Source organism: Dermacentor variabilis, chromosome 3 (genome assembly GCF_050947875.1).
Source record: "Dermacentor variabilis isolate Ectoservices chromosome 3, ASM5094787v1, whole genome shotgun sequence".
In the NCBI taxonomy this organism is placed as follows: Eukaryota; Metazoa; Arthropoda; class Arachnida; order Ixodida; family Ixodidae; genus Dermacentor; species Dermacentor variabilis.
The window spans coordinates 124,896,625-125,149,395 of record NC_134570.1 but is presented as its reverse complement, the minus strand read 5'-3'; the positions used below and the strand labels follow the sequence as shown (position 1 = coordinate 125,149,395).

The window sequence follows — 252,771 nt, the reverse complement described above, 5'->3', positions numbered from 1 at the left end:
CTTGCTTCCCGATAACTTGTGTGAAGAACATGAGCAGTACCCGTTTCGCGTTCGCTGCTGTGATACTCCTATGTCATTGATTACTTTGCTGTGCTCTGGCTGTTGCACTGATGTAGGACGCCGATTGAGTTCGCAACTAGTCTGTGGTAAGCCATTTGCCTTAGTCTATTTCTGTACTCAACTAACTCACGATGTATTTGCACATAATGACACTTAACGCACAAGGATTTCGTAGCAGAGATAAGCAGAGAGAAGTAATTCATTTGGCCCGCGAGAAAAAAGTCGACCTCCTTGTTTTTCAGGAGTGTAACTTGAGAAACAAAGACGTAAAATCTTTTTGTGATGAACTTTCTGTAAAAGCTTATTTTTCATATAGCCCCGCGAGATGTCGCGGTGTAGGAGTGGTGGTTTTTCGAAGGGTGCTTCTACATGGAAGTCACCGCCTATTTGATTTGCAAGGTCCTGTAATAGCTTTTGATTTTTTCTGGGGCGAGAGGAAAGTTCGAGCATTGAATGTCTATGGACCCGCCATACGTTCAGACTGTAATGACTTCTTTGCGAGACTCTCCACATTTCTCTTAGACAACCACCCTTTCCTGACAGTTGGCGATTTTAACTGTGTGCTCGACCCTATGCGCAACTCAAGAGGCCCAAGACAAAACGCGTCCAATGCGCATGCTGCTGAATTATCTCGTATAGTGAAAGAATACAATTTAACGGATGCCTGGGTCCATATGCACAGTGGTAGTTATGGCGCCACATGGCAGCAAAGGCAATCGCAATGTCGTCTAGATCGAATGAATTTCCCCCGTGAGTTAAAAACGCATATTGTCCAGTGCAGCATCCTCGATCTCCCCACGGACGCCGGGCACATTTCAGATCATGGAGCTTTCGCTGCTGTGTTGAACCTCGAAGGAAGGCCAGGTGAACGCAATTATATGTGGAAACTATACATTGCTTCTTTGCGTGACCAGGCGATCCTAACCGAACTAAAAGCGTCAGTAGCTGTAACAGTATGCGATTATGAATGCAATATCGAAGCGTGGTATACCCTAAAGGAAAGGTGGGGGTCAGCATGCATAGCAGCTAGCAAGAAACAGAAACGAAAAGAGATTGAACAGCTTTCTGAGTGCCTGAGAAGGATAAGAATAGTACGAGACGGTGGCTCCCAAACACAGTTACTGCGCGAATACCTAGACTATCAGCGCGATCGATACCATAGACTTATGATCAGGTACTCTCGCACCTCTGCTAAGGCGTGGATGACAAGCAGGCCAATTTCTAACCCTGAGGTACTGCGGCTGGCTTGTACATACAGGAGGAGGCAAAATGGCAGCTCTTTTATTCAAAAGGTTATAATAGAAGATGGCACATAGAGCGGTGTCAGGTGAGATATCGAAAGAATTTTCTGGAACTGGTTCTCAGACGCATTTTCATCGGGAAGGATTTATAACGCACAACTCTTGGGTGAAGAAATTTCTGAATTTTGCGCTCAAGAATTTTGCGCAAGTGGAATATAAGGAATGCCAAAAAATATTGTCTGCAACAATAACTTCTACAACCTACAAGAAGGTCTTGTTGTTATACGATCTATTAACAGCGGTTCAACACCCGGTCCAGATGGCTTACCAGTAGAATTTTGCAGGTCTTGCTGGGAGGAAGTAGGCGCTGCCTTAGTATCGCTCCTTAACGGCATTCTTGCACGGGAAGGTATTCCTAAATCGTTTAAGTGGGGCCGCGTAATGCTCTTGCCAAAGCCCCACTCCAATCTTGCAGAACCCTCATCCTGGAGGCCTATAACGCTGCTCAACACAGACTATAAAATATTGACAATCCTTCTTGTAAATCGCATGAAGATATCATTGCCAAAAATAGTCAGTGTACATCAAACATGTTCCGTGCCTGGTCGGAGTATATTTTCGTCTCTCAAATGAACAAGTGATATCATACAACACACAACAGCGCGTGAAGCTTCAGGATTATTAGTAAGCTTGGACCAAGCCAAAGCGTTCGACCGCTTAGAACACCAGTAGCCATTTGAGATTTTACGATGCCATAACTTCCCTGAAGAGTTTGTAGACATCCTGCGGATGTTGTATTCAGGAAAAACTACTTAATAGCATTTTGACACCTAGATTTGATGTGACAAGGGGAGTGCGGCAGGGCTGTCCGTTGTCACCCATATCGTTTGTGCTTGCGATTAACCCGTTATTAAGGTGGTTCAACGAGAGCCCACTCGTAAGAGGTCTTCCTATGCCGGGAACCGGGTGCATAAAAGTACCAGCGTGTGCGGATGACATCACTTTGTTTTTAAGGGATGGGGACAGTCTTGTAGAGGTGTTTCGTATTTATAATCAATATACTTCAATCTCCGGGGGCAAAATAAATATGAGGAAATGCGAAGCATTAAATTTAGGTCGCGCCGAGATAACACTACCAGGGAACATTAAACTTACCGATTATAAGCAAATACTAGGCATCAAATTTTGTACAAGTGGTGTTTCACCTCACACTTGGCGAGACATTGTCAGCTCCATTAAAGAAGAGTCAGAAGCAATGATTGCGTCGCCACTACCGCCGACAAAAAGGGCTCTCTTTATTAAGAACGTATTGTGCAGTAAACTGTGGTTTGCTGCAAGGGTGGGCCTCCCACCGTCACTAACATTACGCGTAGTAAACTTACTTATTTTCTCGTGGTTCTGGCTAAACAAGTCGCAATAAGTAGCGCAGCAATTTCTGCGTCTGCCGAAATCCAGCGGAAGAGGGAGCTTGCCGTGCATAGTTACATTTGTTAGGCTTTTGTGCACTAAAAGTGCATGTGATCTACTTGATGATGATGAGTATCCAGGTAGGCCACTGCTCCTTTATTGGCTTGGTCATTACGGTCGGACGCTTATGCCGCAGAATACCGGCAACTTGCTTCCGACGACGGTAACGCCAGCACCGCAGTATGCGGCGGCTTCGCGCTTGTAAAGCCAGCTTGTACAACTAAGGATTACAAAGTGGCGTGTGGCACCAGTTTCCAGGCTTTATGAAATGTTGTGTGAGGCAGCTGTACCTCCACGTACAGCTACTACACAAACATGGACAGCCATGCTTTCACCTGATTTGCCCTCTCAAGTGAAGGATTTTCATTGGCAATATTAGTGGGGCATTCTACCTACAAGAGACAGGCTTGAACGCTGGCATATGGTAGCGAATAATAAATGCATTCATTGCGCGCAAACAAAGACCAACGCACATGTAGTAAAGGAGTGCGTTGTAGCACGCACCTTTTGGAAGGTAGTTGCAAGAATGTTTGGAATATCCATCGTGCGGCCCCCACAGTGCCGAGATTTGTTTGCGAGCCTCGTCTACTATAGCATAGCTACGTTCTGTGGTGCTTCCGCAACAATGCAGAACGATCGCAGCAGCCAAAGTACCCCAGAATGCCAAAACTACGGGTGATAGTATGGGGTCATCTTGACGAACAGTTGTTCAAACTCAGTGAAGCCGAGTTTCTTCGCCGCTGGTCTACGCGGTACCTAACCGTCTCCCGAGGCAAAGTCTGTCTACAGCCAGAATAATGCTCAATTCTGTTTGCCTGAGTTGAGAATTTGTGTTGGTATGTGGCCCCAAGTGTCTTTCATAAATTCGAGGCTGACAATAATGCTTTTGCGTGGACACTGTAATGATGTTTTGTTGTAGTTGTTGTTGTGTGTGGGAAAGCCAGTGTCAAGCAGACACCCTTTACTATTTCATTTGGTAATCTGTTTTGTTTACATCAAGTATGGTGTATTACATGTGCTGTACATTACATTGTATTTTACGTTCATACCACAGTTGTAAGCGTGCCTACGGGTGAATAAATTTCCTTGTCAACTTGTCAAGCAGTAAAAGAAGCAAGTGGTCCTTGTAGGATCTAAACTGCAGTGTTAGTTAAGTCCTCGTGTTACAGCCGAGCGTTTCTGTGAAGAAATGGAAAAAATTGATATGCAATGAACTACTCGTCGTGAGCAAATCTTTTTTGGTTTATTAGAATCAAGGTAACTGTTATAGAAGTCGTATATTGCCAGCGTTTGTGACATACTTGTTATACCGCGGTAGGTATGGTATCATAACTGGATTCTTATGTCTTTGCGGTTGTCGATCCACGCACGCAAAACCCACAATGGGCTGGTCTGCGCTCCTTCGGCTGGCACTGTAGCGTTGCCTTTGAGAGCTGCATTGTCGTCTAAGAAATGAGCTCTTTGAATAAATTTTCGCGAATGAAGACGTCGTAAAAATGTATTTGAGACGACTGCCATAAGTATACAAGCAGAGAGAACGAGGGCGAACAAACGAAAACACCGCAGAAAGCGCCCGGACGCCGCCCGAACTGTAGCAGACGACAGGCGCGAGTCCCTGCCCCGACGTCACGCGAGCGGCGCTCGCAGCGCCCCTGTAATTCCTTCTCGGGGCTAATAGAGACGTATTCAAAACGCTACTAGGCAGGTTTTTAGCGAGCAAATATTGCTTAATCGAGAATGGTGTAGCCATGACGTGGCCGTGACATGCAGGCGCCATAGCTAAAACCAAGGAAACTACTCCTATGCAGTTGCTACACGTGTCCAGGAAAGCAAGTAAATAAGCAACAAAAGCAATTCCACAGAGAGTTTTGTCATTCTTCAATTGAAATGTGTAGCGTGCGTCACATTCATTCCCAGCAACGAAACGCCTCAGTAGCTGAAACGGCATGCGGGCCCAGTGCACTGCCGACGGGTCAGGCAAGAAACAGACAGCAGCAAGGTTTACGAAGAAATGCAAATGCCCATCAAGTGGAAGGAACACTGTAAACTAAGCAACATGAAAGTACGCGACTACTAAAGGCTGTGCCTTTTTTTTTCTATTCTTGCACCTGACGTTCTATCAGACAGTATATTTATTGCTGAAATATTGTCACTTATGTACTACATCATTTGTCTATGACAATGTGGCTCCTCCATCTTAATGTGGCACATTGCAGAGAAAAATAAATAAAGCAAAGGAAGTCACAACACCACGCTGCGGTAAGCGTAAGTCCACACGCTGAGTAAATATTTTCATGGCGACTTTCACTAAGCCGTAACGCGCTCTCAGACGCCTCATCAAATGACCGCGGAACCCGTATTTTGTATCATGAAACTGAAGACAGTGCATGGTTCGCATAAAAAGTCGTCTGACCGTTTGTCCAGTTCTGTGAACGCATCTCAAGTGAGAAGGCAATTTTTTTCAACATAAGTACGTCCCTACAAAATGCAATAAATGTACCTTTCGCGCGGATGCCTTTTCGCTTTTCTCATTTCCTATTCAAATGAGCGACTTGCTGGTGATTGAGTCACTGTCGGCGGCGTTGACTGGGTAACGTAGGTTGCATTCAACGGCTGACTGAGTCGTATTTTTGCGCTATACACTAATTAGCAGCTATATGGCAATACAGGCTAGTCACTTTATGATTATAGCGATGAATATTTTTGAAATGCTTCTCGTTTTTTTTTAAATCCAATTACGATACAAAAATTATTCTGAAAGATAAAACGACGCTAACATGGATCAACGGAAATACTCTCGTGTCATCTCCTGATTGTTTTCTTCGGCTTTAGCAACCGAGGAGGTTGCTCCAAACCGGCAATAATATTGTTTACCTCTCGTTCGTTGAGATGGCGAAAAACGTGGCCCGACATTCTTGGCGTGCGTCACAGCACAAAAGTGCGGCGCAGCACCTGCGCATTATTTATCTACGCTGTCATTCGAGCTTTCCTGTTGAGGATGTTACTGACAGCTCTGGGCGCAGCTCTGGCTGTAGGCGAGCAAGCAACGTGAACGCTGAATGCTCGTACGAAAGGGCACCAATGGCAGCTTACGCCACAACAGCTGCGCGCATCTGCTTTCTTGTTTACTGCAGTGCCCGTAAATATTGACAGAAGAACGAGAAGGAAAAAAATAAATCGTTTGAGTTGAGCAAAAGCACCAATTGGAATGTTTATTTTTTTCTTTTGTTGAACCACGAAAATGTGAATACCTAATCATGTAAGGTAAACGCGCGTATTAGAAAATAAGTGAGTACGAAGACTCATGCACACGTATAGGGTTTTCCAGCTAACCCCAGCCAAGGCGATAAAAAAAAAAATAACAGGGTGCAAGATAGGATTGTAAGACTTACGACGTTCGGTTGTCGCATCTCTGACAACCAAGCACCGTTGGATCAATATGACAATGGGACCTTTCACCATGTTTTTTGGTGCTTTTTATTTCTTTTACCAGCTTGGCTAACATTATCCGGGACATTCGGTGTGTGCGGGTCCTTTCACGAAAACTTTACCAACTTTAGCACTCGATTTCTTTCTAAACATTTAGGCGCTTCACCATATCATGAAAGTTCATTTTACGAAATATTTTTCTTGAAAAAAAAACATTTCCACCGGCACGGAAGGATGCGTCATCAAAGGCGTTGCCAAAAACTGCGTTTCATTATTATTAAATTAAGACTGCCTTTTCTCAAGAGAATAAGACAAGCCTTACAACTGAAATTCCATTCAACGCTAATTAGCCATTTCTACATTTTTATAAGCCCTATAAATATGGGCCAATTAGGTCGCATTTGGGATAGTTTATCAGCTAAGTTTCCATGAGGAGTACCTTACGCTACACATATTTTCAAAGAAATGTAATTACGAAGCCGTGCGCACCGGTGATAAATGTGCGAGAAACTACTTATTTGTCTATGTTTAGCCACCAATTGAATACTGAGGTGTTCCTGGTAAAAAAACGTACGGCTCCATTCTACTCTGTGAGAGTGAATGTACGGCGAAGCTGTTTCCAACGTTGCAGATACCACCATCGCAAGCGACGTGCGTCACCTCCGCATGCACGTGTCCAGAAGAGCACCATGTATGCTCATCTTCTGGGCCCTTGGACATGTGCAAGTGCATTACGTAACAAAATGAATGTTTAAATGTAAAATGCGTCAGAAAGATGAGTAAAGTACGTCTTAGACACCAGCCGCAGATATGATAGCTTCTGATTGTTATTCGAATAGGTGGCGGAGCCGTTATCGCAGCGTTCGTCCTCATTCTTGTAGGCTCTCCGCCTAGCGCGAAGTCCATTATTGAACTAATTGTATTTCTCAAAGTATTACGGCTCAGAACATTCGTAAAACACGACTGACGCACAACCGTCGGGCATGATAGCATGGAATTTTAACGCGACAGAGTTAAGGGCCCTTTGTTCCGGAAAGAGACGTCAAATTTTAACTTCTGTCGATTTCTTTACTCCTAACCAACACGGATTCCGGCAAGGCATTTCTTGTGAAACTCAGCTTTCTTCATTAACGACACCAGTTATAGTCAGCACAATAACATTCCAGTAGACCTCATGTTTCTCGATTATCAAAAAGCCTTCCATAAAGTACCTCTTTGTCGACTCTTGCTAAAATTACTGCATGTAAACTTACACTCCTTACTGCTTCAATCGATATGAGAGTTCCTCACCGATCGCCAACAGTTCGGTTCCGCCAATTAGGTCAAACCGACCTTTTGTACTCTTGCCTACCGTGTCAAACAGGGAACAGTACTCCGTCCGCTACATTTTTTTAAAATTCGCAGATCATTGTGTCATTTACCGTTCCATAACTAATCCCACAGATAAAGTAATGCTTGAGCGCTACCTAATAAACGCTTAAATTTGGTGTTATGCGTGGCTTATGGTCCTTAATATTCAAAAAACTTCCAATATTTCTTCTCGTAGACGACAAGAATATCAAACTAATACGTAGATGCTTAATGGCGAGGTCATTTATTCAGTAGATTCCGTCAAATATTTAGGACTTAACATCAACTGTGACCTCATGCGGTCATCACATGTCACGCACATCACAAACAAGGCTAGCCGCACCCTTAGCTATCTACGACGTAATATTGCATTTTCCCCGCCCTCCGTTAAGTTATTAGGCTATCAATCTCTTGTAAGTTTAAGTTAGAATATGCGCGCGCGATTCTAACTTATAAACAAAACCTTAGCAAGACACTCGAGTCGGTACATAATCGTGCAGCCAGATTCATCTTTTCTGACCACTCATATCATACAAGTGTCACTTAGTTAAAATCAAAGGCTACTCTTCCCAAACTAGAAAGGTGCCGAAACAACATGCAGACTTTGCCTTTATCATACGCTCTATCATACCCTACGTCCAGACAACACCCTTATCAAACCAGCTTACCATCCTTCAAGCTATATCAGCCACGTGCTCGGACAACTGTTCATCTTCATTCCTTTTTTACTTTTTACAAACAGCCATCGAGTGGGATAATCTTCCAGTCAGCGTCATTATGCATGATGATCCTGCGCGTTTTAAGTCAGCCATTGAATGACTTGCCTGGTTGCGTCATCTGCTCGTATTATCTGTAGTATTCTTTTAAACGTGTTTCTGTCGACCTCTTAATAGGTTTATCAAGATGACTGCGCATGTTTACTTGCCATGTTCCATACCTGTAAAAATGTTACAGCCACGTTTTGTACACATTATGTTCAATACTTGTGGATTGTCATATTTGATAAGTTTTCCTGTTTTTCTATTGCGTTTTCCTATTACTTAACCTGTGGATGTGCAATATGTGTTACTTTTTACGTTTTCTTTCGTAGCTGTTTCTTTTCTAACTCATTTCTGTGCTTACTGCAGTGTTATTGTGTATCTGCTCATGTGTATTCTCGCCCACTCCTCACGTACAACGCCTCCAGCAGGGATATTTGAGGTATGGTACATATATAAATAAATAAATAATTAATTAAATAAGTTAATAAATAAATAAATCCAGTGTCGGCGTTCCGTCTCCAGCGTCGATCGTCGTTTGGGCAAAGATCATTCCCAATCATCCAAACACAACTACGCAGACCCTGCGGGTAGCGTATAGAAGTTGCTGGCCTAATTGAATTTCTCAAATTAAAATACATCAGAAAAATTCAAACGTACGACTTACACACAACTTACAGACATTATAGAGTCGGATTGGAATTTAATTATATGAGAATATATATTCCTGTTACGCGAAAGCTCAAACAAACTCCGTTTCCAGCATTTCTACTATTTATATACCGGCCACGGCATCCGCGATTGGCGCAAATCTCGCAAGCCACGAAGCCCGGTTCCTTGCAACACCTCCAGATGGCGAAGCTTAAGTGTCCTCCATTGTTTTTCTGTAATGCGAATATACGACAAACATAGCTCTGTTACGGCGAAACTGAAACACAAACCTTACCAGGTGCCTTTGGTTATCGTGAAAGAAAAACCGTGCACGAGGACACCAAAAATCCAGGCTAACCACTGCGCTGTCAAATACGTCAAACAGCGCATCTTATGGTTCATTGTATTGTTCCTGAACAGAGAAAGGTTAATGAGGATAGTGACAATGGGCTAAAAAAAATGTCGCTAAGAACAGGAGCTATGCATGAGCCTATACAGGTCCCCTCCGTTTATATGAAGATTTGGTCATTCCATATTCTGTATATGAGCTATGAACACTCCTATTCTGAACAGGAGCTATGCGCGAGCCTATAGACTCTGTATAGGCACATGTATAGCTCCTGTTCTTAGCGACATCTTTTAGGAAATTGTGACAGACAAATTTTTCACCGCCTCAAAGATTATAATAATGCGAATGGGTTTGGGTATGTGGGCGATTTTTTTTTATTTTAACGCAAAGAAGCAAAGGTGGTTTTGCAGCCGCTGTAGATCACCTGATCGCGCTTTTCTCAAATGTTGCAATCCTTTAAGATTAACGAATGAAATTCCAGAAGAGGGTGCTTTACGGTTTCTTGATTTGAAGCTAAACGTTACTAGCAATCTAGTGCTTGGATTACTAATGCTTGGAGTACTATCCAAGGGCATGTAAACCTCTCTTACCTTATCATTCATACCATTCCAAACTTCCTAAAAGAGCTATAGCAGGACAGTGCTTAGATAACGCCCTGAAACTCAGCAGCTTTTTGTGGCTACTCCTTCCTTGTGTATTTCTTCAAGGAGAATAAAATTCAATTCAATTCAATTCAACAAATCTTGTTTTCATTCGATGGCAAGAAGTGTCGAAAGGCAAGTGACACCAATTTCGTAAGCGAGGTATCCTCGCAGTGTTCTAGTATCTGTACCTGAGAGCAAGTTAGAAAAAGAAATAATAATGAAATATGCTTTCAAGTATAACAAATAGATTCCGCACTGTAGTAATTCCGTACATGCACAATACCTCGCACCGCCTAAAGAGATAGGAAATCGTAGCAATATCAGAGTACTACTTTCCGCCCCTGAGAAGCTAGGGAAACTTTGCCAGATGACTAATCCTTTCGGGAAAGAGAAAGAGCTGTGCACTGTTAAACATCGTGATCCTTTTCTAATGCGTGTGTCTGGCGTGGTAAATGAAGTTCCCTTATCGTGTGGTTCCAGCTATATTGGTCAGTCTGGAAGGTGTATTAATGAAAGACTTCTAGAACACAGGTGTAACGTGAGGAATTACCGCGATGGGAATCTTCCTGGGCATTGTCATGACTGTGGAATAAAAAACAAGATGCCGTGGAAACCCTCGTTCAACATGTGTAAGATATTACCCAAAAATAAGAACCAGGATGTTAGGGAGGTAATTGAAGCAGCTTTCATTAGAAAGGTGGGTGTGTCATGTGTCAGCGCGCCTTCTGTTTTTCTGTAGTCCAATGAAACTATTTCTCAGCATGGCCACCTGATGCCGGCCTTTCAGTCTTGTGACATCATGAAGGAAGGTGTTCATACGATGCAATTTTGTAAATACACGATCCGTTGGAAGTAAGCGCTTATGTTGTCCACTCCTCACTTTGTCCGTGTTTGTGACTGTGATCTGCTATGCGTAACCAACCAGCCCAAAAGTCGGTGCTCTTTAGTTAGAACACCGTCCTAGTAAATCAATCGCGACGTGCAGCTTTCCTTTCGCTGTCAATATTTCGCCCTTCGGCGGAGCCTCAACTTCTTTTTCTTTACAGGAATTATAAAATGGCGGCAAGTATTTGCAGCAGGAAGCGGCAAAGAAGTAGTACCGTGTGGAAACAAGCAGACCGCTAAAAAGGGGACAAAAACTCATAGCGGACTCACTATGCAATTGCAGCCTGTTTTAAAGAAGCTGCTGGGTCGCCGCTAACAACTTCAATCTGCGCCGCAGTTGTGTACTTGATGTTTGCGATAAGCATGGAACCGTAAGAATTTTATTGGCAATGATGTCATGAATGGAACCGTTTGCTTCAATGAAGATTATATATATCGTAAAGGTAATCTAACGTAATACCTTAGAAAAAAAAAACACAAAGCTTTCTTAGTGATCATAGATGGTTGCTTTCTTCAAACATTCTTCCACGCATTTCCTACTTGGCCAAAGCACGCAGACTGTGCGCACCCCCTGAAAAAAGCCACGTAGGTGAGAATGCACGGCTAGCTGCGACAAATGTTTTCAGATTGATGCTGAAACGTGCACCGTCAGCTGGTTCGTGTGTATCGGTACATTCGATTTTTTTTCAGCGAATCTGCATACGAAAAGAGTGTGTATTGTAATATGCTCGTTAGCTCAGCTGCGTAGTATGACGGCAAACCGCACTAACACGAATACAGCCCATCAAACGCAATGTACCGATTTCTAAAAATTGCTTTTCTCCTAGAAGCAAGAGGAAGTACATTCAATATAAATAATCAACCGTAAGACTGTACGAGCTCTGCCTTAGTGTGCAGCAGTCGCTACTGCATGTATGCGCACTGTCATGTTAACATGTGCCCTTACGGTACGAAGTGCGCATGCTCATATTTGCGCCTGCCCTTAATCAGCAACCCCTTGTCCGATAACAAACACACTTTGTTCCCTGCCTCCCGACCGTTCGCTGCTACAAGTGGCTCCCTCGTTTCATGCTAGCAGATAAGAGGCACGTTCCATGTTTGATGTATTGTCATTTTCCATTCTCAGTATTATGAAAAACTAGGCCCGATAATCTGAGCCGTTGTTATTTATGGGCACTGCTCTACATATACAAGACATGCAGTAATATTTTCATTCGTTATTTTGATATTTAAAATGGGCAGAAGCATTGGGGTAGTTTTTTGGATGATCACGTAAAAATATTAGGTTGCAATTCAAATCTTAGCCACCTCACGACATCCCTTAGACGAGTGGAGAACATATTTTGCGAACTGTATTGATGGCTAGTCGTTGCGTTTCAATAACATAGCTTGACGCAAACAAGAAGGTCACAGGACAAGGCGCTTTGTCCTGTCTCTGTCTCGCGTCCTCCTGATGGTGCTAAGCTTTATTATAAAGGACAAACTAACGCACAACATCATCGAGGCATTGTATAATGAAATATGTTACCATGCGATCCATTTTTCACCGCAAGGTGAACTTGCATTACTAATTTTTTTCTTGTACGTCAATGAGGCTTCAGGTAAATAGTTATGAACAACGAAAGACCTATGGAAACTGCACGCTATTGTGATTTTGAGCACATATGTCCGCCACTTGCAAAATGAATTTAACTGGAAGTTGGCGCTTCTGGTGTCTGTAGATTTTGTGTCTATTCACGTCTTCGTTTTTTGGCGCCATTTTATGCATTCAATTTCAATAGAACTTGCGCTTGGCACATTTGGTTCTTCCTGACTGACATAACTGCCATATATGTGTCGTCGTATGTTTGTTCCGTTTACATTTTGTGTGTATGTGTTTTGCGATCATTATGCCACTAAGCATTGTGTGTATTCTAACGCTACATAAAGCTACCGGTGCGTTAACGCCTGCGTGAACTTATGGAGTTTACGCAAGTGCTGCGACTCGTTTTCCCACGGATTGCGGATGACCAGTGATGCGAATGTTGTTTTAAAAATTTACCCATAGCGTTACAATTATAAGCACTCGCTTCTGTGTTCCCAAGCTATCCGACGCCGTTGACATGTTCTATGCAGACATTGCACAACTACTTATTATATAAAAACAAACACACTTAAAACTCAAGCAAGTAAAGTATGATGAAGTAATTCCTATCACTTTCTTAAAAAAAAAAAGATTGTCGAGAATATTTTTACGCATGCTCTATTTGTTTGTTAGCCTGCTGGACTTTGTTGAATTGTTACAACTGCTTAACTACATCATTTGCTTCTGCTGAACAAATTGCAAAATTGCATTAGCGATCACGAGCTTTACACATCAGAAATCTGTCGCCGTTAGCAAAAAATAAAAAGAAACGCTTGCAGCTTCCAAGAATGAACGTGCCCAGGACTAGCTAAATGCCCGCGCTGTTTAATATGGGATTGTGTCAAAGTAACGGCCTAGTATGTAGCTCAAGTAGTGGCAGATGTTAACACCCAGAAAGTGTGAGTGCATACATAATATCGCGGGGACGCTTGCAGGGCCCACCAGGATCATAATTATTCGAGAGTTACGCAGGGACGTACGCGTTATTTGTCAGTAAACATTAGGCTGCGTTGACCACTGCGTAAGCCGCTGGAGAAGTACGCAGCTGCGCGGCTTGCACGTAACAAATGCATGGAATTCGAAATTAGGATGTTGCCTTGATTTCCTCCCGCGCTCGCTCTGAATGAGAAATAAGAGGAAAAGTCAATTTTCTTCTTCTTTTGTTTCCTTCTCTTGAAGATTGCATGGGGTACTATTTATAGAAGACGCTTTCGTCAAGCAGGGACGAGGTAGGTCTGAGCTCAGTCACCGTTCGGCCGTGCACGAGGGTAAGTTGACTTCTGCGTTCTACTGGAGCTCTGCTCTGCCAACTGATACCATATGCGAGAACAACAATATGCACATAACAATATGAGAGACGTCGTGACGCTTGGAAATATTTTTGGTATTTGTGTCATCTAATGTACCGTTTGGTACAGAGTACTCTCTCGGTACCCTATGGGAAATAAACTAAGAAAAAAGTTTGTTGAAACGATATGAAGACAATTAAATTTGCATTCTGCTTTCTAGATCTGGAACCATGCATCTCGGAAGGAACACCTGTTACTTAATGCTCCTCGTCGCAGTTCTTGCTGCTGGTGAGATTTTTGATTTTCGGTCTCATTGACCGCGGTCTTCTGCAGAAATTAGTACAAGAGCTTCATGCTACCATAACCGCTGTCACTGCGCAGATGTTATCAGTGAATTGGTTTTCTTTAAATGAGTAATATCCTGGCGCTTCATTCCACTGCAGTTAAACATGAGCAGTTTATCTTCGGCCAGATCAATGAACTTCGCTGTAAAATAAAAAACAAATAGTAAAGAAATATAGCGCATTTTGCTCGTGGACATGTCGTCCTTCATGACGGCGTAACCGTGCGTTTAAATTGATTGCAATATAAGTACGACCTTATGGCAGAACACGAATTCGAAATGCTGCAATGCCGCCTCAAAAAGCGCAATAAGAAACATAATGTTATTCCGGCAATGAATGTGAATTATTGGCTCAAACCACGTGTAAACTTTTATTGGCTATTTTTTTTTGTGTGTGTCTGACGTGTTTTTCAAGGCGCACAGGTTCACCGACCGCTAAAAAAAGTAGGCGACAACCTAAGGATTACAAAGAAGCTCCACCAACTAAAACGTAGTGCACCTGTTTTTTCCCTCTGAGAGAAAGCTGAACCAGCTGGAGTCCGCTCTCACCTTAATGCCTTTGGTCGGATAATGTAAATGCCAGGCTAACCATAAATTAATAGCTAGCTTTTTCGCGCTAAAATATTAGCTTTTGGATGAGCGTTCACCTCAGAGTGTCCTATAAAATATGCCTAGTCGTTCAGGTTTCGTCCTCAAACCGGTGACACAAAGACCGGTAAGTATGGAGTAGAAAATTGTTTCAACCACGCGGGAACTCTTGACCTCAGGTAAATACGTAAATATGATTGGTTGGCGTATCTATGCAAATATTGTTTTACCTGGGCAGTGTACACATCTTTGTAATTCTTAGGTTGTCACTTACTATACGTGACCGATCAATGGCTCCATGTATGATTTCTTCCCTTTCTGAAACGTAGCGACGTCTTTCTTTTAAGCCTTTATTACACAAAGTCAGGATTTGGACGACGCCCCTTTGCATGCAGGATACAAGTTGTGTAATATACCTTCCTGTTCCTCTCCTTTTCCTTTAATTTTTCTTTGTTGCTTAATCCCAGCAATGCCCTCTACTCCGTACATGTCTGCATTCTTTCTAGTTCACTGATTATCTCACTGCTTGTTGTGCATCTAACTTTCGTTCTGCGTTTTATGCAACAGTGGCATAAACATGTTTTCTTTCTCTCTCTCTCTCTCTCTCTCTCTCTCTCTCTAGCGCCATCGTAATAGTCTTCGCTAGGGTTCAAGATTGGGCGAGTGGGTATTGCATATTGAAACTGGTACAGCGCTGCATAGAAAGCAAGAAACAAGCCGAGCCAACCCAGATGAAAGAGCAGCGCGCTAGCCTGCTCGGCTTGTTTTTTCGTTTTTATGTTGCGCTGTACCAGTTTCAGAAGGTAACAGTGTTCAGAATCATAATCAGAATTTATTGTTAGAAGTTGGGTCAAATTACAATTTAGTATGCAGGAGGAGGTCCCATAGTCTAAGAACGTATCGAGACCTCCTGTACAAGAATAGTTATTATAATTGACATCTCAAAGCAACAGTAGCAAGGTGTTATACAAGCAACAGGAATTGAACGTTAACAGTGCAAAATACAGAATTCATTAAAAATAATAACAAGGTTTAGCTTATCTCACGGTAACATAAAGAATTGTATGTGATGAAAATACCAGAACAGAAACACAAACAAACAAAGAAGCAAAAAAAGCAAAGAAGAACAGACAAAAACGGTTACAGTAAATTTTCTCATTAGTTTGTCAATAATAAATGCATGTTGAGTTCCCTTTTGAATTGGTGTGAAGATCTTGTATTTTTCATACTGTTTTCTTTTCTGTTTCTCTCTCTCTCTCTCTAGCGCCATCTCTAGCGCCAGAGTGTTCCATATTAATACGGAAGTGAATTCCACGGTTTGTTTACCGTAGTTAGTGTGGATTCGTGGTAAAAGAAGATTGTTATTCAACGCGAATCTGGTGGTACTATTAGTTGCCAGGTTAGATGGTGAAAATGTGATCGATGGTAGCTCATTATGAGAAATCTGTAGAAAAAAATACCTGGGTTGTATTTAGTGAGCCCAGAAATAGTAAGGATGTTATTCTCGTGTAGTGAGGATGTGCCATTAGAAAAGCGTGAACTATAGATAATTGTTCTGATGGCTCGGTTCTGAACTGTCTATAAACACGCAATATGACTATTATAGGTGTTTCGCCAACATATTATACCGTAAGTAATGTGAGAGTGGACGAAAGAGTGGTAAAGTAAGAGCAATGTGGTACGTGTGAAGTAAGAGCGTGCTTTAATTAAGATGCGTATAGCGTAAGCTATTTTCTTTTTTATGTGAGCAATATGATTGTAATATTTCCGATTGCAATCAACTAGAACGCCAATTAAACTAGTCTTACTTGAATGTTGCATTTTTTTCATGTTCCCAATATTCTGCTTCACCAGGTAGTGTTTAGCGCACTGTTAAGAGCTTATAGCACGTAGTAGGATAGCTCTAACCCCTACTTCAGCAAAGTCTTTGCTGCAGGCATGGTAAAAGTCTCTGTTAGAAGATCATTTCATATGCATTCCATGCTGCATGCGAAGCAGCTCTGTAATGTAAGTTGCTCCGCGTGCCACTTAACGCGCTTTCAAAGACAAAGGTACATTCTATGACCTTCACTTGGAAACACTTTGATGGATTTCATTATTCTTTAATATTCAGGAGGGAGGACCGAGCAAAATGCTGAGAGGTGCCACGAAGGTGCGATGGTGAGTTAAATAGCATAGAATTGAATACTTTACCCGTTTGAAAAGAAATCTGGGCTCTGCGTTAGCTTTACAAATCAGCAAGAGAATACATTCTCGCGTGGTTATCCCTTTATGTAATCTGACTCTTCTCCCTGCCTTTCTCTGCATTATTTTCTCTCTCTCTCTCCAATCGGTTTTCTCTATGTATTTGGTAAGACAGTTGTAGAAACCACACTTATTAAGAAAAACAAGAACATTGTGCTATATAATGTGCAGTACGCTGTAGGTTTTAAAGAAATTCTTGTTAAAGGTTTTAGATTCTGAATGCGCACTGTAATTATAGGCTACAACGTTTAGGTTCGTCAGAAGTTTGGTTCATTTTTCATGTTCTCTTGAATTTCTATAGGAACCATTATATAACGTGGTAGGAAGTAACCAGAATTTAGCGGGATAGATGCCCTGTTAGCTTACCAGCGTGCAATGACCGTTAAGCGGCCTCATTCGCGCAGTTAATCTTGCAAACATGTGCAGTGCCGCCTCTTTCCTTTAAACAGAGAGCGAAGTATTGGGTCTTGAAATGACGAAAAACTGACGGTGTTCATGACGTAATAGCAATGCGAAGCGTCCAAATACGGCAAGGGAATAGGCGCGCGTTTAGAAGGAAGAATCGTGACACGTGACAGACACGCACAATCGACTACGGTGGCTTTGTTGGCACGTCACAGCGAATAGCCGCCTTGCGAGAGAGACGCCGATTCAGCCTGCTGCACAGTGCACCTGCTATTCTGCGCGAGTGAACTGCTCTTTTTGCCTTCTGAAGGCTTGCGCAAATGTCAGTACGCATCTAGAAACTGTAGACGGGTGAAATAGCCCTCGCATTAGTTTCGGAGAGGAGAGAGGAGTTTTTCGTCGGTATGTAATGAAGAACAGGATCAGGCTCAGTGTATGCTGTGACGACGACGATGGGCTTGCTACAGAATGCGCTATATTGTGTTGGATTTGGACGAGCAGCGGTTGCCTGTGCGTGCTTTTGAATCAGGCCCACTGCAGCGGTGCATTAAAAATACGTGCAAGCTTTCCGGCGGCTCCCATTGTAATAGGTGGGTTTGAAGTCTCCAAGCCATGGACTCGTTGCTTTGGTTGCTAAACCTGTCTCGCGTATAGTGTCCTACCACAGCTCCGCTTACGGCACCACCGCTGTCCTCTAATCACTATGCCATATCATCTGTATTCCACAGTGCGTGCAGTTCTGCGTTGTGGATAAGCGCACGTACAAGGGTTCGCACCGCGCGGGTGATGTCACCTTGGCGTGAAAGAAAATAGGGCATAAATACCTTTCACATCTTCAAATAGCGAATGTATCACCTTTCTCCGTAAATATTCCAAACTAATCTTGCCTTTTAGTACCGTTCTTCAGCCTGACCATGATCATGGTGATGTTTAATGAAATGCCATTTGAAATTGAGTACCGAGATACAAACAGCCCCCAAGCCTGCTTGAGCTAAATAGGTTTTACTATTTTTGTTACAGTCTAACATTTTACTTGTCTCCATACTATCTTTTAATGTTACTCAAGTAAACACTCAAGTATTCCTTGCTTTTTTCCATGACTACTCTAAGCACCTGTTGCTTATATCAACCGCTGACCGCTCCATTGTCCCATCAGCTTTGAATCCTTGCAACATCAGGAGGGAGGACGTTTCCTGCGGTTGAGGCTGAACATGAATACATCAGTATTCCATTACACTACGCCGAGCTGTCTCTAGACTTTTTCTGCGGCAGTCAATTTCCTCACCCTCTCAAGAATATTTCCACCCTGTGTGCTTTTGTTTCAAGCAAACAACTCCGGGTCTCGAAAAGCCACGCAATGTCCCCAGCTGTGCGACTAATGCGCATTGCATGGCTCCTCCGAGGAGTTATGTTGACCGAAGATGAACGTTCGCTTTTTCACAGTTCCTCAGCACTTTGCTTTAGGCTCCTGCAACAGGCCGTCTCGCCTCTAAAGAGAAGGCTGCTCGCAATAGCATTTCCACTCGAGCAATTACCACTTTTGTATAATCGCGCGAAACTTGTAGAGCTTATGAGCGATTACCCGCATAATGAGCACCCATGTACTTATTAACTTAACCTTTCAATATATCTATCGACACAACCAAATACAACGCACTAATCCGCCACGTTTGTATCACATATACAAGCACTAAGGTTATGGCTACCTTGTATTACATAGAAAATTTATAATTATCCTCCATTCGTGCTACTCGGCCGCAACAATATAACAATATACGGTGGCACTGACAAAAATTGATGTGCTACAACCTCGTGTAGCGTCAAAATTCTGCGCGAGAAAATCATGTATTTGTTTTTTCAGAAGTACAAGCATTGTGATGGTATAGCAAGGGAATAAAACGAAACATATGACTTTGTGGACATTTAAACACACTCGCATTGTCTCTTATAACGAGGGATATGCGAAGTACTGAAAGTATACTTCTCCACAATCATAAGGTGCCGTACACATGATGGCCAAGCTTTCATTCATGGTCCTAAGCTCGCAAACAGTGAACACGTCGAATTGACGATACAGTGCCAATGATGGAAAAACCACCGCGTCCGCTCTTTCCATACTTTTACGACTAAGACGACGTCCACCATATTGTGTGGGTCAAACGAAATGTATGAGAAACCGCACATTTAAAATTTTATATATCCCTTATTAGGCGCGGACCTTATCTTACATTGAAAATGTATACAACAGTCTCTTATATGACCCTCTGTGTCACTTCTGCATGTTCATATTCATTTTATTACTTTCATGAAAATGCTCAGGTTACAAATTTTCATTCTAGAAAGGACATACGTGGTGGCGTGAACTTATGGAAGCTAGAGGTAAAAAAAAAACAAGAAACTGGGTTACGTTCCCAGTTTGATGCCTCTTTTTTTCACCACTTCATTAGTGGTAGAACATGCGTCTCTAGAAAAGTACGTCTCTAGAAAAGACCAGTGAGGTAACCATAATATTTTTTTTCGGTGGAGGGGGGCGGGCGGGCACCTCCTTGACCCCTGGACGGGAAGATAACAGGCGGCAGCCTGGAGAGGCCGCACCAGAGAGTCTATCAAATTGACATTTCCAAATTCTCTGAGTTTTCCGGCTTTTCCCTGAGTGCCTTTGCAAAATTCCGTGAGTGACACAGAACTTCGTTTTATCTCAAAACGGGCTGACCCTAAGTCATCCGATGATGTCACTCCCTAGTAAGCATGTTAAAAAATAAAAAAGCTATGCAATTTGAATAGTAAGGAGTTGTGTTTATTTTATTGATTAAAAAACAGAAGGAAGTGGTTAGTAAAATGCATATCAAATAAAATATATTCGAAAGAAGTGGTAAAGCCCATTCCAAATCTAGTTGAGCATCTTCAAATACGAATAAATAGGAAATACATACAGAAGCAAATAGTTTCGACTATGCGCATTTTCCATCAACTGAAAGAGAGCTCATTGGTATGAGGCCCGAACTTTGTCACAAGTGAGATTCTTTCTCAACCGTTGCTAAGTCAACGTCAACTGTCTTGACATACTCTCAGCCCAGTGTAGCGTTTCACTGCTTTAAAGAGATTATTTCGGTTCAGCTGAAGGACACCTGCATCTCGGTGTGAGCCAAGGCTGTGTTTGAGCTTGAACTCCTTCAAAGAAACGGTGGAACGCTTTCTTTCCCGTTCATTCCTCTATGCGTCAGCCCTTTAAATTATCGTCATCCTTCTGCCACGCGTTCGTCTCATGGAGCATCTGAAGCATCCTCTTGGTCAGTTGTACAGTGAAAGTCAAATTTTTCAGACTCCCTAGGGACCTCAACAACGTCCGAGAAATCTGGCAGTCCTCACAAATATACGCATGCCTTTTACTGTCCTTAAGGCCACAAATCGCCACAGTAAACTCTGAAAAAGTTCTGAACGCCTGTCAGTCAGCTCCGAAGGCCTGTAGACTTATTAGGCATATCAGCCCTCGTACTCTGACTGGAGACGGCAGATGCAGGCGTGCATAATTGAGGAACACATGCTGTCTCCCGCGACCATTTCCCCTTCTCGCTTTTGTCAAGTTTCACCGCAGTACTATGCGTACGCTTCACCGCGTAACAGCACTGAACTGAGGCGGTGCTCCCTTTCGCGAACCGGATATATGAAACGCGTTCTGCTTTCTGAGCTTCGAAGCCGGTCCCGAGGATCACAAAAGCGAAGTTAGTGCCGGCAAGAAGCATAATAGCGAACGTCTAAGAAGCTAGGCATTTCCGCGGTGGTGGCTATGTAGGGCAGCGCACCTGCGTGTGAGACTGCCGGCTCGAGGCGGCTAGATAATCAATATGGTTGTGGTGGTGGCTATGATTAATGCAGTTTCGGGCCCGGTGTCCAGTCCGAAAGTCCGGAAACTTCTACGGAGAAAGGTTGTGGCGTCCCAAATTTCAGACGTTTTTAGACATTGACTCTATGGTACACGTAGTTGTGCCGCGAAGCCGTCCGAATTATCAGGCATATCCAAAAAATCTGGCGTTTGGAAAATCAGGCGCCTGCAGAGTCGATCGCTGACTGTGCACTGACCACACCTCCAGCCGACGGCACCGCGTCTAAGACAATTCGTTACGATTTCTTTCTTTTACTCGAGCCAGCAGTACCCCGACTTTCGTTCCCTTTCCACAAGAATGTCGCAGTTTCACCCGAAATGCGAAGCATCGATTGCAATAGCAAATTACCAGGCAGTCATACTAAATAACTGTAGTGCTTTTATCGGCCGTATCAACTCGTAACCATTCGCTTGCTTTAAAAGCATGGGGTCAGCGCGCACAGCAAACGTCAATATATCGCACTGGATGACCGCGGACACGCGCTGTCAAAACGCTGGAGTGAGGAAACGCGGCAGAAGCAGCGAGCGAAGTGGCCTTCATACTGTCCATTGCTTCATCGCAAAGTGAGCGCCGAGAACACAGAGCAGCACAAAGCTACGAGCCGCCGGCGCATCTAGACTCTGCCTAAAACGTATTCGCTTTCAAGGTGCGGCCGTCCGAATGCACGCAGCCGCCACATGCACAGCAGCAGCCGAAGTAGAATGCCGCCCCGCCCTCTCCCTCCCCTCGCCCGGGTGCCTCGCAGCTTTGAGTGCCTCGAGCGCGACGGAAGATGGCGCAGTTCCCTCCCGCTTTCTTTCTTTTCGCGGAGGCGTGATTGAGCGGCGATCGACGGCTCGCCTCGCACTCTTTCGCTCACAAATACAGCGTAGGGTGCGAGGAGAAAGTGTCGCCCTGGGACTTTATACAGAACATCACGGCGACGGCAGAAATACGCCTGGAGTGCTCATATAATTGCTATGGCAATAAAATTACCGCAGTTTTTTCTAATAGAAGGACCAATTCCCTGAGCTTTGCCGGAGTATTTCGAGACTATTCAAAATCCCTGAGAGTTTCCATTTTTCCCGGTTGGTAGACACCCTGCGCAGCACCCCAACCCACAAATTTTGAGATAGTACTACATATAACGATGAATATATATTTGTAACTAGTAAAGAGAGCTTTATCTCACACTTTTTCCAACCTTTATGCCGATCTAAAAAGGAAATAAAAATGATGTCTGCGTCTTTCTCCAGAGTGAAAAAGAGGAGCACTCTGAAGAGCTTGGGTGTCGTGGCCGATCACAGCGTGACCACAACCGTTTCCTGGCTCACAGGGATTCCACCATGGAGTCTGGTAGGAAATTTTTCATGGAATAGAGTAACTGTGAGTGCAAGCTTGTGGGATTCAGGGTGGGTGATTGACTCGTGTAAGGTAGTAAGTTCTTCAATATGGCTCCCAGTAGCCAGGAAATTTAAAGGTGTTAACTGTTCTAGAAGCAGTCAAGTGAATAGACTTGAGAAATTTTTACGGGGATGCAAAAGCGAAGCAAGGTTGCAGCATGGTACCCCACAGAATTGTCCCGCTTTTTATGGCTATTCTTTCTTTTTTTGCGTACATTTCAGTTTCAGCGCGTCTTTTAAAATATGCTTCAGTAACGAGCTCACTCCGACACGTTTGATGCTTCTTTTCTGGCGGCAATTGCTTGCTGGCTTGCATTCTTTGAGAAGGTGCTTACATGAACACGCCTGTGTAACAATACCGCATATTGAAATATTTGTCCCAAAAAAATTAGCCATCTCATCAACATCAACTCTTGCGATATTTCCGCATGGAAAGACAGAAGACGTAACCATGCGATTACCATGTAAAATTGCATTAAACTATACGGTTGTTTACGTGCAGATCGACTTAAAACACAACAGTAAATTTCTATAAAGCTTATTATTATAACGTGCGCCGCCATATTCGTGTAGGGCCGTCCATGTATACTGCACATTTATAGAAATATCCATGCCGTCCGAAAGACAGTCAGAGGTGCACGTTGAGCATGCGAAGACGATGTATCACGATGTTGTCGAACAGTGTCACACGCAGGTCCAGAAAGACCTTTAATGCTTCATTAGACTGACTAATGCCTAGCAGATCAGTTTTTGCAATAATTGTTATTTTGTTGATTCGATTTCTGAATTTGCAAATGTTGCAGGAGTTGAGTTTATAGTAGTATACAATACATTGCCTTGATCAATTATGAAAGTACTCCACATACCATTTGTGTGGACCGTATGCATTAAAATATATTATTTAAGAACGTCACTGTTCAAGTAAGTAATGCCCTAAATGAATTCGAAATGAAACTGTTCATTACACCAACCCCCGGCTTTGGATGTGTAGATGTAAAGCGTTTTGGACATAAAACTGATATCATTGCAAAACATTTACTGCCAAAATAATTATTTTTCTGTCTATTATGCAGCATGCTAAATATGACAAGAACAACGCTCCATTGAAATTACACTATCTAAAATGGCTTTTACGCAACTTAAAATATTTACAGCAGGTTATATAGGTATAGATGCATTATGTAATCGGTCCAGCCTTTCTTCCAAGTTCATTTTAAACATGCCTTTCCTTTTAAAGAGCACCCGTAATTCCGGTATGCAGAGCCATCTATTAATATTAGCGGCCGTAATGATGCTTAGCCCATGTTTTTTGATACCTTACAGAATTTAACAAAATTATCAGCGAGTGAATCCTTTGCAGATGATAGGCGGCATCAATGCAATTATCAATATTTATTATTATGGGTGTGTAATAATTGATTAAATTCTTTGTATGCTATGATCATTATGCAGAAATGTGGTGTACAGCCAGTGACATATGCCTTGTGACCCAATTTTCCGTTGAAATACTTCACTGAAGAGTGGCGCATTCCCAGTTAGCCAAGTTTGCGGTAAAGAGGTTCACTGAATAGCGGAACATAGGTATTGTCACAAACCGAGTGACCCAAGTTAGCATGAAAGTGTTCCGCGCTCGGTCTCACCAAGTCAGTGAACCAAGTCGGTCCGAAAGTTGTTTTCGAACTCGGGTACCTGAGCGCAGCAGCCCAACACTCTCCCCATCGAACCAGTGGCCAAAGTTAACGCGAAAGGGATTAACGGAGGACCGACAGAGATACAGACATACGTAGGCATACCGCAAAGTGGGTGAAGTTCCCAAGAAATGCTAATCGCATGAAAAATCACTTATGGCAGATAGCGCAATGTAGCCCTTGAACTGAATTCCTTGAAGAGACAACATATCCTTTCTCGAAAAATCGAGATTCCCATCAACTCATGACCAAAATTTTACTAAATTTCGAACTAACCTTAAGATAGCGCATACAGCAATCTACGAATTGTGGCCGACTTGTCGCAATGCGTGTCTACTTGAGAATTATAAGGCACAATCTAGTTCTGGAACTGGATTTCTCGAAGGGGCAACGCATACTGTCACTAAATATCCATATTCAAACGAACTGATGACCAAAATATCACTAAATAATATCTAACTAGTTAGATCACAGCACAATGTGGCCAGCTTGTTTGCAAGGCGTGTCTCCTTTAAAATTTTAAGCGAGAAACCAGGGGTATCTGTTGGTAAGCAAACTTACCAACAGATTTTGGCATAAGAATATCCTTAAGAGAAAAGCATATTCATAAAGCTAAAACTGTTCTTAAAATCAGCAAGCTTGTGATGCCCGCCTCTGCAAAGACGAGCGCTGTAGTCTAAGAAATGTGCGTACGCGATAGCAGCAAAGGTTCGAACATCAGCACTTGCACCAACTGTAAGCGTAAGTCGATTCACAAAACCTAAACAGCCGTCGTAGCTCCCGAAGTAAGGAGAAAATTTACGATAGGGAGTCAGCAGTCTTACGAGAATAATTATGTCTCTGTTAGGCAAGGTGCTACGCGATACAAACATGGACTTCTCGTGCATGTTTGCATTGCGTACCACTTTGCTTAACGAAGTACGACCGACTCACCCGACAACGTGCACTATCCATAATTATGTCTATCTGAGCCGCGTGAGCTGACGCGGCTAAGCGTTGGAAAGCATTATTGCGGCTGATTGGCCATAAGCCACAACTGATAGACGAGGATGTCGCGTGCTTATATCTTTGTGGCGCGCTTTGATTTGCCATCTTAAGTTGCATTGTGCAGTTTTAGTGTATAAACGTATTGGGCGCGCACTGTGGAAGGCAACAAGAATAATGTTATGCTGCGAACTTCTGCCTAATGTCTCATATGTCACGTTTCTTTACGCGCATCATAGCCTGCCTGTTCACACTCGTCAGGGCACTTTGTTAGGTGGTAGAAATAGAAGTGTAGTGTTCGTTTCTGACAACAGCCAAGTTTGTCAATGATGTGTCTTGCGCATTTTTATTACTTTTCTTTAGTTTAAGCTTTCTCTTGCTCGTAGGGCTGCGAATGATTATTTTTTCCATCGTTTTCAAGGCTATAATTCTTTATGCGACATTAAACAACGAGAAAACGCCTAAACGTTTCCATTTCTCAAAACGTGTTGTTGTACAATCCGCTCTGGTCTTCCGTGCTGCTAGCCCCAAGCTGCCATTATAATGCCAATATATTTAATTCAGCGCTAAGTCGAAGCCACGTAGTGTGCATGGCCACAGTTTTGTTCACCTGTGGCCCATGGTACGAGCAAACCTCTGCGTACGACGAACGGCAATCCTGTCTATGATATGAAGCGGGACCTCCGTATGATGGTATATATATAGGAAAAAGGACAGGGCCAGTAAAATCGGGTACCACCAATAATACGAAAATTATCTAGAGTGCTCGAATAAGAGTCATGCTTTAAAATGAAATGCAGCTCAGGAATGCAGAGAATAATTGTCCCATGAATCCACACACGCACGCACACGCACGCACACACACACCCTCACGCACACACGTGTATATATATACCCACACTGACAAGTGTAACTGGAGACACATCGTCTCTAGTAAAAGTGTGCACTGCGTAACGCTAATAAAGTCTGCTACGTTTCTTCTTGAAGCCAGTGACAGGGCACCGGCCATGTGATGACGAGACGAGAAAAAAGAAAAGCGACAGCAGACGATATGCATCGTCGTCTTATGATTGTCTGGAGTCGAGATGCTTATTCCGAACCGCAGTCTAACATCAGTCCAGGGCAAAATAACGTCACTCACATCTTTATGTTGCTTCGAACGATGTCCCTTCCATCGTTACCTCCTCCTACCTAAGAGACCCTTCATAGGCGTTTGTGAATTAAGCGCAAGAATTTTCTTCTGGCCGTCGATAGTCTTCCGGTTCTCCACAAATGCTTTGAAGTAGTCAGGTCAACATGACGGTGCAAGAAGGCCGGCCACAATGGCCTGGTATTGCGAAGTGAGCAATGTGAAGCGTGCATGACGCTGAGCGTAGCCAGTGAAACGCGTGATATCACTAAGGCAAGCATTTACGTGAACCTAATTATGCTATGTTATTCGCGTTCCCGGCGGTGAGCAGTTCGACCACTTCAGTCAGTGCGTTTGAACAAAGCCACGGCTTTGTGTGTGATTAGTGCTGTACGTGAATATCGTATGGGTTACACTGAAGGACTCAACGAACTCCACATCAAGCGCCATGGTGCTTGCAGCGTGCTGCTGGCAACAAAAAAATATTTCATTTATGTGTACTGCTTTTATTAGGCGCCGACTTAGACCACTGGTTATCTGCCGTTCGGCCTGCTCTGGTATTGAATGAACCTCGTTGTTGCCAATTTCAGTAATTGGATATGTGCCAGTACGTGTGTGCCGCTCTTCATTGATCGTCCTTGATCGGCCAACTTCGGTAAGGGTATATAGCACTGGGAATATGCCGCTCTACAAGGATGAGAAAGATCCCTTAAATTTGTCTGATGCTGAGCTAAACCGAACCCACGTCTCAAGGGTTGCTCAGGGACAGCAACACGATGCTATAGCAGGCTACGCCACAAATTCACTGGCTGTGTGGCCAGTGAAAGCAGGCTAGGTGAGTTCTTGTCACCGCGCCGTTTCAAAGGGGATGCCCATAATGAAAATAATGATAATAATCATCATCATCGTTAGCATCGAATCGCGCCACTTTTCACGCGATGGGAGGTGCGCGCCGCGTTGCGTTGATGCTTGCGCGCTTTGCATTTCATTCGTATAATATTATCCCAGATCGCACGCCATACAGCAGCTGCATATAGGTAGCGGTGCAAGGCTGTTTTAGTTTTCTATAATGTATGTGATCCATACATACTTTGAGGGATTGGCGAAAAAATTGATGGATTTTCTTGGGAAAGAAGAAAAAGATTAAGGAGATGTATGCAAATTCCACAATGGAAAAAAGAAAACATATATAGCACACCTGATTAGATCAAGCAGGCTACGCAACTTTCACAGCCCCGTATAAAAGGGGATGTAAATAAATTATCATCATCATCCAAACGTGCCAGTCGTGACGCGATGCGACATACACGCCAGGTAGCGTCCATAGATGCAAGCTTTACATTGCAGTTACGTTATATTACACCAGGTGCCCCGACATGCGGCAGTTGCACGTTGTATGTAGCTGGACCTAGTTTACTCAAGCAGGCTAGGTGACTATTTATTAGCGCCCCTTACCAAAGGGCGTGCCAATAAATTATCACCATTATCATCATCATCGAGATCATCGTATCGGGCCATGGGTCAAGCGATGGGACATATGGTCTGCGTAGCCTCGATAGGCGTGTTCACTCTTCGGCACACTTTACGGCGCGCCCTCGCAAGCGACGAACCGCTGCTGAAAAAGCGAAGTAGAAAGCGCTCGGCTACAACTAAGCATCGTCAGGCTCAGCAGACCACAGTGCAGACAGCATAACAAACAGTAGCTCGCCGTCGACGCCGGGCGGACAATTCTGTTCGTTCTTGCGAATGTGACGCAAAGAGGCGTCGCCGCAAAGACCCTGCAGTGCGTGCTGCTGAATATGGAACTACTAGGGAGCTGCTCTTCCAGCTTACGCTGTGACTGTGCTTTGTGTGCCGCGCAGGCCCGTGAATTTCTTTTTTTTTTTCGTATTCAATTTTGATGTCCCCGAAAATAAATGAGGAATACTGTTACCTATGACCGATTCTATTGTGGAGCAGGGATAGGCTTCATATGAAGCCGCATCACTGCGCTTCTTCGGTCACGGAACCTCTTTATGCCTCTCACTGATTTCTTTTACTGCGATATCAATAATTGCAGTATCGAGATTATAGATATGAATTATATGGACACTCCAGGTGCATTTCCGCCGTCGTTATCACCATCGGCGTGAAGTACTGTTCCTTATAAAGTCCAAGTGCGATAACATCGTTGCCGCGCGCTGCGTGCCGTATGTGCGAGGGGAAGCGGGCGAAGGTCAGCCCACGATGGTGGCTCAATCACGCGCGCGCAAGAGAGGAAAAAGGCGAGGAAGCGCACAGTCTTCCATCCCGCGCAATGAATCGGGAGGGCGGGGGAGGGCGGGGACACGCAGCTGTGTGATGAAATACTCGTTCAACGAAGTTCTTTTCGCCACCTTATAAGAAACCCATGTTGAACCACTACTCCGATACGTCTTTTATTTGCTAGATCGAGGGCATCAGCACAAAAGGAGACCACGCTGAAGAGCTCAAGACCGCACTCGACGCCTTGGCACGGCAGATGACCACCCAGACGGCACTGGCAAGCGCTCTTTGCATCAATTTTTTAGCATTGTTCTGAACTTTGCCCCCTGAGCATAGAAGCCGCTGCTGAATACAGCAGCGATGCGAGCTTAGAGAATTTAATTGCCGAAAGCGTTATAATTGACAAGCGTGGGAAATAAAAGCATGAATATTGCTTCCCTCGTCGAATACTATTCTTATTTTGTGTGTTAGCATTCGGAACGCAGTGCCTTCTTCACTGAATGGCGCAGTGCGCTGAAAGGAAATTTACCAACGCTTAATTTATTGTGTGCACCTTACGAGCCCTTTAAAGAGCTAAATGGCCTGATTAGGATATCTGGAATAACTTCATTCGTTTATGGTTTAAAATGCGGGATGGCTTTCTTGGAGAAGGAAACAAGAGAGAAATAACGTATTCGATGAAGAGTTAATAGAAGAAGCGTAGTAAGAAATTTGTAATTCTGTTTTATGTGGAACTGGTAGCGTTGTAGTTTATTAAGGTCCACTCAAGTTTTAACTTGAACGAAAGGACGATAATGGTTTAATAGTACAAATGGTGGTGACTAGAGTCGGTGTTCAAAGTCTAATTGCTTGAATTTTGCAGCGAAATCAGTATAATAGCAGCTATGGAAAGATCGATCTCGATAAGTTCGCTACCTCGAATCGTTAAATGAATCTGACTTCTACGGCGGTTTCGCATTTCAATTCATAGTGGAATGCAGCCGTCGTGGCTCCTGTATCCGCCACCACACGATGAACTGAAGAGTGCCCCAGTCACTGCGCCTATTTAAAGAGTGGCGGGCAGACAGCTTCGTCGATCGTATATGCTCAAGTAACATGTTTTTTTTTTTTGTAAACTGTATTTAAAGGGCCCGTCACCAGGACTGGTCATTTTGGGCTGAAAAGCGCATAGCATAGAATGCGCGATAACGATCGTGTTTGTAAAGTATTTCACCGATACGCGCCACGCAAAGGTCTGACATTTCAAACCGAACGCCGTTTGCCCTTCTCCTCGCGGGCGCCGCGCTCTACGCCGGAGGGTGACGTACACGGGCTAGTGCGCCTACGTGCACGTTCTTGTGCTCTGACATCGCTCGGGGTGAGACGTGACTTCGAGAGTTATTCGCGGCAACAATTGGTATTTGTGGAATATGTTGCTTGAACAGACGAACTAAAACTTAGAGGAATAATAAGACACGCAAACTGAATGTCTGCGTGTTTTTGTTTTAGTTGGCACCGCAGCCAGAGAGATGTACTTCCGTTTCGGCTACTTGTTCCCCCGTCGTGCAGTAGCGCGCACATACACCGAAACTATGTCATTTTATACCGTGTTCCAGCTCGAGATCATGCTCTGTGATCCGCTTCTGTCAGCCCCAGTATTCGTGTAGCACTGACTTATACCGCTATTCAGGTGTGCTCGTGCACAGCGCGCAAGATCATTCGCGGCGCGAAACGAGACAGCCCCAATAGCTCGCGCGCGACGCCGTCAGCGGAAGTGCGCTCCGCCGCAAATAAGTGAGGAGAAAAAAATTCAGTGCCCTTTCACTCTGTGAAGAAGAATCACCAGCAAAGCTGTGAATGTGAGGGGCGCCTTAATGGCGAACTGCGCCTCCACCACGGGTCGGACCGGTATTGCGCTATCTTAAGCATTGGCCCACATGGGGAGTGCTTAAAGCCTGCTTCGTCTCCGCCGCGGGTCGGCCCGGCATTGCATTCTCTTCGGGATCGGCCCACCTATGGGGAGTGCTTAGCGCCGGCTTCACCTCCACCGTGAGTCGGCCCGGTATTGCACTATCTTCGGGATCAGCCCATGTATGCAAAATTGCTGCCCGATGTCCACGGAGACGACAGCCACCAGAACCTAGCCATAAACAACTTCGCTGTAAAAATGAAGGCGGGGCCCGTGACATATGCGTCACTCGTTCCTCGAGGTCCGGTATGGGAGAATGCAGGGAAGGAGTTTCGTTTGCGGAGTATAGACGGGGCAAGTGAAAAAAGTGTTTGTTTGCGGGGAAGCTCACCTCCTGAAATTATTGGTTGGCGGCACTCAAATGTTTCTATCTTGGCTATTACAGAGCCGATTTGAAAAATTTTGCGACAGAACGCTCCCTAGAGGATACGTAACAACTTCTAGCGTATACCGAAGTTTGCTGTATGGCCTGGTGAGGGCCCCTTTAGGTAGACCATGGTGCCCATAAGTGGTGCAGATTACTATTTTTCTCTAGCAGACGAGAGGAGTAGTCGGCAAACCATAGTAAGCGAAACTACCATGATTGTTTTCCTCTGAAAACAACGGTCTTTTGCTATCGAAACAAAGCCAGTGACGTCATTTATGCAAGCCATGCGCACAAAAAATAAATGTTCACAAAATGTAGATGCTTCTGGGAATGTGAATATGAGGTTCCCCTCGAGTACCAGTTTGCAAACACGTCACAAACGAACACCAACACAAGAACCACATAAACGCAAGAACAGAAATACACACGTAAAGAAGCGCACGTGCTCTACAGAACAACAAGATGAACATTACGATTCCTGCTTGCTCCATTTATTGAGTACCGTAAAAGAGACTAGAGCTGACTCTACAACCCAGCATGTTACCTCAGATAAGTACGTTGTAGCTTGTCGCGCGTGCAGCATAGCAGGAGCAGTTACTGCCAGTGTATAGCCAGACTGATATCGAGATGATTAAACACGCCAGTTATCGGGCTTTCATCTTGCCTTACAACCTGTAGGAATTTGCCTTCGTGCATACTCATTAGGAGATGATTTCTGTTGGGAGGGGGGATGTAGATCATCTTATGGTAAAAAAAGAATAACTTTTTTTCTGTTGGAAAGCGCATGAAGAAAGGTTTATGGATATCTGCTAGGTTTATGCACGAGCGGAAAGAACGCGTACAAGCACGTAAAGCCTTTCGGAATGCGTTAACCACTCCAAAACGGAAAACTGTACCTCATCGCCTAACCGTGGAGTTTTACATATAAGCGTTATATTGACACTGCGTATGAGTATTTAATTTGTACGCACTTTCTGGACCATTAAGAATACAATATATTTTACCGTTTTACAGACTCTGTATTCATTTTTTCTATTTGTAAGGGGGAAATAATGACCCCGCTCTAGGAAGTTGCACGGTAAATTGCTTTTCTTCTGATGTAGACTTCTGTGTATTCGTTGAGTTTGCGTCATTTTTATGGTAGTTTTGTAACTTGGACAGTTTCTAACTCTTTCATTTAAATAAATTGATACGTGTTGGGTAGATTTCTCAAAACAGGAGAGCTGGAATTCTATGTAAGGCATAAAAGCGTACATCTTTTCCTGCTATTTTCAGACAACAGAACTAACAGATGCAATCAAGGATGTGGATAAGATTCATACGGATCTCCTGGACTGCGATCTCAAAAAGGTGAGTCTGCTTGTGGAGAAACGTAAAAAAAACGTACAGCTCCGGTTTACGTTGCGTATTGGCTGGGGTCAATTCAAACCGAGTGTTTGAGAACATTATTCCATCTATGTAAAAACAAATGTTGGGACATTTCTCACGAAGAAAATAATTGCGGTCGTGTGTATAGTTTTAGAAGCGAATGATAGGAAGATCGCTTAAAATATAAATTACTTCGGCGAAATTCCACAAGGCGGTATACGCCTCACGAAGAGATAGTTGTCATCCACAAGAGAGCTGCACGTAGCCGCGAAGGAAACCAACACGGATTTCCCAAAAAAGAAAACTTCGCAGTACAAGAAAAATTTGTCTCGGTCCACGCATAACACCCGTGACCCACGCCTATCCTGGGCGTTTTCCTGTCTGCTTCCATTTGGCTTCGTGCTCCTCACAGGCGCAAGATAATGAATCTCTTTTATCTTCCCTTTTTATCGGTTTATCGCTCCGAGCGCAATATGCGCGGAGCAATAACTTAAAATAGTGACAGCCTGATAAAGGCAATAGTTTTGTCAATGACAATCACCATCAACGAGCGAAATAATGTACGCGTGACAATCTATGTATAGATTAGATGGCAATGTTCTCGTCTTGCTTTCGTCACTTGGCGCGAGATGACAAAGGCTTAAGCACGCGGTACTTCACGGAAGAATTTTTTTGCGAAACGTACTGCATTAATAGAAATTAACATTAGAAAATTAGAACATCGTGGAGAACCGAATTTCATTGGTCCAATTCTTTCAGTGTTACTCGTCATATCCAGTCAAGACAGCGCACAATATTTTACTCGACCTTCCGCCGCTCACACGACACACCTAGCGTGTAGCTATCAGCTTGTTCGTTTATGGCAATAGCCACATGGGACAGTGGACACGGAACAAAACTTCGACGCCAGGGTCTCGTGGACATAAGCAGTGTATGGCTTGTCCCCCTATTTGTGAAAAAGTAAGCAGCAAATATTGATGGAAAATTTTCCATTTATTGTGAAACTGTTGCAATATATTGGTGCTTAGAGCTAAATAAAAAACCCTGCCCTCCCGACCGTCTCTGTGAAGGCAGGGTTTATATGACGGTCCCAGACAACAGACAGTGTGAGTAGGGCCTGATTCATGAAGCCGTCGTCTGGCTTGTACCGTCAACGGCATCACACAGGCGTCCGTTTGGAGCGAGCGTTTTTTCTCTGGTTTGTCCTCCTAAAGTGAATAAATAAATAAATAAATAGTACACTGGCGACTCAAGTTGCTGGGAAGCTTAGGATGCTAGAGTGACTGAATGCCTCTGCTAAAAGCAGCGAAGTCACCGCAAACGCTTATGGTACATAGCAATTGTCGTTTTCAAGCGCTGCAGAGCACTCTGGCGGCCCATGTTATGCCCAGCTGGTCAAAATTGAGCCCTCGGGACACATTCGGCTGGCTCTTGAAGAGCCCCGTATTTCAGTTGAGCGCCCTCGGAGTCACTCTCGCCTTCGATGCACGAGCGCGACGAAGAGTTGCCGAAGCGTCGAGCAGGGAGCCTCTGCAGCCTCCCTTCGAGGCGTGCCTGTCATGGCTGCATGTGTGGTGCCAGCGGTCAGGTGTATCGCTGTCGGTGCCCTTTGTTTGTCGCAGCTCCGGTGAAGAGAGCTTTCCGCATAGTTACAATTGTAGTCAGAGCGCGATAGAAAGTATCCGAATATACTATTAAAGATATCTGGCGCACGTGATAGATATTACTAGCGAGCCGAAGGGTCAGTTCATTAATTATTTAATGAACAGCATGATTATGTACCTATTACAAACTTAATTGGTGATGTCATCATAATGACTACTACAACAAAGAGCCGCTTGTAACGACCAGTGGTATCGTTTGCTGCGGAAGTGCCTAGCGGTGAGTTGATGAAGAAGTGTTTTGAATATTTTCCTTGGTGACGAATACTGTTCAAAAGTTTCGAAAAGCTTCAACATCAGGCTTTTTAATGCTTCGAAATGCCCAAGTGCGATCGTTCGTGGAAGAAAAGGCGTGCGTTATATTTCGGCAAGATATGTATACTACCGATTTTTAAACCAAATATTTCGCCCCATTTGAAAGCCGCAACAACGTGGTGGTACTTGATGCAAATCGGCTCTTCTTACAACGTTTATACTGCCCATTAATGGGTTCTCCTTTGCAAAGCAGTGCTCACAGAGGAGAAACAATGCAAAGCAATGCTGCGAAGTTTGCACTTTAGCACAGCATACAGGTTTCACTTGCGTTAGAGATGTTACTTGACTCCTCGTGTGGCTGTCTATCCCCTTCCTGTAGTACTGCACTGTCGTTTTAACGGATCAGCAGTTTACTTGAGTCTCACAGAGGCGCGTATTTAGCTGCAGGAGTTCTGCTGCGTCTGTTGATTCAGTTAGCTTGTGCCGAGTGGCCCAATACAATTTTCTCGTTCGCCTTTTCTGGATAGCAATGCTTTACTTGGGCTTTCTACGCAGAAAGTCCTGCAGGATTCCTTGACGAAAATGAAAGACCTGATGGAAGTTGACGGCAAACCCGTTGACGTAAGTAACACCATGAGGCCCTATCCGCAAAGCTTTTCTTTTGTAAAATCTGTTTACCATTGACCGGCTGCTAATATTTTCGCCGTCACTGTCGCAACCAAGAAGCATTAGAAAGTCGATAATGAACTCGAAAGTTCGTTCACTATTAAGGGTGCTGGTTTGATCCGTGGATATCACACCTACCCTTAATGGTATAAAAATTTTCATTTTATGGGACAGCAAGCTCCAACAACCCCTGCGATGAGCGAAAAGCTGTAGTTGAAAATACTCTAACAATTCTGACGATTAGGTGTGGATTAGGTGACAATTAGTAAGATTGTTTGTATGTTTAGTGCGTAACGCCAGAATACAACCTAACCAGTGGGGGAAGAAATATGGGAGAGATGGCAGAAACATTCGCCGTGCCACCTCCAATAGCTCATCACGAGACATGAGTGTCCTATATCTGCGAATTCTCAAGTGCGCATGATCCGTATATACTTTGACATGTTCGCGATGGGGGATAAGAGTAGTGAATTTTGGTGAGGTTGAGTTCGGCAAAGCTCAGTGCGGAAGTATCAGACCAGCGATAAAGCCGGCGTCGTTGTCGTTTGGAATGGCTACTATTTTTCTTCGTGTATCTAGCCGCCGTTGTCGGCAAGGCTGGGGTGATACATGAGTACGTCGTATATTGCCTCATGACACTAGCAACGTCTTTATTGGTTGGCACTTTTTCTGGTGAACTTATCTATCGTCTACACTGAACGATGAGAGGGTTGGAGTTGTAAAATAGAACAAGAAGTTCTACAAGCTCGTTTATCATACTGTCGATTAGTAGTTTAATTTCCTGCATATGCGTGCTATGTCAAACTTGTTGCGCGGATATATAAGGTTAGCGCTACTGATTCAGCAGACCTCAATTTCCTTCTTTATTCAGCCATTCTCGTGCCAATATCTGTGAGAATACAAACCCGAGAACACCATCTCGTCTACTACATTAGTTTTCTATACATCGTTACTGGCTGCGTAGGAGGTGTATTACATGCGAATGAACGCACACACCACAAAGTATAAAAATGGAAACTTTCTTGACTCGATGGATTAGCAAATGCTTACCCAATTGCTCATGATCCATTCGTCGCATTACACCACGAAAAATGATTTGGTGTATTGAAGTTACCTGGGAAGTAGACGTCTAGCGTATTTTGCACCGTGCAGGTTGCTACAAGGCAAGTTGAGTAGCTTTGAAAGAAGGACAGCTGGCTCGGCACTTTCTTCGATATGGTAGGCCTTGGCGCACATATAATGGTAACTTTTGGCTACTGTGTTGAACTGAAGCATGTTGGGTTGTCTGACACTGCAAACAGAACCACGACTTTCGCTTCTTCTGTGAATGTACCTAAGTGGCGTAGCAAGGGGTCACTTAACAACGACAACCACTGCTGTGCAATTATAAATATCCGTGGGCAGTGTTCACTATTTGCACATCTCTTATCGCAGGAAAGACAAAATTAGCTGCTATTTCACGTTAAAAAAATTCTCTAGGCCGCATGCTCTGCCAGGCTTATATATATATATATATATATATATATATATATATATATATATATATATATATATATATATATATATATATATATATATATATATATATATATATATATATATATATTCATTTTGCAAGCTCAAATTCAGGCGGGAACAATATCAGAGAACAGGCCGCTCATAAATGCAGCGTCTGAATTTCTTGTTTTAAACTGTTTCCAGGTGTTCAAGTCCGAGGCAATACTAACAATCGGCGACACGAAAAAGCTTCAGGACGCCATAGATAAGGTCAACCTTCAGGTTAAACCTTACCAGCAAAACATCGCCAACGTGGTGCAGTATTACGGCGAGTACGTCATAAACCAAGTGAGCAAACATTGAGCTGATTTGGGTGCATAATTACTGAGTAGGTAAATTAATACCCAAGAAAATATATTACATACTACAAGAAAACTTCCTCGACTAAATGTTCTTCTTCTTATGAATTTTCTTGAGCTCTAAATTGCTGCAGCACATATGGGCTTGTATTGATGAATGTGTGCACAGGAGATATTTATTGGCATAGCTATTTGAGCGATAACCAACCTATTTTCGTTGAAGAGAGCGGAATAGAATGTTCCTAAAAGAGATCTACCGCAACAATTCTCTCTTGTGCAACACTGCCGAATTTAATTTTCTTATTAGGTTAATCAAAACTCAAGCAAAAAATGACGACAATAATTGTGCGATAGAAGTTGAACGAATATCGACAGATAATTATTTCCTTGTTTTGTGGATGCAGTCGATGTTTAGGCAGCGCTGTTCATAACGGAGCACTTTCTTTAGGCGGAGCACACTACTTTACCCTTTCTTAGGTTATGTTTCCTTGGCTGAACGCGTGCCCTTTAGTTATTTTGATGCTACACTCTAAGAACAGTTTACACCCTTTGGCTTGCCCCTTCTGCCACACAAAAATAATCGTCATCTGCCTTGCTGCGTTTCCTTTCTTTATCACTGCGAGCCCAGAACTTTCCAGTACTGAATGGCACGCGCGTTATCAGCATAGAACAGTTTACACCCTTTGGAGTGCCCCTTCTGATAACGCGCGTGCCGTTCGTCACTGGAAAGTTCCGGGCTTGCAGCGATAAAGAAAGGAAACGCATCAAGGCAGATGACGATTATTTTTGTGTGGCAGAAGGGGCAAGCCAAAGGGTGTAAACTGTTCTTAGAGTGTACTGACTTTTCTAGAGCAGCGCACTTAACCTTTATAGAACTGGTACATACACAGCATGGACATTCCCGAAGAGCTGAATTGAAACTGCTCATTCTTCAGAGACTTGCTTTAGTAAATGCACGGGGAAGGGTTGCGCAGTGAAGGCTAGATTACCGGCGTGCACGTTTGTTTTAAGTGGCACTGACGCGACTTTCCTTACTAGTCATTTCATTGTAATTGAACGAAGGTGCGAACTTTATAAACCGCAGAAGAAATACCGGAAAGACGCATATAATTTACTAAAATACTAGTTTATTCGAAGAAATTTGGTTGGGTACTTAGACGCTGGATGCAGCAAGAAGTTGTAATACATCGGGTCACCCCGTTTCTGCGATCAGCAAAGCTGCGAGAGGCGAGTGCAGCGAAAAGAGGCGCACGAGACACACCCTTTGTCCTGTAAGCAACTTCATCACACTTAGGGCGCTATAACGTAAAGCTATTCGAAACTTTTCTGTTCCAATTCTGTAATCAGCCCACCGTGATTGGTCAAAAACTTTTTCGGACCACCCCACTTCACCTCTCTGTCCCCCGACGTCACGAAAACCGCGATAGCTCCCCATCTGATATGACATGTACACGCTCATTGTGCATGATTGGACTGAACAAGAGAAAAAAAACAGTTATTTCTTATTCGACGCCTTTTCGCCATCAGCCTTCGGCTGATGGCGAAAACGGCAACGCGCGTGCCATTCAGTACTGGAAAGTTCTGGGCTCGCAGTGATAAAGAAAGGAAACGCAGCAAGGCAGATGACGATTATTTTTGTGTGGCAGAAGGGGCAAGCCAAAGGGTGTAAACTGTTCTTAGAGTGTAGCATCAAAATAACTAAAGGGCACGCGTTCAGCCAAGGAAACATAACCTAAGAAAGGGTAAAGTAGTGTGCTCCGCCTAAAGAAAGTGCTCCGTTATGAACAGCGCTGCCTAAACATCGACTGCATCCACAAAACAAGGAAATAATTATCTGTCGATATTCGTTCAACTTCTATCGCACAATTATTGTCGTCATTTTTTGCTTGAGTTTTGATTAACCTAATAAGAAAATTAAATTCGGCAGTGTTGCACAAGAGAGAATTGTTGCGGTAGATCTCTTTTAGGAACATTCTATTCCGCTCTCTTCAACGAAAATAGGTTGGTTATCGCTCAAATAGCTATGCCAATAAATATCTCCTGTGCACACATTCATCAATACAAGCCCATATGTGCTGCAGCAATTTAGAGCTCAAGAAAATTCATAAGAAGAAGAACATTTAGTCGAGGAAGTTTTCTTGTAGTATGTAATATATTTTCTTGGGTATTAATTTACCTACTCAGTAATTATGCACCCAAATCAGCTCAATGTTTGCTCACTTGGTTTATGACGTACTCGCCGTAATACTGCACCACGTTGGCGATGTTTTGCTGGTAAGGTTTAACCTGAAGGTTGACCTTATCTATGGCGTCCTGAAGCTTTTTCGTGTCGCCGATTGTTAGTATTGCCTCGGACTTGAACACCTGGAAACAGTTTAAAACAAGAAATTCAGACGCTGCATTTATGAGCGGCCTGTTCTCTGATATTGTTCCCGCCTGAATTTGAGCTTGCAAAATGAATATATATATATATATATATATATATATATATATATATATATATATATATATATATATATATATATATATATATATATATATATATATATATATATATATATATATAAGCCTGGCAGAGCATGCGGCCTAGAGAATTTTTTTAACGTGAAATAGCAGCTAATTTTGTCTTTCCTGCGATAAGAGATGTGCAAATAGTGAACACTGCCCACGGATATTTATAATTGCACAGCAGTGGTTGTCGTTGTTAAGTGACCCCTTGCTACGCCACTTAGGTACATTCACAGAAGAAGCGAAAGTCGTGGTTCTGTTTGCAGTGTCAGACAACCCAACATGCTTCAGTTCAACACAGTAGCCAAAAGTTACCATTATATGTGCGCCAAGGCCTACCATATCGAAGAAAGTGCCGAGCCAGCTGTCCTTCTTTCAAAGCTACTCAACTTGCCTTGTAGCAACCTGCACGGTGCAAAATACGCTAGACGTCTACTTCCCAGGTAACTTCAATACACCAAATCATTTTTCGTGGTGTAATGCGACGAATGGATCATGAGCAATTGGGTAAGCATTTGCTAATCCATCGAGTCAAGAAAGTTTCCATTTTTATACTTTGTGGTGTGTGCGTTCATTCGCATGTAATACACCTCCTACGCAGCCAGTAACGATGTATAGAAAACTAATGTAGTAGACGAGATGGTGTTCTCGGGTTTGTATTCTCACAGATATTGGCACGAGAATGGCTGAATAAAGAAGGAAATTGAGGTCTGCTGAATCAGTAGCGCTAACCTTATATATCCGCGCAACAAGTTTGACATAGCACGCATATGCAGGAAATTAAACTACTAATCGACAGTATGATAAACGAGCTTGTAGAACTTCTTGTTCTATTTTACAACTCCAACCCTCTCATCGTTCAGTGTAGACGATAGATAAGTTCACCAGAAAAAGTGCCAACCAATAAAGACGTTGCTAGTGTCATGAGGCAATATACGACGTACTCATGTATCACCCCAGCCTTGCCGACAACGGCGGCTAGATACACGAAGAAAAATAGTAGCCATTCCAAACGACAACGACGCCGGCTTTATCGCTGGTCTGATACTTCCGCACTGAGCTTTGCCGAACTCAACCTCACCAAAATTCACTACTCTTATCCCCCATCGCGAACATGTCAAAGTATATACGGATCATGCGCACTTGAGAATTCGCAGATATAGGACACTCATGTCTCGTGATGAGCTATTGGAGGTGGCACGGCGAATGTTTCTGCCATCTCTCCCATATTTCTTCCCCCACTGGTTAGGTTGTATTCTGGCGTTACGCACTAAACATACAAACAATCTTACTAATTGTCACCTAATCCACACCTAATCGTCAGAATTGTTAGAGTATTTTCAACTACAGCTTTTCGCTCATCGCAGGGGTTGTTGGAGCTTGCTGTCCCATAAAATGAAAATTTTTATACCATTAAGGGTAGGTGTGATATCCACGGATCAAACCAGCACCCTTAATAGTGAACGAACTTTCGAGTTCATTATCGACTTTCTAATGCTTCTTGGTTGCGACAGTGACGGCGAAAATATTAGCAGCCGGTCAATGGTAAACAGATTTTACAAAAGAAAAGCTTTGCGGATAGGGCCTCATGGTGTTACTTACGTCAACGGGTTTGCCGTCAACTTCCATCAGGTCTTTCATTTTCGTCAAGGAATCCTGCAGGACTTTCTGCGTAGAAAGCCCAAGTAAAGCATTGCTATCCAGAAAAGGCGAACGAGAAAATTGTATTGGGCCACTCGGCACAAGCTAACTGAATCAACAGACGCAGCAGAACTCCTGCAGCTAAATACGCGCCTCTGTGAGACTCAAGTAAACTGCTGATCCGTTAAAACGACAGTGCAGTACTACAGGAAGGGGATAGACAGCCACACGAGGAGTCAAGTAACATCTCTAACGCAAGTGAAACCTGTATGCTGTGCTAAAGTGCAAACTTCGCAGCATTGCTTTGCATTGTTTCTCCTCTGTGAGCACTGCTTTGCAAAGGAGAACCCATTAATGGGCAGTATAAACGTTGTAAGAAGAGCCGATTTGCATCAAGTACCACCACGTTGTTGCGGCTTTCAAATGGGGCGAAATATTTGGTTTAAAAATCGGTAGTATACATATCTTGCCGAAATATAACGCACGCCTTTTCTTCCACGAACGATCGCACTTGGGCATTTCGAAGCATTAAAAAGCCTGATGTTGAAGCTTTTCGAAACTTTTGAACAGTATTCGTCACCAAGGAAAATATTCAAAACACTTCTTCATCAACTCACCGCTAGGCACTTCCGCAGCAAACGATACCACTGGTCGTTACAAGCGGCTCTTTGTTGTAGTAGTCATTATGATGACATCACCAATTAAGTTTGTAATAGGTACATAATCATGCTGTTCATTAAATAATTAATGAACTGACCCTTCGGCTCGCTAGTAATATCTATCACGTGCGCCAGATATCTTTAATAGTATATTCGGATACTTTCTATCGCGCTCTGACTACAATTGTAACTATGCGGAAAGCTCTCTTCACCGGAGCTGCGACAAACAAAGGGCACCGACAGCGATACACCTGACCGCTGGCACCACACATGCAGCCATGACAGGCACGCCTCGAAGGGAGGCTGCAGAGGCTCCCTGCTCGACGCTTCGGCAACTCTTCGTCGCGCTCGTGCATCGAAGGCGAGAGTGACTCCGAGGGCGCTCAACTGAAATACGGGGCTCTTCAAGAGCCAGCCGAATGTGTCCCGAGGGCTCAATTTTGACCAGCTGGGCATAACATGGGCCGCCAGAGTGCTCTGCAGCGCTTGAAAACGACAATTGCTATGTACCATAAGCGTTTGCGGTGACTTCGCTGCTTTTAGCAGAGGCATTCAGTCACTCTAGCATCCTAAGCTTCCCAGCAACTTGAGTCGCCAGTGTACTATTTATTTATTTATTTATTCACTTTAGGAGGACAAACCAGAGAAAAAACGCTCGCTCCAAACGGACGCCTGTGTGATGCCGTTGACGGTACAAGCCAGACGACGGCTTCATGAATCAGGCCCTACTCACACTGTCTGTTGTCTGGGACCGTCATATAAACCCTGCCTTCACAGAGACGGTCGGGAGGGCAGGGTTTTTTATTTAGCTCTAAGCACCAATATATTGCAACAGTTTCACAATAAATGGAAAATTTTCCATCAATATTTGCTGCTTACTTTTTCACAAATAGGGGGACAAGCCATACACTGCTTATGTCCACGAGACCCTGGCGTCGAAGTTTTGTTCCGTGTCCACTGTCCCATGTGGCTATTGCCATAAACGAACAAGCTGATAGCTACACGCTAGGTGTGTCGTGTGAGCGGCGGAAGGTCGAGTAAAATATTGTGCGCTGTCTTGACTGGATATGACGAGTAACACTGAAAGAATTGGACCAATGAAATTCGGTTCTCCACGATGTTCTAATTTTCTAATGTTAATTTCTATTAATGCAGTACGTTTCGCAAAAAAATTCTTCCGTGAAGTACCGCGTGCTTAAGCCTTTGTCATCTCGCGCCAAGTGACGAAAGCAAGACGAGAACATTGCCATCTAATCTATACATAGATTGTCACGCGTACATTATTTCGCTCGTTGATGGTGATTGTCATTGACAAAACTATTGCCTTTATCAGGCTGTCACTATTTTAAGTTATTGCTCCGCGCATATTGCGCTCGGAGCGATAAACCGATAAAAAGGGAAGATAAAAGAGATTCATTATCTTGCGCCTGTGAGGAGCACGAAGCCAAATGGAAGCAGACAGGAAAACGCCCAGGATAGGCGTGGGTCACGGGTGTTATGCGTGGACCGAGACAAATTTTTCTTGTACTGCGAAGTTTTCTTTTTTGGGAAATCCGTGTTGGTTTCCTTCGCGGCTACGTGCAGCTCTCTTGTGGATGACAACTATCTCTTCGTGAGGCGTATACCGCCTTGTGGAATTTCGCCGAAGTAATTTATATTTTAAGCGATCTTCCTATCATTCGCTTCTAAAACTATACACACGACCGCAATTATTTTCTTCGTGAGAAATGTCCCAACATTTGTTTTTACATAGATGGAATAATGTTCTCAAACACTCGGTTTGAATTGACCCCAGCCAATACGCAACGTAAACCGGAGCTGTACGTTTTTTTTACGTTTCTCCACAAGCAGACTCACCTTTTTGAGATCGCAGTCCAGGAGATCCGTATGAATCTTATCCACATCCTTGATTGCATCTGTTAGTTCTGTTGTCTGAAAATAGCAGGAAAAGATGTACGCTTTTATGCCTTACATAGAATTCCAGCTCTCCTGTTTTGAGAAATCTACCCAACACGTATCAATTTATTTAAATGAAAGAGTTAGAAACTGTCCAAGTTACAAAACTACCATAAAAATGACGCAAACTCAACGAATACACAGAAGTCTACATCAGAAGAAAAGCAATTTACCGTGCAACTTCCTAGAGCGGGGTCATTATTTCCCCCTTACAAATAGAAAAAATGAATACAGAGTCTGTAAAACGGTAAAATATATTGTATTCTTAATGGTCCAGAAAGTGCGTACAAATTAAATACTCATACGCAGTGTCAATATAACGCTTATATGTAAAACTCCACGGTTAGGCGATGAGGTACAGTTTTCCGTTTTGGAGTGGTTAACGCATTCCGAAAGGCTTTACGTGCTTGTACGCGTTCTTTCCGCTCGTGCATAAACCTAGCAGATATCCATAAACCTTTCTTCATGCGCTTTCCAACAGAAAAAAAGTTATTCTTTTTTTACCATAAGATGATCTACATCCCCCCTCCCAACAGAAATCATCTCCTAATGAGTATGCACGAAGGCAAATTCCTACAGGTTGTAAGGCAAGATGAAAGCCCGATAACTGGCGTGTTTAATCATCTCGATATCAGTCTGGCTATACACTGGCAGTAACTGCTCCTGCTATGCTGCACGCGCGACAAGCTACAACGTACTTATCTGAGGTAACATGCTGGGTTGTAGAGTCAGCTCTAGTCTCTTTTACGGTACTCAATAAATGGAGCAAGCAGGAATCGTAATGTTCATCTTGTTGTTCTGTAGAGCACGTGCGCTTCTTTACGTGTGTATTTCTGTTCTTGCGTTTATGTGGTTCTTGTGTTGGTGTTCGTTTGTGACGTGTTTGCAAACTGGTACTCGAGGGGAACCTCATATTCACATTCCCAGAAGCATCTACATTTTGTGAACATTTATTTTTTGTGCGCATGGCTTGCATAAATGACGTCACTGGCTTTGTTTCGATAGCAAAAGACCGTTGTTTTCAGAGGAAAACAATCATGGTAGTTTCGCTTACTATGGTTTGCCGACTACTCCTCTCGTCTGCTAGAGAAAAATAGTAATCTGCACCACTTATGGGCACCATGGTCTACCTAAAGGGGCCCTCACCAGGCCATACAGCAAACTTCGGTATACGCTAGAAGTTGTTACGTATCCTCTAGGGAGCGTTCTGTCGCAAAATTTTTCAAATCGGCTCTGTAATAGCCAAGATAGAAACATTTGAGTGCCGCCAACCAATAATTTCAGGAGGTGAGCTTCCCCGCAAACAAACACTTTTTTCACTTGCCCCGTCTATACTCCGCAAACGAAACTCCTTCCCTGCATTCTCCCATACCGGACCTCGAGGAACGAGTGACGCATATGTCACGGGCCCCGCCTTCATTTTTACAGCGAAGTTGTTTATGGCTAGGTTCTGGTGGCTGTCGTCTCCGTGGACATCGGGCAGCAATTTTGCATACATGGGCTGATCCCGAAGATAGTGCAATACCGGGCCGACTCACGGTGGAGGTGAAGCCGGCGCTAAGCACTCCCCATAGGTGGGCCGATCCCGAAGAGAATGCAATGCCGGGCCGACCCGCGGCGGAGACGAAGCAGGCTTTAAGCACTCCCCATGTGGGCCAATGCTTAAGATAGCGCAATACCGGTCCGACCCGTGGTGGAGGCGCAGTTCGCCATTAAGGCGCCCCTCACATTCACAGCTTTGCTGGTGATTCTTCTTCACAGAGTGAAAGGGCACTGAATTTTTTTCTCCTCACTTATTTGCGGCGGAGCGCACTTCCGCTGACGGCGTCGCGCGCGAGCTATTGGGGCTGTCTCGTTTCGCGCCGCGAATGATCTTGCGCGCTGTGCACGAGCACACCTGAATAGCGGTATAAGTCAGTGCTACACGAATACTGGGGCTGACAGAAGCGGATCACAGAGCATGATCTCGAGCTGGAACACGGTATAAAATGACATAGTTTCGGTGTATGTGCGCGCTACTGCACGACGGGGGAACAAGTAGCCGAAACGGAAGTACATCTCTCTGGCTGCGGTGCCAACTAAAACAAAAACACGCAGACATTCAGTTTGCGTGTCTTATTATTCCTCTAAGTTTTAGTTCGTCTGTTCAAGCAACATATTCCACAAATACCAATTGTTGCCGCGAATAACTCTCGAAGTCACGTCTCACCCCGAGCGATGTCAGAGCACAAGAACGTGCACGTAGGCGCACTAGCCCGTGTACGTCACCCTCCGGCGTAGAGCGCGGCGCCCGCGAGGAGAAGGGCAAACGGCGTTCGGTTTGAAATGTCAGACCTTTGCGTGGCGCGTATCGGTGAAATACTTTACAAACACGATCGTTATCGCGCATTCTATGCTATGCGCTTTTCAGCCCAAAATGACCAGTCCTGGTGACGGGCCCTTTAAATACAGTTTACAAAAAAAAAAAACATGTTACTTGAGCATATACGATCGACGAAGCTGTCTGCCCGCCACTCTTTAAATAGGCGCAGTGACTGGGGCACTCTTCAGTTCATCGTGTGGTGGCGGATACAGGAGCCACGACGGCTGCATTCCACTATGAATTGAAATGCGAAACCGCCGTAGAAGTCAGATTCATTTAACGATTCGAGGTAGCGAACTTATCGAGATCGATCTTTCCATAGCTGCTATTATACTGATTTCGCTGCAAAATTCAAGCAATTAGACTTTGAACACCGACTCTAGTCACCACCATTTGTACTATTAAACCATTATCGTCCTTTCGTTCAAGTTAAAACTTGAGTGGACCTTAATAAACTACAACGCTACCAGTTCCACATAAAACAGAATTACAAATTTCTTACTACGCTTCTTCTATTAACTCTTCATCGAATACGTTATTTCTCTCTTGTTTCCTTCTCCAAGAAAGCCATCCCGCATTTTAAACCATAAACGAATGAAGTTATTCCAGATATCCTAATCAGGCCATTTAGCTCTTTAAAGGGCTCGTAAGGTGCACACAATAAATTAAGCGTTGGTAAATTTCCTTTCAGCGCACTGCGCCATTCAGTGAAGAAGGCACTGCGTTCCGAATGCTAACACACAAAATAAGAATAGTATTCGACGAGGGAAGCAATATTCATGCTTTTATTTCCCACGCTTGTCAATTATAACGCTTTCGGCAATTAAATTCTCTAAGCTCGCATCGCTGCTGTATTCAGCAGCGGCTTCTATGCTCAGGGGGCAAAGTTCAGAACAATGCTAAAAAATTGATGCAAAGAGCGCTTGCCAGTGCCGTCTGGGTGGTCATCTGCCGTGCCAAGGCGTCGAGTGCGGTCTTGAGCTCTTCAGCGTGGTCTCCTTTTGTGCTGATGCCCTCGATCTAGCAAATAAAAGACGTATCGGAGTAGTGGTTCAACATGGGTTTCTTATAAGGTGGCGAAAAGAACTTCGTTGAACGAGTATTTCATCACACAGCTGCGTGTCCCCGCCCTCCCCCGCCCTCCCGATTCATTGCGCGGGATGGAAGACTGTGCGCTTCCTCGCCTTTTTCCTCTCTTGCGCGCGCGTGATTGAGCCACCATCGTGGGCTGACCTTCGCCCGCTTCCCCTCGCACATACGGCACGCAGCGCGCGGCAACGATGTTATCGCACTTGGACTTTATAAGGAACAGTACTTCACGCCGATGGTGATAACGACGGCGGAAATGCACCTGGAGTGTCCATATAATTCATATCTATAATCTCGATACTGCAATTATTGATATCGCAGTAAAAGAAATCAGTGAGAGGCATAAAGAGGTTCCGTGACCGAAGAAGCGCAGTGATGCGGCTTCATATGAAGCCTATCCCTGCTCCACAATAGAATCGGTCATAGGTAACAGTATTCCTCATTTATTTTCGGGGACATCAAAATTGAATACGAAAAAAAAAAAGAAATTCACGGGCCTGCGCGGCACACAAAGCACAGTCACAGCGTAAGCTGGAAGAGCAGCTCCCTAGTAGTTCCATATTCAGCAGCACGCACTGCAGGGTCTTTGCGGCGACGCCTCTTTGCGTCACATTCGCAAGAACGAACAGAATTGTCCGCCCGGCGTCGACGGCGAGCTACTGTTTGTTATGCTGTCTGCACTGTGGTCTGCTGAGCCTGACGATGCTTAGTTGTAGCCGAGCGCTTTCTACTTCGCTTTTTCAGCAGCGGTTCGTCGCTTGCGAGGGCGCGCCGTAAAGTGTGCCGAAGAGTGAACACGCCTATCGAGGCTACGCAGACCATATGTCCCATCGCTTGACCCATGGCCCGATACGATGATCTCGATGATGATGATAATGGTGATAATTTATTGGCACGCCCTTTGGTAAGGGGCGCTAATAAATAGTCACCTAGCCTGCTTGAGTAAACTAGGTCCAGCTACATACAACGTGCAACTGCCGCATGTCGGGGCACCTGGTGTAATATAACGTAACTGCAATGTAAAGCTTGCATCTATGGACGCTACCTGGCGTGTATGTCGCATCGCGTCACGACTGGCACGTTTGGATGATGATGATAATTTATTTACATCCCCTTTTATACGGGGCTGTGAAAGTTGCGTAGCCTGCTTGATCTAATCAGGTGTGCTATATATGTTTTCTTTTTTCCATTGTGGAATTTGCATACATCTCCTTAATCTTTTTCTTCTTTCCCAAGAAAATCCATCAATTTTTTCGCCAATCCCTCAAAGTATGTATGGATCACATACATTATAGAAAACTAAAACAGCCTTGCACCGCTACCTATATGCAGCTGCTGTATGGCGTGCGATCTGGGATAATATTATACGAATGAAATGCAAAGCGCGCAAGCATCAACGCAACGCGGCGCGCACCTCCCATCGCGTGAAAAGTGGCGCGATTCGATGCTAACGATGATGATGATTATTATCATTATTTTCATTATGGGCATCCCCTTTGAAACGGCGCGGTGACAAGAACTCACCTAGCCTGCTTTGTTTAATTAGTTATGCCATACGTGTATTTCATGTATGTATGGCGGCGGCCTCTGACAGACAATCAAGACAATCCAACCATTCTTTAGCCCATCCCCCATATTGATTAGAAACCTGGCGCTAGCTGCGACGAACACCGGCAGCGGCGGCGGCAGACAACCTCGCCAACCGAAACGGCTATTGGAATCAGCCCATAACAGCTTACGCTGTAAAGCAGGAAAAATACGGCAGAAACTCCCTTAAGACGAATTACCGTGCTGCGAAGCATTATACTATAGTAAATCCTCGTTGAGATGACGAAACATTATGGAAGGGTCTAAAGGTATAGAAGGATCGACATTTGGTCGAGTTGGGACTGGTTGAGCACCTTGAAGGGGCAGCGCACGACGACGAACACAGAAGACAGGAACACGCAGGACAGCGCTGAACTCACAACAAACTTTATTCGAAGGCCCCATACACAAACTTATGTACTACAGCCGATAGCCACGTGCTCTTACATCGATGGCGTCATTATCAGCGCGCATGCAAAAAGCAAGATCCTGTAATCTAACGCCACAGTATGAGGCGGCTTAAAAATTCAAATTCACTCTCATAAAAATTTAACGATGGCATACTGAAACAACGCGATCCTTTTTTCCTGATATAATAGGCCTGAGTAATCTCCCTCGTAGTCTGATAATGACGCCATCGATGGGAAAGCACGTGGCTATGGGTTTTAGCACATAAGCTTGTGTAGGCCTTCGAATAAAGGTAGTCGTGAGTTCAGCGCTGTCTTCATCGTCTTGCGCTGACCCTTCAAGATGTCCAAAGGCATCACCTATAGATGTCGCTGTATGTAAACACACACACACACACACACACACACACACACACAAATATATATATATATATATATATATATATATATATATATATATATATATATATATATATATATATATATATATATATATATATATATATATATATATATATATATATATATATATATATATATATATATATATTTGTATATATAGCCTCTGATGCCCTCATGCACAACCATTTTCGAATCATTGCATCAATGATCGCGTGCCTTCTCATCAGGTGGGCGGTAACCGCGCATATAGCACGTGAAGGAGGCGGAGCTTCGTATTATTGCGGGTGATGTACACCCCTATAATTTTATGCTCTTGTGACTCGACTTAAATGAATCCTTACTACATAGATTACACAGATGGGCTATTTCCTAACTCTCAAATTAGCTTATGACTTTACATTCCTCACAAGAGCAAGATTTGGTTTGATAATGAAGGTCTATTTTAAATTTCATTATTTCTCTACTCAATGTGTCCTCACAACTTTAGGATATGATAGACATCATTAGGTCTAGATTAGGACTGTAGCACTAGTCTATCGCATCTTTATGCGGAAAATTCATTTGTAAGATGCACCGAAATATTGAAGGTAACCTTGCGTGATCTTTCTGAGAACTTGCTGTATAATGCTTCGCATTAAAAATGTCTATTTACAGCGGCTGGCACATTACCTCTATGCTCGGATCGTAGAACCTCAGATGAAGAGGCAAAATTGCGTAATTAGCAATCATGCGTCACTAGACCTCAAACAAAGGCAAAATGTGAACTTTGGTGAGGCAGCCGAGCGGCAGTATGGACCTCATGTTGAAACACTTGAAAGGGCACATAGACAGAATGCACAACTGCGCAATGCTCATAGCTTCTACCAAGCAAAATATGCTTGAGTGGCCGCCATTCGATATGCTTTATATTGCCTCAAATTCTGACGAGCCAGTGCACTACGCTGCTAAAATGGCGCGCTGGATAACAATGGCACCTTTCTGCAAGAGCGCACGTCCTGCTCCCAAATTACGCTTTTCCGGTGCCGGCTCGTGACACCTAGTTTGCCTGAAAGTGTATTTCTCGCTTGGCGCTGCTTTCCGACTTCACGCACACTCTCCAGTTCTACTTCTGAAAAAGCTTTAATGTTGCCCCATCGTTTCTTGCGCGCACACGGTTTGGTTAATGGTATGTTAAGGTATGCATGGAAACCACGCTTTCCTTTCTTGGGGGGCGAATAATGTCGCTATAGTTTTCACAATCCACCGCTGCGAAAGAAGCAGTTATGAGCGGGGCGCGCGCCGTTGAGGATACGCGCTGTCTCGTCAAATTGCGGACAATACGTAGAAAATAAATCTAAAGGAAAGCAAATTAATAGGTGACGCCTCTTAAGCCTCCAACCAGTAGCAGCGTGTTCATTCAGGCTGTTTGGCCCATCTTGTAGCAAACAAGTGCTTTAATCAGCGCCACACGGGACACAGCAGCACAACTACAGGACAGACCGCTCTGTTTTCTTTCTTTTATTTTAACTAACAACCGAATTCTTTATTTCCGAGGAGGGTATACAAAGTTATCCAGAAAGAATAAACATGACAAAGAGAATGCAGTCAGCATGGCAGATACGCTATCCCTTTGGTTTATACAAAGAGTGATGGAGAACTGACGCGCGCTTCGCTGCGAGTAAAAATTGTGAAAGCTTCGAAGATCTCGCCTGCACGCAATTCACGGTACTTCTTGACTATTTTGCATTCTTCAAAGCTAGGGAAACACCCGAAGTGCTGGCAATTGGGGACCAGATGACTGTAAGGGGAGCCGTTGAATGAAGCGGTATTGTCTCATAGGCTGTCTTTAATAGATCATCCCGTTTGACCGACACAGCAGTGATATATCTCATGAGCGGAACCTCGTAGACAATCTGCGTGATAGCAATTTTTTTTAAAACCTAGCCCCTGAATGCACGCTTTCCATGTCTAGATACGCACTCTAAAATAATGCGGAGTCACAATTAGACGCAGCCGAAACGCAACAGGCTAGGTGCAGCAAATACTAACAAAAAAAGCTGTTTTTTTCACCTGACAGAGGCGCTGATTTCTGCTCCTTCAAAAATTACCTGTACATAATCTTTCTCGAAGCAAGTACCCCGTTTTCATCAATTCTTTCATTGTCGAAAGACTACCAACGGAAGTCCCGAGACGGAGTAGCGGTACTCAACCGTGAACTGCGTTTTTCGTAAAACTTGACGAAACATTCGTAAACACATAAAGAAAACCAAATTTTTACACGATACGAAAAATTGGGGAGACTTCTCAAGTATACCAACGAAGACAAGCGTGGACTGTCCGTTAGGTCGCAATGAGCGCTACCCTCATATACGTTGTTCTGTCTCCTTGATTTCTCTCGGCGCTCAAGCGCACCAGCTAGTCACCATGTTTCAACCTTCCAAGATAATTAAGTTAGGGTAGGTTGGACGCTCGCCTTCGTTTCGATCTCTTGGATCTTCAGCGCCTGCAGTTCGAAGTGTTGCAGCTTCTCCAGAGTTGTGGCCAGAGCGGACAGCTGGCTCGGGTTCGCAACGCTCCCCACTGAACCGCCGATGAACTGCAGATGCGCGTCCAGCTGCTTCTGGTCGAAGCCCTCCCAGAGGAAAGAGAGAAGCTTCTCGTGGCCGATCGCCTTCGACGCGTTGCGAACGAACGGCTCGCCCAGCAGGCGGTAGGCACTGCGAGGCTCCGTGCGACAGGAGCCGAAGCGCTTCGCCACGTCCAGCAGGTAGTCGGAGCTGACGGAGGTCACAAGCTTACTGGCCACGCTGTCGTCGTCGGTGTGAATCTGCACGAGCTGGACCAAATACCTGCGGGCCCATTTCGCTAAGCTTATATGAAGTTTATCGTCGTTAGGTTTGTTTTGTGCGGCAAGAGGAAGGTTTTTCAGAGCCGAATGTGGCAAGAGACGCGGCAGTTTCGTTATGGACACACTGTGGTTTCTCAGTAACACCCATGAGTGTAAGCTTCGCTGCTTATTGAGTGAAACTAGCATGTTTCACAGCCGCGTACACGCTATACGCGATCTTAAAAGATTTCTGAACACTCTTTTTAGATGCCCAATTCAGTGGCCTGGCATACTTTTTTGTGTGTAAATGCTCTGTGCCATCGGCAGGCCGTTTTGGCTAAGACGTCCATCATCAGGATTGCTTGAAATTTTCTTCTGCGAACAATTCTAGTGTAAGAGGTTTTTGAAAATACGCACCCAGTTTCTGCAGTACAAATTTAAACTAGCTTCTGGTGTCAAAATGTAGACGTCGCATACCTGCGGGCAAGCTGGCCTGTGGTTATACCGGAAACACGCGAAGCCAAGTGGAATACCAACTGTAGATGTACTTCCCTGCTGTGAGCAGATATATATATATATATATATATATATATATATATATATATATATATATATATATATATATATATATATATCTATATATATATATATATATATATATATATATTGATCCTTTTTGGCCCGATATATATCATTGTGCATCGCAAACAAGCAAACTTCGTGCACGGTCAAACGCCTTTCAAACAAAAATCATGCACGATTCCACTCTGTGAAGGTGGTTGACCAGCAAAGCTGCTTACCACACGACACAGAGGTGACAGAGCATTTTCAACAAACGTACGAAATAAATTACCGCAATTTTTATATACATTCGCGTAGACTACGGGACGGCCGCCCCGAGGAAACAGAGGAAACTAGACACGCATGACGCTTCGACGGGACCCCCACCACAGGAGGGCGGGAGGAAACGAAAGTACGCAAGCGCTGGGAACGCGGTGAGAACGTACAAACGGCCGACGTAGGTCAAAGAGTACTATCGATTCTTATCGGCTTAATGTGTGATAGCGGTTCTATATGGGCCGACCCAAGATATTAAATTGATTTTTGCAAGTTGTCGGAGTGGCTTGAAGCCTGCATGACCTCCACCGTGGGTCGGCGCGTCACCGCAAGATGCACGGATCCCTACCCATAAAGAACTTCGCTGTTAAGTTTGCAGCAGCGATGGCAATAACCTATTCAAAAACAGGTTTCGTTGCGGTTCGCCGTCTACACCAAGAGATCTTGACTGAATAACATGTCTATCAAAATACCCTGCTCGGTTTTTTGCACAAATTGAGTTCTTTTACGAATGTATGGGCCGGCCAGAACACTTCGATTTATTGGAAACAATAAGCAAACAACAAAGTACAGAGCGAACGCCAAACCAAAATTGGCAGTGGCTTAGTTCGGCTATGCAGGATATACGTAGCGAAAGCTAAGGCATAGCGTGGTTAGCCTTGGTTAATCTAGATTGCAAGTCCAGGTTAGTATGGTTCTCTAGTTAAGATGCGGCGTTTGCACAGTCCTTCGGCGCGGTGTTCGTCTGTTTCCTGGGCAACCTAGTTCCGATGTCGATTCCAGGCCTCCTCCTGCTTATCAGAATTTCCGCCGTCCATACTGCTACCTCAACAGTGGTTGCGTCGCACGCGAACTCTCCTTTGCGATCCTCCGACATGTTATCAGGCATACGACGCAGCTGGCGAAGCAAGCGGAGGCGAGCGCAACGACGAGGAACGCGGTGTGACGAGGAACGTGGTGTCACGTCATGTGCCTCGTCGGAGCACGGCCACGGCGAAATCTCAAGGTCGCGGCCAGTAAGGCTCTCGCTTAAAAATTTGTACACAATCGTCATATGAGGAAGGAACGAAAGTATATTGTATAGGTAGGCGCTTCTTCAATCATAGTGACTAGAGTAAGATTTACACAATTTAAAGAAATGATGTCTGTTAACTGTCTATTATCTCTGAAATTTATCCCACTGTGTGCTATGGAGGAGTGTAGGGGGAGGGCTCTTTTTAACCTTGTAGTGACAATGTATTCCATATGCTACACTATTTTGATAACTCACTCAAACTTCTGGTTTAAGCATCGGCCGCACAATGCATAACCAATATATATATATATATATATATATATATATATATATATATATATATATATATATATATATATATATATATATATATATATATATATATATATATATATATAGGACCCCAATAGGTATGCAGGAATAGGTTTTCTGTTCTCGACATTGCAGTAAACAACTTTTAGGCTATCCAGAAGAGAAAATGCCATTGTATTTGGGGAGGCAAAATGTACTCTCTATAACAGAAATAAACATGTTCTTCAACCTTTCTTAGTGGCGGATATGTGTTTGGGCATTGCATGGTTAACTTAGAAAGCGTCTAGTTTGCGCTTTGTCTACATTTTCAGGGACGAAGAGCATACAGAGAAGATGATAGGAATGATTTATTTTAAGCTCATTAAAATATAATCTCTCTGGATTTTTGAAATCAAGAAAGATTACTGCTTTTTGCGTGAAGCACGAAGCGGTGACGGCTAAATGCAATGCAATATTCGAATGCACGCTCGAATACCGCTTCGTTTTCAGATGTCGCGGAATTAGTCTGTGTTCACATGTCAGCATGTATTGTGCACCGCATTTTACTGTACTGAGTCCTGGACCGTTCTACGGCAGTGGTGCGCCACACCAATAATAAAGGAAGCCAAATCTGCCTAGTTTCATGAAAGCCATCCAAGGTTGCTTTAATTTCTGATCTTCATACATAATGAAAACTCATTTTATGTCTTAAATTATATGTTTTGACCCAGAATATGTACAGGGGTTTGCACTTCTACCGCTATCACTGATGATTACGCTTTTTTTTTGCGTTTCTTTCGCTTCCACTAGCGCAGACTTCCAGGCTAGAAAAACCAATCTCCGACAGACCTTCCCGAAGTCTTCTATTAATAACTTCCTGTCCCGCTACTCTTATCGAAGAGATAAACAGACACCTTCGCAGACAGATATTTTTTTTTCTTATACATGCCTCATTTATGCAGTTTACGTGGCAGCAGCGCGAAGTTTGAATTGAAACAAGGCAATCTTAACCTTGTTCACGCTTGCACCCTACGTCATGTACTCAACCACCTACATGTACCACGCGTCCTTGCTCTTACACGTTCATTGCTCACAGCATTTCCGTGTGGTGGCCCCCGGAACGTAAAAATTGTAATTTATTTCATCATTTTGGGGGCGTCTGTTTTGCTTTTAAGCATATAATACTTTTAGCTCGAGTTGTCGGCGACCTTTTAGAGACCTAGAACCAAAAGCCAGAGTCGTTATCCGGGCACTGAAACGAGAACATCCGAGCAAGTGGCGTGAACAATAAGACATCATCTGAGCAACCAATCAAGACCGCATTACATACGCTAGTTACTTCCCAAATTAGTTACATAAATATTACTTCCAAGTTCTTCCAAATTACGGTTACAATTTCACTCAAGCTGTAACTTCTATTACGCCGAAGTCTTATTTGTAATTTGCGATGGCGACGTTCCAAAGGGAGATACAGGGCACTATATACTTAATTGTCATGTTTTGGCTCTGGGAAAGGGCTGGCTGTGGTCTTTGCAACTGCAACAGTGCGTAAGGTCCGCGACATGTCCGGAGCGCCGGCCGCGCCTGTAGCGTCCGGCAGCGTCGAAGCCAGTAGCGTCTGGTGAATCGCGGATGGATGTTTGACCGAGACGAGACATTCAATGAGATTCTGTCTGTGACAGGATCCCTATTGCGTCCATATGGACACAGTATGGCGGGCTGCGATGTGGTGCGGTGGGGTGCCCCATTGAGAACGTGCCGTACGCGCATTTTAAGTTTGTGGCTAGTATCATCTCCAATCGCTCCGCTTTTACGGTAGGCATTTCATGCTAATATCTACTCCCGATTACGGAAAAGCGAGTATTTCTTTTTCTTGGCGTTCCTTCCCGACCTGGAAAGAGTTGGTCAAGCTCTCGAACTCATGCCCGCCATGCGTGAACAGAGCTATAGATAAAGATCAGCCGCTTCATCAGCTGGGCGAAGCATTGACTCTGATAGCAAGACGTAGTGTTGCGCTTGAACTCTTCCAACGGTGTCCTTACTATACGCGGGTCCGACTAACGCGGACGCGACATACGTGGGTGCGCCATCATTTCCGACACCCTTAAAAGCATGAATGCGTCGGGTAGTGCCTGTACTGACATTGCTCACGCACCAGTATGGTGCCGGTAAAGAGCCGCGCCGGAAAAATTACATCTTTTGAGGTGTCAGCGGTGATATTATTCGGCACTTTCATCATTTAGTAGCTCGAGAATACTTATGACAAAGCCTAAATGGGCGGTGAATGTTATGCTTGATGACGTTTCTTTGCGGGCTGATATTGTCAAAATTCTCAGTAATAATATTGTCAAGAATGTAAGGCATGGTTTGAGCATCTTTCGCTGTCAAATAGTATAGCAATATAACTTGCACCTACGGCATGCATAGACATGCACCACACACGCACCTACTCATACGCAGAGCCCCACGACAACGCTGAAGGTGAAGACGATGGTAAAAATTCGCCGAGGGTGTTAAAAATTGAATTAAATTATTGGGTTTTGCATGCTAAAACCACTGCCTGATTATGAGGCACGCCGTAGTGGAGGACTCCGGAAATTTCGACCACCTGGGGTTCTTGAACGTGCACCTAAATCTAAGTACGCGGGTGTTTTTCGCATTTCGCCTCCGCGGAAATGCGGCCGCCATGGCCGGGATTCGGTCCCGCGACCTCGTGCTCAGCAGCCCAACACCATAGCCACTGAGCAACCACGGCGGGTGCCGAGGGTGTCCATGTAATCGCTATCGCATTGAGATGTACGAAACATGGCGGCGACGGCGAAAATTTGCTTCGAGGGTTCAAATAATGGACGTCACAAAGGACTAAATATACATATTATTGCCAGTGGTGCGCACCTAACGACAGCGGCGACCCCAGCCTGCTTAAGGTCCGCCGCTAGCGCGCATCCGCAGCGTGTAGCCATGAAGGCCGCGACGAGACCAGCCAAGGTGAGCAGCACAGTGAAACCGAAGAGCAGCACGAAGACGCATGCGCCTAGAGAGAAACACCAGCGACCCGATCGGTAGGTGCAGCAGCCCTGGGCCGGCGCCCACGCGACCACGCAGAGGCCACACGCGTACAGCGTCGTAGGGCACACCAGCAGCAGGCCCACCAGAGCTGCGTTGAAGCCACTGAACCCCAACACGAAAGGCTGGAACTTCCTACGACGGGGCGAATAGAGTAAATGCGCAGTAAAACCTGCTAGCACGCTTACAAGGCGCTGGTCTGGGGCGTGGCTAGCGCTATTATCCCTGAGGCTGTGAAGCAAGTATTGTGCACGGGGGCGAGCTCGAAGTATCACCTGTCGTGAGTGGAGGCATATTTGAAAACAGTGTTTAATTACAATCACCTCGTCCGCAACGATATACTGGACACGAGAGTTGGAGTATCACTACTGTAATAAAGTTTATTTCATGTAGTTTTCGTGTCGTCTTTCACGACTCATATGTATTTGTACATGCCGCAGCGCAATAAGCGCCATAGCAGGAGTGAGTTAGCAGAGGGAAATATACACAGAAAAATAACATTCACCGATAAGCTTGAGGTGCTATAACCATAGATCTCGGATCTTTGCTTGCCACGAAAAGTCGTAGAATTAGACAGCCAGAATTGTCGTCTATCAACCATTCTATATAATCTTTACGAGAAAGGGTGTTACACATGGGACAAGCTAGAAACACTAAGGGTGCGAAGATGTATGCTGTGTATCACCTCCATCTATAAATTGGGCTTCACAATTTGCAGCACCCCTAAAAATTCGCATATTCCACAGACGGATTTAGCCCGTCGATTACGTTGAGTAGCTTTTGAAGCTTGCCGTCTGCATCGCCAGTTAAGGTCTTTTCTCCCAAAGGTGGCGCGGGGGGGGGGGGAGGAGGAGGGTTGGCTAGAGAATTGCTGGCGGTCGGATTTCCATGCATTGACGTTGTGGGTATTCTCGAGGTGATGAGCCCTCTTGCAATATCAAACTTCAACGCTGCCACAACTTTAGAACACAACACTAGAAAATAACTTTCATGGGCAACAAGGGGAGCTACCCGAATAGTATCATTATTTACTAGCATAAGGTGCCATTGCTGCAAACCATGACTAAACAAACGTGCACCACGCTTGTTTAAGCATCGCATAATATAGATTAATGTGCTCCGCTCACTCATAAAATGCGTGAGAAATTTTATACTGTACAAATCCGGGCTATAAAAAATACTACTTCCTTGCAAAAAAACCATATATATTTATTTGATCGCCTGAGTGACTTTAAGTTTGCTCGTAGAGTGCAGGTCTACTGACGTGAAGTGAAACCAGTGCTGCCAACTCTAGGGAAGTTTCTTCAGATCTGGGGTTTTTAGGCACTCTCTAGAAAAATACATAATTTTATGCTGAACTAGACAAATTTCCCGCTGAGACATTGTAACAGCAGAATTACTGATGTAACGACGTGTTTTGATATATGGCACTGGAATTTACCTCCGCCTCCGCGGGCGAAGTATGACTTATGATCGCACTGAAGAGTAGTGAACAGACCTCACAGTGTAAACGAAAGGAAGCGGATGCCCTGAGATATTTAACGAACTGCTGGTACTAAGATTTTTTTTTATTCCTACCTCTAGCTATTGCTGCCGATGTATGTGCACCCTCGATGAAATGTTTATACGGAACCAGTGAAACAAACGTATGCTTCAACGCCTGACCAAGCATCTCGGGAAAATGTGGTCGTAACTGGACACGTATACCAAACGCCGAGCATGACTACGGGGTCGTGGTGCTAAAAAACAGACAGCACACGCGCACAATAAAATTTACCCGGAACAGCTTTTTGACAAACTATCCTTGGTCCGATTCTGAGTGGTTCAACTTGTTTCGGCGAGTTTGGTTTAGATAAAAGGTAGAAATTGGTCACGTATGTTCAAGCTTCATCGAAAATAACATGTAAACGTGTTTTCCGTGCTTTGCTACGTCAGCAAACGGAATGTAAAAAAATTCACATCTTCAAGGGAGCGAACGCACTTCACGTCGGCTCCGTTTTCCAAGAATTTCGCTGTGCTTATCGCTCATTCACCTCATGAATGTAACACCAGCGTATGCAGGAAGTCACCAAGATTCTACTGGCACCATATTCAAGGTGGGAAACGACTTTCTTCCCAATCACAGAGGCTTTTGACCAGCTCCACGCTAACCCTCGCCGGAGCTCGCTTCGCCGGAGCAGTGATGGAAGTTCAAGTGAACGGGGAGGACATCTCCCCTGAAGAGTTTCTCCAAGGCAACGGTTGGTGCACCATTCGATACAAGACCCAATTCAAACGCGAGGCCGCGCAAAGCAACACCCAGAACTGAACCCACTCCCGCACCGGCGAGGGAGCGAACGGCGACCGACAGCGTTCGCGTCAAAGACAGCGTAACGTCAAGCAGCAAGTCATCAGGAACAGTAAAATGCCACTACTCCCACGAAGTGATTTCAACGTCGTGATACGACCAAGAGGAGGCCTCGACGTTGCCGCCACCGGAACCGTGCTCCTCGCATCGGCCATTTACCGGGGGCGGCCAACGTACCGGGGCAAGAAGCAGGGGAAGACACGGTGTGCACCAACAACCGCCAAAATATCATAGTCGTGAATACACCTCACGCTACTCACGCCGCTAAGTACAGACAATTAGAAGCCATCACCATAGGTGATCGCCGCCACGAGGTCAGTGCCTATGAGACGGCCCCCGATTACACGGTGAAGGGAATCATCAGGGGAATTCCCGTTGGAGGAGGACGCCAAGTCCATTCACACCAACATCGTTCCCGCCCCCAACCCCCACGCCCTGGCAGCCAAACGGCTCGGTAATACCAAGACGGTCATAGTGGCCTTTCAAGGACCGCGAGTGCCCTCCTACGTCAGGTACGGCGGCGCCCTCCTTCGCTGCGCCCTGTATCGCAAGCAAATCGACATGTGTCACGGCTGCGGGAGACTCGGTCACCGCATGGACGTGTGCCCCAATCCTCAGGACAAAGTGTGCCGTGGTTGTGACGCCCTCAACCCAGGCCCCGTCCACCAGTGCTCCCCACGTTTCAAGCTGTGCGGGGGAACACACATGACGGCGGATCGCAACTGCCGCGCAAGGTACAAGACCCCCTACGTCGGGACAAAGAGGCAATGGGAACGCCACAGGGCCGGCGAGGAAGCGGAGGCGGCCGCCAAAGCCACCAGTCCCACCGGCAAGCCGCGCTCGAGATCCAGGACCGGCAGCCGAGGCCGCTCCCGGTCCCGAAGCCGCACCCCAAACCCACGGCAGCAGCAGCAACGCCGGTCTCGCAGCCGCACCCCCAGAAGGACCTCAACAAGAGACACCGAAACCACCGAGAAGGTGAGCTGGGCAGATGCGGTCACGGGAAAACGAGCACCAACCGCGAAGGCTGGCGACAAAGCACCCGCTAAAACAGAGACGGAGCTAACTAAATTAACACAGGCGATACAAGCGCTGCAGAAGCAAATAGAACTCATGCAGAAACAGATTCGCGCAAAAGACGACCTCATACAACAACTCCAGCATGCCATGAAGAGCGGTACCGATACAGAGGCCATGCATGAAACTCACGAACAACCCATAGAGGACGACGAAGTCGTATACCCCGACACTAAACGCAGACCCACTCCCTCACATACCACTCAGGCCACGCAAAGAACAGAAGAGGAACCCATAGAGGTCGACGAGGTCGAGTTCCCCGATACCAAACGAAGACCCACTCCCGCCCTTACAGAGGCAACACGACCCAAGCGCACGCGCGCAGCGATACGCGACGCGCGAATATATGCACTCGAGGCTCGCTTCAGCACTCTCGAGGAAACGATCATCGCGTCCATCACGCGTACCATCCAGCGGAGCCTGGAGAGTGTTCACCTCAGACTGGCGAGATTAGAAGCCGCAAACAGCACGATCGTACCGCCGCATAGGGAAGCGGCGCGACACATGTAACAAGATATAAACATGGCCTGACACTCATCGAAACAAAAACACACAATATGGCAGTGGAACTGCAGAAGTTACCAAAACAAACGAGCGCACTTACAATACCTGAAAACGATCCCCGAACGCCCAGACGTCATCATACTCCAGGAAACGAATGGTCCCGCCAAACTCGCGGGGTACCAGTCTATAACAGGCAAGGCGGAGAAACCAAACGTCACCACACTGGTCAAGCGAGCGCACACAGCTATAGAACACGACACCAAAATCAGAGACATCGAAAACGTTCTCGTAGAATTAATTCCACCACGCAAGACCCGCAACAGCATCTTCGTACTCAACGTCTACAGCAGTCCCAGATGCCGCCAGCACCGCTTCCATGTCCTCTTCAAACGGGCAATCGACCTCGCCAAGGGGCAACAGCTGTTCATTGGGGCGGACTTAAACGCGGCGCACACGGCGTGGGGTTACAAGCACGATCACCCCAAAGGCACCCATCTATGGGCAACGGCGCAATACGCCGGACTCGAGCTAGTCACCGACCCCGCGGAACCGACAAGGCAGGGCAACAGCGTAAGCACTGATACGACGCCTGACCTTACTTTCACGTGCAACACACGCAAAGTCACTTGGACAAACACCATGCAAGACTTGGGGAGCGATCACTACATTATTTCCATAGAAGCAGAAGGCGGTCCGCAGGAACACAATACCGGTCGTCAAATCAAGATCACCAACTGGAATCGGCTACGCAAGCATCGTGATGAGCAACAGATGGAAGACATCAAAGATATAGAACAATGGACCGACCAACTGCGGTGGGATATCGAGCGCATGACGCAAACGATCCCGTCGACAGCTGGGCTCGAGACAATAGACTCCCGGTTGCTGCACATGTGGGAAGCCAAAACTCACCAGAAACAACAGAGACACAATAGGAGACTGCGTAAACGGATAGCACAGCTCAACAAAGAAACAGAACAGCACGCGCTTAACCTGCAACATCAACAATGGGAAGAGAAATGCGCGGAGGTGGATGGTCAACTCACCACGCGCTGCACGTGGCAGATACTGCGGTACCTGATCGATCCCGCGATACTGCGGTACCTGACCGATACTGCGATACCTGATCGCTTACGGGGGAACGGAAGAACAGTTCCTACGGGATGCGGAACGCCTTTACATATCCCAAACGCCACCGCAAATATATCCAGACTACTCAGGAGAAAGCAACGCCACCCTAGATGAAGAATTCTCCGTTGCCGAAATCCAGGCGGCCCTCGTAAAGCTGAACACTAAGTCGGCCCCTGGCCCCGATCGAATACCCAATAGGGCACTACGCAATCTCGATTACGGGTCGATCGAGAAACTAACAAAATACATTAACGAGTGTTGGGCGCACGGCAAGCTACCCCGGCGATGGAAAGAAGCAAATGTCACACTGATACCGAAACCCGGCAAGAAATTACAGCTGGAGAACCTGCGCCCCTCTCCCTCACGTCCTGCGTGGGCAAGTTAATGGAGCACGCGTTTCTCAATAGACTCACGGATTACCTCGAGGACAATGACTTATTTCCACACACCATGATTGGGTTCAGAAGACATCCCTCCACGCAAGACGCCCTTCAGCAACTAAAACACCAAATCATAGACAATCCGGGGCATTCGACGAGAGCCATCATCGGGCTGGACCTGAAGAGGGCCTTCGATAACGTTCGCCACGATGCCATATTGCGACAAATAGACAAGCTAAATCTCGGCCTGCGCACGTACAACTACGTCCGAGACTTCCTCACGGGAAGAACCGCTCGCATGCGAGTGGGACAACTACAGTCAGAGCAAATCAACATCGGCAGCTCGGGCACCCCGCAGGGCTCGGTGATCTCGCCAATGCTCTTCAACCTCGTCCTGCTGGGGTTGCCCGACCGATTGTTTCAAATCGAAGGACTGCATCACACGCTATACGCGGATGATATTACGATCTGGACGACAACGGGCAGCGAAGAAGCGATCGAGCAACGTTTACAACAGGCCATCCAGTGCGTAGAAAACTACCTCGTGGGCACGGGACTCGCCTGGTCGGCCGAAAAATCCGAACTGCTGCTATATAGACCAGTCAGAAAGGGGCACCCACCTAAATGCTACACCCCCCTGGAAAAGCAAAAGATCCAATTAACGGCATCAAATGGCCTACCCGTCCCGATAGTAGAGAAAATCCGGGTACTAGGAATGATGATAGAGCATAAGGGTGGCAATGGCGAAGCACTTCGCAAGATAACGGCAAAGGCCACCAGCACGATGCAGCTCATTCGACGCATCACCAACAAACACGCGGGCATGCGCGAAGGCAGCGTCATCCGATTCATACAAGCCTTCGTCATTTCTCAGATAAGGTACACGGCAGCGTTTCACAACTGGACGGTTGCGGAAAAAAACAAGCTCAACGCGCTCATTCGCAAGGCGTACAAATGTGCGTTGGGACTTGCGCCTGGAGTTAGCACCACCAAGCTCTTGGAACTAGGCCTACACAATACGCTCGAAGAGCTCGTGGAGGCGCAACAAGTGTCCCAACTTGAACGCCTATCCAAGACCCGCCCGGTCAGACACGTACTTGAAAATCTCGGCATGACATACCACTCGCAACACGGCGTCAAACTAGACATTCCAAGACCCATACGCGAGCAACTATACGTACCCCCATTGCCTCGCAACATGCACCCCCGACACCACACGGAGAGGAGTAAAGCCAGGGCACTACAAATGAACAAAAGTTACTCTAACGACAAGGAGGTGGTCTTCACCGACGCAGCCCGCTATCGAGACAGGAAGAGTTTCGTGGCGGCAGTTACTAGCCACCGAGGCAACCAGCTCACGAGCGTCACCGTGAACACGGCACATGCCGAAGCGGCAGAGGAAGCGGCCATAGCACTGGCCCTCACACAAACCACAGCTACTTACGTGATCTGCGACTCACAAATGGCAATTCGCAATTTTGCAAATGGGCGCATCTCGCAAGAGGCGTATCAGATACTCCAGCGACATCCCATACACCAGGGAGATGCCGACGTTGATAACCGAAGGCATTTGCTATGGATCCCGGCACACACTGGAATGAGCACCCCCAACGAAGCGGCTCACGGCGTTGCTCGAGGCCTGACTCACCGAGCAGCATCGGAGGACGAGCCCCCGCGGGGTACTACAAATGTCTGGGCATGGGGGGATCGTATGACCACTTTTCACGACATCATGGCACACTACCAATTACAAAGACGCATATACCCATTCCCTCACGCTAGGTTAGACAGGACGCAAGCAGTACACTTCACACAATTACAAACAGACTCTTACAGAAACCCCAGACTCATGCACGCCATGTATCCAGACATGTACACTACAAAGAGATGCACATCGTGTGGCGAGGTTGCCACACTAAATCATATGTTATGGGAGTGTCGGGACCTAACAAACAAGTCGGGCAGTGCCGACCCCTCCGTCTCTTCTACCGCCAGCCTCCAGTCACGCTGGATGACCGCACTGCTCAGCTCTGACCTGACAGCACAACTCTGGGCCGTTCAGCGAGCCGAGGAAGCCGCTTCGAGACAAGGTCTCGAAACCGCGTCCGCTGCGGGTGCCCAGACCCACTAAAAAGACGCCGGACTCAAATCTTGTTGATTTGAAATAAAAGTTTACGCTCTCTCTCTATTTTATAGTTATGTTTTGTAACAAACGTCTGGCGTCCATCTTTGGTACGATTCAAACAACATGCCGCGTAATCCTGGCCCTGTGCTCTATAGGCGCAGAATAAGTTTGGACAACAAGGTTTAATCGTCCTGGCGTCTTGTGCTATTCAAAGGGGGGAGCTGGAAGCAGCAGGCTGTGTTGCTAGCGTAACAACTTGCAATGCGGCATTATTTGAGCTTGAGTCCAGTGACTTCATCCTTTACCTGTTTTAACATGAGGTTAGAAATAGATTTAAACTATAAATTTGGAGTTTATTTGCATGAGACAGAAAACTTTCTCTTTACAGATACACATTACAATTCTTGCAAGTGCCTTTTACGGTGACCTAGGGAAATGTAGAAAGGGAAGTTCTGCGTATTATTTAAGGGTAAACTGCCTTAGGAGGCTAGCAGCACCGCATAAAGTGCAGCAGAAAACACTTATTGCTGTGCAAATGACGAAGACATTTGGGAAAGCAGATGATAAATTGACACTTGCAGTTCAAATCGATTTGAAACGGGCTCACTTGCTTCACATTGCACCAACGATTATTACGTATTTTTGGGGCCAGTCGACGAATTGAAAGACAACGCTTGAATCTTTACCTGTACTTCCCAATTATATGTTCGTCGACGGATGCCATAAGATCTTCCGGAAATTCCAGTGGTTCGATGTAAAATGTGTTACTCATGTCTCCGTAGTCGTCTCCGAGCTTCTTGAGGTAATCCTTCGCAGCTGCAGCCCAGGAGATAAGAGACCAGACAAATCACATGTTACGTGAAGCACCCATACCATTTCGAAAAAAAATTCAACGTCCATAGATTGAAATGAATTCCTTTTCGCCGCCACCCGCGTATGACAAACCACTGAATACTCTAAGTTATAATAGATTACTTTAACGAATTATTAAATAGCACACGAATGCTTCTGTGTGTTTCTAGGGGGTTAACGGCGTTTATCCATCCGCGAAGACAATCGACATTGTGGCAACAGCCACCTTCTCTGGAGTCTCCACTTATTATGCAATGAAGGAACCAAAGCACGCGCTTGTATTCCGTTTAAGTCTATTTTTTATTCGTGTTCTTGGTCTCATGTTACTCGCTGTTTTCTCTTTACCTATCGCGTCCTTGCTGTTCGGTCGACCTTAACACGGCTGTACTGGCCGTGGTACTTTTGGGGTGAAATAAAAGTGTTCTTTGTCTCTCTGTTGGCTTGGTCGCTTTACGGTCTCCAAACCCACTAGGTAATTGAAAAATGTATTTTCATATTCATATTCGTAATGAAGAATACATGAGGAGTATGGCTATAAACAACTACAAGCAATTTTATGTAAGCACCTCCTCTGGCACCTTATGAAGTAATGAATGCTTTTGAGGCATATTAGGTTAACAAAATGTTTTACGTTATCACAGCTATCGCTCCATCAGGCAACGCTTAGTCCAATCTCACGCTGAGGACAAAGTATTCGCAATGATTGAGTCAATTATAGAGATCAGCAGTTTGTTGGACGTTGCTCTGCCTACAGCGACGACACCGAGCCGGTAAATTGTCTTGATTTTCATATAGCAGATGGTAAAAGCGTGTTTGTTCATGGCTATAATTTCACTATACACTCTAGCACGGCACGTGAGTGCCATGTGATGAAACGCTGTATCAATATTGTGACGTAGATAAAAAGTAGGCAAAACTGTATCTCCCATATACGCCGAGTGGTTGCCAGAACTTCGTTATATATATATATATATATATATATATATATATATATATATATATATATATATATATATATATATATATATATATATATATATATAGAGAGAGAGAGAGAGAGAGAGAGAGAGAGAGAGAGAGAGAGAGAGAGAAAGCACAGCGAACATAACAGAATAACCACAACCGTGAAGGTTGTTTTAAGTTCGTTTGTCATGTTTGGCGTCCTGCTGAGCGCCTTCTTCAGAATGCCGGAGTGGTCTACAAAATGACTTTCAGCTCTCGGAGCTGCGTCTCGTCGCTTAGACAAGGGAAGGGTTGCATGCTCAAATGTACGGCTTGAGACGGGACACATGTACAATGTCGGTGGAGGACACTTAACATGATGAGCAACCATCCAACGGCGCGATCATGTATGTGACCACGGTGACCTGGCGCAAAATCTCGTAGCAACCAGAGTAGCAGAAAAGAAGTTTCGAAGACAGGCCAACACGGCGGCACGGAGTCTACTGTAACGGACCTTTCGAAGCAGCTGCGAGGCAGGAAGACGGTCCTGTGCGATGTAACGAGCGGTTTGAGCACGAGCATCAGCGCGGCGGGCATAATCTGTAGACGCGTGCTTAGCTAGTGGAAGTAGTGCATCAAGGGACAGGGCGGGGTGGCGGGTTGTTCTGGCCTTACACATCACGACGAACGGCCACAACGGCGAGACCATCACGAGACGAGCAGGCGTGGTCGTACATACTGTCAGGTTACTCAGACGCATAGCCAACAGACACAGCGGATGAAAGAGGGGAACATAATCAGAGGAGTTCAGGTCTTCGTAGTTAGCCGAATAACCTACGTGGCACCCTGCCTCAAGTGTCAGGTAGCGGAGGAGACAAAGATGTAAAGCTTAATCAGAAAGGCGTACAATCAGGCCATAGGGCTACCGATCAAAACGACCACGAGCAGGTTACTCGATCTGGGTCTGCACAACGCGGTGGGCAAAGTTGTAGAGGCACCGAACATGGCGCAGTACGGACGTCTTTCCAGGAGTAGAACGGGAAGACACATACTAGAAAATTTAGACACTGAGTGTCACGCTCAACACGGCGTCAACTCGACGCACCGAGCAACGTCAGGGATAGGTTAGTTGTCCCTCTGCTACCGAGAAACATGCGCCCGGAATACCACTGCGGTAGGAGGAAAGAGCGCAGGACGTACAGAGAAAGTATGGCAACTGTGAAGACGCGGTGTTGGCGAACACAGCCAAGCACGCGCGAAGCCGCGGCTTCGCGGCCCCCGGTGGTAGAGCTTGAGAACGCTTACCAGGCTAGCGTCCCGGTACGCACGGTGCACATGGAAACGGTGGAGGAGGTAACCATCGCGTTCGCGGTGGCAACCACCGCGAGTGAGGTGGTAATCAGCGACTCCCAGACGGCATTTCGAAACTACGCCAATGGCCGCATCTCCCTCGAGGCGTTGCAAATACTACTCGCGAGCAAGACCGTGATTAAGGAAGTTTACATCGTATGGGCACCCGCCGCACCACCTAACTCGCCGGCAACGAGACGGCGCATGGGATGGCTCGAGGGCTTACGGATCGAGCCGCCAGCGTGACTGCTACCACCGCCGTCTCGATCGCGACATCGGGCGAGGGGTGGGTGTGGGAGGATTACCTGGCGAGTTACAGAGAAATCACGTAACGCTACTGACTGGCGATGTGCAAATTTCCGCCACAACACCTCAAAACGAATGAGACACCCGGTCGCTTGGTGACAGCTGCAAACAAGAACGTTTTCAAACCCGATGGTAATGAATGTTTCTTACCCAGAGGTTTATTCGTCAAACCAATGTAAGCTTTGTGAGTCCAGGGCAGCCCTCGAACACAACATTGTGGGAGTGCGAACAAGGGGAGTGAGTTTCAGACGGGGACGATATTAGCCCAATGTCCGAATAACTCGCCAGACCATTCAATAAAGATATTCTTCTTTTTCTTCGTGACAACTTCTAACATTTTTTCTTTGTGTCTTCCGTATTCGAGCATGCGTGATTTTTTGAAAACCTCATCTCGAGAGCTCAGAATCCCCAACACGTGTTAAAAAAGAGGATAATAACGTCTGTTCATGACTAGGTACACACTTACCAATGACGCCTGCATTCACAGCTTTCATGATGTCGCCTTTCGCCGTGGGATCAGACGACTGAAAGAGTGGAACAGTGCACAGGCAATAATGTTTGTTAAAGCAGATACACATTGTGCGATGAAGATGAAAATTTGTTGGAATGAAGAGGAGCTGAAATTTTGTGTGCTAAGTAGGCACACACGTAAATTCTGGTGCTCGAAAATTTCAGTTAGAAAACTGTGATGTCGCTATGAAGAACAAGAGACTACGACCGTTAGAAAAACATTACGGGTACGAAGTTTCCCAGTACATTTCCCGGTGACAGTTGCAACGCACTTTTGTACACGTGAGTGTAAACAATTCTTTGTTATTGCAGGCCCGCAATCAGTCATTGCGTGAGCCCTTCACACAATCTCGCAAAAAGATGCGTAATGAAAGAATGAAATGAAAAATAATTTTCTAGCTTGGAGCATGCTATTAAGGTTGCAAGAGGGGATCATTAAACAGGAAATAATGCGCTAATATCTTAATATTATGAAACTGTTAAGCATCAGTAGCAGTACCCAGTTTTACACTTCACGCAGCAAACTTGCTAAGGTCTCGCGCGGTAGCCGGTTAGGGGATGCTCGACTCAACTATTCGGCGTGAGGTCCTTTCATTCAGATTCACTCCGTGCGTGTTCGCATTGTCATGTGCGACGTTTTCAGTTTTGTAGACTACTTTGAATATGTGAACGCTTACGCCAGTCCTACGGCGGAAGTCGTCAGACTACATAGATGTATTTGAACACATACAGTACTCGAGAAAAAAATACGACCACGCTACTACGCTGCGGCCACGGTGATCTTGCAGTGGTCTGTTGAATGTAAACCTCAAGCTTCAAATTCTTCTAATGCGGGACAAATAATTCAGTTGCTTTGCACTGACCGTTCTTACGGTGATTCTAAAATTTTTTTACGCTGCACTGTTTCCTTCGGATCACGCTCGCGTTCCAGTGTTGAAGCCTTCTTGCTAATCCGTTCCTTGCACACCTGTTCGCCTATTCAAGTACTGTCGCTCTAGGGTCGAGTCAGAAAGTTACAACTGATATTCTTTAAGCCTCTAGGCCAGGTCCTACCACCGGAGTCAGGCATTTTTCAAGACAGGCGTGGTTCATGTTCTAACGAAAACAGATTTCTCCATCATCCCTTCTTCAGAAGGTGGCATAAACGTGTTTTAAAGCGTTAGCTTTTCCTGACTTCTTGCTCAGTCTGCTGTCATTTGGTTTCAAAAACAAGAAAGGGAAGTGGACGAACCCTCAACGCTACGCTCAGTCGCCTCGCGAAGAAACACTTTGATTGCTTGTGCAGTCTGCATAGACGCTAAGTGCGTTTGATGCTCCACATCGAGAGTGAAAATGCCTACCCTGCACCACAACTAACGCGTAAAAATTGGAGCTACACGTTCGTAACCATCCTGTTTTTTTTTCAATTTTTGGGGGGATGGTTCTTCAAGGAACTTCAAACTTCTTCCGCGGCATTGTGACACTGCTCTTTTCAGCATGTTCCTTTTAATATAGCACCAAATAACGCAAGTGAATGGAGAGCAAATTCACATTGTGACCTTTCGCGATAGAGTTCATCCATAGAACTGCCCACTGACCTTGTCTACAACTGGCTGAAGTTGCGCGGCATTCAATGTGTTCAGCATTTCAGAGTAGTTCGCCATGACCTTTCCTAGGTCTGTCAGCTGCGAAAACAGGAACAAACACTGATTTATTTATTTATTTATTTATTTAGTTTTGGTTTGATCGATTGATTGATTTGTTTTAACCTTCCTAAGTAACACTGAGGCTATGACAAATGCTGCAGAGGAGGGCTTCGGATCAACGTTGACTACCTGCATGGGGTTCTTTACCATGAAGCTAAATCTCAGTGCGCGACTATTTCTTGCATTTCCCCACCATCTAGGTGCGACCACCGTGGCGGGAAGTCGAACCTCCTGCTCACCTAGCTATATGCCCATATGTCGCCGAAATTTCATCATCATCATCATCATCATCATCATCATCATCAGCCTAGTTACGCCCACTGCAGGGCAAAGGCCTCTCCCATACTTCTCCAACTACCCCGGTCATGGACTAATTGTGGCCATGTTGTCCCTGCAAACATCTTAATTTCATCCGCCCACCTAACTTTCTGCCGCCCCCTGCTACGCTTCCCTTCCCTTGGAATCCAGTCCGTAACCCTTAATGACCATTGGTTATCTTCCCTCCTCATTACATGTCCTGCCCAAGCCCATTTCTTTTTCTTGATTTCAACTAAGATGTCGTTTACCCGCGTTTGTTGCCTCACCCAATCTGCCCTTTTCTTATCCCTTAACATTACACCCATCATTCTTCTTTCCATAGCTCGTTGCGTCGTCCTCAATTTCAGCAGAACCCTTTTCGTAAGCCTCCAGGTTTCTGCTCCATATGTGAGTACTGGTAACACACAGCTGTTATACACTTTCCTTTTGAGGGATAGTGGCAACCTGCTGTTCATGATTTGAGAATGCCTGCCAAACGCACCCCAGCCCATTCTTATTCTTCTGGTTATTTCAGTCTCATGATCCGGATCCGTGGTCACTACCTGCCCTAAGTAGATGTATTCCCTTACCACTTCCAGTGCTTCGCTACCTATCGTAAACTGCTGTTCTCTTCCGAGACTGTTAAACAATACTTTAGTTTTCTGCAAATTAATTTTCAGACCCACCCTTCTGCTTTGCCTCTCCAGGTCAGTGAGCATGCATTGCAATTGGTCTCCTGAGTTACTAAGCAAGGCAATATCATCAGCGAATCGCAAATTGCTAAGGTATTCTCCATCAACTTTTATCCCCAATTCTTCCCACTCCAGGCCTCTGAATACCTCCTGTAAACATGCTGTGAATAGCATTGGAGATATCGTATCTCCCTGTCTGACGCCTTTCTTTATAGGGATTTTGTTACTTTCTTTGTGGAGGACTACGGTGGCTGTGGAGCCGCTATAGATATCTTCCAGTATTTTTACATATGGCTCATCTACACCCTGATTCCGTAATGCCTCCATGACTGCTGAGGTTTCGACTGAATCAAACGCTTTCTCGTAATCAATGAAAGCTATATATAAGGGTTGGTTATATTCTGCACATTTCTCTATCACTTGATTGACAGTGTGAATATGGTCTATTGTTGAGTAGCCTTTACGGAATCCTGCCTGGTCCTTTGGTTGACAGAAGTCTAAGGTGTTCCTGATTCTATTTGCGATTACCTTAGTAAATACTTTGTAGGCAACGGACAGTAAGCTGATCGGTCTATAATTTTTCAAGTCTTTGGCGTCCCCTTTCTTATGGATTAGGATTATGTTAGCGTTCTTCGAAGATTCCGGTACGCTCGAGGTTATGAGGCATTGCGTATACAGGGTGGCCAGTTTCTCTAGAACAATCTGACCACCGTCCTTCAACAAATCTGCTGTTACCTGATCCTCCCCAGCTGCCTTACCCCTTTGCATAGCTCCTAAGGCTTTCTTTACTTCTTCTGGCGTTACCTGTGGGATTTCGAATTCCTCTAGGCTATTCTCTCTTCCACTATCGTCGTGGGTACCACTGGTACTGTATAAATCTCTATAGAACTCCTCAGCCACTTGAACTATCTCATCCATATTGGTAGCGATATTGCCGGCTTTGTCTCTTAACGCACACGTCTGATTCTTGCCTATTCCTAGTTTCTTCTTCACTGTTTTTAGGCTTCCTCCGTTCCTGAGAGCCTGTTCAATTCTATCCATATTATAGTTTCTGATGTCCGCTGTCTTACGCTTGTTCATTAACTTAGAAAGTTCTGCCAGTTCTATTCTAGCTGTAGGGTTAGAGGCTTTCATACATTGGCGTTTCTTGATCAGATCTTTCGTCTCCTGCGATAGCTTACTGGTTTCCTGTATAACGGCGTTACCACCGACTTCTATTGCGCACTCCTTATTGATGCCCATGAGATTGTCGTGCATTGCTGCAACACTAAGGTCCTCTTCCTGAGTTAAAGCCGAGTACCTGTTCTGTAGCTTGATCCGGAATTCCTCTAGTTTCCCTCTTACCGCTAACTCATTGATTGGCTTCTTGTGTACCAGTTTCTTCCGTTCCCTCCTCAAGTCTAGGCTAATTCGAGTTCTTACCATTCTATGGTCACTGCAGCGTACCTTGCCGAGCACGTCTACATCTTGTATGATGCCAGGGTTCGCGCAGAGTATGAAGTCGATTTCATTTCTAGTCTCACCATTCGGGCTCCGCCACGTCCACTTTCGACTAACCCGCTTGCGGAAAAAGGTGTTCATTATCCGCATATTATTCTGTTCTGCAAACTCTACTAATAATTCTCCTCTGCTATTCCTAGAGCCTATGCCATATTCCCCCACTGACTTGTCTCCAGCCTGCTTCTTGCCTACCCTGGCATTGAAGTCGCCCATCAGTATAGTGTATTTTGTTTTGACTTTACCCATCGCCGATTCCACGTCTTCATAAAAGCTTTCGACTTCCTGGTCATCATGACTGCATGTAGGGGCATAGACTTGTACCACCTTCAATTTGTACCTCTTATTAAGCTTCACAACAAGACCTGCCACCCTCTCGTTAATGCTATAGAATTCCTGTATGTTACCAGCTATTTCCTTATTAATCAGGAATCCGACTCCTAGTTCTCGTCTCTCTGCTAAGCCCCGGTAACACAGTACATGCCCGCTTTTTAGCACTGTATATGCTTCTTTTGTCCTCCTAACCTCACTGAGCCCTATTATATCCCATTTACTACCCTCTAATTCCTCCGATAACACTGCTAGACTCGCCTCGCTAGATAGCGTTCTAACGTTAAACGTTGCCAGGTTCAGATTCCAATGGCGGCCTGTCCGGAGCCAGGTATTCTTAGCACCCTCTGCAGCGTCACAGATCTGACCGCCGCCGTGGTCAGTTGCTTCGCGGCTGCAGGGGACTGAGGGCCGGGGTTTGATTGTTGTTATTTAACACTACATAAATATATGCGTATATGTGGGAACGTAAGGTTATTATAGATGATTTCGTAAAATTATGCGGGGCTTGGGATAATAGACACTACCTTTTCTAAAATAGCTTGAGGCTTTGTCCAGTATCTAATCAAATATTGTGCGTAGTAAGGGAATGTTGACCACTTAAACTAAAGCAACTGGTAACATTGAAACCCCTGTGAAAAAAATTCTGCGCAAGTGCATGTAATACAACATCGACACAACTTTAGCAGCAAGGAAACTTAGTTCCGCGTGGGGTGGCATTGCGGAATTTAGTCACGAAGAGCGTAAAGTTTTAAATGATAGTGTTGTGACAACGTAAAACTAAGCTCTGCACAGTTCTATATCTTCTTTTTATACGCCAGACATGTTTTAGCTGCCAAACATTGACGAGTAGTGAAATGTATTTCTAATCATATACCCCTGTTATGAGAGAACGTATGCGCATGGCCAGTACACTATTTTCTTCCCTAATGACCAACGCAGCGCATCAACCAGCCAATCTATATTACAGATTAGAAGGCAGCCCACGAAGGTGAAGTGATTTATCGTTGGCCAAAGCAACGAACAAACCGCAATACCGAAGGTAGCCAAATTGTACAAGAGTCCAGTTTATGCAGCTAAAAGCTGCATTCATGAATTGAGATTCGTCGCATTGATGCAAACCAAATTTTTTTACAAATAGGTTTTTCCTAAAACAAACAGATGCGGAACGTTATTGAGGTATCACTGTTGAAGTTGTGCTAATTATTCCAGCATGCTTCACCGCGTTATCACCACTCATTTGGATAACATTTTGTGCCATGGAATTTGTCGAAAAGTCTCTCAACCTGAGAAGCTTGTCTGCACTCATTTCTTTCAGACGTCTCTGTTTTTGCCCCCCCCCCCCAATTCTAGCTAACATTTTTTCCCAAAAAAATTATCTCAAAGTCGACGCTTTCTTTTCTATCAAATTTACGAGAAAAAAAATGGTTATTGGCAAATGCTAAATTGATTTGAATAACATTTCTCCTTACAAAAGAAAGCAAAATTCTCTTAACTCATGTTTTCTCTTGTTTTTTCGTGCCAGATTTTTGCTTTTTATAAAAACATTACCAGGCTTGGATATATATTGTACAACTGAAGCCCAATTTTTTCATCTCCAGAATTCTACACAGAGAAAAAGTACGACAAATAAAATCCATTTACTCAACTCGCTACGTTGGGGGTATGGGATTAACAATTATTATAAGTTGGGTCATGTCATTCTCGCACACACGCTTCATACGTATTAGTGGTATGCGGTACAAAGGTTATAAACAGAGATAAGGTGCCTCAAAAAGGCTGGCTAGCCTTTCTGAGGCACCTTATTTCTGTTTAAAACATGTATACCACAGTGTGCTATTCCATCTGTCAGCCCCTTTCTTGATATTGTGTTAGTGGTATAGGTACTTTAGGGCGGTGTTGATCAGGGAATCTTGGTTATAAATGCCTTTTCCTTCTTCAAAACTGACTAGTTAACACTCAAATTTCACGTGCAGATGACATTTTGTAAAGCGTTTTGTGTGTTAGTATGTCTAGGCGGCATCACTTGCAGCTCCCTCCCTCACCCCTTGTTTTGTTTACAATACATCGCAGGCAACTCCCTCCCTCACCCCTTGTTTTGTTTACAATACATCGCAGGCAATAGACGTTCGTCAGGGGCCATGTCGAGCAAATATCACGAATTGTTTTTTGCAAGTGAACCATTATGTCGATTGTCGAAGCTGCAGCAAAGCACAGGGCAGCCATTGCTCTCACAGAATTATTTGTGCTGCTCATTTCAGAAGATGGTGTTCTGCTTTCCTTTATTATAAAAAAGTAACAGATATATGGTGTTTTCAAACACAGGACAGAACCGAATGCGGCCGCACTTTTACGAAATTTAAGCGCGGACGAATTAGGGTTCATATTCAAAAAAACCTTCATAAGCTGGAACTTTTCGGAAGACCAGGAGCTATCCATTAGGGGAAGTCGGACACACGATAAGTGAAGGCAGCGAACAAATGAAAAACAGCACTTAGGAAGAAAAAGCTTCCTGAATTTGGCCACTTCACCTTATGCAGAAGAGTAACTTGTAACTGCTACTCATATTTATGCAACAAAGGGGCGAAATTTTTGTATGATTTACACGGTCTAATTTATGCAGTCCCCAGTATGGCTATTCGTTTTTGCTAACCACTCAGATAGCTGTAGACTTGTTGCCGCTTTCTACTAAAATTCCTCTGAATTTCCGCGATTTTGGCGAAGTAAATTGGGGCGTACACCAAAACCGGTTGCCTCGCAATCTGTGCATTTTAAACTTTCCTTTTCAGTGTAATACTTAAAGTTACTTTGCAAATGTCAGGCGATCCAGGTCTTCCTATTCACGTACGTGTAAACGGTAACTACCCGCTTTCGGCTTAGGATATATGGCCCGGCCTTCATGACCGTCTCCACACTTGCCGGTGCGAAATTCGAAGACTGAGCTTGCAGATTTGCTTTGGCGCTTTTGATGGCATCGCAAAGGTCGACGTTTGTTTGAAGTGTGGAGCACGTGGCGATAACTTTCGCAACTGCAGACTTTCCTGGCTCAAACAGTATCTGGGTCGCTACAGCGCTTGTCGCTGTCAAATACAGGTCCGATGACAGCTTCATGGCTTGTGCTTCCGTTGTCATGTTCACGATATCTGCGTCAAACAGAGGGTGCTTCCATTCAGCATTTTGAAAAGAAAATGCCCTACACGCAAAATTTGATGCCAGCATTTATACGTGACACAATATTGCACTAATTATAACTACTGTTGGAAGCTAAATGGCTATCCTAAACATACGTGTGTCTTTATTTCTTGTATTGTTTTTTCAAGAACTGTCGCGCTCGACATAGTTTCAGAACAGCGTGTGCCTTTGCTGAGTCGTCCTTTCAGCACTTAATTTATTTTATTTGCCTTGCGTAAAACAGGCGTAATTACTAAATTTTCAGCAGTTGTAGCTAATCGCTGGATTTGCAGCTCTCTATCGAAAACTACTTCCTTGTCATTACATTACACATGTGGTGCCTAGATACCATTTCTGTGGAGCTTTTGTAGCAATATAACATTCCGACAACTACGTTCACTGCATGAGTATTACTTATTTGCATTCGCACCACACAGCAGGCGAATTATTACAGCAGGCCAAGGAGAGAATGGAATAGAAAGGTTTAAAGTCTGGAACATTACCACTCAAGGTGTGAAGAGTAAAGAATGATATAGAATTAGTTGTACGCGAAAGATGTAGTAAATACAACATGCGCAACAAAAATCACAACAAAATTGGGTAACGCCACAAGTCGAAATCTAAAATAGGCTGTGGCAAAAAAAAAATATATCCAGAGATAATTTGAGCAAAGGAGTGTTTGAAAGCATTGATATGCACGAACAGCGGTATCAATCTAAAATAATGATAGCGCCTTCTTTGTCGCAAAGTAGAATGCTGGATATAAGCAGTACTTCTTTGTGCGTGAGGGTTGTATGCAGTGATTGAATAATAACAAATTTTCTATTACGTAAGTTGTAAAGCGGTTGTTTTATTTCTGTTTATTATTTCTCTCGGAAGGCCACGTCGGCGATAGCAACTACGTATGAATATCAATGCTAGCCTAACTTCCTCAAGTGTGTTAACATCTGTCATGGTTAAAGGGCCTCTACCCGCCGTGATTGCTTAGTGGCTATGATGTTGGGCTGCTAAGCACCAAGTCGCGGGATGGAATCCCGGCCACGGCGGTCGCATTTCGATGGCGACGAAATCCTAAAACACCCGTGTACATAGATTTAGGTGCATGTTAAAAAAGCCCCATGTAGTCCAAATTTTTCCGGAGTGCCCCACTACGGCGTGTCTCATAATCAGAGTAAAAAATCTATCCCCGTTCTTAATGCCGCTGTGTGATTGTAAGGGATTCGGTGAATGTTGGCGCCGTACTAAAACTAACTTTCTGGAGTTCTGGCAAGTGTTTTGCAATTGTGACATGAAGATGACACCACTAAGGATGTATGAAGGGGGCGCATCATAAATCATGCACATGTATAACCACAATCAGAGATCACTTTTCCGCTTCAAATGCACACGGACATCCACATGCGGTTACGTCTAGGTTTAGCTTCGTATATTATTAATTAAAGCCACGCATGTATAGGTCAATGGCAAAGAAATGGAAGTTCTTGAAGACACGTGATGGTTTGAGAGATGCACGATATCGAATTTGTCGGCGGTTTTCTCTTTCATAGCAGACAGCTGTGAATTGCCCTATTGCACTTACGGTTAACAAGCTTCTTTGCAAGCGCCACCGGGTTTACAGCCAGTATGCCTTCAATATCTTCTCCGATGAGCTTCGCACAGCCTGCAAATAAGAAAGCAGCAAGAAAGCGCACGTTTTCCCATCACTTTGATGTTTAAGCCCATAGTGCGCAACCTATCAGATATGTACCGCTGTTTGGGGGCCTCCAACTTCTTCTTTAAGCGCGAGAAACCGCAACTTCACGCATAGAGTTTTAGTAGCGGTTTAGATGGGCTGAAGCAAGTTACTTCCCTCCCTCCTTTGTGGGTATGCAGCAAACCAATTACACAATAATGAATTAGTCTAGTAGGTAGAATAACTCAAGCGACATTTCATCGATGTATTTTTATGCGTACTCTCTTGGACGAGAAATAAAGGTCAACAAGTTGTTCCAATATATCATACCATTGAGCTATGTTCGGGCCAATTACAGGGTTAACCAATAACTCAAAAATTTACAGCCTTTACATAGAGACAAGCTCTACAAGCCTGCTGGCTAATGAAGATTGATATCTTTCGCATTCAGTGATTCTGAGCATCAATATGTATTGCAGCGGCTTTCCCCCGCGCGTATTTCTTGATTGAAGCCTGTGCTCGAACAAACGAGGGCGAGACAATGGAGGAAAAAGAGTCACAAAAGTACAGCAACTCAGGAATAAGGACAGCAAAGGACAGCTTCAAGCCATAACTGTGGCTTCCAGTTGTCTACATCATCAAGCAGTTAGAGGCGACCTATACCTTCTTTTCCTAAAAATAGGTTTATGTGGTTCTTCAATACCAACGCTGTTCGCAAGGGTTTTTTTTTTTCTTTCAGATACCCACTTCTAGAAATTGTTCCCAGGAATGTATGTTTGCAAAACGACAGCACGAGTGCACTCTGATTCTTGTTTCCCATAGATTCCATTTAATTCGTCGAACCAACAGAAAATGTACTTTAAGAGCCCACTGCGAATCGTTGTTACTGGAATGATTCAGCCCTTCTGGATTTTCACTGGCTCGGCTACTAAGCTTCACCCCTGTTGTTTTTGTTTATTTATTGACAAGAACAACGGCTTGAACATTTGGTGTACTTACTGTCCAGTCTTTCTTTCATCTCTGCTTCGAAAATCGCGTAGTCGGCCAAAAGCAGGGTATCGATTTCCTGAACGGGAGAAGGTAAACATCGAAAAATTAACGCGTCAAATTACTCACAGTCTGCCTGACTAATTAGAGCATATTCAATGTGTGTTTACAATTGGCCCATTCATCGCTGTAAGCGGTCAAAAAGCAGGCTACCTGTATCAAGGTCCCCATTGTTTGATCCTTTTATTAATCTGCGCGCCATTTCATCACGCATTTCAATAGCCAGAATAAGTCCATTCTTTTCCTCAAAGCACAATTGCCCTGCGTTGTTGTTAGGCTACAATTTGTCTTATTTGTTCATCTTGCGCCAGGTATTCGTGGATCACGTATTAAATAGATGGTACAAAAGACGTGCGACACAATGTACTCGGTAAAAGCTAATCGTAGGCAAATCCTCTGGGCTTAGCGTGAAAAATAAAAGAGGCTTCAGCTCAGTGCACTTTCTCGCACTTTATCTTTTAGCAGCTGTGAAAGTAAAAGTAATGAGGGCACACAGTACCGTATATACAGAAATCCTACCGCTTATCTACATATTGATACCAACCACTGCACTGATTAACTTAAACTTCTTCGCCCAAGTAACAAAAAGTAATAACTTCCTAATTTATCACTTTATTACTTTAGTTGCAAGCGCGCAGGGAAAGCCAGTGTGTACGAGGAGGAAACCATCTTTTGAGGAGGTAGTACAGTGGCAGGATAAAAAAACAGACGTTTTCATTACGAGGCATCCTTCATGTGTAAGGTGATGCTTCTCGTAGAAAAACCGGTTAACCTGGCAGGGTTGCGGGTGTTAGGCGTTCCTGACGCATATGCCAGTAATTGGCAGCGAGAAAGGAATTTGTACTGCATTGTTTAGAACTGAAGATGACTTTCTGTGGTCGGCAGAAAGTGAAAAAGAGGTGTCGTCGGACTTGGACAGCGATTAGCCGCCGAGGTTCTGCAGTTTGAGTGCCTGTGTTCTTTTGTATGTTTGAGATCGTTTCAACACGTTGCGCGTCTATTGAGGTTTCATTACTTAATGTGCGCGGTAGAATCGGCAGGCACGAAGTTTTCTTTTTAATATATGATCGGTAGAATAACCGCGCGTTACAGTCGGGGCACCGTATGATCGTGCAAATACGGTATATTGGGCGCCTTTATGCTGTACTTGCAATGATGACTTTAATAAATAAAACCTGCCTTATGATTTCTAAAGCGACGGAGAGGACAAATAACATTTGTGCAGAAAAGAATCATTTGGTTTTCAGTTGACACTGGGTGCGTTTCCCATTGGTCCGTAGTCGAAATATAATGGAAAAGAAGCCTTTATTCTTAGCACGTGCGTATAATCAGCGTGTTAAATTTATTTCGTATAATTTTGATAAACACTGAATGAACGCTTATGAAATTTCCTTTGCGTGAGAGGTGGGGTTTGAATGTGCCTTAACCAAATGGCGGCCGAGTAACTAGCGAGGCGCGTGCTCGCGTCATTGACTCATAGTGAAACTCAGCATTGTCCGTGCTAGACGGGACAAATGGTTGTTTGTTCAATACCATAAATGTTTATCGTTGTGCGGCGCCTCGTTATTGCACCTATGGTAACTACGCCGTCAAAAAACGAGACTGCGGCTTGCGGTGAGAAGTCCACAATGGGAAGAAAGTCCTTCGCGCTATAAATTAAAGATTGTGTTAGGGAAGAAAGCTTCTTGCACTGAGGCACGAAAGCCGCGTTAATTTTGGAAGCCACATGAGTCCTGCCTGTGTGGGTGAAATGCGATAGGGGGTGCCTCGTTGTGTCATCTGCTTTTCACGTTAAATTACAAAGTTGAATAACTTTTGTTAGTTCGCTCCAATTTTTTTTTGTAATTCTGGGTGATGCAACTTAAAGCTATTCCTTACTCTTTCTATCTTATTTCTGCAATCATCCTTCCACGAGGGGCCACCACCACTTCACCCATTTGTCCCGTAACGTAAAGAAAATCGCGAACACTTCCCCATCTGCTATGACGTGTAAACACTGATTATGCACGATTTGACCCAACAAAGGGAAAATAATTATTTCCGACTCTACGCCTCTTTCGTCATTAGCTCTGCGCTACTGGTAAAAAGTTTTCGGGCGGCGTTCACTTTGCCTGTCCGTCAGGTGGCGTCACCAAACCGTGAGTATTGACCACGTCAACGTGACGGGTGCGCAGTCAAGAACATCAATAACAAAACTGAATATTTTTTTGCGGAGTAGCCCGAGACTGCCCAGTTTCCGAAAGAACAGACCATGGCTACAGGCCGATCGCTCTGACACTGCCTTCGCGGAGCTTCTGGGGAGAACGCATATATATGTGTGTACGATAAAGATACTTTCGACGCTGTATAACGTTAACGCGCCCTGTTGGCGCGCATACGCGATCGCTCCGCCAACTCTTGTTGGCGGAGCGATCGCCATGCTCCGCCAACTCTTGTTGGCGTAGCATACGTTGTAGCGGAACTTTTGACCATTCGTTGCACTCCACCACGATTTTCGACCAGTCACCGCGAGCTAAGAAATACAAGCGGACCGACTGCAGATGCCGGCACCGCCGTCCTAATCTGGTTTTCTGCTTTCCCTGGGCTATCCCAGCCCCATTGAAGCCCACGTCACTTCGTGCTCTTCGACTTTTGTTAGCCAATCAAACATGAAATACGTGTCACGGTAGGCAGTGCCATTCGCTCGTAGAGTAAACAAAACTGACCTCTTATAAAAAACGCAAACGTTTGATTGGGCTATTCAAACAACACTGCGATCACAGCCCGATGCTTGAATCGGCGGTTACGTAAACAGGACGTCACGACATTGTAATGAAAAAAAAAGAGAGTAGATCAGAACAGTTTTACATTATAGGTGCCCCATTTTGCATACAGGGGCCATATAACGTAAAACTATTCCAATATGTTTCTATTCCAATCTCCTGACGTCAAATTTGCGTAACCACCAACGCAAGCACCAGGCGGTCACCCGCAGGGTTGTCTGAACAGACCAATCAAACGCTTTCCTCGTTCATAGGAGGTCACTTTTGTTTGCTTGAAAAACGAATAACATTGCCTACACTGAGCGGCTTGTCGTATCTAATTGGCTGACAAGAGGCGAGGAGAAGGCCCAAGTGGAGAGGGATTCGATGGGGCCGAGCCACTGGACTGAAAGTCGATAACCGGATGAAGAGGCTGGTGCCGGCGTCTGTGATTGGTCGGCTTTCCCTTACTCAGCTTGCGGTGGCTGGTCGAAAATCGCGGCGGCATGCAACGGAAGCTCTAGAATGACGCTAAAACGGACCCTCAGCAAAGAAGTGTTGGCAGAATGAGGGGGTAAACGTGCCGAAAGGGCTCGAAAACGTTACACGGCCACGCAAGAAGTTTCATTATACGCAAATACACCCATGCTCTCCGGCAGGTGCGAGTAGCCAGCGTCTGAGCGATCGGCGACAGCCATCTTTTATTCCTTTCGGAACGGGGCAGCCTGCGGCGATTCCGAAGAAAGTTCAGTTTTGTTCGGCATATTCATGCACCTTTATCGCGTCCACGTCACTTTGACGCGGTCAGTTCTTGTGGTTTTGTGACGTCGCGTGACAGGCAGGTGAAGTGGGTGCAGCCCGAAAACTTTTTACAAATAGCCGAGGGCTAATGGCGAAAAGGGGTCGAATCAGAAATAACTGTTTCTCTTTTTTCTGTCAAATCATGCATAATCAGTGTGTACACATCATATCAGATGGGGAGCTATCGCGGTTTTCGTTACATCGTGTGACAGACAGGTGAAGTTGGGGTGGTCGAAAAAAAGTCTTTGACCAATCGTGGAGGGCTGATAGCAGAACTGGAATAGAAAAGTTTGGAATAGTTTTACGCTATAGCGTCCCAGCTCAGGATAACGCAAAAAAATAGCGTTGTGACGCCGAACTCGGCGGTGATGAAATGGTCGCAGGGCGCCTTTGAAGGTGGACTACGACATTTCTAATAATTTCCTACGAATAACACGAGTAACATATAATATTACACGAATGTGTTCCGGCCGCCTTAGTAAAAAGATGAGAGCTCCTATTGTAAAATTTTTATTACATTAAAGTTATTGTCTGATTGGTCGCTATTCGAGCTGACGCCACTCATCAAGTAATCTGTGTGATAACTGCATGATCGAGCCAGTGACAGCTAATCAGGGACGGCAAGTGTGTAAAGGCTGTGTGGTAAATACAGACACATTTCATTTCATATTATTGCACTGTTCAAAAGCACCAGCATCAAGACGGCCTAAACAAGTGATATAGTCTTGACTGACGTCGACTTTCACGTTAATACCTGCACGAGGTAGTTACAACCAGCACAGCGCAAGAAAATGAACAACTAAGTTCAGCATTTGCTCACCATTTGAGTAAAGTTAATCTGCGCTCATGTCAATCAGCCATGCAGTAAGAATACGCTCACAGTGTGCACTACACGGCCCAATTTACGTCTGTGTGACTGGCGCAGCAAAAAGCTTAAATTGCTTTGCAGGCACCCGTGGTGCCCCCACTTTTGCGCACGACACTGAAACTCTCCGATTATTCGTCCTTGACAATCCTGGACTTACCGAGGTGGTGCTTTCAGCCAATGAGCGCTGCGTATGCAGTGCCTCGGACAGTCCGAGACTGTCCGGGACGGATAATCTAAAAGGCCCCGTGCGCCTGGCAACACCCCAAGTCAGGGCAAAGTGTAACTAGCGAAAATGAACAATAATAAAGCCATTCCCCTAAGCAAAAGTGCACGAACCAGTGGATTCCTTGAGAAAGCCTTCTCCGCCTGTGTATGTACCTTCAAATTGAGGACTGCATAAATAGCTTAGCATCGCAAACATTACAGTTCACTGGTCAATTTTAGTTTGCGCGTCTGATCTACAAATAAATTTTATTTTATTTTGGTGACCTATTGGTCCGTATAGTTTTTGGTCATAAGTGTACCCAAGATTTGGGCCACCAAGCTGGGCTTGAAGTCGGAGAGCTCTGAAAGGATTGATTCCCTGAAGAAAGAATGAACTTGCTCACGTGCTGTGTCTTAAGGTAGCCCGTCTCCAGATCCTGAATGACACGTTTCGGGTATGGTGGCAGAGAGCTGATACCCGCGTACGTGTACATGTTGGCAATGATGGCGCAACCGCAGGCAAATCTGCGTTGTAACAAGCGAAGATTCAATTACCTTTTCGTCGAAGAGAGCAGGGAGACTTCTGCAGGCGTTGCCTGTTTCCCTTTCTACGTAATCGCAAGGCAGTGACAAAAAAGAAGAATGATGCTTGCAAATCTCCATCTTGGCGACATGCTACACTCATTAATGTTGAAGGTGTCGTTTCAGGAAGCGCCGGATGAATGACATCGCACTCGAACCAAGAAAAATACACGGCTGCATAAATATCCTGAACAGCCACCGCTAAACGTGTGAGAAAGGCCCGAAAACCGCGTACGGGAAAGTGCGGTCTAAAGGTAATTATTCGCATAATTCGGATATATTTAAACAAGCAAAACAAGTAAAGCGATCTCCATGGGATAAAATATCAAGTTCTCGCCCTGCATTTCGGTACCGCCGCTTTGTTGGTGGGTCAAGCACGGAGTGCGTAAGGGTATGCGATTCTCCGTCCCTTTCATCCGCCACTAATCGTAACATCGTCTCTCTACTAATTACATCATTGCTAAATTTTCAGTTCCAAACAAGAAAGCAAAGAAGAAAGATGCCGTATTCGGATGCTTCAGAGTAGCTTCGATGAGCTGCGGTTATTTCCATACACTAATCATGTAGATAAACTTACCGTTGCGGGTAGCGCCATAGCAGAGGTCTCCAAAGTACTTTTGAGCACCTTGCATAATTTAACCTAGACCTAAGTCTAAGTACCGGACTATTAGGGCACCTCGATAACACCACCACCGTTCAAGTTAGTGACAGCTTTGTAGAGCCCCGCGCCGCTGTGCACCACAATGGCGACCCAGATACTGCTCGACGTGTCTCTTTGTGTCACTAGTTTCCAGGTAAAACTTATACATCTTGGCAAATATTACGGGGATAATGATATCATCATTCCACCAGAGGTAATATTTTATCAAGGATCGGTGTGCTTTAATTTTCTGATAAGCCTAGAATTTACATTCACAAAGCAAAAGCGGTTGAACATTGACAGGTTTCACACTAGTGGGGCCCTCTTTCACTTTAGTGGGGACCTCTTTCAAGGGTCCAGCGAAGGTAATTCAAGCCGCTTCTAATTACCCGCATAGGCGCGGCTATAAGGTGGATGTACCTCAGTGTATACTACAATGACGAACGTGCGGCTACCCTAAACAGCGACACTCGCTACTATTGAGGCACCTTACGCTAGTATTTCTGCATTTCGCTCGCATCGAATTGCGACCGCGCGGTGGTTGTAAGTAATTTATTGCTCAGAATAAAGCCATAGCCACAATGCAACGAGCGCGGGTAGGCATTAAAGCGAGAACTATGGGGTTCAGCAGGATCCTTCATCGCTAAAGGCAGACGCAAATAACTCGTATCGAACGAGTTGAATGTAGTGGAGGGCACACATACACATCTGGTTGTATTCATCCCGTGCTCTGGAGTGTGCTGCAGGCTCTAGAAATCGTCGCCAAAGCATCCCGATCACAATGTAAGAACAAGAATATTGGGTTGTCCGACGGGTACCAGAAGCGCGTCGCATCTTATTCGTCGCCGTCGGTCATGGACGCCGATGACGCTGACGATGACGATGACGCTCCAGACCGCTCACTCTGCCTTTCTCATTGTCGGAGACTTGCGTGGTGAACGTTCTTTCGATGAATTCCAATTGTCCAGTACTTCGTTGGCAGTGAACAGGCACCTCCGGCCACGATTTGCTGTCTCGCGTGATGATGTAGACGCGCGCGATTCAACTTCGGACGATGAAAACTCCACACCGCCGACACCGGTGCCACTCCTATCATGCGTGATCTAGTGAATCGCCCCTCAGGCAGAGCCTCCGAGATATTTATCACTGTCGCCTGTTGAAACGGTGGTGTAATGCAATGGTGGCGCAGTGGCTAGTGCACTCGGCTACGGAGCAGTAGCAGTGGCGGTAGTTTTGATGCTCCAATCCCCACTGCAGCCAGTTCTTCTCAGTTAAATGAAGACGGCGTTGTTTAGGTGCCGCTTTCCTGCCGCGGCTTTTCTACCACGTCTTTTTTGCTACGCCTTTCTCATACGGCGGCGTGGCGCCGTGAGCCAAGTAATGCTGTCGCATTAAAAGCAGAAATTATGGAGTTTTACGAGCCGAAAACTGCAACCTGATTATGAGGTATGCCATAGTGGGGGCCAGTGGAATAATTTAGACCAGCTGGGCTTCTTTCGCGTCCTCCGCAGCCTAAGTGAACGAGTACTATCGTATTGTCACGTGGCGCTCCCTACAGATCACTGTTTTCCTTCTTCGGTCGCCTAACCACACATGACCACTCTATCTAGTTCGCAGTGTCGTGCACCGCAAAGTTTCGCAACGAGAACTGCCGCGTTCGAAAGGCACTCCAGGAGCGACTTCTGTTCAGTGTCCGTGCTGTGGCGCTACGCACGTCCAAATGCGTGCATCAGCCATGGCAGACTATTGAAAGCGGGCTCTTTCGTGCGGTGCGCCTAGGCGCAGTTTCAAATTTGGCAGTATTTTCTCGCATTGCCCTTAACTACGTTAACTTTGGAAACGTGCTGATGAGTGGAAAGCGTATGCACTTACATCATGAAGGCGCAGCACGTTCCCAGGCTGAAGAAGCAGACGCAGCGCCAAAAACAGTCGTACTTCTTCTCGAAGACGTCCGTTCGACCACCGCAGGTACCACAGCAGCAACGACACGTGAGCAGGCAGAGGCCGAACAGGGGAAAGACGAGCGCCAGCGATATAGCTCCCGTCACCAGGTATGTCATGCGGGGAAGCTCTCGCAGGGCCTGGGTACGGCAGTCACGAGACTCGTTAGCGAATAAAAGCTCGTACATAGGGAGCACGTTCACAGACTTCGCGAAGTGACGTCAACGCCAGCGGATATACACAAGTGGGCACGGTTTTGTGGTGCCTCAAAATGCGATCGACAGTGGTCAAACAAGGACCATCAATGCGGACCCTTCGATAAGGGCACTTACCGACGAAAACGAGTCGCTTTGCCGAAATGTTCGCCTCAGCGACATTCCTTGCTCCACCTTGCTGTAAACGTTTCTTTAACGAGATCCACAAAATCAGACGTTTAGGCGGAAAAAAATAACAAACTGCCTCTTGTATTATTAAGCTTCGCCATTCAGATGTTTTCTGAAACCTTACAGGCCTCTTTCTTTGATTACTCTTCAGGCAAATTTACTAATTCGTAGTGGAGTTCTTAGGTGGAAGACAAAGATGTAGAAGAATAAAACGCTGTGAAACACAAGACGCATCAAACTCAATGGGGTTCCCTCTGTCGGGTATCTGACATGGGACCTCGTTCCCAGAAGCAGAACGTCACCGCCATTTAGCCACTGTGCCTGTTGTAAATTTGCAGTGTACGATGCATACAGGCCATAATAAAAACATGCGCGGAGACGTTCCCGTTTGCCACCAACTACCCTGCCAAGGCAAGCACACATTTAAAAATACGTATGTATCCAACAGTTTCGATTGCGGCACGTAGAGAAACTGCGTGCCTCTTTCGAAAAAGCAAGTATCGAGCCGCCAACTTCGCGTTGAGCATGTTCATTCATTGCCTATATAATCGTCCTCGAGTGAAGTAAACGAGGAGGTGCTTTAATTTTTCCAGTAAAATTTCGTTAATATTTGCAAATATAGACGCAATTCCGCCTAACGTTTTGGTCCGTGCTCGATGTGGCGGTGGAAGACCACTCTTGGCACGTCTTCAGCCTTGAAGCTTTTTAGGTAAAGCTTATACACACACCAGCACTCAAGGAAAATAGCGAATGCCGTTTGAAATAGCGTCATATAAAGAGGGCCTCTGACAATGAAGCTTATTGAGACCGTTTTCGGCGATTTATGGGCAGCTTATATATTGTGCTCAAAAAGAAATTTTATTTTATTTTACGCCAAATTGTCGTAAAGTTCGAATAAAATTCAGGAAATAGAGATATACTCACATCTGTAAGGCCCTGAGGCAAGTGGTCCACTGGATTACTGAGGAGCTCGGGTGCCAGAAGTGCTAATGGCAGAAATAGCAATATATCTATAGAAGCTTCCATCACCCTTAAATTAAGGCAATAAGTGAACACGGAACTGTCCGTTAAAAAGGTAGTTGTAATTGTAAATAATTATAAATTACGAAGTTGCGACGGAAAAGCTGTGCCTATAACGTCCGCTCCTAGGAATTTGTGAAGCAACCAGATCTCTCAATAAAAGAGTGCATGATATGGTTTTAGTATTGATTACCCTGTTACTGACAAATAAAGACAAACAATTTCTTTAAAATCTTATTAATTTCTGTTTATATTGAACTTATTATGCATGTGGGCTTCATTCTTATATATATATATTATTGGCCTAGCCATTTTTGTTCATGTGAATATCTGTCATCCTATGCTCTGCACTAAAAAGCCCAAAATCTTGACCGACAAAGTAGTACCACCGCCTTTCTGCTATGCCTGATTAAAAAAAAAAGAAACTCACACCTAAAAATATGCCCGTGTAGTGTCCGCTAATGAATATCACTTAAGCGCACCTTAATACAATAGTGAAATATATTCTGCGCTTTCTTTGATGTACTTCATTTGCTTTATTTAACCGTTTAGTATGTGTCCCTGCGTGCGTGCTCATCTTCTTCGTTCAATCCTCCAGAATGGCTATGACACAAGGGATACAGAATCCTTGAAGCAGCTAGATATATATCATGCTTCTCTGTGCGTGCAAGTCGTCATTCTTCCCTCGAAAACCACCGCAAATACCTTCGTTCTAGTGACATTGCTTGTGTAGGCGTCTCACACTGCGGATCCTCCTTATTTGAAGTTTGCGCTTCCGCGTAGTTTGTGGATGGGATTATAGCAGTGACATGGCGGTTCATAAATATAAACATTGCATAACAATAGGCGTTACTCAGAGTGAAAATAAACGCAATTTACGCGCTGCATTTACTTGTACAGCATTTGTTTTGTAACTGTTTCAGAGAGCGCCGTATGCGCGTCAGGTGTGTAACATTTTTGGCGAGGCTCTACAACTTATGTAAATTGAAAAGTTCGTTATTCCATGAAGGATCGCACATTGTGTAAGGCTGCAATCTCATAACTCTCGTAATTGTTGTTAAGGGGATCCCTAGACTACATGATTTTATATGAACATAACGATCGAATGAATTAAGAAAAACAGAAAAAACAGTGTTTTTGAGAGCACAAGTGTATTGCGGTCTCATTGATTGAGGGATGTGAGCTTCAAACAGAAAAGGTTAGTTTAGGAGAAACACGGGGAAGGCGATAGATGGAAATTCAAGACGACGCGAGAAACGAGAATAGAAAGCCGGAGCATCCGGCTTTCACCTTGTTCACCTTTTGCTCAAGGTTAACATTACGAATGAGTGTTGTGATGTTAGATACGTCGGTAAGTTATCCCACAGTTGGACTGCAGTATACGAAAAGGAAATCGAGCCATAATTAGTACGGGCATTTGGCACAACTAGTATGTTAGGTTTGTTGATCATGGGCCGTATAACGTAAGACTATTCCAGTTTCTCTTATTCCAATATGCTGACGCCAAACTTACGTAACCTCAAACGCAAGCGTCATCGAAGGACCCACAGCGTTGTTTCAACCACCGAATCAAACGCTCTCTTCGTTTGAAGGAGGTCACCTTTCTTTTCTTGGCAAGCGAATAGCAATACCTGCATTGACAAGTTTTTTTTTCTTATCCAATTGCCTGAGTAGAGGCGAGGAGCACGCAGAAGTGCAGGAGGTATCGGTGGGGCCAAGCTAGTGCAGTGAAATTAGATAACCGGAAGAAGAGTGGTGCCGGCGTCTTCGAGTGACCCGCTTCTCCTTCCTTAGCTAGCGGCGGCTGGTCGAAAATTGCAGCGGTGTGAAACGGCTTGCTAAAAATTCCAATAAAGCCGATCATCAGTGAAAGATAGTTGGCAGCGCGATGTCGCGTACGTGCCGAAATGGTTCGACAAAATTATACGGCAACTTCATTTTTTCCGATAGCAATTATATGGCCACTCCAAGCATATTTCTGCCGTCGACGTCACCGTGATGTTCAGTATAAAGTCCAAGAGCGATAACATCATCGCCGGGCACCGTATGCTGTATGTGCCAGCGAAAGCGTGCGAGGGTGAGCCGACGTTGGTGGCTCTATCTAGCGTGCAATGGAGGAAAGCAGGGAGGAAGCGCGCCGTCTTCCATCGCGCGCAAGGCACCGGTGGGAAGTGAGAAAGGGGTATCGTTCTACTCCGGCGGCAACATCGTAAGGTGCGGCCACGCGGGCCCTATCTTGAAAACGATCTGCGATGCGAACAAAGTCTAGGTGCCTCGACGGCTCATAGCTTCGTGTGCGCTGTACTCCCACTGCTCACTTTGCCTTGAAGCGATAGTCAGCACGAAGGTCACTTCTCTCACTGCTGCTGCCGCGCTTCCTCATACCAGCATTGGAACAGCGAGTCTCCGCAGTCATCGAGTGTGATGTGCTCATGTTTGCCTGTGCGTGCACGAAACCGTACTTCTTAATGCAGTTAGTAAGCAAATGTTTTCCAAGTGTATACGCCCAATAAAACCACTATCCTTACATTGCATAGCTGTCTTCTTAGCTGCTACCGCAATCGCTGCTTCGCCGCTCGGGAGAAACTGCGAATTTTCATTTATAACCATACAAGTCCGTTCACCGCGGCAGCTCCGAGTAGCCAGTACCAGAGTGACCTCTCGGCAATGATCTTCTATTCCTTATGGAACAGCGCAGTCTTCGGTTATTCCGAGGAAACTTCAATATTCTTCGTCCTGTTAATGCACCTTTCATGCGTACACGTCACATAGACATGCCGAGTTTTCGCGGTTTTGTGACGTCGCGTGAAAGGCAGGCGAAGTGGGCACAATCCAGAAGCTTGTGACCAATATCGGAAGGCTGGTGGTGACAAAGGTGTACAATGGGAAATAAATATTTATCTTTTGTTCAGTCTAATCATGCATAACCACGGTATTTCATTTCCTTTATTTAACCGTTATATACACGTGAAAGCGGATTCCCCTTCTGCTATGAAGTGTACATACTGATTATGCGTTATATTTACGCGATTTTTAAGGCGTAGCGTGGCAGAAACGAGAAGTGGTCATGGTCCTACAATTCCTTTACGAATAGGGGAAGGCTGATTGCCAAAATCTTATAGAAACAATTTAGAATAGCTTTACGTTATAACGCCCCAAGTTGAGAAAATATTAATGAACGTAATCTTTTACGGTTGCTATGTTAAGCAAGGGCGAAGCGAATCTACAGGAGTCTATTCTATTTATGTATAGCGTATACCTCGAAGCACAGTACTTTGTGCAACAGTGTTGGGCAATATGACCAAGGGGGACCTGAGTCTATGAATGGTAATTGTGCGCTTAATATGCGAATGTTGGACGTAACATGCGTAGTCCGAAGTCAATGTAATGGGAATGCGTTAGAAAGTATTCAGGTTTTCTTGCAGACAGTGAACACAGTGACTCCAGCATATGTTAATAAGAGAAACATTTGTACATATAGCGTCAGCGCTGTTGCCAGGTTCTCACATCTTGGAATCTCCGGTTCCGGGATGAGGAAAGTGGCCACGAAGTTGACTGCGTCGTACAGCTTGTCGAGGCCATCGTCGCGCTTCACGAGACGGTCTAGGAAGATGAAGTCCTTGGAAAGTGGTGACGCGTACTGAATGGAGTTCGCTGATCGCAGGCACGCTGGAGTTCGCAGTAAAAATAGGAAGAGAATTCAGTGAATCCCTATTGCAGTAAAAAAGTTTGCTACTGCGGTTAACTTTGCCCTATGGCCTTTGCATTTTACTGCCGTCATTCAGTTAGGACCAATACATGGCAGCTTCGCGTTGACTGGCCGGGCTTTCTGCGGGCCGTGCCTACAAGATACGCAAAAATAACTCATTGTAGACAGTGGTGCCTATCGGTCAGACTTTTCTAGGCTAACAAAGAAGCTTCAGAGAGAGACAAACATTGCACAGCAAGCGATGGAAAGAAAAATGATAGTCGTACGTAACATTAAGCGACAGAAAGACAGCGATACGGGTTAGAGAGCAAACGGCAGCAGGCCATAAATAGGCTAGTTGACAGGAAGAAATAGAATCGGGCAGGACCGGTAATATGTAGAACAGAGATCCGGTGGTCTATTGGAAATGCAGAATGAGTACAAAGAGAATGAAATGGTAGTGTTGGATGGCAGAGAACTGGGTAGTGCAATGAACTTTAAAAAATTTGCAGGCACCTCGCCAGCTGATTGCATAACATGCAATCACCTTGCGAAAGACAGGTGTGATTAGAGACCTCTTGAAGTGGCCTCCATCCTGCTATGGCTAAAGATATGATGATAATAATTATGATGTCATACTGTTTAGGTGATATTCCTGAGTACTTTCTGACTAGAGCCGCGGAGCACGCAGAAGTGGAGGAAGTTTCGGCAGCCACTTCTTTTCATATAGTTCTGCTTGACAGCATAACGGGGAAAGGGAGTTAGAAAACATTCACAGCGATTTTAGACTTTGTAATCCCCATGCCGTAATACGAGACACCGAGTTCGGTTCGCTTGTTTCGTCGCCACGCCTTCACTCGAACATATATCTTACAATTTTTTCGTGGGAAGAATGCTTTGGTCCTTTCATTGTTTTTCTAGAAACTGATTTCGCATACGTTTTTCAAGGCTCGCTCTGATAGAACGCTCTCACTGCACTTTGCGAGTGATTTGCGCTTACGTGGCACTTTGGTACTTGGCCGGAGTTCGAGGCAATTTCTCTCGACTTTGCGTTCAAATACAAACGTTTAGTCTGTGGGAAAAGTACATTTCTGTTTTACTGTACACATATCCCGTTATTTATTTGTAAATAATCTTAACAGCGAGTGTTCTTGCTTCAGAAAGGCGCCGTTTTTTGAGCATTCTTGTATTACAGAAGTAAACAAATGGGCCCTTCAGAGCCTTCATTTTTCCTACTACTGTACGTGGTTTTTTTTTCGTTTGTGAATAATTCTTAATTGAGCCAGCGTGTGATTCTCGCTACTACAGTCCTCTATGTATCTGGTATTCCACGTTTTCTGCGTGCTATGGAAACTCGGCATTTTCTAATTTATCTGAGAGATGTCCTCAGAGTGCCCGTTTTATGTTTTTTAAATGAATACCAGCTCTGCAGGCTTTGGCAGAGGGTGGCTAGAAAGAGATAGGTCGATCACCTTCCACACAAATGCTTGTGCCGCTTGAGACAACATACGTGTAAGGAATTGGCTTTTATAGCCACCTAAGCCACCACACCAGGTGTGCTGGTTGCCGGCTCTCTTACAGATGGACTTACCCACTTAGGCAACAAGCGCTACCCGTATATTCTCACTGCAACAAATATGCGCATGGAAGCTCATTATTGTCTTAATAAAGCGAGTAACTCTCTGGAAGCTTCGCTGTTCACCTTATCGTTCGCTTCGACAGAACTTTGTTGCTTATACAAGTATACCCCAAAAATTGTGCAGAAACAACGGACGATGATTGTCAATGCAACCGACTAGCTTACCACATAAAAAATGAGCTATTATATGCTCGAAGATGCGCTGGAATGTATTATATATATATATATATATATATATATATATATATTTATATATATATATATATATATATATATATATACACATACATGGGAATACATACATACATACATGCATACACAGGGTATTCCACATGAGCCAAGAATGTAAAACTGAAAGGCGCGTCGGAATCTAATTGAACCGAAGACAATCTATTTGCACTCGCCTATATTAACGCAGACATTTTTTTTCTTTCGCCATAACTCACTCATTAATTAAGTTTAATTGTCCAACTCTTTAATTATAGGTTGATGAACCTAAGTATGATACGCATATTCGTAGAGCACCTTCAGAAACCACAGATCGCGTTGTTTCCTTTACGATACGTCTCACGTAGTCCTTTTTCCCGGGTTGCAAAGAAAGTGCGCGAAATATGGAAAATGCCATGTCACAGAGCGCTTGCGCAGTGGTATCGTGCAGCTTTCAAGCGTGCATTAGGTTCGGTGAAGGTGCCGTGCTTCTTCGGCACGCTGAACGAAAGTGTCTGTATCTGGTGGGGTAGGTTGACAAATAGTTGGTAGGAGCATCACGTCGAGCATAGTGGTGACGTCTAGACGATAGACCAGACGAAAAAGAGGAAACCCGGTGATTTCTTGAGCGCAGTGTTATACGCAAATGTCACATACAGGAGCAGTTCGCCCCAATTTTTATGATCCGTGGCGACATACAGGGAAAGCATATGTGCAATCGTTTACTTGTGACGCTCAGTTAACCCGTTGATCTGCGGGTGATACGCAGTTGCCACACGGTGCTCTGTTCCAATCAGCTGCCGAATATCTCGGACCAACTGCGCGGTGAAGACCGTACCACGGTATGTGACGACAACAGCGGGAGCATCATGTCGAAGGATGGCATTTTTCACAAAGAAGTTGGCTACATCTGAAGCAGTAGCCTGCTGAACAGCTTCGGTTTCGCTGTATCGAGGGAATCGGTGGCGACAACGATCCACCGGTTATCAGCCCAAAACTTGGGAAACTGGCCAAGTAAATCCATTCCGACTTGTTCAAAAGGTGAGCAAGGAGATCTTACAGGCTGAAGCAGACCGGCTGGTTTCCTTGGTGGAACTTTGCGACGTTGGCAATTTCGACAACTTCTGATGTACTGTTTCAGTTTTTGTGAGTTTTCACCAGCAGTACTTCTGCTTGATCCTTGCCAGAGAACGCGTGAAACCAAGATGCCTGGGCGTTGGTTCGTCGTGGCATGTACGTGAAATGGCGTCGCGGAGAGAAGCGGGAACAACGAGCAGGAAAACGTTTTCCGTAGGGGGAAAGTTCCGCTTGTATAGGTTGTCGCCGCATAGGCAGAAAGAGGACAAGTGACGCGCGAACTGCCGCGAAAGTTGTGGGCGGCTTCCTTCAAGGTATTCAATCAAGGGCTGGAGCTGGCAATCTTGGCGTTTCCGTTGAGCTAGGTTTAAAGTCGGGAGAGTACAAATAAAACGACAATTGTAAGTATTTAGTGATGCGTGTCCGAAGGGGGCGCGGGAGAGACATTCGGCGTCGGTGTGTTTCTGACCAGACTTATAGACGATTGTCAAGTCAAATTCCTGCAATCGAAGGCTCCATCTTGCGAGACAGCCTGAAGGATCCTTGAGATTCGCCCGCAGCAGAGAGAGTAGTGGCCGCTAACGACCGGGAAGTGGCTTCAATACATATATGGCCAGAACTTCTAGACAGACCACATGACCACCAGACATTCTTTTTCAGTTGCTGAGTACTTTTCAGCAACAGACAACGTGTGGCTGGCATAGGCAATGAACGCGTTCAACACCAGCTTGAAATTGTACGAGTGTCGCTCTGAGACCAACGTTGCTAGCATCAGTATGCACTTCTGTGTTGGCGTCTGTGTCAAAATGTCCAAGGATCGGTGCTGTCTGTAGACGTCACAGAAGGTCGTGGAAAGGGTCGGATTGTGCCGGGCACCAAATAAATCTGACGTCGTTCTTGATGAGTCGTTGCGAAGGTTTGGTAATCTCAGAAAAATTTGGCACAAGACGGCGGTAATATCCACAAAGCCCTAATAATCGGCGCACATCGTGCTTTATCATCGGTATCGGGAACAGAGCAACTGCTGTGGCTTTGCCAGGTTCAGGGCGAACACCGGTGCTACTGACAATACGACCCAGAAATTTAAGCTCCTGGCATCCAAAGTGACATTTTTCGGGCTTCAGAGACAGGCCGGCGGTGCTGATGGTCTGAAGAACCATCTCAAGCCACTCGATGTGTTGCTCAAACATGGTGGAAAAAACAACTACGTCTTATAAGTAAACTAAACACGAGTGCCAGTTGAGTTAAGATAAAACTGTGTTCATCGTGCGTTGAAATGTGGCCGGAGAAGAACACAGTTCAAAAGGGAGGGCCTTAAATTCGTAAAGGCCGTCAGGTGTTGTAAACGCCGTTTTTTCCCGGTCCCGTTCTTCAACTCCAATCTTCCAGTACACACTACGTAGGTAAAGCTACGCGCTAGTAATTCTGGAAGCCGAGGGCGAAGCGTGTGTGGTAGCTTGTGGTTCAGGACCGGTAGGAATAGGGCATATGCGTGCTTAGCACCTCCACCAGTTTGTCGCAAGAGGAAAAGGCAAGCAGTCAATCCCAAGCGAACGGTCGTTTACTGTTCGTTTCTGTAGCAGCTACCACACACACTTGTTCATCCTCCGCTTCCAGTGTTCCAGTGTATATATATTGTGAGCATTTATGTTTTGGACGTCATCTTCCTCACCAGTACATAACCATCACGATCGCTTCGCATCTTCATTGCCGGCGCGCTAGCTCGTGCTTCTGGAATAAAAGCGTCGAGTAAAACCGTTGCTCCACATGTGGTGGAGGTGCTGGTAGAGCTTCCGTAGAGCGCAGAAGGAATGGCTTGAGGCAGGGAGCATCCACGATGAAACATGCATCAGTAGGTGTGTCGACAGGTGTCACGCATTAGTTGACTGGGGAGGTCTGTTCGATAACTTTGTAGAGGCCGATGTATCGAGATTGAAGCTTTTCACATAAACCAGGAATTCTCACAGGGGTCGAAAGTAGTACATCCTCACCAGGGCGGTAGAAAACGATACGGTGAGTGGCATCTGAGAGAGTTAGAGTCTGCCGGGATCCAGTAGATGAACAGGCACTTGTAAGTTGAGGATGCACGTACGAAAAAAATGATGCTTTATTGCCTACGTTTCGGCCGGGCCCCGGCCTTCGTCAGGGAATACATCAAACGCTATGCGTTGTGTTTAAATACGTACATGGCATAGGGCCTCCTTCCCCCCCTCTATGCGCTTATCCACTGCCAAGACACATTGTGGCTGATCAGATTTTAGACGATGGCCGAGTGTGTTCGCCGCTGTCGTTGTTCTTTGAGTGTAGCCTGCTTATGAGGGTACAAGTTCGCCCAATAAAACGGCAGTCTTCAACGTCACTGCTACGTGACAATATATATATATATATATATATATATATATATATATATATATATATATATATATATATATATATATATATATATATATATATATATATATATATATCATCAGCCTGTTTGTCCATTGTAGGACGAAGACCTCTCCCTGGGATCTCCAATTATCCCTGTCCTGCGCCAACCGATTCCAACTAGCGCCCGCGAATTTTCTAATGTCATCGCTCCACCTCGTCTTCCGTCGTTCTCTATTGTGTGTCCCTTCTCTTGGAACCCATTATATAATCCTAATAGTCCAACTGTTATGTAACCTGCGCATTACATGACCTGCCCAGCTCCAATTTCTCCCTTGATGTCAATTAGAATATCGTCTTTACCGATTTGCTCTCTGATCCAAACCGCTCTCTTTGTCTCTTAACGTTATGTCTAGCAATCTTCATTCCATCACTCTTTGCGCAGTCCTTAACTTGTTCTCAAGCTTCTTTGTCAGTCTCCAAGTCTCTGGCCCATATGTCAGCACTGGTGAAATGCACTGATTGTACACTTTCCTTTCCAATTATAATGGTAAGCTTCCAGTCAAGAGCTGGCAATGTCTGCTGTATGCGATCCAACCCATTCTTATTCTTCTGTAAATTTCCTTCTCATGATCAGTGTTCCCTGTGATTAATTTTCCTAGGTAAACGTACTCCTTCACAGACTCTAGAGGCCGACTTGCGATCCTGAGCTCTTGTTCCTTTGCCCGGCTATTTGTCATTATCTTTGCCTTCTACATATTAATCTTCAATCCCTCTTACACTCTCTCTGTTAAGGTCCTCAATCATTTGTTGTAACTCGTCTGCATTGTTGCTGAACAGAACAATGTCATCGGCAAACCGAGGGTTGCTGAGATATTCGCCATCGATCTTTACTCTAAGCCTTACCAGTTTAATAGCTTGAATACTTCTTTCAAGCACGCAGTGAATATTATTGGAGAGATAGTGTCTTTCTGTCTGACCTCTTTCTTTATAGGTATCTTCGTGTTTTTCTTGTGTAGAATTAAGATAGCTGTAGAACCTTTGGAAAATTTTTCCAAGGTATTTACGTAAGCGCTCTGTGCTCCTCGATTACGTAATGCAGCTATGACTGACGGTATCTCTACTGAGTCAAATGCTTTTTCGTAATCTATGAAGCCATATAGAAATGCTTGTTATACTCTGCGGATTTCTCAATTACCTGATTGATGACATGGATGTGATCCATTGTAGAGTATCCCTTCCAGAAGCCAATCTGTTCGCTTGGTTGAATAAAGTCCAGTATTGCGCTTATTGTATTGGAGATCATTTCGGTTAATATTTTATATAATACTTGGAGTAAGCTAATCGGCCTATATTTTTTTTCAATTCTTTAATGTCTCCGTTTTGTGTATTATAATTTAATATTTGCATTATATATATGTTTGCGTCGGGGCGTGGTTCGCTGCTCAAGCTGACTTCCGGAACTTCTATCAGATATCATTATTTATTTATTTATTTATTTATTATTTATTTATTTGCAGCCACTACAACGCCCGTATGGCCTTCTTGTAGGAGGGGATGAAAGCATTAGCAATAAGAAAGTACATATACATAACAAAACACAGATTGATATCAGTTCACAACAGTTGAGACAGCACTTTAGAGAAAAGCGTTAGATATACGTAATAACCCTGGGCAGCAAATGTTCCCAAACCGTTAAATGTAATTCTAATTTTGACATACATATTTTTATATGTTGTCTATACATATATAAACCGCTAACAGAATTCAGCAGCCGCTCACCTTCCATCGCACCTCGAGCAGAAGCGAGCGTAGCCGAGACAACAAAGCAAAACGCTGAAAGTCTGGATATCGCAGCACCTCGCGATGTCGAAGAGCGCCACCTCAGTTTTTGCCAGGTGGACAATACGGTCGTAATGGGACAACCTGGAATACAGCGTTGCCGCTCTCGGAGCCGTTTCAGCAGCTGTCCGTGCAGCCAAAAATATTTTCGCGGACGCCGCTATGCTTTTTCTTCTTCTTTAATGTCTGGCGATGCAATGAAATCTGCCGAAAACAACATTCATAATCATTCGCAGGAACACAGCCGTTTTCATGGAGGAGAAAGGAGCTTTCTATTCAAACTAATATTGACTACACTGCCTCATGTGTAGTTCTCTACTACATCCCCGGCCTTAATCTGGAGCTCGAAATATTTTTTTTAAAGAAAGTACAGAAAAATTTGCTAGTAAATGGAAACTTGCTCAGCCTTAAGTGCTGCATCTCACGAGTGCAATGGCCACATACATGGTTGGAATTGGTGCCTCCACGCTGTCGTTCGGCCGCATTAATAAGTAGCTAAGATTGTATTTCACAAGGAATCTTTTCGTGCAGTTCTAAAAAACTTCTTGTCGTTTGCCTCAACGAGTGGCCGATCCAGACAATAGCCGCGGTACGACTTAGTGCGCGAAAATGACGGTGCGCAACAAAAAATTACGCGGATCCCCCTCGCTATTGGAATTGGTTTAAGCGGAAATATGATATTCCAGTGGAACGCTGTTCTGGCTTATAGAGACAAGGTGCAAGTCGACCGCACGTTGAAGTTGCGCCCGTTTTCACCGGGAAGTTTCTCGCTCAACCGGGACGTGTTGTGACCTCCCTTTGTGTACCCCTGGCCGCATAGCTTATTTGCATTGGAGGTCTTCGCGTGCTTCCCAATGCCTAATTTTAGGAAAACCATAAAGCTTAATTTTGAACACCCGGTATAGTAGAAGCTGGCTTGTCGACCGCAGCTGCTAAAGAAGTCTAAGGTGTTCTTTTCGTCAATTTCATATTTAGGCCCGTGCGTTCGGTGACAAATCATATTGCAGGGAAGTAAGCAGAAGTACTAGTGTTTGGAGCAAACGTTCGCTTTCGCAATATTTATAAGAACAGACTAAAGAGAGTACTCACCCAACTGCTGAAGACTTCTTCTTCATCTTCTTCAGTATCGTGTTCTAGCATTTTCTTTGTATTTGAACTCTGTGTACGACGTTGAGACAACGCATTCCATCAAACGCTCCGCTTTGAGGAAAGGTAGATCAAAGGATAAGTGTCGCAGTGGTTGTTCTTGGCGTCTAATTTTTTTCCCTAACCAAAATAAGGCCGAGACGTTGGCGGCCTGACAACAAAACCTGTGTTTGATGATTGTGACGATAATTCCCTGCGACCCAAATTATGCACGCCTTCCATTTTTTTCGTGTTTGCCTACTATAGGACTTGGTGATGCCTTTAGCACCAGTGAAAGCAACGAAATCAGAGAATTTGACATTTTATTTTCTACCGAGATCTGCTTCTGCGTCGACTCCAGCGTCATACGTCAAGAATTATAGCACTGGATGTGGTGAAAAGGCACGTGACTTATACTGCTCGTTTCGATTGGCTGGGCATGAAAAACATATCCTGCGTCTTTATGATGTACACACAACGTTAAAATTTAAGAAGCCGCAGCGGCAGTATAGCACTCGCCTCATATGCGGGTGGCACCGAATTGAAATCCCAGTGGCGCTGGAAACCCATCTTTTTTTTTTTTCTAATCAGCAGAGGTGTTCCGTGGCCTGGTGTTCGGCTCTCGTGGGGGTTCACATCTCCAATAAGGGGCCCAATATATATTCACGAGTAGTATCTGGGCCCCATGGTTGTCCAACCACAGACGGCCCTGTTGAAGAGAATCCGCCGCGCCTGTGGCAGATGCTGTCGCCGGGCAAATACCGCTAAAATAGGTACAACCGCGCTCTGGCCCTGGTGCTCGGCTATTATGTGACTTCAACGCTTGGAAAGGGGTGTTCGTTTCCAACCCGAAGGCGTACCCACCTCTATAAGGGTATTTGGGGCGCCACGTTGTAAACTGCAGTGAGCCAAATATCACCTTTTCTGTGTGTGTGTTCTCACAAGGGTTTCAACGGAAATTTAGGACGCAAGTTACTTTCCCAAGCGCATCACCCCTGTAGAAAGCCGAACGTACCTATTGGAGAACCGGTGGTTGCCAGGCGGCGGTAATAGAATCCAGGTAATCGTTGTAGTTGCTGCAATGTACCGTAGTGCCCAAATAAAATGAATGAATGAAACGTCCCGCAGCCGAAGCGGGCGCTCTACAACTAGGCCAGGGTTGCGTGAGCGGGAGCGTTTGCAGGTGCAATAAGTAAACGGCGTTACCATATTGACACGTGTACTTGTCTTTATCGGGCGACACGTTTTGCCGCCTAAGAAATGTTATCGCACAGCGCGGGACGCGCCTGCATGTATCCGAAGTTTCTGGAAAGTTATCGATGCTTCTATCCGCTGTCTGTTGTCGCTGAACCTTGTGTTATCTGATTTAATCGCTTGACACGAATGGTGTAGAACTTTGTAGAAGGCATGCGGGTCCCAACGATTAGTCTGGAACATTCGATGACTGCTGTATAAAAGCCGACGCGCTTGACCGGCTGATCAGATTTTCGACGATCACCGACCGTGTTCGCCGCTATCGTTGTGCTATAAGTGTAGCCTATTTTTGTGGGCACAGGTTCGCCCAATAAACGTTAGTTTTGTCTTTCACAGTATCACTACTGTGTTCTTCAACGTCACCACCACGTGACCATATCAAGCGAGGCAACGAAGGGAAGTGCACGTTGGGAAGCAAACTTCCGGCACAACGGCATGTAAGCCATGTTTTGGTAGGAAGCAGTTCCAAGTCCTCACTCGGTATGCGAAACGTTTTGCCTCTTTAGGTTTCCCTTTATTTTGAATTACTGAGTTGGAGAACTTTTGTTACTCTCATTCGTACTTTTTGCGATCATCTACAAATAACAGAATGAAAGCGTTGTGATAGAGAACTTCGTGGGTGTAGAATAGTCGCGCGGCCCCTTTAAAGCCATTGGCCACTACCCACTTAAGGAGTTTGTCCAAGAACAGGGCATATTTTAGGAATAATTCAAAGTTATGAATTTGGAAGTACGTTGTACGTAATTATAACAATATTTGAAGGTTTGTATAGGGATCTTTCCTGAGCACTCATTCTGAATGAACACGCACAAAACAAAAACAAGAAAAAGAATCGCTAGCATTAAGATGCCGTTTCTTACGGCCGACAAAGATGATAATTCAGTTGTATTTTTCCTTGGCCATTAATTAAAACATAATTTTAAAGACAATGTACGATTCAAATATTTCCGCCCATCTAGCAAAAGTTTAGCAAATTACCAGTCTTTGCCAGTAAATGGCTGCTTCTTGCAATTCTTGCATCGTGTGCTTGCATGCTGGCATTGGATGAATTTCCAAATAATCGCGGCGCCGAGGGCGGCTTGCAGCTTCAGCGTCCTTATTATAGGCCATCTATTGTGTAGCACCACGGTGACACCTTTTCGGAGCAGCACTTCTCCTGTACCTCCCCTATATCATTGTTCTAGAGCAGTGCGCCACAGTTTCCGGTGTCGATGTGACATATAGTTGCACCAATTCATGTTTGTATTCAGGAGCTGACAGTCTCCTGAGTACGGAAACCAGAGTTAAGAGCTGGCAAGAACCAAACTTTTTTTCCAGCGTACCTGTGCTAGGCGGACGGATATTGGCGTGCTCCTACGTTACGAAGAATCGGGTAAAAGGAGGAAGTAGACGGTGATATGGCGTAACTGACCTTACAGAGGCATCTGTTCCTAAGTGTCATTTGTAACGTTATAGTTTCTAACGATAGTTACAGCAAATAATTTAGTAGCGTGATATACGTACCGGTGTCCTCATTAGCCAAAGATGGAGGCTTATACTAACTAAAATTAATGCGGCTAAGAGTCGGCTTCCCAAGTTTAAGACTGCCCTACTATGTGTCAGTGGCTTGGAACGCAGTATGACGAAGGAATAGTACTAGTAGCAGTAGTAGTAATAGTAGTAGTAGTAGTTCTAGCAGTAGTAGTAGTAGTATTAGTAGTAGTAACATTTAACAGTAGTAGTTAGTAGCAATTAGCAGTAGTAGTATGGTAGTAGTTATTGTGATAGTAAACGCTTGCGTCAGTAACATATTCCCACTCTGGAGGTTCGGCCAAAGATCAGGTAGCGTGTGTGCCATAAGGTTGCCGCTAATGGTAATAATGATTCCTTACGTGGAAACAGAGTACCAGGTAATGAAACAAACTAAAGCGCTCTGGCTTCTAAATCTTTAGGTACTTATGAGAACGGACACTACATATCTAATCATCGTACAATATTAAACTATGCACATTTTCTATTCATGAATATGACTGATATGAGTGGCGTTAGTGAGCATGCCTTTAGCTTAACCTTCAATTCTCTGTAACGGTTATCGACAGGCGTTGCACACTTCGGCAGGCCACTGAAGTACGTTCATCGCGTCATTCTCATTCGGTGCTGTTTTCCTTCGTAGAAACCTATAATTGTTTATATGTAATGTAATCTGTGAAAACCTGTAATGGTCCATCTACCAATGCCTCTATTGTGGCCCCTACCTTTGTTTTTGTCACCTGGACACGACCTCTAGTACTCAAATCTGCCCCGCTCTTCCAGGTCCGAAGTTGTGCGGCTAGGGCTAGTGCAGTTGAACACTCAGGATCTCAACATTTACAAAATAGACAACTCTTCACGCTATATGAAGGCCTGTATGTGCTATTCAAATTTTCCTTTGTTCCACTCACTCGTACTTACGCGCGTTTGAGAGAATTTTATTGTAAAGCGAAGAGATTAGCCGGTGTAGAAGTAGGCGCATACATGCTACTCTACAAGTTGGAAGGGCGGGGGGGGGGGGGGGAGGGGTTGTAGAGAATGAATTGGAAGGGCAGAAGGAAGTGAATAATAATGACAGGCCCGCTTAAACTCAATTTCACTTTTGAATCCAGCCTCTTCGAACATATCCTTCATCTCATATCAAAAGATCAGCGGTGTTTAATATGATGAAAGTTGCAACCTTAACGACAGCTATAGAGTCGAGAGGCAACCATTTCATTCAAAATAATCAAACAACACAGGCCCCTGACATTACAACGGAATCTTGCTGTGTTGTTTGATTATTGCTGTTGTTTGATATTGCACGGCCAATATTGAAAGGCTATATAAAGGACATTCAAACCTTGTGCACACATTAGGCTCCTGACATTACAATGGAATCTTGCTAATATGTGCACAAGGTTTGAATGTCCTTTATATAGGGTTTCAATATTGGCCGTGCATTACTTTAATTACTATAGTCTAAAAAATGTCTTCCATCAAATGCACAGATCACAGTTCTGAGAGAAAATACTTCTTGTGAAGTCCCACTAAAGTGTACATATAACCAAATACATGTGCTTTAAGAATAACAGTAGTCCTTAATGGCGAATTGCTTCGCCAATACTTTCATCTTTTATGTTAGAGTTAGATTCAACGGTTGCGAAGTGATGAAATCAGCAATCAAGTTCGCAGTAATTCAACCGGCTTTCAGAAACGAAGGATTAGAAAGAAAAGTCGGCAACTTTCAAAACAGAAGCATTACCCCATAAACCCAGGTTAGCTGCACACATAAACGAGATTTGCGCCAATAAATATGTCACAGGGCTCCCTCGAGAAATACTTCTACGCAGTTTTCAGTGATGGCAGATATAAATTGAAATTGCTCCGGTAATTCGTACATCTACTACGTATTTGAGAACGCTTCCGGATAAGGCAGACTCCGGACGAGGTTTCTATTTTCGGTATACAGACTGGGCAAGGTAACAAAACATTTACCGGAACCACCATGGGGATGTAAAGTTAAGCTGAGAGAGATATGCATCAACATCCTCCCATGAAGATTAGATAGTCGAAACGCCGTAATAGGTGTACATGTGCCACTCATTTATCAATCTAATTCAGGCGTATACATCACCCGCTCGATCACGGAATTGATTTCACAAGCAGAATATAGAGGATGTCTGTCGCTGGAAAGATGACACATAGAAAATAAGTGTTTTAATGAAGGCATCCAGCCTAAACAGTACAATTGGTACTTGCTGCATAAAGCTTCTCTACGCGTTGTTCTCGTTTGCTCTCCATTGCTTCAAATGAGCAGCAGTGATGCAGCGAAAGAGCCAAATATCTAAACATTTCAACAGATGCTATGGAACATTCTACAAAAGCCCGACGAGCTTTTCTAGAAGAGTTGGTGTAAATGTAGGGACTGTTTAATTATTGATGAGATGAACGTGTTCACTGCGTCGCTAATGGCCGTCAGTGAAATACACGCAATAGTACATCGCCATGAATAGGGATGTAATCAGTATATCGGTACTAGTGACTTAAACATTAAATAATTATTCTAGAACAGAGAGACCACTCAGACGTCGTTGAGAATTATTCAACGTCTCTTTTCTCAAAACACATGAAATGTCTCGCTGCGTTAGACACGTCTCGCCCCCGCCGTCGGCTTCACAGCGCATCGCACGTTCATATGTAGCGGCATCGCTGCAGGGGCAAGTAGAGCGCGTCGCGCTTGCAGAAAACGCGCTCCCCAATCGATCCCCAGTCGCGCATCAGCACTGCGCAGCCGTCGTCTGGCGTATCGGAGCCCATGGGTCCCATGCGGGAGCAGCCGAGGATGCAGTGCTGGACGAAGAAGAGCACCTTAGGCGCCAGGTACAGTTTGGGCAGGCCCTCGCTGCCGCTCCTCCGCTGCCGCCTCCAGGTTAAGTACGCCAGGCGGGCACCCATCGCCCGCTGCAGGGACACGCCGCCTATCGCTGACTCATTCAGTGAGGCCACAGGTGGCTCCATGAACGCCTGAAATGCAGGCGGCCACGCATGAGAACGCCCCTATTTGGGCGGCCCATTGAATTTGCGACAAACCTATTTACTGTTTATTTCGCAAGGATAGTGCGCGATTTCTCAATGGTGCAGAAATTCTGGCATTTATCCTTTCAAATTACGTCCCTCTTCTGTAGTCGTTACCACTGCTGACTTACGTACACTTTACGCTAAACTTGCGTACTGTATATACTGACAACTACACTTTTATGGCTACAGCTAGGCATACTTATATGCAATCTTCTTCCTCCATTATTCTAGTTAATGTGAAACACGAAGCAAGAAATTCCCATAAACAACGGTAGTGCGGCTGTGTCATCGACTCTGCCCAGAGTCGTGTCAGCCGATCAGCGGGCCCAAAGCAATCATAGCTTCAAGCGCGAGCTGTGGATCCTAGGAGCACGATCACAGAAGCGACGCTATCATTGGCACTCGTGATTGCCTTAAGCCTGTAAACCATGTAACATGACTGTAGGCAGTGTTAATGACGCTGCCACCGCGCTGCTCGTTATTAGAGTTGTCGCTGTATATTTTACATTAGCAGGAACAATTGATGTACAAAGTTTTGTGCGAGTGTAGTTTCTCGTATTCGATATTATTTCATACATTATTTCATATTTAGCCGCATGGTTCTTGCTTCCCACATCTCAGCAATGTACGGATGGCAATGCCTTCGTGAAAAAAATGAATCTGCTTGGATTTCGTTCATCCCAGACAATGCATGTCGAATAAAAAATAAACAAAAGGAACTAAAATTTACTACTAGGAACTCTGCCGCTAATCTGTATGCGAGCTTTAACTATGAGTTGAGCTAGCGTGGGAATGATTGGTAGTGTGAATTTGGCTAGACATCGTTCGTCGAACATTAAATGGCCTTATGACATTGCAAATTAAACTTGTCGGCATAATAATGTATCAGAAATGCAACAATTCTAAATAGCTATATATGCGCACAGGAACCTATTACCTTCGTGAAATAACAAAAGTATATGTTATTGCAAATACTGACGCTCTTGCGGTCCTCTCCACGAAGTCCTGTTGCGTATGCTGTTCATCCTGTACGGACGATGTTCATCCAACTAGCCCCAATTGACACTGTTCTACAGCATGTATAAAAGCTCTGCTCAAATACCCCAACCAAAAAAAAAAATATGTCAAGGTTGTGCATGGGGTGGATGGCTATATGGCGCAGCCGAGGGAGGTCCACCATAGCGAATAGCTGAAAAATGCAACATATCGAGCCAGTTTGATCCATATACAACGAAGCTTTCTATGATTGTGTTAAAAGTTTAAATACGAGTACACGCCCGCACGCACGCACGCACGCCCGCACGCACGCACACTCAAGCGTGGGCGCACACAAATGCCGATTCTGTTGTTAAGCGGAATTGTTGATTATTAGCGAGAATGATGAACGCCTCGAGCACATCCTGGTTTGAGATTATGCATGCAAACACCTACACGGCGTAATTCGATTCCATTCGGTCCACAAGAAGCGTTTACTTCCTCATCACCGTGTAGAGGCGCATGCCCGAAGGCGAGTTTTCTGCAACCGTTTTCTTTCTGTCCCCCCGCACGCCTGGCGCCACTGCTGCCACGGATGCGCGGAGGCGAGCGCCATCTAGTGGTGGGCCAAGGAACCCAGCAGCTCACGCGGCGTGCGTACTGCGCTGCGATTGGTCCGCCCATTCGGCAAGAGAGCCGCGGCCACGGTCACGAAGCCCGGCGAGGTCCGCAAAAAAAGGTTCGCTTTTAAAACAGCATACTTACCGCAACATAAATGATCAAAGATATAAAGTGGTTGAGCCACACACTAAATCAAAAAAGCTCAGCATGTGATGGGCACGCTGAGCGATTCCTTTAGATTGGAAGGTTGATTTCATTTTATTAAAGCCGTTCACATGACCACAGCACCTATACTTATATATTTCGTACAGACACGCCCTTTGGTGAAGGGATCAAACCATGCACGAAAAATTCGAATCAGTAAAATAAATTTGCGCAATTTGCTTGACTCAAGCGACGCAACACTGTCTACGGGAAGAAGTACAATGTTTGAGTATCGTCCTTTAGACAAAACATTATTTTTCGGTTGCGTAATGCGGTCATTTACGTACCTTTTTAACAGATACGCATCAACGATTCGTTTCGTATTTTTTGTTCGCTCACTTGTTGTTCCAGCATACGTGCTTTGTGCGAAGACTATTGACTTAGCGCGAGCGAATGGAGTATGGTTTGTCACCTTCTGTCGGTTCGCCTGAAGGCAGTAGGCGGCGTTGAAGTCGGTCGCAGCCCTCTTGTCCCAGAAGGTGCGCCAGTGGGCCTTCACTTTTTCCATATCCGGGCTCGTCGCCGATGCCAATTCTTGCACGGCGCCCTGGGCTAGGATCTGGCCACGAAGAGGGATCGGTGTACAGTGGCATGGCAATGGTAACCTTCCGAAATTGCATCCTATTCTATGCTGTATTGTCACTACAGGAAGGAAATGGGCAGCCCGCGTTACCCAATTAAAGCAACTAATCTTTCTTGCAGCCCTTGCACCTCACCTTCTCACATCAGGCCTCTGTATCCTGCCTTCGTTCTACTATCATACCAAGACATGCATATCTAAAGAAGCCTCAGAGGCTGCCTTCCCGCTTATGTCATACTCATCTGACTGCAAATATAGGCGGCCACTGTCTTGCTCTAAACTCTCTATTCCTTCCGCATACCATGAAACACTGGAACCCTCTATCAGATGCCATAACTTCAATCTCCGACCGCGTAATTTTGAGCGAACCAATAAAGCAGCACTTTTCATAACCATCCATTCGTCACTCTCTAGCCTCTGATACACCGTTCACGTGCAGGAACTGTCAAATGTGATGATGACTTCAATGCGGTTTTCGTTGTTTGTTTTTCAACCTGGGCTCCTTTTCATCTAGTTCTTTTTTTCTTGTTCATTAGCTAATCGTCTTGTTGCATGTGAGTGTACATTCTTCACGAGTGTTTTTTTTTCTTTTTTCTAGAGGTTAAGCTATGCCAACCAGAAACATACGCGACCCACATCCTATGCCTACGGGTCCTTAAGTCAAAATAATTAGAAAACGTAAGTGACACCTCATGTTCATTATAAGCACGAATATCGCTTGGCAGTGATTGCCCCTGTAATGCGCCACAATGGCATATTACGTCAAATTAAAGCAACTGTAACGTGCGATCCTGCTATTAAATTAAAGCGACATCTGCGGCACCTTATCGGTTGTATATGCATACTTGCCATCTCTCCCGAATCTTTCTTAATGTTTCGATATTTGGGCGCATTCTACGATTTTGCAAATGTTGTTTTAAATTGTACGAAAAATAAATTATATATGCAAGAAAATTTACGTTCCTAGGTCCCCGAATCATGCGTTGCAATTCTTCCGACGCATGTTGAAAGAATGCAGGAGTACATCATTCGAGCGAGTTTATACATACAGGTAAGCAGTTACGCAGTCACCGTAGTCTAAGAGCAATGTTTTGCTGGTCCCTATTTGTCGTGTAGTTTTTCGTTGCTCGTGCGATGCGTCGAGACTTAAATAGTCTTTAATAAAGTACGCATGTATTGCTGAAAATACCTGCGTGTGCTTCAGGGCAAGCTTTAAAGAATGCGTGCTATTCTACCTCCCCTCCCTCGGCGAGCTGCATTTCACAAATTTCATAGTGAACAAGTTCGCAGATATGCGTATGTACCCGTACCATTTATCGTTGCAAGCCTATAGTCATCTTGCGATGAAATCGCTATCAGCTTCTGTCAGCTTCTCATATCACTGACCCTGCGCATCAATCTTGCGAAGCTTAAATATTTTGCTCAAGGTCTCTATTACGTAGGAATAGAGAATTGAACGTTATGTTTATCTTGTATTCAAACGTACAGGTATAAAAAGACGACTGAGGCGCTTGAGCCCAGGTACAGCAATGTGGACGAGAAAAGTGTATTAGAATCATCACTGTGCGTCACATCTCAAAAAATTATTTCAAGCAACCGAGGTCCACTGCAATTTTAGGCTTCGATAGGATTGTTTTATTTCCAGTGCTGTGGTTGGCAAAAAAAATATTTACTAGCAGTTTCCTAAACCTCTGCTGATGTCCTCAATAGCTTTCATTTCGCATCTATCCTTCTAGCATTAAATGTCACCATTTTAAAGCGTCTTAACGTGGCATGCATGGCGACCCACTGTGTTTATATTACTGAGCACATGGTTGCAGGTTCCTTTCTTCAGCGGCAGTGGCCGCATTGCAATACACCCTCTGTGGAAACACCGCTAACACCGCGGATGGTAAAAATTATTCCAGGGTCATTTACTACGACGTCTCTCGAAGCCCGTACTTTGGACCACTGTATCACGTTTCTCGATCAGTCACAATGTCTAGGAGTTACTGGAGTTCTCCAGTTCAATAAAGAGTTGCCGAGATAAAAAAAAATATGAGACAGTGCTACCTGACTTGACCTAGCGCATGTGGTGTAGCACGCCACTCGTTAATCCAGCAACGAAAATAAACTAAAGTAACTGCATCTCAGCTGCCGCAGTTCACCCTAGCAAAAGGAACACAGCGATAATACCATAATAGGACTCTAGGGCATAGACGGTTCCAATTATGAATGTGAACAATTCGGACTAGGAATTTTTAAAACAAACTCTCTCCTAGTTTCTATAATTAGCACTCTAAGAACAATTTCTTGGAACGGTACCAATCAAGCTTTCTACCCTTCCCATTCATAATTATTGCAGAACAACGGTTTTCATCTTCCAGCGTGCAGTCGTCCGCAATTGACAATATTGCGCAAATTATGTATGACAGCCTAAAATAACGCGTTACGCTTTTACAATTGCAGGTACCTATACACCATGCCGCGTTTATATTTTAGACCATACGGAATTTCTATAAGTGCGCTGTGGCAGATCACACAGCCCTAAGTTTTGAATTATACATTTTTCGAGATGACAGACGTTACTAGCGAAATAAATTGAGTACATATTTGGCGAACAAAATTTCACTAACTAGGTTTTTAACTACTTGCTTTATGGCACACATTGCAACTGACCAATTTTAGCAGGTCTGTTTGCAAGACATATCCACTGAACTCATGTTCTGCCTAACCAAGCAAAAAATTCAAACCAGGTGCGCTATAACGTGAATCTATTCCAACTTCTCCATTCCAATTCTGCAATAAGGCCACCACGATTGGTGAAAAATTTTTTGGACCATCCCCACTTCACCTGTCTGTCACGCGACGTCACGAAAGCCGCCATAGATTCCCATGCCATATGACATGTACACACTGATTATGCATAATTTGACCGAAGAAAACAAAAATAGTTATTTCTGATTCGACACCTTTTTGCCATTAGCCCTCGGCTATTGGCCAAAGGTTTTCGGGCTGCACCCACTTCACCTACATCTCACGCGATGTCACAAAACCACAAAAAGTTACCGCGTCAAAGAGACGCGTACGCGTTAAAGATGCATTAATATGCTGAACAAAACTGAATTTTCTTCTGAATAGCCGCAGGCTGCCCCGTTCCGAAAGGAATAAAAGATGGCTGCCGACGATCGCTCAGGCACGGGCCACTCGCACGTGTCGGAGAGCATGGGTTTATTTGCGTATAATAAAACTTTTTGCGGGGCCGTGTAACGTTTTCGAGAACTTTCGGCACGTTTACGACCTCGTTCTGCCAACTCTTCTTTGCTGAGGATCCCTTTTAGCATCATTCTTAAGCTTCCGTTGCGTGCCGCCGCGATTGTCGACGAGTCACCGCAAGCTAAGTATGAGAAAGCGGACCAATCGCAGACGTAGGCCCCACCCTCTTCATCCGGTTATGGATATTCAGTGCAGTGGCTCGGCCCCACCGAATCCCCCTCCACTTGAGCATGCTCCTCGCCTCTTGTGAGCCAATTAGATAAGACAAGCCGCTCAGTGCAGCCAATGTTATTCGTTTTCCAAGGAAACAACAGTGACTTACTATGAACGAGAGGAGCATTTGATTGGTTTAGTCAGACAACCCTGCGGGTGACCGCCCGATGTTGCGTCGGCTGTTACGCAAATTTGACGTCAGGAGATTGGAATAAAACCATATTGGAATAGTTTTACGCTTTACGGCCCCAGTACATATACTATCGGCTTATAGGTATCTTTAGAGCACGCAGCCTTAAAATAGCGCGAACATACTGAATAACTTCTTTCATTTTCTTAGATATGTTGTACTCTAGCTTCCACATTCTTGGGCTGCTGCGTAGTGCCACTGGAGATGTGCCATTCTTAACCAGTCCTTCGGTACACGCATGTGCTAATGTGGCAAAAGGGGTATGCAAACCTTAACTATATTTTCCCATGTGCCGTGTTTCCTTCTGCCGTAAATATTACATGAACATTCTTCTGGTTTTTGCACGTAAAACACCATAATTTTTAACATTCTTCCTTTGAAAATCATCATACATCGCCTTCGTCCTCATAATACACAGATATGACAGCTGCTGGTGACGACGACGACGTGTGCGTGTAATCCGCTACTCCTGCTACCTCAACAAGTCGAACAAGCTACGCGTCAGTTAGTTTCTAACATTTTGTCAGATATGCGTTGTCCCTCTCTCAATCATTCGCTTCTCACCTGCCCCAGTGTGGCGTAGTTGTAGGCCCCGAGTCCGTCTTCATAGAAGTACGGCGGCCTGAATCTCTGGTACAGCCTGACGGGCTGGTCTCCAGCACGTCTCATGGCCTCCAGCGCGGCCTGGATAATCGGAGGCTGGGCGTGTCGGATTCTCAGCTCCCTGAGCCACACGTAGAGGTATTGGTTTTTGGTGCTGTCTACACCATCAAGCAAGTACACCGAGTCGGCCTTCATTGCTGACGCCGGGTAGTCGAAGGCGGGCCCCAGATCCGTGATGTTGTGCCGTGCACGAACCGGTTGTCGCCCAATGGCGACGAGTGCGTCCATTATGTTCGCCATCATGGTGCCCACTTTGCGAAGACGCTCAACCGGAACCTCAAACTCCGCTGTGGTGAGACGATTGAGAGTACACTGAGCATAAGGGGCACTGAAAGAGTGCCGAAATGAGATTTTCCTCTTGCCCTTTGTGGGCGAAATCAACATGAATTGCCCCGTTCCGCTGATGTTGCGTGCAACCTTAGATGCCAAGCCCTGCTCTTCAAAACAGCGGCGGACCTTGAATTAATTGTTCCCGTACTTTTCAGAAATTGGCCTTGTCGGAAAGCTTTAACCAAGGCTCACTTTGTTACATAAGAATGCTCCAGTTTTTCACCGTCATCTGACCTTTATATGTCATTAACAGTCTTACTAGCTCTTACTTTTCTCCTCTAGAGTCTTTCCATTATTTTGCCGTCACTATGCGAAGTAGCATATCAGCGGGAATATGCCTGCCGACAACAACGTCAGGCTTTCATACAATAACAGTCTTCCTCACTCCCGTTACACTTGCACGAAATGAAGGACTCACGTCCTCTTACCTAAGAAAGCATGCTAGGAAACGTCCCAGTCCCCTTAATCATTTAGTATAATACATGCATCGGCTTCGCAAACCAGTTTCGGTGACCATTGCCTCATGATGTCAGCGTATACTGACTTGCCCCATTCCGGCAACGTACAACTGCGGCTGCACATGAACGCATTCAGAAGAAATAAATGCGCACAACCTTCTTGTTTACTTAAATAATAATTATGTAATTAGTGCTGGCCTTACTGCTGCACGAATTCGACACTCTTTTGTGTGTCTAATCCCATCGCGTTAATATTCATGTCGCCAGGAGAAGAAATCTTCGTTTGTATCTTGGCGTCCTCAGTTTCACGACTACGGCACAAATTTTAAAGGAGTTTGTCCTTCATTTTCCTTGATAATATTTAACGTTGTACCACGAAAAGTTTGTGACTGAATCCTTTCATTTATTCCTTCAAGTATCTCTTGGGCGTATAGAAATGTTAAATCCAGAACGAAGCGGTTAAAAGAATGATGGAGACTTGAAGTGATGAACAAGGTATATAACAAGTAGTCATCCCAAATTATTAACGTAAAATAAAATGTAATGCTATAGCTAAGCGCAGATCATTCATTATTTTACCTGAAGCCTAATAAAGTGTCCCAAAAAACGGTCCTTCAAGATTAAACAGTGGTCATTTGACTTGTATTTTTTTCGCCCGCCTTTTATTACGAAAGAAAGTTTCAGATAATGAACAAATTATTACTATTTTGCCGCTTTCACTACAAGAGACACAATTCTAGCCTATTTGAGGCCGGAATAGTGTCAGAGTTTTTATCTGTCTGTGGGAAAAATCTTTGTGCAACTATATTTCGTCCCACGTAGCGCACAACGTTCAGAGGATAATAAAAAGTGTTTTTAATGATATAGCGTGCATGAATTACTTTGCTAGCATCAATGTTTAAGTGATTGATTACTTTATAATCCTCTCCTGAATATGCTCGCCTCAGATGAAAGCATTTCCGGCGGAAATACGTACGCAGAGTGATGGACATCACACCGCCAGGAAAAAGAAAAGTTTCGTCGGCGTATTTCTTGCAGACGCTTTCTTTTGTTAGCTGAAATAGAAACCAAAAAATATTAAAGTAGTATCAGATACCACTTATATTCAGGTGTCAGAGCCGTGCTTCTCTGCAGTGAAAAATAATCGACTGCTTAACTGAACATTGTTAGATGACAAGACATATCTACATTTAACCGCATAGCGCCACATAAAGGCTTTACGTGGTTGTGATTTACGAAAACCGGACCCCTCGGTTCTCTTTCTTCTCGTTCAGTGTATGCTTGCGTGCTGGTGTGCATGCGTGCGTGCCTGTGCGTGTGTGTCTTTATCACTTCGAATAAGGCTGGTCCTTCCACCGAAACATCACCAAAGTCCTTCTTGATAACGATACATAAAGCATGTCAGAGAGAAAGTAAAACATCTCGTATACCACACCGTCTCTCTTTTATTGTCGTTGATCATCAGAATGAATGCATCGAAGTTCGTGCTACCGTAATGTAGTGTTTGCCTAAAGCTCGAAGCTTGTTCACATAGGAAGCGAGAAAAAGATTTGAGTGGGCCGAATACGAGTTGCAACTGCACTACAAGGAATTGGTCGCTATGTTTGAGATTGATTCTTTTTTTATGGTATGTTTGAGAGGAGGAACGATAATTTTCCTAATTTTGGCTAAGGAAAAGCATCTTTCATGTTTACTGCTGGAATGGAGTCGCGATGAAAAGTCGTAATTTATAACAAAGAATTTTGTTCCTCAACGACAAAACTTTAGCCACTGTCGCAAACCATAGCTGCGCCCTTTATTTATCCGTGTACTGCTTAAAATTAATGTCCACATTATAATTAAGCGCGCCCCGGTGCATCCCTAACGAAACGACAGTTACTTTTCACAACGTGTGAAACTAAGAGTCAAATCACCTAGAACATCCTGCAGCCTTCAAGCTTCTCTTCAAAATTATTTCACTAATATCGCATTCCAGATATGTCAAGTTTTGCGCGCTATATATATATATATATATATATATATATACTCTGACGAAGGCTGGTCCACCAGCCGAAAACGTTAAGTAAAAGAAGTCTCCCAAAAAGTTCGTCGTCTCTTTCCTGCGTATGTTACGTCGGGTCCTGCGTGCTGAACTTTGAAGAAAACCCATATATATATATATATATATATATATATATATATATCGTGCACAGTGATAACTGCATACTTATTGATTTATTGCTCCTGCACTTACGAAACCATTCTATGAAGCATCCGTCATGATATAAGGGGTTTACTGGAGCACGACCAAGGTATAGTCGAAGAGCACCAAGAAAAAGTGGTATAAAACAATCGAGTAAGTGGCAAATGAAAGAGCGTCAATGTAACATGGCTGCATAAAGGTTTAAAGCATTTCCTCTGAATAGCGTAAATATGCCATTACATAATGACAATGGCAAGTGATGTGGGTCATGACCGTAGAAAATTTTCTACACGTGGATAACACAATAAATTGTGTCACTGTCAGTAGCACAACCGCCTCACCGGGGCCCCTGAGCGCAAGCGCTCTACAGGCGATGATCAGGCGCGGCCCCAACGTTCTTATCGCGCTAGTGAACGGCCGAAATGGCGGTTTACTGGCGACAGTGCATCAAGTGTGACGCTTTTGCCAGCGACTTGCCTGGGTGACACTCGCGCTTTCGAATCTCCGCAGTCCGTTCATCAGCTTGATCACTTGTTCCTTCGGGTCCAGAAGAAGCAGACCCAAGTGGAAGGCCAGCATGCGGCGCATGGATGTGCTCTCGTTGCTGCGTGCAAAGTGCCCCAACACTGCCAGGGCCCGGCGGTTTGCGTACACCTCGTCGTGCAGCTCAAAAGGCGAACGGCCGTACTGCACCAGGAGTTCCCTCCAGCGATCTGCATCGAGAGCAATACGCGAAGCTGAGTGAAATGGCTGTTGTAGTTTCTATAGCAAAAAAAAAACTATATATTGATAGGGGAAAACTTTTAAATAACAGCCCCTTTTTCTTTCTTTCATTTTTCACGGCCAAGGATTTGCCATTTGCTGCCTTAATGAAACGAAATAATGTGAAGCCTGATGTGCATCGTAGGCATGCTGTGGTGTCTCTACTTTTACGCCGACTACCTTCGCGCACTTGAGTACGGTCACGTGAAGGTGTGCAAACAGAAACATAAGGCGCAGAAGACTCACAACCCCAAATCGTAGCATCCCTGTCAGTTTCTCCGCGGCAGTGTGATACGTTAAAAGCGGTATTCGCTCATACGAATCCAGTCTAATACCACTGAAGTCGCGGTACATAGGCGGGTAATATGCGCTTATTTACACATTTCTGTTGCAAATACTGGCATGATGAGCGCCATCGGAGCCAGTTGTGGAAGACGACGACAACGAACACATGAGCAGTGGCACGAGTTATTCATGACGATGATAGTCTTCTGCTCACGCAGATTTATTAACAGACACAAAAAATGCGCGGAACCCTTGCCATACACAATTTTCCTGTAAAAAACTGCTAAAATGAAAAGCGTGTATTGCAAAGACGATTGATTCAAGCAGGCTAGGAGACTATCTGTCACAGCCCAGTTTCAAAGGGACTGCCAGTGAAGCACCATCATCCAAATATCACTATCATTCTGATCATCATCACATGATGGTCGAGCATACAAAGCAGGCCGGCCCACCAGTAAAGCAGTAGTTCGCCTCGGTAGCCAGTAGCGTCCCGTATTCGTCTTTCCGGCCGCCGTCCTAGCAAGTTCTTCCTCCTTTGCCTCGGCGCGGTGTTACGGTTGGCGTGTAACACCCTGGGCAAAAAGGATGCCCCACCACCATGCTTCATCGAAACGAAGGATGGATCCCTAATTTTCCATGGTTGTCTCGAGTGGATTACCGGTCTAGCAGGGCCCCGCAGTGCTTACAGACCCCTTCGCGTGTGTGCATGCCTAACCGGAACGATGGATGGATGCCTAATTTGCAATGGTTGTCTCGAGTGGATGTTTGTGTGGCGGACACACCGCAGTGTTCACAGGCCCCTTCGTGTGTGTGTGCGTGAAAACCCTTTCCGCGAACCAGACGGGACCCCCTGGCTGCCGCCAGCGGAGGCACGCTCGTGAAGACGTCAACTGGGGCAATGGATCACCCGCCTATCCACAACCAGATGCCCTTTCCACGAACTGTCAAACTCTACAGGAGAGCTTCCGCGAATCAACGTCGCCCAGAAGAAAGGATAAGCTCCTACGATCCCGGACCTGCTGGTTGCCACCTGCGGAGGCGCCCCCATGAAAGGTCTCCGGGTGAGTGGGTGCCACCGCCAAGCACTGTGGAACTCAGTGCATATCACATGACGTTGACGTGAGCAAGATCCCGCCTACGCAGATGGGAACGAGCAGGTCCGTGACCATCGGCGCTTATATTTTCTTCTAGGCGACGTTGGTTCACGGAAGTTCTCCTGTAGAGCTTGACGGTTCGTGGAAAAGGCGTCTGGTTGTGGATAGGCGGCTGATCCATTGTACCAGTTGACGTCTTCACAAGCGCGCCTCCGCTGGCGGCAGCCCGGAGGTCCTGTCTGGTTCGCGGAAAGGGTTTTCACGCACACACACAAGGGACCTGGGAACACTGTGGGGCGTCGGCCAGACCGGCATCCACTCGAGACAACCACCGCTAATTAGGCATCCATCCTTCGTTCCGCTAAGGCATGCACACACACGAAGGGGCCTGTAAGCACTGCGTGGCCCTGCCTGACCGGTCATCCCCTCGGAACAACCACGGCAAATTAGGAATCCATCTTTCCTTTCAATGAGGCATGGTGGTGGCTCATCCTTTTTGCCCAGGGTGTTACACGCCAACGGTACATTGAATAAACCGTGCAAGATTCGCACTAGAAATCGTCTCTTCTTTGCCGGGTCGCCATGGTCTACGGGATGCCTGCAGCCCGCCAACAATGCCCCGCTATCGAATAGTAACGCCGATCAAGCTTCGAAAAACACGCGTCGTAACTGCGGGTGTTTATGTGGGCAGCGTCGGCATTCCAGTAATCTCAAGGTGACTGGACTCTTCCGTAAGCTAAAATTTACCCTGAACCCAAGCACATCGGCGAAGTGCATGCTAGAGTTAGAGTAATATCTTTGGTAAACGTCTATTGTCAATTCGGGACCACGCACTGAACAAGCAGTTCCAAACAGAAACTGCTTAGTTCTGGTTCTCCGTCGTCTAGTATACTTGCCAGCACAGCAGTTTATCGCCTACATATGTATGAGGCTAGACGCTGTGATTTCCTAAAACCTGCCAACATTAACCTAACAAACACAGGGTCTTGCGCAGGTGCATCTCTTTCAAAATAGTTTACAAGTGTCCATAAATATGCCAATAAAATATATCTTACCAGCAGTTATGTTGTCCTCGGTGTAATTAGCCAACGCAGCGATCATCATCAGTTCGAGGATATCCTGATTTGTCTCGTTGGTGACAGGGTCAAGGTCCTCCTTCACTATTTCTGAAACTGAACAGTGTGACAACTGTTGCAGGGGCAGCTGGATACGCCTCACTCGCATTGCTTTAAAATGCGTCAGCTACACTTTTGCTCCGCGAAAATGCCCATCGTGACGGAAGATTCTTTAAAAGAAAGTAACACAGCCCAAACGTGAAGTAGTACTGTGGATTGCAACTACGAACACACACACAAACGCACAAAATGCCAGAGTTACAAAACAGACATGGGACAGACAAGGGGAACCAGACAGATATCCGATTTCTAATAGTGCTGTAGCTGGACGAAGTTGTAAAGGAAACTGATCAGGTAGCTCACAATTTTTTTTTGTGTGTGCAACGACGACCTGAATATCAGCCACGCTGCATTGTTAACCTCGACCGCCTGTGCTTCTTTCATGCGCCCAGATCTGAGTACAAACTCATTCTTGGCGGCAAATCGCCTTAGCCACTACGCCTCCAGAGCAGGTTCGAAAAGTTTCATCGTCCTGCCGAGATGGAATGCTAATATAAGCTCGTACTTAGCCTGTCGCCGCTGCTGAGTTCATCTTTGTCTGTCGGCTGTTGCCCAAGTGGCACCAAAGTTTTGTCATAGAAGCCTTCCGATGACCGTTCGTTCCAGTACTTAAAGTAGTGCCTTGCCCTTTCAGTAATGTCGATCTGCAAAGAACGTGGAAGGTCATACAGGGAAGGTTCAACATTGAATTATGCTGTTGCATATTTTATTTATTTATTTCATCTCAAACTGCTCAGAAAAGCCCTCGTGCTAGGGTTTTATGCAAGAGAAAAGGGAATCTGCATGTCCCTTTGATTTCTTATTGACAAGTAAATATTTCTGGGCCGCAATGTCATGCACTTTGTTAACAGAATGTAACACAATGTGAACACTATGATTACTCTGACCATGTTGTATCACGCGTGTTGAATTAGGATCGTATTATTGTGGAGCTTATAAAGTTTGTGCATGTAATTATTGAACTAATGCTGGATAATACGGTGTCTTTATCTCACGTACCTGCTCTTTCTCGGTATTAAAAATGCGCGACAATATTGCAATAAAACAGATACGTTACAAAAAGCGCTGTGTGATCTATAGCCATCGTAGGTAATTGCATTCTAGTGAAGAGTTGTTTCGTCGTTTCAATGTCATGCAGAGATAAAACATTTGGGACATCCGTCAAATACAAAGTGTACCGCTCATAATCAGTAGGGCTTTATAAATCTCGCAGGTCTTCACTACCTGAAGGCAACAGACTTGAGTGCCAGACTATAGACATCCTACACCTACCTTAGTGCATCTGAAAGTGCAGTATAGACTCATGTTCTCTCTCTCCTTCTTTCACTCCCCATTCCCCTCCCCACGTGTAGGGTAGCAAACTGGACTCAGTCTGGTTAACCTCCCTGCCATTCCTTCTTCCCTTCTCTCTCTCTCTCTCTCTCTCTCTCTCGCAGGTCTAAGGCCTCATTATTCGTATGTGTTTCGAAACCAAGGAGCAAGCAGTCTCTTTTACGGAACTCAATACGGATAGTAGATTTCGCGCTATGCCTGTCCCAGTTGTTAAACATATTGCGAAGTAGTCACAAAATACTGCAATCAATTCACATACTCTAACTCGAGTATTTTTCGGGCCAAGAAATCGAGTGAAATTAAAAGCTACTGCAGTTCGTTTGTACAACACTAACTCTTTCAATGACTTGCATAAGTTTAACTGCTGGAGTTTAACATGCCAACGTGACTTTTTCAAAACACATGACGTTCCGTATACTTCCGTACAGAGTGATATATTAGTTTGTAACTAGCAATCATAATATTTCGGCTGGTAAGTATCTTCTTTCTTTATCAGAAACTGTGAATTCCGCTTTATTGCCTATACACTATTGTCATGTATACCACCCGGTTTTTTCAATATTTTTTTTTGTCGTCATCTATGACGAATCGCATTGTTTTGTCTTTACATGTACATTTGTCGAAAAAGCAGACGGTACTTGCGCGACCAATCTTAACGTCAAGAAGCCTATTAAAACGATTTTGTAATTGTATTTTTTTAAATATTCACATTAGGATATACGCTGCTATACTGAAATTCAAGCTGAGCAGAAGTAAAGTATTGTTTTGCTTCTAGCATTCTAGCACCATTTTCGGGCTACCCGGCCTTAAAGCGTGATGCTACGAAATACATTTTTTTCTCATTGCCATTTTTCAACAGTATCTGTCCAGCACTTTAAGAGAATCCTAAGTGAAACCATAACACCTTCCACAGTGACTTTAGTGATGGATATTTCGAAAGTAGTGTCCTTCTTTAGATTTGTGCTAAGCAGACATGATTTCACTACTCCTCGGCTTCAATTTCGCAATTGCAACACATACCCTAAAGCGCATTATAGGGCTTATCGAAATCACGAATGAAATTTTCCTTGCTGCTAACGTCCATGTAGCCATTCAGTCCATCTGCAAAAACGGCAAGAACCTAGACATGGTATTTTCCTGTTGGATAATTTATAGGGTGCAATTTTTAATAAATGTGGAGCATTCATGTTGCATTCTGCATAACACAAGTTTCGAGTTAATAATTTTTATTGTATTCGTACGACACGTATGCACTATTTGTAATACCTCTCTTACACTTTTGTTCTCGTCCTCTTCGAGTAGGCTACCAAATCGAATGGAACTGTCAGGCGCGAAAGAGAAAATAACTGTCACGCCTTGGTTTTATTGCTCCCAGCTAAATAATTTGGCGGTTCTCTGAAACAGAATCACACGATGGACCGAATCCTGCATTCACTCCGTGGATGCTCAATACGTGACTGGTTGCGCCGCAAACGAGCCATTGTAGCTGAGTGACGTCGCGATCATGCGGGGAATAAATTAGCAAAGTTGGGCGTAGCAAACACGGTGACAACAGTAACTAAAAAGACGACGCAAACGGCTCTGTCCTTTCTTGTACACCTAACTTTATGTATCCTAACTTTCCTAAGCCCGACTGCTTAGCAACTCGCTGAGCTTTATGTGCAACTGAAACAGCAATTCGGTCGCGAAGCGGGCACATCATTAGCGAACACAGACGCCCAGCATTTACTTTTATACGCCTCAACCACGGAAAGTGTAGATGCTGTGGTACGGCAGTGAGGGCATGTGTACCACCAATTCACTGAACCGTACATTTCAACATCGTTATTGGCACTAAAAGGGGGCTTTTCATTTTGTTCACGCGCTACATTAAACATTTCTAGAATCCGCGTGGGTTCAGAATATTTCGTCATTAATTGTGCGTGCGAAAATACAGAAAGGGTCTCCATCCATCGTGGTTGCGCACCGACTGTGGTTGTTGGCCTGCTAAGCATGACGTCGCGATGTGAAATCGTGGCCGCGGCGGTGGCATTTCGACGGGGTGAAGTAAAGATTGGCCCGTGTACGTTGCATTGGGTGGACGTTTAAGAGCCCCGAGGGGTCAAAATTAATACACAGTTCACCACTACGGCATGCCTCAAAATCAGATCGTGGATTTCGCACGTAACACCCCAGATCTACATTTTTAACTTGCAGGGGCAATGCAGTGCGTGGAATGATAAAAAAAAATAAGCGAGGCACCGACGGTTTTACCGCGTCGCTCGTTCTTTTTCGGCAGCCCATGAGGTAATCCCCAAGTCATGATTATCCAAGAGTGAATCTAGATAACCCAATGAAACTGGAAGCATCAGAGTTTAACTCTATCTATTGATAGCATTAATTCATTCATCTGGAGGAAGTCGCCAGAGCTTGCGAAGATTACGACATTTACGAAACTCGAGCCATCCTGTATAGCACTCCTGGCACGCATATTATTTTCATGAACCGCCGCGAGACAAGCACATCACTGGAGTAAATCGCCCTGCCAAGCCTTGCGTCACTGCTCTGTCACCTTTTAGCCGGTAACACACGAGGCTAAATCTGCTGTTCATTCATACGTGGGACGTTTGACAGCACTTAAATCGTGGTGAGCAGGCAGGTGTGAAATGTTTTTTATTGTTTTCTTTTTGTTTTCTTTTGCTTTTTCCTATCTTCGCGGGCTTTCGTTAGGCACACTAAAAAAATGACACAGTAACTAGCAGGAAGATCAAAACCGCTGAAGGACCTTTCTGAGAACGCTGTACAACTTTCTCATGGTAAGTTTTTTCCCTAAAGTTAATACTTGGGAAGTTGCTTAATTACTGTACTCATTGAGGAGTTGAGCAGCACACAAAAAATAGTGCGACTTATTCCATATAATAGCCAACAACATGCATTCGGTCCCGTCCTGCTAGGTTGCTTCGGCATATTTTTGAGCATTTTCCAAATTTAGCTGAATCGTCATGTGTGCAGGCGCGACTCGGACCAAATCGCAGAGGGTTTCGTAGCCTCGGCGGCCGCCGTGTCCCGCCCGCTCACCCGCAGTTCGAAGGGCTCGGACGGGTCCCTGGTGTAGCGAAAGCGACGCACGAACGACACGATCGGGTGCAGGCCGTACTCGAGCGACAACTGCAACATCCTCTCCACGGGGTCTTCTTTCGGATCAAACACAACGTTCGGGAAATTGAGATTGAAGTACTGCGTGACGTTTGGCAAGACGTCCAGGGAGTTTCTCAAGGTCTCGCTGTACAAGTGGCAGGTGCGGATCATTATGCTTTTCAACGATTTCCCGTAGGCCTGTATTCTCGGCCCTCGGCCGCGCACCAGGCGATGCGGGGCGCGGTAAAACTGGACAGGCCTCTCGTCCCCGGGCGCCGCAGCCTCCTGCGAGAAGGTGGGTGCAGGAAAACGTGGCCATTGCCAGTGCGCAGCATGCGGAACATTTGATGTACAGTCAAAAGCGAATAACAAGAAAGAGGCTTATGCCTTAGCACAGCTTGTATATCTGGTAACTTCATATAGCCAACTCGCCCTAACTGACTTGAACGAGCTCCTTTGGTGCGTTCGCTATAAACGAACTGTTCACCGTCACCACAAAACGGAAACAATGAAGGAATTTTTATTTATTTAATACCGAACTACGCGTGCTGTAGCCAGTAATTTTTGGCAGTAATTTTGCCGCGCCTTGAACTGCTTCCGGAGTGGCACTAAGAATGGCGCTTTCGTGGCGCGAGGTAGTGCCCGCTCCAGTCCACGTGCATGAAATGTGGCTCTGTATTGGAGCCGCAGCTCGACAGGGCGCCGCGAAACGCCGGGCGAGGCGGCACATAGCTTGGCAGCGTGCCCCGCAAGTTCCATACATGGAATGCTTAGTTCGTTATGAGATAGGTATATTCATGATTAGAATATAGAAAGCAGTGCGCAAGAAACGCAGGCGAACCTATAAGACAAGGAGTTATCTTGGGCGAGTATCGGTCAGTAGGTTTTTTTCGCGTGCGATGCACACGATTCTCATTTAGCGGGGTCCGTAAGTTGCGGTTCAGCTGTACACGTTTCTGGCGAATAGCCTGAAGAGTGTGCAGTAGACTTAATATCATATGGCCAAGACTGTAACAGAAGTGGGTATAGTTTTGTTTTAGGGAGTGTAATGGTGCGTCCACGGGATGGATGGCTGCGCAGACGACAATTGTGGGGCCAGTAATGGCGCAGCCCATTCGCCTGCGAAGAGCATCCACACGATGGACGAGGCGAGCAGACGCCTGTCGAGAAATATTGGGCATTGCCCCTCTAAAATGTGTTGAACTTTAACGCCATAACGAATATTATTACTCAACAGGTAATATTTTTCAACAAATGCACTTCAACAGATTGGCCAAGTTTCAACCAGTTTCAGTTAGTAACTCGAGAGGGTACTTCCTCCTAATAACGTGCGCATTTACGGTAATTGCCCTAACTTAGCTTTTGTTTTATAGCAGTGCTTTGTTCAAGCCCAAGTTACTGCAATAACGCAGCACTAAGTGCTGACGAATTTTGATAACTGCGCGTGGTATTACAAGGAAGAACCATTTAAGCGTTGCTAATAAAAACTTGGTGAAGCTGTGTCGATCTATTGAAATATAATTTTTGAATCTGCTGCCCTTTGAGTTACGTTGGAACGTTGCCGCGAAATTCAACAGATAGCCGAAGAGGCCATATTCAATGTTCCTCAGTATGACAGACAAGGAAATTTATTGCTCTCTTCCCCACACTCTCCGCGAGTGCAGGCTTGGCTTCAGAGAAGCATCAAGGTGGAGGTCGCAGTAAAATTACGGTAGCTGAGATGACTGTTGGTTTCTTCGAAGTGTGTGATGTCGGGTGTTCGTTTCCCAGAAAGCACTCTCTTTAGGGAAAGGACAGCGCTTGTTAGCAGGCCTACCATGTATTCTAGGTTAACTGGGCGACTTTCAACAACCACAATACGGATGTTAGAAGCAATTAGGCATTTTCTGTTTGTTCTAGTTGAAAATGGCGCGCTTACAACAGCAATTCGTGACGAGTAGTAACGTGGTGTGCCGAGCGGCCGCCTTTTTCTCCGTTGTGTGGATGGAATATAAGGGAGCAAAACGCTCCCTAATATGCGAGTTGAAAACGTAAGTTCATTTGGCGGACATGGGCCCAAAACGCAAACATAAAATAATCAATGATCACAGCAAGCACAGTCCAGTCACCAAATCAATCTCACTGATCCAATCCAACTTTAAAGCTTTCTTGCTTCAAAACCTAGTAGTGACAATGAAGAGTTTCGTAGTAAATATTTCACCGTTTCATGAAAACCCCGCTTTAGATGAATTTCAACATAAGGGTTGAGATTATACTTCTATTTTTTATCCTTGCTTGTTTTTCCTTATCGGAAAGCCGGTGATCAAGCATAACGCGAAGTCGCTGAGACGGAGTGTAATCGTGGGCTCGCATACGCACCCCGGGGCCCTCGTCAACAGCCTCCTCCTCCTGATCGACGAGAGATCGGCGCTCTCCGACGCTGCACGAAAAGAAGTTGAGGTTTCTGCAAGGGTTCATAAACGGCTCGATGGCCCCCAACAGTCTGTGGCGGACGGCGAGGCAGGCCGGAGTGGAGCAGCCCTCCATCCAGGGAAATGTGTCGGCCGAAGGATGCTTGGGGAACTTAACCAAGTACGAGCCTGGCGGTCTCCTCCTCTTCCCCTCTTCCGGTTCCCCGGGTTGCTGTGAGCAAAAGGGACAGAGCGCGAGAGGTGAATACCCGGCCAAAGGGTATAATGTAAACGAATCTACGCTAATATGGCTTAATTTCTCGCAAGTATTCAAGCAATTCACCTTGGCCATTTCCATCTTCGGTACCTTTTTCTAGTTGCATCCAACATTGTTTACTTGTTCCAAGATGGAAGTCAACATTATTCACACCATGGGCGAAACAAACAATACAGACGAGGCATCTCTACAAAAGTGCAGCCAGAGCTATTGCATTCGATCCGTCTGCATTCCTTAAGCTCTGATCATTGCTTCTGTGTGCGTGCAACATCGACCACGCGTTGGTAACTTGTTTGAGAGCGCTAATGACATTGTGCACAAGCGCCTTTTCATGTAGTACTTTTTTTAAAGTGGCACACGCTTTTTTTTTTTTTGCAGCCGGAAGAAATTAAAACTGCAAGCAGCTACCATCACAGAAATATATTCTTTTATGCTTTCCTATAGGCTCCACAATGGCTACATTGAAATTCTTGCGTTTAAAGCAACACCTTAGAAGTTGGTTATTCTTTGAGGTTAAATATTTACCTAAGCACATAGTAAAAAATAAATTGAGTAGTTTAAGAGGACAGTGAACATTACTATGTCGGTTGCATTCTCGAAAAGCACATATTTTTTTCAAGCTTGGCGCGAGTTAGCTGAAACATCCTGCAGAAGAATGAAGTTTCTTTAAATAGGTGTGGCACTGCTTTGTGCATACACCTGATGAAGATGACATACGTGTTTTATTGGTGCAAGGGCCAGAGATGGCCAGTGCATACACTTTTCATCAACGTTCCTCCCTCAACAAGTAGGGCACTGCCTTCCTCATTGTTACTCGGACTGCTGAGAGCTTGATGTGGTGAAGCATTGCTCGTACCTTCGGCTGCTGCTGCTACATCACCAGATCAAAGAATATTTGAGTCATTCGGATTCCAACATTGCATTAGATTTGCCCGTTTCTCTTAACCTTTTGAAGAATCCGCATAATTGCCAGATTCAACAAATATGAATTACCTGTAAGAGGGAACCCTCTGCGTTTCCCCGGCTGCATTCAGGTGGTAGAGAATTTTTGATGTGATGAAACCTGCCATACTCTGCGAACTCATGCGCAGTCACTACAGCACAAGTTCGCCCAGAATTTATTTGCTTGAGCTCCGAAATTACCGAACACGCTCCCGAATTGAGCGTCACTGAATCTGGTGACAAGGCACGTAATTCCAACACCCAGTAGTGTACAATCAGCATATTGGATAAGCGGGCGCCATGGAGTAATGTCGCGATGCCGTGGTGTGCTTCCTGTAGTTATTGCAAGATAATCGAGCCCCATATATCGTTTTCGCATCCTGGGGCGCTATAACGTAAAACTATTCCAAACATTTCTATTCCAATTCTGCAATCAGCCCTCCATGATGAGTCGAAAACTTTTTTTGACCCCCCCCCCCTTTGCCTGTCTGTCACGCGACGACACGAACACCTCTATAGCTCCCCATCTGATATGACGTGTACACAGCCATTATGGATGTTTGGGCCAAACAAAAGATAAGTAGTTATTTCTGATTCCACGCTTTTCACAATTAGCTCCCCGGCTATAGGCCAAAAGTTTTTGGGCTGCACCCACTTCAGCTACCTTTCACACGACGTCACAAAGCCGCAAGAAGTCACCGCGTCAAAGTGACGTGTACGCATTAAATATGCATTAATACGCCGAACAAAACTGAATTTTCTTCATAATAGCCGCAGGCTACCCCGTTCCGAAAGGAATAAATGATGGCTGCCGCCGATCGCTCAGGCGCAGGCTACTCGTACCTGCCAGAGAGCATGGGTTTTTGCATGGCCGTGTAACATTTTCGAGCACTTCCGGCACGTTTACGCCCTGACTCTGCCAACTCTTCATTGCTGAGGATCATATTTTAGTGTCATTATTAAGCTTCCGTTCCTTGCAACCGCAAGATAAGCAATCGAAAGCGGACCAATCGCAGACGCCGGCACCACCTTATTCATCCGGTTATAGACTTTCAGTGCAGTGGCTCAGCCCAATCTTGAGCGTGCTGCTCGCCTCTTGTCAGCCAATTAGAGAAGACAGACCGCTTAGTGTAGGCAATGTTATTCCTTTTTCAAGCAAACAAAAGTGACCTCCTATGAACGAGGAGAGCCTTTGATCGGTCTGTTCAGACAACCTTGCGGGTGACCGCCCAGTGCTTGCGTCGGTGGTTACGCAAATTTGACGTCAAGAGATTGGAATAAAAACATATTGGAACAGCTTCACGTTATAGGGCCCCAGCAACTCACAGCACTTCTCTTAAGACACCTCTTTTCTCTTTATCCTGGCAAATTATATTAAGCAAGCGAAATATCGCTTCCCTAATGAAACGTTTATAAAAATAATATAAAACGCAATGAAACATTCATAAAACTCATTATCTGTCACGCATCCTTGAAATATATGGAGCCTTGGGCAGAATTTTGATTTTCTTTAATGAAGAGACTATTCCGTTCATAGGTGCTTTTTGCGGTTTTCCAGTCACCTTCGCAAATAATGCACCCAATATCAGGATAGGCTACCATTTGCTGTTAGAAGCATTTCTCAATTAAGAAGTTGTTGTTCTTTTGCGAATATGGCTGCTGTATTTACAAATATCAGTGCAGCTTTACACGTATCAACGGACATAAATCTTACATTAGTCTGGCAAAGCGATGCAGACGCGAGTGTTTCCGCGCACTATGAAATTCATTCGCGCCGTGATTTGAGAAACACGGCTTATCAGAAGGGATTCCGTGCAAACGTCTAACCCTCGCTGATTTTTCGCCCAATATCTGAACGCTTACCGAGCTCTTGTTCGTCGGCTTCTCAGAAAGCTCGAAGTCCTCAATTTTTGGAAGAACAGGACTTGTAGTCACTACCTGAAATAACTAGAAGCAAAAGAGACGATTTATGGGACATACATCCAACCAAACGATGCTTCTTCTCTATTCAACTGGGGATTTCCTGCTGATCAAGTTCTTAAATCAATTTGGGAGAGCCATTCTGCTATTCTACTGAACACGCTTGCAACCCTGTGCCCAATGAGATTGAATATACTTCGCAGTGGTGCCACTGAACCCTTGCAGAATCGAAAGTACAACTTTAGCATTCTTGAATGCTAGACAAAGCACTGCTTTTTTTCTAATTTTGTTTTTTAACTGGCTCTGGTTTCTTCGTGACAATGCGAATAAGCGCCGACTTTTTTCCTGGTTAACCACTGCTGCGAAAGGAACATATGCAGAATGCCAGTGTCCCCCTGCCCACGAAACCAGTCCAGGGCCACGGACACGCACTTTTATTAAAGATTCTATAAAAAAATGAAACGCCGTACTCTGAAAGCTCAACACTCACGGTGCCGGTTTTATGCTTTTTCAGCTTGAAGACGAAAACTGTACTTTGCGCCTTTATACCTTTTCTCAAAATTTGTTGAAAGTGCAGCTACGGTCATGGGCCTTGCCGCTGCTACGCACGAGTGTGAATTTAGAGTATTTCTCATTACAAAATATGTACGCTATGACTTTGTCGATAAATATTTTTTGTTCGTTGGATATATTCCACCGACCTCGTGGTTTTAAAAGTGTTTGCTTTAACTTATATTGCCATAGCAATTACATGCACAATGCAAGCGCATTTCTCCAATCGCTGTCGCCGTAGCCGTGATGTCCTGTGTAAAGTCCAAGGGCCATAACGCTGTCACCGCGCGCCGTATGCTGTATGTGCGAGTGAAAGAATGCCTGGTTGAGCCGATCATTGCGACTGAATCTCGGCAGCGCAAGGCGGGGAAGCGGGGACGACGCGCACCGTCTTCCGTCACGCGCAAGCAACTGGGGGAGGGGGAAGTTGGGGGCGGGGGTGCGTTTTACTTAGGCAGCAACTGCATATGGCGCGGCCACGTGCACTCGCGCGGATTTCATCTGGGAAGCGATCTACTTTGAGCGCCGAGCCTAGGTGTGCCAACGGCTCGTAGCTTTGTGCCTGCTGTGTTCTCACCGCTGTTGAAGCCATAGGTAGCACGAAGGTCAATTTACGCTCCGCTGCTGCCGCGCTTCATCACGCCAGGGTTTTGGCAGCGAGTATCTGCGGTCATCGAGTGTGAGGTGTGCTTGTGCGCCTGTGCGCGCTGGCATCATGCTTGTTAATTCAGTTAGTAAGCGAGTGGTCGCTAGTTTACACGGTTGCTAAATCTAATATCCTTATTTATTATGGTTGTGTACTAATTCGCTATCGCAATCGGTGCTTCGCCTCTCGGATGAAACTGTCACTTTTTTGTGCATTCAGTCTTTTCTTTGCCTATGTTGAAATGTGGCCACACTGCACGTATTCAGCAAGTAGTAAAGGGGAAGAAATTGAAGAGTATACACTATATCAACGCGGTTTTCAGCAGGTTCAAGGTTTTGGTTATTTATTTTTAGGAGAGCACGTAAACCGGACACCGAAGTCCCGTAACGGGACGTTGTTTCGGTAAGCTGCGAAGCAGTTAACACTCGCGTTGCCAACAGAATTTCGAAAATTAAGAACTAATATTCCCATATCGATCTTTGTGTTTGTTACCATGCTTAAAAATGACGGCGTGTATTTCCGCCAGTACAATTTTGAAGATATTACCTCAGAAATATTTCTGGTTATCAAGTTTTCTTTTCTTGATGGCGGACGCGAAACGCATGACATATTCTATAAAGCGCGAATGTTTACCGCAGAACAATGTTTGGTAAGTGTATATAAAACGCATATTGCAATAAACTTCATTTCTCGTAAAACGTTCTTTTTTTTCAAAGATATAACAGATCTGGGCGCTCATTTTGAGAGCTTGACTTTTTCGTTTTTACATTCTTGTTTGTTTTCTTTTACTTGTGTCGGGACGTATTCGAACGAGAATTTAGCGCGTAGGGACTTAGTAGTGCCAAGGTGAGCGCCAAGTAGTGTCAAGGAAGGTTTTTTTTTTAATTTTCAGTTGCTGCTTTTTGAAAAAGTATTTAGCAACCCACTTCTGGACGCGTGTGTGAGCAGGGTCACCACTTCATCAAACTGGTTCCTCACATCACCAGCTTACGCACCTCCTGTGATCCGTAGCCGATGGTAATGATGACGACACCTATCAGAATGCACAGCGTGATGACGATCATGCAGAGCATGAGTCCGAACTTTGCATCCGCATTCTCCGACGTCTCCTCAGTGTCGTCCTGTTCGGACGAATTTTTGCTCTCGTCTTGCTCCTCCTCAGACGACAGCTTCGCAGCCACCTTTCTCTCTGGAACGCTGAAGGCGTGATTTAGTGTGACTAACGTCATCTATAAGACCTTCTTGCAGTGGTCATTAATGGGATAGCTTGCAAAACAGCTGCCCGAACTGGCAATGTTTCTCTCAGAAGTCCGCGGGATATACATGCAACAGCGCCTGAAGAAACTTTTTTTCATTAATGCATCCGCTATGTCTAGCGTGCGTTGCTTTTTTTTTTTTTGTACAGCAGCTTAAAGTTGACCCGCTCTGTGCGTGATGACACCTCGGAAGCAGATAACATTGAGCGTTACAAGTTCTGCGAAAATTCAGAGAAAAGCGGTAAAGAAGTTGAGAAACTTGTTGAACTGTTATGAACCCTAAATATGCAGTTCCAAAGTCCCCCTCGCTACATTAGCGCATAAGGTTTCATTACCTCCCCGCGAGTATCTCTATCACAAACGTAGGAACAAGGCTGGTTTCTACTGGCACAACTATGACGGCAGTAACCACTTCGTCTACATGAAATGACCTAACTACCGCGTTTGAGTACTCTGATGTTTGAGACTGCCAATGATAAAACATTGCTTAATTCGCTCACATACATCACGTTGCCGAGGGTTCGCCCCCCCCCCCCCTTGTACAATCCCGTAATCGAAAACCCACCAAAAAGCTTGTTCGCTACAATTCACCATTTGAAAAGCCCATGACGCGCGTGGTTTCCAATTTGTTGTTAACATGCGCGCAGCAATGACGAGAGGCACAAAGGGTAGTTGGCAAATTGCCTATGCAGTTGGTAGCCACCACCGCGAAAGCATCTAAGGTCCTCGACTCTGAGCTTCACTCACTCTGAGCTGTAGCTTCCACTTAAGCTTCCCTCCGCGGGAGTGACTTTCGGTGCCTTGATGGTTTCTTGCTGTGGAAACCTGCACGACAAAAATCAGTCAGCAGACAGCGAGAAACGTAAGCGCGCCTTAAACTTGTTCGTAGCCGAGTTTCGCTGTGTGAGCCGCACAAAGATAATAAAGTGTGACACACATTGCAGCTGTGCGTTCGTTTACGTGTGGATGTTCGAATATCAACAGGTGTTCTTTGTAGTTTCTTTTCCTGTGCAGTTCAAGCTGTTTCAACAATGGAAATCAGACAGAATGTACATTGATGCAACCCCCGATTCTCCGTTCATGTCAGTCCTGGGAACCGCCTTGAGGGCACCTCGCCCTCAATGTAGGCAAACGAAGGTGACTTGGTGAGGACGATTATAGGGGACAACGAGGACGAGGCGACGGCCAATGAATAGGCGGACAAAGCCGCCACGCACGGATCGAAGTGAAGGCGCGGTATAACAGACGCGCTTGTCGGAGTACAGCGGGAGAACAAGGCCATTCGAATCTCTTACGCATATAATGGCAATATTTTTACCATTTCGGTGATGGTAGATGGAGGAGCACACTCAATTAAGCATCATTGCGGGATATCTGAGTCATTATCGCCCGGCCGATATAGATCACGACCTCAAAGACTCTAATCGTTACATCTAGCACTGTTCCCTTCTCGTGCATGTGGTCAAAATCAGAGGATGATAGACAATATCTGTTGTTTTGTGGCGCAAGGGCAAACTATGGCCAAAGAACGCCAGGCTTGTTTTACTGAGCTCGGAATGTAGCGATAAATTGCGAGAGTTAGATGTGACGTGGCAATAAGGGGTCCTAAAGACACTGTAAAGTGCATAAAACATATTTGAAATAAGATAAGGACAATCACTAACGAAGCGTATGCGCATAAAAGGGACATCGGTGAAGCATGATATGATCTACCAATGTGTATCAGAGAAGCACCACTGCATTAAAGGAATATTTGAAACCCAAGTATCTGGAGGCATCTGCGATACAGAGCACTGTCGCAGCAGCACCCTCTGGCGAGAGGCTCTGTTACGAATTTCTTGAACTAGTAACATGCAACACAACATCATTGAAGTATCCAAGAAGTGCCTCGGTGTAAAAACTGGTTCTGCAACAAGAAACATTACCGGATGGACAGCGATAGGCTGGCTGTATGCTAGAGAAAAGTGGTTCTTTCTCTCAGCTTCTGCTTCACGACACTCCAGGACATGGAGGAAGTTAAGCCTCTCACCACATCTAGCACAGGTCGGTAGTTCACCACGAGTAAGCAGAAAATTGTGAGCACCATACGTATGTCATGTTTTGAGTTGACAGAATAGGGCATCATTTGGTGCTATTTTCTTTGCGGAAAGCCAGAAGCCTAACTCTGGCTTAATCATCTGAAGCTTGTTGTTCGTTTCAGCGTCCCGCAAGCGTTTCCAGTGGCTTCGCAGTTTCTTTTTTAAGAAAGTCTTCAGATCTGTGGCAGGGGCTGCAGTCTAAACAATAATACCTTGTGACGCAATTGATGTGCGATTCTATCAACAAGCACATTGCCCTCGATTCCTGTATGCCCAGAAACCCATCATATCATCACATGCCTACGATATCAATAAATATTGCACACAAGTGAACAACCTCAATAAAAACAGCACTTTTGCGCTTTTGTAAAGTCATTACCGCTTTTACAAAACTTAACGAGGGTGTGCATTGTCAAGCGTCTTGTCTCCTTCTAACAATATTATTGCCTTGTCTAGATTTAAGTTATGTAAGTATTTCGATGCAGACAATGCTGCATAGGCTTCAGCAGTAAAAAAAAATTCGAGGGGGGGGGAGGAGTTCAATACGTCAGCTTGAGAGAAACAGGGACCAAAAGCCATGAAAGGTACACCAGCATCTGACATCGGCGTGTCGGTGCAGAATTCAGAGCAATGGTAATTCGATTGAAATTCAAGGAAATGCATCCGGATTTTGAGCTCTGCTATGAAGCGTGCTTTGTAAGTTCTACAAAAAGTATATCACGTTTTATCACCTGCCACTCCCATAGTGTTAACAGCTTAGCTGAAGGCATTAAGCGATCCTCAGCGAAGAGGAGTTGTCGTATACGTGCCTAAAGCGATGTCGTATACGTGCCTAAAGGGCTCAACAACGTTCCTTATAAGCGATGTAAAAATTTTTATTATACGCAAGTAAATCTGTTCTGCTCGGCAGCTACGATTAACCAGTCCCACAGCGATCGGCGGCCGGACGTGTTCTATTGTTTTTGGAACAGCCAGCCTCCGGCTTTTCGAAAAGTGCTGTTTTTTGGGGGGGCATAGGTAATGTACCTTTACTGTGTACACGTCGTTTGCGACCGTTTTGCGACGTCGAGTTGCAGATAGGCAATGTGAGCGCCGTCTGAAAGCTTTTGATCAATAGCGAGGGCAAATGGAGAAAGAGGTATGAAAATAGAAATATTTTTATTCTTCTTTTCTGTCTAACCACGCATCATTGGTGTGCATACGTCATATTACAATGGGAGTTTCAGCAGTTTTCTTCACGTCACTTGACCGACAGGCGAAGCGGGGGTAACACGAAAAATGTTTGACGAGTTGTGCAGCGCTGACCGCAGAAATGCAATACAAACAGTTTGGAATAACTTTGCATTATTGTGGCCCGGATATGAAACAGGCCCAGTGGGCACCAGGCCGAAATATTGTCGACCAGAATATTCGAGCTAATGGCGACAAAGGCATAGAACCCCAACCTTTTTTCTGCTTCATTTCTTTGTCCTAATCTTGCATAGTCGGTGTGCACACGTCATATCAAATTCCGCAGTTTTGATGACGCCTCGGGACAGACAGGTGAAGTGGGCGTGGCCCAAAATGTTTTACCAATGCTAGGCTGCTAATCTCAGAAATGTAATAGTAACAGTTTGAAATAGTTGAACATTAGAGCTACCCTGTTTTCTTCAACTCGCAAAGCACCTGCTTGAAGCAAACTGTGTGACCATATACGTTTTCTTGATTTTCATGCAGTTACGCAGAGGAATATATAAATGAACTTATTTTGCTGGTCTGTATCATTGTGGTACTTTCGTTACGCTTTGTCTACCTTCCGGTGTTTTATGCGCCGAAACCATGATGTGCTTAAGGCACGCCGTTCTCGGCGACTGCGGAAATTTGGACCACCTGGGGTTCTTTAACGTGCACCTAAACGTAAGTTACCCGGTGTTTCCGCATTTCGCCCACATAGAAATGTGGCCGTCGTGGCGCAGATTCGATCCCGCGACCTCGAGCTTGACAGCCCAATACCCATAGGAAGAATGAAACTACCGCTGCTGTTGTTATGCTTTAAAAAATCCAGTGGGATATTTCGTCAGACTAATCGGCAGTCGAATCGTCAGTCGAATCGTCAGTCTAATCGTCAGTGGAATATTTCGCCAGTCTCAAGGCGCGCACTCACGCTATTTTGAGGAATAATATTGTAGGCGCGTTCACTCATCTATAGTGACTGCTGCTAACCATGCGGGTCCACCTCGCGCGAGCTATAGCTTGATGAAGCAAGTCCTTCCCAAAGACATGTCGTTGGCAACTCCGTGTTGTAGTGGACCACCTCTCACATTTGCAGTAGTCTCCTGCTTCGACCATGCATGTTCATGCTGCAAGCAGCGTGGATTTTGCTTAGACGCCACATTTACGCGCACTATCGCGGCGGACCACTCACCTGAGCAATCGGCCGCTACTATACCGCCTCTTCTCTACCTACCAAGCCATCTTAGACGTTGACAATCTCCCTCCAGGCTAAACTTCACTTGTTAACCAACGCGTAAATACCGCTCTGCCGCTCTCGTTCACCGCAGACCATGTCGAATGTCCGCATCAGAGTCAAGATTATTCAAATAGAGGCCAACAAGATGCTCGAGAAAGGCATTATTGAACACTCGTGCAGTCCTTGGGCGCCTCTCGTCATGCTTGTCAAAGATGTCAGCTAGCAGTTTTACGTTGAATATCGTCATCTTCACAGCATCATGAAAACAGATGTTTATCCTTTACTATCTATTGATGACGCTCCTGGTTGTCTCCAAGGGGCCAACTAGTTTTCGTCAGTGGGCCTTCGAATGGTTACCGGCAGATTTTCACTAATGACCAATAATAATAATTTTGAACCATGCCTTTCTGTGTGTGCAGCGTCCCAGCAACATTAGATTGAATGATGGACCCATTGCTTCATCGATTCAAATGGACCATACGTCAATGCCATAAGGATGACGTAATTGTATTTTCTCGCACGTTTGAGACTCTTATTTAATAAAATCTTCGCTATTCTTGATGTCTGCGCCATAGAGCACAGCTCCAACTGAACTCGTCCTGGCCGACAAATAACCGTGCTGTGACGTGTGGTTCACGCTTGTGGTATTCAGTCAGACCCAGAATATGTTTGTGCTGCTAAGTATGTTCCTAAACCTTGGTCGCCTAAAGACGTTCAAAGCTTTGTACGACTGTGCTCCTCTTTTCAACGCTTCGTGAAAGATTTCGCAATCATTGCACTGCCACTTACTGACTTTTCTTTAAACAGACACACCTTTTACATAGGGCTGTTGATGCTGCCGCTTTCACCCGCCTCACCAACCTGCCATTACATTACAGCGCCTATTTTGGCCCACTTGAACCCATTTGCTCCTACAGGGGGCCTTACAGACGCAGGCGCTCACGGAATTGACACCGTCTTAAGTCAACACGAACTAGCTCACAGTCATTTCATTGCCTATGAAATCCGACTCCTGGAAGCTACAGATCGCAACTATTCTTTTACATGGCGGGAACGCCTTACGATTGCCTGGGTGGTATATACGTTCCGCCTATATTTATACGGCAGGTAGTTTTCTGTAATAAAAGACCATCACGCCCTGTGTTGCTTGTCATCACTGAAGGCTCCCACAAGCCGGCTTGATCGCTGGGCACTCCGACTGCAAGAATATTTTTATGTGGTTGTTCAGAAATCCGGTCATACACATCGACACGCCGAGTGTTTGTCTCGTTAGCCTGTGGATGAAGCACCTGTAGTCATTGACATCGACGTGGACACTTGCGTCTTTTCCGTTTCACAATTACTCAACATCGCCGATGAGCAGCAGCGTGACTTTTCCTTGTTCCCCGTCATTGAACGCCTCGAACCTACGCCTTCCGACGCGTCCGTATGAATTTTTGTTCTGCAAGGTGGCATATCATTCCATGAATATGTTCACACGGGCAGTCCTGCTCTCCTACTGGCCGTTTCCAGACACCTGCGATCTACAGATCTTCATGAACTTCACGATCCACTGCTAGACACCTCAGCGTCTCTCGCACTTGCGACAAAGTCCACCGACGCTTCTTCAGGCACGGGCTTGCTCCCGTTGTCCGACGATAAGTTACTACTTGGGAGAAGTGCAAACGCCACAAAACACCGTCGGCGCTACCTGCCGGATACCTTTAACCTCTCTAAATCCCGTCCGAACCATTTTTTCTCTTGGGGTTAAACTTGCTGCGCCCCTTCCCTCAATCAAACTCTGGCAACAAGTAGGTAACCATCACCACCGATTACGCCACGTGTTAATTAATCACGCGAGCGTTAGTGCAATCCGTGCCACAGATGTCACCGATTTCCTGTTACAAGACGTTATTTCACAAAATGGAGCACCACGCCAGCTTCTCATTGATCGTCGCCGCACTTTCCTCTAACGAGTCATCACCGACATTTATAATGCGTGTTAAACGCGCGACAAGCTCAGAACGCCACACTACCAGCAAATCAACCGCATCATCGAAAGCCTTCATCGGACCCCTATAAACACACTTTTGAAGTATGTTTCGCTTGACCACACCGATTGGCGTCTCGCTCTGCCTTATGTAACATTCACCTACAATTCGTCGCACCATGTCACATCTGGTTACTCTTCGTTCTTTCTGTTTTACGGTCTAGAACTTACGCTACATCTGGACACACTACTTCCATCTCCCATAGGCCCAGCTAATGAATACGTGAGGCCATTACTCGAGTCACCCTAGCTAATCGGAGTGCCCACACTCTCCTCTTAACTTTGCAAGAGAACCAGTGGCGTCTGTACAATCAAAGACATCGAGAGGTGACTTTTACGCCCGGTTCTCGGGGTCTTCTCTTGTCCCCCTCTGGTCCCGTTGGGCTCTCAGAAAAGCTCTCTCAGTACACAGGCCCCTACTGAATACTTCAGGCCGTGATACTGGTTGCGTACGAGATCGTCCCCACTACTCCTACTACATCATCTTGATCATACTCAAATAATATCCGGTACGCTTCTCGCCTGAAATCGTACCAGTCCACTGCTACCACCGAGCTTTAGACTTGCCGGGGCATTGCTTCTGCACCTGAGGGTAAAGATACGCAAGTTCATTGAAAAGATCGGAACACAGTCGTCCCTACGAAGACGACAACGAAGAAGAGACTCACGCTCGAGCTGTTAGCTAGGCTTCCCCACATTCCAATGCGCTTTGTGAATACATTACGCACAGCCTCCTTTATCAACAGTGCTTCATTCGTGTTTCAATAGGCAGTTTAACCATCGCACTTAAACACTAAATCAAGAAAACGTGATAGGCTTCTGCAACATGTGGTTGCTATTATTGCTACATCGCTACTACAGCTACATTGTTACTAAGGCCACATTGCTACTGTTCTTCACTCACGCCCGGGCGCTGTTGCTGCTTGGCGGCAGTGCTGTAGGAACATCTCCCGGAGTCTTTAGCGGCGCCCGGACCGGGTTCATGACCATCTGTGGTCTAGAAAGCCTGCAGGGTAATCAAAGATGATATTCAAGCTATAGCAGTGAGAACAGTCAGCGCGGACAACTGCTTTTTCTTTTTAGGCGAGCCAGTAATTCTGGAATCAGCATAAGCCTCATATTGATAACAAGAACGAAACTTTTTTTTTCTCGGTTAGTCCATTTTAAGAAGCGCGGATCAGCGCAAAAACGTTCGGTTCTACATGGCAGGACACTGCTCTCCCACGTCACCTCGCGGCGTGGTTAAAGTTCTTATGAGAACGCGTGGGCATAGTGCTGCTACATACCGTGTCCCTTTGGCTTGTAATTGAAAAGCAAGGAAGGACGCAGGCAGGGCATTTACAGCGTGGAGAACGGAAGGCAACGGAAAGCGTAGTAAACGGGGGTCCGCATGACAGCCCCTGTACTCTCCTGTCCTATTATTCGTATTACCGCAATCACTCAATCGTCCTAATGCCATTCCTTTACATGGAATGGTCATTCCTTTACTCGGTCAGGGGAGCGAAATGTTCAGGCTGAACTAGGCAGTATTTTCATGCCGTCCTCGTAATTTCTCCCAATATCCTGCTCTGTACACGCCATGCCAACAGGAATAAAATGCTTTCTCACTCCAGTAGCGCCGCAGTATACTCTGCTTTATCGCATGTTCGAAATGGGCTGTTGGCCTAGATGGTTTGAAGGAGTGTTGCTCGCCAGCGCAAAAGAATGCGTTGCATGAGCACGCAAGAAACGGACTCTTTTTCTCGCTGGCACTTTTTTTTTATTGCTCGTAAACAACAGTATGTTAAAATATTGCACAAACGGAGGGTATTCACTTTGAACTGTAGCGCAAAAAAAAACACAATAGAAGGAGACACGCGCGATTGCAGCAATTGCTACTGAATATTTATTAGGAAATGATGAGTGCAAGCAAAATCCTCAGCTTATGCGCCCGCACAGTACAACATAAAAAGGTCACTTTCGTAAAAAATATATCAGAACACAAAGAAGTTCAACTGATGTCATTTGTGATTGAGATACAAAACTTCAGCCTGGTTTGTGTGCATTAATTGTGGGCTGGCTCAGAGACGTGTGCGGTTTTTGGCCAATCTACTGTGCATCTACTGTCTCCCTTATTCGAACGCACCATTGTGGAAACATCGTCGGGGTATCATTGAACAGCAGCTTGTGTCCGCGCTGCATACGAGGTTGCACAGGGTGGGAGAGACGAAGGTACCCATGCTGCCGTAGTCGCACATTCAAAGAACGATATGTTTGACCTATGTCATGCCGGCCACAAATCAAGAAAGTATGCTAACGTTACAGCAAAAGAACCAATAGCAAAAGCACATGAATAACGAAACTGATTCTTTTTTGGGCGAACCGGTCGCCACAATATCAAGTGGCCATCAAAGCACAACGATTGCTGCGAACACAGTCGGTGATCAGCGAAATCTGCGGATAGGACGCGTGGACTACATATGTGTGAGCCACTGAATCTTTCAGCGTAATCGCTCGTGCTCGCATGTAAGTTCTAGAATATAGTACTGCTCTATTTAGGTCGCGCACACAGCTTGGTTACGCAAGGGCCGACTAAAGAATAATAGATACAACCTGCGATTACTTTCGAGATACTTCCGATACAGGATGACGTGCGCGTCTGGCGCCTTGCGATAACTTTCAATATTTATTTATTGATGGAATGCGGCCAGCGGATAAAGATAAACAAATATACGCAACAAAGTATATACGAAAGAGGTAACAATATCGTAGACCACACCTTGTCTACGCTGGACAAACTTGTTAACGTGCTTAATGAGTAAGGCTTCATTTAGTTTTTTTTTTTCAACAGTGGACAAATCTGACTGAGCCTGTTCTTGTCCCGGGAGAACGGTAACTGCATCATATTTGGGCTCCACTTTCTCTAGTCTGTGAGAGAGTGCGTGAGAATAAGGTACGTCAATCTTCTTTTCTTTACCAGCAATGCTTCGTAAGTGCGCCAAATCCTTGTTGCGTTTGTTCAAGTGGGTCACACCCTTTCCAGATGATAACATTACTGCTGGGACGGGAAAGCTTCCTCCCACGCGTTGTTTGAATGTGTGGCTGCGAGACCACATTTACGCTTTTAAATGACCTGCGTGTTGCCACCACCTCCTTGGTTCCCATCTTGTGCGACATTGCAGGCAGTGTGGATGCAAGCCCCTGATCAATGAAACCAAGGTGCTGTTTCGAAATGACGTAATTCGAGCAAGAGCGAGAATAGAGGCATACTGGCAAAACATGGGACACATTTGTAAGTCAGCCCTCTTTACACCACAGCCCAGCTGACATTTTAACGCGATAGCATTAAGGGCGCCGTGCCGCTGGAATTTGGGCCTCGGTATCCCGTGTCCAGCATCGGACGTCGTTTTGGCCGAATGATTTTCCAACCATGCATGTCCAGACCCTTTATGTGGTGCAAGGCGGTAAGTGAAATAATTGAATTTATCAAGCTAAAATTCGCAGCAAGTTGCTGCACTAATTTCATTTCTAAAGCTAGAGTACGTAGAAAAATCGTAGAGTACGACTTACCCATTACTTACAGACATGACATGAATTGTAATATGAATATACAATCAACACAACTCTGTTACGCGAAAACTCAAACAAAGCCCTTTTCCAGCTTTTCTACAATATATAGACCGGCCACGGCATCGGCCATTTGCGCGTGCCGGCGAGCGTTTATCTTGGAGGCCACGGAGCGGCGCGCCCGGTTCCTTGAAACACCTCCGAATGGCGCTCGCCTCCACGGCATCGCGGGCCATGCAAGAGACCGCGTTTCTACCAGAAAGCCCGCCTTCGTTCACAGCGCTTGCCACCAGCGTTTGCTGTAAATATTATGGTTACAAACGCTGCAGTTTCCCGGAAACGTGAGAAACAGTCAGGGATCTTTTTAATGCTATCGCGTTCCATCTTAAAAGTGAAGCTCAAGCGTCCGACAATATATTTATTTCGACCCCAAATGACATCGTTCTGACTTATGCTGATGTTCATTACCCATTAGACAGAGGCGTTTTCGATGCTGTATTGAACATGCCCATACGCTTCTGGATTTAGTTTAGTTCGCGGTTTCTTAATAAAAAGTTGTTGAAAGTATAGCATTGCGTTCGTGTCCTCTCGAGCTCCGTCTTCTTGCGCTAGTATTAAAAATGATTTTCCATACCAACCAACTCGCATGTACCTGTCTTTTCCGAAAGCTTTCTATAGTTAAAGGCAGCGTGCTCACACTGTGTCAGCAACCTTACATACGACATGCACAGGTAATATAAAGAGACAGCCCCAGATTCGTATCATAATGCAGTCTTGTTACTCTTCACGTGCAGAAGAAATGTCATGGGAATAACCTTAGCAAACCGGCAGTACTTGAAATTTCACGCAGAAACTCTTCTGGGTGTTGCCTAAGTATCCGTAAGCTTTTGCCCTTATCAACCCTTATTAACCTTATTGAATTACATCCGGCTCTTATCAACCCTTATCGGCTGTTATCAACCTTACCGGACTAGATCCAAGGCTTATAAACCTTATCGCAATTGATCATATTCTTATCAACACTTATCGGGTCTTTTTAGCGTTATTAGACATGATTGGACCCTTATCAGCTCTTATCATTTCAATCAACCTTAGAGGACTTCATCTTACCCTTATGAACATTTTACAGCCCTTATCAATCTTAACAGAATTGCTCGGACCATTATAAGCCCTTTAGTTCTTTATAAGACCATTATAAGCTCTTTACCCCCTTATCCATCCGCGTCGATCCAGTATAAACAAGGACGAGACGCATATGGGCCCTCAGCGCTCCTTATCATCCTTATCAACGCACTAAATGGTTATCTGTGTTTGTTGCGCGACGTGAAGCGCACGAGCCCTCAGGAAACGGTGGCATTCCTGCCGGTGCAGGAATGCCCCAACGGAAGGCGCATCCCGCGACCACCAAAACGCATCGGGGATGTGACGTGTTTGGCAATAAATTTTCGCAAAACCGGAATTTACCTTGTGTTTACAATGCTCCAAGTTGACTCTACATATGGTCCTAGAGATATGGCTTTTATTCGGCAAATCTTTCAGCACGGCCTTCATAGAAACAGTGATTGAACATTTCTTTTCTAACGCCTGTAGAGCACATTCACAGGCTTCAGATAAATTCACTTTCTGCAAGCGCGGGTCTTTATCCCAGTTTTTAAAGCACTCAGTTTCTGGGTGTGGGGTCGTAGGTTCAAAAACCGCCACCGCAAACGTTTTTTCTTAGTAATTTATTTTGTTTTGTACATTAATTATTCTATAGCGACTCATCTTACGTGACAGACAGAAGGGCTCACGGGTTTGCTCGTTGGCTAGGCATAGGAAGGCTTACGCATTTAAACCAAATTGCATACATTAAGCCAACCACTACTATACTTTCGTATTTAGCTATCTCCTTCAGTCGCCAAGCAACAGCTCTTCATTTATTACTCGTGTCGGGCTTCCTTGTAGCAGCCATATAATAGTTAAGCCAACCTGTTTGGAAAATAACAACTGCAAACCGACGTAGAGTGCATCTTGTGGCGCGTATATATTTTTACATATCAACGCTTAGAGCATACTGATATGCAGAAAACCGTTCTATTAGGTCAAAAAGCTTGATGTGTTTGATTACAATTCATTGAAAGTCAATGTTTTCAACTGTAGTGTGGTTCCTCCCATGTATCATACCTCCTATACTAAACCAATATACTTGTCAGCTGAACCCGATCGATATACTTGTCTTTGCAACGCATCGCGTGATAAAAAAGTGCACTATTTATCCATAATAAACAGCGACCGCCTTACGGCAATAGTACAGCAAAAGTCCTCCCTATGTAACGCCGCGCATTTTTCTAATATTGTTGTAACAGATTACGCCACGCGGTACGTGATCACGCGGACCATTCCGTGGAAATTTTTGTGCTGACGTCGCAAATATCGTTCACGGCGCACTTCTGGATCACGGCGTTCCTCGTGAGCTTATCACACCTGGCAGCAGCTGCTTTCGCTACAAGATTGTAGACTAACTTCAGCGCTCACGGAGGCTCACCTTTCCCCGACTTTGCCACCACGTATCGTCCCCAATCCAATATACTTAGAGAACTTCTGAACCGTGCGCTCAAAGAAATGTTTTCCATATATTTGTGCGATGATGACGGGGATTGGGACACTGCATTAACTTGTGTTATGTTTTCATACAACTCTTCACGAGATTACAAGGCCGGCTAATCTGTTTTATATTTTGTTTCGACCGGCTTCTTTCCCTCAGCACATTCGTTCCCTGAGATGTAACTTAAGTAGTCCGCACACCCCTAGTGTCCTTGACCGCACTAGTATATATTTCCCAAACAATTGTCTGCGAACGTTTGCCCATGTACCAGGTTACTCAAGGCGCCAGTTACAAGCGTCGCCTCCACACGTGGTTGTGTAGTTCATACGTGGATGTTTCGTTTTGCTCTGAACACCTTCTCGCCGTGCCGGACTGTCTGAGAAGCTCCTCTCAGGCTACCACGGCCCATACACCATCTTTAGCCAAATCAAGCACGCGACATCTGAGTGGCACACCCCGGCTCCCACGTCCTCATCTGCTGGGCCAGTGAAACTGAAATTGAACGTTCCAGTTTCTACTCTTAATTTACTTCGCTCGGATGTTCGCCGTAGAACGCACCGGGGTGGCGATTTTGCAGCCGGTGGTTGTGTGACGAATATTTTGTTTCACAGCGGGGACGATGACAACGGTTCGGCTGTAGCCCTGTGCTCGTGCTGACCTTAGGCTTAGCTGCAGTGCTATTTCGGCCCGCCAGTGCTTTGAAAGGCACTTTCAAAATCGTAATATCTCCGTGATAATATCAAGCGGTGCGAAGATACAAGCTCATTTCTAACTTACGGCTTCATCGGGAGCACAGGTCGAGTGCTGGGCACGTTGTACGGTTTCATGGCCTCGGTGCTTGGAGACAATACAGAGGAAGTCTTCGCTGAGGGGATCAAAGATGATGACGATGATAGTTATGCTATAAACATGACACGTACCTACAATGGCCATGGGCAAAGAATCAGATAGTTGTAGCGAACTCAGAGCCCTTTTCTTTATTATTGGTATCTGGGGCTCTGTTACATAAATAACTAGGAGCTAGAAGAAAGTAAAAGCAGCTGCTATAGAACAGTGCGTAAGATCTGCTTTTCCTACTTCTTTTATACGCGGCTGCGATAAACAAATAAAAGATAAGGAAGAGTCAGGTAATTATGAAGAAAAAGACTGCCAACCGACAACACAAAAACGTAGTTTTGTGTTGTGCACGATGTCCCATAAAACGCAGCAATAACACTCAATATTGTGTATCAGCCGTGTATTTGCTGGATAGCAAGGGCAACAAAGAGAGCCAGAAGAAGAAGAATAAGAACAAGCTTGTGGAGAACACAGTTCGGAGAAAGGAATAATACCAACCTGAAATGACTACTACTTCTGCGCATCAGTTGGTGTAAGATTAACCCTCTTGTTTCTATTTGTTCTCTGTACGGTATGTCGTTCCACGTTTGCCCCGATTGCTTTCAACATACGATTTGATCCCATATACCCAAGCGCTCTGGGTGTTCGTCATCGATTGCTACTTCATGGCACAGATCATATTACGTGCAGAATAATAATTAGACATGCTTCTTGTATTGGCGCTGTAGTAGTACAACAGAGAAGGCGAGAGATACGCGGAGTTCAACCCTGTTTACTTTCGTGCCTTTTGTTTGGACCTAATGACCGCCACAGCTGTTTAGTGTTTAGCTTAGAACCAGCTCCGAGTTGCCACAGACAGGTTGATTGGTCTCGATGACTGCCTGCTAGTACAAGCTCTTTTCTCACGCGTATGCCGCCAATACGGTGTTCTAACCGGATAACCGAGGGCATCAATTCTCCGACCCACTTAATATATCTGCAGAGGGTGTATGCGTAAACGAACAAACACTCGACGGTCAACTAAACCACCGCTAAGCGATGAGTTATGAGTTGAAACCGCCACGCTTATACGTCCATGATGGTTATCATTCGGCATAAAAAGAACTAGTATTCAAATTAGACCATCTGCTCGCTGTTTGTTTAACCGTGCCTGAGGGTAACATGAGTGATCGGCGCGAGTCACTGCGAATTGATAATTTTTTGGCTGGGTTTCTTACTTTCTTTCAGGCGAAAAATTGTAAACATCGAGTAAGTTATTTTTATGTTTATTTTCTTAATGCGCATTAGCATCCCTGAAAATGAGCCCCAAATGCTTTACTTCGGCTTTAATATAGACAGTACAAGCCTTTTTTTCGTGTCAGTGCCTATATCTTGATATTGCATGTGCAACGATTCCAAAAACAAAACAAAAAAGATGTACGAGTGCACAAGATTTTAAATGAAAATCACTCTACCGAAAGCAACGACAAAATATTCGTAACTCTTTCATGCTTTCCATGCCATTGAATTTACGTTCGTTATCTGAAGCCAGGCTTTTACTAAAGAAACCTGCCGACTTTCTCGTACTACTTACATTTCTCATCAGATAATCAAACCTAAGCACAATAAAAGAAGAAGAAAAAATTCATTCAAGCAGTTTCTTTAACGTTGTTTTCCTGGATGGGTTACTGTTGAGTATACAGTCACAGCGAGTTACTGAGTAAGCAGTAAGAAGACGACATTTCAGTGCCAAATACCTTAGAGTTTGTGACAAATTCATGCTGGAGAAGCTTTCTCTACATACTCATAATTGCATATGTTGTCGTATCATTCCTTAGCCGATACAATTGACAGAATATCAATTCTGCGTCCATCACGTAAAAATAACGGGTACGCGGCGGAATATTATTGGAACGCACTAGGATTTCATGACAAAGAAGTTTTAAAAAATCATGTGTTCAAAGACCAGTGACTGCACCTACGACAGAAACAATGTTCAGTAGCAGGACACATTAATTTCCGATAAAGGATAGTTGCCGTGCGATATTTATTTGCAAAAAGCGATTTATCTTACAGCTGTGTCCAGAAGCCTTTTAAAGACAGGTCGCATGTAGAAGTGCTTCCAAGATCAACACGTATTCACTACTTGCCGCACACTGAGCAGCCAGGATTTAAAGAATGTTAATATTTGGTTGTAAATCTTACATTTCATTATCCGCCTTGTCGGCTGGGTACGTAGGGCATTCGGCTGTTACACAGGAGATCATTAGTTTGTTTTCCCACTGTACTGGCTGTATTCTAAGTCTGTAAAACTATCGTGCATTGAGCTTTGGGCACGTCTTGCAAAACTTTAAATTTCTTCCAGAGCCCTTGACTACAGTGTCTGTCATAGTGTCTGTGGTGCTTTGAGTTGTTAAACGTGATAAATAAATAACTGTTTAATTTTACACTCAGCGATATAATGGCAGCCTCTTGACCGCGCTGGCCACATTGCCTGCCTTGACGCTTTTATCAACGCTTTTATCAACTTCAGGATTCCAAAACGACGTTTCGAGTGAGATTATGACCGAGGTTGAGTGAAAGTGGTCTAAACACGTGTGTATCGATGGACATTAGGATTTTCTTTTTCGAAAATACTTGGAAGCTGATTAGCACAAGGGGACTGTTAAACTTTGTACAAAAAAACAGTTTAGTCTAACCACATGAGGAAACTGAACGTTCAGTATCACACAATACAAGAGCTATGACCAATTGCGCAATATTCTAACATATAACTTCCCAAAGGTAGCTGAAAATATCTGGAACATTCTAGAAAAAGAATGCCAGTAATGGTGTGTTTTTCTTTAAAGAGTGCTTACGTGCTCAAACGCAAAGCAAACGTGGGAGAATACGCATTGACAAGTGTTATACTTGCCTCACGCACCTTTTGAGGCAACGCGTGTCACACTGCTCATTAAAAAAAAAACATCCATAATTATGGCAAAATAATGTTATTTTACCGGTTATTCTTTTCTTTCTTGCACTGCGAAGTTTACCCAGATTGCATGAAAGCAGTCGTAAACACAGAAAAACGTGCACGCTAAACATGATGAACGCACTAAAATGACAGGTAGACAAGAATACACCCGTGAAGTAGCACAATTGTGCAAAAGGTGCGTGATGAAACTCGCCGTTTCCACGTTCTGAAGGGAATCCTGAATTTGGTAGTTTGTCCTGTCAAGTCTGCCCGATAGATGTACGTGCGGAAGCCGTAGACTTCCCTAGGCAGTATTGAGAACCGCAAAGACACAAAATCATCAAGATATACAGCGGAGATCGTCCACTCCAGTTTAGCTGTTACCATTGTGTGTGTCTGGTAGGCGGTACTAATTGTAAATTGCGTGCATTAGGCTTTTTATTTTTCACGACTGTTCGGTGCATATAAATGCAGTAAACTTCGCAGAGCGACCACCACAAGATAAATTCGGAAAATAAGTGTGTACCTAAAGCTCTTCTATCCTTGCGTCAGTAATTTGTGTGTACCTAGGGACCGAAATCGTGACAGAGCAAGCCGTAAGGAAGCGGAACTAAGTCGCCGGATATTTCCTAGGTAAACCACGTATAGCCAAATGTCCATGAAGTCCGTGATTGTGTGGGTAAGGCTCCCGAGTGTTGTAAGTCTATTTTAACTAAACAACAAAGAAGGAAACGAAAGTCGACGAAGAAATTCCTGCCACAGAACCCACATCTACCGCACAATGGGATGCAGTTTTCTCCTGTACACTTTCACGAGACTGTAGTTGCTACCGCTATCAACGTAGCATATTCACACAGGGACAAAAAAAAGAAAGGTGACTAAAATGTAGATAAAGCCCAATACTAACACACAGATAAGCTCATTCATTCTTCGCACATATACTTAAGTAGTTTTTACACCTTTCACGCGCAAGTAGTTAAACCTTTTACGCGCAAGCATAACTGGTCCGCTAGGTAAATCGGCGGTTTGAAGCCGCGAAAGAAGCGGAAGAAGGCTGCTGGAGGTGAAGAGAATCGTGTGCCGGGGAAAGTACGAAGTAGCGCGCCTAGCGCGACGCAAGGTAACGCCACCTACAGGAAAGTGTAGGCAACGTTTAGTGAATAGGGATGCAGAAACGAGGCGAAGCGTCGCGGAGAAGGAAGGTAGGCGCAGACGCGCTGGGTTGACCTCTAGGTTGACTTCTTCTCACAGTCGCTACGAGTTGTATGAGTGCTATGTAGGTATCAGGCTGCGTTTCTACAATTGCTGGTAGTTACAGCGGGGCGTGGCTCTTTTCACGGCGCTCGACGTTTCCGAGGGTCTCGTCGTCAAGTGGCCGACCGCCGAGCTTTTTTCGCAGTAACCCAAGTGGCGGCACGCCGACCGCGAGCCGCCTGACGCCGAAGCCGTCGCCAAGCGGCGGCTTCGGTTGAACAAGTCCGGCAGAAACCGCGGGCTTCGCGCGCCCAGGAGACTCCCGAGGAACGTGCTAAGCGGCTTGCGACAATGCGGGTGTGCCAGGCAAGACGTCGTAGCTTAGAAACACCTCAAAAGCGTCAAGCCCGTTTAGAAGCCCAGCGCAGTGTCTCGCGCGAAGCCTGGAAGCGCAACTCCGAACAGAATGCATCGATTGCGATAGCAAATTAGTAGGTAGCTATGCAAAGTAAGCACAGTAGCTTTATCGACCGTTTAAACTTCCAAATATTCGCTTACTAACTAAATTAACAACTAGGGTGTCAGCGCGCACAGGTGCGCACGAACATATCACACTCGACGACCGCGGACACTAGCTGTCAAAACGCTTCCGTGAGGAAGCGCGGCAACAGCAGCAAGCGAAGTGACCTACGTGCTGTTTATCGCAAGGTCGATTCAAATAGGTCGCGAAGCTTCGTGCGAAAAGCGGTTCAGTACAGATTGTCACCGACATCAGCATGGGGGGTTATGGGAGCAGCGATTGAAGCGCGACTATGTTTGGAGGGAACAAACATTGGGAAAGAAAAACGCGTTTTTTAATTCAAGCGAGACACAGTTAGATTCATTCAACGAAAATAAAAATCCTAGTCAATTTTATATATTCGTGAAGAGTTAAGAAAATACAAATTTAATTTTATTATTATTAATAAATGCATTTCTTTACAGCGCCCATTGCTACGGGGGGCGTTGACGCCACTATCACTCGCAATGCAATGCACGTCTGAAATGAGCAGAAAGGCGCACTCGTAAAGTTAACCTGTTGAAATACGCCCCCCTCACAGTTTGCGCTTTCTTGCTTGTCGAAGTTTGTCTGAATTTGGTGACGCGGGTAGCTTCATCGCTTCTTAATCTGTTCAGTCAAAAGTAGTGAGTTATGACCGCCAGCTGATTGTGCAGTTGTTTTCGTGCGACTGCGCTGGCCGACGGGCTTGGCATCCGACAATAGCGTCAGCACTCTACACCTAAAGCTTTCGTCGGCCTCCAAAGAAAGTATGTTCTGGGCAGGGATGCGATTTCGACAACCGCACGGCTGGCCTTTTCCTGCATCGCTTTCCACGCTGAAAGCTCGAAACACCCATCAAGTCGAATGGCGGGGCATTTGAATATATAGTTCCAAACGCAGGACAACAAAACAAATTTCGCGCCTTCAAAAATAACATGACGTCACTTCTGCTGTTAACGGGCATGGCATCACACTATTTTTTCTTCCGCCGGAAGTGTTCCCACCACATACAGATGGCGCTAAGCTCCATGAACCGCCGATGGACCGCCATGTTTTGAACGTATGGGCTCCTATGGAAGCTTCGCTACCAGGTATATTTACCTTGTTTATCGCTTCAACGCAAACTCATTGGCGAGAACACAGTGCCGACGCAGCCATGAGCCGTCCGTGCCGTCAGCCCACCTACACTCCGCAGAACGCTTTCAAGATAATGCGCGCGTGGCCACGAATGCGCGGTTTCTGGCGGAGTACAACGTCGCCCTACCCCCCTCCCTCCTCTCCCCTCGGGACCATGCACGCTATGGAAAACAGCGCGATGCCTCCCGATTTCCCTGTTTTGCGCACACGAGATTGAGCCCCGATCGTCGGCTCCCCGTCGCACGCTTTCACTCGTACATACATGCGGCACACGGGGACGATGTTATCGCCCTTGGGACTTCAAACGGAACATCGAGGCGACGACAACGGTAGAAATGCGCCGGGAGTGTCCATATAAATGCTCTCCCACTTAGACAGGAATGACATGTATACGCTTGCGTGTAACGCGCATTCGCGTAGCGAAACGTCACTGTACTTTTTTTTCTCCTTGCTTTTCTTCTTGAATACTTAGCACTTTTTTTTTATTCTCATTTCCTGTAGCGCTCATGAATTCAATGCACGTTAGGCACAGTGATACCGCTTCAGTGATACACATTCGAAGTCTTAACATTCACGCATCTCTTCTTTGGTTGCCTATATTGGGCACAGCACTGCCGACGTCCCTGCAGTAGCTTCACCACCGCCACGGGAATCGTGGGAGCGGCAGCACCAGACAGGGCCCAGACAGCTGGGCCAGTCGAGGTCTGAAAGCGCCATCCGTCAGGAAGGCTTCCACCCTTTTCAATGCCTCATTATGGGCTTCGTCTTAGGAGCGGTGGTCTGCGCCATCCTCTACCTGGCCTTGACCACCAATATGGTAGGCCTGCACACAGTGCTGCGATTTGTCTATTACTGAATTCACTGCAGTTTCGCAAACCCGCCGTGGTTGCTCAGTGGCTATGGTGTTAGGCTGCTGAGCAAGAGGTCGCGGGATCGAATCCCGGCCACGGCGGCCGCATTTAGATCGGGGCGAAAACACCGGTGTGCTTAGATTTAGGTGCACGTTAACGAACCCCAGGTGGTCAAAATTTCCGTACTTCCCCACTACGGCGTTTCTCATAATCAGAAAGTGGTTTTGGCACGTGAAACGCCATAACTTTTTAGAACTGCATAAAGCAATGGCGCCGTGAAAGCCGGCCTGCGCCGTGTCGCTATCTTACAGGACTAACTTCGTGAAATTAGTAAATGTATCCTTAGTCGAAGGCGTGTGGTACAATCCCCTTTTTAGAGGCAAAGCCTAATTAGTACTCAAAGCTACTTCAACGTGTAATCAGGGGTGCGATCGGAGATGGTTGTTCGGCGCGTTCGTTCGGTTACCGGCGCGCGCGATTGGCCTACTCCGCGCCGACGTCGCCAGCCGCGGGGCGCCGCCCCCTTTTTGGTGACGCCAAAATGACGACACGCTCCTGTCAATCATCCGCCCACCGAGCATTTCGTCCGAACGCGACAGGAGTTGAGAAGTTTGGAGCGTTCATACGGCTTCGCGTGGCGCGTCTGGTGGATTGGATTGGATCCAACAGGCGGCCTTTTCGGCTGCGGTATGGCACGTTTGAATCCAATTCATAGTTTAATTCTAGAAAATGGCACTTCCGTTGGAAACTTCAGTTGTTGCGCTGGCGTTTCTAGAGGAAGGAGGAGAGCGGGTGGCGGTGCGAAACGCGTTTGAAGAAATGGCAGAAAGTGAATTCCGGCGTCGTTTTTGTTTCTCGAAACAAATAATTCGTTGGTTGTACAGAGAAATCGATAACATCATCGGTGCCAGCGAGCCACTGGGATGTTGTCGCTGCCTCTTGAAAAGTGCGCCACTCTTCCCGTCCTTTTTTTTTTTTTCCTTCTCGCTCTGCGCGACACCACCTAGGGACGACGCAAAGAACCTAATAGTTATAAATTGCAGTAGTCACACGTACTACTATTTGAAAACGTGTTTGGGCTTGAGAAGAAAAACTACATTTTTTTAGATAAAGATTTCATTCAATTGGAAGACGAGAAATATTTGGCTTTGTAGTATACTGTTTGCAAGCAGACGACAAACGACGGAGGTAAACTTCCGGAGAGGTCACCGCTTCCTGATTGGCTGCTCTCTCCGCCCCGCTGTCACAAATTTTACATACTGCAACTTTGTGACGTTGCAGCAACTGAACAGAACGCGTATCGAACAAAATATCTCCGATCGCGCCCCAGCTTCATAGGAAAAAAAAATATTCGAAGTAGAGCCGAGGACAAAACTGACCTTATTCGTAAAATAGCAATTTCTTGTCATCTGTAACCTGTGAGCGTGCTGCACATCGCTGTTTTCTTTTCTACCTTAACCATAGATAATGTACGCTACATTCCCCGTTTACAAATTGTCTAAGCCAAAAGCATGCCTGACTGTTTCAGTAAGGTAGCTACACGGCAAGTCTGTGCGTATGCATTATTCCTTACAGCGCACGCGTCAAACACGCACGAAGAAGAAGGACGTAACGTGAGGGCTGGCTCGCGACTAAACGTTTATTGGTTGCAGACAGTCAAATACCAGCCATATTTTCGCTGAAGAATTTTTTTTCTTAAAGCGGTACGCTCCATTAGTAGCCTAAAGTTCATCGTAATCACCGACAGCCTCTTCAATCGAACTCTGTGCCCGGAGCAGCCTTTGCTAACTCGTTTAACTTACATTTGAGGGCAATAAGTGCGCGGGGCGCTATCCGGCAGTCACGTGGTATTTTTTAACATCCCGCGCAAAGAAAAGCTGTAAAATTAATAAATAGGAGAGTTATCTTAGAATCGACTAAATAATTTGATGTTTCTGAACAAGGGCTGCAGCTGTTGTATTGAAGATATTTTTACTAGAGTTACTATGTAAAATGTAAATAAGCAATTCTTGTCAATTACGCAGCTTGGTGGACTGCAAAAATATCATGGCGTGCTCCAGATGGCTCCGAACAATACAGCGCCAATTCGACACGCAAAGTGGCTACGTTTGTTTCTTCAATACTTGGCTCAAGTTAGATGAAATACCCTGCATTTCTAACCGCAAGAAAGGAAAATGGGTACAAGAAGAGTCGCACTTTCAGCACTGTACTTTGTGCATGTTGTAAATAAACTTGACTGGACTTGACACTTTCGACCGAAAGGCCGAGTATCCGTTGCGATAGCAAATTAGCAGGCATTCATGCAAGGTAAGGATAGTTTTATCGGCCATATAAACTTGGAAACATTCGCTTACTAACGGAATTAGCAAGCATGGTAATAGCGCGCGCATGCAAACATGAACACATCACACACGATGAGTGCGTACTCTTATTGTCAACATGCTGGGATGAGCAAGCGCGGCAGCAGCACCGAGCGAACTGACCTTCGTGCTGTCTATCGCTTCAACGCAAACAGCGGCCAGAACACAGCACGCACAAATGTATGAGCGGTCTGGAGATCGCTTTCAAGATGAGCGCGCGCTACCGCGCGCCGCGGCGCCAAGTACTCAGTTGCTGGCGGAGCAGATGCATAAGCATATTGCAGAGGCCTGTCCCTCCTCGCTGCCGCGCTGCCTCCTCACTTTCGCGTGCCAGATTGAGCCGCGATCGTCAGTTCCCCTTACACCCGCTCGCGAAATACGCAGTTGTTGCCGGAGACCAATGCCACCCTCTGTCCCTCCCTTCCATCCCTCCCCCACGGCCTTTGGTGTGACAGTAGACAGCGCGTATGCTCTCCGCTTTCCTTCCTCGTGTGCACCACAGTGAGCTGTGATTGTCGGCTCCACTCGCACGCTTTCTCTCGCATATACAGTAAGCGGCACACGGCAACGGTGTTATCGCCCTTGAATTCATACGTCCCGAAGACGACGATGGCAAAAATACACCTGGAGGGCCCATATAATTGCTATCGTAATAAAAGGCTGGCTCCAAAACAGTGCCCCGGAGCAAACGCACAGCTTTCATCAAAGCGCGTTTAGTGTATACGCCTTGCTAGCGAAAGATCATCAACGTGCAGCTGGCGCGGCGCTTGAAGAAGATCCTGCTTGTTGGTTGCTCCACGGGTAAGACAGATCTGAAGTTCGTCCAGGCATGGTCTCATGTGCAAAAGGTTCAGTTCCGGCGCCGTTGGCGTAGTCGTCAGGTTCCGTATATATTTAGGTATATGTATGCTTAAAAGGTGCATGTATATCAAAGGTGTACCGTCAATGCATTCCACCGGTGCTAACATATGGGGCAGAAACTTGGAGGTTGACAAAGGAGCTCGAGAATAAGTTAAGGACCGCGCAAAGAGCATTGGAACGAAGAACGTTAGGCGTAACGTTAAGAGACAGGAAGAGAGCGGTGTGGATCAGACAGCAAAACGGGGATAGCCGATATTCTAATTGACATTAAAAGAAAAAACAGTATAGCTGGGCAGGCCATGTAATGCGTAGGTTAGATAACGGGTGGTCCATTAGAGTAACAGAATAGGTGCCAGAAGAACGGCAGCAAAGTCGAGGACGGCCGAAAACTAGGTGAGGTGATGATAGGAAATTCTCAGGCGCAAGTTGGAATCATCGGTTGGCACAGGACAGGGGTTTTTGAAGATCGGAGGGAGTGGTCGTCGTCAAGCGGTTATAAATTAGGCTGCTGCTGTTGTGGATGATGATGATGATGATGATGATGATGATGATGATGATGATGATGATGATGATGATGATGATGATGATGATGATGATGATGTATGCCATGCCATGCTGATGGCGTGCGATATGGGCGGATTCTCTTGCGTCAACATTCAATCGCTGAAGTTGCTCATACCAGATCTTACATTATTGGCAAACTTATTCCTTTTAATTTCGAGATTGGCAGCCCACAAAGCCTTTCAATAAAACACCGACAGCGCATGCCTTCTATTTAAAAGTTTGTCAGGCTTAAGTAATAGAAGTGCGCAACAAGGGCAAAGCTCAGACCTGAAAATGATATAAATGTATTGGCGCAGCTGTGTGCTATCTTCTGGATCGGCCCCGGAAAGAGGTTTGAAACATTCCCAATGCGGAAAAGTGACGGTAAAGTCTCTAAGAAAGACGCTGCCTTTAATTAAAAAAAACATGAATGAAATTGTGGTTTCACATGATCCAAACACAGCCCCCCTACAGTTCGTTTTTACTTAGCTTACGTTCACTTAATTCTTACTGCCACTACAGCTACGAGCATTGCGCTCCATGCAATGTTCTAAGCTCTTACTACCGCAATTGATTGCTTCGCCCTTATGGAGAAACTTTGATATGTTTTATTGATGTAGAAACCTAAACTGGACCCTCTGAGAGAGAAAGCCGGCGTCTGTCGCTTGTGAGAGAGAAACGGCGCCTAATTTCCCATTGGCTGCGACGCCCCGTCACGAGTGCGCCGCGACGGTGCAGAGCGGGTGAAAGGGTCCACCTGCTGTGCCGCTCGCACGCCAAGTATGGCGTGAAGGGAGAGGGCATCGCCCTGACGCCACTTCACCCTCGCTCTCGCTTTCGGAAGCCCGTGTTATTCGTTCCCATTGTCCGTGTAAGCTTTCGCCTGCGCAAGCTACGCCTCGGTAAGGTCGAATCAAAGCGCGCCAAGCGTCTCAATTCGCTCGCCTGCTCGAGAGGAGTTTATAACTCGAGAGACCACTCCGCAGCGTTAAATTTGACATTAATGATTTCGCATATTCAACTCATATGAGCTTCTGTTGGTTTTTTTTTTGTATTTCAGAGAATGTTTGCCACGACACCATTGCAAATAGGGCCCATAACGGATTTTCCGGATCCGACAGGAACACGACGCCGCCCCGAGGTAATCACCACTTGGCTGTTAATTACCGGGTTTCCAGTTTTCATTCCCCGTGCTATTCCAAGCCACAGCGCTAACTAGGTGGAGAGGTAGTAAAACACGTAGACTTAGACCTTTGACATGGGCCAGTCTATAGGTACATGAGCTTAGTTCAATATGGTGAGTATGCGTAACACCCTTTACGGAATACCAGGTAGCAAAACAACGTAACGATAAGTAGGTGCGTTGGTGGTTTGATCTTGTGGCGCAGAATCTAACCAGGAATGGTGGAGAGCTACTGCAGTGAGAAACGATTATACTGTACTGCCTGCACAAAGCGTCGGAAGCAACGTCACCGTTAGCATTCACTAAGCTTTTTTATTTTTATTTTTCCTTTGGTGAGAATGCCTATGTAACAAAAAAAAATCACGTCAATAAAGTTCTAGTTTGCCCGCAAGCTCCTTGTTGTTTCCGGATTACCGGGCTACAAAAGGCATGAAAATTAATGGCCAGGTTAGTGACACCACTTGGCTTAGGAATGCTCAACCCTACAAACATCGAGCTATTGCTGTAGTAACAAGATCTACTCCAAGGAGGTTTTAAAAAGTTGCCGGAATGTAAATGACGTCTCAGAAGTGAAGCCGGACCGCCGCCATCTTATCATAGGCACAAATAATGTTAGCGAATAGCGTAGATTTTAAACGAAGCGCTTTCTTCCTACTCCGTGCTATTTAAGATGGCTAATTTTGTCGTCAGGTATTGTTCAACATCTATCTTTCTGTCACTGGTTTGAGAAGAAAACCTAAACGTCTTGTCAAACTTTATGGCATATCGTGATATCCATGCGCATCCAAAGATAATATTTTAACCAAGAACCACGAACTTTCATTTTCAAATTAGGCAAGCATTTTCAATAACTGAGCGAGATGAAAAGAGCTGTGAGCGGATGTCTGCTGTCGTGGCCCTTTTTCAAGGTAGAAGTGTGGGCAAACTCTGGCTTCACCTGGAGGCTGCCACTCCAGCAATTATTTTTTACACCTCCTTGGTCCAATCTACTTAGCTGCTAGTGTAAATTATCGGCTGTGGCGTAATCGTGAACATGTTGTCTTGCAAAATGCTTTTTCTTTAAGAGCACTCGTGAAATACAAAAACGCTTCTATAAGGCATTGCGACAAGACGAGTGCCACAAGGTGTCGCGGCCATCGTTGGGTGACCCAAGTTTTGTAACCTGACAGCGTAACCCTGTATAACCCTGTTTTTCCGCAAACACTATGGCGTATGCCGGAATACTGGACACACTAACCCTCTCTAATCAAGCGCTTTGGGAAAGCCTCCGAAGATATCGCTAGCAGCGTTGGTATAACCGTACACGTTGCTGACAACCTGGTATTCCGGCGGAAAGTTATATATATATATATATATATATATATATATATATATATATATATATATATATATATATATATATATATATATATATATATATATATATATATATATATATATATATATATATACATATATATATATATATTGTAGTGGGTAACATGCATGTGGCGCTGTGCGAACTGCCACCGCTGCGGCGCGAGACCCGAGCTCGGGCTGCTGATGCGAACGGCTAGGACTCGCGATCAAGAGCTACTTGCGATCCCTCGTACAAGCTGCAATAAACCCCCTTTCATTTGGTGGAGGTGCGGGGTAGACCTCGGAAACTGGAACTCCGAAGCTGGACGCTACCGACTGCTGCGACCATGCTTGACGAAACCACCCAGGAAGATGCACCACAGCCTCCGGCGGTCATCGTTTCCTGTGTGTTGTGCCAGCATGATCCTGCCATCTTTAGCGGCACCGATGATCATGACGTGGAGGATTGGTTGTCATCTTACGAACGGGTGAGCCAGCATAACAAGCGGGACGACGTCACCAAGTTGCACAACGTATTGTTTTACTTAACCGGCGTCGCGAACCTCTGGTTCCGAAACCACAAACACGATTTCGCAACATGGAGCACATTCAAAACAAGTTTCGCTGAAGTGTTCGGGCGCCCCGCTGTGCGCAAGCTTCACGCAGAGCAACGCTTACGGGGGCGTGCGCAACATCACGGTGAAACTTTCACAAGTTACATCGAAGATGTCATTGACCTGTGTAAGCGCGTGAATCCGTCAATGTCAGAACAGGACAAGATAAAACACATTATGAAAGGCATTGATGAGGACGCCTTTCAGATGTTGTTAGCGAAGGATCCACGTACCGTGGCCGAAGTTATCAATTTGTGCCAAAGTTTTGATGAGCTACGGAAACAACGCATCTTAGCTCGGCGCCTACCGCCTTACGGAAGATTGTTAGCAGCATTAATTATTGGCGAGAACCACACAACTTTGCTGACGCAAATAAAAGAATTTGTGCGCGAGGAGGTCGCACGACAGCTCTCGATTTTGCCGACCACGGAGAAGCCTTGTCAATATTTGGCTCCAGCGCTCCGACAGATAATTCAAGAGCAAGTGACCGAAGCTCTTCCACCTCCGTGTCAGCCGGCTCCCGTGGCCGCGCCTCTGACGTATGCTGAAGCCGTTGCACGGGCGCCTCGTCTACAGGGGTTCTCTCCTCCGCCTTCGCCTCGCCAGCCGGCGGATCCCTTTTTCAGTGCACAGCAGAAGGGTCCAAATCCTTGGCGCACTGCTGACAACCGCCCAATATGCCATGCCTGCGGTACCCCGGGTCATGTAGTGCACTTCTGCCGCCGGTGCTTGCCGGCCTTCGTGGGCACCCCGCGACGACCCAGCTCCGACTTCCGCCCTTTCCGTATGCCTTCACGACCACCACCGGAAGTCTACGCTGCTGATGACATACCGGCACCGCAGTCACAGCTCTACGGCACTCGTCGCTCGCCTTCCCCTCGTCGGCGCTCACTCTCACCCATGCGTCGTAGACCCAGTGCCAGTACTACTGAGGCGGAAAACAGATTTCCGCAGTTCCTGAGGCACGAACTGCGTCATCGTCGGAACATCAAAGTCCTCGTTTTTCCCCCGCTAACGTCATTGAAGTGTGCGTTGATGGCATCAAATCCCTTGCGCTCGTCGATACAGGTGCTGCTGTATCCGTGATTAGTGAGAAGCTTTGTCGTGCATTGCGGAAAGTGACCATGAAGCCTTCGGTTCCATTGCTTAGAACAGCCAGTGCGCAACAAGTACAGCCAGTCGCTATGTGCACTGCCAGAGTGCTGATTCGAGACATTTTGTATTCCATTGATTTCTTTGTGTTAACTTGTTGCTCCCACGATGTCATTCTCGGTTGGGATTTTCTGTCGCGCCATCATGCCGTCATCGACTGTGCACGTGCTGAGGTTCAGTTCTCCGTTCTCTGCGATTTGCCATCTCGCGACTTTCAAGTTCACGATCTTAGCAGGATCTGTGTAGCTTCAGATACTGACCTTCCTCCTCACAGTGCTGTATTTGTCCCTCTTTCATGCGCATCGCTTGCCGAAGCGACGGTCATGTTTACACCCGCTGCCGTCTTCATTCGCCGCCAGCCTATATTGTTGCCTTTCGCCCTCCTCACGGTTCACCATGGTGCTGCAGAAATACTGATTTCTAACCCAAATTCGTGCACTTTGGCTTTGCACTGTGGCGAGACTATTGGCACCATCGAGCCTGTGGACGCTGACGCTATTGTGCACTTCCCCATGGCCGACGATGTCGATACTGCCAACGTAACAGCACTGACGCCCCATGTGCCATCTAACCAAGTCCCACCGGATGTTTTTTGTCGCTCCATTGCCGGTGACCTCGAGCCGACACTACGTGAGCGGCTAATTACTCTTTTAAATGAGTTTCACGCGTATATATATATATATATATATATATATATATATATATATATATATATATATATATATATATATATATATATATATATATATATATATATATATATATATATACATATTGTAAGGACACACCAAAGCTAATGTCTACGTCTAGATCGCAGAATGCTTCTTAATGGCACTGTTTGGGATCTATTTTCCGGCTATCTGTAGCTAACCTAAAAAAAACTGTTCGCATGGTTTGGTAGCTTCTGTATTTAGAAGCATTTGCTAAAATTATGATCATGCCGTTTACGACAATGCTTGTATGAGTGCTCAAAAAGTTGGCATTCCTCGAGTACTTCGGCGTTTACGCATTCCTTAGGCTATCTTAACAGTTATGAAGCTTAAAGCAATGTAGGTGCATATATACGTAGGTGTGTATACGTTTTATATACCTAGCTATGTATATCAGATGGCCTTGCAAAATTTTCTGCCACAGCCTAATATAGTTCTAGTGACCTTAGCATGATTTCGGCGTAACGTGACTTCATTCACTAACTTGTAGAGTTCAACACTGCATGTGTCCTATTTTAAGGCAGCTAAACGCTGCTTTTAAACTAGAAAGCATGCCAAACAGCATCCTTATATTTAGCAGCGTTAATTGTACTTTGCTGAGTAAATCATAAGACTAAGCCTATCGTCATGTACACTTCACCTGCTAGGCCTTCGTCTTTACAGGCTGAAGGGACGGCGTAGTGTTGCATAAAACATGAGTGTACTAGCCAATAGAGGCCAGTTGAATGTCAATTTACGATCCTGGTGGATCTGGTGGATCTGGTTCCATCTCTGTGTTTCACGAGGCTCTGCTGCAAGTTAAATTTTCGCGTAATTTAATTTTCATGCACTTGAAGGAATATCTGGAGGTCAAAATTATTGCCCCACACGCATGGCATTGTATCTCATGTTCTAGGTCTCGCTTTGTAACATCAAACCTCACCCTTCAATGAACAAATCAAAATTTCCATCCTTCGCAAAGAGTCCACTGTGACGGAAGTTAGACATATTCTACAATCCAAATAGAAGTTTTCCTACTGCCTCATGATTATTCCCCTTTTGTCGACAAGCCCAATCTCTGCAGTTTTTCACTGAATCACTTATAACTGAACGTCGTTAGTCGCGATCGGAACTTAGTCATCAGAAATATAGTCCTACAAATTCTGATAGTGATGATAATGATGAAAAGGCTTTTTTTATGGGATGGGTAAAAAACAGATCAGCTATGGGGACTCTGACAATTTTTTCATCGCACCTCTAACAGACGGCAACTGATCATTCGCTCTTCACAAGCTACTTGCTAGCGGCATCCCAGCCGCAGCTCACCCAGTTCAATAAAAGTGTGTTGTATCGCTCCACAGCGCAGTGTCTTCCGCTATTTAAGACATTGCGGTACCCGATGGACCTGGAGGTGCCCCACAGTGACCATTACTCTTATAATTTTTGTTTTCAGACACCCAATATTGAATACTTGACGGACATTACTCAAGTAGGCAGCGTTTATACCAGAGCAAACCCTGACAAGACAACGGGAATAAGGATGTTGACTGGTAGAATTATCACATAATATAACGGTGCGCCTCATTTTCTGGACGAAAAAGAGACAGCAGACTTTTGTCATCTTGCAGAATTACTACTTATTTCGAAGTGAAGCTCTCTCTGTCGAGCAGATGCCAATAAAATTTTACTTGTCTGTAAGTGAATAACATACTTTAAAACCTAGCCCATAAATGACTATCTCGTTTGAAATTTCGCCAGCATATCATACTTTCGAGGACCCGCCATGCTTGCTAAGTGGCTATGGTGTCGGGCTGTTGAGCACGAGGTCGCGGGATCGAATCCCGGCCACGGCGGCCACATTTCGATGGAGGCGAAATGCGAAAGCATTCGGGTACTTAGATTTAGGTGCATGGTAAAGAACCCCAGGTGGTCAAAATTTCCGGGGTCCTCGACTACGGCATGCCTCATAATCAGAAAGTGGTTTTGGCACGTAAAACCCCATAATTTAAATTTAATACTTTTGAGCCCTTATTAAGGAATTCTTACATAGACAGTAATTCTTCCACGTGCGTTGTACTTCACTAGAACATCCGCCGTAGTGGGCTCTCCCATCTCCATCCCCGCTAAATTGGATGGCAGTTGCGTTCACATTTCACTCTGGGCAGCGGGATAAATTCTGCGCTATTCATAGAACACAATCATAACGCATTTGATCGTTTAAATATGTAATTCACGACCAATACCATAATTTACCCAAGCACTTTGAACTTCACCTGCACATTACCCTTGACCTGGCCCTAATTGAAAGCAAATATCAGCAGCGTTCATCCTTCTTTAATTCCCCGAATACCCCCAGGAAAATGTACTACGAACCTCGTATAACAAGAAAAATTATAAAAAGACGGTTAACTATTTGAATAAGCAATCTAGCAAAGAACGTTGCTGTTTCGTCACACATTGTTCCTAACGTAAGTTCTCTTTCCACCAAACATAAACATGGTGTAACGTAGATTCATGTCGAGGCATTGGGAGGCATAGCTCATAAAGTGTCGTATGACTCTTTTGACCACTTAGGGATATTTTCTACGGGGCTGCCTCTATTCCTCACGCATTTCGCACACAATATAGCCATAGTCCTCCCCCAATCTTTCCTTAACGTGACCTCGGTGGAATTTGCCGTTGTGCCCGAGAAATGGACTAAATAACTGACAGATCGACCATTTCCTGGTTCTTACATTCACCAAGCAAGCAAACTTCTTCGGTTCGATCACCGAGGACACCAGGTGAAATAAGTGTAATGCATGGAAATACCGAAAAAAAGAGGGTTCAATAATTATTTCTAACGCCTCTTAATTAAGCCAGAAACGTTCAAAATTCGCTACACCATATTATTCAGATGGACTCCCATTTCTACTAAATAGAAACATGTTGTAACACGTATTCATCTCGGGACATTGGAAAACGTGATTTATACAGCGCCATGTCATAAAAATGCGGTGGCGCTGTCGTCGGAAGTGACTTTCGCACGGTAGACAATCCGACGCCGAGCCGCCGAGCCTACATCAGTAGCCGCTGGGTTTCGCGGGTCCGTGTGCGGTTCTATGAGTGCGGTCCTTGCTCTACGGTTTTACAACGAATGAAATGCATTACGCCGAACTGCGCCACGGCAAAAAATGCAATGGACTGATGTTTTCGTGAGTTTCCTGTCTATTAAAAGGTCGCCGCACTAAGAAGCGAAGGTTGGGTTTCGATACAAGATGAACGATTATTCGCAGATCATTTCGTAACAAGTAAACTTCTCTGTTCTGCGTGGCGTGCATCAGCCAACATGGATACATAGGAGAGTTAATAGCGTGTCGTTACAATTTCCTACCACACTGTGCGAAAGCTAGATTAGGATGAGTCTTGGATGTATAGGTCGAATAGCAGATTCATCTCAAAGCACCGTCACACTGAGATGCAGATTTATTTTGATGTCCAGAAATTGAGCCACCTGCAGCGTAAATAGCCTAGCACACCAATACATACGCAGGCAGCATGGTTACAGCTGAGACCACATAACGTAAAACTACTCCAATCATTTTAATGCAATCTCCTAACGTTAAATTTACGTAACCACCGACACAAGCGTCGGGCGGTTACCCGGAGTGTTGCGCGAAAAGCCCAATCAAACGCACTCCTGGTTCATAAGAGGTCACTTCTTTTTTCAAAGCGAATAGCATTGGCCCCATTCAGCAGATTTTCTTACATACTGGCTGAAAAGAGATGAGGAGTGGGCTCAAATTTTGAGCGATTCGATAGGGCCGACACAGCACAGTGAAAATAGATAACCGGATAAGGAGAGTGGTACCGACGTCAGCAATTTGTCCGCTTCCCTTTAATTAGCTTGCAGTGGCTGATAGAAGATCGCCGTGGCTTTCAACGGAATGTTAAAAATTCCACCATAACGGTTTCTCAGCAAAGAAGAGTTGTCAATGTTATGTCGTATACGTGCCGAAAGGGCTCAATGACTTTATACTGCCGCGGAAAACATGCTCCCCGGCCGCTCCAAGCAGCTAGTGCCAGAGCAATTGGCAGCCAGCCATCTTCTATTCCTTTCAGAACAGGACAGTCTCCGGTTATTTAGAAAAAAAAATCAGTTTTCTTCGGCATATTATTGTGCCTTGAACGCGTTCACGTCACTTGGACGAGGTGAGTACTCGTGGTTTTGTGACGTCGCCTGGAAGAGAGGCGAAATGGGCGCGGCGCGAGAACGTTTGATCGACAGCAGAGTACTATGGCGAAGGAGGCACTGAATCAGAAATAATTATTTTTATTTCGCTCGGTCTAACCATGCATAATCAGTGTGCACACATCATATCAGATGGGGCGTTTTCACGGTTTTCGTGGCGTCGTATGAGAGACAGGCGAAATGGAAGTTGCATGGCCCGGAAATTTTTCGACGAATCATGGAGGGCAGACTGCACAATTGGATTAGAAAAGCTTGGGACAGGGGCCCTATAACGTAAACCTTTTCCAATATGTCTTTATTCCAATCTCCTTAGGTCAAATTTGCGTAACGGCCGACGCAAGCCTCGGGTGGTGACCCGCAGAGTTGTCTAAATCGACCAATCAAACGCGCTCCTCGTTTGTAGGAGGTAACTTTAGTTTGCTTTAAAAACGAATAACACTGCCTACACTGAGCGGCTTGTCTTATCTAATTGGCTGACAAGAGGCGCGGAGCACGCTCATGTGGAGAGGAATTCGATGGAGCCAAGCCAGAGCACTAAAAATCGATAACCGGATGAGGAAGGTGGCGTCGGCGTCTGCGATAGGTTCGATTTCCCTTATTTAGCTTGTAGTGGCTTGCAGAAAATCGCGGGAGCACGCAAAAGAAGATTAAGAATTCCGCTAAAACGGATCCTCAACAAAGAACGGTTCGAATATATCTGCGACACCGTCTACTGTTTGCAAACGTGGCGTAGGTTTATAACGGCCGAGTGACACATTCTAAGACTTGATTAAGAAATATTTTGCAAAAACTACCTGATTCCCATCTACATTACTTCGCAGACAGATTTGTCATAGTCGTCTACTTATTTTTGCTAAGTTTGAACTTGACGGCATTCGTAGTTATACCGTAAAATTCAATAATGCAAGGTGTTTTTTTTTTTCAAGCCATATATTTTTTTGTATATGCCTGTGGCACATCACGTAATTGTAGTTGTCTAGCTGGATTACTCGAAGCTACGGACATTACTCACAAGAGAAATAGAAACGCATAATCGAATAAATAAAATGCATTCACTGGTCAATTTTAATTAATTACCTGATGGCATAAATTGCAACGCGGCAAAAACTATACCTACTGATCAGTGTGAATCTGCCCTTAACGATGTTTTGTGACCAATTTTCCGTCAGTGACAAATGCTTCCCTTCCGCTTTATGCACTATCATAATTACTCGCCAATGCTTCCTATTACAGTTGACCCTTGAGGCGTAGAGCGTCTAATTAATAAACTGAACCCTTCTTCTCCCCTGGTTGTGACGCGGTTAGCCCTTAATTTCTGAAAGTCACGAGGGTTTATAGTTCCGAAATACTAACCAATATTTTTAACAGTCATATGACACGGGCTCTATCCCTGCAAAATGGCAGGTGGGGAAGCTGATTCCACTTCGAAAACCGATAACAGACACTCCTCGCTCTATTATCGTCCAGTTTGCCTCATCGGTATCGCGAGCGAATTTCTTGAACATATATTTTCTCACATTTCTAGTTTTCACGAATGTAATTCCATCTTTACCTACTCGCAACGTAATTTACGGGAAAAAAAAAGAACTCATGCGAAACAGAGCTTATATCTTTCTCACATCAGCTACCTGTCCGTCTTGAGCGTTCTTCTTTTGCTGACCGTATTTTTCTAGATTTTTCTAAAGCGTTTCACGAATTGTATTACAAGCTACTAATGTATAAATTACACCTCTTTAATCTTGGCCCTCACTGATTACTTAATTATTCCAGCTGCCGTCATTCTCAGTTCGTTTCTGCTCACAACGTTGACTGTGTTGACTCTGTCCTTATAGACCACTACTATTTTTATTTTATGCAGCAGACTCCGTCTCAACGGAATTTGAAGGAACTGAACAAACGTGTTCCGCTTATCAAAAGTTCCATTTAAGCGTTGGACAGAAAAATCGTAAACAATCATTTTATTCTAAAAGCGCCCTAGTGTTCCGATATTTATGTATAAAGGATAACTTACTGTACTTACAATATGGTAGCCATTATTGTGCAAGATTTTGTACATACGCGAAATCATTCCCAACAATTCGTCGCAGTTGTCGCATTCAAAATTGCGCTGCAGAGGTTCAACCGCATCTCGTGCAGTCTGAACCAAAACAATAACGCACACCGCAAGGGCACCAACTTTCGCAACATTTTTTAACTGTCTTCTCAGAGCACGTAACAAAGCCATTATCTAAGGTCTTTTACCGGCGGTGTGAACGAAGCAATAGTGGTAGCGTAACCGCACGATTCTCGACCTATACTCCGCAGTGCTATCATCGTCCTCAGGGATGATCGCTTTGGTAGGAGAGCTGTAATTATGAAAACTCAGTTGCGTTTTCGGCATTTATTTCTTCATTCATTTTATAGTATCCCCATTTGACATGTTTGTCGAACATTTTCTTGTTCCATACGCCAATGGGGGAGGCCCCAATATTCCTTGAAGTTCCGTTTAACCGCAGTTCGTTAACATGGCACCTGCGGGTGGGAAACCATATATTATATAATTTATCCACCATTACCGTTTAAGCGTGTTTCATTTTAGCCGAGTGCACTGTATTATTGACCTGTCTTGCTCTATTTCACCCCATATTCACCTCTCTGCTGACTATTTCTAGAATCCACTAGCAACCATGATGCTGTCACGTAGCAGTGATGGTGAAGAAGGCAGCAAAACTGTGATTAACGAAACTAGCGTTTTATTGGGCGAACTTCTGCCCTCAAAAGTCAAAAGCAGGCTACACATAAAAGAACAACGATAGCGGCGAACACACTCGGCGATCGTCGAAAATCTGATCAGCGGGTCATGCACGTCGGCTTTTATACATCAGTCGTCGAATGTTCCAGAGTAGTCACTGGGACCCGCGTGTCCTCCGCAAAAATCTACACTATTCGCGTCGCGCATACATGCAATCATATTACACAAGGTTCGGTGACACACGTCAGATGGGACCATCGATAACATTCCAGACATTCCGATACATGCAGGCGCGTCCTGCGCTGTGCGAAAAAAGTTTCTTAGACGATGAAACGTAGTCGCCCGATAAAGATAGGCAAGTAAACATGTCAATACATCAATACTTTAATCTGTCCTAAATGCAATCACTGCGCGCTGCAGAACACCACCCATTAAATTACACATGCAAGTGCAAGTCATTGCATGTAACTAGACGTACTAACACCCCACTGATTTATTACATAGACAACGTCCCTCTCGATTCTGTTTCATCCTATAAATATCTCGCGGTTCACGCTGTATCTGACCTCACATGGAATAGATACTTTGCACACGTAACAAGCAACTAACTGCCACACAGACACTTTCAAATTCGCCTGCGTATTTCTGCAGACATTCCCAACATTTTACCAAAATAATAACCTTGATTGTTATTTAGGCGTTTCCGGCATGAAACAAGCTTATAGCGTTTGCGAGTGCTATTTTTCGCATTACCAGCTTCCCTGTAAGAAGTGAATCAAAACGAGTGACTAGAAAATTTGAAGATAGAACACTTGCTCTGAGTTCACCACGCGTGTCCAGTCTTCCTTTCTTTGTCTTCTCCCTCATTTTAACCGCCTTTCCTAACATAAACCCGTACAAAGTTGTCCTGTTTGATGCAATTATCAACTTCGTGTACAGTACTCTAAACAATTACCAGTGCACTTTAACGAGCAGTGCAATAAAGTTCCCTCTGGTTAATTTACTGACACATTATATATCAAGTCATCACAAGCGCAGTTGTACCTTTGCAAAGCTCTTGCCTCTAGGTTCGCGATGGCAGAGTTTTTCTCCAGAATATGCATCCTCCACTCACTAAACTGTGTGGTATAGCATGAGGCTGTAATCTAACACCGTGGTCGAGCAGTGTGAGCTTGCTGTGCAGCTGTCCAGCATTGCGATGTAGTATAGATACGTGTAGTTCAGCTGTGCTCAGTGCCCAAGCTTTCCCTTATGCAAAAGCATTAGCGTGCGCACCGCCTATTCATATGCTCTTACACATAACCTGCCTTTGATGTCCTTGAGACCATAGTCTCTTTTTATCACGTGTGTTGCAGTTTACGATGGCATCAGAAACGGTGCCGACTGAGCCAACCTTCCCTACGACGTCAGAGATGTTCCCGCAACCCCTGCACGATCCCGACCTAGATGTGTTCCGCTGGCTCAATGGTTGCGGGAGCAAGGACTGCTGGGATGTGATCAACCGTCTGGAGGAATTACTCAAGGGTCAGGTCGACCCGTGCCTGGACTTCAACGCGTTCGTCTGCAACGTTGCTCCTCGGTCGCGCCGTCTCGCACAGCCGACAACGCAGCAACGCGATTGGGAGGTGATCCGTTACTCAGTGAAAACATTCGCGCATTATTCCGTTGCCCATCCACGCATGGAGATAAGCACTCGTTCGTACTTTGGAACGTCTGACGAGCGAGCTTATCCCACTGCCCATTTGTTTGTCCGTCCGTCAGTCGGCCGGTCCATCGGTCGGTATTCTTAATATTTTATCCGAAACGTGTGCTCAGGTCGACATATTTGTAATGTCAACGACAATACTTTTCAATAAAGGCGATTTATAGAAATTTCGGACTCTTCAAACGTTACACACACAGTCCAAGAAGCACTATAGAAAGCGGGTATGTGTACTTGGAATTAGTTCAGTGAAAATACGCAAGGTGGGCAAGTTTCGTGGAATGAAAAATTTACAATCCAATATAGAGTATAAACGAAACACAATCTACCAAAGAGCGGCACAAAAAAACAAAACAAAAATCCCCGGCTTGTTTCTCAGAAATAAATATTCGTATTCCTTGTCGGAGGATCCAGAGCCTTTCTTTGGTGGTACAAGTAACATAGCGCAGTAAGGACGAGGGACAAGTAGAGACAGGACAAGCGCCAACTTTCAACAAGGATTTTATTGGGGATCCTGAGAACATATATACACCCATCCGCAGAGAGGAGGAATGTACACTGCCACGTGCCGACTTTGTCGCAAATTCAAGCTCTTCTTTTTTTGATAAAGCTACTGCGCTATGTTACTTCTCTCACGATGAATAACCAACATACTCAAACCTATTCCCTTTCTTGGGTGGTTGCTGGTTTTCCAGAATTGCATTACCAAAAATATTTTTGTCGTGTTTTTTGCCAAAGAGTACATCTGAAACCACGTTTTCTTTAAGGATTCTTTTGTAACCATCCTATTCGTTCTTGAAGACAATGTCTTCCTTGGCGAGTTAACGTGACTTTGCAGGACGGCAAGCTGGTTTCTATCCTTTTTCATGGGTTGATCCTCATTATTGTGCAGCCTAAAAGTGGTCGCTGCTGTTCGCGTCGGAGTGTGACGTCTAAAAATGTGGGCCTATCCGGAAGATAGGCAGTAAAAGAAATTTCCGCAGTTTGACGCTCTTGATACTCCTCTTACGCGAGGAGTGTCACAATAGAGTAGCGTTCACAGCGAAAAAAGCGCCATTCTCAACCACACCTCGCTCAGGAATAGATTCTTTCCTTGACTTCAACTAGAGGTGGAATCGCTTTCCAAAGTTTTATCATGCTTCCCGCCTAATGGCCTGTCCTTGCGATAACTGTCACGCCGTTCTGTAAGCCGGATAACGAAGGATAAATGTAATTACAAATAAAAAGGATAGTTACACAGTGCAACTTTGGCGGATGCATTCACATGACGGTATACGACTAAGACGAACATTAAGATACATTATGTGGAGTTACTGAAACCGAGCCATTGTTCACAGAGCTTTCCGTGCGCTTGACTCGTCCATGAGAAGCTCGGCCCAATGGCCACAGAGAACATGTTTATGGTGACACACCATGCTCGCAAACAAAAATATTCGTTAATACGGGCGACCATTTTTATGACTGCGTTGCGCAGGGGTGTCAATTAATTAGTAGTAATGGAAAACTGTTCTGCGGAATCCTGCAAGTTGGAGGAAGTGTCATGAAGGCGAAAATTGTCATGGGTTTTTGTAGGTTCGTGCTACATTGAACGTGGGTGACAATTCTCTCTATAGTGGTCGCGATATACGACGCCTATAGACAGCCACATGTATACGAGCGGCGGAACGCACCTCAGCACGCAACGAACGCAGAGGTGCAAAGCGCAGAGGTGAACGTAACGGCGTTGGAGGAAGCATCGGTGATCAATCGCATTGGTACGTTGGGCAAGGGGTGCACGAGCTCTGTTGCGTTGGCCAGAGAATTCTTGGCTTCCTCAAATGCTGCGTCAGCTGAACTTGTCCACTCGAGAGGGGCTGACGGTGCTTTAGATGGCTTGAGCATGTCGGTCAGCGGTAGGACAATACGAGCCACAGTACAGTCGAGGCGACGGTGAAAGTTCAGCAGTCCTAGGAACTCGCGTAGCTTTCTAAGTGAAGTTGGATGAGGAAAATCGCACAGTGCTTCAACTTTGCCGTCCAGGGGCTGGACTCCTTCAGGTGTGACGAGGTGGCCAAGAAATTCGATATTGTTGACGCCGAAAACACACTTTGCTGTGTTAAGGGTCAAGCCGTGCTCCTGGAGTCTTGCAAAAAGCAATCGCAGACGATCGGGATGCTGTTCAGGTGAAGAGCTAGCCATAACTAAGTCATCGAGGTAGGCGACGACGAAGTGTAGGCCGTGGGTCACCTCATTGATGAATATTTGGAACGTTAGGGCGGCGTTCGTTCCTCAATTCGAAATGCCTGCGGACGTAGTCAAAGGGGCCAAAAGGTGTCGCAAAGACAGTCTTTGGTATGTCCGATGGCTCAACAGGAATATGGTGGTAAGCTTTGACCAAGTCAGTCTTGATGAAAATGGTCGTACCCGCTAGTGTGGCGGTGAAGTCGTGAATATGGGGACGTGGATACCGATCAGGGAGAGTGCGCGTGTTCAGTGCACGATAGTCACCACAGGGGCGTCAATCCCCTGGCCCACGCTTCGGAACCATGTGCAGGACGGATGACCAGCTGCTTGACGATGGGCGAATGATGCCAAGTTGCAGCATATGTTCAAGTTCCTTGCGTGCCGTGGCAAGGCGGTCACCCGCGAGGCGTCTTGGTTTGCTGAACACGGGAGGTCCGGTTGAGACGATGTGGTGCATGTCTGTCGCACCGGTAGTTCTAAGGTGTTGGGCCTTGTAAGTTCAGGAAAATCAGAGTGAATTGAGCCAAACGAGCATGCTTGTAAGTTCGGAGCCGTTTGTACAGGGGTCGACAAAGGTGCGAGGATTCCCTGCACGGATAAACTGGTCGCACAGTCCACAATGCGCCGTGAGCGGATGCCCACGTTCAGGCCGAAGTTCTTAAGAAAGTCCGCTCCAAGTATAGCAAGGCGCACATCAGTGACGATGAATATCCATCGAAATGTGCTGCGCAGTCCTAAGTCGATGGTGAGCGATCGCTGTCAAAATGTGGCGATTGTGAAACTATTTACAGCTTGTAACAACGCAGTCCTTTCAGTGCGTTGGCGGTCGTGACATAAGGCAGAGATAACGCTTACCTCAGCGTCAGTGTCGACCAGAAAATGACGTCCCGTTATTCTGTCTGATGCGTATAGCAGGCGGCTGCGTTTCGCTTTGAGGTCAAGCGAGTCACTCGCCGCAATTAGAGACTCGCATTCGTGTTTTCCAGTCAGCGACAAGGCGTCCGACGCTTACCGCTGGCGCCGAAACGGACAAGGTACCAGCAGTAGCCGTCACAGTTGCTTCTAAAGCGGGAACGAGAACGCTAACGTGAGTTGCCGTGAGAGCGACCATGGGTCGAAGTCCGCATCACGACGATGGAGGCAGTGAGCTGCCCTTTTTTTTTATCGAGGCTTTCGAGGCGAGAGTACCGCGCTTGGGTATCCGGTGTCGCGGCGGTCGCTGTTGCGACCGTGGGGCCAGCGCGGGAGTATTCTGCAGTGCGATCCCAGAGCGCGGCTGGCTTCTCCAACGGCATGTCGCCTGCATCAGCCAGGACAGGAAGAAGGTTTTGTGGCAGACGCTGCAGAAATAACTCACGAAGTAGAGGACTCTCGGAATCTTGCATGCTGTCACCGAGTAGCTGGCGCATTCGGTGCAACAGCTGAGAAGGTCGTCGGTCTCCCAGCTCCTCCGTGTTGACAAGTTGCTGCAAACGGCTGCCTTTCGAAACCGTTTTGAGTGTCAGAGCAATGACCTTGAAATGATCGTATGGTTGGGTTGCGAGTGGAAGGCTCAGCACGTCGTCTAATTCGTCCGCAACTTCAGATGGTAGTGTAGAAACTACGTGCATGGTATTTCGCGCGCTGTGCAGTATGCGGCGCAAGTCGAAGCGCGCTTCCACTTGAGTAAACTACACTGCCGGATTCTTCGGCCAAAATGGCGGGAGACGCACCTGCACGTTTGAGACTGCTTCCATGTCGATGGCGACGGAATGGTTCTCGTTGCTCACCGTTGAATGCGGTCGCTGTTGAGTGCCGTGGTCCGCCGACATAGGACTTGTGTTCGTAGCCATCACGTACGTACATCCGGGTCACCAAGCTATAGTGGTCGCGATATACGACGGCTATAGACAGCCGCGTGTACACGACCGACGGAACGCACGTCAGTACGTAACGAACGCAGAGGTGCAATCTGTCTTTATTTCGCGCGTCTTGCGCAACGTGGCGCTGGCGTTGCAATCGGGAGCGCGCTTAGGGCGCGCCGCTACACTCCCTTTCATATATATATATTTTTTCTAGTAACAGAATATTGAAGACTTCTGATAATCCGGTGGTGGCACATTAGTCTATACAAAAAAAAGAAAAAGAGTTGACTCAATTTTTCGGTTAGTCATGATGATTCCAAGCCTTATGGTTTCTGCATCTCCTTCCGTATGCATGGTCACCGTGTCAATGCCTTTTTGTACCTTTACATCAAAGCTGCCAAAATAAGCAAGACCGGTGTAATGCAGCGATTCCTTGAGGTTGCTCCTATATATTTCTTTATCAACAACTGCTCGCCATCCGACAATCCTCGAGATAGCGCAGTTGAAGCATCGTTTACACCACTGAATAAGCAGAAAGAGAAAGCAATTTGGAATAGAATCATTACATTTTCCCGGCCAGAATAAGCGTGGAAGTACCACGCCACCGAGAGCGAAAGAGCAGCTCCTTGCTTCATTGGCGAATTTGCCCATACGCATGTCCTAGCCGCACTCTTGCCTAATAAAGGAACGAAGTCACGCCATTCCCTATTACTGCTATGGCGTCCTCTTTGCGATTAGCTTTCTTAGGCTTTGGAACTTCTGCATTAGAACTTCTGATGCTAACTAGAGCAGATTCCTGAAGTTCATAATTCGGACGCTTTAGAAAACTGTGCCAAAATGCAGCGCGTAAATACCAATCTTTAAAAGGACACTAAAGGCAAATACTAACTAAAGCTAAAGTGATAGATTAGTGCTCGAGGATCTCTAAGGCGTCAATGTTATCGCGAACAGAGCCGTAATAATCGAGCAATTGACGTAAATTTAGGACGTGATTAGAGACTTCCCCGGGACATTCAAGCACTTGCTCGATGACGAAAGCACTCCTCAGTTAAATTCTGTCACTAGTACACAATTACTCGTTGCAAAAAACATCCTCGTATCAATTATAAGATAAAAAATGCTGCTTGTCTAGTTCTATTTCATATTTATGTTTATGTCTAGTTGTTTCATGTTCATGTTTTCACTCCACTCTGCGCCGCCCACGCTTTCGCATTTCAGTACTTTCCTGATCGCGTAGTGCTGCAGTGGTTTTACTGGCTCGCAAAACTTGCACAAACTACAAGTAGCAGAGAATTCAACTTCCATGTCATGTCGCGCGGTGCCTGAACGGTCTACGCCACTTGATCAAAAAGCAGCTACAGCGACGAATCCGCCGCTCTCTCTTGTCTTGGTGCAGCCGTCTGTCAGGCGCCGCTTTACTGACCGACGACAGCAAAGGGCAGTGCTGGCGTATGCAGTGTCACCACTCCCCGGATTGGGTGGCCGGAGATTTGAATTTCGTAAAAGCTATTCGAACCCTTCAGATACAATTCTCTCGCAAGCTAAGTCTTTACTTGGCACGAAACAAGCGTTGCGAGGTCTCTGGAAAGGTATGTATACAGTCCTCGTCGACTTAGTATTTACCTTTAGTGTCCCTTTAATGAACCCCTTTCACGCCAACACTTTTGTAAGCAGCGCTACGCTACGAGCCAGCGAGACCAGTAAGTAACATCCATCTTCGAGAGACGCTGGAATTTAACACCGATGTAAGCATTAACCCATTAGTCGAGATATGCAAGAGACTTTTGGAGTATGTGTTAAAAAAAAGGCAGGGAATAGCTTCACAAAGACCGGTTTCTTTACAGGCGCAGGCAAATGTGCAAGGTAGACTGAGAGGTTTTAAGGAAAAGCCAAGAAAATTAAGGAGAGATCGGCAAAATGCTCGACTGATGAGCAAGTACAGATTGCCTGATTAGCTCAAGAAGGTTATAGGTGGGTATTTGTCACCGCCTAGTTTCGAAGGCGAGAGAAATAAATAATCATTATCAGCGCGGCTGATGTAAATCGGTTTGTTCGATTCAGAAAGGGTGCATGGCACCGGAAACAAAAATGCGCAAGTGGTGCCGACACACGGTGAAGCAGTTCTCGGCACCTTGTGTGAGGTTGCAAGATGCAACCTGTCCGCAGCGCCGCCGCGAAAATGTCAATCGAATGTGTAGGTTCAGGCCTCTTGTCTGCTGCGTCTAGAAAAACGTGGGTAAGCCTGGCGAGATGACAGCAACGACGGCACACGTGTCCAAAAAGCCGTTTTATTTATCCTGTGCGTCCACAAGCCTGCTGACTTGGACAACGAAATGGATGACCTGCAAGTTGTTATGGAACTCACAGAATCTGAAAGCGAAGACGAGGAACTCAGTGCAGTGTTGTGCCAAGTCGGTGCTGAACTAGCCCGCAACGATTGCAACCGCATTTCTAGATATTACGAGGAAACTGCGGCCAGGTATTTTGATCACCAGTTCAAGAGCCCTTTTCGGCTCTCCGGAGGCACATTTCAGACCCTTGCGGAGCGTTTCAAGGCATCTGTTTTTTTTTCCAACACCTCCGGGAGGTCGCCCGCAAATTCCCGCACAGAAAACGTGCCTAATTGCTTTGTCTTATTTAAGTACTCAAAGCAGTATGTACAGAATTGCTGTTACCTTCGATGTGTCAGAGTCATCATTGTCTCTGTGCCTTAAAATGTTTCTGGACTTCTTATTCAGTATTAGCAAAGAAGTGATTGCTTGCCCTAGCTACGAAGAGAGGGCGAATATCAAAGCACGCTTTCTCGCTAGAAGCAACGCCAAAGGACCAAGAAACACTATTGGGTGTGTTGACGGTTGTCACATTGAAATTGCTCACCAGAAGGAGTCCCCTGCATCCTACACTAACAGGAAAAAATTCCCTTCAATCGTTCTGCAAGAAATCTGCGATTCAAGCAACCATTTCATAAACATTTTCGTTGAATATCCTGGCTGCGAACACGACGCGCGCGCGCTGAAAGAAAGCCCCATTTACGGTGTATCCGGGACCAAGTGCGCTAACGACTACTTGCTGGGCGACGCAGTGCATCCGCTTCTCCCATGGCTGATGTCTCCATATATGGACAATAGGGCAACGTTTGGGCGTTACAACAGGAATTTCAATAAGGTTCACAGCCAACAACGTGTGGCAATTGAGCACGTATTCGGCATTCTGAAACTGCGTTTCAGGAGACCGTATCTTGAAGACGCAGATTCAATTGACCCGTGTTGTCTTATTGTACTTGGTGCATGTGTGCTACTTAATCTGTGTAGCAGTAGCATGAACTTGTTAAGTGACTACAAGGACTCCGCCCCCCCCCCCCCACGGATTACAACATCGGAAATGAAAACGATGGTGTAATCACCAGCACTGCAGCTGTTAAGCACAAGTGCGAGCTTAGAAGCAAGAGTATTGCGGAAACACAGTGCTGAATGTTTACAGCGGCAGCCTCTACTTTTTCCATAAATGCGCTTTGGTTTCTGACTTGTTCTGACCACTATAATTTTGTTTAGAATACTTTGCACTGTTCCCACCCTCGTACCTTCTGTTTCGTGTCTCGGTTGAATAAATGCCAGAAAACATGATTTGGTGAAAACAAGGTGTTTATTTTTTCGCTTCATAGGCGCTCACGAGGCGCTCCAGAACGGCCATCTTCTCTGTTTGCCAACTTGCCCTATTTTTTCCAATCCCGTCCTGTTTTTGAAGGAGCTGCAATAAGGGCAGGTCCTTTGGTTTGTGCAGCTCCACTTGTGCAGTTTGGCTGTCCGCCGCTTCCGGGGCCTGCAGTTCCCAGCAGCAAATGTATTGTTCATTAGTAGAAATTCACACTTCTTTAGAGAGGCTTGTCTGGCTACATGCCTAGCATATTGCTCAAGATTGCTGTGATGAAAAATGCAATGTGCACAGCGCATGACGGAAACCTCAACAATCAACGAACTGAATTATCTCAATGAGACCCGTGTACGGTGCCTTCATTGGCACAACACAAGCAGGCAGTTTTAGTCAATGGGCCAAGAAAGTGATAGCTGAAGCAGTCAATAAATGTTCAGTGTGGAAATTGAGGCTCTTGCTAAAATAAACAGTCTGTAAGCACAGATAAAGTGGACTATATCACCATGTATGTTGGACACAAGGCACCAGTGTTGACCATATCAATCTTATTTTAAATTAGAAACGTTTATTATTTGTGACATTTAGTCAAATACGCTGTAGGCATGGCCGGTAGTGCATCCTAAAGCCACATGGCATATGGCAAGCCACAGGATTGTACAAGTAGGTCAGTACTAGCTGCTGTTCCCGAGACTGACAGAACACCAAGTCCATGCAGACAACATGCAAGATGCAACACAAAATATGAGTTCCCACCTTTATACGACCACGCTCACCTCTCCCTGTCGTCGGGCACCATTTTACGTCCTTGTGCGTAAGTCACAACAGGGCTCACGTGGTGTTGCTTTTCCATAAAGTCCTGCAGGTGTCTAAAAAATTAAATGCAAGTAACACCCGAACTTTAGTACACCAGCAAAGCTGGTGCATTTGCACAGGCAAAACTTGGCACATTGTAGCAAAACAGAGAAAGGAAGTTTCTGCTCTTTAATTGATTTGTATGCACTTATAAATATCCCATTGCCAACACGGGCCAAGCAGGAGTGAGAGACATTGGCGTCGAACAAATCACTTAGCCAAATTACACACGTCTTTCGGAAAGCATAACTACATAGGACAGTGGTACAATTTCCTATAAATTGAATGATGGACAAGGATGCACTACTAGAATACGCTATTCTCTGAAGCAGACACTTGTTAACATTGCATGGTCAGTTATTTTTGAATTCTTTAGCATAAAGTATTTCAGGAATATGCTAGGTCTAGAAACAGCCAGTTTTGTTACTAATTTCATGTACAAACTGTGAATAAGACGTTACGTACATCTCAGCTGAATTATGCACTGGCATAAGATACCACGAATAAAATAAAAGCAGCACTGCGAACACTTACCCCTCAAAACTGCACTCGGCAGCTGCACTGCCGGATTTATTATTGTTGATCCGCTCTCTCTTATAAGCCCTCTCAAGTGACTTAGTCACTTGAAGGACAGTGAGGCAGCACCCGAATTCTTCATTCAGGACGTCCGTTAAAAACAGCATCAGCTGCTTTTTGGTCCTGCATGCAGAACAATACAAAAACTATGGGGTTGTACGTGCCAAAACCACTTTCTGATTATGAGGCACGCCGTAGTGGAGGACTCCGGAAATTTCGACCACCTGGGGTTCTTTAACATGCACTTAAATCTAAGTACACGGGTGTTTTCGCATTTCGCCCCCATCTAAATGCGGTCGCGGTGGCCGGGATTCGATCTCGCAACCTCGTGCTCAGCAGCCTAACACCATAGCCACTGAGCAACCACGGCGGGTGACAAAATGCAACGCAAATACAAACGTATCGAATGCTAAGCCTCACGTTAGTCCCCCCTTTTGCCCGATGCGGCCGAAGTGTTCCTTATAGCTTTCTGTAAGGAATGTTATCCTTCGGCTGCTCCACAATGCTTCTTCAGCGTCGTGTTGCCGAGGCGGCATGGTTGACGCGTCCACGGCAGCAGCTTCAGTGGTCCGCGGCGTGGCGTCTCCCCAACGCAAAGTTGCGGCTCCTGGCCGCTTGTATGAGCGGAATCGGCGGCAAAACCGCCCGGTGTGCGAATTAGCCGCACCCTTCTTCCATCTGCAGAAATAAGGGAAGAAATGTCGCCACTTTGGACGTATACAAACCATGCCATTATGTTTACAGAGTATAATGGCAAACAACATAATTTGTATAATTTGCCGTCGTCTAGCTGCAACCTGTCTGCTATGGCTCTAGGTTCGCGCTGCTGCACCTCTTCCCAGCAAGGTTCAGAGGTGCACTGCACCGCGGCGACACCTAACCTCGCGCCCCACGCAATCCAGGACGAGAGTGCAGGGGGCGCCTCTGCACCTCGGGGAATCGAGGGTTTAGGTGCAGCGGCACCATGTATAGCTGAATCGATTAGACCTAATAATGGTTCATACGCACCAGCGCGCCACTGGTGCAATCTCGGAGGCCACGCATTTAAGCTCGCGAGGACCTTGTGGCGTCACAGCTAGATGGAGCAGAGTGTCCAGAGGGAAGCTAAATACCGATATGAGGCGCGTTTCAGTGCTAGGAGTCAATTCTGTAGCTACATTGCTTCAATGCTGAGTGTTTTACAGTTGACGGTCACCTGAGATGCGTTCTGACGGAATATTTATTACTGTCTAGCATGGTCACCAGAAGTAGCGGACGCTTAGGTCCACGGCTGGCCATTTGATAATAAACGGTGAACGCCTCCGTGTTTCAAGACGCAGCCATTCTGTAGAGCTATTTTCGACAATGGGAAATTCAGCCACCATTGTAAATTCTACACCTTGTTATCTCGCTTGTCACCTTGCTCACGAGGTGGTTACGTCCTTCCCGATTGGCACAAGCACTAATATGATGGGCTTCGATAGCGGCAGGAAGCAAAAGGGTCCCACGATGGGCCAGCAAGTTCATCTTAGCAAGCGGCTAAGCACTGCAAGAGAATGTAGACTGTCGCGATAAAAAGAATCGGCGTTCGTGTACAGAGCATTTCCTGGACCATGCTATTTGCGAAAGATTCCCGCTTCCTCTATATCCTTGTGCTACGTCGTGAACATTGCCTTCTGGCCTTTTGAATGTGAACGCGGAAGCGAACGCCTAAATATCCATCCCAGATGAGAAGTCGGATGCATGCAGAACTGTACGAAAGTGTTTTAAGCATATTGTTAGTAAGGGCTTTCGTGAAAATCGAGGCCATTTTATTTACAGTGTTGTGATGCGACAAACGACGAAAAGTACCCGTGTCGCACGTTTCTGGACAGCTGAAGTTTTCCTGAAAGCCCAAAATGCAGCGCCATCGTGTCAACCGACTGCGCGAGGGTAGCTTTCATCTCCGCGTTTAGGTAATGAAAATGGTTTTACACCACAGGGAACATGAGGAGGTGATGTCTACTTTCCGGACATACATGGAGCATTAGCCTTCAGCATCTAAACAGTGCGCATTAACAAAACAAATTCAAGCACACTCAACTCCAGTTGGCATACGAGTAATGCGGTTACGTAAATGTCCCTAAGAAGGTGTTGTGTGTGGTTTTTGTGGCACTCGGTGACCCAAGCTGGCGTCAAGCAGTTTCATTGAAGAGTGGCACATGCCCGTCGCGACATATCCAATGACAAACACACAAGTTGGGATCAAAGAAGTTCGTTGTAGAGCGACCCATACTCATTTGCACGTGCATAGCCATTGGCCCCAGTGGCACAAAATGTTATTGCACTATCTCTGGGATCGGACAATAATATGCCGAGATAAACGACAGGAACCGGGTTGACTGGGAGAAAAATGCTTCGCTTTTTCTCTTGGAATGAGCTCGTTCCAATAGGGTTTTCGGTTGGTGATGTCCACTGCCGAAGTCCGCCACAGCCATCGCCCGGGAATGCGAAAAAGAATACCCAGTTCCCGCCAAGATAGAACCCGCGTCCGCTGCGTGGGTGTTAGCTACTCTATCACTGAGTCACGCCAGCGCTCGCGAGCTTGCAACGGAAATGTACCCATATAAGCGCGTCCCAGCGCGAAGAGACACGCGATGTTCTGTGCGCACCTCGTAGCGTCGATACGAGTACAGTTTCCATTGTAATTTCGTATTATTACACCAGGTGGCGTGCCATATAGCAATTGCATAGGTAGTGGTACAAGGTAGATATAGAAGCTTTGAAGAAGAGAAAGATTAAGGAGATGTACGTATACAAAAAATGCTAGAGTGAAAAACATGTATAGCTGACCTGATTAAATCAAGCAGGCTAGGTGAATGTTTGTCACCATCCCATTTCAAGGGGAATAACAATAAATATTGATCATCATCATCACCCTTATAATCAACAGGATCGTATCATGCTACGGATCAAGGGATGCGACATGTGCGCCGCGTAGTCTGTATACCTGTGTTTACTCTTCGGTACACGTTACCGCTCCTCCTTGTGCGGAAGTGGCACGTGCTCTTAAAGTGCAGAGTCAAGTATGAGGGACGACGTAATAAGGACTGTGGCCTAGTTTTTTTTTCCTATCTGTGTTTCTAATTGTCACCCGCAGCATGGTGAACGAACGAGCGAGTGTGCATAAGGAACCCGCGCGTTCCTATATGTCATGTGGAGCATTCCAATATGTATACATATATATATATATATATATATATATGAGCGTAGGGGTTCTACTAACTGAACACGGTGCACATACGTTAACGTGGGCTTATTTTAGATATGAAGCATAAGGGTACTGGCGATAAAGATGCGTTGGAACCCAACTCGGGAGGTGGCAAACACTTCTATTTTTTTTCCTCTACGGATACCGTGAAGCGGCGTTTGAGGAGGTGGCCTCATGTGGCGACGACATTGTGGATAAAACTAGACGATGGCCTAACAAAAAGGACAGATGGATACAGAAAACTCGCTTGTAGCTTTTAGCCGCCTGCTAGAAATACTTCGAGCTCTTAGTCGCCTTACCAGAAAGCAGCGAGCTTAGCTACTATGATAAAATACCTTCTGCATAGGCCCGTGTGTGAGGTTTAGAAACGGAAGTACATCTGAGCCCGCGGTTCCGGACGCTGTTGAAACCAGGACTGTGTGCTAGCTTAAGCTTAATTGCCCATGATATTGTGAAACAGAGTAAACAAACCCTGTTCCGCTTCGATAAACTTGCCTAATTGTAATGACGTGTGGCGGCGTTTTTCACCTCTTTTTATTTTCTCATCTCCGTTTTAATCGCCGCATCTCGTAAAATAGCGCGGCAGCCAGGATGTGCTCAGTGGCCACCCCTATGCCGTTCGCTCTTCCGCTCGTATTGTTCATCAAATTCCAAACGAATGAGTTATCCACCAACATCTCAATTATACAAAACGACTGATAATCAAGCCAGAAAAAAAAGATCAGGGGACGTTTTTTCTGACGTTTAATGAAAATGGAGACCTACTAATGTGGATGGAAATGAAAGCGGAGGAGAAAATAAATGCAGAAGGCACGAGCCGAGACCACGTATTGCGCATTGCGCGTGGGGTGCTTCAATAATGAAGCTAGAGCGGCATCCGGCCAACTTGCATATTGCCACATTCCAATGAAGGCGAAATGCGAGAACACCGTGTACTTTGATTTAGGCGCACGTTAAAGAACCCCGGGTGGTGTAAATTTCCGGAGAGCCCCACTACGACGTGCCCCACCACGACGTGCCTCGTAATGAGGTTATGGTCTTTGTGTGTACAATAATAGCCCTGGGATTGTCAGCCAGCACCGCACTCAGCGTCACTCACGGCCCCCGCTATGCAGTGAGCGAAAAGAATAACGGTACCCGAAAGGCTCGGTTTTTTCATTACTCACAACCCTTATCTACGCAGACGCATACGCCAGAGGATCTGTGGTCGCCTGTGACACCCCATAGATTCGGCGCCGCATCGTCTTCCCTGTGGCAGTCTCAGGTGGCGTCAGCAGGCCTACTCAGCGCCCAGCAGGTGTCGATAGCAGATCAGCTGAAGCAATCCTGCTACGCGTTCGCTTCGTCAATGCCCCAGGGCATGTTGAGCGTGGGCCAGTTCCTGTATCATTTCAAGCTCCATCCAGCCCACATCGAGCCTCATGAAGACGAAGACCCCGTAGATCGGCTGTTCGAGATCGGCTTTGAGTACGGTGTCCAGCCGTTGGTGACATTCGACCAGCAGTTCGTATTCACGAGGGACGCGTCTGAACCTGTCAACATTTCGGTGGGTGCAATTATGACAAATGTGACGAATGAAGGTTTCCGTAGCGCTTTGTTTGGCTGCCGTAGCGCTTGGTTTCTTTGGTTGTTGGCTTTTTATGGCATGACTGTTAAAAATCGAACGATCGATTTTCTTTTCTTCTTGTTGCGAAGCAAGTTATTTTGGCTTGATAGTAAAGTCTATCTCGACACGCCGTACCTGACGTGGTCAACTTCATCACTTCCTGATTGAGAGCAAAATTCGCTGACGTTGCCTAGCAAGCAGGTAAGGTATCACCATGTTAGCTGACGAGCGTTTCTTTGGGCCACCTTTGCGTGTGGCAGCCTGCATAGATCGCCGAAATGAAGAGAGCTAGTGGGTCATGACGTCATGACGCATCTACCACTTTGGTACCGAAACCGGCTCGCAGAAACGAGTTTTATAGTTAATTATTCAGAGACGCCATTGGCGCTTGCCGGTACCTTTTCTTGGGCGCGGGATCCATATTCCCACAAAGGTAGATAAGGGGAACTGTTCGTAAGAAAATATGCCGGTCGATCATGACGACGCATTCATTTTTACTGACGTTGGCCAGCCATTGGCAAACAGAAGATTGCCAGCACTTACGAACAAAACCTTTTGTGAATTCGGCCGCAGAGGGTTAGGACTTTTACTGAACGCAAAAAAAAGAATAAGCATAAAACATGATTTCAGTAAGCTTTGAACAGCGTGGTATCGTTGATTCACGGATTCGGATGTGGCTCCCAGTATTTGCACCGAGCCTACCACGAGCAGAGGACACAAATTTGGCGAATCTCGCTCCGCGTGCGATACTCTGGCCATTGCCTCTGAAAGGTGCCCCACACTTTTAGGCCCACTTTCATCAGGGAACAACAGGTATCAGGGTGGCGGAACAGGTAGTAATTCGGCAGGTCAATGACAAAGTCGTCCGGCTCGGCGATTCAACGGCACACGTAGGTAGATGCCAGTAGATGCTGTCGTAAAAAAGCCAGTGCACCTGAATGGCTTGGTCATCTGGCAAAAATGCTTAGAATGTGTCTTTGGAGACGATTATACAATAATGCCATTAGCGCTTAAGGGATGGCGCATGTTATTTGTTTATGCACCTTTTATTATTGGAAGAGATTTAAATGATTATGTTTATGCTATGTGATTGTGGAGTGTGCGCTTTCAGCTCAGGTGCTCACCCAGTGCCCCATACCCAGCGGCTTATGTTCTGTTTTGATCAGATGGTATCCAGCAGGAGCGTCACTATTCGGACCCATGCCCAGTGACTTATGTTGTCTGTTCGGCATGATAGCAGTCAGCGCAGACCTAGTGGGCAAAGCCTTTTTTTTTAATAATGGCGTTTTACTTGCCGAAACCATGATCTTATATGAAGCACATCATAGTGGAGAACTTCGGATTAATTTTAACCACCTGGGGTTCTTTAACGTGTACCTTAATCTAAGTATACGGGTGTTTTCACATTTCGCCCCCCTCGAAATGCGGCCGCCGTGACCGGCATTTAACCCCGCGACGTCGTACTTAGCAGCGCAGCACCAAAGCTACTAAGGAGCCATGGGAGGCAGTGGCCTAAGCTAGTAGGCTACTTGGATCACTGGGAAGAACGGCGTAAAGTGGTTCGACAGACCGGCGGATGGACTCACGGGCAGTTGCTGTAGTAGGCTAAGACTGCCAATCGCAGTAAAAATTATTGAGCGGTGCTGGCCAGCGAGCAACGCAGGGTCCCCTCTTGGCGTGAGGCGACGTGGATTTATGCAACATGCCAGAAAGGGCGCTACTACCAAAATTTATCAGGGGAGTATATAAAGCCTTCGGTGGCTCGCGAGGAGGCCAGTCACGACCTCACGGCCTCGGCATGGCTCCATGATGCCTGCGGTTGATCGTTCAATTTTTGACAGTCCTAAAGTTATCATATGAGCTGGAAAAACCGGCACGTCCATTCTATAGGATTGTCCACGTGTCGACCTAACGTCGTGTTGCGCCAGAATGGCAGCGCCTTCGCCGGGCTCGTCTACGATAGAGGTTGTACGCCCTCGCCACCTAGCCAAGGGCACTAAACTCAGCATACACCGCGCATCCTGAAACCCGGCGTCCCGTAAACACTCACGCTTACCAGGGGCCTGCGAATTTACTTCTACGTATCAAGAAAACTGGCACCTCTAGATTTAACATAGCAGAGTGTGGGCGTAGGCCAGGTGGTTATTCATGATTTTGGGAAGTTACCGCAAGCAAAACACGAGACTTGAGCAAAAAGAACAACACGAAGCGGTACTGACAACTGATGATTTAATTAAACGAACGCCAAGCTTATATAGTTTAGACACACATGCGCACCCGAAAAGCAACGTAAAAACCGAAACACAAAAGACACAGAATGACCTTAAAGAGGGGTGCAATACAAATACCAAGAAAAACGCTGACTGACTCAGGCACCGAACATGTGTGTGCCACATGGAAAGAAACAAAAGTTCTTTCTGAGAAACCGCAACTGACGGCGAGCTAACGCAGTCAACATCCTTCAAGCCTCGCATGGCCACTGCCTCTACAACTTCTTTCCAGCTGGCCATTCTTTCTGCGAATAATCTTAGTCTTTGAAAACAAAGGAGAGTAGCACAAGCAACTACGGCAAGGAATAGCCAAGTTCGACCTTCCAGCAGCCTCCAGGGAGCGTTCATGCTCATCCAAGCGAATGTTAACGCACCTACCTGTTTGTACAATGGAGTATCTGCCGTAGTTTAGTGGAATCTTATATATGACACATTTCATGCAAAGCACATGCGAATTTGTATGCTTGATTTTACAGGAGGCCGAGCCCGTCTTTCCTCTTTCCACCACGCTGCCCAACATCGAAAGTTTACAACGTGCTAGAAGGACAACATCAACCCCTTATTTGCAACAAATCTTTTTAATATCACGGGAAACCTTATGTATATAGGGAAGTACTGTAACATTCTTCCTACTAGCCTGTTCACTATAAATTGATGGATGTTTGTCTTTTTTCCGAAGCTTGACAAGCAATGATTCGGCAACTGAAAGCTACAGAAAGTTCAGAAAGCCCGCCTTTTCCCGACGACCCACTTTAAGTTGAAAACTAGAAAGCTGTTTCTGGCGACATGATTTTAAAAGCGCTGATCTAAAACATGATGAGGCTATACCCCGTTCTATAAACTTTGAATGAATCATTAAAAAGTCATCAATTGCCAATACCATTTGATGTTGTCCCTTTCTTCAAGTATCGTGTTTTGCTTGCGGTAACTTCCCAAAATCAAAATCCCCTAATTAACTAGGTCATGTGGGATAGCAGTAAATCTCGATATCAGCAATGCCGATGGGATTAACGCCCTCATTCATTGCACGTTGCCTCAATTAGACAAAGGGGGCATTTCCGGAGGCACAGTAGCATGGTTCTCCAATTTGGCTGCCTCGAAGCATTCCCCTCTTATCGCACATCAGTGCTGGGATGTGTACGTGCGGCGTATAATCAGGTCGTTTAGTTGAACTTCTTGAACTCGGTACGCCGACTTTCGTGTACTGCTCAGCATGTATTACATGGGCCTCGTGTAAGTGTTCATGCGCAGCGCTTCATTAAGACCTTTCGCAGCTGTAGGTGAATTGTATAAGCGGAGATCGGTTTCCTACGAGCGTTTCCTAATTGTGCAAAGAAGAACGTTATATAACGGGCAAAGACAACTCCCAGCAGAAATCATGCATTGCTGGAGTGAAGCCGGTGGAACGATTAACATTCCTTCGCCCGGCTAACGCCATCGCTGACAACGTGGCCTCCCAACTTCTGTGAATCTGTGTGTGGACATTCAACATTGCTTTCAAAGTGCGATCCACCCTATCCGCAATGTTTGCCTGGCGAGGTTATGTAGCTTTACGGTTTCGCTTCACACCAACAGCAAGGCTGACATCTATCTTCAAAGAGGTCCCTGGTAAAATATAGAACGTTTTCTGTATTTAGCTGTGCAGGAGACACGAATCTTGTGAGTACTTCCTCACAATATTTCCAGATAACATACTGGTGGGCTAATTGCTGCTGCATAACTTGAGGCAAAGCGCAAAAAAAGAGAAAGACCACGAGGACAAGAGAAGGAAACTGAGACACAGCGCTGTGTCTTCGTTTTCTTTTCTTGTCCTCGTGTTTTCCTAGGCTTTGCTTCAAGTAACAAATTTCCAGATGTTCTGTGTATTCGCTGGGCATAAGGGAAGTAGCTCGGCCTACTTCGTGATGTAGTCTATCACGAAAAAAAAATGTTATGAATTCCCTCGCGCGCTGCGGATGTGAGAACTCAATAGGTCACGGGCTCTTTGCCAGGGTGTTTCGCTTTCCACGGGCTATTGTAGACCTGGTGACACTCACCACGGGGTTTAACTTTCTGACATGCGCCGTAGCATATTTAGACACATTCTGCCTCATTCCGGGTCAAATAATCGTCTGGCATTGCTTGTCATAAGCCACGTTGCCGTAACTGCGCCCAGTCACTGCAGAGTCATGTCAGAGAACTTCCGGATAAATGTTTTCTCGAGTGTGCATTGTTTGACGACACGTAACGGCATAGTACTCACTTCAATGTCCTCAGCCGCATGATATATGTATCGAACGAATAGACAGTCCTGAGTGAGAACGCCGTAATCAAGAAACAGTCGCTTTTGATGTTGGCATCACTAGATTCGGTCAGCCGCTCTATAACCTGTCACAACAGTCCGCGCTCGCGTTACCCCCACCAGAGGTCATCTCGGGTCACTAGCGTTCTTCACCTGGAAGCGGCGTTCAAAGCTGCCACCGAAAGCTTGCTCTCCTTGGCTAGAATGTCTGGCAATGGAGCTTGCGATAGTGCGTTGACCACCTTGTTCTGCGAATTGTTCGTGACTTGTATGGTGCAATCGTAGCGCTATAGTTTGAGCGCCCATAGCCATAGACGACTTTATAAGCTCTGCAATCGTTGTAACCGCGTTAGCGCGTTTTCAAATTTCTCAATAGTCAAACAGGTGCTTTCAAAATGCATTTCGAACTTCTTCAGTGAGAAGAAATTGGCCAGCCACTTTCGCTCTGTGGAAAAGTACTTCCGCTGCTCAAGAATTAGCGTGTGAGCGGCCAAAGCCAAGGGGCTAAATGCACCTTCGATGTCCAGTAACAGACCTGCGTCTAACTCGTAGCCACTTGCGTCTGCTGGCACTGCAAATTGTATATTGAACTCTTGAAGCTGTAAGGCATTCAGCAGGCAAGGCTAAAAAGTTATCAACGTTCGTGCTGGCATCATTTTCTTATCTTAGGCAGGGCCGAGATATGGGAACAATTCTAGTACAAATGCAATAAATTTTCGCGCTTCATCTGTGGCTCGAATGGCGCTCCGCCCACGTAACCACCGAGCTATCGGTTGACCGTAAGTGGTTGATGATGAGGCGTAGAATCCCGTAAAAGGTACTCGTACTTTATACATGGCCACAGTTGCTTAACTGAGCGTGTAGCACAGAGAAGCGAATGTTCCATAAATGGAGCGGTCGTCGGCTTCGCTTGCAGATGGACGTGTCTCCCCAGCTGCAAGAGTTTTTCAAGCTCTGGCCGCTTGCGACGAAGGACGCCTGGCACCCTTTCTACGAAACGTGTCTCGCCAACTCGGCATCTGGCATGGATGCGACGGCGCGTGCCAGAGTGCGCGACGAGGTCTACGAGGTCGACCGACAGCGTGCGTGAACATTTCGTTCGCCGTGTTAGAAGTGTAGAAATTATACAGGGGGCGGGAGGGGGGCATAAAAACAGTGAAAATAACTTAAGAAAAATTATGCGTTAGGCTTTGTGGGGCTAACGCCATAAAGTCCAAGGTATAATTGTCGATATGCCATGTGTGACACCATAATACCCTTAAGCGTGGGAAGCTGGACGCAAATGTAATAGCTGCGTTTTCGATAATCTGGAGCAAGGTTTCACTTGAAAATATTTCATCTTGCGATATTACACCAATTTCTAACTGTAGTAACATTAATTTCTTTGTGTGCATTATTTTCTTTTTTGTGTGTGGATGCACTAATATGAGGTGAATGTGCGGATGCCACTCGTGCCTTCGGTTGTATGTTCTGTATACCTAAGACTCCAAACATCTCGCAGCTGCGATGCCGATGGTCTACAGATTCAACCTATAAAATTTGTTATATATGATATAGCCCCTATTTTGACACATATTTATAATTCGTGCATTTCCACAGGCGTATTTCCAGAAAATGTGAAGGTTGCTGAGGTAGTAGTATTATTTAAAAAGGGTAATAAATTAGATAAAAACAGTTATCGCCCGATCTCGATCCTCTCTGGTTTTTTTTTTTTCAAAGGTCTTGAAAAAATTATTCTAAATCAGTTGTCTTCGTTCTGTGAAAAATACAAGATAATTTCAAGTGCTCAATATGGTTTCCGTAAAAACAGGTCGACTCAATTAGCCCTTCTAGATCAAGAAGAATATATATATTGCAGAACTTCGAGCATAAGCTATTAACAATAGGCATATTTGTCGACTTTACACAGGCGTTTGATCATATTATTCACAACATTTTATTCTACAAACTAGCGAAATAGGTGATTAGAAGCATTCCACTTCAATTATTAAAATCTTATCTTAATAACAGACGCCAGTTTGTTTCTGTAGGCCACAATACATCGGTAACCAAATAAATATCTTGTGGCGTCCCACAGGGTAGCATTTTGGGCCCGTTGCTATTTACCTTTTATGCTAACGATATTACTTCCATCTACGAAAAGGCGAAATTTATCATTCACGCAGTTGACACAAGTGTTCTCATGTCGTCCGGTTCTTGCACCAGTTTAATTACTATGGCAAATGACTTCTTGTGCAGCCTATCCTATTGGTCCACTGAGAACTGTTTAAAAGTAAATACGGCGAAAACAAAGGCCGTAATTTTTCATTCCAGAGGCATGAGTATTTTTCCTCCAGATCTAACATTGGCGTATAGATCCGCATATATAGAACTTGCTCTTTCTGCAAAGGTGTTAGGGGTACACTTCACAAGTACTATGCAATGGGACGACCATGTAAGCTTTGTACTCCAAAAACTTCGCCGCATAACAGGTGTGTTAAATCGCTACAGATATACTTTACCCGTCTCTGTAAAATCATTAATTTATAATGCCTTATTCGTATCTCACATACATTATGGGCATCTTGTATGGGGCACCACAACTGAATGTAAGTTTAGTAAATTATTTCGTATGCAGAAGAAAATAATACGTGTCATCGCTAATGTACCGTTTGCCGCCCATACTGAAAACCTGTTCAAGAAATACAACATTGCTACAGCCCATAACATCTATAACTGCAGACTATTACACGAGTATTACTTTAATACCAAACGTAACAATACTTTACTTGTAGAACTTGCAAATCTATCCGTCAATTCATACCGTTATTCAACTCGTGCACTTGAAGTATGGAAGGTTCCGCGCTCCAGAACTAGCTACGGTTGTCAAATGTTGTGTAACAACCTTCCAAGATTACTGAATTCATATGACAGAGCAGGCTACAATTTACTGGATTTATCAGTGTCAGAATTTAAAACTCTGTTGCTTTCACCACTTTAGAGCGCGTTTGTTAATGATTAATTATGTATGTTATGTTCTTTTTTTGTCTAGGTTACCAAGTGTTTATCAATTATTTATTTCAATTCGCAATGTGTTTTCCATTGTAATTGTGGAAATATTTCACTGTTTTTTCATATATTGTATAACTGCAATGTTTTATGGCCACTATATAAATGTAATTTATATGTCGCTTGATGTGTTACCCCATGCAGCCATATTGCACCTAAGGGGGTGAGCTTACCTCAAGCCGCGTCTGTGCGGCTTTTTTTCCCTCATCCACCTCCATTTACCACTCCTCTGTACATGTGTGTGTGTGTAAATGGAAATCAATAAATCAAATCAAATAAAAATGTTAGAAATGTAGGAAACTAATGGTGCTCGGAGCTTTGTTTGGTTCGACACTGCATTCAAATCGGCTACTTCTTGGCTTCCTGAAATGTTGCCCAGGATGGGCAAAATGTGCCATCGACGTTAACGTATTGAAGAGCAAGCATTAGTGACAGCAGATGCGCAAAGAATAAAAAAAAAATAACGCTCCCCACTAACACCAATGCCGACGTTCACCAGTACGGAGAGGCTTTCCTTTTGTCCTTGCTGTTACCTTTTGCCGCTTGACCAGTTAGTAGTGCTTGCTCTTGATTGCCTGTTCTCTCGAATAAAACTGCTGCAGTTCTGAGTAAGCGCGTGTGGCAGCGTTTTCCTTCGGTCTTGTCTGTCACGCAACACTCGATCATTTTATGATGAATATGACATGCAAGAAGACCATGTAAAGATCAGGTCGTTCTGAATGCATGTGCGATTTATTCCTATTCTTTTGTGAACCTTTAACACGCAAAGCCCTAAGTAAATGAAGACTTGAGATTTTATTCATTTATCGTTCCATAACTATACTGGCGCTATTAATTACGACGTGGGGCAGGGCTTAGATCGGTTTTATCGGCCTGATGTTCTTCAGCACCCACGAAAATCTATAAGTACGTGGTGCGTGATTCTTCTTTTTTTCTTTTCTTTCTTTTTCAACATGAAACCTTGGCTGGGCACCGAGCCCGCGTTTTCATGTCAATGTCATAAGCATTGTCAAGTATGCAAGCTAAAGTTGAAAACCACGTTATGTCGCTATTTGCAACCACGGTGATGGACTGTAGACTGCTTCGGCTTTTTTTTTAATGTCGGCCGAGAGTTACAGCTCTAAATCAGTCGTGGTTATGCGTGGACTATGTCAAGAGATGGCTTAATCCGAAAGTTATATCAAATGAACATTTCTGTTGAAGAAATCGTTATACATGTACGTTAAGTTTAAAAGTCAACCCACCGAATGCTACATGCCCAAGAAGGCCGTAATAAGTCCTACTGCTTTTACTGAATCATACTAGTGGTCGCAATCACGTATACTAACGCAAGCAATAACGCAATGCGCAAAGCAGGCGCGATGTAAATAGGTATGTCATTATGTGATATCGCCCTCACACAATGGACATCGCCTGAATTCGCAATCCCCTTCAGTGGTGTCGGAAAACTGACCAATGTATACTTGAAGAAAAAAAAATCATCGTTTTCTGAAGAGCCTACGTGTTCCTGAGTAGATATTTCGGACCACAATTACACTAAGTATATTGAAGCGCGACGTGTTTACCTACCAACATGGAAGAGGAGAATAATACCACTGTCAAGCGGGCAAGTTAAGTGCACTTACGAAGAGGGCACTTCAGGACCTTGAGTGACTCTTTAGGCTACGCGGTGCAAAACGGGTAAACAAAGTGCACTCGCAGTAAAAAAAATGGCGACAGAATAAATCGTGTTTTCTGAATATCTGGATTAAAATAAAAAAAAACATTCTCAAAAGCGATTGCTTTAGTTGTATCATCAATAAAAACAATCTTAATCTATATCTACTCAACAAAAAACGAAAATATCTTTATCATAAGAGTGTGGTAAGTCAAGGCCGGCCGAGATGAATGCCCAGGCAATCCAGAATAACATGGTGGCGTGAGACGAGGCGACATTTGATCCTGCTATAACATAATATCAGTCAGTTCTGTTGTGATTATATTGTTAAAAACTGTTCAAAAGCTAGAATCAACTTCTCTGTCCTTTTTCTACACATTACATTTTGTATTGTTGAAACCGCTGGCGGCGAGGCTGCGCACTAGACCAGCAAAGTGCGTTCCGTGAATGCACTCCGACCGGAGTGCACTCTTCTGCGAGTACGCTCCGCTTGCGACGTTTAGATTGGCTAAGTGCACTTAAATACGAGTGCACTCTTTGTACTTACAGTTAACTTGGCTGCTTGACAGGGGTATAATAACCGTATTGCCACGGCTTATGTTGCGCATTGTCAACAGCTGCGTTATGCTTTGCGGCACTGCACAATGCCTCCTGTAAAAACAAGACGCGGACACCGGCATAGTCAGTACTTGTGGTATCATGGAAGATAGGTTCATTGAAATCCTAATGAACTGATATAAAAAAAATATTATATATTCCCTGATGCAGGTGTTGACAATGCTATTCCGCTCACTACGACATTGCAACGAAAAAAAGAAGAAACAAATGTTTAATCACATAAGAAGGCTAAACGACAGTTGCGCATAAGGTGGCATTGAGTGACTTTAAAAAAATGCTTGATGGCTTCCTCAGTAAGAGCGATGACTATTATATCGCATATTGCAAATTTTATGTCTTATCCAGAGCGCCTCAGACAGTGTATCATGTTTGGACTGTGCTTTAAAAAAATTAAATTATGCGGTTTTACGTGCCAAAACCACTTTCTGATTATGAGGCGCGCCGTAGTGGAGGACTCCGGAAATTTCGACCACCTGGGGTCCTTTAACGTGCACCTAAATCTAAGTACACGGCTGTTTTCGCCCCCATCGAAATGCGGCCGCCGTGGCCGGGATTCGATCCCGCGACCTTGCGCTCAGCAGCCTAACACCATAGCCACTGGGCAACCACGGCGGGTGACTGCGCTTTTATTTCACTGTTGAACGATATCATTCCGTTACACACGCATTGCACATGTGAAATGAGTACCCAACAATTTATTGCATGTATGTGCATAAAATCCGCATGCACAATTGTAAAGCAAGCGCACTTATGCGGATATTGGAGGGCGCGTTCGCGCCGTCGCCGTCGGCAGCGCCGTGCTGGCCTGGGTGCGACGGCGCATGCGCCGTTCTCGGCCTTGCCCGCCGAGCCCGCTCTGCCCGCGAGGTATTGGCGGCGAGGAGTTACGGAGTCGCCATCTATCGGAAGCGCCTCGCTGGCGTAGTATGAGGGATCACGCGGCGCCCTCCTCATAAGTTTTGCTGTCCGCACTCACTGAAAACACCACGCGCGAGCTCTCCCGGACATTTCTGTAATTACTTTCGAAACGAGGGAAGTGTTTTACTGTCTAAATAATAATCTTGGGCAAACTGAAAGCACAGAATCGTTTACAGACGCTATCTACTACTATGTATTACAGACGCGACGATTGAATCTTTTTTTTTCTTCTAAATTCTTGGACGTTTCCATATTATTTCTCGAGTTGCGTCGCACTGTATGTTTATCGGTGTTCTCAGCGTGCGATTCCCGCTGCTGCTTTTTTGTAATCCAGTGCATTAATTCATAACACGTACAAACATGACCATATGCCATGCCTTTTTTTAATGTGCGTCTTACCGCTCCCTTTCCATTCCAGTGAACTTGCCAGTACCTATAGCAGAGACAAGTTCATAGACCAAACCGTCATCACATTAGTCGGGCAGCGGACTCGGGCGAGCGTCTCAGCGCGCGTTTTCCAAACATCGCAGACCCGGTGCCGTAGCAGAAATCTTCCTCGCGTCTGTGCTTGATGCCTAGCCGAGTTGTAGCCGATGACTGTTTGCCGGTTTTATGTTTCGCGAGCCAAGCTTCACGCAGCTTCTTGTCCTGTGGCTATGTGTGCATAAGACTGACACCGAGCTCCGTTGCGTACGTCCGGCACTGCGGCACCGAGCAGTAGCCTACCATGTTGCGCGCCTTAAAAGGCAGCCACTGCCCATTCTAGTGCTTTCAAGAGTTGTAAAGGAGACACTCGAAGCGGGAAAATCTCTCCACTAAATGAGGACCGCAGCGTACGAGGGAACTTAAACTCTCGTTTTCAGCTTGCTTCGGCGCTCTCGAAGCAGCCGACGCGGCCGCTATGTCCACGTGATCCCTAATAGCACGCCACGCCGACGGTGGCGCCAGTTTTCCAGTGGCGGAGCTCGAGGCCAATAGCTTCTCCGCGGAGAGATAGAAGGGGAGGCCGGTGGCTCGTTGTCCCCTGACATCCGGCGCTCCCATTGTTGGACGTCACGCGATATGCTGAGATTCGGAGACGCGGCACAGTCGAAATGGCGCGGGTAGAAAGCAATAATTCTAAGCGTATGGAGCGGCCTCTCGGAACGTTCACTGTAGCGCAAGCACGCACGTTCCCTGCTGCCGGCGCTCCTTCGTCATCGCTCCAGCGTGGTGGCTAAGTGTTTTCTCCTTCATCGAGTGACAACACGTTTGTTTAGTAAAAAAAAAAAGCGAATGTTTTCGTTACTTCATAGCACCCAAAAATCTATTATCATTACTTCTTGTAATACTGTAATGCTTTGTGATCGCTATGAATACTACCTCTTTCGGGTCAAACTGCGACACTTCCGTTTCTTATTTTCTCTGCAACGTACGTACATGACATTCTTACTATGCTACGCTTTTGTTCAGTTTCAGACTTCCTTCGCGATGATGTCGATCCTGTTACGAGGGAAAGTTACGAGGATTCCTTCTCCCAGTTTACTGCCACAGCCCTCGCTGAGTACACTTCCGGCTTCATGAAACCGGGTAAATAACCTTTTCACAGTACTGACGCTTTTACGACGGCACTGCATTGACACTGCGCGCGTATTTGGGCCTAAGTTTGTTTCTATTCTAACAGGCACAGTATCTTAACTCATCCTGTAAATAATAGCCCCTTGTGTAAGCACGAAGAACTCCAAACACTTCCTGTTTAAAAATTAAAATTAAATTATGGGGTTTTACGTGCCGAAACCACGATCTGATTATGAAGCACGCCGTAGTGGAGGACTCCGGAAATTTGGACCACCTGGGGTTTTCTATCGTGCACCTAAATTTAAGTACACGGGTCTCCTCGCATTTCGCTCCCATCCAAATGTGGCCGCCATGGCCGGGATTCGATCCCGCGACCTCATGCTCAGCGACCCAACACCATAGCCACTGAGCAACCACGGCGGGTTGAATTTCTCGTTATTTCCTGGTATTTGAGTGTTGAAATAAGCTCTTGCTATTCGAGTTTGATGTAATAGTTCTGAGCAAACCCGCAAGATGGAGGGAAGTAATTAATAATGTGAAAATGAGACATCCACCCGAACGTAGCTAAGTGCTACAAAAATAAATGTTGTAGCACTTAGCTACGTTCGGGTGCATGTCTCATTTTCCCATCATTAATTGCTTTTCGAGTTGTATGGGATTCTAGAATTCACTAAACTATTCAATATTCGTTCAAACTGCAATATGTGGTGTAATAACATTTATTGGAGTCTCTAACGTGAAAGGGTGATGTTAACGGATAACGCTGCAAATGGTTATGATGCACAAGACCGTCACCGTTGCACGAATTCATCACTTTCTGGTCGAAAGCATGGAACAATTGACGTCTTACCAATCATTCCCTCTCGGTCATCAGGAATGACTCGCTTTAAGTGTCGTACGAAACCGTCGTCCTATAGTCCAGGCAAATCTATTCATTATTTTTGCCGTCTTGCCGTGTCCGCATGTAATTAAGGTAATTAGGTTCCGGGCTTTCGTATTACGTTTGCAACGAACACAACGATCCACGTGTATAGGGGGATGTTCTGTTCCCGTGTCTCATTGCGGTTTTTACGGATCAGACAGCTGACAACAGCTGCTTATCATTTACAAGATCCTCAGTTGATTGACGTCGAGTGCTGGGGCGCGATCGGAGATCTTTGTTCGGCAGAAAACGCGCTCAGTCGCAGCAACCTCAGAAAGTGGGTGGTCCGAGAAAATTAGTGAGAACGGGAGAGCGCGGTGACCTTCGCGGAAGTCTACGTGCCTCGTACGTCGTCTAATTGGATATACTAAAAACAGGAAATGTTTCTCGCCTTCTAATGAATAACATATCTATATGAAAATATTCATTTTTTCCTCTCAGTCTTAAACACGTTCTCAAGTAGTAATACATAAGATCACTACAATTTATTACTATTAGTCTATCTTCATAGTCCCCAGGTAGGGTCGCGCACAGCGAAAAAAAAAGAAAAAAAAAAGAGAAATCGACGGGAACAGTGAAGCGCCTTTCAAGAGGCAATCATAACATGTCGTCGCACCGCAATATCTGACTGGGCCCCCGAGTCTCGGCGCATCAGAGGGAGCTGTTTAACGCACTGTTCATATCGAGAAACGAAAGCGACGCCGGAATTTGCTTTCTGCCATCTCTTCAAATGCATTTCGCACCTCCAACCACTTTACTTTCCTTCTCGAGCAACGCCAACACAACAACCGAACTTCCCATTACAAGTGCAATTTCCTCAAAATTCACTATGGATTATATCCGAACATGCCATTCCGTAGCCGTAGGCTCCGTTTGGATCCAATCCCACTCACTAGACGTGCCATGTGAAGCTGTTCTCGTAGCAAGCGCGTGACAACATGCTCGGTTTCAAAATGATTCGCAGGAGCGTGTCGTCATTTCGATGTCACCAAATGCGTGCCCGCAACACGCCGCTGACGACGGTGGTGCGACGCAGGCCACTCGCGTGAGGCGAAACTGAACGCGCGTTCCGAATAGCAATGTCCGACCGCGCCCCTTAATGGCATAATTACATGCAAGGATCAAATGCTATAAATAAGCCTCTTCAATTTTGTTTGCAAGTGGTGTACACACGACGTTTACAGGTTAAATTGTATAGACATAAGAAAATTATATCAGTATACGTTTCGATATTGTGAAGTTTTCTTTTTTCCGGAATATTTGTATTGGCGAACACACTAATATAGTAAAGATATGCTCTAGCGTGTCACACAGACGCCAGACTGACTACAAACTGCTTCTCAAACCGACGTAACGTCAACTACCCAGCTCCGTTGCCGGTGTGCTACGTAACAAGAGTGGACCAGTGTCTCAAACGGTGAATCTCGCAGCGGATTGCCTAAAACGTTTGTGCTCACTAGCGCGCTCAGTTGAGTGTCAGCTCGTCTGAATTACACTGCGCACGTTTGGCAATATACGAGGGTCTTTGCGTGCGTAATCCCTCTTTTTTTTCTATGCTCACGATAAGAACAAGATATACAGAAGGCACAGCAATGCAACAAGGTAAGCCAAAGTGCCAGCTACATCAGTTTATTTTTCAACAATGTCACCGCCGTTCGAATTGCGCGTTGGCCAGAGGAGAACGAAAACTCCACATGCCGCGCTCGCAAATACCTAAAATAGTAGACGTAAGCCACTTTCATACAAGTTTGTCGAGGAAATCCGTTTGACTCCTTCTAAAATACACTACTCACGGTATCGCAGTGCTCTAATCGACGGTGTCATCTCGGTAGTCCACCAGCAAGCTTCAATGAACGTGAGTCGGTGCAATTTGCGCAACAATAAGGACACCTCGTTCTCTCCTTTGTGTGAAACGCCGCATCGGTACAACTAGTTATACCGGTTCTCTCCTACTACCCGACAGGCAACAGTGACATTAACTGAACATAACGTGATAGGGTAAACCCTTACAACACCCCAGACATTCTGATCGGACGCTGCAGGCGACACAAAAAAATAAAACTGGACGTGTTACTTTCGGTATTGCGTCCACGCGTTTGTTTCATGCAAACTCCTTACCGTATGGTTTATCACTTATGCTATGCACATACAAAAGTGTGGTGTTGCGCAACCCAATCATAATAAATAAAATCATACATGTTTACCTGGAATCAATGTTGGCTCTAACCATCATACACATAGCGACAGTAGCCCTAGAAAATCTTGTCAGTTGTTCTTTCTTTAATAACAATTATGATGGTGGTTCTTCATATAGCATGCATAAAGCTGGTAAATAAGCACATTAAGCGTTTCAAATCGGCCCACCAAAATACCAGACAGTTTGCTAGCTGTTTACCAGACGACTGTAGTGATTTGAACGAGAAAGATGCTAAGGTGGTTCTCTGAGGTGGGAATTAATTGCAGTATTATTTACACAGCCTCTGGCTATAGGTTGCTTCTTGGAGGAGAGGAGAGAAGGAGAGAGAGGAGAGGAGAAACCAATGTTTTAAGTTCTTTTTTTTAAGAGGCCGTGATATTTTTGACCTGTTTTCTGCCATTCAAACATCTTTCAGCGTGGCAATAAATTACATCCCTAACTGCATACTGTATCGCTTAAAGTGTTCTCTTTTTGTTTTGTTTGCTGGACCAAATTTTTGAAAATTGCTTGCGACAAATAGTGCAATTCTAACCCTAGAGCTAAATTACTCGGTGAGGCTGCCATTAGTTCTACAAAACAGCAAAATGCTTACTTAATTATTTAGCATAAATACACTAATAATCCTTTGAAATAATGACCTTCCAGCACATATTTCAATCTACGAACTGTAGGTAGTCGGTTTGCAAGGCATGTCGACTTGGAAAGAATTCGGAGGATGGCACAGGTTTCGAGATATGCGCAGTCAAACTTGCTGTAAAAAGGCAGTCTTGTTCCACTTACATTTGCTCAAAAACGCTGTGTTACGCATTGAAGCAAAAATGTAACTGGAACGCCAATGCATTTAGGGAATGCAATTTGTCGAAGCTGCTGTATTTATTCGAGGTGAATTTACCTTGCAACTCACCTGATACAGATTCAAATATGTGTCGTAAAGTAAATATTTAAAAAGTAATTAGTGTAATTATATTATTCTTCAATTCAGCATTGTAATTTTACGTCGAAGGATGGCAGTCTCATCGAGTAATTTAGCTTAAGGTTTAGAATTGGGTAATCTGGCACGCGCAAATTTTAAAAATTTGGCCCAGCAAAAAAAAAGCACCAGTGCTATGATATTTTGCACTTTTTTTCCTGTAGCGCAAATAGCGCAAGGACATGGAAGAGGAACAGAGCGCGCGTGCGTGTCTCTGTTCCCTTTCTACGCCCTTGTGTTATTTACGCTACAGGAAAAAACTGCAAAATATTGCCTCAACAAGCTCAAATATCCACACTGTTGTACGTTACATGATACGCCACGACTTTGGCTCATAAAATCGCACCAAGGGTTGCTGTGAAAAAAGTTGGGTTTCTTTAAGCATACCTAGCCTAAACAAAGACGTGTCTCTTTTATTATAATTGCAAGGAAATAAAGGCTTATGCAGGGAGGTGGAAAACCCTCCAGTACAGAGGTAGGTATGACAATAACAAGACCTTTTGAGCGCATGAATATTACACGGCTAATGGAATCTCAAGGTCTGCCGATGAGTTCAAGCCGTCGGCATATTTCCATAAGTACCGCCATAGATACTAAAGAATGGCGTCATCATTCATCGCTACTGTCACTGATGCAATCCCCTCGGCAGACTGGTGGTACTGTAGCCGTTTCAGACGTTCCCAAGGGTGAATTCTTGCGGCTTTAAATTGAGAGTGCTTCGACGCTCGACGACACCGCTATCGGTCGCCCAGCTCTACTCGTTGCTGTAGACTGCCCGCGCTGACCCCTGTGCCGTCTCCTGTCCCTTGCGCAGAAGAATGGCTGGACCTGCTGCACGATCACGCCCGTGTCCCGCTCGCCGTCTACAACACGGTACGGGCGAAGAGCCGCGCCGTAGCACTCATCGCGTTCCTAGGCCGCCCGAGCCAGCGTGTCCCCATGCGGCGGCTGCTTGGTTGGCAGCTGCTCGTCCATTTGCTGCGGTGAGCCGACCGTTCCCGTTTCGCGTCCCCGACTCGAGGAAGTGCGAGGCAGCATTGCCACGCAACGAGAACGCCCGCGAAAGTGCTCTACCACGTTTAGCGCATCTTATTTATACATGTATACTGAGCCAAGGCGCCGGAGCCAGGTCGCAAAGAATGCTACGAAGGATCTGTAAACAAGAGGAAAAATGACGGGCTTGTCATACACCTCTTTACTCTTGTTGTCGGTGCGGTTTACAATTATCGTCTAGAAGTTTTTTTCATGCAATCTTTGCCACCCTCCCCCCTCTCAAAAAACACAATAAAGTCAAACAACCATCAAACAATTCATGTCGCGTTCTTTACGCCTCTTATTTAGGAAGCTTGCTAGACATGTACAATATAGGCTACAGTGCTGCAAAGTAGAAACGTTAATTTGTACTTTTAGGTTAGCCAACAGATTGCAAAAGGTAACTCAAAAGGACGCTTTGATCTGGCATTACTTGCAGAAGTGCATTTTTTTTTTCAATCACTCTGAAGAATAACGCATCGGCTACCTCAGGGCGCTTATGTCAATTCTGTGCCCGTTTTGGTATGTCGACCAGGCAAGGGAATATTTTCGCATGTACTATATATTGACACGTGTATACTTATCTTTATCGGGCGACCACGTTTCGCCGCCTAACAAATGTAATCGCACAGCGCGGGACGCGCCTGCATGTATCCGAAGTTTCTGGAAAGTTATCGATGCTTCTACCCGGCTGTCTGTTGTCGCCGAACGTTGTGTTATCTGATTTCATCGCGTGACGCGAATGGTGTAGAACATTGTGGAAGGCACGCGGGTCCGAACGATTAGTCTGGAACATTCGACGACTGCTGTATAAAAGCCGACGCGCTTGACCCGCAGATCAGATTTCCGACGATCGCCGACTGTGTTCGCCGCTTTCGTTGTGCTATAAGTGTAGCCTGCTTTGCGGGCACAGGTTCGCCCAATAAAATCTAGTTTTGCCTTTCACAGTATTGCTACTGTGTTCTTAACGTCACCACCACGTGACATCTGGTGGAGGTGCTTGTGCGTTCATGTACCGAACGCCCCCGCAAAGCCGCGACCCAAGCCCGAAGCCCGAGGACAGAACCAACATCGCCCAAGACCAGCGTGCTAGCCGCAGACTGCAAGGACTGCCCCCAGAGCACGGACTTCTACCTGAGACGACAAAGAAGATCGTGGTCAAGACGACACCAATGGCTGCCCCAGCGTCCCCTGTTATCCTACAACAACCTCGGGACCCACCATCCTTCCATGGAGCAGCGACTGAAGACCCGGAATCATGGCTGGAGACCTACGAACGAATCGCAACATTCAACAACTGGGACTCCGACGAGAAGCTGCGGCATGTCTACTTCGCCTTAGAAGACACCGCCAGAACTTGGTTTGAGAACAGGGAATCGACCTTGACAACGTAGGACCTGTTCCGTAGCGGCTTCCTACGCACCTTTACAAGCGTCGTGCGCAAGGAAAGGGCTGAAGCAATGCTGGACGCCCGAGTGCAGCTACCAAACGAGAACGTTGCCATTTTTACGGAAGAAATGAGCCGTTTGTTCCGCCACGCCGACCCGGATATGGCCGAGGAGAAGAAAGTCCGCCTACTGATGCGTGGTGTAAAGGAGGAACTTTTCGCCGGGATGGTAAGAAGCCCACCGAAAACCGTCGAAGTTTCTTCGTGAGGCGACGAACATCGAGAAGACACTCGAAATGCGGAACCGGCAATTCAACCGCCGTACAAGCTCTACCACTACGCAGGAATTCAATCACTGGCCACGGACGATCTGCGCGAGACCATCAGGGCCATTGTGCGCGAAGAACTGCGCAAGGTCTTGCCTTCGTCGCAGCCTCAAGTGGCCTCGATCGCCGACATCGTAAAAGAAGAGGTGCACCGATCGCTTGGAGTTCCTGAGGTGCAACCAGAACCGCCGCAGCCTCAGCCGCAAGCGATGAGCTACGCCGCCGTCGCCCGCCGTCAAGGTCCCCTTCCACGACCACGCCAGGGCCCCGTAACGCCGCAATTCCGTCGACCACCACCGCCGCCGCCAGCACGCCCACCCGTCGCCCAGCGCAGCTACCCGAGGAAGACAGACGTTTGGCGCGCTCCTGGCCACCGCCCGCTCTGCTACCACTGCGGAGAAGCAGGTCACGTCTACCGACGATGCCCGTACCGAGAGATGGGATTGCGAGGTTTCGCCGTCAACGCGCCGCGTCCACAGCTTGGAGAGCGCCCACGTGACATCGCCGACTACCTCGCCGCTACTCAATGGAGCTCTCGACGACCGTCGCGTTCGCCATCACCAGGCCGCTACCTGTCGCCGCAGCGCAGACCATACACCGGCCCAGCCCGGGGCCGGTCAACGAGCCCATATCCGGAAAACTAAAAGCAGCAACCGATGGAGGTGCGCTTGCTGTTCGTCGAACTGACGAAGATTATCCGCCGCCGACGAAAGCGCCCAAGAAACCATCCCGACGACATAATAACGACACGCCGCCGTCCCGAGGAAGTCAGGAAGCCAAGACTACACCGACGAAAGACGACTTGACGACGCGACGCACCAGCTTCAACACCACGCAGCCGTGATCCGACGCCAAGACCCAACTGCAACGCAAGACAAAGAACCACCGACCTCGACGTGCTTCTAGACGGCCACGCAGCCACCGCCTTAGTCGACACAGGCGCCGATTACTCAGTCATGAGTGAACTCATCGCCGTCCAGATGAAGAAGGTTAAGACTGCATGGGAAGGCCCTCAAATTCGGACCGCTGGAGGACACCTGATTACGCCGACAGGAATGTGCACCGCAAGAATTACCATTCACGACCGGACTTACCCTGTCACCTTCGTTATCCTCCAACAGTGTTCACGAGACGTCATTCTCGGCATGGACTTCCTCAACCAACACGGCGCAGTCATCGACCTGAAGTCGAAGTCAATAACGCTGTCGGAAGATCATGCGATACCGCCGGAGAGCCCTCGTAGTCACCACGCCTTGAGTGTGCTCGAACATCAAGTCAGCATCCCGCCTCGCTCCAGCATTGTCATTTCCGTAGGCACCAAAACGCCTGCCGACGTAGAAGGCGTCATCGAGGGTGACCAACGTCTGCTGCTAGACCGTGAAATTTGCGTCGCAAGAGGGATCGCTCGACTACATAGAGGGAAAACTGAAGTGTTGCTGACAAACTTCAGCCAGGAGTTCAAGCACGTCAACAAGGGCACGACAATCGCGTACATCGAGGAAATTCTGGAAAACAGCAATGCGTTTGTCCTCTTGGATTCTGCCGCATCTACCCCGACGACCGTAGTTCCCGAGCCAGAATTCGACATAAATCCACGTCTCCCCACGATTAAGCAACAACAGCTCAGAAGTCTGCTTCGACGATACAAAGAGTGCTTTTCGACGTCATCAAGGATTCGACGAACCCCAGTCGCAAAGCATCGCATAATAACCGAAGAGGGCGCTCGACCTCTCCGCCAGAGCCCATACCGAGTTTTGACGCGAGAACGTGACGCTATAAGGCACCAAGTCGATGAAATGCTGCGCGATGACATCATCCAGCCGTCCAAAAGCCCGTGGGCATCTCCTGTAGTCTTGGTGAAAAAAAAAGGACGGAACCCTGCGTTTCTGCGTCGATTATCGTCGTCTGAACAAGATCACGAAGAAGGACGTGTACCCCCTCCCACGGATAGACGACGCACTGGATCGGCTCTGCAACGCTAAATACTTCTCGTCAATGGACCTAAAGTCTGGCTATTGGCAGATAGAAGTCGACGAAAGAGATCGCGAAAAGACGGCCTTCATCACCCCAGACGGTCTCTACGAGTTCAAGGTTATGCCATTCGGACTGTGCTCGGCGCCTGCAACCTTCCAGCGCGTGATGGACACGGTTTTAGCAGGATTGAAGTGGCAGACCTGTCTCGTTTACTTGCATGACGTCGTCGTTCTCGCCGGAAATTTCGACGATCACCTGAGGCGGCTTGCGACAGTACTAGATGCCATCAAGTCATCAGGGCTCACTCTAAAGCCGGAAAAGTGCCGCTTCGCTTATGAAGAGCTTTTGTTCCTAGGCCACGTCATCAGCAAATCAGGAGTACGCCCCGACCCACAGAAGACAGCTGCCATCGCAAAGTTCCCGCAGCCAACCGACAAGAAGGCGGTGCGCAGATTCCTTGGCATGTGTGCCTACTATAGGCGCTTTGTCAAGGACTTTTCACGCATCGCGGAGCCACTAACACATCTAACCAAATGTGATGTCGAGTTCAAGTGGGAAACGCCGCAGGCCAAGGCATTTCAAGAACTCAAACGACGCATGCAGTCGCCGCCGGTACTTGCACACTTCGACGAGGACGCCGATACCGAAATCCACACTGACGCCAGTAGCCTAGGCCTCGGTGCCGTCCTAGTCCAGAGAAAAGAAGGACTTGAACGGGTGATATCGTATGCTAGCCGGTCGCTGTCAAAAGCGGAAAGCAATTATTCTACGACCGAAAAGGAGTGCCTCGCCATCATTTGGGCTACAGCTAAATTCCGCCCTTACCTCTATGGCAGGCCATTCAAAGTCATCAGCGACCACCACGCGTTGTGTTGGCTAGCTAACTTAAAGGACCCTTCAGGACGGCTGGCGCGGTGGAGCCTCAGACTACAAGAATATGACGTCACGGTAATATACAAGTCCGGAAGAAAACACTCCGACGCCGACTGCTTATCACGCGCCCCCATCGATCCCCCGCCGCAAGACGACGAGGACAGCGACGCCTTCCTTGGGATAATAAGCGCGGAAGACTTCACTAAACAGCAACGAGCAGACCCGGAGCTAAAAGGCCTCGTCGAGTATTTGGAAGGGAACACCGACGTTGTCCCTAGGGCATTTAAGCGCGGGTTGTCTTCGTTCACGCTACAAAACAAGCTGCTTGTGAAGAAGAACTTCTCACCAGTCCGCGCCAGCTACCTTCTTGTTGTACCGTCAGCGCTGCGTCCAGAAATACTGCACGCCCTACACGACGATCCAACCGCTGGGCACCTCGGGTTCTCCCGGACGCTGTCGAGAATACAGGAAAGGTATTACTGGCCGCGTCTGACCGCCGACGTCGCCCGTGACGTCAAGACATGCCGAGACTGTCAACGACGCAAGACACCACCGACAAGGCCAGCAGGATTACTACAGCCGATAGAACCTCCTCGCCGACCATTCCAGCAGATTGGGATGGATTTGTTGGGGCCGTTTCCGATGTCAACATCCGGGAATAAGTGGATCGTCGTGGCGACGGACTATCTAACCCGCTTTGCTGAAACTAAAGCTCTACCAAAAGGCAGCGCAGCAGAAGTGGCGAAATTTTTCGTCGAGAACATCCTGCTGCGACATGGTGCTCCAGAAGTCCTCATCACCGACAGAGGAACGGCTTTTACAGCAGAGCTCACCCAGGCCATTCTGCAGTACAGCCAGACAAGCCACAGGAGGACAACTGCCTACCATCCGCAGACGAATGGTCTCGCGGAGCGCCTGAACAAGACCCTCGCCGACATGCTAGCAATGTACGTCGACGTCGAGCACAAGACGTGGGACGCGGTCCTGCCGTATGTAACCTTCGCTTACAACACGGCGGTGCAAGAAACAACACAGATCACGCCGTTTAAGCTGGTTTACGGCAGGAACCCGACGATGACGCTCGATGCCATGCTGCCCCACGTCACTGACGAAGAGAATGTTGACGTCGCTAGCTATCTCCAGCGCGCCGAAGAAGCCCGACAGCTCGCCCGCCTATGGATCAAGAACCAACAGAGGACCGACAGCCGACACTACAACCTCCGACGACGCTTCGTCGAGTACCAGCCCGGTGACCGTGTTTGGGTTTGGACACCGATACGCCGACGAGGACTGAGTGAGAAACTATTGCGTCGCTATTTTGGACCCTACAAGGTCATTCGACGTATTGGCGCACTGGACTATGAGGTCGTGCCAGACGGAATTTCGCATTCACAGCGGCGCCGCGCACGATCTGAAGTGGTCCACGTGGTGCGTCTGAAACCCTTTTACGGACGCTGACGAACTTCCTTATTTTGTTGTTTTCTTTGCTACGGCTGTTTTTCTTTATTACTTTCGTTTGTATACAGCATCGGGTCGATGCTTTTTAAGAGGGGGGTATTGACACGTGTATACTTATCTTTATCGGGCGACCACGTTTCGCCGCCTAACAAATGTAATCGCACAGCGCGGGACGCGCCTGCATGTATCCGAAGTTTCTGGAAAGTTATCGATGCTTCTACCCGGCTGTCTGTTGTCGCCGAACGTTGTGTTATCTGATTTCATCGCGTGACGCGAATGGTGTAGAACATTGTGGAAGGCACGCGGGTCCGAACGATTAGTCTGGAACATTCGACGACTGCTGTATAAAAGCCGACGCGCTTGACCCGCAGATCAGATTTCCGACGATCGCCGACTGTGTTCGCCGCTTTCGTTGTGCTATAAGTGTAGCCTGCTTTGTGGGCACAGGTTCGCCCAATAAAATCTAGTTTTGCCTTTCACAGTATTGCTACTGTGTCAGGGGGGGGACACTCCCCGGTTCCGGTGGCACAGGAAATTGGCGCCATCTCTGTAATGGGCGACGCAAAAATCCGTTTCCCTTGCACGGCCTCGTAGATTGTCGCGCGCACGCGCGCCGATCCAGGTGGCCAAGCCCTTCCCCTCGCTCAACTCCTCTCCCTACGCCCTCTCTCGTAATACCCTCTTAACTCCCTCTCCTTCGACTGTCTACGCGCCCACGCCGCCGTGCCATCCCCGCCGGCCCGGCTGCTGCTTAGTCCGCTACGTAACGCTTTATTTTTGTTATCTACTGTCATCGAGATGCGTGCGCTGCTGTGCGTTGACCGACGTGGCTAGTTTCGTCAGTTCTGTGGTCCTCGGTAGCTGTGTGCTTGTGCTCCGCGATGTTTCACCCGTTTCACGACTCGTACCGCTCGTGCATCGTGCAGTGGTGCACAAATACCTCAAAAACAAGTCCTGCAAGGTTGTTCCGGGTGCTTAAAGAGAACAGGTGAGCGCTCAGACCCAAGGACATCAGAAGGCGCATATACACGAATACAGCCCTGTCCATTTGTGTACTCCATCAGGCTCCGGACGTCGTTGCGCCTTGATTGTGCTACACCAATGGCCTCTTCCCGGTAGAGAAAGCTGACTAATAGATGTTCCTCCTCATTGTCGCCTGGTCTGTGACTTGTGTTTTTCTGTGCCAAGTCTCATTCTGCAACTTCAGTAACTTGCCCAGCTTTCCATACCGCCCTCAGTGCTTTTTCTGTGTATCACGTTCTACAAACCAACAAACAGCTGAAAAATTACTGTTAGTGTTTGTGTACTATCTCAGTAACCCCCGATGGGAAAACCGCGCGAACAACCTTCATGTGTAGGCATGATACGCTCTTTTTTCCTCTGGAAAGCATGAGCATTGCAAGTGTCCTACATGCAGATTTTTGCAGTGCTTGTTCATTACACAAGGGAGAGCCCAGTAGGTACGACTTAGTGCCTTAAGGGACGTAATTTTATTGCTAAGCATTGCATTCGGGTAGAAAGAAAAGTCGTGTTGGCCTGTTTTACCTGGTCTTTGATTGAGGAATAAGCCTTTCTGCGAATGTTTTCTATGTGCTGCTGCAAAAGCCGACTATCTTCTGTTCCCCTTGCCACCGTTACTCAAGTTGTGGCCAAGTGCAAAATAATGTGATAATGTGTGTTTGTTTTTAGTACAATGTTATTTTTTTCTGCCATGTTTTTTTTTTTCAATTTGTTCAGCAGTAATGAACATGTCAAGCATTTCATATACTTTCGTGCAGATTTATAAGTAAGCTTTCTTTTGGTATGGCTCTCAATCAAACAATGTTAGCATTTTATTCTATCTTTCAGGTATTTTGCGTGTCATTGTTTTTGCCATTACTAGTGAGTTTTCCCTTTTTATAGTTGTCATGACTATGTCATACACGTCGTGCAATTTTGTGCAATATCTTAGTGCACATATCAGGAGCTCGTCTACATTTAGATCTTGAGGACGTTATATAAAAATCTTGTTTTATATGTGTGTACATGAAATGGCCTTCGCGTTTTCTAGCACTTTCTTTTATTATTTCACCATCTGTGAACTCTTGTCTTTAGTACTCTTGTATATGTCATGCACCTCTCACTTTTGCTCATTTTTTGAGCGTGTATCACACCACGTTCTAAGAAAAATCTCTTTTCGGAAACGAAGTCAATAAAGTGAGACTAAACATCTGTTGTGTTGGAAGTGGAATTTTTTTTATGTCCCGGCACATGCTGGTATAATATAAGTATGGGCAAGACTGCGTGCGTGCCAACACATAGCCCACGGCGCACCACGCGCCAGCTCGCAAGCAATGCCAATGCGCGGCGTAGCGCGCGCATTGCTTGCGAGCTGGCGCGTAGCGCGCGGTAACAAGCGCGCTATAAAAAAGAAGAAAAAACGCGCCGCTTACGGGTAAAAACAAAAAAAAAGTGAGCGGCGCGCGCGGCATGGGGGAAAGGGGGAAAGGGAGTGGAGCGGGTCGGCATAATAAAAACAAAAAGGAAAGAAAAACGTTGGGGAGAGGAGGTGCCGCGCGGCTGCTGTTGCCATGACAACGTAAACAATCATGTGCGCCGCCATTTTGCTTAATGCGTCGCCCATTGGTTAGGACCGTAACTGAAGGGGACCTTGGCGCTAGCGTCGAAAGAGCGTCTGCTCGAAAACGGCCAATGGGATGTATACGGAGTGTCGTCCCCCTGACTGTGTTCTTAACGTCACCACCACGTGACAATATACAACACATTCAGTGCTCCCTGGGCGGAACACGCTGTAGATCAAGTCGCCGGCATCAATACTTGAACCAAAATTTCTGCTTCGGTTTTGGGCGCAGGCGTTTTCAACGCAAGCTGGCCCGCATTACGCCGGCTGCGCTGATCGGTGCGCGCTTTGTGTGGGATCCTTCTGTTATTTAGTAAAAATGATGGCGAACGATCTTTACAAGGACTCCATCGAATCTGTGCCACGTGCAATTTCATAAAGTAGATGCAAGACGCCATGTGAAATGAGGAAATGTTTATTTCGCTCTATGTAAATGCTTGTTCCGGTCTTCTTGCGCATACGCCCAACCTTGTGGCACCATGTAAACAGCAGTACTTCCCGTACGAAGCTCCACAGGACGGCATCAGCTGAAACAAGCAAATTATAAGTGTGTGTCATTTCAGTATTTACACCTTATAGGTATACTGCGTGCAGAGGCAAAAGTGCGAAAGTGGTGAATGGGTAGCATTACAAACAAAAACAATTCGCTTTTACATGCGCACCTTAGAAAATACCCGACGCATCGCAAGCAATACTATAAAATGTTTTGAAAGCACGTGATCTCCAAGCATTCGCCCTTTCGATCCAGGGCATTTTTTCCTGCACTTTAAGAACAGAAATACACGGGTGACTGCAGCGTCCCCTAAAGAACTTGACCTCAACCGACGCTATGGTACGCTACGTGCACAGAGGTAGCCACAACTCAGGCTCTCAACCAGACCGTGCTAGACGCTCGCAGAATACCTTCTACTCGCACTCAAGACCAATGCGTGGGTGCAAAGCCTGTTTTCAGTCGTTCAGAAGACATAATTTTCAAGTTCCTCGTGTTTGAGCTCCTTGGCGTTATCTTTTGCTCGTTATGCCGGCGCGATAAAACGCACGTCGCCTTGAAAAATACAAGTCGAGTTGTCGGAACGTTGTATCCCGCTTTCACCTTGTTTTCATTTCGCTCACACTCCCGTGTTATCACCCTTGGCAATCGCTCGTCGCGTTTTCGAAGGAGGTATATGTTGTTTCGGGGCCATAAAAAGTATCCTAAAGTTGTCCCACTAAGATTCAGAACACGCCAAACTAACTTTGTCACTGTGGCCGAGCTTCTTTTCGCTAACTGCGTCACAACGCCAGGCAGGCGAGCGTGCCTCAGAAGCATCCCAAAAAGAAACGAAGTGAATTACAATAATGTGGATGGTGAGAAAAAGCGACGCGAACTCGTCCCAGTAAGATCCAGTACATGTGAAACTGACTGCGTCACACGGCCCAGCTGTCTTTCGCTAACTGCGTCACAACGCCAGGTGCTGCGAGCCTGCCCAAAAAGTGCCGAAATAAGTTACAATAACGTTTAGGCCCTTAGAAATAGTCGCAAACATGTCCCAGTAAAATTGAGTACGCGCCAAATTAGCTCACCACGACGGCCAAACTGTTTTTAGCTAACTGCGTCGCAACGCTCCGTGCCGCGCCGTCACCTTAGAATTGCTTGAAATACTGCGCAGGCTCTCAAAAAACCCACAGCGCTTGCTCACTGGCTATGGAGTTGGGGTGCTAAGCACGAGGTCGCGGGATCGAATCTCTGCCACGGCGGCCGCATTTTAATGGGGGCGAAATGCGAAAACACCCGTGTACTGAGATTTACGTGCAGGTTAAATAACCCCAGGCGGTCCCAATTACCGGAGTCCCCCACTACGGCGTCCCTCATAATCAGATCGTGGTTTCAGCACGTAAAAAACGCATATTTCTTTTTATACCGTCCAAAAAATGTTTCTCGCTTTTCCGGTGTCCAATAGTACCGGTGGTCCGTGTCGAAGTGCACAATGAGCGCAAAAATACGCCGAGAGCTCAAGAAACCAGAGCTACATAAAAAAAGGGGACAAGCAGGACGCGGAACGATGGTACGCTCACAAACGTCACCGGCCTCGATCGCTTAGGAGGCGTGTCTGGCGCATGGTGCATGCATCTGGCGTGCCGAACGCTTGTAGTCTGCGGTTAGGGAACTCAGGAAAAGTAAGTCGCAAATTATAAGCTATACCGAAACATTTTAGTCGCTGCGGAAAAGAATAAAAAGGATAAAATATTAACTTTATTTCGCATTCTTATTTTCCGATGTTTGCGTCAGCTAGTGGCTGATTTGAAGACTAGCCTGACGTATTTCTTATTGACAGTTTTCGTTGAGTGTCCGCTATGGTTGAATTTATTTCTCCATGCTTAAACGAGAAGAAATGAGGGTTACAAAGAGGCTCGGTTTTTATTAGTCATATACTTCAGTATATGTCAGTAAGGCAGTACTTTGTTTTCCTTTATGCACAATAATGATTGTACTCTATTGTATGGTATATCATAGGAAGCCAACAAACACTGACACCGAGGACAACTTAGGAGAAATCACTTGTGCTGAATAAATGAAAAAAAAAGAAACGATTAATCAATGGAAATGAAAGTGAATGAAAAAACAACTTGCCGCAGGTGGGGAACGATTTCACAACATTCGCATTTCGCGAAAGTGGGGCATCGCACGCGAAATGCGAATGCTGTGGAATTGTTCCCCCCCCCCTGCGGCCAGTTGTTTTTTCATTCACTTTCATTTCCATTGATTAATCGTTTCTTTTTTTTTCCATTTATTCAGCATAAGTAATTTCTCCTATGTTGTCCTCGGTGTCAGTGTTTGTTGGCTTGTTATTATATTTCTCCATGCTTGTGTGTTACGTGTAACCTGTTTTTCTGGGAACAGGATCGCCCAACAAGAAGTTAGCTCGTGATTCGCAGTTCTCGTTACTGTGGGCTTCATCGCCACTACAACGTGAAAATACAAACACCATGGGCTGTCTTGCTGTGCTCGATTGCTTTCCACAGTCAAGTGCCGTGAAACAAAATACAAGCCGAACGTTTGGCGAAACACCCGCAAGCTTAAGTATTTAAAATAGTATTCGCTTTTAAATTAAGTGGGTAGTTTCTGTATTGTACTTACGTATAGCGGAAAGTACAGATCAGCGTTGACTTTAACAAACTCTACAACTTCGATGTCTCCAGAATAAAGGACGATGTCATCGAAACCATCGAAAGCGCACTTCAGTCCGTGGCAAAGCCACTTGGGTATCGTAAGGTAAGCATATTTCAAAGGCATGTTTATGTACCAGCTTACGCTCAATAATACCGGCTTCAACGTGACACAAATCCCAATACTAAAACCGCAAGCGCTGTAGTCGGCCGGGGGATACTAACCACAGACGGCGTGCATGAAGGACAAATATCAGCGTCTATTTTTTAGTCTTTTTTTTCGATTTACTTATTTCATATTATTATTATTATTATTATTATTATTATTATTATTATTATTATTATTATTATTATTATTATTATTCGCGGACGTGCTTAGTACCATCTTAACTTGCATATTGAATACCTGCCTGAAAACACAAACATTTCTTATACCACAGAAAATCACAAAGTCACCAATCTGGCTCGAAAACAGACGTACAAAACTGGAGACCGATACCTCTCCCATTTTCTGCCCCGAAAATTGTTGAGTCTATCTTGCACACATTAATCGCATACAGCGTATGGAATAGCCTAATTAAGATGAGCTCTTACCGGGCCGTTCAACAAGAACAAGCATCGTCTGCTTTATGGCTCACCCATCGGAAGCGGTCGAGAGCGTCAGTCAGCTTGGCACTATTTACTGTGGCCTAAGCAAGGCGTTTTATGCTGCCAATCATGCCCTGTAGCGCAAAAAACTCTACGAAACCGTGGTGTCTGCAACTTTATAGCAACGTTGCTCGTAGATCACCTGTCAGATCCACAACGCTGTCGCCTCCTACGGAAATTTCTCCAGCAAGTACATAGCTATCAATGGTGGGCCCCAGGCACCTGTCCTTGGATTGCTTCTCTTTGTCTATTTGTCAACGATGTATCCAAAGCCATACTGAACCCACCTTTCTTGCTTTATGCAGATGACACAAAGATACGCAAAGAAATTCGCAGCCTTCGTGACTGCACTCTACTTCAGCAACATGTATCCGCCTTTGACGATTGGTGCGGGCAACAAAAAAAAAGTCAGTCCGAAACGGCCGATAGACCAAAGTAATGTCATACATACACGCAAAACAGATGTGTACTTGCGTGGACGCACGGCGCACGTCCGTGAACGTCCCTGTGCCAAGCGTTGGGTGCCTGTTAACGTACCGCAGGAGGTCTACATTATTCTCTAGGCCCGCACTACGACGTGCCGCATAATCATGTCGTGGATTCGGCAAACTACTATTCGTAAAACCGGAAACATGCCGCTCTCCCTAACGCTTCTGCAGGCCAGGCTACCACCTGTCCACCACCGTCCCACCACCTTCCACCCTCCTTCCAGCTCACTGTGCGTACCCCTCAACCGACTCCCCCCCCCCCCCCCCCCTCCCTCCACTTGAATAAAACTTCTGGCTACGCCACTGATGACAAGCCATTTTTATTGATAATGTATCTCTAGCTGTGCTCCTCGCGATAGTAATACACTGCAACGTGAATGCGAGTGGACACAATCTATTGCAAATGTAATCCAACAGCTTCTCGTAAGTCTAAATGCAGAATATCATGCTGCTCTACAGCTTACACGTCATTATTAAAAATTATTTTCTCTAAAAGCAAACAAGAAAGAAGAATGCGTATTATTTTTCCCAGTAGTTTCATATAACGCTCCACAAAAGGGTTTGTAGAAATTAGTCGTGCAAAAATTCGGAATTAAATAGCAGTTAGGATCTCTATCCACAAATAGTTATTACACAAGAATCGTTCGTGAGAGCAAGTTGCAGCCAATCTTGATGTCGCACATAGTATTAGAGAAGGCAACAAGCCAATGACAGAAAGCGCTTAGGAATGAAAGTTTGCCCCAAGAATTTATTCATCCGAAATTGCTAGAAAACTCCAAAATCAAATTAAGCAGTCACATCGTTCGCTATGGTCACGGCACGAAATTAATTTTAAAGTGTTGAGGGTGAAAGCAAGTTAGGATTGTCGAAGCAGTTTGCAGCTCCGACGTCACAGGTTGCAATGATGGTTAGGCAGGTTTAATCATCTAACTGTAATGACATGATCTTCGAAGGAAAAAAGGGAGGTAGGTTTTCCTCTAAACGTCCATTCTGAAGAAAAAAAAACTGATGCATGCGAAAAGAGCGTGAAATTCTCGATATGAATTAACGGCGTCAGCTGCGCAGAAGTTTGGCCTTCTACTAAACAGTGAAAGCATTGTTCGGGCTTCTATCTCAGTTCTCTCCGCCAGGAGACATAGAGAGATGCGCATAAGTAATCGGATAGTCGCGAATGATACAAAGAACCTTATTAACGAACGCATCGGTACCATTAGCAACAAACGCTGTTTGGAATATGCGCGAAAAAAGCACTTAACATAGGCAGACTAGATGATATTATTATAGTTAGACTCGGGGGCGGGGTGGGGGGGAAGGAAGCGTGCTTTAGTTTCAGGCTTAACTTTATGACGCTCAAACGTGAACAGCTGCAGATATGAATTGACGTGCGTGCAACCTGGACACACGTCTTATGGGAGCTCGCCCACGTGAGGCGTCAATAAATAAAGCATCAATTTAATGTTGCAGGATGCCTAGCGCTCGTTCCCATTTTTCTCCCACTGTGTTTTTCGTGGTCTGAACAACTCTGGTGTGAGAATGCTCTTGACAAAATAGTGCAGAACCCGCCGCGATAGCGAAGAAGCTATGACGTTGCGCCGATGAGCTCCAGGTCGAGGATTTCATCACGGCCGCGGCGGCCGCATTTCGGTGGGGGCGAAATCCGAAAACGCTCGTTTATACACTTAGATTTAGTCGCATAATAAACATCCCGCATGATCAAAAATTATTCCTGAGTTCCCCACTATGGCGTGGCACATAAGCGTATGGTTTTGTGACGTAAAACTCCAAAATTTAATTTCGGCTTAAGTAAGTAAGTGGAGCTAGAACGAAGTGAATGGGCTTGCGTGAATCTTTGTAAGTGCTTGCCTTTTTCGAACAGATGACGTCAAAGGAAGCGTGCAACGAACGTATCGCACAAAGCTTCGCAGTGAGACGAGGCTCTTATAGCGTCCAAGAACGTAAGTTATTGTATTTGCTGTATCAAACGCTCTCGATCTAATAGTCGTATTTTTCTATGTAACGAATGAAACGTCCTGTTTCCTTATAGGCTGCTTTTTTTTAAGACCGTCACTTTTTTCGTGGTCCTCTACGCTGACACTTGACGCCGTAGAAACCACCGAGCTGCATTGACGTCGCTTTGAAATGTGCTGGGGCGCTATAACGTAAAACTATTCCAAACTTTTCTATTCCAATTTTGCAATCAGCCTTCCGCGATTGGTCAAAAACTTTTGGGACCACCCCCCTTTCACCTGTGTGTCACGCCACGTTACGAAAGCCGCGATAGCTCCCCATCTGATATAACGTGTACACACGGATTATGCATGATTTGGCCGAACAAAATAAAAATAGTTATTTCTGATTCGACGCCTTCTCGCCATTAGCCCTCGGCCATCGGTCAAAAGTTTTCGCGCTGCGCCCACTTCACCTGCCTCTCACGCGACGTCACAAAACCGCAAGAACTCAAGGCGTCAAACTGACGTGTACGTGACAAAGGTGCATTAATATGCCGAACAAAATTGAATTTTCTTCCGAATAGACGCAGGCTGCCCCGTTCCGAAAAGAATAAAAGATGGCTGCCGCCGATCGCTCAGGCACTGATAACTCGCACCTGTCGAAGAGCATGGGTTTATTTGCGTGGAATAAAATTTTCTACGTGGCCGCGTAACATTTTCGAGAACTTTCGGCACGTTTATGACCTCGTTCTGACAACTCTTCTTTGCTGAGGATCCGTTTCAGCGTCATTCTTATGCTTCCTTTGCATGCCGCCGCAATTGTCGACGAGCCACCGCAAGCTAAGTAACGGAAAGTGGACCAATCCCAGACGCCGGCACCACCCTCTTCATCCGGTTATCGATTTTCAGTGCAGTGGCTCGGCTCTATCGAATCCCTCTCCACTTGAGCGTGATCCTAGCCTCTTGTGAGCCAATTTGATAAGGGAAGCCGCTCAGTGTAGGCAATGTTATTCGTTTTTCAAGCAAACAAAAGTGACCTCCTATGAACGAGGAAAGCGTTTGATTGGTCTGTTCAGAGAATCCGGCGGATGACCGCCCGGTGCTTGCGTCGGCGGTCACGCAAATTTGATGTCAGGAGATTGGAATAAAAACACATTGGAATAGTTTTGCGTTATAGGGCCCCTGAACCAGGCGGGGCAAGAGCGTAAAAGCTTCCCGCTTTCCCAGACTCGCTGAACGATGCGTCGATAGCCTGTGAGCTCTTCAAAAAGCCATCCAAGGCTATGAAACACATATCATACACGTGCTCGGTTGGTAAAAAGAAGGGACACCGAATTTCAAGCTTATTTCTTCATTTCATACGACATATTATGGCACGGCTCAGTATGTGATGCTTGGCAGCTGTTTAATAGAACAATATCCTAAAAACACATAACGGTGGGCGAGGGAGGCAGGAAAGGGGGGGGGGTGTTTCCGCAGGTTCGGCCCCTTGTAGGTGCTTATGCACACATACGAAGTTCTGCCCACGGTGGCGCCACTCGCGATTATTATTATCTGCAACATAGGGCCCGTATTTCAATACTTGAGGCTGGCGCCGAGATACGAAAAATTTGTTGAATGAATACCGGTAAGTGAAAGAGTGTTTAGTTCTTTCATTGTTTGTATGGGGCCCCGCCCTGCAGTCCGGAGCCTCTTCAACCACAGGCAAGGTGTTGCCGCTCGTAGTGAACGTGGCTGTACGTGTACATAGCACAGCTTTCATGGCTGCGAATTGAATTATACGGACAAGTGCGTCTTGCTTTCCGCTCGGCTTCCTGGTAACGTAGCGCCATTATCCTGTCGATAGCCTCCTGGCCCATGATCGTTATCGGAATGGCGATTAGGCTGCCTGTGTGGCGACTTAATTATTACCGCCAGAAGTGATATTCGAGTGCTTGAAGCACGACAAAGGTACCTCTGCACGATAAATTTCTCGGAGCTCCTGATCTTTCCTTCAATGGTGTCGGGGATGCATCCCGTGAAAATCGTTAGCCTCCAAGACCAGTACTCTTGACCATATGATTAACCAATCGCTTTATCAGGTTTTGGGATCACTTTTTTTTTCTTTTTGCATGTCGCCTGGATATGGACAAAAATGCGGTCTCGTATATTCCATGTACCAATGATAAATTGAGCAGCGACTGCCAGTGTGAAATAGTTCCTCCGTAATTTCACTACGAAACCCTCTAATCCCGAACCAGACCGTTTGCCTTCTTACTTAGCGAGACACGCGGCCTGCCGTTGTTGACATATTAAAACGTTCTTATGTGCAACCGGTGTTAAAGTGACCCTCCTCAGTTCTTTGCGACAATATACACTACACGTCATCATAATCATTATTCTGAATCTCTGTCGGCCAATAATGTCATAATTAGGTGGCCGTGCTTATCTTTTTCTTCTGCTATCTCCCTCTCCCGATGCAGTCACGATAAGAGTGCCGTCCCCGATCCTGCAAAAAGTTGCTTCCATGATGGCCACGGTGATGGATGCGCTGGCTTCGGTACTGCGCAATCCATCCGAGCTCCGAGGCTATAGCGACGTCGGCCTAGCCCTTACGTACAGCCGCTCTGTCACAGGGTTGAGGTTCAAGGAGTACACCTACGCAAACTACTCCTCGTTCCTGGACCACATGGACTCGCAATTCATGAGGCTCTGGCTGACAGAGTCGAGAACGTACAACGTACAGCCGCCGCTGGTGAAGGCCGTCCTGGCTGCTGTGAGTGGCGTGGGCTGGGGAAAGAGCACCAGCGAGTTCTTCGAGCCGCCTTACTTCTACGACAGGGGCCCGCCCGCTTACAACTACGCAACTCTGGGACAGGTAAGCACTCTGCGTGTGAAGATTGCAACTACAACGTCGCATTAATATGCGCGCGGTAAGATGCCACCTTCTTTCTTCTTTAAGTCGAGCAACGTTTTCTTTTAATCTCCTGTGGCAGCACTCTTCCTCCATTTCAAGTGCGTTTTCATCCTTCAGGTGCATTTTGTTTAGGTTCTCTTCATGGAAGTAAGATCTGCCTTTCGTATGGTTTACCTAAACTAACCTAAATGCGGTTCTTCAACTATTAGTTCAAACTAAATAAACCAAAACAAAAAACACACACAGGGTATATTTGCTGTTCCTGTAGCTCCAACGACAATCTCTATATTTACAGTGCCGTGACCTGAAGTGCCAAATGATCTGAAAGTACCGAAAGCTTCCTTTTCACCCATTCAAACATTTCATTAGCAAAGTTCACTTCCCAAGAAGTCAGTAAGCACAGACCACACAGTGACCTGAACTGCCAAACGATCTGAAAAAAAAAAACTTCCTTTACGCGTTCAAAAATTTCATTAGCAAAGTTTGCTTCCCAATAAGTCACTAACCACAGATCACGCAGTGGTCTGAACTGCCAGATGATCTGAAAGCAAGGAAAGATTCCTTTACGCGTTCAAACATTTCATGAGCATAGTTTACTTCCCAAGAAGTCACGGACCACAGACCACGCAGCAAGCTGTACTGCCACATAATGTGATAGCAACGAAAGCTTCCCCTTACCCGTTCAAACATTTCATTAGCAAAGCTTGTTTCCTGAAAATTCACCAAGTACAGACCACGCAGTGACGGTAGCATTTTCCTTCTAAAGTAAATAAGAAATCAGCGCAGTGAATACACACCTAGGTCGATTAGGTGCATGACCGAATCAGCTTATGCAAACTCGCGGAGCTGCAGTTCTGGATGAAGCAAACTTCTATTGCATGAATCGGGCGTCGCAGCGTTGAAATGGCAGTATCATTAATTTGTCGAGTAATGCATGAACACTGCTACCGAGAACTTGTGGCCCTTCGTGATCAAGAGTTTCAAGGCTACGAGACGGTACGCCTCGAATAAAAAAAAAAAAGCCACTACGCAGCATTTCTTATATCGGTGCCTGATCATTTACCCCAGCTGGAGAGTAGCTAAAAGTATGCCATTTCAATAACGTTCATGGGCGCTCTGGCTGAACGTTGAACAAAGCGCCACAAGGTAGGGCCACCAGCCTCACTGCTTGCGTCTACCGCTTCGGTAATAGCTAAATGGCAACACATGTACCACGGTCACTTTTCAGTTCAAGGTGTCGGAAAGAAATGTTTGTTGTTCTAGTTTTTGTTTCGTTCCAATGAAGAAATTGACCAGCCCTTCCACTCTGTGAAGAAGGACGAGCAGCGAAGCTGGGATGTGTTTTACCTCAATCGACGCATCTAAGATTATATATATATATATATATATATATATATATATATATATATATATATATATATTGTTCTTAGTATTAATATTGTTATTGTTGTTGTTCTTGCATGACACAGACAATGAATACATCTTTTGACTGTGGAGTGATTTATTCTTATTCTTTTATAAACAAGTTAGTGTGCAAGTACCCCCGTATGGCAGACGGAAATCCGACAATATTTACAACTGCACTGTGAACTACGTAATTGAGAAAAGTAGATGAAACTCAGCGTAATGTTAGCTTCGTCTTAGCGGCTCAATGTAAAATAATTGGTTTCGGGATAGTTTTCATGAAACAATAGTTACAGCCGTTTTCTGTGACCATACTCCCTCCGTACGCGGCAGTGTATTGACAGCTGACGGAAATTCTTTAACTTTTACAACTTCACTGTGAACTACTATCACAAGTAGATGAAACTCGGCGTAATGATAAAGTCGTCTTAGCGGCCAATTTCAGTATATTTCTTTGTCGAGGTACCTACATTAGATTGAGAACAACAGACCATTCGCGAGACAGTGGAGACGGAAATTTTTTCGTGCCGGCGCGACGCGTAGAAGGACGGAACATCGACCACCGCCGAAGGGTAGCTGCATCCAGCTTCGCTCTAAAAAGTTCCGTTCCGGTTCCGCTCCGGAAAGAAAAAAAACTGTTACGTAAAGGTGCGTAACTGTTTTTCTTTGCGGGCAAAACTTTTCACAGCAAAGTAACGATAAAAACGTGGTGTTCATTTTTCAGAATAAGTGAATTCTGACTTCTGCAATCATGCTCACTGCCTTGAGTCAAAGCACTGAGAATGATCGCAGCAGCAGAAACATGCGATCGAGTGGATTCGCCGAAATGCAAGACCGCTGTTCCGATAAAGCGAACTTCAACGAACGAAAACAAATGGTAAACTCCGGTAACAAGGCGTCGTACACGTAGAAAACGAAGCGATAAGCTCTTCAGTAAGCAAGCCCTCGGTTTTGCTACGATGCCGATCTGCTTGGGCCCCAAGCGGTAGGCTTATATTAGTGGAGCGCGCGACCTGCTATAGCTCGCACTATCCCTGTCCGATATGCACGCTAATTCTGACGTTGCCCGAAGTTGGTTAGTTTAGAATTGCCGACTTTCCTCTTGAACCGAAAACCGATCGAATAGATTCCGGTTTCACTCCGAAACAGAATAATAAATTACATTCCGGTAACGTTCTCGTTCCGGCCAAACAAATATCATTTTGTTTCCTTTTTGTTTTTGTTCGCTTCCGAGGCACTTCTTTTCATTACCATGGTCCTGCGTCTACGGAGAGGATGTAATACTACAGCTCGCAGCAGGCGTATCTCTTCCCATCAGCTTTGGAAAGCACAATTATCATTGACAGTGGTGTATGACACATCCACCAGGTTTCGTGTAACTCCACACGCCCCCAGGCGTAAGTGCCTGGGAAGGAGGACAGATTACGGAGGCGATTCCGCGGGCAGTCAAACAAGCTGGTTTTTATAATTCCATATTGCAGTAGTAATTACAAGAACGCTTGAGTCACGTCAACTGAATAACTCCTAGATATAACTGAACGGGCCCTTGCTTCCGACGGAGACGTCACCAACGTAGTCCGATGCTTCTCGCAGCTGGTTATATTCTGAGACCGCTTCCTTCTTTAAGCCGCGAGCAGTAGCGGTCTTTTTGCCCGCGGTCTTTTTCTACGTGCCACAGACATGACAGCCTCTTGGCACTCAGCACTGTTACGAAAACGAGACCAACACTCGGTATATATTGAGCAGGATTAGCTATAAATATTAAATAATCATAGCCACGGGTACTTCCTAATGCGATGGCGTTAACAAGCGCAAAATAATGTAACAACTTTAGTTACCGTTGTCGAACATTGACTGTTAAAGGCAGGCTTTCAATTTATAACTTAGCAAGTCAACGCACTGCAACACGGAATGACTCGAGGGCGTCTGAAAATGTGGTCTCTTGTGCCTGATAAGCATCTCTAAATGCCGAGCACATTCCTGAGAAAACGTGAACTTATTATTTTGGCGTTTTATCACCATCTGTGGTGCAGCAGTGCCAGTTGATCTGAAAGCAACATGACTTGCAATACACAGCTCAATATGAAATCACGACAATTACTAACACTAATTTTCTTTGTGCACATTACGCTGCAGTGAAGTAAAAATAATTGGGTATGTTACATTGTGGGCTCACGGGGGGGGGGGGGGTACAACTGAAGTAACGTTTACAGCCCGGCTCGACAGTTTTCTTTATTTGTTCTCATGACAGCCTAGTGTTCGTCTTTCCACGAGGAAAGAAACGAAAATATAGCCAGCTAAATTCAATCACTTAACTACATATCTTTTTCATGCCGTAAGTCTGCTTTCGACGTCCGGCAAAACCATGCACAGTTCCCGGTAGCGCATTTTGATACGCTGTACTCAGGCAGAGGCAAGAAAGGTGCTGCAAGGAGAAACGCCGTCCTTCGTTTTCTTTATTAATATTATTATTTGTCGTGCGACGTCTGTCTGTTGAGACAGCAAAGCTCTCGCTTGATAAAACCGCATGCATGTAACAAAAACATGTTACACTGTTATCGCGTGTCTTTTTGCAACCGTACTATCCACGCGCCTTACTTTGCGATCGTTCTGCAGATGAAAAAAATCAATTACTCTATCGTCCATGCATTGCGTGCGCAAAGGGCAACGTTGCCGCACCATGCATGTCGATATCTTAGCTAAACTTAGCCTTTTGCTATGCGTTCACAGGCAGAGCTCGGCAGTACCTTTGTCGACAGAAGCCGCAGTTGTCGCATTTAAGAGAGCTTACTCAGCCGCAGTAGGACATAACCATAAAACTCAAATGTTTGCTCTTCAGGATTTATAATATCTACAAAAATGCAATTTTTTGTAGAAATTTCATGTTTGTTGGGCTATGGCACCCTGGTGTTCTGAACGTGGGGTTCAGAAATAGTGTGAAGAGGAACACGGGCAGAAAGAAAGAAGGATGCTGATCTGCAACTGCCACCTTTGATCACGGTGGGCTCAATGCGAACAGCGAGCGAGCCTGATTACAAGATTAGACTCTAGGACCCCCGCAACCTGCACCGTAAGCTAAGCATGTAAGCTTTTGATGCGTGAATAAATGTCAGGCGCGTAACCTTGGTGTCATTGTGTTGCGGAAAAAAAACTATTACTGGATTATGTGTGTGTTTCGTGTGCAAATGACGATGTTGTCGCCGCACGCATCACGCACCCGGAGCTAAATTTAACCTTTTGATCAGCGTTCAGAGGCATAGCTTGGCAGCACATTTGTTTGTTCGAACAGGAATCATCGCATTGGAGAGAGCTCACTTTGTCATAATGCATATAATTTATCCAACTCAAACCGGTGCTCATCAGGAGTTACGAAGCCTACAGGTTTGCAATTTGTTGCAGAAATGTCATGCTTGCTAGCAGGGTCTAGAAACAGCTAGAATGTACTTGAGCAGCAAAGCAGAGGGCTACCCAACCCCATTGGTTACGGTTCAACGTGTCCATTTCTGTAACGAGCTCAAGCGCAGGAAATTCAGGCAAGCGCAGGAACCCCAACCGTCTGCGAGCGCGGCGTGCTCTAGCTGCACAGGACAATTTCGGGAGCCTCTAGTAGCGGATCATTTCTCTACCGTAGTTCCCAAACAGCGTCGGCTTAACGAACGGGCCTACTGCGAATAGAGAGGGAGCACGATTGCTAAATTAGAACGTAAGACTGCCACTAGCTGACGCACAAGTTAAGCATATAATCTTTCAATTGCGTGAATGAATGTAACCTGGACAAAAATTATTTACCTCAAGTTGGTATCCTATGGTGAATATACAACCTCTGTGAAGCGCGCATGAGACGTTTAAGCTACACCACACTGTGGTTGCTACCCTGATGCAGCCTACCCGGCATTTATTTTTCTCTTTATTTTATTGCGATAGCAATTATATGGACACTACAAGCGCATTTCTGCTGTTGGCGTCGCCGTGAGCTTCCGTATAAAGCCAAGGGCGATAAAATTGTCGCTGCACGCCGTATGCTGTATACGCGAGTGCAATCGCTGGAGGGTGAGCCGGCGATCACGGCACAACCTCGCGCACGCCGCGGCGAAAAGCGGGGAAGAAGCACGCCGCCTCCCGTCGCCCACAAGGCTTTGGGGGGAGGGTGGCGATTTGGGGGTGCTACTTCGGGCGGCCTGGGCAGCTGCGCGCGACCGGCTGGGCCAGTTTATCTTGAAAGCCTTCTGCCGCGGTTACACCGTCCGCTCTGTGCTGTGTTTTCGCTGTGTAGTTCTCGTTGGTGCGAGTGGCTGCACGAAGGTCAATTCCCTCGCTGGTGCTGCTGCGTTTTCTCACTGCAGCGTTTTGACAGCGAGTTCCCGCGGTCATCGAGGGAGATGTGTTCATGTTTTCTTGTGCAGGCGTGACACCTTGCTTGTCAGTTTAGTTAGTGTGCCAGTGTTACAAAGTTTATACGGCCGATAAGGCTAATATCCTTACTTCGTAGAGTTGTCCACTAATTTGCTGTTGCAATCAATGCTACTCCTTTCGGGCAAAACTGACTTTTTTTAGAATGTGCCGAGAGATATGCATCGCCGAGAAAAGCTTACGAGTGTGCGTTTCACTGTCAGCAGCATTAACTTATTTTGTTTTGTATTTTTATGGGAGAGTGTGAAATATCCCACTGAATGAAAAATCTGGCGTCTGTAGCAGGCAAACCGTCCCTGCATTCCCATTCGCCACGTCACCTGCCCACCTCGATAGAGCAAAGCCGGCGAAAGAGAACACTTGTTGCAGCGTAAGCGCACCAGGTATTGCCCGAGTGTATCGCCCTCCTGCGTCGCGCGCCGACAGATTACCCTCGCTCTCAGAAGCCGGTGTTATGCGCGCCTTCCTTGTCCGCGCAATCTCTAGCCTACGTTTTTACTTCTCCTGGATAATCGCTATAAATAAATTATTGTGTGAAAAGACAGAATAAGTTTGCGGTGACATAGGTACTAGCGCTAACAATACTAACGAAAAAAAAAAGACTAACGGATAAAAAGATCGGAAAGAAGAGAGCGCTGAACTTCAACTGAGAAGCTTTGTTCAGAAAAACCATGCAAGACACCACCGTATGCTTGAATAAATGCGCAGACAGACGCATAAACGAATGTGCCACCTAGAAAAAAACCAAATGCGCAACGAAGCCGGCTTCGTTGTGCATTTGGTTGCGTTAGTAACTTGGGCTAGTAACGTTGCGCTAGTAACTATCACGCAGCAAATGCATCAACACCGACTAGCCCAACTTTCTGCGTTAACGACAGAATAAATTCGAGAGTAAAAACGTTGGCGGTAGCGAGTTTCAAACATACAGCCTCATGCACTGAAGCCAAGTGTCTTACCCACTGGGCTAAACTAGCAGGCCTACACAAGCACGCTGCTTTATGACATACTAGTTGAACCGACACCGCCATTTCTAAGCTCGGCGTGACGACAGCGTTGATGTCGAAGTCACCGCGGCTTACTCGGGAGGGCTTAATGGGGGCCATTAGATTCTATGGCAATCGGGCAAGGTAGCGTGACGTCACGGATCGAAGCACATCGACCGTGTGCCATCTAGGAGGGGTTGGCCAAGCGTCTCGACGCGCTCGTTTGACCACGAAGAGTTCATAACTGGAAGGACCGCTCAGCGGCGTTACGTTTGACATTAATGCTTTTGCATTCGCAACTCATAAGCGCTTAGGTCTCCTCGGATTTTCTTTATTGGCCGCTAACCTATCAGAGAATTGTCAGAAACAGTTTCACCCGCCTTTGTAGAGGACATCAATTGGTATCCTTTCCGCGGCATTGCCCATAGCAACTTATGGTGGCGGCTTTCTTTCTTCGGGAAGGACAACACGGGCAGCTGCGACTTGTTGGGGTACAGTAGCAAAGCATCACATTGAAGGCAACGTCGAGCGCAAACAGCAGACGCCGACGTAGCACAGGCACGATATGCCACGGTCGCCCCTTATCACTTATCATTTATGTCAGAGCCCTTAGTAACCCTCGGGGCCAATCAGAGTTAACAAGAAGACGAATTCGATAATGTGGCCGACAATGTGCAGAAAGTAGCCCTGTTCTCGTAAAATCGGTCTCGTTCTGCAAGTGCGCGCACACGGAGACGCTTGAACAGGAGGAGGAAAAACATTTACCGGTTAATAAGAAAAGAACAAGCCGGTGTCTACCTGCTTGCACGGGGCGGCGCCCGCGTGTCCAGCTAGGGCTCCTGCAGCTCTTGCTGTGTCCCGTGCCCACCACACAAGCTGCTGCTGGTTACGAGAGCCCGATCTACTCAGCGCGGCCTCCCACTGCGCGGGTGTGAGCTTGGGTATTTGCGGGACTGCCTGCGAGTTGCGGCAAGCCCGTGTGGCGTTTACGCGTAGTCCTTCGAAAAGGGCATTTATACTTCGCTGTACCGCGTTCGCTGTAGCACCGCCAAACACTGTTTTGATGCGAGGAGTGCCTCCTCTGGCCCCACTGGTCCCCCGGCATGTGGGATAAAGCTCACTGTAGCCCGTCGAACGCCAGTGATCTGGCAAGATTTGCAGCGATGCTCCCAAAACGGCATGCACAGCGGAACTTGTCGCGTAACCACGTTATTCCAGAGTGCGTTTGGCGTTATCAGAACAGTTAATGCGCCCAGAGCTTCCATCTCTGAGCACTCGCTTCTTTCCGATTACTGCATCCGTCATCCGTCCGTCCCAATGCCCTTCATTCCCAATGGCCACAATGCTGACCGCGGTGTTCTGGTGTCAGCCGCTCGCCAGACAGTCACAATCTGCCAGCTTCCATCTTCCACCTTCCTTTCAATTAATCTAGGGAAAACACAAGGAAGGCGTGAGATGGAAATTCAAGACGATAAGCAAGATGAGAACAAGGAAAAAGCGGGAGCCAACGTTTAGACACGCGTACTTGTCTTTTTCAAGGCGACATATGCATTTCTGGGCACAGTATGTATTGGTAAGGTTCTTCTAAATGGGTGAGGGGTTAAGGCGGGTGGGTCTTACCTCTCCCGTTTAGAAGAACCCTACCTATATATGCTGTGGCAAGGTCCTCGTTTTGTTCATTGCTTTCAATTAATCTGTCTCTCGGATAGAGACGAAGCGAGGTAACTTTCAGAGTGATCGAGGTTCGTGAAGTGCGACAAGCTAAGGAAACTCAATACGACTTCTCGCCAGCAGTGTAGCGAGTTTCGCTGCAAATTCTAATATAATACTAACGGATGACTTAGTCATAAAATTTCAGCATAAGCTCCCAGTGAGACTTGCCAAGTAGTTGGTAAGCATTCTTTCTAGTCGCTCATCTTCCACAGATACGTATCTGACGCATACGAACGTGTCTGTTCTTACCATGGCGACGTTTGCTCAGTTTCTTATTTTTGATAATTAATCAAAATGAATGTATAGTAATTAATTACTCAATTATCCTTATGTCATCTTAATTACACCTGATTAATGCTGATTAGGATAATCGATTTATTATTGATTCGAAGTAATTATTAAATTAAGCATCCTTAATTATTTTGGTTAGCCTAAATAAGTTATTCTACCCTAATATTTATTTATTTATTTATTTATTTATTATTTAGTATTCTTAATTATTTTCAATGAATCGTCATTCTAATACCCCTTAATTAAGTCTGACTAGCCTTAATTTATAGTCAATCAAGTGAAATTAGGAGGAATTATTCTTAAGCAGAACTTTTATTCTTGATTAGGCCTAAAATTCACTTGCCTCATTGGGCCTAAATAATTCTTGCAGCAACTGTAATGGCCTGCTTTATTTCTACACCGACTGTATGGTGTACATTAGTAGCGGCATCTGTAGTGATCAGTTTTATTTCGTCTTCTGTATGATATGGCCCACTGTATCGTATGCCTACTTGTTGCGGCGGCCGTAGTGATCAGCTTTCTTTCTGCAGCAAAGGTACGATATGGCCGACTGTGTGGTTTACTTGGTCCGGCAGCTGTAATGGTCTACTTTCTACACTTACTGTATGATACAGTTACTTGTTCTGGCAACTGTACTGGGCTGCTTTCATTCTGGGTGATATAGTTACTTGTTGTGGAAACAGTACTGTCTACTTTCGTTTTGCGTTGACTGTTGCGGCCAGTGCAAGTGTTCTGTACACTTCCCAATGTAACGCAAAATAAAATATCCTGCTTTGCTATTCTTACATTGTCATTGATTCTTTTGCGGGAAAATGGTAGCGTGTATTGTTGCGGCGACTGTAGGGGCCTACTTTCTTTCTATGCCAACTGTAACTGTAGGTTTTTTATAGTCCGAACCAAAAATCTGAGTAGTCATACGTAGTCATAAGGCATTGTCATACATACCCCCTAGTTCCCCACGTATACCTATAGAGTTCATCGTCTCACGCGTTACATATGGATGGAGAGACGGGCAGATTCCCTTGAAAAATAGCGCCAGAATGGTTGCGCATTAAAACGTGGTTGGGTTGAGCAAGGTCAGCCACTTTAAGTAACACCACTTTTCGTGTCGAAAGGTGGTTTACTTTTCTTGACCGTTTCCGCCAGATAGCTTCTCTATTGGGATTTGGGTCTTCCAATAATATTTTTTTTCTATTCGTTCCTTTCCTCTCAATCTCTCAGATTTTAGCGGATAAAGCAATCAAGAAGCTGGCCGCTCCTACCAACGCCGAGTACCGAATGTATCGGGACAAATGGAGCAAGTTTTGGAGAAAGAGGAGCCTCATGGAGTACCACACTGTCTACTGCATCCTAGCAAGCGATCCTGAGGTACGATGACTGTTGTGTGTTGAAGGCTTTTTTTTTCTCTTCGTAGAGCAGACAAGCCAAACGCAGAGAACGTTCACTGAACGTTAATGTATGTATGTGGACAGATACAGCCGTCGACACGTGGCCGAACGCGTATGATCAAATATGAGAAGAAATCGTCTCAGCCTGTTCGCTCGACGAAATACCGAGCACCACACTTTCGAAGGCGTGTAAGTGCTTTACCAGACAACGTATCCGTTCTTCAAGACTCTATGCGCAGCTAGTGCGTGAGGTGTATGCACACATTTCACTGCTACATTGGGCTGTAGCAGTCCTGATGTGTGCATTCAGTTTGTCTTTTTGCACAGTTAATATTTTTTAAAATCTTTTTATAGCGATTGCAATTATATGAATACTCTAGGTGCATTTTTTCCGTCATCGTCACCGTCGCGTCGTCGTGATGTTCCGTGTAAGGACGATAACACCGTGGCAGCGCCCCTCATGCTGTATGCAAGAGCGAAAACGTGACAGGGTGCGCCGACGACCGCGGTTCAATTTCGCGCGCGCAAGGCAGGAACGCGGGCAGGAAGCGCGCCGTCTTCCGTCGCGCTCAAGGAAACGAGGGGGGTGGGGGCTGAGGAATTGAGCTACGGGGCACTGTACTTGGCTCTATCTCGAAAGTGATCTGCTGCTTTGGGGGCAGACTGTAGGTGGACCGACAGCTCATAGCTTAGCGTGTGGTGTGTCCACGCCACTCAGCTTGCTTTTAAGCGAAGTGCGAAGGTCACTTCGCTCGCTGCTGCTGCCGCGCTTCCTCACGCGAGCGTTTTGACAGCGAGTGTCCGCACTTATCGAATATGATGTCTGCATATTTGTCTGTGCGCGCTGGCACTATGCTTGTAAATGTAGTTAGTAAGCAAGTTTTTCAAGTTTATACAGCCGATAAAACTGCTATCGCTACTTCGTGTGGCTGTCTACTAATTTGGCATCGCAATCAACGCTTCACCTGTCCGGCGAAACTGCGACTTTCTTTGTTCGTACTCCTGCCTCTTTGGACTCGTGCAGTGGGAGTGCGGAATATAAGTACTAGAGCATTATACGTCATCGGTAGTAAAAGAAGGGTTCTATACTGCACCTAAGCGAATGGACAAATGATTTCGCGTAGAACAGATTTTAAGGAGCTTGTGCCTCGATCCTTCCTGGTCACGCACGTGTGCTCACATCAGTTAGCTGCTTAAGGATTTAAAAAGATGAATTGTAAAAATTCTCGCACTTATACATAACAATAAAATTGTAATGGTAGTTCGGCGAGGAGCTCGTTTCTTTTTTTTTCTTTTTGCAAGGATTTGTTCAATTGCGTAACTAATAAATTTGAGCAGTGAAGTTATGAACTGTGCAACAGATGAAAGGTACAAGGGTTATGATTCTCTTACAGTTCATAAGCGTAAAACCAAAACGCTAACTTGTAATAAACTTGAAGCTGCGTCTGCAATAACATTACTTGCTAAATTGCTGCTATAACATGGAAATGTTGCGGCGATAAGTTAATTTGCATTGTAGTAACAGATGCAGTTTAGAGAAATGTGATGTCTGTGTTTGTTAGGAAAGTTCGAAAATGTAAAGTTTGCGAGTGCGCTCGCGACGTTGATCTTCGAGCAATTGTCGCGTCATCTCACGTCCGACTTCTTTCAACGACGGACACGCAATGGCGGCAACTGCTGTCGTGGTTACGCAGCTGCGACAAGCGATGGCACGTGCGCTAGAGGGTGCCTCGAAAGTAGCCACATGGAGGCGCTACTATTCAAGTACCCTATATGATCTGGCAATATCTATCAAGAGGTGAACGAGAACGAACACTAAAATAATTATCAAGCCCAAAAGTGAGTAACGGCGTAAATCCGTCCATAACTCACGTCCTTGCAACCTTTCTTAGTGTAAAGGTGTGCGTTGTACACCGTTTTACAGGTTTGTTCACGTTTAAGTGTGTTAATATTTTTTTTACAATGCAGTTGCTCCCCCCCCCCCCCCTTGAAGCTTTCGGCCTTAAATGTAGTGCAGCAAAGGGGAATGAATCACCGGAGGAGAACAGTAAGAGGCGGTTGGGGTATTGGTGGCGAAGACACAGAAGCAAAAGGCATTGCATTCAAGAGATATAAATTCCTTTCGGATTTCATGGGTTGTTAATATGGACCACGGATCTCGGCAGCCGAAAGTATAGGCAGCATGAAGTTAAATACAGCGGGATTGACGCCATCACTCACCACCGTTTCCAAGGGGCTACACGTAAGATCCCTCTATTCATCCTGCAGAGAAAGTGTTACTAGGGCTATTTTTTTACCTACACTGGCGACATATGAAGCTAGTGTGGCCAGTCGCAATTTCTTTCACTGGTGCAGAAAAGGCGTAGCTCCGCCCATCTACACGATGCCATCTTTTGCAGCAGTAGTCTACCATGAAAACTACACTTTCTACACTGCACTTTCTACACCGCAGTGTTAGTAGCAGATGACAAACAAACAGGATGGCAACGCAAACACTCCCAGCTGTCGGCGGTGATATGGCGACGATAGGGAAGGTTATCTGCAGGGGAGGGATGGGCAGCGAAGTTCTGGAGTAATCGTTTGTCACATACCGTCACAGAGGAGGGGGAGATAATCCTCCTGCTGTAATGCTATAATATATGCATACAGAAGTTGTCTTCTCGCGCTGCGCATTCGCAATGTATTTAGCTGCAGTTTGTCTCGATGTGTTACTTCAGAAAACGCGTACACTGACTTTTAATTATCAGGCAAGGGCATGTACCCAGCCAGTAAGTGCGAAATCAGGCGCTTTTCGTCTGCTTATGCAGAAGACGGCGCGCTGTCTGCTTCTGTTGGATACAGCCCAGTCAGCTAAGTGCGGCACACGACGCCATAGCCTCTGCCCGGCAATACACTCGTCTGTACTAGCCTGCACAAAGTGTACGTAAAAAAAAATAGCCCTGCTGTATATGCTCCCTTGGAGCATATGCAGCGTCTACACATCGCCACCATACTGGGTATACCGAGAGATCTGGAACGCGAAGTAGTTGCTCTTTATTCCTCTAGCAACTGTGGGACGTCGGCGAGCGCCGACAGCTTGCCGAAAGTTTCCCGTTCAGATTCGAATCGCAGCACCCGGGCGCACACGATCACTCGTTCGCGCTCCGGTTTCGGGAGTCCTAAATGAACGAGCACAAGACAGGGCAGGCACTCACTCACACCTGAAATTTTATTATGGCAAATGAAGTCATCCGTCTAAATTTCAGTCGCGGGTCTTCCATCTTGTCTTCGTTCCTTTCCCCGATCTGTACATTCATTAACAACGGAAACCAACTCACCCAACTTGATTTAATACTGAGTTAGGCCTCAGCCATTGTAGATGCCTAAGGCAAAGGGCCTTCACAGCACATTCGTGTCAGTTTTGCGTAAATTTCATGCGCCAGAAAGACCACCCGATGAGTACGTTGTAGGGTGGATAACCTGTTTTTTTTTTTCGTCTTTTAGTAGACATTCCCGCGCTTCACTTTACGCTGTTTGGAAAGACTGATGCAGGCCTAGTGAGCCTCGAAGCAGCATTTCTTTCCTTTTTTGCTTGTAATTAATGTTTGTTTACAGACTTTCAACAACGCGGGTAAGTAAGCGCATCTTCAGCAGTGCGACGTGTCGCTACAATGCTTGAATATGCTAATCGCATTACCTTTCACAATAATCGTGAGATGGGCTCAGCGAATTTTCTTCTTTCTTGCTTTATCTATACAATAAAATTGAGAGAGTGCTCTCCACTTGATTGCCGTAGATAAGATCCGAAGTGTCCTTCCCGACAACATGTTTCCGACGTTCCGCGATATCTCAGTTGCTGTGGCGTTCCCCTGCTGAGCTCCAGCTGACGAGTGTGTTTGATGCCCGCAAGAGCGGCTGCCTTTCGATGGGGGTAAAATAGAGAAACACTTTTGCACCGGGCATTTCATCGTCGCCTTCGTCATCAGTGCAGTACGAAGGCCTCTTCCAAACATATTCAATTAACCCTATTCTTGCGCTAGCCGATTCCAACTTGCACCTGCAAGTTTCATAATTTCATGACCCCACCAAATTTTCTACCGCCTACGACTCCGCTTCCCCTTCCCGTGGTACTTAGTCTAACTCCAGTGATCCACCGGTTATCTGCACTACGCACTACATGGCATTCCCAGCACCATGTTATTTTCTGTAAATGTCAACTAGAATATAGGCTATCTCCGTTTCCTATGATTCGCGCTCCTCTCTTCCGGTCACTTGACGTTACGCCTGAAATTTTTCGTTCCGTGGTTCTTTTCGCGGTTGCCAACCTGTTCCCGAGTTTCTTTGTTAACCAAGTTTCTGCCCCATATGTTATCACCACTTGAATACAATAACTGCACACTTTTCTTTTCAACGACCATGGTGACCACTCCTTCAGGATTTAGTAATGTCTTCCGTATGCAATCCAATCCATTTTTATTCTTTTGTACAATTTCTTCTCATCGCCAGGGTCGCCTGCGAGCACTTGACCTAGATAAACTTGCTTCTGCAAAAACTCACGAGGCTTCCTGGCGATCTTGAATTCTTGTTCCTTGCCAGGCTATTGAACATCACCTAGTCTTCTGCATATTATTCTTCAACACTGCTCTTACGCTGCCTCGCTTATCAATCATTTGTTGCAATTCATCGCCACCAGTGTTGCTGAACGGGACGTCATCGGTCAACTGAAGGTTGTTGTGAAATTCGCCGTTGATCCTCCCTCCGTAGTTTGCACAGGCGAAAACCCGCCATGGCTGCTCAGTCGCTATGGTCTTGGGCTGCTGAGCACGAGGTCGTGGGATTGAATCCCGGCCACGGTGGCCGCATTTTGATGGGGGCGAAATGCGAAAAAACCCGTGTACTTAGATTTAGGTGCACGGTAAAGAACCCCAGGTGGTCGAAATTTCCGGAGCCCTCCACTACGGCGTGCCTCATAATCAGGAAGTGGTTTCGGCACATAAAACACCATAATTAATTTTTTTTAATCACAGTCGAATAGCTTATATACTTCTAAACATGCAGAGAATAGCATTGGAGTACGGAAGGCATCTCTAATAGAGGACGTGGTAATTAGTCAAGGCTGGTGTAACGTAAAACTATCCCAATGTGTTTTCATTCCAAATCGACCATTAGCTCTTCGTGATAGGTCAAAATGGCTCGGGTTCTGCCTATATGTTCATGGCACCCGCCCATATGGGTTGGACCAAAACATTCGGACCTATAACAGAGGGCTAATGGCCGATTTGGAATAAGAACAGATTGACATTGTTTGACGTTATAGAACCCCACCCCTGTATCAACAGTCCTTGTAACCTCACTAAGGCCAATAATATCTCACGCGATGCTTGATAATTCCTCAAAGATCCTGTTGAGCTATAGCCTTACCGGAGAGGGTACGCGTGTTAAACGTTGCCAGGTTCAGCTTCCAGTGGCGGCCTGTCCGCATCCAGAGATTATTTAACGCGCACTGTGCACTTGGCGCCCGTTAAACCACCCCACGTGGTCAAAATTATTCCGGCGCGCTCTTTCACTACGACGTCCCTCATAACTCATTGTGCATCGGCCCCCAAACCTAATTAATGTGTTACACAATTCCGGGGAAAATGTGTCCAGAATAATTTATGGCGGAGTGAAAGCCAAATTAAACTTTGCATAAAGTCCAATACGCAACTGCAATTCGACGACGCATGACACGATGCGGCTGTAAGCATCCAGTACAAAAAAGAAAATCCTTTAGTCGAGTGTACCCTGCCCTTCGCTCTTGTAACGATCTTCTGGAGAAAGAAGTTGGCAACCCTATAGTGCATCATCTTCACATTCCTGCATGCGTGGCTCGCAGAGCAGCGGCTGACGTTCCACGCTGTTCATTCGTGCACTGCGCGTAGTCCGCAGATAATCCAACGGTGGAGCATCTGGACGTCACCAGCCTTGACGGCGACGCCCTGGCGCACGTGATGGGAACGCAGCTGGCCTACCTCGCACTGGAGCGACTCCCGTTTAGAGAGAACCGGGCGCTACCCACCGCGAAGTTCTCGCCGAAGACACTCTTCTCGCTCTTCCACTGCCACTACAGCTGCGCCCGCGGAAGGTCGCTGTACTCGACTGACGACAGGTGCATGGTGCTGATGCGCAATTGGGGCACCTTCACCCGCCGACTACCATGCGGAATCAATATCACGCGAAAACTATTTCGGACGTGTCTGTACATCTGACAAAAAACTCGTTCAATAATACTACTGGCTACTTTTAACTCATATATTCCGGTGTGCTCATTGATTGACCACCGCACTAGACAACACAAACGACAGAGCAGGCAACATAACGGCCACAAGGTGTGTTATGGCCGTCTAGGTGTTGCTTCTGCCATTCCTTCCGTAACCTTCAAATGGGGCTAGTTGATGCAGTTTCGGTTGCAGTGTCGTAACAGACCGAGCACGTGCTCGTGGGCGAGTTGTTTATACATGATTACAAAGAAGGCGCCAAATAAAACAACAGACGCCCCACGTAGTTATCTCGTGTCTCCTTCCTTCGTCTGCTGTTATATGTGGTGCCTTCTTTGTAATCAAGTAACAGACCAACTAGCTCAACAATCCCATTTGTTTTCAATACGCTTTGGTTCCTTCCGCCACATGCGCGGTTGTTCGGCGGCAAACGTAATCGACAAATAATATTGGAACATGTTTTGTAGCAGGCTTGTTGGTAAGCATAGAAATGTGTTTGGCTTTAATAGAATATCGTGAGATATAGATCTTGTGCACAACGTTGTTTTGGTGCGGCGGTTTAATGTGCTATCGCAGTGAGGCTAGCGTGTGTATGCTCAGCTCGTGGCTCAGCCGCCCACGCGTTTTGTGGAATACTGTGCGCGTTATCTTTTACTTTAGGAGAGGAGCGGGGCGTCTGAAGGTCTCTTAGCTAGAAGGCCTGTTTACTATGCTTTATGTCGTCATGCTACTTAGACTCAAATTTTCGTTGCTAAGCCGAGCGGGACGAAAGCAGTAACGTTGAAATTACTGCGACTGACTCGGGAGCTTTCTGATTAGATTCTATGGCAGTCAGTCAAGCCAGCATGACTTCAGCTAACCAAGTTCACGTGCCTTGTGCTATCTCGGAGGCGTTCGACGTCACCGCCGCTTTTGTACGTTTTGTGATAAGATTGACGTAAATGAGATGCGTCTTATCACCGCCAATGGGAGGCATACCGACATTACCTGACCTGGCTACATACAGCACTTGACGCTGGCCCTCTGTTCGCAATGCAGAAGACTTAACAGCCTCCTCGATAACACGCCTGTAGCGTGACCGCTGCCTTTTTGCGTGCGTCTACGTAAACAATAGAAGTGCTATACCCTGCTATACTAATATAATCCCGAGGTACTAGGTCAAGTACGGCTTTTGTCGTAAAGGGTACATGTTCAGTTGAGCGCAAGCACGACGTGCGGAAGAGGTTTCAAAATAGAAAATTGGCGATGAAGGCGATACCAGTCACAATCGTAGCGCTGATAGCCTAGGCAGTGCTGACACGTCGATAGGAGCCATGGCTAATGCGCTCAGATTGCGGCCAAGGCATGAACACTGAAAGCACAGCCTGTCGGCGTAGCGTCTAAAGTAGGAAACAAATACAAAGCTGTGGCAAGGATGAGAACACAAAACAGAGGAATCAAGCGTATAAGCTTTTTCTCAATTATGCCAGTAGGGTTTGTTTCTTTACCTACGAAATTCAGGGCCAAGTGTAGCGGAACAGTTTAATTACGCAGATTGTTTAGAGTTGCGACACTTCTCGAAATAGCGGTTGGTCACGCTATGCTTTAACCAGACCTGGATAAGGTTACTGCTATGAAACCTTTAAAAAAATAGCGTTGTAACACATACCGCCATGAGAACTGGTGCGATGATAATGGTGTACTTTATTGACTTCACACGCCCGTCAAAAGACAAAAGATGACGAACGTTCCACTTCGTTAGCAGCAGCGGACAGCTGCCTGCAGTTCTGTTTGCGTTCGCGGTGACGGCAGACTATGGTGACTAATCACTGGAGTAAGAGTTCGAGGATTGCGTGCCGTCAAAATATGGACGGCCGAAAATAACGCAGAAAAATTCTTCGAATGACGGAAGCGCGTCGGCTTCTCTCTGGATGTTCGCGGACGACACACCGGCTATTGCCAGGTCAGCTTCCGCGCCAGTACGTTCCGGAAATCTCAGCGATCCTACGGTATAGCGGCAATCCGACTCTGCGTCTACAGACGACATTTTCACGGGGGTCTCAGTACAGACGTCCTCCTCACAGAAAGCACTTTCGTACAGCCAACAGGACGGACGCTCACCTTCGGCGGCCGCATCACCTTCCGGCAGGTTCTCCGAGAGTAAGCACTGGTACTGGTTTGACGAGGTACGCCAGCCTGTGAAACTTCGCCACAAACATTGGCTGTGTTCAGCTGAGCTCGCTGTGGGAATCCGCGATGACGCAGTAAAACATGTTCTCGGAGCGATAATGGCACCATCGCATGGAATGCGCGCCCCTGGCTGCGACCTCTTGAGTTTCTCGGCCTTCTTGATGACGGCTCCTAGAAGGACACTGCGTCGTAAACGGGCCTCTCGGCGAAGGCGCCTGAGCTTCGGGCGCGAAGTTGACAGGAAATACTCGACGCTGGTGCCTGAAGCAGGCCGTACGGCTGGTGACATTACGCTTGATTTAGGACGGTCCGAACACGCACTGGCCTTACAGAATGGTCTGTGCCTGAGCGTAGAACCGTCCTCGCACGTCGCGACGCTTGTATCAGGAAAAAGTTAAAGCATCAAGATGCTCTGCGCTTGTTTATCGCGCAATGCGCATTGCAACTACGCAATCAAAGGTGATGCGGCCGCAAAGCTGGACTGGGAAATCTTTCTGCTAGAAGGAATCGCTGTCGCGGAAACCACGTGGCAACACGTGTTAATGCGATCAATGCTTTTAGTCTACTTCGGCCACTCTGGCGTGCTTCTGCTGCCTGGCAACCAGCCTCTGAAACGTCGCTGTCGTTTCTCACAACGAAAAAAATCGAAATGGCATGTACATCTGATAAAAATGCGATCATGTGCTCTACTAGCTGGCTCATGAATATTTCACTTATGAGTAAGAAGCTTTATGCAATCACACCAAAATTCATCCGAAGTAATATATGCAGAGCACCAATTGCACCCTACCAGAGGGACAAACCTGGCTGCGGTTGGCATGCCGCGTTAGTGAAGCTTTTTTTGTGGCATCTGAAGGGGTAAACACTGTAGTTTGCGGTGCTGCTGTGGTAAGTGGATGTATTAGTTGGATTAGAACCTGCAGCCTACTTCATGCACTCAACATTATAAGTAAAGGTGTCGTCACCATGACAGTGGGTCAATACACTGCTTCAATGCTAGTCGCATTAACGTTGAAAGTCACGGTGCATTGGGTATTGCAGGTGTTTTTTATCACCAGTATATATTGCGGTCATCACCTCAGTCGTAGGGAGCGAAGTTGAGTTGAAGTAAAGTACATATGATGATGATGATGGTGATTGTAATGTTGTTGATGATGATGATTAAGAAGTTAAAAGGGGGAAATCACGGACAGGTGTGTTGACCCGGAGGCTCGTCGCGCTTCTAACCCAGGCCAGTGTGCAGCCGCGCTTCAAAAACCTTAATAATTGGGCTCCCATGTTCTATCGCATTTCTCCTCTCTCATTGAATATAATATTCAGAGACAGTGCCTGGCGTCTGTTCTAGCGCACCTTTACAATAGACCATTGTCAGTTGCAACTATTTTCACATATCGCCAACAGAAGACATCGCAGCTGAAGGCGACGAAGGGACTACTTCGGCTTATGAAGGAGACGGGCTTGGACAAGCGCCTGTGACAGTGGTGTCACGTACCGCGAAAGAGCGACAGACTGTAACTAACGATGTGTGTGCCATGTTATGTGCTCTCTATCTCTTCTCCCCATCATTCATCCCTCCCCATCCCGCTCCCATGTGTAGGGTAGCAAACCGGTTAAGCTAAACTGGTTAACCTCCCTGCTTTCCTTCTCCACTTTTTCCTTCCTTCCTTCCTCTGTCATTTATGAAACGCGCAGTTGCACCTCTGGTAAATATTTATTTTATTATTTATTTATTTGAACCTCAAGGGCCCCTGGCGGGACATTACATGAGGGGTGGGCGCAAGAACGGCGGTTAACAATGAATGTTACATGAGAATCATGACGATGGCATGGCTTCCTCGATGGCAGTCTTGAAATGGGCTGGATCAGGGATTAGTGCTAAGTCGCAGGGAAGGTCATTCCAGTCGCGAGCTGTGTAGACAAAAATGATTTCTGAAATGTAGTTTGTTCGGGAACGATGCGGGATGACGCTGTTTGTATGGCCTGTGCGGGGTGTTCGACGTACTGGTAGGATGAGCTTGCTGTCTCGGGGCGAACAATGGACAAACCTGTGATAAAGGCAGATACGTGAAATTCGGCGATGGGAAGCGAGAGAAGGAAGTTTTAGTTGCAACTTCAAGGCGGATATGCTAGAGTATCGCTAGTAGTTTGAAATAATAAAGCGAGTGGCACGATTCTGAACAGATTCAAGGGCTGAGATAAGGTTAGACTGATGGGGGTCAAATATTGCGCAAGCGTATTCAAGTTTAGGTCGCACAAATGTTTTATAAGCTAGTAATTTTAAGGAAGAAGGCGTTATGAAGATAATGCAGCGTAAGCAAAGTATCCGTAGTTGCAGGCGGAGGCTCGCACTTGGCTGCCCAAGCTTGATGTTGCAGCGGTTGTTCCATGTCGGTATGGGCATGCGCAGAAGGAAGCACAGGCAACGGGACGACTGTCGATGATGTGCAGGCGGACAGCACTCCGAGAACAGCGAGCAGATGGGGCCAGGGAAGTGGGGTGAACTGCGTAACGAAGAAGCGAAGGCAGTTAGGGCGATACATTTCTGTAGCGCCGCCGAGCCCACTCAAATATCAATTAATCTTACGTCCAGATTGTATCATATTGCCACGAGACAGTGAAGGGGATGCTACTGTCAGTCGGACGATGACGACGGCGACAATGTGGCCGGAGGCATGCGATAGCCTTGCATCCGTCGCCTCTGCATGTGGCAATTGTAACACAGTCTAGCCCGCTTATAACGAAGTAGGCGGGAATCGGAAATCACTTCGCTATATCCGCTATTTCGTAATATGTAGACTATGAAAATAAATGCAAACATGGGCATACCGATTTATTGCCGCTGAAAGCAGTGGTCCAGCGTCCCCTGAACACGTTTCGCGAGTGCGGACTTCAGGATTGCGGCTTCCATACCATCCAACTGCGAACCAAAGATCTGGCCAAACTCTGGACTGCCGAGGTACATCCGTAACGTGTCAACAGCTGCGATGGCCGCTGCGGAGGTGACCGGCTTAGGGGCACAACTAGCATCGTCGCATTCGCTGTTGGAGGCGCTGTCCGCCAAGGTCTCTTCCATGACACTCCCGGCAACTTCTTCAGTCGTGATGTCCTCGTTGGCAACAAGGTCTTCGTCGGCGAAAACGAAGTCCATGTGGCTTAGACCCGCACGCACAAGGTTCAAGTCGCTAGCGGAATCCCAAAGCTGCCCCAAGCAGGCCGTCGCGGTGGCAGCATCAGCGGTTGCAGCGACGTCAATCGCGGTAGCTTCGTCCCCACCAGGCGCCGCCTCCGCGCTGCCGCTTCGGGAGAAGCCGGCTTTCTCGAAGCAGTGGGCGATGGTCAGGCGCTTCACATCCCTCCAGGCTCCGCTTGCGAAGAAAATCGCCTTTACCAAAGGCACCTTCATGCCGGCCACGTTGTCGGCAGTGTGAACATCGATCAGGAGGCGCTCGATCACTCGGCGCCGGTAGTGGACCTCAAAGTTGGCAGTAACCCCCTGGCACATGGGCTGCAGCTTAGAAGTGGTGTTTGGGGGCAGGAACAAAACCTCTACAGCGCTCAAGTGTGCGTGGCTCGACAATGCAAAGAAATGAAGTCAGTTCCAAGAAAGGGGACAGCTAAGTAGGTCCGCTGAGGCGAAGCGGTCACGAAACATAAAAAGAAGCGGAACAAGACAGGAAACCGTGATGGCGTCAATGCGGGCGTCACTGCGGGCAGAAAACAAGTGACAATGGCGTCACGCGCGATCTCAGTAGCGTTCGCCGTGCTCCCAACCTGGAACAGTGCGACACTGCGCTCAGTTGTCCGTTCACCAGCTAGATCAAGTCGAATAACTCTGTCTTAATAAACAGCATACAACGATCCGCGAAAACGATGAAAATGAGCCGCGCTTCCAACATGCACAATGCTGCCGCGCTTTCTCCGTGCCTTGCGCACCGCGGCCCCGACATAAAACAAAGCATGCGCTGCCACACCTCCTGCAGACTGCAGTCCAGCCGTGACGCCGACTGCCCGGGAGAAATAGAGAACCGCGATAGGCCAAGACGGCCGCTCTCCGCGACATCAAAAAAAAAAAATCGTCTATTTTTTTTTTTACACTTTTCCCCTGCGCGGCGTGCTCTACTGCTCTACGCCGTGACACCGTTCAAGGAAGGCGCAACATGAGACCGGCGTGCCATGCGATGCAGTGAAGCAACCTTTTGCTCCGCGGGAGAGCAGACGGCGCCACGAAAGGACGCCGTCAGCTGAATTTTGCTCTCATTTTCGCGGAGAAATCGCCTCAAGGACGCAAAAATGTGTTGATTGACAGATTATTTTGGTTTGGTATTAAATCTCTTCGTTATATCCGCTCACGCGCTCTTATTTACTTCGTTAAAACCTGACCCAAAATGCATTGAAAATGCAAAAATGGGAATGGGCAATTGAAATCCCTTCGTTATAACCGTTATTTCGCTATAAGTGGCTTCGTTATAACCGGGCTAGACTGTATTTATATTGTTATGATATCTAAGTTCACGTCATTCCTATAACATTTTTTGGGGGGTGGAGGTGCGGGTTAAAACGACCAGCGTGCAGGCTCCTTTAACCAAGTACGAAACTTCGAAGCGGCCACCGATGACCAGCGAAGTAACGACGGTGCAGCAGCCGGCGGCTCCAGTGATTCCTTCGCACCCACAATACACAGGAACATTTTCTGGCACGGATAGCCTTAATGACAAAAGTGGACCGACGTGTACGAGCGCGTCAGCGAGCACAATAGGTAGGACCCCACGCTGACGTTAGCCAACGTTATATTCTATCTGAAAGGAACGGCACACGTATGGTACCAGACGCGCGAAGATCCTACAAGATGGGGCACTTGCAAGACGAAGCTGCGTGAGTTGTTCGCAGACTGTTTGCACGTTAGCAGGCCGCTAAAAGGATCTGGGATCATGCGTCCACACTACTGAATAGTAAATTTATACATTCGAGATGTACTAGGCCATTGTCAAAAAGCTGACACAAAAATGACCGAAGTTGACAATATTTCGCACATTTTGAAGGAAATAGCCAACGACGCGTTTCACCTACGTGTATTCAAGGACTGCACGACGGTCGGCGCAATAGTTAAGGTATCTCGAGGCTTTGAACAAGTGAAGAGCCACCGCATCACCCGCCAGTTCCTTCTGCTACCTAACACCGAAGCCACATCATCATGCGAGGACCCACCGACGTCTGGGTAGTCTACAGCGTTGGAAGACGTCAACTCGAAGCAATAGCTCCTACGGCCGTTCTTCCAGACGTTAAGTCAGCCATCCTGCCCACCGTGTCCCTCATACAACCAGTCGTCCGCTGGGGGTCCGCGAACTTGTGTTTATCATACGCTGGTTGTTCCGTCCGTGTGCCCAAACATACCCCTCCAGATGTCCCCCAGAGCCAGGTCTACCATTCGTGCTGTACAAGCCTGACTGACTGGAGAACGGCAGACAACCGACCCTGATGTTTCAAATGCTCTCGCGTTGGACACATTGCCCATCCCTGCCGCAGTGGCTGGTGATCGCCTTCAAACTGGAGCACTGGATATTGGCGTGTTCCTGGAGGCAACATTGGACGTTTTCCCCCTCCCTCTGATCCACATGCTTCCGATGCCGCCGTTCCACACTCCAGGTTTAGCTGTTCACCATCGCCACAAGGCCGTCGATCTCAATCGCAACAACCATGTCGGTCATCGTCCCTTGCACGGCCTGGTACCTTGGCTCCAGAAAACTAAGCCGTGCAGCTCCCGGAGGTGACGCTGCATCAGTTACTCATTATAAACATCCTCTGTTGACTGTACATACGCGTCGAAACCTTCTGGACATTCAAGTGGACGACGTTGCCGTTACGGCCCTCATAGACACCCGATCGCATATTTCAAGCATGAGCGCTGCTCTCCGTGCTCAACTCCGCAAAGTTATTACGCCTGGTATTCAGAGGACAGTACAGGTCGCTGATGGCAGTACGCCTGCCATCAGCGACCTGTGCACTGCCTGAGTGGGCTTTGCTGGCTATCATACCATTGTTTTGTTAGCCGTGTTTGCGCAGTGTCCTCGAAACATGATCCTCGGCGTATACTTTCTCTCGACGCATTCAACCCGTATCCACTGCTCCACAGGTATTCTTCAACTGGAACTCTCTTCTGACGCCCGCGTAATACCCGACACTCCCAGCCGCTTGTTCTGTAGGGTTTCTCCCCCTGCCTCCGCAAGCCGCAACGTACGTCGCATTAAGTCCCTCTCCTGCTGTGTACGATGGTGAAAACGTTGTTTCCTCGATTCTCGACTTAGTCCTGGCGTACTTTGTCGTCCTCCCGCACGCGAAACCAAGACCTGCCTGCCCCTTTTGAACTTTGTCCTTTCATCCAGTGTGCTACCTGCCGCTATACCGCTTGCCACCGTGTCGTCGTAGAAGGAATGTGATATTTCTGTGTTAGCCGTCCACGGCCCTAGGAGTGTTTCCGGCTTTCTCTCCCCGGTTTCCGGCTTTCTCACGCCACATTCCAGCGCATGATCAATTCGCTTCTTCATGACTTCAAATGGTCAACCTACTTCTGCTTCTGCGATGCAAGATGTCATCGTTTTTCGCCAATATTTGACAGCCATCTTCAGCGCCTCTCCGCAGTTATCGAGGTATTTCGCAATGCCGAGGTCCAGCTTAACGTATCAAAATGTCGTTTCGGACGCAGTGAAATAGTCGTACTTAGTCATCTCGTCAACGCGGCGGGTGTCCAGCCCTATGCTGAAAAAGTTCGTGCCATGAAGAATTTTCCTGCACATTGTTCAGCTAAAGACGTGCGTAGCTTCGGTATACTGTGCTCTTATTTCCGCCGTTTCATTTATAACTTCGCCAACAAAGCGCTTCCCCTTACTGCGCTCCTCAATAAAGATTCAGCCTTTTCGGCGCTTATCGATGTCTTCACGACTTCTTCTATTTCAGCAAATTTTGATCCTACTGCACCAACAGAAATTTGCACGGATGCCAGCGGCCATGGAATCGGTGCCGTCCTCGATCTGCGTCAGGGTGGATGCGACTGTGTTATTGCGTACGCTAGCCACCTCCTGTCCGTACCAGAGAAGAGTTACTTATTCACAGGACGAGTGTCGTGCGCTTGTCTGGGCTGTCGCCAAATTTTGTTCCTACCTGTTAGCCCACACTTTCACCATCGTAACTGATCATCATGCCCTCTGTTTGCTTTCTTCGCTCAAAGACCCTGCAGGCCGCCTTGGTCATTTGGCTCTGCGCGTCCAATGATACTCGTTTCCGGTAGTGCACAAATCCGGTCAGATTCATCGAGATACTGATTGCCTGTTACGGCATCCCGTGGATTCCCTTGACGTCACCGAGCAAGACACCGACGCCTGTGTCTTGTCTATTTTGGATCTTGTTAACATACGGAACGAACAACGGCGCAACTCGGCTTTACATTTTATCATCGCCAGTCTTAGCTCTGCCACATCCGATTCTTTACTCCACTTGCTCTGCCTTCACGGTGGCACCTTACACGGCCACAATGTGCGCCCAGACTGCCGTGAACTAATTCTTGCGTGCCTACCCATATGTGGTCAGCTTTCCTCCGCCAGCTTCACGATGAGCCCATTGCTGGTCACCTTGGTGTCAGCCGCATTTATGACAGCGTCAGGCACCGTTTCTTCTGACCTGTTCTCTACCGCTTTGGGCAATGCTATGGCGTTAGCTGCGGCCAATAGTAGTGCTGCAAGCGGCCAGTTATGCTACCTGCCGGTCTGTCTCATAACATTCAGTTCAATTCAATTCAACTCAGCTTTATTCAACATATGCCAGATGCTTGGAGCACGGAAAAAAAGCATGAAAAGGCTTGACTCGGTCCGTGCACCATAGCATGGCATACAGTGACATCAGTTCCACACATTTAGAGGAGAAAATCAATTTGCAGGAAATGCAAAAACTTAAAGAAATATACAAGAGCAATGCAAACAGGCAACTATGTGCGTAACGACGCAATATCGACACTATATCCGAACCGCTCATTCATATTGGGCTCGACCTTCCTCGCCCCTATCCAAGCTCGACCTCGGACAACAAGTGGGTTGTTGTCGCGACAGACAACGCAAAGCGATACACCTATATCCGCAACCTCCCAACCAGCTTCGCTACGGATGTCACCGAATTTCTTCTTCATGACATCATCTTGCATCATGGTGCTTCTCCACAGCTTCTGACCGATCAAGACGACTACATTTTGCTTCATATCATCCACAACATCCTTCGTACATGCTCCGCTGCTACAAGCTCACAAACGTTCATCACCCATAAACGAATGGACTCATAGAGCACCTGGACCGAACCCTGACCGATATGCTTTCAATGTACGTCTCCGCCGACCGACGCGATTGGCACGCTACTTTTCCGTATGTTACTTTCGCCTACAACTCGTCTAGGCATGACACCACTGGCTACTTACCATTTCATCTTCTGTATAGACGCAAACCTTCGCTGCCTCGCGATATTTTACTTCCCGCTGCTCGAAGATAATCCAATTACGTTCGCGATGCCATAGCGCGCTCCGACGAATCTCACCAGATCGCTCGTGAACAGCTCACAGTGTCCCAGACTTCCCAAAAAGCCCTCTATGACAGTGAAGGGGCTGCTACTGTCAGTCAGAAGAAGGCTACGGCGACGAAGTGGCCAGAGGCACGCGAAGCCCTTGCATCCCTCGCCGCTGCTTGTCGCAGTTGTAACCTTGAATATAGCTATAGATTCGATATACACGCTATTCCAGTAACAATATCAAAATAAACCTGGTGTTTTACGTGCCAAAACCACGATATCATTGTGAGGTATGCCTTAGTGGGGGACCCCGGAATAATTTCGATTCACTTGGACTTCTTTAACGTGATCGTAAATCTAAATACTGGGGCATTTTTGATGCGAAAGCTTCAAATGGCCCATTGAGCGAGAAAACCGGCGTCTTTTGTCTGGAGCAGAAAGCCGCACTTAAAATTCCATCTCTTGTGACGCCACGTGGCGAGCGTGCCTTGACCGACATCCCTTTGGCTGCGACGCACGTCACGAACTTCGCCTCGACGTAGCAGAGTCAGTAAAGAAGGAGCCCACTGAGGCGACACCGCGCCAGGTGTTGCGTGATGGGAGAGGGCATCGCCTTGACGCCACTTTTGCTGCCGCGATTCTGCGTTGCCGCGCATCCTTGTCCACGCAAGCTCTCGCCTGCGTTCTAACTGCGCCTCGGTAATCGCTTCAAGAACTTGCGGTATAAAAATCAGAATAAGGCGTTTCGTGATAGTGGGGAGTTTCAAACCTACGACCCAACGCACAGACGTCGAGTGTATTACCCACTGAGCTAAGCCACCGCTTCCTGTGCAGGAGGCCTGTACACTCTTCTTTATGGCGTCATGATACTTCGACCTAAATTTCCATTGCCAATCGCGGGATCGAATCCCGGCCACGGCGGCCGCATTTCGATGGGGGCGAAATGCGAAAACACCCGTGTGCTTAGATTTAGGTGCACGTTAAAAAACCCCAGGTGGTCAAAATCTCCGGAGTCCTCCACTACGGCGTGCCTCATAATCAGAAAGTGGTTTTGGCACGTAAAACCCCAAATATTATTATATTATTAAATTTCCATTGCCAAGCCTGGCTTGACTAAACCGCTGACGTCGAAATCGCCGCGGCTTACTCGGGAGCATGGCGTCCCCACTATATTCTATGCTAATCGGTCAAGGTAACATGACGTCACGGATCGAAGTGCACCGACGTCGTGCTATCTAGGAGGCATTGGCCCAGCGTCTCAACGAGCTCGCTTGCCCTCGAGCAGTTCATAACTCTAAGGACCGCCCTGATTTCGCATTCGCAACTCATAAGAAGGGCTTACGTTTCCTTGAAGTGTTGCACTTCGCCCCGATCGAAATGCTACCGCGCGGCCAGATTCAAACCGGCGACCTCAAGCTCACCAGTTCAAGGTAGCTGACATTAGTACTGGAAACCGTGCGAGTTGACGTGGATTCATTAAATTCAGTGCGAAGAAAAGACAACGGACAAGAACGGAGTGAACATCTCCTGCGCGTTGTGTTCTTGTGGCGCTGTAGATACTACAGAACCGAGGTAACTGACCTACAGCAGCAATTTGGGGACATCGCCGTCCCGGTCAAATTTTTTGTCTTTTTCCCATGTTTTGGAAGCACACGTTCTCGATGTGAATGTTCATCTTGTTTTCATTGAGTTCCTAGTCTGGCGGAGCAAAGCATTCAAAAAGAGGAGTCAAACGCATATGCTCGCATGAGATCCACATCAATTTTTTTATTGAAATAAAAATCAAAGAAAGAGATGCAGTCACCATATAATAGTCACGGTTACTCCTCTTCCCATAGCTTAAACAACAATATAAAATATATGCCTCATAAGGAAAGGAAAGGGAACACCGTCCTAAGTCAAAAATCCACAGCACACAGCCATGCACACTTTAACATATAGGTATAAAAGGCGACGGCAAGTCCCACCACATTGAGTTCGTAAACAGAGTCGCAAACACACACAAGCTTCCGCGGTGCAGTCTGTGATGAACAGGTAAATAGATGAGGAATACACACTGGCAAAATAACGTATGCACAGAGATATGACAGTGAAAAGTGGGTTTCAGCACAGAATACAGAAGAGTACAACACATATTATACAGAGTGTTCGAACACTTTTAAAATTTTAAAAGGTCGCCTGTGGCAGATAGCTCTATTATAGTTTACGAGCCGGTCTACTCGAAGCAGCGGACACTACTTGTACGAAAAATTGAAACGCAAAATCGACTAATTAACCAGAATTCACTCATTAACTTTTTAGCTAAATATCTTGTGACCCATATTGCAATTTACAAATTCAAGCAGTGGACTTCGCTAGGCGGAACCACTTCAAACGAATTTTTCGGAGAAATGCATTAGCGTTCCAGTTACGTGTGAGCTTCAGTGCATGAAACGACGTTTGTTTAACGAATTAATCGGAACGCCCAATGCATTTCTCCGAAAATTCGGCAAATTATATCTCGCAACTGGTGTCACATTGAAAATTTGTTCCAAGTGGACCGACCTTGCGAACTCCACGGCTCTAATTTGTAAATTGCAAGATGGAGCATACTGTAATTGGTTAAAAACCTAATCAGTGAATTTTATTATAATTAGTCCATTTTGCATCTCAGTTTCTGGGGAAAGTATTGTCCGCCGCTTCGTGTAGATCAGCTCATGCACTACAATTGTGATATCTGCCACAGGCAACCTTTAAAGATTTTTGAAAGCGTTCGCTGAAACACCCTGTATAAGCGTAACAAATACAGATAATGGAAGCCAGTTGTTGTTGCAGTGCATTAGTATTCAGTCCACCATCTAGCACTCCTTCGAAAAAGTGTTCGAGTGCGTTCAATGCTTTTCGCTGTGTTATTTTCGATGGCAATGGGCCAACCACTTTTGCGTGTGAGAAATGTCGGTGAGGCTCAATGAAATGTAGCTCTTGCTGTAGCTGCCGTCATTGCATTGCATGTCTGTGACATTCGACAAGTGGACTGCGAACATCCTCATTGTCACAGAAGAAAGCCCGGCATGAAGCCCGTTTCATGCGATACAGAAAATGTGTGTACGCTGTGCCGAGGCACAGTCTCAGTGCCTCGGCGTCATTAGTGTCTCAGTACTTTTCGAAAGTTCTACATCCATCTGGTACTTGAATTTGGGGTCCACTTCGTAACGAATCGATTGGTAACTTCATTAAACGAGGTGCAGATACACAATTTGCTCTTTAGTCCCTTTAATATCCGTGGCGTGTCTATCGGCGATAAAGGAGTAAGTGGAATTTCTGCATCGTTATCAGCCGATTTCGCATAGTCCGCTAATTCCTTCCCTTCATACCATCATGTCTCGGGAACCACTATGGTATCAATCGTGTTTCCAGCACTGACCAATTAAACTGGTCAGTACTGTGCACGTTATTCGTGCATGCGCCCTGTTGTCATTACTATCCTCAATATATGCTAAGCCTATAAGGAGTCCGTAAAATTAGCCACTTTTTTGTCTCATATATCTTGATAAAATGCGTGGCTTGAAGAATTGTTAATTGTGCTATTGTTGGTGGCGACGTGATTCCTAGCTGGCAAGCGAACTCCACCTGCAAGAATATTATGATAAAATGTGCAGTTGCACTTTTTTGACTAGAGAACCGTCCGTGTGGACGTGAATAGAGTTTTGATACTTCGTCAAAAAGCCGATGTATATCTAGTTTTTCTCCCTGATGATGTGGAAGCGTCGCTTTTTGCTTCAAGACCTTGTATTGACGTTTCTATTGCGGTGTTTGTAGAAGCCATGGTGGGTAGCCAAGGTCTGAGTGCCGAAAAAAGTCTAAGCACTTGTTATGAGCGGTGAATGCCAAAGCATTAGTGTTCAACTGCGCACCATTGAGCGGTCCTTCAAGTTATGAACTCCTCGCGGGCGAGCAAGCGCCCTGAGACGCTTGTCATGTTTTGACGCGGCCTTCCCAGGCGCACTTAGAAAGCGGGCGAGAGGTTGCGCGGTGAAGGAACGCGGGGATAACACAGACTTTAGATAGCAACAGTGAGGGTAACGTGGCGTCGCGGCGATGATCTCTCCCCTCAGGCAACACCGTGGCAGCAGCTATTCCCTCTCGCCCTCTCTCCTCTGTCGAGGCCCGAGCCAACAAGCATGAGCCAAGGCCACGAGCGCACTTCGCGCGCTCGTGACGTAGCGTCGCAGCCAGGGGACATTTAGGCGCCGTTTCGCTGTTACAGACGCCGGCTTTTTCGCTCAATGAGCCATTCGACGCTTTCACATCAAAACCTATCGTGGAAGTCGTGATTTAAGTTATTTGAAACATGATGTGTATCCGTGCACACGGACGGGTCTCTATCGTGGAAAGAAGGGGGTGCACATAGTGCTGAGAAGAAATTGTTAAGAGATGCCGGCATGTTTTCACGCTGCGAATTACGCTGTAATGTGCTTTCCGCGCTTCTGTAGTCAGGTGACTGGGTGTAGCTTTCGAGACTCCTAGACACACTCTTAAGGTACATTTAGACTACGCACGCAAAGTGCAGATAATTCGCAATGAACGCAAGCTCAAAGGCCAAAATCGCCACTAAATTGTGCAGACTACAATCGTATGAAGCCTTAAGGGCGCAAAAGGCGTCACACATGCAAGCGTATTTGTGGGAATGCCCGCTACTTTTGCGTTTCATACAGATACAACATTTACGACAGGGAAAATATACCTGGTAGCGAAGTTTCCATAGGAACCGATACGTTCAAAACATGGCGGTTCATCGGCGGTTCATGGGGCTTAGCGCCATCTGTATGTGTAGGGAACACTTCAAGAAGAAAATAATGTGGCGCCATATCCGTTAAAAAGAGAAGTGACGTCATTTCGTTTTCGAAGGCGCTAAGTTTGTTTTGTTGGCCTGCCTTTACAGCCATATATTCAAATGCCCCGCCATTCGGCTTGATGGGCGTTTCGAGCTTTCAGCACGGAAAGCGATGCAGGAAAAGGCCAGCCGTATGGTTGTCGAAATCGCACCTCTGCACAGAACATACTTTCTTTGGAGGTCGACGAAAGCTTTAGGTGCAGAGTGCTGATCCTATCGGTCGGATCCTAAGCCCGTCGGCCAGCGCAGTCGCACGAAAACTACACAATTATCTGGCGGTCGTAACTCACTACTTTTCGCTAAACAGGTTAAGAAGCGATGAAGCTACCCGCGTCACTAAATTCAGACAAACTTTGACAAGCAAAGAAGCATAACGTGTGAGGGGAGGGGAGGGGAGGGGAGGGGCGTATTTGAACAGGTGAACTCTACGAGCGCGCCTTTCTGCACATTTGATGATGATGAAGCCTCAGTTAATGGCACAAACCCACTGTGGGGCATAGGCCAGACGCATCGCAATGCGAGTGATAGTGGGGTCAACGCCCCCTGTAACGATGGGCGCTGAAAAGAAATGTATTTATTAATAATAATAAAATTAAATAAACTTGTATATTCATAACTCGTCACGAATATATAAAATTGACAAGGAATTTTATTTTCGTTGACTGAATCTAACTGTATCTCTCTTGAATTAAAAAAACGCTTTTTTTCTTTCCCTATGTTTGTTGCCTCCAAACATAGTCGCGCTTCAATCGCAGCTCTCATAACCACTGATGTCGGTGACAATTTGTACTGAACCGCTTTTCGCCCGAAGCTTCGTGACCTATTTGGCTCGACCTTGGTTACGACGTGACCGACAAGCTTCGCAGTTTCGGTTTTAAATTTCCCGTGATGCCACTTCCGGCATCCCTATAGTTAGAGCAACAGCCACGACTGCGTGTGCGCATGAGCGTTGCTCGATCTGCAACGGCACCCGTATTTCTTTGGTGCCTTCGCTTAAAACGTTTCAGTGGTTTCGCTATGTTGAAATTTACTGAGACGCAACTGGCCAGCTCAGGTTTTGATTGGTCGGTCTTAAGAAGCCTAGCGTATAATGCGCACGACGAGCATTGTTAACGATCTTAACGCTAGTAACGCGCGATACGGGCTTTACGAAGGATCCACGCTGTGCTAACGTTACGACCACAGTCATAACACACCGTTATTCTCTGACCCTGTAATAGCTGTGCTCTCTGAAGGAATGTTGCAAATAACTTGTGCAATGCAGGTGCGGAGTATGGAATTCTCTAGCTGACAAGCGCCGAGATAATCGTGGAGCAGAGATGTAGTTCTTCCGCCCCACTTCATATGTTCGATCCTGTGGAGAACATGTATGACAGAATTAATTTGGTCCTCCATTGCAAGGAAATGATGAGTTCGTTGTATCTGGCGGTCTGATATCACGATGAAAAAACGATGTTTCTGAACCAGCTAGATCTGATAGCCGACATTTGAAAGAACAAATTTTATCACTTCTTTTTCTTCACGTAAAATACACAACTGCAAACTTGGCATAATATATCCGCATGTCCCACTCTCTGGAATATTCACTTAAAGCATTTAAAGCTCACTGCAGGTCCCCGATTGACAACCTGTAGATGATTGTGCAGTCTCCATATGCAAATCTTTTCAGCGTACACAAATATGTTTGTCTGCCGGAAGTAATGCTGGTAAACCTGCGCTTTCCGCATCGAAGAGAAGAACACTTAACACACATCTTTGCGGAACTCTTTTGTTTAGGGTGCATGCATCGCTTTGTCTGTCATTTGCATATATATATATATATATATATATATATATATATATATATATATATATATATATATATATATATATATATATATATGTGTGTGTGTGTGTGTGTGTCTGTGTGTGTGTGTGTGTGTGTGTGTGTGTGTGTGTGTGTGTGTGTGTGTGTGTGTGTGTGTGTGTGTGTGTGTGTGTGTGTGTGTGTGTGTGTGTGTGTGTGTGTGTCTTTCTGTCTTTCAAGTAGTTAGCTATCCATTTCAGAACCTGGCCATGCAATCTGCGCTTCGAGAATCCATGCAGTACATGAAGATAACTGACCGAGCAAAGGCCTCTTTGACATCAATATACACAGAAACTGCAATATTCCCAATGCTCATGTCGTGGTTAACAAACGTTATCAATTCGAAGACGCACTCCATTGTACACCTGCGTTTTCTGATGCCATCCATTTGATCTCGTAGACAATTGCTGGATTCTATCCACTACTGAAGTCTAATATCAGTCAT

The 252,771-nt window shown here is 45.9% G+C and overlaps 3 protein-coding genes across 5 annotated transcripts; 1 reads left to right on the top strand and 2 right to left on the bottom strand.

The window, feature by feature from the left end:
• The first annotated feature begins 13,640 nt into the window (after positions 1–13,640).
• Positions 13,641–169,406, top strand: LOC142574155 (uncharacterized). Of its 3 annotated transcripts, XM_075683310.1 has the most exons (6): positions 13,641–13,726; positions 13,968–14,035; positions 16,792–16,838; positions 22,447–22,546; positions 156,676–156,756; positions 168,909–169,064. In XM_075683310.1, exons 2-6 carry the CDS (start codon positions 13,978–13,980, stop codon positions 168,938–168,940), a joined length of 318 nt encoding a protein of 105 aa, XP_075539425.1. In that variant the 5' UTR covers positions 13,641–13,726; positions 13,968–13,977; the 3' UTR covers positions 168,941–169,064. The 3 variants fall into 3 exon arrangements, with proteins under 3 accessions (XP_075539425.1, XP_075539426.1, XP_075539423.1); XM_075683311.1 differs by lacking the exons at positions 156,676–156,756; positions 168,909–169,064 and adding an exon at positions 58,970–59,243; XM_075683308.1 differs by lacking the exons at positions 13,641–13,726; positions 13,968–14,035; positions 16,792–16,838 and adding an exon at positions 17,725–17,917 and having other exon boundaries at positions 168,909–169,406.
• On the bottom strand, positions 105,792–108,585 carry LOC142574154 (uncharacterized). The gene is made up of 2 exons (XM_075683307.1): positions 108,464–108,585; positions 105,792–106,197 (listed from the first exon to the last, which is right to left on the bottom strand). Exons 1-2 carry the CDS (start codon positions 108,557–108,559, stop codon positions 105,865–105,867), a joined length of 429 nt encoding a protein of 142 aa, XP_075539422.1. The 5' UTR covers positions 108,560–108,585; the 3' UTR covers positions 105,792–105,864.
• Positions 169,407–170,926: 1,520 nt separating the features above from the next.
• Positions 170,927–171,433, bottom strand: LOC142574730 (uncharacterized). The gene has a single exon (XM_075683753.1). The coding sequence runs from the start codon at positions 171,431–171,433 to the stop codon at positions 170,927–170,929; it is 507 nt and encodes a 168-aa protein (XP_075539868.1).
• Between the last annotated feature and the right edge of the window lie 81,338 nt (positions 171,434–252,771).

Excerpts from the sequence above, each read along its gene's own strand:
- LOC142574730 (XM_075683753.1), bottom strand. The coding sequence starts at position 171,433 with ATGGCTAGCTCTTCACCTGAACAGCATCCCGATCGTCTGCGATTGCTT.
- LOC142574155 (XM_075683308.1), top strand. The coding sequence starts at position 17,796 with ATGCGCTATATTGTGTTGGATTTGGACGAGCAGCGGTTGCCTGTGCGT. Across the intron at positions 17,918-22,446 it reads GGCGGCTCCCATTGTAATAG|AGTGAAAAAGAGGAGCACTC; the intron begins GTGGGTTTGAAG and ends GTCTTTCTCCAG. Across the intron at positions 156,757-168,908 it reads GAACACGACGCCGCCCCGAG|TTTACGATGGCATCAGAAAC; the intron begins GTAATCACCACT and ends CGTGTGTTGCAG.
- LOC142574154 (XM_075683307.1), bottom strand. The coding sequence starts at position 108,559 with ATGGAAAAAGTGAAGGCCCACTGGCGCACCTTCTGGGACAAGAGGGCT. Across the intron at positions 106,198-108,463 it reads TTCAGGCGAACCGACAGAAG|GCGTTCATGGAGCCACCTGT; the intron begins GTGACAAACCAT and ends CCTGCATTTCAG.